Here is a 288,358-nt window from a genome sequence, read left to right as displayed (position 1 = left end):
CTTCCTGGGCTCTAGGATTGCTTTAAATATGGGATATGTCATTCTTCTGTGGCTTCTGTGTAAATACCCCTCTGGGAGTCTTGGTTTTGTACTGGGGGAAAGAGAAAGCCTTACAAAATTGATTAGATTCCTCTGCTGGAGACTAACATTTTTAAGAATTAACAGAGTTTGAGGGGCCTATCCAAAAATATGCTTTACTTGACTCTGAAAGGAAACTATGAGGATAGACCTCCTTCCTTCCTTTGAAGAGGTGAGGGAGTACGGATACAGAACACCGCATTTACTGTCAGACTCAGTTAACGTGTTGGTTTATCTTGCTAGACTGCTTATTTCTCTCTCTCTCTTTTTTCGATTCTTTGTTCTAAAGGGTAGAAGAATTCTGTAAGGAATGGAGGCTCTGGTGAGGGAATAGGGAGAGGCATATTAAGAAATGGTGATATAAAAAATGAAAGATATCTTTTTAAACTTTTATTTTTTTAATTATCAAACATTTTTTTCTCTCTCCCCCCCCCATTCCTCCTTCCCATTAGAAAAAGAAAAACCAAACCCTTGTAACAAATAAGTAGAATCAAGCAAGTAAAATAAATCCCCCTGCTCCCTCCCCCATTGGCTATGTCCAGAAAAGTCTATGTCATTCTGCCTCTTGAGCCCATCACCTCTCTATCAGAAGGCTTTCTTATCAATCTTCTGGATAAGTGTTTGGTCATTGCATCGATCAAGCTCCTCAGATCTTTCACAGTAAACAGAAGATATCAATAAATTTTAATAATAAAATGAGAATGTGCTTGCATGTACAGAATTTAAAGTTCTACCCCTTTCCAAAGGAGTACCATGAGGTCATATGTATATCAAAATGCTTTGAAGACTAGAAAGCACTTTCATAAATCTGTGGGATCAAATGCGAGGGAAAAGGCATTGGCCTGAAACAAAGGGAGTCTGGATTAGAAAAGGCAGGAGGGCTTATCAGCATATGGTCTTTTCTCGGTCTCTCACCTGCCTGCCAGGTCCTGGCCTGCAGAGTTTGCCAAGGCCAGTGACTCAGCACAGTGTGCACACAGCAGCTACTCACTGACACCCTCCGGACTAGAATGTCTGCAGGGCTTCCCGCTCCACTGAGGAGCCCAGTGAATCCATGGGAAAAACCCTGTGAGTTTGAGCAATACCTCCTCACTTTCACCAACATGGGCTTGCAAACACATTTCTTTTCCTACATCTTGCTGTATGGCTAAATGAGATGCTGGCCCAGTGGCCCCCCGCAGTCCCTCAGATCTAACACTGGTGTTTTGCGGTCTTCTTGGATTTCACAACAGCCCGATGCCCCTCTTCTCCCCAGTGTCTTGCTCAGACAGACTAGATGGTTAACAAAATCCCTTCCGGCTCTGAGATAGACAGGATTGGGGGTAATGAATGCAGAAGTGAATCCCCAGACCACATGATAAAGGTGAAATGCTGCATCCCTCTGTGCCCAAGCTGTGATCAGCTCACACACAGAGTCCTCAGTGAGCAAATTACAAAACTTCTTTCACGAGTGAGAAAACTCCTGCCTCCAAAGCCCTCAGTTGGCCTGCTCATTATATTCATAATGCTTTACAGAGGAGCATCTCTTTGAATTGAAAAATCTGGGATTGCCATTAGATGGAGCTCAATGAAAGAAAGGGAGAAAGGGGTTTTTGATACCAGAAAGAGCCTCCCTACCCCCACTCCCCTCAAGCATATGGAAACTGTTTACATGAAAAATTCTGTTCTAGGATAGCCTCTCTCCTAATATAAACAGGGAGGACACTGAATATCAAATAGATGAACTTATGAGAGACAAAATAGCTAAAGGAAAATGAAACCCAGAATAGCTGGTCTTCACAACAGTTTAATTCAATTCAATGAACATTTAAAAACAAATGTCCTATTAATGGCTTTTATTTTTACACCAGTCCTCTCACTGCCCCCCTTCTTCTCTTCCTCTGTCTCTGTCTGTCTCTGTTTCCCTGTCTCTCTCTGTTTCTCTCCGTCTCTTTCTCCCTGTCTCTCTCCATCTCTGTCTGTCTGTCTGTCTCTCTGTGTCTTTCTCTGTCTCTGTCTCTCTGTCTCTGTCTCTGTCTCTCTCTCTGTGTCTTTAAAAATAAAATGACTAGAGGGGCAGTAAGATCACACATTGGCTAGTGCACCGTCCCTGGAGTCAGGATGACCTGAGTTCAAATATGACCTCAAACATGTGATACTCACTAGCTGTGTGACCCTGGGCAAGTCATTTAACCTCAATTGCCTTGCCAAAAATAAATAAATGAAATGACTAGGTCTCCTTATCTTACCCAAGTTGGAAGTACAGGGACCCCTCATAGGCTTCAGGTGTGGTCTACACCCACCTATTATCTCCTTTTATGCTACCACCATATCTTCTCATATAATATTTGCTTATAGCCAACAGTTAACCCCATACTCGATGACAATATATGTTTGCAGGCAGATGCCTGCAAAATTTGACCCGCTCCATTACTGATGTAAGCTTGTTTGACCCTCTTAGACAATCCAATGGCCTCCACTTCCTGAAGACTCACCCTATTAACTCTGAACTTAGTGCAAGATACTCAGTTGGCCTAACCTATTAAAGTTCATGATCCCAGAACTCAGGAGCAGAACCTATCATGGTCCTCCATATCCACCTGCTTTTGTGACAACAGAGAACAGTTAAGCAAAAGCATCCGCTATAATGACTATCTAATAATGTCTGCAATATTTTTCACTAGTAGTCCCCCTCCGTTAACACTTATTAATGCTACTTATAAAGTCCTGTGCTAGGCACAAGGGACCCAAAGACAGAAAGAAAAAAAAAGTTAAGAGTAACTGGAGCTTATCAGCATTCTCCACAGGTGGAGATTGTTTCCATCATAAAAATATTTCAGTCAAGTAAGAAAAATCTAGTTCCTACCCAAAAGTTTCAAGATCAGTTTGCAAAGAGGTCCAAGTTTCCTTAGTCTGTATGTTGAAAGTATAAGTTCTGCTTAAGACCTCCCTTTCCATTTCCCCTCCCCACAAAAAGCTTTCATTTTATTTACACAGTAAAACAAGCTCTAATTGTTAAGTTCTTCCTTGGGTCAAACTCTTCCCTCCTATATTCCAGCCCTTGGTCCTTGTTCATAGAAGGATCAATCTAGAATAGAAAGGCATCCAAGTCCAATCCTCTCATTTTTACAAATGAGGAAACTGAGGCCCAAAGAGGTTAAGGGACTTGTCCAAGGTCACATAGGTAGTGAGCATTGGAGGTGGGATTTTGATACCAGAGATGGTATTCTTCCCACTGAACCATACTACCCTCTGGAGTTATATAGACCAAGACTAATCCAACTTCAAATGTTTATAGGCAGCAAACCCTACTGGTGTGATTTGGGGCAAGTCACCTGTCCTCCCTGGGCTTACATTTCTAATTATTGAATGAGGTTGTTGGACTAGATGACCTGTGAGGTCATTTTCAGCTCAAAATCTTTAAGCATCTCATCTTCTGTCCTCTATGTGTTTTGTCTTCACCAATCCCTAGTTCCTTCAGTCAGTCAATCAGCCTTCTATGTTCTAGGCACTATGCTAAGTGGTGGGGATATAAAGAAAGGCAGTCTTGCTCTCAAAAAGTTCACAGTCTAATGAAGAAGATACTATGAATACACCTATGCAAACAATATACATATATATACACATATGATAAGTTGGAAACAATCAACAGTATAAAGACTCTAGAATTAACAGGGTTTAGGAAAGACTTCCTATAGAAAGTGGGAGTTTAGCTTGACTTAAGAAGGTCAGGAGGTAAAAAACAAGAAAGAACATTCCAGGCATGGGAGCAGCCAGTAAAAAAAAAAAAAATGCCCAGAATTGGGAGATGGAGAGTTTTCTTCCAGGAACAGCAAGGATCCCAAGGTAACTGGATGCCAGAGAACTTTGAAAGGGAGGAGGGGAGAGGGGCTGCTTTGGAAGGTATAAGATGTCTGGAAAGGTAGAACTCTTACAAGAACTAAGGGATGTTTAAACATTATTACTATGAGATGTTTTCGGGTCTTTTAATCATTCACTCTTTTTCGGGTGAGATCCAGCTTACCAATATCTTTCTGTGATGTTTAAAAAGTTTGTGAGACATAATTTCTGGGTAATTAATCATTTTATTAGTAATGCTAACATATTAGCAATAAAATGGGTCAGTGACACTCCAAAATGCCGAAAGACAAATCATGGCAGTGGGCTCACAGTTTATATGTCTTTGGAAGAGTGGATGTTCCTGAGGGTGGCAACCAACTCTGATTGGTTATTATTTAATGACAGAGAGTGAATATTACAATGAGAGGTAGACCGATTCCAGTGAGGGCCTAGGGAACATGACTTTGATCATGTCATTTACTTCTAAATTACCCAGCCTTGGGCAATCTACTCAAAGAATTTATCCCCACTCATCCCTGTGTAGAGCACAATTAGATTAAATTCCTCCCTAAATTGAATTCCCAAGACTGGGGAGAAAGTTAATTCAATCTCATTATCAGCAATTTCCTTCAAAGACTGAACAACCTACAGGCTTCTGAAAAAATTCTGGTACTAATTAAATAATTGGTTATCAATATTGAGGGAGAAATAATCATTTCTCTCATTTCACAAGTAATGTATCCACAATTGAATACCATATGCCAGATATGTTCTATCCTTATCTACTTACCTCATTTTTGCTACCACCATATCCTATCATATAATATTTACTTGTAGCCAACAGTTAACCCCTTACTCGATGACTATATATGCTTAGTAAGCTTAGAATCTAATTTTGAACGGAGTATGCCCATTCCTGACACATAATCTTAATTCTGTAGTATGACAGAAATTGGGAGAAAGCAAAGAATTGGTAATGGCTTAACTGTTGAATAAAGCTATCTGGCTTCTTTGTCACCCATTCTTCTTCCCCCAGTGCTTCCTTAACAAAGCTTCAGAGGAAAAGACTTTAGAGGAGAGTTTCAACAATAACCTATTGTCTCTTGATGCTTCACCACCCCTGGTTTTGTCTATAAATAGTCTAGGATAACTGCCTCCTACAATGTGGAAGTCACAGAGTAAGAGGGTGTGCCAAGCAGACCAGGTTGTATTATGGCTCAAGGATCTAGATACTGGTAGTGCTTACAATTTCCCTGTAACCTACAAAGGTCCCAAATTTGGATCTTTCTGAGAAATAATTGGATAAAGCCTCAAACTGTGAGTGATAGATTCATCAGAATCCCATAATAGACCTCTCCTATGCTTTCTCTGGCAGCTGACATTGAAAAAAATTTCACTTACTCTAACCAAACCCAAGATGTAAACATCTTGATCTAAATGAAAGGCAACTAATTGCAAGAGAAAAGATACTCAATTAGAATTAGATTGTAAGACTTTCCATGTTTTTCTAAGATCGTTGAGCTCATCATTCCTTGTGGCACAGTACTATTCCATCACAATCATACCACAACTTGCTCAGTCATTCCCCAATTGATGGGCATCCCTGAAATTTCCAGTTCTTTGCCACCACAAAAAGAGCTGCTATAAATATTTTGGAACATATAACTTCATTTCCTTTGCCGCAAATTCTCTTTGGAAATAAACCTAGTAGTTAGAATGTAAGTTGCTTGAAGGCAGACACCATTTCATTTTTCTCTGTGTCCACAGCACCTAACATAGTATCTGGTAGAGAGTAAATACTTAATAAATGCTTGATGATTGATCAATAAAACCTTCTCATTTTGCATTTAGAATGAATACTTTTGCGTCCAATACAGACAGCTTTGAAGAGACAGTCCCTTGTGCAATGAGAGTTATCTGCATTGGTAAGGTGGGGAGTTGCTCCTCACCGGGTTGGGAGGCTTCTTACTGTCTCCCTCATTATATCTTTCTCTATATCCATGCTAGAAGAAAAGAGGAGGACTCTTCCTTATAAATGAATTTCTGTGCTGTATTATACTCCTTTTCATACTCACCCACTGGACCTAGTGTGGACAGGGTCACAAAATTACTCACTAATATAGCAACAGGAATTCATACTGATTGTGAATGTTGCCACTCAAAGTGCTAGAAGAAAAGTTTTGTTATAGAAAGAGCATCGGACTGAGAACCTGGAACTCCATAATATCTTGGACAAGTCATTGTCTTATGCAGATCCGTGTCGTAGTTTCCCTAGTGGCTGAGATGATCTGAATTTCTGTAATTTTAATTATTTAATAATTATTAAATAACTCAGTTAATTCAATTCTATGGAGCTTTGGTTGTGGCATATATTTTATATCCTGTTGCAGATATGGTTTCAAAACCAAAACAGTTAGAAATCTCTTTGTGTGATTTATTCTCTCACCCCCCAAATTTCAGAGCCACCTCCCTAGGCTCAAGTGAAATTCTCTCGTTTTTATTGTTGCCTGGTTTTCATTCTCACACGTTCCTTCCACATATAAAAATATTTATGCGGTGATGAAATATGAAAGAACAAATGTAATAACTAAAATTCAACTAAATTGTTCTATTTCCAGGTAGAGGCATCTAACAAATTTTATAAAGGTAGCAAAATATAGAATTAGTCAAAATAAACTTCATTGGAAGCAGTTTAAAAACTAGTGGCGTGTGGGGTTTTTTTTTTAACGTATCAGAGACATGATTTTTGTACGTGTGTTCAGTTAAGCAAAAAGAAAGCTCTGATTTCTGCCTTTTCAGAATGAAGTCACAGGCATCCATCCATTGCTGGCATCCTGTGTTGATAGCAGAGGACCCGTTCTCTTCCTCTAATTTGGCTTGAGTCATACATTCCTGTGGCTCTCAATTCCTCTTCTGGCTAATAATAACTCTACAAATCACCATCAGTTTTGCATTTGGTCTGTGCTTTCTCTCCTACACGAGTAGTACTCTCCATTTAGGTAAAATTACTATCTAAATATTAAAAATGATTGGATAAATATGGTATGACACCTGGAGGCAACCCCACAGAGAAGGCTACCCAGGGTTTAAGGTATTCTGTGTTTCCTCTAATCACTAGAGCCATAACTCATGAAGCTGCACTGATCTGTTTATCTTCAATTGCTAGTGAGTCTATTTTGGGAGAAAAAAAAAAGAAGCAATAAAACATCTTTTTTCATAAACCTGGGGCATACTGTCCCACAGATACAATGCTATCAGTGGAATGAGTGGATATATGGAAGAAACACACATACAGAAGCAAGCAAGGGATTGCATGTGACCAGGGTACATGTGTAGAATAAAACATGTGTGAAAACCAAATAGTCAGGGCATACACATAGAGGGGAAATCATGTTCTTGACACAGCAAGGACACCGATGTCTTCTAGTGATGTTATCACACTGCTTCCTCTGAAGTCATTCCTCACTGGTTTCCACTTGATGTTATCCAATCTCCATCAGACTCTACTCTGATAAATGCTACTCCTTTCTTTTCCCACAGCCTCCATAGGCTACTGCTTCATGAGATGCTCCTCTAATTCTGCTCCCTTAGATATACCTTCTGCACCCAGATGCTCCCACTGGGTATATGACTATGGAGCTTTTTTGGCTTCCAGCCTGACTTTGCTCAAGTCCTTGGTTATCTTTTCCTCATGTGAAAAGTGGTCTCTGCCACGTTCTTTAAGCTTAAAGTTGCAGGCCTTTTTAAAAAAAAAATTAATTTTATTACCTCATTTATTAACAAGAATTTATTTTCTCAATCCTCCTGCCCCCTAAAAAGGAAACCTGAATAACAACAATACCAACAACAATAAAACCCCCGTCAAAACAAATGTGTATAGTCAAGTGAAGAAAATTCCCTCATTGGCCAAGTCTCCTTGGTTTCCAATTGGCTACCATGAAAAGGGCTGCTATAAATATTATAGTATATACAGATCCTTTTCCTTGTTCTTTGACTTCTTTGGGGAATAGACTTTGGAGTGGTATAGCTGGTTTAAAAGGTATACACAGTTTGGTAACTTTCTGGGCATAATTCTAAATTGCTTTACAAGAGGACTAGACCAATTCACAACTTCGCCAACAGAAAATATACTAACATACCTGATTTCCCACAATCCATCCAATACTTGTTATCCTCTTTCATCGTCTTTGCCATTCTCACCGGCATGAGGTAGAGCTTCAAATTTAATTTGCATTTCTCTTATTATTAGTGATTGGAAGCATTTTTTCTTATCATTGATGATACTTTTTAAAAGTACCTGTTCATTTACCTGTTGGGAAACGGCTTTTAGTCTTAGAAATATTAATTATTTCCTTATATATCTTGGAAATGAGACCTTTATCAAACATAGTTGTTGCAGATTTTTTTGCATAGTTACACTTTTCCCTTCTAATTTTCACATTTGATCTTTTTGTGCAAACTTTTTAGCTTTATGTAATCAAAATTGTTTATTTTATCTTGTGTAAACTTATCACTTGTTTAGTCAGAGTTCTTTTTCATCCATAAATTCAAAAGGTAATTTCTTCCTTGATTTTGTAATTGGTTTATGATATGATTCTCTATATCTGAGTGACATATGCATTTGGAGCTTATGTTGGTGTATGAGGTGCTGGTCTGAGTCTACTTTCTGCCAGACTGCTGTCCAATTTTCCTAGTAGTATTTGGCGCATAGTGAGTCCTTCTCCCAGTAACAAGGATCTTTGGGTTTATCCAACCCTAGGCTACTGTGCTTGTTTGCTTCTGTATATTGTGTAACCAATTTGTTGGGGTGTATGAGGTGTTCAGGGAGGACTACCACCTCTGGTGGGAGGGCTTGCTGAGCCCTTTGCAGGGCTGCTTGTCCACCTTTGGTGTCCACCTGGCACTCAGCTCTCACCTGTGGCTCCCAGAAGCTGTAGCATATCCACACCTTGGTAAGCCATCTCAGCAGACAAGCTAAACCAGGCTGAGGGTCTACCCCAAGCATATGAAGATGTCCCCCAGAGGAATGGGTGGATGAAAACAATTTGTCTGAAAGGCCATGAAGGCACCTGAAGCAGGTGCTGTGGAGTGCTGAGAGCTTGGTCAGACACTGAAGATGTCAAATTCTTCCACTGCATCCTGGGCCATCCCTGGTCATCTCGACTTTTGTCTTGCGACTGGACTTTGATGGCTCTGGAAGAGAGAGTGAGGCTGACAACTTTGTGCAGCTCTGCCTCACTTAAACCCAGTTCATGCAGGAATCAAGCTATCACCCCATGATGTCACTGGTCCTCTTCGAAAATGAAAGACAAACAACAACTAATCTGTTCCACTGGTTGACCTTTCTCTTTTTTTTCAAACAAGTACCTACTTATTTTAATGATAATGGCGTTGTACCCCATCCCTTTCCAATTTTTTCGTTATTACTCTTGAACTTTTGTTCCTCTACATAAACTTCGTTATTATTTTTTTCTAACTCTATAAACTATTCTTTTGGGGGTTGATTGGTACAGCACTGAATAAGGAAATTAATTTAGAAAATGTTGAAGTTTTTATTATACCAACTTGACCTACTCATGAGCAATTAATATTTCTCTAATTATTTCAGTTTTGACCATGTGCGTTTGTTAGGAGGGCTTTGTTGTTACTGCTGCTGTCATTCAGTTTGGGGGTGGGGTAGGAAAATTAATGCTTGTTAATTAATGATAGCAATATTTTTAAGCTCACAACTTTGACCTTAAAGAATACAGCAAAGCCCGCTCTTCCCATGAGGAAAAGATAGCTAAAGGCTAAAGACATTTCAAACACAGAAGCTGGAAACAGAGCAAGAAAACAAATTATATGATGATAGCAACATTATAGAGAAAAACAATTTTGAAAGATTTTAGGACTCTAATCAATGGAATGATGACTATAAGTCCAAAAGGACTGAAAATGATACATCACCCGCCTTTTGCCAGTGAGGTAATGAACTTAAAATGCAGACTGCAACACTGCTTTACTAGCCTATTCTTATTTGTTAAATGGCTTTATTTAATTTTTTTTAAGTGCTCAGTTTAGAGGAGATAGTGAGAGGTAGGGCTATTTATAAATGTTTGTAAAAATAAATTTTAAAAATAGAAAAACCATAGAGAAAATAAGAATAATTTTCTTAATTGTAATAAAACACCAAGACCAATAAAAAGGGAGAAGAAAGAAATATCTGTACTTGATTACCTATATTGATGCTCTCCACCTCTTGACAGAGAAACAATGGACCCAAAAAAACAGAATGAGATGTACATTATTGGACGTGGACAATGTAGGGATTTGTTTTGCTCGATTATGTACATTTGTTACAGGGAGTTTGTTTTTTCTCTTTCAATTGGGGGTGGGCACAAGGAAAAGAAAATAAATGAAATTTTAAAATCTTTTTTGAATTTGTCATCCAAAAATTCATCTAAATCCTTCATGAATCTATTCCTAATTTTTATTTTTAGAACTTCTTGAAGGTAACAAGTGCCCTGTACTCATTTCCTGCTATGTAAAGTTTAATTTATCCTGAAACTAATTCTAAATTTCAGGTGATTCTTTCAAGACGTGTGTATCAGAACTGCATCCCATTCCAGCCGTGGACGACAAAGTTGTATACAGAGTTACGATAACTTTCATTAAAAATGTTCTTTTAAAATTTGGGGGTTTCTGCCCATTTTGGAGCAAACTTCTCTTTATCACATAAAAATACTTAAAAAAAATAAATAGATCAATGATTTTACTGACATAGAGAACTGGACACTCCCTCTTCCAATGTCAATTGGGGCTTTTGCTGAGATTTAAAGTCTTGGCAAGCTGTCTGGGGAACCAAGAGGTTGAATGACTTCTGTAGGATCATACAGTTATTATGTGTCATAGGAAGGACTTGAATCTAGGTCCTCCTAACTCCAAGGCCAGCTCTCTAACCACTATAACACTAATAAATATGCATATAGCCTTTCAACTAAATTGGTCATTTTTTTTTCAAGTAGAAACCAACTAAATCATGGAAACAACCCTGGTGGAATGGACAGAAGGCTGGCATCAGAATGCAGATAAAGAATATCTGGATTTGTGTTTCACCTCTGAAACCTATTGGCAGCATGACCTTAGGCAAGTCACTAGACTTGTAGTTCCTGTTGCTGGATCCTGCCTCTGACACCTACTAGCTATGTGACCATAAGCAAGTCATTCAAGCTCTTTGAGTCTCAGTTTCCTCACCTGTAAAACAAGGGAGTTTAACTAGATGGATTCTGAGGTCTATTTCATCTCTAAATCTATTATCTTACAATGAAATAGTAAAATGAAGGAACTCATTTTAAGATGATGTAACCATCAAGGGCACTGCCGGTCACCAGCATGAGATAAGAACCAGGCACGGGCAAACGCCAGACTCTCTTTGTTGGTTACATGTTCTACCCAAAACCCAAGGAAACTTAAGGGATAAATCAAATTCTCTGGTTTTCAAAGAGATGGCTACTTCTATCCCTTAGTTTTGCCCACTTTGTGGATGATAGTACTGATACTTTTAGGAGTATGGGCTGTGTGGCTTTATCCAATTCATTTTAGTTTAGCCCACAGACACTGGGAGATTCCATCTTATTCCCTTGCTACTGAGCTTCAACAGATCCCAGGCACATATATAATGCATACTGAACCAGTCACACAACCACACAAGGATGGCTTTACCATATAACCATAACCAAAGAGGTCAATTATAACTGCCATGGGGACTATAGCTACAACTCTTATCAGATTCAGGTAGCTATTAATGGGGTAATATTCATTTTTCAAATACAGAAGTTCCAGGCAACCAGTTCAAGAGAGTAGAGTTATATTCCTTCCCCATCCTGTGGAACCACAGGAACATAAACGAAACCCTTGTAACAAATATGTGTCATCAAGCCCAATAAATTCCCATATTGGCTACATCAAAAAATTATATATATATATATATATATATATATATATATATATACACACACACACACACACACACGCACACACACACATGCATACATATACATGCACACATATACATATTTTATATATATATGTATATATATACATATATATTTTATATATATATATATGTATATATATACATACACACACACACAAATATGGTCAATTTTTGTGAAGATGCCATATACAACTGAGAAAAAAAATGTTATATTCCTTTCTTTTCCCATTCTGTTTTCTCCAGAGGTCTATCATAGCTAACTTTTCTAAGATTCTATTCATCTCCTTAATTTCTTTCTTATTTATATTATAGTTAAATTTATCTGGCTTTGTGTGTGTGTATGTGTATGCATGTGTGGGTGTGTGTATGTAGGTATGTATGTATGTACGTATGTCTCATTCTGCACCAAAACCATTACATGTGTCAGGAGGTTTTTTTTGTCTCCTAGACCTCTCCTGCAGACATAGGGAAATACATACAAGTGCCCTGGTGCCTGTAGCCCATAATCCCTGCCTCCCTTTTTGTTTGTTTGTTTTGTTTTTGAAGCAATGGATTAAGTGACTTGCCCAGGGTCACACAGTTAGTTAATAAGTGTCTAAGGCTGGATTTGAACTTAGGTCCCCCTGACTCTGGGTCTGGTACTCTATCCACTATGTCACCTAGCTGCCCTCCCTAATCCCCCTTTTCTATCCTTGATCCTCTTCCTAAAAAGCCCCGGTGTTAGCCATTTCTTAGGTCACACTTGCCTCTCCTCCAGCTTCCTCCAGCTTTCAGCCTTAGGTTTGACAAGAGAAGAGTCTGAAGAGCAAAATATGAAAAGGAAAAAAATGCATGTGAATAATACCATGATGATCACTTCTAGTACTTGCTTTTTATGTATCAGGTCTCCAAGTACCTAGGTCCTATACATCTGCAGCTGACTTTGTCAGGCAACCACGTTTGTTAAACAGCCTCAGAGGGTAGAGAGTATTCTTTGTGAGCGACTTGGGGGTGCAGGGGAAAGTGGTATAGGAGAGAGCATTACAGAAGAACAATCCTCAGTCTCTAAAGATCTAATGGGAAGATGTGACAAAATGTAAATCAGAATAGGAGAGACTGTAAACCACCAAGAAATTTTTTTAAACCATATATGACTCATAACTGTAAAGTACAGAGATGTAAAAGAGCTGTGTGGGGTTTGTTGAACTGGGTAGAGTTTTAAATGAGAGACAGAAGAAAGGTATCAACATGCTGCTTTACCCTCCACGTATAGAAGAATCAGCAGGAAGTAAAGAAATGAGTATTGAACCTGAAGTTAGGAGAAACAGAGATAAAGTTCTGACTCCAACACTTAATAGCTGTGAGACCCTTGGCAAGTCCTTTAAACTCTCCATGCTTCAGTTGCTTCATCTGTAAAATGGAATAGTAAAACTTTACTCTCTTAACATGATATAGAAAAAAATGAGGTTGGTTTTATGATTTGTAGGGGGTAATAATGAAAAAGTCTGAGAGATTTAATTTTAGTCTAAGGGGAAATAACCTGAGTGTCCATCTCCATGTTAGATTTGTAGCTCTTGGATGTTTTCGGATAAGCGTACTTCACAGCAATTATTATCCCTAATTCACATGGAGTAAAACTAAGGTTCATTGACTTCCCAATGATGATGATGATAATGATGATGATGAGGATGAGGGGGAGGAGGATGAAAGTGAGGATGATAATGATGATAGCATTTATATATTACTTTATGTATGTGGATGTGGAGCCAAGATGGTAGAGCAGAGGCAGCAACTTTAAAAAACATATCAGATCAAATTCTGGAATGGCAGAAACAACAAAAGGTCAGGTGAGACATTTTTCTATGCAGAGGAGGTTAGCAGGAGAGGTCTGTGACATTGGGGTGGGGACCAGCCCGGAGCATATACAGCTGTAGCACCAGCTGGGGCAGTAGCGGCAGCATTCAGAGGTCTCAGCCCAGAGACAGTAAGGGGGCTGGATGACTGGTCAGAAAGAGAGGGCAGAGGACCCTTTGCTGGCACTGAGTGCAGGACCTGGAACTGTTTGGTTACTATACTGACCATTTACAGTTACAGAGCAGAGAGGAGCATTTGTGGTCAGTCACAAGGGAGCAGGAGCTCTGGTCATAGTTACAGGGCCAAAAAGAATGCTGGAATTTGTAGTTGCAGGGGAACATGTGACCTTTCCTGGGTAAAGACCAGAGCACAGACCAGGAGAGCTGTGATAACGCATGTCTCTGGATCATGCCAACCTGGAAACACTGAAAACTTGTAGACCCCCAGAACTAGCTCTGAAAATAGCAGCACAAAAAAATTGTGAAGCTTGTCACAGGGCCTCCCCACCCTCAGGTAAGCAGAGCCCAACTGTAACACAGAAATAAAAGTTAAGAAATAAACTAGAAAAATTAGCAACAACATTAAAAGAACTTGATCATAAAAAACCACTACACTGTCGGCGAAGATCAAAACACAAACTCAGGAAAAAACAACAATATGGAAAGAGCTACAATCAAAGCCTCAAAGAAAAATGCTAATGCTAAAGTTCTTGGAAGAGTTAAAGAAAGAGATGAATGGTGGAGGAAAAACTCAGAAAAAAAATTAAACTGATGTAAAAATATTTGTTAAAAGATAATTAATACGATTGTAAAAGAGGCACAAAAAATGCTGAAAAAGTAACACATTAAAAAATAGAATTGGCCTAAGGGTAAAAGAGGCACAAAAATTCACTGAAGAAAAGTACTCCTTAAAAGGTAGAATAGGCCAAATGAAAATGAGGTACACAAGCTCACTGAAGAAAATAATTCCTTAAAAATTAGAATTGGGCAAGCAGAAGCTAAGGACTCCATAAGATATCAAGAAACAATAAAACAAAATCAAAAGAATGAAAAAATAGAAGAAAATATAAAATATCTCAACAGGAAAAACTAACCTGGAAAACAGATCAAGGAGAGATAATTTAAGAATTTTTTGGTCTATCTGAATAGGTTCCATGGTCTAGCCGTGATTAAAAAAAAGAAGAATTTAAACATCATATTTCAAGAAATTATCAAGGTAAACTGCATTGATATTCTAGAACCAGAGGGTAAAATAGAAATTGAAAGAATCCATTGGTCACCTCCTGAAAAAGATCCCAAAATGAAAACTTCTGGGAATATTATAGACAAATTCCAGAGCTCTCAGATCAAGGAGAAAATATCGCAAGCAGCCAGAAAGAAACCATTGAAATATTGTGGAGTCATAGTCAGGATCACACAAGATCTAGCAGCTTCTACATTAAAAGAGCAGAGGGCTTGGAATATGATATTATGGAAGGCAAAGGAGGTAAGATTACAGGCAAGAATCACCTATCCAGCAAAACTGAGTGTAATCCTTCAAGGGCTGGGAAATGGATATTTAATAAAATAAAGGACTTTTAAGAATTCCTTATGAAAAAGCCAGGGGTGAATAGAAAATTTGACATTTAAACACTACTGAAGAGAAGCATAAAAAGGCAAACATGAAAGAGTAATTATAAGAGACTCAATAGAGATAAATTGCTTACATTGCTAAATGGGGAGATGATACATATAACCCCCAAGAACTTCATCATTATTAAAGTAGTTATGAGTATTCATGGATGGAGGGCATGGGCATGAGCTAATTGTTGTTGGAAAGATCTCAAAATTTTAAAAAATGAAGGGGCAAGAAAGAAGGATGCACTGGGATAGGAAAAAGAGTAAAGAATGGGGAAAATTATCTCACATAAAAGAAGCATATGAGAAAGACCTTCTATAGTGGAAAAGAAAGGGGGCGGGGAGCAAGCAACACTTGAACCTCGCTTTCATCAGAATTGGTTCAAAGAGGGAAGAAAATATATACACATTCAAGTGGGTATAGAAATCTATCTTATCAAACAGGTCAGTAGGATGGGAAAGGAATGGGAGAAAGGTGGGAGGGGTGTTGATGAAAGGGAGGGCAGATTAAGGGAGGCAGTGGTCAGAAGCAAGACAGACTTTTGAGGGGAGAGAGAGACAGAGAAATAGAGAAAGAGAGAGAGAGAGAGTTAAAATAAGGGGCTGTAGCAAAATCTATTCTGCTTCAGCTGAAGTAAAGACAGGGGTAGCAACCATGATCTCAAACAAAGCAAAAGCAAAAATAGACCTAATTTTAAAAGATAATCAGGGGAACTACATTTTGCTGCATAGATAATGAAGTAATATCAGTACTGAATATGTATGCACCAAGCAGCATACCATGCAAATTCTTAAAAGAAAAATTAAATGAGTTACAGAAGGAAATAGACTGCAAAACTATGTTAGTGAGGGACTTCAACTTTCTTCTCTCAGTAGATAAAACTAATCATAAAATAAATAAGAAAGAAGTTAAGGAGATAAATAGAATTTTAGAAAAGTTAGATATGATAAACCTCTGGAGAAAAAATGAAGAGGAATAGAAAACAGTTAATCTTTTTCTTAGTTGCACATAGAGCTTTCACAAAAACTGACCATGTGTTAGAGTATAAAAACCTCACAACCAAATGCAGAAAAGCACCCTTTTTGAACCACAATGCAGTAAAAATTATATTCAATAAAGGACCTTGAAAATATAGATTAAAAATTCATTGGAAACTAAATAACCTAATCATAAAGAATGAGTGGGTCAAATAACAAATCATAAAAGCAATCGATAATTCCATGAGATAGAATGACAAGAAGACAGCATATTATGGGATGTAGTTAAAGCAGGACTTAGAGGAATTTTTTTTTTATTTTGGCTAGGCAATGTGACTTGCCCAGGCTCACAAAGCTAGTAAGTGTTATGTGTCTGAGACTAGATTTGAACTCGGGTCCTCCTGAATCCAGGGCCGGTGTTTTATCCACTGCTCTGCCTAGCTGCCCCACTGGGGAAATATTTTTTAATCCCTAAACACTTGCATCAATAGAAGAGAGAAAGAGCAGATCAATGAATTGGGTATGCAATTAAAGAAAAACTTTAAAAAAAAGACAAATAGAAAATCCTCAATTAAACATCAAAGTAGCAATCATGAAAATTAAAGTAGAAATTTTTAAAATTGAAAATAAAAAACCTATTGAACTGATAAATAAAACTAGGAAATAGCTTTATGAAAAGAAAGCAATAAAGTAGATAACCCATTGGTTAATTTTAATGAAAAAAAAATCAAATTACCAGTATCAAAATGGCAAAAGTGAATATACCACCAGATGAAGATAAAATTAAAGCAATTATTGGGAGTTATTTTGCCCAATTATATACCAGTAAAACTGACAATCTATGTGAAATTGATGAATATTTAGAAAAATGTAAATTACCCAAGTTAACAGAAGAGGAAATAAAACATTTAAATGACCCTATCTTAGAAGAATGAATTGAATAAAACATAAATGACTGCCAGAACCAGATGAATTTACAAGTGACTTCTACCAAACATTTAAAGAATATTTAATTCTAATACTGTAGAAACTATTTGAATAAAAAATAGGTAAAGAAGGACTTCTACCAAATTCCTTCTATGACAGAAATATGGTTTTGTTATCTAAACCAGAAAGAGCAAAAACAGAGAAAGAAAACTATAGACCAATTTCTTCAATAAATATTAATGCAAAAATTTAGAATAATATATTAGCAAGGTGATTACAACAATGTATCACAAAGATTATACACTACGACCAGGTGGTATTTATACCAGTATTGCAAGATTGGTTCAATAGTAGGAAAACTATAAGCATATTTTGGAACATCAATAACAAAATCAACAAAATTATATTAATCATAAGAATAGGCAATGAGGAAACAAATCTACCACTCTTTGCAGATGATATGACGACACCAGAGAATCAGCGTAAAAACTAGTTGACTCAATCAATAAATTTAGTAGATTTACAGGATATAAAATAAACTCACGTAAATCATTAGCAATTCTACATATTACCAACAAAACCCAGCATAAAGAGGTAGAAAGAGAAATCCCTTTTAAAATAACTGCAGACAATATAAAATACTTGGGAGTTTTCCTGCCAAGACAAACCCAGAAACTATATGACCATAATTATAAAGCACTTTTCACAAAAATAAAGACAGATGTAAACAACTGGAGAAATATTAATTGCTCATGGGTAGTCTGAGACAATATAATAAAAATGGCAATTCTACCTAAATTAATTTACTTGTTCAATGCCATACCCATGCAAGCTTTGGGGACAAGAATTCACTGTTTGACAAAAATTTCTGGGAAACCTGGAAAGCAGTTCAGAAGAAACTAGGTATAAACCAACATCTTACACTGTATAACAAGACAATTTCAAAATGAGTACATGATTTAGACATAAAAAGTAATATCACAAGCAAATTAGGGGAGTGTGGAAAATTTTACCTGTCAGATCTATGGATAAGGAAAGAGTTTATGACTAAATAAGAAATAGAGAGGATCATGGGATACAAAATCAGTAATTTGGATTGCACAAACTCAAAAAGGTTTTGCACAAATAAAATGAATGCAGCCAAAATTAGAGGGAAAGCAAGAAACTGGGGGAAACAATTTTATAGGAAGTTTTTCTGATAAAGGCCTCTTTTTTCAAATATATGGGCAACTGAGTCAAATTTATAAAAAAAAAAAAGAGCCAATCCCCAATTGATAAATGATCAAAGGATATAAACAGGCAGTTTTCAGAAGAAATCAGTGTTATCTATAGTCACATAAAAAATGCTCTAAATCACTATTGATTAGAGAAATGCAAATTAAAACAACTCTGAGATACCACGTTATTCCTATTAGATTAGCTAATATGACAGAAAAGGAAAATGATAAATGCTAGAGGTGATGTGGAAAAACAGAGACACTAATGCACTGTTAGAAGCAGCTATGTGATACAGCGAATAATAGAGCACTGGGCTGGAACCAGGAAGACTCATCTTCCTGAGTTCAAATCTGGCCTCAGACACTTACTAGCTGTGTGACCCTGGGCAAGTTACTTCATCTACAAAATGGCTGGAGAAGGAAATGGCAAACCACTCCAATGTCTTTGCTAAGAAAACCCCAAATGGGGTCATGAAGAGTTGGACATGACTGAAACAACTCAACAAAAATGCACTTAGTGAATTTTAAACTGTTTCAACCATTATAGAAAAAAATTTGTAACTATGGCCAAAGGGCTATAAAACTATGCACACCCTCTGACCCAGAGAGCAAAGAAAAGGGGAAAAGATACAAAAATATTATACATTATACAATTATACAATATTATACAAAAATATTATACAAAAATATTTATAGCACCTCTTTTTGTGATGGCAAAGAATTGGAAATCAAAGGGATGCCCCTCATTTTGGGAATGGTTGAACAAGTTATGGTATATGATCATGATGAAACACTATTGTGCTATAAGAAATGATGAGCATGATGTTTTCAGAAAAACCTGACAAGATTTATATGAACTGATGCAAAGTGAAATGAGCAGAACCAGAAAAACATTGTACACAGTAACAGCAATATTGTATAATGATCAACTGGGAATGATTTAGCTGCTCTGATCAATACAATGATGCAAGATAATTGCGAAGGACTCAAGATGAAAAATATTATCCACTTCCAGAGAGAGAACTCTGAGTGCAAATTGAAGCATAATTTTCTCTATTTTTCCTTATTTTTTTTCAATATGGCTAATATAGAAATGTTTTGCATAATTTCACATGTATAATGGATATCATATTACTTGCCTTCTCATTGATTGGAGAAGGGACATTAGAGGAAGGAGAGAATTTGGAACTCAAAATTTTTAAAAATTGGATGTTAAAAATAAATAAATAAATAAATGTTGAAATTCAGAAAGCGGGAAAGGTTTGCAGAGTGTTTTGTGTTCATTTATTTGATCTGATAGAATGGAAATTCCTGGAAGGCAGTGACTGACATTTCTGTCTTTGAAGCATGTGTTACCTGAAGAGGTACATGCCCTGGAGCTGCAATGATGCTAGTTGGAGTGGGGGTAGTGGTGTTAAGCGGGGAAAGGACAGCACCTTGCCTTGTGGAAGGGGGAGGGGATTGGACTTGTGACATCAGAGCAGTTAAGCCCAGCAGAGCCCAGTAGCCAGGATGTTACTGCTGGCCAGGGGTGGGGCAGGACTAGGAGTTGGGGTCAGCCAAGTAGAGTGGTTGATAGGTGCTTGAATTGACCTGTTTAGTTTTCTGAGGCACACAGAGTGACTCAGGACCTAATGTCATATTACCTTAATTAACTCAAGTCTACCAACATACATAACACCACCAATACCATCTTTTCTCCAGATCTGAAATACATAAAGTAACATCTGTAATACACAGCCCTGGCACCATAGTTAGTTTGTAATTGAATGTATTCTTGCAATAGAATTTAGAGCAAGTCCAATGACACATCCTGGCCCAACAGTCCCTACGGAATGGAAGACCCTAACACAGATGGAGCAGTAAATGACCATTCAGATATCAGCACTCCTGGCACCTACAGGCCACATTTAACCCTTCTTAAGTAGGTCACTGCAAACAGTGATGAGAAAGAGAAAAACTGCATTTATTTGACCTGCTTTGGTTGCCTTTCACTTGCTATACTGCTGAGAAGTAAGAGAGAAAAAAAGGCTTTTGTACAGTCTCAGTAAAGTCAGAAAAACTGTCCCTAGTGAGACTTTGGTTAACCTTCATTATTTGCTAACTATCTTTTTCAGGTTGTTTCTAAATTAAGTCCCACAGATGACTTGCTTTCAAATGTTCCGTGTGAAAAACAGACTGTTCTTTTCTCTTGCAAGCAATCCCCAAGGAAGCCATACCCGTAATGACCCAAGTGAGAGTGAGAAGTGATCTCAAGGTTGGTTTTCAGGGTAATGGGTTTTTGAAATTATGATTATTATTGTTTTGGAATGGACCAAAATGAAGGCTAAAGCAAAATCCAACAACAGCTAACTCCCTTGTGGATAAGGGCTATGTGTCCTTATTATGTGGACAGGAAATCTTTCTTGTTTGCAAACCACTGGCAAGTAAGCTGACACCTTGCATCATTCCCACCTCTTAGATTTTATTTCCCATAAAGGCAAATACTAGATCTTAGGTCCCTGTTATAGAGTGACCACATTTTCTGGACACCAAATTGGGACCTGGAATTCAAGAATTTTTCAGGGAAGAGCAATATTTAGTATATGGGTACAAATGAATAGAATTTTGAAAGGGAAACTATCCTGGAAAACTGCAGACATGTGATCTCTGTGGTCCATTAGGACTTCTCTGGTCCCTATCAGATTTTATATTGTCATGAATTATAGTTATTTTTTGTAGAATGATGGAAAAATCTTAAGTAGGGAGAATTCTTTACTACTGCCATTAAAAAAAAATCAAAATTGCCTTTTATCTTTTGCTGCAGGGCTAAATTCTGGGGCTTATGGAGGCAGTCATGTTCTCAGCTCTCTCCCTGGGTACTTGCTCTGCCTTCCTTTAGCTCCAAAGCTCTGAGGGCTCAGAATGGCTTTTTTATGGAAGAAGTTCCCACAAAAATTATGATTTTTTTATTTCTCAGTGGAAAGATGAGATAGTGGAATGGAGTCAGGGATCAAATGGAAATTTGAGAATTATTCTCTAGAAATAGGAAGGAAGGAAGGAAGGAAGGAAGGAAGGAAGGAAGGAAGGAAGGAAGGAAGGGTCAGATTTCACAAGAAAGAAGCAACATTAACCATAGTTTGTATTTGGAAGAGAGAAAGTGAGTTCTCAAAGATGACTCTGAAACTGGGCACATGAAAAGCCTAAAAGAGGATGAGATTTTTAGAGGAACAAATACTATTATTCATTAATGATTAAAACTACCATAATTAATAATTCCAGGAAAGGTGTGGAGGTAGAGGTAAAGGAAGGGAGAGGGGAGTAGGTGTTTTGTCATTAGTATGTAAAAGTCAAAACCAGGCAGAACTAACTAAAGAATACTAAATGTGACCAGAGGTAGGTAGGCTTGACAACTAATTACGCAGAAACATTAGTTGAATACAGTGGGGTAGGCATGGGGGAATGTTTTTTTATATGCAGTTATCGCTAAGGTCAGAGAAGATTCTGAAGAGGGCAGTACTGTGAAAGACTCTCTAGCAGAAATGAGTACATCATTCTCCCAAAACGCAATGAGGTGGTGAAGCAGTGGTGAAAAAGAACTCAGGGCCAAGGCTTAGAGGAAAGCACTGGAGATCGTTTCTAGAGTCCTGTAATCATGGGTATGGAGGGCAGGAAAGAAAGGTCAGGACAAATAAGAAAGGAGATAAATTATTTGGACACAAATGTAGAGATAAGTGACATTTTCTTGAATTCCAAACAGACCTCCCCCCCCACCCCAAATTGACCAATACTAAACTGCCTAAAGAGAAAGCTCTTCAATCAAACATTATTGTTGTTCAGTTGTGTCCAACTCGTTGTGAGCCTGCTGGGGTTTTGTTGGCACAGATGCTGGAGTGGTTTGCCATTTCCTTTTGCAGTTCATTTTACAGATGGGTAACTGAGGCAAACAAGGTTAAGTGACTTGCCCAGGTTCACAGAGCCAGAAAGTTTCTGAGGCCAGATTTGAACTCATAAAGATGGGTCTTTCTGATTCCAAGCCCAGTGCTCCATTCCCTGTGCCATCTAGCTGCCCTTACTCAAACATAAGTAAAATGAAAATAGGTTTTTAATATACATTTTTATCATACAAAGTCTGCATGGTATAGGAGCTAGAAAGGTGGCCTCGAAGTCACCAAGACCTGAGTTCAAGTACCATTTCTGACACACACATTGGCTGTGTGACCCTGGGAAAGCCCTTAACCTCTCAATACCTTAAGCAAATCCCTATGACTGTAAGTTGCCAATAAAGTACTAGCCTGCATTAGTTAAGAAACTTTTCTCATTTGAGAGTTCCCTGAGCCTATCAGATATCGGGTCAAATTGCTACACCTACATATTCTTATAGGTGGTTGAAAAATCATGATTTCCTTAGCACCTTCCTTGCCCTTAGGTACAAGGAACGAGGAAGTGAAAAGACTTGGTGGCTATACAGAAGCCTCATGCCATCATGAATGCTTTCTTAAAGAAAAAAACCAGAGGCTACCAGACATAGCAGGTGCCCAAATACATCCCCTCCCCCAAAATGAAACTGATTATGGTTTAATACACAGGTGTCCCAAAAGTCCTAGTGCTGTTTTAAACTTTCATACATTGAAACTCCATTGACTTTGGGACACCCTATAAGGGAAAGAACTTATTACTGTGGGAGCCATTCCTAAACCAGCTGCAGGTGTCAGGGCAGACTACCTACTTGTCAGAACAAAGATGAAGGTTAACAAAAAAGCTAGCAGAAAGAATAAAAATGAGAGAAAGATATAGAATATAATTAAAACACTTCCAAATTTAAATAAGTTGATGCCCACCAAACAGAAATGGGTGGAGAAAAAGACATTAACACTGGTTATACCAACTTCATATAAAAATTTAGCTGATGGGAACCATTTGCCACAATGAGGAGATCAAAAGAGCCCTCAAACCACCTTAGTGATTTGGTATTTTGTCAAGTGGGAAGACATGGAAGTCTTAATACTGCTTCTTAAGCATTCCTTTACTGAATGCATACATGAGTAAATGAAGCTTTTCCTCAACGATATTCACCTTCATAATGGTCACCTTCATTATGATGGGTATCACAACTAAACAGGGAAGGAGAGAGAGAAAACAAGTGGGCACACAATGCAAAGATGCACAGAGGATCTAATCAGAGCAATGGAATCATAAGTAGGGTATCCCAAAAGTCTTAGTGCAGGTAATGCTTTAATAGGTATCACAGCTTATTTATTGCTAATTGAATTAAATCAATAATACCTATTAAATTGGTTTAATAGGAAAGCTGCACTAAGACTTTCTGGATGTCCTGTATATGCATACACACACACACACACACACACACACACACACACACACATTCAACTAGATCTTAATTAGTACAAAAATGGATCCTCTAAAGTGGTAGTATGTGCTTAAATTTGTACTATTTAAAGTTATAATTATGTAAAATGTAGTCATTGGTTTCAGCATAATTGAAATATGCAGTGTAGACTGACTAAGTGACCACTTCAGGAGATTCAGTATTCCCACTAAAGGGGATCCAGATGGACATAGAATATAGCCTTCACATACATGGCTTCAATTATTATAGAATGAACTCTAAGACCAAGAGATATTTCACACCCTTGGAATTCTTTTCCTATGAACAAACAAATACCTACTGAGTACCTACTGTATGCTTAGCACTGTACGAGATGCTAAGGGGGATACAAAAGTACATTTTTAAAAATCCCTGCCCACACAAAGCTTACAATCTGATTAGGAAGACAGGGCATACACATGGAAAGAAACTAGTGAACCAAAACATCAAAAAGAGAGCGGGGGAAAGGGGAGGGCAGAGCAGTGGAAACAGTAATATTGTTTTAAGAACGACTTTGAGCAAATAAGTCATTTTGAGCATTATAAATATCCATATTAACCATAAAGGTCATATAAAGAAAGATACTCTCTGCATCTAGAGAAAGAATTGATAACCAGAAGTGTGTGTTTAGAATGATTGTGTGTGTGTGTATGTGTGTGTGTGTGTGTGTGTGTGTGTGTGTGTGTGTACGCATGCACATATTTATGTCTAATGGTAGCCATCTCTAGGGCAGGGGGAGGGAGAGGGAAGAAAAAAAAAGAAATTTACATGATAACTTTATTATATATTTAAAAGGAATAGCAAGTTGTGCATAATAGATTTGCAGTGTTATGTGCAATCATCTTTTTCATTATACAATGTTATGGAAATACCTGTTTTATTCCATAAATTAAAACTAAAATAAATAGATGTGGGTAAGAGGAAGGAGAACTGATGGGGGAAGGGGCAGTGGAAAGAGCATTGAATAAAGAATCAAAAGACTTGGGTGCAAATCCAGCACTACCCTTAATAGTGATAGGACCATATGACTTATGGACATAGAACATGTGACTATATAGTGACTGTAGGACACAAGGTCACTCAACCACTCTGTGCCTCACTTTCTTCATCTGTCATATGGAGATACTAATATTAGCATTTCTTACCTTATGAGGGAGGCACTGAGTGAATTGTGAATGGGGTTATAATAATGGCAGTGGCTTGACAGCTATGATCAGCATTTAAAATAAATAAGGTAGAAGTCTCTCCAATTCAGGAATTCTTTTTTTTTTTTTGCTTTTAGGCAATTGGGTTAAGTGACTTGCCCAAGGTCACACAGCTAGTAAGTGTCAAGTGTTGGGTCTGTGGCTGGATTTGAACTCAGGTCCTCCTGACTTCAGGGCCAGTGCTCTATCCATTGCACCAATTCAGGAATTCTTAACCAGAAGTCTGTGGCCTTGGTTTTTTTTTTTTAAGTGATAACTGTATTTGAATATGTGGTCACTTTATAATTCTATTTATTTTATGCTTTTAAAAGCATAAGGGGACTGCCAAAAGGGCCCATGAGACCAAAAAAGTCAATGGCCCCTTCTCTAAGTCCTTATTTGGTGTCCCTACCCTCTCACTGTGCCAGTCAGAGGCTTTAAATGTTTGTCTTCTTGTTACTAAAGCAACTCCTATTTTGCAGAGGCTCTTTGCTGTTTCTAGAGAAGTCACCTGTCTCTGGCGTGCATCAGTGGCATGCCTGGTGAAGCTGATGAATGTGCTGCTGAGTTATTGCTTCCCTCCTTCCTGGGAGACTTGCAGAACTGCACAGTCCATTAGCAAATATGGTCCGCTAGGGTGTTCACTGTATTTATTAGTTTCAGCTGCTCTGGGGAACTTTATTTAGGAGAAGTTAGTTCCTCCACGCATGGACAAAATATTGAACACCTCCCCAAACCGCCTGACCTAGATCTGCTCTTTCACTGCATACAGTTTCCTGGCTGGGAAGCTATAATTAAGATTAATAGGGTACTTTCCATATAAACTAGCAACTCCAGTTGCTTATAAGCTTCTCCATGAGTACTTTTTTAGTTTTAAATATTTCATCATTTATCTGTGCTAACAAGAAGAGGATTTTTCCTAACTCCCTTTGCTTTTATTATTACCATAAATGCAAACATCAGTAATTTTCATTTGTTGTTTTCAGTTGTGTCTCTTTGTGACCCCATTTGGAGTTTTCTTGGCAAGGATATTGGAGTGGTTTGCCATTTCCTTCTTCAGCTCATTTTACAGATGAGGAAAATGAGGTAAACAGGGTTAAGTGACTTGCCTGGGGTCACACAGCTTGTAAGTGTCTGAGGCTGGATTTGAACTCAGGTCATCCTGACTCCAGGACTGATGCTCTATCCACTTGTACCACCTAGTTGTTCCACAAATCAGCTTCTGTCCTGAAATTTATAGTCTTAAGAGTTTCCTGGAACACAGAGAGAAGAAGCAATCTTCATAGGGTCACATAGTCAATATGTGTGAGGGTCAGTCACCAACTAGCATTCACTCTGCATCTTCTACGTGCCAGGGTCCACGCTAAGCAGCAGTGGGCCATGATCCCAAGTTTTCCTATTAGGCTGACTCACTTTCATTTATCAGTTTTCGTGAATGCCCAGTAATTCAGATATAACTTAAATAAACAGTTTGTTGAAGTATAAACAAAGGATAAATTATTTGCTAATTTTTCTTCCCTATTTCAAGAATAGGTCTATTTAACTTCAACACATGTAGGGCCTATTCATTATTGAAATAGCAATGGGCTGACAATTAGTATCCCTAATGCAAAACATTTATGCTGGTTCAAAGTAGCTGAAAATCCATTCAAGATTTGTTGAGGGTTCAGCCACAAAGTTCATCTTATGCCCTAATTCATTGCCAGCCATATATAGGCAAGATCTTTCCAGTGGTCTTACACTGATTCCTGGTCTTGACTGCTTTATGTTGGGACCTTTGTTACTATCTATGCTGCAGGTGAATATCAGAGCTGGGAATAGGGCCATGGAAACATCAACTTAAGGGCAATGTGGATAAAATGGGAATGGCGGCTAGCTGGTACAGCAGATAAAGTGTCAGGTATAGAGTCAGGAAGACTCATCTTCCTGAGTTCATATATGGCCTCAGACACTTGCTAGTTGTGTGACCCTGGGCAAGTCACTTAACCCTGTTTGCCTCAGTTCCTCATCCATAAAAATGAGTTGGGGAGGAAATGGCAAAACCGCTTCAGTATCATTGCCAAGAAAACCCCAAATGGAATCATAAAAAGTTAAACATAGTTAAACAGCAACAGTGGAGCCATGGACAAAGAATTATAGGCTTAGAGTTAAAAGGGACCTTAGAGAACATCAGATCCAACCCCATTGTTTCACAGATGAGGAAACCAAGGCTCAAATAAATTAAAAGACTTGGCCAAGTCACACAGTTAATAAGCATCTGATTCAAACTTGGGCCTTCTTGACTCCAAGTCCAGCACTCCACTCGCTATCCTACCTTGTTGCTGCAAGCACACCACCCGGTGACCCAAGATTGACTCTCATGCTCTGTTGACTGAGGTAGCCCAGCAAGTGGGAGGTGGGAGGTAGCAGGAGACATGAGATACAACAGGTGCAGGAATAAACGGTCATGGAACTGTTCCTTCCATCAGTCCGTCCCACCCATCCACATTTGAGTGGAAGGAGAGCACACACTGGAGGATTCTAAATGTAGTACAAGCAGCAGTGGGGAGATCAAAAAGCATTACATGCTTCAACAGGGGACTCGTAAAGCCACAGAGTTCTGAAATTAAAACTTGGCTCAGGGCTCTTCCATGAGCCATGATTAAGGGCCATTTTTAAGCCCACATGAGCCCACTGTATATGTTTTATCTCCCTGTATTTCTGGAACAATATACTCTGGATATAGCAACATGAATAATCAAGACATCATCAGTCATGCTTCTTTACTAGAAGGCAAAGAAAAGATGGTAAATTATGGAGTGAAAAGGAGAGGGCTATTTTTGCTCGAAGTTAACATTTTTGTGTTAAAATGTCTATATAATTCATAGTGAACTCCCACAGTACTTATTTTTGAAATGTTTAAAGATCACACACAAGAGAAGGAAATGTGAGGCAAGCAGATAAGATCTGTTTATAAGGGGAAAGAGGTGCTTGGCTATTTTTTTAAAATAGAAATTTACCATCTGACAAGAAACCTCTTTTAACTCTGAAATCTCAGCTGCTTTTTAGTTCAGTTTTTGTCAGACTGGCATTTTGAGTTGCACTAAGTTATTGGGCTCTAACATTTATAGGCAGGCTAAAAATTGTGTGAGCCTCTGTCACTCTTACCATCACTCTGCCACCATCACTTTCAGAAGCAGAAGGGTCTAAGCACAGGACTAAGGGGTATTTGGGAATTTTTTTCTTGTTTGTTTCATGCTATGTGTCCAGATTACTTGTGATGAACCTCTCTTGTACTGAGCTTCAATAGTCCTTAGAAAACTGTTTTTCTAAATGTTGCTCGGCTCATACTGCAAACTTTATCATAGCTGTTTATACTCTAAATGTGAGATCCTTGTCCAATGACCAATGAGAGAACATGCTACTAGGAGAGCTGAATTATTTTAAACTTGGCATTCTCAGTGTAAATGAAACCAAAAGAGAGAAATGTAGCGTGCCCACCAGGTTAACCCAGACTCATGTTTTCTAAGAGAAGAGTAAGGGCCCTGAGACCCTTCTGTGCTAGAGACATGAGTTAGGTTGGGTTCCCTGAGTCCTCAGCTTCAAGGTTCACACTCTTAAAACCACAGCTCATGAGCACCGCCAGAGTTCTTACCTTGTGTAATCAGCCATTTGTCATAGTTTAACTCAAACTGAGATCTAGCAATAGGATATTTCCCTTGCAAGTTTGGAATGCTCTTTGCTATACACAGCACCAGTGGGAAGAGTGGGCACACTCACAGAGTACACACAGTAGGGAACACAACTAGGCAAATTGGGCCTCAAGATGCATTGTCTTCTCATGGTATATTCAAACTGCTTTCATATCCCCAGCCCCTGCAACATCTCTGCTGGGCAGGCATCATCTCCTGGGATCCCTGAGGCTGATCCTTTCCACACCAACACCTCTGGATATAGTTGAATCAATAGTCAGCTCTTTTCTCTGCTGTCAAGAGTAACGCTCCTCAGAGGTCTCCTGCCTCAACTCACTGTTGGCCTCCTTCATGCTACATGTGGTATCTCCTTCTGGGCAAGTATCTCTGCAGATCTCATGGCCAATAGGAAGGCGAGAAGAAAGAGAAAATTCCCCCTCTACCCCTCACCCTGCTGCCCTCTGGTAGAGACACAAGGGGGAAGGTAAAAAGTTTCTTTTTCAAGAGCTGGGTGTTTCCTTCATAGGTAGCTGTCTTCTCTGCTGCCAGGAGTCATACTCTTCAAAGTACTCCTTCTTCAAATAATTCCAGTGTTAAGAAATTTGCTTTATAAAGGCTACCAGGGGTGTGACAGTTTTTAGCCAATTAGAAGCAAGCTGCCCTCTAAATCTATCAAAGAGAACTTTATCGCATCTCAAAAAGGGGGAAAAACAAGAAAACCTTTCTTTGCATTTTGTTTACTATTGTCTTTGTGTGATTTGATCAACAAGGCTAAGGGAAAATTAATTGATCAGAAATATGCTGATCAGCCCCTACACACACACACACACACACACACACACACACACACACACACACACACACACACTGAAATTATAGCTAAATGGAAGAATAGCTCAGAAGTTCTCCTTGGAGAGACAAATAAAAGTGTGAATTGTTTTTAACATACATCTAAAGGCAGTAAGAAATATCATTTCATGGGACATTTGTATTGTTTTGCTTATCAGCAAAACGACCACCATGAAAATAATTGCACCTTATGTATCTGTTGTGAAGGATGAAGAGATAGAGAAATATTACAAAGAACTCAGCAAGACCCTCCAAATTATATTAACATTGATATCTGGTGACTTGAATGCAGAGATGGAAGCAGATAAAGATGATGAGAAATGCACAGGAAAGTATGGAACAGAATTTAGAATAAGAGAAGTGAGTGAGAGACTACACAGAAGCCTCACACCCATATCTTCCCCGGGAAAAGAATCCAAATACTCTAGACAAAACAATACTGAATAATATCATAAAAATGAGTTTATATTTTAACGGACAGGAGACAACTCATTACTGAAGTAAGAGTCATTTCTGAATCATCTATCTGGGTAGTGAAACCATTAATTTATTAGAGCAAAGGCAAAAATGAATAAAAAAAACTAGATGAAGGAATAAAAATGAGAAACAGATGTGACACATACAATTAAAATAATTTAATCCCAACCTACTCAAACAAATTATTGGAAAATTAGGTTTTAAAGTGTTGTTTGTTTACAAATAGTAAAAAGTAGAATAACTCCATGTCAATATCAACCAATTGCCACAATAAGCAGACTAAAGCACCAAAAAAGTAGGAGAGCAATACAAGATGGCAGCCAGAGGCAGTACATGCCTAGAATATAAATTCCTCTGTAAAATCTTACAATTAAGAATAATGGAATATTGAAATAAGTATTATTTCATAAAGCTGAAGAAAACACAAATTTAGGGAGTTGGCAAGAGATATGACTAAGTAAAGCTGTGCTGGGGGCTTTAAAGAATGAAAATGGGGGCAGCTAGGTGGTGCAGTAGATAGAGCTCTGGCCTTGGAGTCAGGAGGACCTGAGTTCGAATCCAGACTTAAACACTTGACACTTACTAGCTGTGTGACGCTGGGCAAGTCACTTAACTCCAATTGCCTCACCAAAAAGGAAAGAAAAAAAAAAAGAATGAAAATGGATGTCAACAACAACAAAAGAAAACTGGAAAAAATCTACAAAGATCTTTAAAAGAAAGTTTTTTTCACCATAAAGAACAGTAGAGCTACTACATTTGAATTATGGTATCATATTCCCAGATGTGCTTTTGGAGGAGGTAGAATTGGCACTAAAGATGATAAATATGGGGAAAGTAGCTGGACTTGACTAAATTTACATAAATCCATGCAGAAGAAATTGCAGTTTTGATAGCATTATGGGATTGATTCTCAAAGCATCACTAGAGGAGAACGTGATACCAGCAACGGGAAAAATCAGAAACTTTACTAATATTGGAAAAAGGTGACTTAGATGACATCAAGTTCCAGTCTATATGTATAACTTCCTATTTATAAATATTTTTATGCAAAACATCTACATAATCATCTAGGAATCCCCCATGGAGGCATTAATTGGGCAAAGGGAGGCTTTCACAAATGGTATCCCACAACACAGAACAATTTTACCATCACATGATTGACTGAAATATGCAGAAAATACAGGGTGTCTCAAAAATCTTTGGGCAGTTTTAAGTTGTTTAGGTTTAAAAACTTAAAACTCCATTTAAATTATTTAGGCTTAAAATTGCCCTAAGACTTTTGGGACAGCTTGTGTAACATCCTATTCTGTTTTTCCATTTTTTTCTTATTATAAAAAGGCATTTTATCCAGTAGGCTATAATACTACCTTAAAGGCTGTCTTTGAAAATATCAGAATTATTCAAGATTCCTTGAAAAATCTGATGGAAATAATCTTGTTAACAATCTTTTCATCATAAATCTCAAAAAAGGAATTAAAAAAGGAAACATTTGCTCAGCAAAAGTAGTCACCACTTTCATGGAGGACATCCAATATATATTTCAAGGTGAACAGGGATGCCTCATGAGGTTCTTCAGATGCTGCTATTTCCTAGTAATAGATTACAAGTCTTGAAGCCAGGAAGACATGGATTCAAGTTCTGCCTCTGATACACACTGGCCATGAGACTTTAGTCAAATCACTTGTTGTATGGTCATATCCTACTCTTCATGACTCCATTTGGGATTTTCTTCACAAAGATATTGGAGTGGTTTGCCATTTCCTGCTCCAGCTCATTTTACAGATGAGGAAACTAAGGAAAACAGAGTTAAGTGATTTTCCCAGAATCACACAGCTAGTATGTATCTGAGGCCAGGTTTGAACTCAGGAAGATGAATCTTCCTGACTCCAGGCCTGGCATTCTATCCGCTGTGCCACCTAGCTGCCAGTACTAGGGGGGAAAAGGCCAAAATAAAAACCAGTCCCCTGACCTCAAAGATCTTGTTGTATGTTTTTTTTTTAAAGGCAACCAATTCCCAATTGTTCTGAGCAGGTCTGACTCAGACCACTAATCTGTTAGCTCAGGTTTGATTCTAGAAGGAAATGTAGCACTCATAGGTTCAACATAATAAAAGAAGGTTTACTCAGCCTTAGCATAGAGAGGATATTCAACAAGAACACAATAGCACTTAGCTTGGGTAAATATGGCCCCTCTCATTTCCATATGGAAATACATAGTCAGCAGTGGAACTTGAACAGTCTTGGAGTGTCTGCCAAGTGTGAAAGGAGTTGACACCATATGGGTAGGATTTTTTATACTTTCAGATGACCTAGAAGTCACAATAATATAGCCAGAGTTGACTAGAAGGCTGCTTCACTAGAAATGAAGCTTGACCCTCCCTCTCTGGGCCAATCAAGCTCTAGAGACAGCTTTATCACCTTTAAGGGAAAACCTAGTGAACTCATATTCTAGGGGAAGTCAGAAAACCTGGTCCTATCACACCAATACACCCTTCTCTCTCCATACCCAAATATGAACAAAAAAAAAAGTTTAGCAAAACAAGTCAATACAGTTAGCGCCAGAAAAGATGACTATTTTACTGATGGAAAAACAAAGGCAGAGAGTTTAACTGCATTATCTGATGTTGTACAGTAACCCCTTTGGTAGTTTGGTGGAAAATAGACTCTTTCTCAGATTGTTTTTAAATACATAAACTACAGAGGATTACAAAGGAAACCAATGATACTGAAATAGGGTTATCAAAATATTAGGCTTATAGACCATAGGTTAAGAACCCCTACCACAAAGTATAATGTCTCTTTGATAACATTATACACCTGCTGAATAATTTGCAACATCTTTAACTTCCTTAGGTATATGACAGTGCTGGGAAATAGCCTAACAGTCAACGGAAACCCCTAAGAAGGTCAGTGAATCATTAGCCTAGTAGCCAGGAAGGAGTGTCTTAAATCAATGAGATTATAGACTGTATGGCTCACCCTTATGGCTACGGGCTTATAAAACTTGTCATGGAGTCATAAAACATTAGAGCTGGAAGATTGCTTCTAAGCAATCTGATCAGACTTTCAATTATGATGATAATATGGTATCCCAAATGTACTATGGCAAAGATCTAAAAGATCTTTACTATTTTACTACTAAAGATCTTTACTAGAGAAACAACAGTAAGTACTTCCTTTGTGGCCAGGACTGTACAAAAGACAACTAGAAATCTTCAGGCAGTAGGAGATGGTCCTGCCAGGAAGCTAACACAGGTACAGGTAAACAGTTTACCTCTCTTAGAATCCTCTAACCAGGGATGCTAAAGGGGAATCCAAAACTTGTAGCAATTTGAGAGAAAAGATCCAGGGGGGACAAGAAGTCAATAGAAACTCTGAGCAAAGAAAACTTTAATATTCTCACTGGGACATTCCACAGGGTACTGAAGACCTCAGTGCTCTGACCTGGTATGATCAAAAGGAGCTTGAAAGGCGTAGTACTCTTATTTTGGAGGAACTAAGGGGGCCTGAAAGCTGCCAGCCTTCTGAGTACACACACACACCAAACAAAGTGAAAGTCAGAAGCAAGAGCCCAAAAAACTGAGGTCATGGCCACAAAGGGCATGACCACCCCATCAGAAAGTGTAGAAAGGAGTAGGACCTATACTGACCACAAAGTCCCAAACCAAAAACATTGGCAGAAGATATGAACAAACAGAAGAAAACACTAAACACAATGAAGAATTACTATGAGTCTATAAATGCCAAGAATTAAACCCAGAAGAAAACTATAACTCCACATCAAGTAAAGACTCAGGAAGAAAAAATGGCTTTGCCACAAGAAGTGGTAGGAAAAAAATTAAGCAAGGGATAAAAATGAAATTCTAAATAAAATAAAAGCTCTGGAGGAAAGAATTAGAAGGAGGATAAATAGGTTATAAGAGATGGTAGTAAACCTTATGCAAGTAGCAGACTCTCTAAAAAAAGAATGGAGCAAATAAACCTCAATGACTCCATGAGAAAATAAGAAATATTAGAGCAAAGTAAAAAGATTGAAAAGATAAAAGAAAATAAAAAAACCTATCTACTATTAAAAAAACACCTGACCCAGAAAACATGTCAAGAACGATAGTATAAAAATCATTGGACTCCCTGAAAACTGACCAAAACAAAAACCTCACACCACAAAATCATGAATGAGAGACTTTTGGCTAAGATAGGATTACAAAAAATCAAGAGTATGTCAAAACTGTTGTGATTAATAAGATACAGATTAAAAGATTTTTATAATGTATTTTTCCAATCAATTGATAATAATACAATTAAATGTATAACTATGGTGGAGTGTCTTAAGAGCTCAACATCAGGGATGGGGTTGGATTCCTTCCTGATGTAGTTCTCTGCCATGCTTTTCATCTAGATTCTGAGTGGGGATATTTAAATTGTATGTATACTTCATTTGGCTCAAACCCCCCATCCCAGCATAGTCAGAAATATCTAAACTAAGTTTGCACAATAAATTCAGGTCAGTTTCATGGTAGTTTTTATATTATGTTGGGGGGGAAAGTGAGACACTTGGTCACTCAGCAGTTAAGAAAAGGAGATTTACTTAGCCATAATAAAGGGAAGATATTCAACAAGTATATGCATTGTGTAAGTTGACTCTTCTAAATGAAGCTCTTCTGTCTCTGAGTTACCTCCTGTTGTCTATCAGTGAAGCATTCCAGATTCTCGGCACATCTTGTGACTAGTTTTTATTCAGGTAAACAGGAAGTGTTGTTAATAGTCTGAACCTTTAATTCCATGAGCAAATCAAATATTAAGTATGGCTTCGATATTTTTAAAAGAAATATTAGCTTAACTTGCATAAGAACAAGGGGTTAAAATCTCGATACCATCGTATCACACCAGGAGACCAAACAAAAAATATGCATTGTAATAGTCCGACATTTAATCTGTACTCAAACAATTAGTGAAGGCCTGTTGAAAATAAATTCAGCACAATGCTCTGAGGATTAGTGCCTCATTTCTAAGTAACAGGATGAGGAAACAATGTCCTCACGTTCCAGGATGGTGAAGGCATGGTGGCATAATGTGAGTCACTCCAGAAAGTGGGATATCAAATCAATTAATGAAAAGGAGAAGGATTGCCGTGCTGCAGTGAGGGCCCAATTGAAATCAGACAACAAATTCATAATGGACCCAATCAAAGTTTTATGCTTTACTCTAGCTCTGATGAGCAGCATGTGAATAGGAATGAAGACAGAGAGTAGGAGTTAAAGCAAGACTGGAGTTTGGCAAGGCATGCTTGGTGATAGAGCAAGGAGGCAAGGGATTCAAAAGTAGAGGAGACTGTAGGGTCCAACTGGTTCACCAAAGAATTGGGATAGGGAAGGGAGGAGACTGTTGCTTCTGATAGCCTGGGAAAGATCTGAGGGATAAAAGGAATGAAGGACATGGTGAGAATGAAGAAGAGGGTTAGGGATCCCTGGCTTAGGGAAAGACAGAACGATAAAGGTTTGTGATAACATAAAGGAATTTCTGAGTTCATGAACGTGGAAGAGGAATACCTGAGGATAACAATAGCGAGCTCCAGGGTATGACCACCTCTGTGCATGGTTGAGGTGGAATGGAGGAGTGGAACTGTGTCAAATTTAAATAAAGAGAGGTTGCTGAGTGCTGTGGGAGAAAGAGTGTAAGGAGGTGGCGATGGGGAGTATTCCAACTCCTCAAGCACAGCCAGTGCAGGGACAAGGCAGATTAGAAGAGAAACTTATATATTTTCAGCCAACCCTGGGAAAGGTGCTGCAAGCACACCATCTCATGAGAACTGAAAACCCGAGAGCTTGAATCCTGCCCATTCTTGAGTCTCGGAGCCTCGTGACAAATGCAATCCTTTCCCCTTTGGACCTCGGTCACAAACAATTGCTCTTCAGCATACCTAGTGAAAACTCCCATGGTTCCGAGCTAATAGTAAGTGCTCAAAATATATTTATTATTTGATTGATTATGTCCAAAAAGAGCTGCTTTTACAAAGAAGCATAGTGACAAATCTTGGTACTGGTGAAAACCAGAGGACGTGGATTCTAATCTTGCCTCTGATGCTCACTACCTGTGTGGCCTGAGAGAAGTCATTTAATTTCCCTAGATCTCAGTTTTCTCATCTCTGAAATTGAGGGGAGGGTGTGGGCAAGAGGGGCTCTGAAGGTCCCTCTATTCCTACAGCTATAATCCTAGCCTACTTGAATAGGCTAGCAAGTTTTTATTTGGTCTGTGACTTTAAATGTTTATGACTTGAGCATTGTAACAATTTAACCAGGCTTGGGCTTTGATTAATGTGTGAGTCAATAGGTTTTAGCCAGGCTCTAAGACTTGTATCTCTAAGAGATACAAACTAGATTCAAGATCTTATTCCCTGTGTCTAGATGTGTTCCGGCAGAGCCTGGATGAAACATATAAGGTTGTCCCCTACATGTTAGTGCTATTTTAATCTTATTAAATCAATAAGACTTCTGGAGGACCCTAAATAATGTGGTAGAGGAGATTCAAGATTCGGATAGGGGCTCAACCTCTGAAGTCTCTTCCAGCCTTTCTTCGACTCTGTGATCTCACAAACATTTGATCTCTTTTCAGGTTGTATCTCAATCCATTACTCTTCCATGAAAACTGAAAAGTAAAGCATTAGAATTTTCTATTTCTGCCGTCTCATATGAAGTATCAAATGAAAGGGCAGGGGAAGGCCTATATTATCAGGGAGTTGAGGGAGGAAATTTTGAGAAGTTTTATAGCCACTGGACATTGGTCGTTCATTGTGTTTCAAGTTAAAGTCGTTTTTATTTGACTTTAAATACTTGAGCTATTAATTTCTCATTGGCTAGCTATTGGATAGTCCTTGTTTTAGGTGAAAGAAATATCATTATACAGACTGGTATAACGTCATCTGGAATGCCACTTACAACTCAAGCACGAGCGTCTTTATAGTCTTACCCTAAGTGGGTAGGGTACAAGCATTTATAAGTACCTACTATGGACAGGTACTGCATTGAGTGCTTTACAAATGTTATTTCATTTGATCTTCACAACAACCTTGGGAGGGAGGTGTTATGATTATCCCCATTTTAATAATCGAGGCAGATAGAGGTTAAGTGAATTGCCTAGGGTCACACAGCTGTCTGAGATGAGATTTGAACTCAGAGCTTCCAGGTCCAGCACTCCATCTAATACAAACTGATGAATAGGCAAGTTTAGTTTACTTTATATCTTTACTCAGGAAAGTTAATAATGCTAGAGAAGACTACACTTCTAAGTGAAATATTTTAATAGCTATTTTCGTCACAGTGGAAGTCAGAGAATCAACAACTTTTATGAGCACCTAACAGATGGGTTGTGAAAATTTTGCAGTTACTAGAATCTGTTGTTAACTGACAAACTGAACATTAGCAATGAGTTGTGGGATGTATCAACTGGAGGAGCCAAGATTTTTTCTTCCTTGAGATTGGAGTATTTTGTCATCTCCTTTCAGCATGTTACCACCACTATTGTAAATTGAATTTAAAGTGGTAGAAACAGACTTGCTCTTATTAGCTAATTTTTATCTGGGTGTATATCTCACTATAGGTGAATGAAAAAAATTATTAAGCACTTTACTATGAGCTAGGCACTATACTAAGTGCTGGGAGATACAAAGAAAGGTAAAAACATTCCGGGGCCTCAATAAACTAAAGAATTAAATGGAGGAGACAATATGCAAACAACTAGCCACAAACACAGAGTGATCATGGGATTCTGGAACTCATAAGATCCACTCCAATGGAAGGCATTAGAATAGAAAGCCTGCTATCATTAGAATCTTTCTTCCTTTCTCCCCAGATAAATCCAAGTTGGAAAGGACCTTAAAGCGCATCTGGTCCCACCATCTCCTTTTACAGATGAGAAAACTGAGGCCCAGAGAGGTCTAGTAATTTGCTCAGGGTCACACAGCTAATAAAAATAACAGTATTTATATAATGCTTAAAGATTAGGAAAGAAGTGCTTTAGATTGTTTCAGAATAGCTTCTCACAACAATGCTGTGAATTAGGTTCCATTATTATCCTCATTTTAAAGATGAGGAAACTGAGGCAGAGGGGAGGTTAAATGAGGCAAGTCCCAGGGTCACATAGCTAGTAAGTACCAGAGGCAGGATTCCAATGCAAACCTCTTCGACTCTGAGTCCAACACTAACCCCCTGAGCCACCTAGCAGGAAAGTGTTCAGGATTTGTACCCAGACTTCTGACTCGTCCTTCTTCTTAATCATCACATGACTGCTGTTCCCTCTTGGGGACCACTGCCATTTCACAGCAACATATTCGACAAACATTTAGGCACCTACGAGATGCTAGACTACTGCAGAGGAGAGTCAAAGACCCAGACCCTGCCTTCAGGGAGCTTCAAGTCAACAGGAGGCAAGGACCCAAATGATTGCTTTAGGGTACAAGGTAAAGGAAAGTGAGCTGAGGTCTCTGGGTCAGCAGCATGGCTTTCATTTCACCGTGGCATTTTGGAGAAAGCTAAGGAGCAAATGACAGATTCAAATAGGTCGCTCCAGTAGGATAATTTTAGTCGGCTATTTGGATCTGGAAGCCTGTCTGGGCACGTACATGCATAGAGAGATCAGTTACCTTTGGGTACTGAAAAGGAGCAGGTGTCTAAACAAAGTCCCCGTTAGTCAAACTGATTTAGAACAGCATGACTAGCTCATCCAGCCTTCTGGGATTAGTGGGCATGGGGCAGGCACAAGGTGGTCCACTGTGCACATGGCCTTTGAGGACACCTGCACTTAATTAACTGTCATGATCAATGACTACTTTAGGGGCCCAAAGAGTTAGAAAAAATAATAAAACTATCTATTTACATTTCGACTGAGATTTGTGGTTACAAAGTGCTTTGTATACAAAATCACATTTGGTCTCCGCAATTATTTGAGGCTGTTAGACTCAGTATTATTGTGTAGATTCATTTTACAGATGAGGAAGCCCAGACTCAAAGAGATAAACCATTCAAGCAATAAGCATTTATTAGCCACCTATTATATACACTGAACTGGAGACACAGATATAATAAATGAAATAATTTTTACTCTAAAGCATTTCTCTCAATTTCTACTCTTGCTTTTTTTTAATTAATTTTTTGTCAAATTATCAAGATTTTATTTCCTCTCCCTCCTATCTCCCCCACCCATTAAAAAAAAAAAGAAAGAAAAGAAAAGCCTTTGTAACAAATGTGCATAGTCAAGGATAACAAACTTCCTCATTGGTCATATTCAGAAAAAATATTTCATTCTGCATCTCCATTGTGTGACCTCTATCACCTCTCTGTCCCAAGATTCCTCACTGGCCCTCTGGAATCCTGGTTGCTCATTGCCTTGATCAGTGTTCTTAAGTCTTTTTTTTAAATTTGGTTTGTTTGTTTTTTTGTTTGTTTTTTGGTAAGGCAATTGGGGTTAAGTGACTAGCCCAAGGTCACACAGCTAGTAAGTGTTATGTGTCTGAGGCTGGATATGAACTCAGGACCAGTGCTCTATCCACCGTCCCACCTAGCTGCACCCTAATTTTGTTTTTAATTTATGTAATAAAACAAGTATTTCTATGACACAGTATAATTTTTAAAAATGATTGCACATGAAACTGCAAATGGAAAAACTTGCTATTCCTTTTAAATATATAATAAAATTATCACACAAATTTCTTTTTTTCTTCTTCTTTTCTCCCCCCTTAGAGATGACTACCATTAGACACAAGTATATATATATACATATATAAACCATTTATACATATACATATTTCTAGTTATCAGTTCTTTCTCCGAATGTAGATAGTGTCTTTCTTCATATGTCCTTTGTAGTTAATTTGGGTATTTAAATAGTCAAAATGACTTTGTCACTCAAAATTGTTCTTAAAATAATATTGCTGTTACTGTGTCTCGTGGTTCTGCTCATTTTGGTCTTCATCATTTCACACAAGTCTATCCATGTTTTTCGAAGATCATTAAGTTCACCATTTCTTATAACACAATAGTATACCATCACAATCACATACCTAACTTGTTCAGCCATTTCCCAATTGATGGACATCCCGGAAATTTCCAGTTCTTTGCCGCCACAAAGAGAGCTGCTATAAATATTTTAGAACATATAGGTTCTTTTCCTTTTTGCCTGATCATCTTTGGAAATAGACCTAGTGGTGGTTGAGTCTTTCAATGTTATTTGTGTTTACTATGTTGTTACTGTATAAATTGTTCTACGAGGTGTTTACATTCTAAAGGGGAGATAGTTTCTGGACCCAAAACCAAGAAGACCTGTGATCAAATCTAGCGTCAAACACTTACTAGCTATGGGTTGCTGGGCAAGTAATTTAACCTCTGTCTGCCTCAGTTTTCTCATCTGTAAAATGAGGATAATAATAGCACCTACCTCTCAAGGTTATCGAAAGACTATAATGAGATAATATCTGTAAAGTACTTTGCAAAACATGAAGTACTACATAAATGCCAGCTATTGTTGTTGTTATTATTATTGTTGTTATTATCTAAGGACATATATAAGCACAAGATATTCCCATTAAAGCTTAAAGCTAAAAACTGCCTTCAGACTTTTGGGACACCCCATGTCTACAGAATAAATACAGAGAGAACAAATGCAAATAAATACAAAGTAATTAAATAAAAGGTAGTTAGGCAGAGGGGCACTACAAGCTGAAGGGACCAAGAGAGGCTTCATGTTGAAGAAGATGGTTCTTGAGCTGTGTCTTGAAGGAAAAGAAGGACCCTGAGTCAGAGGTAAGGAGGGAGTGTTATTCAAAGCATGTGGGATGTCCATGTGAGGAACCTCAAGAAAGGTCAGTTTGGCTAATCCCAGAGTGTTGGAGGGAGACAAAAGTCCAAATGAGGCTGGAAAGATGGTTCAGAATCAGGTTCTGAAGGTCTTCAAAAGCTAAACAAAAGAGTTTGCATTTGATTCTAAAGGTTACCTGTGTTACTCAGTCCCAAGAGATGGGGCACGAAACCTTGCTTTCAGTGATATTCAGGTCCCTTCTAGCTCACAATCCATAATCCTGTGATCCTATGATCGCTTTTACAGATGAGGAGAGGTTATAATTTGCACCCCACCCCAGCAGAGGACTGAACAGATTTTTTTCCAAGTCATAGTCCTCGGACACTGTCTAGTGCAACATCCTTATTCTACAGATGAGGAAAGAAATCCCGGGAAGTGAAATGACTTATCCGAAGTCACAGAGATAGCAAGTGTCGGAAGTAGGAAGAAATGTCCAGTGTTCTTTACACACTTTAAAAATGTGCCATCCCTAAGTCCAGAATCAGGAGGGGAGACTTCTGGCTAGTTGCTCCTGTTTCCTTGCTGCTGAGCACAGGATTAGACCTCTGTAAGGCTCAGTTCACCTACTTATGGATTAAGCCAAAGGATATTTAATTCCCATTTCTCGAACAAGAATTGAGCTGTCCGCAATGTTCCACGTGTTCATGCAAAGTAGCCTTTTTATGTGATATTTTTTAAATCTTCTACTAAGGTCTTCCTCCAATGTCTCATTCTGGCATAACCCTGAGTTCTGAAAGGCAGTGCCAATGGAACATGGAAAGGCTTCCAGGCAGGGCGGTGACACCTTATGACTGCTAGAGGAGGACCAGCCTAGCTTAGTTCAAAGAGCCCCATTATCATATTGGCCATGTGGCTGTGAATTTTTCAAGCAGCAACTCTTAAAGACCATCCGCTAAGTGGCAAAGGAGTTGCAATCAATATCAGTGGAGCAAATACCCATGCTGAGAAAATTATAGCTCCTTGTAAATCATTGGTTTAAGTGTTGTGGACGACAAGCAAGAATGAAGTTGTCTCCACTCTGCTACACCTTCTAAATAGTCCCAAAGAAGAGGCTAGGAAATTTCTACTCAAGTCAAGCATCATTAGAAAAATAAGGCAAAGAATGTAGGTAATTATTAAGAGTCATCCTCCAATAGCAAGCTGAACTCTCATTCTTTGCTTTTTTAGGAAGAAACTGGTTTTTAGAGTCATGGCAGAATAAGATTAATTTTTATTTTTTTTTATCTTTAGCAATACCTTGAGTTACACAAGAGATTCACATTTGAGCAGTAAGAAGACACTTAAGGAATCTTTTCTTCAATCCTCCCCCAGAAATAGCTTTGTCTGAAAATTTGAGGGGGAGGAGGAGACAAAGGCAATTCAACTTTAGGTAAAATCATCTAATAAAAGGAGCATGTCTTTAGAAGTTAAACACATTCCTGCTTAGAGGTAACTCTAGAAAGAAGTTTCCTTTATCCAATGGGAAGGAGATTTCAAAGTCTGATCAGCTCACTGATTTGGCAGTAACCCAATGTTTAGTTGGAAAATAAATTTGAGCAGCTTCCAACTCCCCCGAAAGGTACTGCATGTCCTCAGTGAATTCCCATTTAAATTGGAAAAATGTCCCAAATTATATGCACTCCTCAGCTCTCAGGTTCATAACCTAAAGAAGAGAATAGAGGTTTGTTTTAACAAAAGCTCATTGGAATTAATTATGACCTTGGATGTAGCAGGAAATCCTAAAGTATAGGAAAAAATCTTGTTTATCATCAGTAACTGTCTCCTTGGGCCAGCTGAAGCAAAGTCATTCTCTTTTTTGGTTCTAAGTTCTACAATTTTTTTTTTTACAAAATTGTACTTTGGAAAATATATTTTCATTTTCTTTGTGGTCCCCACTGAAAAAGCCTGACTTCAACAAGATTGATTACTCTTTTACATCAAGCTTCATTAAAAATGATTTCAAAGTATAAAATTACTAAAATCACTTAATGACCTACTTTTGTGTAATTTTTCTGTCCACACAACCCTATAGTTGTGTATAAAAGTGTTTGGCACACAGAAGGTGCTAGATACATCTGTATTCCCTTATTTCCTAAATGGCTTGATTCTGTTATTTCACTTTACATCACTTTATTTCATTCCATATTTTTGTATGTTTCATATTTGTCATGTGTAAGCACATTATACTATCCCACTAGCTTGATTATTCATGGAATGTTATGATGAAAAGACACAAGACAGATATAAAGTTAGAGCAAATATTAGACAGCTTTAGTTTCCTCATCGGGAAAATGGGAGCATTAATAGCACCTGCCTCAAAGAGCTCTTGTGAGCGTAAAAAATAATGCATCCTAAGCACTTTGGAAATATTAGAATGCTGTATCTCTTTTATTATCACCAGTTGGTTCAGGCAATTTCTTACCATCTATAAAAAAGGCTATTTCTTTTTTCCTACTATTATAAATAATGTTATTATAAAGATTTTGTTTAGAGTTCTCTTTTTGTTTGTTTGTTTTTTAGGCGATTGGGGTTAAGTGACCTGCCCAGGGCTGCACAGCTAGTAAGTGTCAAGCGCTTGGTCTGAGGCCTGATTTGAGCTCAGGTCCTCCCGGGCGGCTCTCCATCCACTGCACCACCCAGCTGCCCCCTAGAGTTCTCTTCTTTAAAAAATTGTGATGGTACATTATATTCCCAATAGTATGATTATCAGGTCAAAGTACATACACACAGATATATGCACATATATGTGTATATATGTATATGTATGATTCTGTTGTTATTTCAGTCATTTCAGTCTTTGACTTTTCATGACCTCATTTAGGGTTTTCTTGACAAAAATAATGGAGTGGTTTGCCACCTCCTTCTCCAGATTATGTTATAGATGAGAAAACTGAGGCAAACAGGGTGAAGTGACTTGCCCAAGATCATACAACTAATAGGTATCTGAGGCCAGATTTGAATTCAGGTCTTTCTGATTTCAGGATGAGTGCTGCCTACCTGCCCTATATGTATGTATTCACACATATGTATGTGCGTACATATGTATGTGTATGTACATATGTATACACACACTCATACATATATACATCTATATAATGCTAGTAAAATTTCAAGTGTATATAGCTATATAGCTATATCTTTATCTGTAGCTGTAGCTATACTATCCATCTATCCCTATAGGTAGATCAGCTAAGGGGTTTTTTTGGGTTTTTTGTTTGTTTGTTTATAGTTCCATAGTTTTAGAGCTAGAAGGGACCTTAGAAGCCATCCTAATTTTAATCTCCAATGGCTAGATTACACCCAGACATCATTCATATAGAGGCTACTCTTCTAAAAATTTTCCAGTGGTTCTAGGGTGCAGGGTCCCCCAGTTTCTCAATTCCCAAATCCCTATTCTTTCTCATGTAGATTAGTGGTAGAAAGAACAGCCCAAAGGCCCAGGTCCTTATATTTCTTCTAGCTAGCCATAATCTTGCCTTTATTATGCACACAAGGCCAGAAAAGCCTGAAAAAATCTTTCCCCTCTCCTCACCCTTACAATTAATTTTCAGTGCCACAATCATTCTCTTCTGTGGGTGGCTAGTCCCAGAGACTGAATGACTTACTCAAGGCTGCAGAGCAGAACAATGGCAGTGCCTGGCTTCAAACTCCCAGGCAACTTTGCATGCAAGTTCAGGAAATGAAAAAGTGGCTTCTGGTTCGTGTGCAAGGGAGAACTTTTAGACAGGCTAAATATAGTGGCCCCAACTGGAACATGGCCAGTGTGCTAGGAGCTAACCCCAGGATGCTTACAAAAAGAGCACTCTAGGATCTTCAATTGCCACAGGTGGCTAGGAGATTTCTTTAAAATATCTTCTAAAAATAAATTTGTGAACAAGGCCAACTCCATGTGTTCAATGTGTTTTTTTCTTTGACTTGTCTTTCAGGAGGGAGGACAATGGTGCTACGGGGAGAGAAAGAAGATAGGGCCTCTGGTGTCTCAACGAGCGCCTGGAGAGGAACTGGGAATGGGGAGCCTTCTTTTAACAGACTATATCTAAGTGACTCTTTAAGAGGTTATTGTTCTTGGCTTTTGGTTTTCTTTTGTTTGGTTTTGGTTTTTAATCCAACCCTTGGGATTCCGTAGGCTGGGAATAGGAATTATTCACATTTAGGTACCTACTTAAGGCTTACAGAGTAATTTCCTCACAGCCTTCATCTCAGTTCATTATAGCAGTTATAGGATTTAGAGGAGGTTACACAAAAGAATCCAGAAGGCCAAGTGCGTAGAGCTGTTATTCAGTCAGGTCTGACTCTTTGTGACCCCTTTTGGGTTTTCTTGGCAAAGATACTGAAGCGATTTACCATTTCCTTTTCCAGCTCATTTTACAAATGAGGAAATGGAGGCAGGTAGGGTTAAGTGACTTACCTAGGTTTACATAGCTGGTAAGTGTCTAAGGCCAGATTTGAACTCAGAAAGATGAGTCTTCCTGACCTCAGATCTGGCACTCTAGCCACTGTGCCACCTAGCTACCCAAAAATTAGGTGCATTTTCTCTCACATAAAGGAAGGTCCAACTTATAAAATGAGGCATTCCGGGTGTGAAGTGATGGGGGAAGAGGTACAGGGAAAAGAAGAGAAGGGTATAACCAGGGAAGTTGCCAGTTCTCCAGGTCAATGATATTCCAGCAAGAAGAAGAATGGGGACCAGCTATGGTCTCACAGAGAGACAGACTGTCTCTTAGCCTTGGTATACCCAACTTTTTCAAGTGAATTCTCTAGCAATGTGGGACTGTGGATGAGCTTTATAGGGAAGAGGGGGGCTCTCAGACACATCTGGTTGGTTCCCTATCTCTGATATCACAGTCAAGAAGCCAGCCAAGAAGAGCAAAGGAAACCCCTATCTTCCCTGCCCATGGGTATCTTCTTTCCTGGAAAAGAGCAGAAAAAACCTATTTAGAGCAAAATCAACATGCTGCAAGTATTCAGAAAAGCCTAAGAAACTAGGGAGGTTTTTAAAAAAAAAAAAAACTATCCCAAGTAGATGGTAGCCTTGGTGGGGTGATGGGGGCTTTGTCCCAAGATTAGGTTTTATTTGAAGGACAGCTATCAGAGTACTTGTACTCCACTAAGAAAGGTGGCTGGGCAGACTTATGGTAGAGTCAAGGATCAGGGTGGGGTTGACAAGAGGCACATGAGCAGATTCTCATTCAGCTGAAGAAGTAGTTCATCTCCAGATTTTTCTCATTAGGGTTCCTCTGATGAGGTGGGGAGAGAGTGCACTGGAAATATCCAAGCTCTGGGTTGGGGCGGAGAGGAACGCCCAGCTCTGGCCTTCTCCCCCTTCTTCTTAGCTCAGGGTCCAGGACCATTGAGCTGGTCTCCTCTCTGGCAATAACACTTCAGAGCCCTTCTCTCAACACATTCTGTCTGGGGAGAGGTGGTAAACTACCAAACAGCTTGGGGACCAAAATAGTCCCTCCTCCCGAACCCCTAGTCAACCTCTGAGAGTAGAGCAAACCCTAACTTGTCCGCAGTTCATAGCCTCAGGGGATGAACAGAAAAGTTGTGCTGAAAGTGTGTGTGGGGGGGGAGATGGGAAGAAGAGAAAATCAAAGCAAAGAAATGAAAAATGGAAGGAAACTGAGGCACAGAGAGATTAAGAGCTGTGCATTTTGGACTGAGATCTCCCTGATTCCAAGGCCAGCATTGTTTTCACTAGCATAAGACTCTTCTGCCAGATGGACAATGGGAATGGGAAAGGAGGCAGATTCCCAAGGAAAAGTGGGAAGGCCTATGCTCCCCCCCCACCTCCTGCAACTGAAGATGCCTTCTATAATTATTGCCCTGTGTATCCTTTATGGCCCTTTCCAAAATTACAAAAAAAGTATAACTATGGCTCTGATTGCAAATATTCTATGAGTGAGGCATTTTTATCCTCATTTTTAACATGTAATGATTTAGGCTTGGAAAGGCTAAATGATGCAATCATGGTAACATAGCTAGTAAATTTCAAAGCTGAGACTCAACCTCAGATTCCAACCCCAGCTTCCAGAGATTATGCCCTTCACCACCACCACTCAGAGGGAGCTAATCTACCCAGGGACACTCCACCCTGGGGCTGAATGGCTCTTATTAGTAAATGGGCCCCATCGAATGGAAATTCACCTAAGCCGCTGTATCTAGATGGATGCAGGCTATGGCTAACATGCCATCTGGACATCCACCAGGAAATCTGGACCCACCCAGATCTACTGGCATCTTGCCCTCCTCTTGCCTCACATGAACACCCCCATCCTTTTCTCATTTCCACCTCTTGCTGTGGGAACAGTAATTGAATCAATATCAACATTCCTACTGGACAGAGTGTGATTGTATTGGTTGGAGCTCTTACAGCTTTCAAAACTTTTTTACAGTGTTGTTATTTACAAGTTGTTCTCCGGGTTTTGTGCATTTCATTCTTTGTCAGTTTACCAAAATCCTAAAGATTATTCATTTTTAAAAGTATTTATATTTTCAGAGGACTGATGATGAAACATATCATTACAGGGACATAACAGCTTTAAGGTACAGAATAAGACATATGTGGGTATGTATACATATATACATGTGGGTGGGGGTGTGCGTGTGTATGTGTGGGTGTGTGTATAACCGTTGAAGGAATTTGCTTTGCTTGACTGTACACATTTGTTACCAGGAATTTGGGTTTTTTTGCTTTTTTTTTTCCATTGGGGTTGGGAGGGAGAGAAAATAGATTTCTGGTCATTTAAAAAAAATAGAGTAGTGGTGGGAGGGCTATAGATATGAAATATTGCCTGCACTTTCTGATGAGAGTACTGCATTATTGATTTTACTTAGTTTTACTTTATTACAAGAAACTTCTCATAAAGTATAAGTAATCTAGGTCTGTACCCTAAAGAGATCATAAAAAAGTGAAAAGGACCTACATGTGCAAAAATATTTATGGCAGCCCTTTTGCAGTGGCAAAATATTGGAAACTGAGGGGATGCCCATCAACTGGGGAATGGCTGAACAAACTGTGGTGTATGAATGCAATGGAATATTATTGTTCGATAAGAAATGAAGAACAAGCAGATTTCAGAAAAACCTGGAAAGACTTATACAAACTGATGCAAAGTGAAATCAGCAGAATCAGGAAAACATTGTATACAGTGTCAACAACATTGTGTGGTGATCAGCTGTTGAATGACTCAACTCTTCTTAGCAAGGCAATGATTCAAGACAAGTACAAAGGACTCATGAAGAAAAGTGCTATCCATTTCCAGATAAAGAACTGATGGACTCTGAATGCAGATCAAAGTATTTTTTCACTTACTTTATTCTTTCTTGTGTTATTTTTTCCTTTTGACCTGTTTCTTCTTTCACAACTATGACTAATATGGAAATATTTTTTACTTGATAGCACATGTATAAACTATACCAAACTGCCTACTATTTTTGGAAAAGAGGAGGGGAGAGAGGGAGAGAGGGAGAAAAATTTGGAACTCAAAATCTTGTAAAAAATGAATGCTATAAATTTTCTTGACATGTAACTGGGGAAAAGAAAAAAACTATTTTAAAAATGAAGTAGGAGTAATCTGTAAATGTTTGCAATGAAAAAACTTAACAAATTTTAAAAAACTTTTTTTAAAAAAAGAAAGACAATTCACTGACCTGCAACTCTGCTAATCAATGAGACTCCCCAGACTAAAACTCCCTTCCCTGACCCCATTCTCATATATGTGTTGTATTCTTCTGCAACAGTGTCAGCTTCTTGAAGGCAAAAACTACCTCTCACTGTTCTCAATATAGCTCCAACACCTTAGCACACTATTTTACATATAGTAGACACTTAATATATACTTGCTCATTCATTCAAGGCTGTAGTTCTTCTCCCCTCCCACCCACCAAGTTCATGGTCATGTCTGAATCAAGCTTCTAAAAGTGGTCTGGTTGCTTCCTTTGAAGCAGCTATGGAACTAAATGGTTAGGTTAGTTCAATTGAAATGCAACAAATTTTGACAGCTACTGCATTCTGCCCTCATGGGGCATCCCTGGGAGCTGGCAGAAAGCATTTTCCTTACGAAAGACTTAGCAACTCTCATCAATACAATGAATGATCCATGGCAATTCTGAAGGACTGAGGATGAAAAATGCTACCCACCTCCAGAAAGAAAAACTGATGAACTCTGAGTGCACATTGAAGCATATTTATTTCATTTTCCTTATTTTTCTTGTGGATTCTTTTTTTTTCCAAAATGGCTAATGTGGAAATATGTTTTGCATGATGGCATATGTATAATATTAGGATATCATATTTCTTGCCTTCTCGGTGGATGGGGAGGGGTGTAAGGAGGGAGAGAATTTGGAAATGAAAATTAAAATCTTTAAAGGAAAGAAAGAAAGAAAGAAAGAAAGAAAGAAAGAAAGAAAGAAAGAAAGAAAGAAAGAAAGAAAGCATTTTCATCACATTAACCATATGAGGTCATTAGTACAAATGCTATTGTCCCCATTTTATAGTTGCCAAAACTGAGAGTCAAGGAGTTTCACTCATTTGCGAAGAGTTCCACTGGCTTCTGAGTGAGGTAACACGTAAAGGGCTTTGTCCACTGTCCAGAGCACTGTGAAAACATCAGCTATTACTGAAATTAAGTGTCAGGACTGGAATTCTAAGCCAAACTTCTGACTCCAAGTCCTAATGTTCTTCCCACTTCACCATGGTGCTGCAGAACAGAATCCAGCCCAGACAAGGTGTCTCTGCAGCCTGAGATGCTGGGTCAATATCTCTCCCTCAGAAAGGGAGCCAGTCTGCAGATGACCCAGCAAGAACTCTTGCATTCTTCCTGACAAACTTAGCTTGAAGCTTGCTCCCAGCACATGACTGTAGCTGAAGTCAGAGGAGGCTTAACCGGCCTCTGTGCTATCCTAGAATCTCTGCTTATACTCTAAATCTTTGCCCAAATGAACAGCTGTCCCAATCTGTATTAAGTGGGTGAATTGCATGCTATGGTTTTTGTTGAGCCCAATTGGGATCAATTGTATCTTTATCACATTAATCATTCACAGTGTTAAGAATACAAAGGCAGAACTTAAACATCCCTTGACTTGGAGCACCTCACTGTCCATCAGGGAAAATGACATGCAATTTACAAAACAGAAACAATATAAATACAAGGTACTGAGGCAGTGAAGGTGGGAAGAGAGGAGACACACTAGCAGCTGGGGCTTATTGGAAGGGCTTGAGCTGAGCTTTGGGGAGCTAGGGGTTCTAAGAAGTGGGGCTGCTAAGGAACTGCATTCAGGCATGAGGAATAGCCAGTGAAACAATAGGAGATGGAATGTCAGTTACAGGGATCAACAGGAAGGACAGTCTTGGTACACCATAGAGTATGTGAAGGAACACAGTAATAAGCCTGGACAGGTAGGCTAGAGCCAGAGTGTAATGGGCTCCATTGCCAGAATGTGGATTTGATCCTGGAGGCAATGGGGAACCAATGGAGTAGGCCATTAAACATAGTCAGACCTAGGGGCAGCAGGGTGGTGCAGCGGATAGAGCACCAGCCCTGGATTCAGGAGGACCTGAGTTCAAATCTGGCCTCAGACACATAATACTTACTAGCTGTGTGACCCAGGGCAAGTCACTTAACCCCACTGCCTAGCCAAACCAAAATTTAAAAAATAAACATGGTCAGACCTGTGCTTTAGGAACATCAATTTCGCAGCCACGGGGTGGCTTGGTTAGATAAAGGAGACACGAGGCAGGGAGACCAGTTTAGGTCATTTCAGTGGTCATTTCAGTGGTCATTTCAGTGGTCCGGGCAAGAGTTGCTGAGGGCCTGAACTAGCATATTAGCCATGTGGGTGGAGAGAAGGAAATGTATAGGAGAGATGTCACAGAGAATCAGCAAAACTGGGAAACTGATTGGCTGTGTGGGATGAGGGAGAGTGAGGAGTCAAGGATGGCTCCAAGGTTGTGAAGCTGCATAGAAAATGGCAGTCCTCTCAACCGAAATAGCCAAGTATGTCTTTGTGTTTCATTTCTGGGGTCTCATGTATTTTTCATGTCTGTTTAAGTAGATTGTAAGCTCTTCTAAAATAGATACTATTAAAATCGTAGACTGAGAACTGGAAGGGAAAATAAAGGTTACCTAGTCCAGTTAGTCCAGATGAGGACACTGAGACTCAAATGCTGAGGGACTTGCCCAAGATCACTCAGATGGCAGAGACAGGATTTGAACCCAGGTCCTTTGATTCCAAATCCAGAGCTCTTTTTTCACTTCACTTCTCAGGTGATTTGATGGATAAATGCCTCTTTTCTCCCCTTCCTCTGCCTAGCACAGTGTTCTACACACAGGAGAATTTCACTGAATGTTGGTGACTGACTAAGAACTGATCCCTACAGAGAAAGTTTTGCCCCCTCAGTTCCTCAAAAGCATTCACCGGCACCCTTCAAGCTTCCTAGTTCTCCCAAAGCTTTAGACTAATGCTGTTTGCTCACATATGGAGGGTGTGCATAGTAAGACAGTCCAAGACTGAGCTGACAAACCTTGAAATCAGAAATAGAAAGCTCAAACTGAGAAACCTCAAGTCCCGACTTTCTGTGCCTCAGTCGCTTCTAGAACATAATCCCCACGTACACAAGTCAATTTACTGACAATAAATTTCTTTGCCTTTGGGTTTTATCTTTTGTTGTTGTTTTGTTTTGTTTTGTTCTGTTTTGGTTTTTTTACAAATCTATCATACTGGCTTTTTCTTTCTGCATACTCAAAGAAAGAATTCTAGGTGGGAGCTTTAATGACTTTGCACCATAATTTTTCCTGCTACAATCGTGTTTTCAGCTTTGCTTATGTTTTCAAGTCCTAATTATAGCTTTGCATGAAGGCTCCTGTGAGCTTCCAGGAACAGGGTGATATGAATAAAGAGCCTCCTGGGCTGATTGACATACTGGCCAAGGTTTAACATGCAACCCCTTTGGAAGCTGTGCAGCTGCTGTAGCTGATAATACAATAAATAACCATAGTAAAGGGAGTTGCCATGAATGCAACATTATTGTCTTTCTGGGGGCTTGTGAAGTAGGACACAATAATTTACAAGCATTGCAAGGCAGGAGCAAGATTGTCAATCCACAGCTATTACTGTTCCCTCCCTCCCTCTTCCCACAATTTAAAAGTGTTAAATGGCATTAACGTAAGGCCATGTTGCCTCTAGGGAACTGGAGGTGAGGGTGAGCAATATCTGCTTGACAGCAGAGGCATAATTGAGCCAGATCCTACAGAGAGGCTGGGCTGCCACCATGGAGAAAATGCAGAGTGGAGCTCCACAGCCTGTCTGCACCATCTGTTGGGAAGAGCAGGGGCAGAGTATAGTGGGAGCATTTCAAGAGAGGCAAAGTAGGAGAAGAAAATCCTGAAGCCCTACCACAGCACGGGTTCCTTTCTGGAAATGCTGCTCTCTCTCCTATCCCTGAGAAGAAATGCTGCCTGTATCTCCTATACTATCTGTCTTTCCATCAAAGCTTTGCTTGCTCAAGCTAGGCACTGGGTACCTAGGTGTCCCAGTGAAGGGAATGATACACCTGGAGTCAGGAAGACTTAAATTCAAATCGAGCCTGAGACATTTCTTAGTTGTGTGACCCTGGCCAAATCACTCAACTGTTCTTTGCCTCAGTCTCCTCAACTGTAAAATGGGGTTAATAAACCTTCCCAAGTTTGTTGTGAGGATCAAATGAGATCATATTTGTAAAGTGCTGGGCACAGGGTCTGGCACATAGCAGGCACTTAATAAATGCTTGTTACCTTACCAAGCTGCTTATACTTTTCCAACGAACAGAGAATGGAGGATGAGTTAGTGAGGCAGAAGGACTCTCTTTCCTGCTTCCCTGAATCATGGGACCAAGGGATGGGGCCTCTTTGTCCCCAAGGGAGGGCAAATTTCAACAACCTGACTAAAAGTACACTGACTTGGACGTGAGTTCCTGGGTTGCACTTCTTACTCTGACGCTAACTCTGGGCCTCTGTTTCCAGTTCAGTAAAATGAAGTTGGATGCAATGGTCCCTAAGGCCCCTTCTGGCTCTGTGAGATTTGGGCTACAATTCATTAAATCTCAGTTCAGCCTCGATAATTGAATAAGCCTTCTTGTTTTCCTTCTAAGTTTTGCCCTCCATTGATTTCTCAAACTTGCCTGCTAACGATAGTAGAGGGGTGAGGGAGGACAGAGAGAGGGCGCTTGGGCTTGGGGCCAGACTGATCTGTTGCTTATGTCATAAGACAAAGGACTACTGCTCTGTGAGGACCAACATTCTGGGAAGAGGCCAGCTTCTTGGGTTGGAAATCAAGAGACCTAGTATACTCTTTACCCTGATACTAACTCGACCTCAATTTCCTCCCATGTAAAATGAGGGAGGGTGGACAAGATAATCTTTAAGGTAACTTCAGGCTTCAACAGCCTATGACGTTATGAGATTTGGGTTCAATTGACCTCCACTTCAGGTCAGCCTCAATTTCCGTAAAAGTAGAATGTGCTTTTTTGTGACCTTAAAGCAATGTTTTTCTCTCCTTTTGGGATCTCTGGTTCACCTTCTATAAAATGAAGACGTTGTATTTGATGATTCCTATGGTCTCTTCCAGATCTAACATAATATTCTTGCTGAGGACTTTAAGAGGGAGGGTCTTTCAGCTTTCTCCCCTAAATATTACTATCAATATTACCATTTCTCCATACATCTCCAACTTCCAGCACAACTCTTCCTTCCCCATCCCAGCCTTCAAGCTTCTGGATGCCAAATGTAGAGAAACAATTGATCTTAGCACTTAGTAATCAAGAATTCCCCTCTCTGGGTCCTTGATTTCCCCCTCCGTAAAATCAAGGAAGAGAAAGGTCCTTTCCCAACCCAGCACGATAAGTTTGGGGGGATGGTTGGAGTATCTTCAAGCCCTTTTTCAGCACCTTCCCCCAAAGCGTCTATGTGAGTATTGTAAAAGTCACCTTTCCACCCCTCACCCACATACTTTTGTATTGCTGCCCCTTATACCTGGGATACATTTACTCTTCGTCTTTGCCTTTTAGAATCTCTCCTTCAAAACTCGAATAAATACCATCTACCCCATCAGAAGTGTCAGATACACATCGTGTGACCCACCCACAACACTCCCAAGCATGACCAGAATCAGATTAAAACGCAATTGAGAAATATTTAATGCAACGAATGTAGCAAAGCTGTCCCCCACATTTAATCAGGGTGTTGTTAGTCGGCTTGAAGGGAGACAGAATAGATATCTCTAGCCTCTTCTCCCCCCACTTTCTCCAAGGGAGACTTTAATTCCTATCAGGAAGAGAAGCAAAAGATTGCGGCTTGTCCACTCAGCTCTCCTCAGAGAGTAGCAGTCCTGGAGTAGAATTGTACCCATTCACTCCCCTGATTATTATTAGTCTAAGTTTAGTCTATTATTAATCGATATTAGTTTATTAATATTAATTATTTATTTTATAGATAAGAATATTAATTATTAATATTAGCCTATTAGTTTTCAGGATCATGCTATTTAATAATAGAGAAAGGACTCAAGTTTTTTATCCAAGGTTTGACTCCCTTCCCACCAAATTCAGTCATTTCAGTCATGTCTGACTCTTCATGACCCTATTTGGGGTTTCCTTGGTAAAGATACTGGATTGGTTTGCCATTTTCTTTTTCAGCTCATTTTACGGATGAGGAAACCGAAGCAAATGGGGTTAAGTGACTTGCCCAGGGTCATATAGCTAGAAAGCATCTGAGGCTGGCTTTGAACTCAGGGTCTTCCTTCATGACTTCAGCACTGGCACTCTATCAATTGTGCATCTAGCTGCCTGATGCATCACTCTGCCCACAGGTGAATCAATGTTTGTGTTTGTTTGTTGTTTATTTGTTGCGTTACAAAATGGGAGGGTTCATGAAAGGGGAGAGAAGAGCAGGGAGATAGAGGAAAGTGAGTATTGTGTTTGAATTAAATCAAAAGATAATAATGAGGGGAAGGTAGCCCTGTGGTTTCTCTGGAAGAGAAACAGGAAAGTGGGTGAGGAGGAGGAGGGAAGGATTGAAAAGGGGGTAAGAAAAATCGGTCTTGATTTGGTGGAGAGGAGTCCCACTGATGAATATTCACTATGAGTGCAGAGAGATGTTCTGTGAAGGGAGATGGGGACTTTGTGCTTAATATTGTCTGGGGGAATTTGATGCTAGAAAAAAAACAAAAAACACTCATCCTATCTCAAGAGGGGTCCCACCAGATACTGGTTTTAAAATGAATAACACATAGCAAATAGCAAAGAAACCTATTTATCTAAGTCAATAACAAAACAGAAATCAGATAAAGTATACGTAGGAGAATATGTACCAGACAACACAGAGCGATGGAGCTTTCCCATTAGGAGTAAGGTAACTCAGCTCAACCAAGAGAGAATCCCAGATCTCACCCAAGGGGAAAATCCTTGAAGTCACTAGTGTCGCAAACTGGGGAAAGGGACGTGATAGACAGTGTTAACTCTCTCATTTTGGTTTTTTTCCCCAAGCCTTATTTTCCCTTCAGCAACTTTCAGTGGGGAGGACGTTATCCATTTTCTCTCTCAAAACTGGAAGCCAGGAGCATCCAAAGTGTATGCAGAACCCAAAGAGACTCAGGAGACCTGAAAATATCCAAGGCCTGAAGAGAATGAAGGCGTTAGAGCTCTGCTTTCTCCTGCTTTTCCCCACTCCTCCCCACCCTCCACAGTCCTAGGGCATAGATCTCCATCGATGAGGAGAGAATCCCATTCCAATGGGCTTTGAGATGTGGGTTACAGAAATAACAATGCAGTAGAAGGTTGCCGTTATTGTTGACTTGTTTTCAGTTGTGTCTGACTCTTCATGACCCCATTTGGGGTTTTCTTGGCAAAGATACTGGAATGGTTTACCATTTCCTTTTCCAACAATAGAATACAGAAAATTGTGATCTGCGATTTTCCAAGTTATTAAATGACCAACAGGAACCCTCATGTATGCTTTAGTAGTCCCGATTTCTGTCTGAGTTTGACACCGTGGCTTTGCCTGTGCTCTCTTCTCCAACTGCTAGTGCCTCCTTTCCTGCTCTGCCCTCCCCCAATTACTTTGTCTTTATTTTAAATATATTCCATCCATAGTGAGACAGGCAGCATAGTGTAGTAGACAGAGGTCTAGTCTTAAAGCCAGATTCAAGTCCTACGTCTGAAACCTCTTGCCTGGGAGACCCTGGGTGGGCATAACTGAACCCGCCAAGCAACTCTCTGAGATTCTAAGTTGCAAAAAAGATACTGATGGCCATTAGAGGAGGAAGTTTCCTGTTAGGAGTTCACTATTCCAAGGAAATCACAAATCTAGCCCTTATTCCTAGAAAATATGTATACGTAGTATGTATGTACACACATACACACGTGTGTGTGTGGATGGATGAATAGACAGACAGACAGACAGATAGAGAGATAGATAGATAGATAGATAGATAGATAGATAGATAGATAGATAGATAGATACATACGGAGTGTTGTCTCTACCAATGGAGACTTAGTCCCTTGAGGGTAGGGATATTCCATTTTTGCCTTGATATTCCCATTACCTAGCACATAATAGGTACTTAAGAAATACTTGATGATTGATTGATAATAATGTGACAAAATATAGTCAAGACCGCTTTAGAGAATGACTCATTATGACACTGATTTACTTATGCCACTGGCCAGGGCCAGTATTAGTTCTTGCAAAGTGGGTGTATGTCCATGTAACGTGATATGCAGGGACTCAGAAGTTATCTCTGACCAAAAAAAAAAAATCTATTCCCATATATTGGCTCCTGAAATTTAATTCCTTGAGAATAAACTACTGTCTTCTCCCAATGACCCTCTTTAAAAATTCAAGTCCCTTTGAAACAAGTAATATTTGAAGTCACTCAGCACTTAATGTGAAGTACTGTATTAATTTGTTTCCCTCTTTGACGTAAAAGGGACTGGCCACAGTAGAACACTGGGATCTATGGGAGGTAAATGGACGTGTAAAGATTGGTGTTACAAAATTAGAGTCAGCTCAGTCTCCTGGTTGCATCCCCAGAGAGTAAATGGGGATAGTAGAGTTCTCTGTAAAGACCTATCCCCAGTAGGTATTGCATTTCTTCTCTGTCTCCCCTTTTTTCATTCTGTCCTCTGCTGCTCAGTATACTTAGCCAATTCAAATGGACTATTAAATGTTACTGCAGCATGAGAGAATTTAAATACACTATCTATCTATATAGTCAAGGTGAATATATGTCCGGCCGGTCTCATGTTACTCAGTCCCTTTGGCTCAGGTTTAAAGGACCAAACGATCCCTCAGAGGCACTCCCTGTCATCACTCACCCTTCACTCTGCCAGACCTTCCTGTGGCCCCTGCTGGATCTTGGTTTTACAGGTTTATGTACCAATCTGCCTTGCTTTGACCCTGCAGCTTCAGGTTAAGCAATTGCTTTTATCACCATGTTTGGTCTAGAAGGGCATGGCCCTTTCTTTGGGGAGCTCCAGATTTTCTACCTTTGACTCCTTATCAACTGAGTTCCTGGAAGCCACCTCCTATGTTACCTGAATAATCAAGAAATCTCAGAAAATGACAGTAAATGTTTCATTCAGTGAATAGCTGCTGGGTGCTAGGAAAGGACCCAGCCAGACAATCTGGCTTGAGGAGAAGAAAACTGTCAGGGGACCAGGGACACAGAAATCTCAAGCCTGGATGTCATGAACCCTTTCCTCAAGAAGAGAATTGCAACATGCTGGCCATAGTCATGAACAACATACCAATTCAGCTAACATTTATTAGCCACCTACTATGTGTGAGATGAGCAGCTAGGTGGCCAAGTGCATAAAGCACTGTGCCTGGATTCTGGAGGACCTGAGTGTAAATCCAGTCTCAGACATTTAGTGGCTGTGTGACCCTGGGTAAGTCACTTAGCGCTCTTTGCCTCAGTTTCCCCATCTGTAAAATGAACTGGAGAAGGAAATGGCAAGCCATTCTAGTATCTTTGCCAAGAAAACCCTAAATAAGGTCAGGAAGAATAAGACCAACAACAACAATGTAGGAGATTAGGTCCTAATTAGTGTAAATGATGAATCCCCTGGAGTGGTCAAGTAGTTGAATTAGGACACATTTCCATTGGGTTGGAACTAATTAACATATTTTACATAATTAAAACTTTGAATAATGTGAGTTCAAATACAAGTGGCCACTTCAGGGGATTCATTATTATTAATGGGACCCAGCTATCCTATGCTGGGTATTGGGGATGTCAAGACAAGAATGCAATTTTTCCTACCCCCAAGCAACTTGCATTCCATTAGGGAGATATAACACTCTTATAAGTCAGTGCAGCCGAGTTTAGACACTTACTCATCTCTAGCAATTCAAAGCAAGGACATAGGTGTATGTTGAAAGGTGAAAGTAATGCCTCTCGGATATTTACAGGATATACTTTGTCCCTCAGCTCACTAGCTTGTATTTTCTCACCAGATTCAAAGGTTTTCTAGCAGATATGATTGGAAACTGCCACTGAAAGCACTTAAAAATACAAAATCTGCTCCCGTTAATTAGCTCCCAGTGCCCATCTCCATAACAACTGAGGAAAAACCTCTTTTCCCAGAAGCTTCATTTCCTCTCTTTCTCAAACCCTGAACCCACAGGTTGAGAAAAACATAAGTGTTACTGCCTATATCATTTGTTAAAAGTAACAAATAATACAAAAACCTAGAAATTTATGTAATGTATCAGTGCCAAGGGGGCAGCTAGGTGGCACAGTGGATAGAATGCCAGGCCTGGAGTTAGTGACACTCATTTTCCTGAGTTCAAATCCGGCCTCAGACACTTATTGCCTATGTGACCCTCGGCAAGTCACTTAACCCCAGTTTACTTCAGTTTCTTCATCTGTAAAATGAGGCGGAGAAAGAAATGGCAAACAACTCCAGTATCTTTGCCAAGAAAACTCCAAATGGGGTCACGAAGAATCAGATACAGCTGAAAATGACTGAACAACAGCGACCAGCTCCTTCTTGGCTTCCGAGGAGGGCAAGGAGAAGAGGCTTGTAATCAGAATTCTCTCACAAACAGCTTCAACTGCTAATTCCACAAACCAACAAGTTAGTGCTCTGGGACAGCAGTTGAAGTCTCTCAGGAACTCTCCTCAGAATGTCTTCTCCACAGTGTAAGAGTTAACTCGGTTCTGTTCTCATCAGGAAAAAAAAATACACGTCTACTAATTCAGTTCCGAACCAGAGTGGGAGTTAAACTCAATTCTCTCAAAGTAACTATTCTAACTTTCTCAAAAAGGATGTTTAACTCTCTGAGTCCATCACAGACTCTTTCTCTGTGACAGTTAACTCTTCAAGTCTCTTCAGGAAAGAGGTTCTCTTAGTCCTTCCTCAGTATCCTCAAGAAGTCGGGTATTGTCAGCCCTCAAGACTCTAGCCTCTCTCTCTTTAAGATAAGATGATAAGAAGACTCGAATAAATAAATTTTTAAAAGAATGAAATACAAAGTCTCTGTGAGTGGGGCTTTTTAAAATGCAGTTATGTTTCTCCCCATTTACAAAAAATTTTTTCAGTCCCTGAAAAATCAATTGGGGTACATCAAATCCAATGTCCTCTTATCTTGAGGAACTGACCCCTTTATCACATTGCTGTTTGTACTTTGCTACATCCCAGCACTAAGTCATTCCCACTATCCTCTGCTTGCATTTCTACACCCCTGCTGCAGAATGAAACTGAATGAAATGGTAGTTCTGTATTGGGTCCACTACAAATTTATTACCTAACCTAAACTGGTCCCCCTCATGCCTACAAAGGCAATCATTTATATATATCCTTAATTAACTCACTATCCCTCTCACTACAGTGGCTCTTTCAAATTTATTCATCTCTGTTCCCCCTTTCCCTCCCCCACTAGAGAATCTTGCTTCATATTTTCATACTGAAAAAAAAATTGAGGACGTGTTAGAACTCCCTTTTCTTCCCTCCTCCTCATCTCACATCACTTAGAAGCCTTTTGCCACTATCTCCTCCTTTGCCCTGACTTTCATGAAGAGGTGACCCTTTCCTTGCCGAGGCAAACCTCTCTACATGTGCAAGTGATTGCATTTCATCACATCTCCAGAAGAGTGCCCCTGGATCATCCCTACACTTACTAATCTTTCACCTCTCCATCTCTGCTTCCCTACTGCCTACAAACATGTCCATTGTCTCCTCCAACCTCCAACCTCAAAAAAATCTTCATTTGATTCATCCACCTCTGCTAGCCATCTTCCCATGTCTCTCCTGCCTTTGGCGGCTAAACTCTTTGAGTAGTGTATCTACAATAGGTGCCTTCACTTCCTTTCCTCTTATTCTCTTATTAACTGTCTTCGGTCTAGCTACCAGCTTCATTATTCAATTGAAACTGCTCTCCCCAAAGTTACTAACAGTTTCTCAGCTGCCAAATTTAATGGACTTTTCCCAGTCCTCTTCCTTCTTGACCACTGAATCCTCCTTTTCTCCTCCTATTCTCTCTAGGTTTTCCTGACACTACTCTCTTCCTGGTTCTCATCCCACCTGTTTGACTTCTATTTTCTGTCTCCTTTGCTAGATTTTCACCCAAGTCATCTGTCCTGAACCCTCTTCTCTCCCTCCTCTATACTATCTCAAGGTCAGCAAAATGGTGCTGAAGACCTTCAGTTTGGTAGAACCTAATACCTCTTCTCTCCCAAACTTTCTTTCAGAGCCTTCCAAACACTGAGCTAGCTCTGGCAATGTGTGTGCCAATTGCATCATCTATATGTGTACAGTCCTGCAAAGTACTATACATTCCTGGAAAGGATGCTGCCAAGATAAGTGCACTTAAACCACAGCATTCAAAATTTCTCCATTTGCTGTAACTGATGGTTCCATGTATGGATGGTGTGGTGCTGACTGGTGGAGAACCTATGTTTTCTTGGTGTTGTTTGGCCAAAATTAACACAAGCAGCAGAGAATCGATCTCATCTTCAGAGGCTGTATTGAGTGCACAATCATCTGCAAACAAGAAGTCATGTGCCAACTCTCCCTCCACTTCCTGGCACATAGTAGGAACTTAATGAATGTTTATCAACTGCTTTACTGACATGCAATAAATATAACACAGTGCAAAGCACTACTAGACAGGCTGCTTCAATGACAAAAAGCCTAAATTTTTATGGGACCTAATACATGGACAAATCCCAATAGCACATGCATATCTATTATTTGGAATCAAGCAAATAATTCTGAAAAATCAAGAAAACACGACAGAAGCAATAGTAAAAGCAATCAGTCTACATAATAACAATATGTGCCCAGTGGACTGCATACTGCTTTACCTATCGAAGAGACAAATATATCAATGAGGCATAGCACATTAGTAATAGCTCATTGCACAGAGAAATAAGCAACTCATATAAAACGTATGACAACATAGGTTGAAATTACAGATCAATATTATGTATAATTTACCAATAAACTGGTTGCTTGACTAATCACTTGTTTCTTTTACAAAATCATAAATTAGCCTCGTCATGGATCAGGGGATTCTAATTGTTATATGAACTATTGATCTTTTTATATCTGTAGCTAACTTGGTTAATAACATAGTTTGATAATCAATATTCTACTATCTATAGCTCTGCATTACTAAACCTGAATTTATTGCTGGGATAGGTTGGCTAATAGCATTTTTCAGCTCTGTATAGAATGTTTCCTTACCCTATGGGTTTCTGGAGTTAAAATTTAGAGCTAGAAAGGTACTGGGTTTAGCCTTCTCTCAATCAATCAATCAATCAACATTTATTAATAATCTACTATGTGCCAGATACAGAGTGCTAAGCCCTTGGGGTACAAAAGGAGGCAAAGGACAATGTCTATGCTCAAGAAGTTCACAGTCTAATTGGAGGAAAACATGCAAACAAATATGTACAAAGCAAGCTCTATATAAGATAAATAGGAAATAATTGACAGAGGGAAGGCATTAGAATTAAGAGGAGTGGAGAAAAGCTTCCACTAGAAGGTGGGATTTTAGTTTTAGGCAAAGTTACTGGATTCCTATGTGTGAAATCAACTCAAAATGACACCCTTTCCAGAAGTTCTTTCTGCTAATGAGGAAGCAAGCTGAGCTTCAATGTTACTGAGCACAGATTTCAATTTGACAGTTTCTTCCTGAACATTTCTAATGGATTTTTTTTTGTTTTAAGGTTGAAGTTTGTTTCAATCTCTATCTGTTAATATCAAAAAGATGATTATCTCGATTTCTTGTAAGTATGTGTCTTTGTTCTACCTATTTTACTTTCCAGTTTCTTCTTTAGCGAACAGAGCTCATCTTCAAGCTCTTCTATCTGTGATCTGGTTTCTGTTTTGTGTCTCTCCAGTATTCTTCAGAACCCCAAATTTCTCAGCAAAATTTTCATCTTGCTTTAGTTCTTGATAATTAGCTTGGGTATCATGGTGTCATTTATTTCTCAGTGATGGTTCTTTGGGCATTCTTCCAAACCAAGTGAAAATTTTTCCCTTAAGTACACCTGCCATATTTATGGCGTCTACCATCGACCTCATCCTCCATCTACCACCTACTTCACATTTATGGGGCAGCTAGGTGGTGCAGTGGATAGAGCACTGGCCCTGCAGTCAGAAAGACCAGAGTTCAAATAGGATCTCAGATGCTTACTAGCTGTGTGACTCTGGGCAAGTTACTTAACCCCTGCCTAAAACTAGAGAAGGAAATGGCAAACCACTCCAGTATCTTTGCCAAGAAAACTCATGGACAGTGGGTCCACAGAGTCACGAAGAGTTAGACACAACTGAACAACAACAAAACCTCACATTTGCAACAGAAAACCGTCCTGCCGCTTTTGGACGATGTTCTTGTACCAAACTACTGCAATCTTTATTCCTTTGGTCTTTCGTCTTCCCAACAGGAATGATTTTGTTCACAGTTTCTTTTTTCAAAAGGTCCTCTGTAAGCTTTTGCCTTTGCGTTATCAGTATAGATCTCTTATTATACTTATATTATACACTTATTATTATACTTATATAAGAGAAGCTGTTCTGTCAGTAGTCAAAGGTGAGCTGTCCTGATTTGGGTTACCTCGTATACACCCTCACTCCATTGTTTAAATACTTCCATCATTTTCTATCAACTAACCACCAGTCAAATGCTTATTCTCTTCCTATAGAATCTGCTATTAGATGTACCCTTAGCACTGGCCACCTGTATAGTCGGGCACCTTTGCCTGCTTGGGTCAAGCTACGCTTTTTTAATCTCAGGTTGTAACACTGTAGACTTTGTCTACCAAAGTTCTTTTTTCCACCTAAGCTAGCCACTTATATCACAGATTTGGAGGGGAAATCATCTTTATGCTAAATGGTAATGTTGAACCTAGTAAATGTCTCAGCATTTAAGGCAGCCTATAATGCCATTCCAGTTTTTTCAAGTAAATGGATCCTGTCCTAAGATTTTTAGTTTGGGTCTATGATAATTTTTTGTGATGTGGGAAATCAGCACCTACCTCTGTTTAAAGCATCTTCTTCTGACTTGGGTATAGCTTTAATTTTCCTCCTTTTAAGTCCACTTGTCAAACATAGCATTTCAATTTTGTAATCAGCTCCTCCTCAGAAGGGTATATGTATGGAGATCAATCTCCCATACTATTTCTGAATTTTTACATAATCAGCTCAATCTGGTAATTCAAAAAATGCTGAGTGATTAATTTCTCCAGGTATTATTCTGTTAGCAATCACTTTACTTTTCCCTAATTCCTTTTCAGCTATTTTAAATAATTCATAATGTCTATATCTTTATTTTCTGTGTCTATTCCCAAGTCAAGAAACTTCTGGATGTCTCAACACCCATTACTCAACAATTCATTTTGAATACTTCAGGTTCCATTTTTTTTAAAGTAGTAAAATTGAATTCAACTGAACAATAATGCTAGATTCAGCACTAGTCATGCTGTAAATAAAACAAGACAAATACACAAGGTAGTAGCACGTAAATATAGCAAGTACAGAATCCTATAAAGCAGCACTGTCAGAGACTTTGCATTTATAGTCCTCTAAAATACAGCAAGGTAGCTAGGTGGTGAAATGGATAGGGCGCCGAGTTTGAAGTCAAGAAGACATCTTCCGGAATTCAAATCTGACCTCAGACGCTTTCTAGCTGTGTGACCCTGGCCAAGTCACTTAAATCTGTTTGCCTCAGTTTCCTCATCTGCAAAATGAGCTGGAGAAGGAAATGGCAAACCCCTCCAGTATCTTTGCCAAGAAAGCCCCAAATGGGGCCACAAGGAGTCAGATATGACCAAAACAACTGAACAACAACAATTTCAAGAACTGGAGAGTGCCAACAAATGGAAGAAAAAGGAGGCACCCCAAAAGATCTCTTACAACGGTTGCTTAGCTATACCTTAATAAATAGGAAATAATTAATTGCCCATGTGGAAGTCATTTTTAAATCAATTATTTGTGTGTAGTCTTATTATGTACTTGTTAAATCAAAGATCAAAATCAAAGAATAAAAAATATAAATAAGAATGTGATGGTGTACAATTAAAACAGCTCCAACTTGATATTTTAAAATAAGTTATTGACAAAAAAATTAGAAGTGGAAAAAGGAACAGATATCAGTAACGATGTTTACAATTTCCTCCAGAATTAATAAGATAAATGCAAGATATAAATATAATTGATGATGTAAGTGAAAAATATAAATATAATTAATAATATAAATGCAAGATATAAACATAATTAATAATGTAAATGCAAAATATAAATATAATTAATGATATAAATGTAAATGTAAAACAATTACCCCAACCAGAATAGTAAGATTCTAAAATCCATCTCAGTCAACAGACGCTTGATCTCCTTGACGAACAGAGAAATATGGCATTCAAAGACAGCATCAATTTAGAATATAAACTCACTTTCAAACTCTTATGGAACATAAGAGAGGGAAATAAATAATATCTTCCTATTAGGCATTGAGAAGCAGTGGTGGGAAACGATTTGAAAGAAAGCTTTGTGTGAGACCCAGTGAAACCAAGTCTTCATCAGGACATTTGAGGGTAATACCACAAGGACAATTGACAAATAAAAATGGAAAATATCTGTCAGGCTTTTTTTTCTCTTTTTTCACATCTCCAGTTCTTAACACAGTGCTTGGAACATAGTAAGCATTTAACAAATGCTCTTTGACTGACCAGGAGGAGCTGGGTTTTCATTAGTAGTGTGAGCGAGAACTCTCAGATGAAGGGAAGTTTGCTAATAGTGTTAAAAGCTTTGTGAAGTTAGGTCCTTTGAATTAGAGTGAAGAGATCTAGAGATTGACAGGTGCATTTATGTATAATTAAAGGCTAGATTATTCCATCTCGGTGGCGCAGTGTTGGGCCTAGAGTCAGGACGACCTGAGTTCAAATTCTGCCTCAGACACATACTGGCTGCATAACCCTGGACAAATGATTTGTTCTCTGTTTGCCTCAGTTTCCTCAACTGTAAAATATGGATCATAATGGTAATTAACCTCACATGTTCTGAGAATCTAATGAGATAATTTTTGTAAAGAAATATAATATTTATAAAGAAAGAAATGAAGAGAGAGAGGAAATTGAAAACAAAATGAAGAGAAAAAAATCTAAAAGCACCTTACTACTTTTCATAATGACTAATTTGGCTATAGAGTCACTATACAAGAGTGCTACTTTATAAGCTTCCTAATTTAATCTGTTATATATGACTAAATAAACTCTTTTGACTAGAAGAAAATCCCAACATTTTCATTGCAGGTAGAGACCTGGGATGCCATCTTGAATAATGTCTATCCACTAACAAATATATAGAGCTCATCCCCAAATGGTTATAAATTAGAATTTATGGTCTTAAGGAGATTAAGTACTTGTGGTACGGAGAGATTGTCACTTGCCTAGGTTCACACAGAGTGCATACCAAAGACCAAAATTGTTGGCTCTGAGATCAGCTCTTCATCCTATAGGCTGCCTTTTTTTCATTTACTGAGTACGTGTGATTTTTCCAAAATGGAATGTAAGTTCCTTGAGGGCTTGGACTTGCTTTTATGTTTCATATTTTTAGTTCCAGTGCTGAGCACAGTGCCTGGCTGTGCTTTTTCAAACATTAAGTAGGCAGTTAATGAATGATGTTGCATGACTAAAAATTAAACTCTACCTTGGAAATCCTAAATCCCCAATCTCTACTTGGGAAGCAAGTCTGACCAATGGAGATAAAGTTGTAACAGTCTCACCTCTGACTTTGATTTATTAACTACTTATATTTTAGTCACAAGCAATATTTTCACTAGAAGTTCTGTATTCTCCTAATTTTGTCATCCTTTATCACCCAAATAATCAGAAACCTCACAGATCCTAAAGTTTCTTTTAGTCAATGAACACAGCAGATAGAGATGATAATATTTTAGAAGCTATTTACTTGGGTTAGCTTGACTTTTCTGTTTTAGACCTCATTACAAAATGTTGGGGTTTTGTGTTTTTTTTTGTTTTTTAATGAATTAGATGGTTTCAGAGGAACCTGGAAGGACTTGTATAAACTGAGCAGATCTTAGAGAACATCATATACTGTATATACAATGACCCAACATTGTAAAGGCAAACAACTTTGAAAGACTCAACAGCTCTGATCATGCAGTGATCATTCATACTTCCAGAGAATTGATGATAAAGAGGTTACTCACCTGCTAACAGAGAGATAATAGATTTAAAATACAAAATGAGACATACATCTTTGGAAATGGCCAATATAGAAATCTATTTTGCTTGACTGTGCATGTTTGTAGCAAGAGATTTATTTTTCTTTCTTTTCTTCTCTTTTCTTTTTTCTTTTTCTCTTTCTCCCTCCCTCCCTTCCTCTTTTTTCTTTCTCCCTTCCTTCCTTTTTCTTTTTCTTTCTCCCTTTCTTTCTCTCTTTCTCCCTCCCTCCCTTTCTTTTTCTTTCTTCCTCCCTTTCTTTTTCCTTCTCTCTCCCTTCCTCCCTTTCTTTCTCCTTCCCTCCCTTCCTTTCTTTCTTCCTTTCTTCCTTCCTTCCTTCCTTCCTTCCTTCCTTCCTTCCTTCCTTCCTTCCTTCCTTCCTTTCTTCCTTCTTTCTTCCTTCCTTTCTCTCCAAATGGGGGTATAAGGGGAAAGAAAACAAATGCTTGCTAATTTTTTTAATTAAATTGAATTTTGAAAAATGAGAGGGGTTTTTATGGGGGTTGTTGTTGCTTTGGTTTGGTTTGGTTTGGTTTGGTTTTTTGCCAGAAAGTCCTTCCTGGGCTGTCAGTGGGTACTCTAAAATCTCTGGCATCACCCAAGAATACGAAAATTTTCAAATTCCACACAGTCTCAAACTATTGGTTCTGTCTCTGACATCGACATAAAATGGTACTTTGTGGAGGATGTGCAATTTCCTTCCATGATCTGGTCTTCAAAATTTAGGTATTTGCCTCCAACAAGGGGACTCCTCATGAGCTGCCCTTTATGGAACTTTCTTCCTGAATTGCATGTAAAGTTTCCTCAAACCTCATTATAATTCTTACCTGCATAACATGTTGGGATGAAATCTGTGCGTGTTAACTGTGGCTGGTGAATGAGCATTATTGAAAATGGCATATTTCCATGAAAAACTTTGCAACTGCAGTGTAGACCCCACAAGATTCCTAATTGAAGTAAAGTTCCAAAATGTCTTTATTTTCCCAATCTTGGCCCAAAGCATCGAACAGCTAGGTTCTAAGGATTGCTTTAGTATATTGACTCTCTTACTCCATCTACTCTAGCCCTAGAAGTCCCTTATTATAAAAGGTAAATTTAAGGTTGATACTTTAAGTTGATATTTCCAGTTTTTGCATTGAGGCAGCTACGTGGAAAAGTGGATAGAACCCTGGGCATAGAGTATGGAAGATCGGAGTTCAAATCTGACCTCAGACACTTACTAGCTATGTGACCCTGGGCAAAGCTCTTAATCACTTTTTGCCTCAGTTTCCCCAACTGCACGCTGGAGATAATAACAGCACCTACCTTCTAGGGTTATTGTGACCATCAATTGAAATTACATTTGTAACAAGTGTTTAGAGCAGTTCCTAGTACATAGTAGGTGATATATAAATGCTTATTCTCTTCTCTTCTTTCTCCCCTTTGCATTACCTTCATTTCAAATACATGTCCCCTCCCCATTCCTTGCAACAAAGAATTTAAAAGTAAAGAAAGGGGGAAAATAGTTTGGGAAAACCAATCAGCACATCAGGTTGATGCCTTTTTCATATCTCCTCTCTCCTAGTGCCTTCTGGGAAGACCATTTCTAGAGATACCAGGGTGGCTGACAGGTTGTTTAAAATAATTCTTGCTTACATTGACATCTACTGGCCAGAGTGGATACTTTTCAAGTTAGGTTGGTCCAAGAAAAATAACAAAGATTTAGACTAGACCTTCAAGATACTAAAGTGTGTAACACTATCTGGGTTCATTTGGTAAGCCAGAAAACACTTTTGCAAACTTGAAAACAAAAGCTGGTTCAGTCTTAAGTTTCATTTTAATACGTGCTTTCATTATTCAGAAATCAGTGCCAAGACAATTAAGGACGACCTTTCCATCCAGATGGTGCCTCACTGCACACGCACACACAGCACCTGTTACATTAATGCTCATAGGCAGATGTTTGCATATTTTTAATGCATGCTGCCTTAATATGGTAAAGTGCTGAAGCAATAGTTTTGCAGAAAGGAGCCCAGTATCACTTAATCTGTTTGCTTTAGCTGATAAGATAAACTCATGCAGTTCAAGGAAATCCTGGGTCAAGTCAAATGAAGAGTTTTTGCTGAACTACATACACGTGTTTAATAAGCTAATTGAAATAGCACTTTGCAAACACCACTCTGCTTGTGAGCCCAGTGAAGTACTCTGATGGTCTGTGCAATGCTCTGTGAAATGATCAGGAAGGATCATTGAGCTGGAAGGTCAGATCCTTACAAGGAAGAAAATGAAGCCCATCTTCACGGAGACTTGGATTTAGAGCTTCAAAAGACCTCAATGCCATTTGATCTACTTTTAATTTAAGCCTTTTCACTCCATAGATGAGAAAACCGAGGTCCACAGACCTTAAATAACAGTAACAACAACAGTGATAATAATGATCCTAACTGGTATTTATATAGCAATTATAATAAGGATTGCAAAGGACTTTACATACGTCGTTTGGTCCTCACAACAACCCTGTAAGGTAGGTGTTACTATTATCCCCATTTTACAGATGAGAAACTAAAACTGAGAGAGATTGAATGACTTCCCCAAAGTCACTTAGCTAGTAAGTTCATGATGCAGGATGTGAAGCCTGGTCCTCTGACCGGCAAGCCCATGTTCTTTCCACTGTACGACATTGTCTCGCTCATGCATGATAACAAAACTGCTGAGAATCTTTGGGATCGAAGAGTCCTTAGAGTTAATAAAATCTAACTTCTTGACTCATTCAGGAATTTATCTCTTTAACTTCCTTAACAGCGATCATTCTGTCTCTGCTTGAGCACAGTGATCACGAACTCCCTACATCATAAGACAGATCATCCTATTTGGGATAGTTCTAACTTGTAAAAAATTAACAAAAAAGAAAACCCCTCTTCCTTATATTGAACCACCAGCACTTCTTAAACTGTGGGTCACAATTCCATATGGGGTTGCTAAAAGTTTGCCAACAGTAAAGGTTTCTGAACGTGCAATGACCAGAAACAAATCCAAGATCAAATGTGTAATGAATCTGAGATGTTTCTGGCAGTGCTTGCCTGTGTTGCATTACACAACTTCACTGCAGCCTCAATTGTGAGCACAAAGCATGTGCGCTTTGGATTGGGCATGTCCTCACGCAACAAAACACTGCCAAAATATGAAAAGGGATCATCAGGGGAAAAAGTTTAAGAAGCCCTGAACTAGACTATAGTGCTTGGCACATACTAGGCACTTAATAAATGCTTGGTGACTGATTAAATCACTGCCTGTAGCTTTCACCCTTTGAATCTAATTCTGTCCTCTGGCTTGAAGCAGAAAAAGTTGCATCCTTCCATGTGACAGCTCCTTAAATACACTAAGACTGTTTTATACCTCTCCCAAATCTTCTCTTCTTCTATCAATTAACAAGTATTCATTAAACACCTACTATGTGCCAGGCAATATATTAGTCCCTGGAGACACAAAAGCAAAAATGAAATAGCCCCTGTCCTCCAGGACCTAACCTTCTATCTGGGGGCAGCTGGATGGCACAATAGATAGAATACCAGTGCTGGAGTCAGGAAGACCTGAATTCAAATTCAGCCTTAGACACTTACTAGCTATGTCACCCTGGGAAAGTCACCTATCCTCTAGTTGCTTCAGTTTCTTTATCTACAAAATGGGCGTAATAATAGCACCTACTTCCCATGGTTGTTGTGAGGATAATAATGTAAACGGGAGATAGTAATTGTAAAGTGCTTTAGCACAGTGTTATTTAAATATTAGCTATTACTGTTGTTGTTGTTATTGTTAGGGGGAATAATATGTACACAAATATTTACAAATTATGTATTTGTATAAACAAAATATACATAAATACTGTATAATAAAATAGAATAAAGAATAATAAGGAAAGATAAATGATAAATATTAATGAAAGAAATAATATGTGATCAACAATAGATAATAATAAAATAAATACATAAATATATAATAAGGAAGGAGAGAGGAACTAGTGGGTTGGGGGACGAGGATAGGCATCATGTAGTAGGTGATATCTATGCTGAGCTTTGAAGGAAACCAAAGGGCCTAAGAGATGAAAATGAGGAGGAAGTACATTCCAAACATGGGAACCTGTCTGAGCAAACACAGGAAGATAGAAATGGAATGTTGAGTGTGAGGAAAAACAAGAAGGCCAATGTGGGGGGACCACATTGTGTGTGGTGGAGAGTGCGTGAAAGAAAGTCATCTCTACTAACGCTGGAAAGGTAGCTGAGGATTGAGTTGGAAAGGTTGTGAGAGAATTTCAAAGTATGTGATCTTAGGGCTGGGGATCTTAACCTTTTTCTGGACCACGGCCCCCTTGGGCACTCTGGTGAAGCATATGGACTCCTTGCCAAAATCATGTTTTTAACCACATAAAATAAAATATATAGGATAAAAAGGAAACTAAAGGTTAATGAAAACAAAGATATAAATTTTACATCCAAGTTCACAGATTTCTTGAACTCTGCATACCAAATGAAGGTACCAGATGAAGAATCTTTGAGGCCAGGAGATAACAGGGAGATATTGGAGTTTACTGAATGGAGGAGTGAAATGGTCAACTTTAGGACAATTATTTTTGTGGTTATGTGGAGGAAAGACTAGAGTGGGGAGAAGCTGGAGGCAGGGAGAATTAGGGCACTATTCCAACAGTCCAAATGAAAGGTGATAAGGTCCTGAACTAAGATGGTGCCTACATAATGGGAGGAAAGGGGATGGCTCGAAATTGCAGGGATGCCCAACAACTGGGGAATGGTTGAACAAGTTGTGGTATGTGATTGTGATGGAATACTAGTGTGCTATAAAAAATGGTGAGCTAGGGGCAGCTAGGAGGTGTAGTAGATAGAGCACTGGCTCTGGAGTCAGGAGGACCTGAGTTCAAATCCAGCCTCAGATACATAACACTAGCTGTGTGACCCTGGGCAAGTCACTTAACCTCATTGCCTAGACAAAAAAAAAAATGGTGAGCTAGATGATCTTATAAAAACATGTAAAAATTTGCACAAAATAATGAAGAGCAAAATGAGCAGAATCAAGTGAATGTTGTATCCAGTACAGCAATATTATTCTAAAAACAACTTTGAGTAAATAAGTCATTTTGACTATTACAAATGCACAAATTTAAAATAAAGGACATATGAAGGAAGACACTCTCTGCATCCAAAGAAAGAACTGATAAATAGAAATATGTATAGATAACTTTACATATACATATATATTTATGTCTAATGGTAGCTGTCTCTAGGGTGGGGGAGGAGAGGGAGGAAAAAAAGGAATTTACATGAAAACTTTATTATCTATTTAAAAGGAATAGCAAGTTGTGCATAACAGATTTGCAGTTTCATGTGCAATCATCTTTTCCATTATACTATGTTATTGAAATGCTTGTCTTATTCCATTAATTCAAATAAAATAAATAAATGTGGGAGAGAAAGAAGGGGATGGATGTAAGAGATGTTATTGAGATAGAACAGCAAGACTTGGTAACCAATTTGGAGATGTAGATCTCATAAAGGACAGTGAGGATTGCTCCTTGGTTGTGAAACACGAATGACTAAAACAGGGGTGGGGGACTTTGGCCTCAAGGCCACAAATAGATCAAAGTGCCCCCCAATGAAGTTATGAAGGGGAGGAGGAATTTTTTTTTGGTGGGGGGAGTGTGGGGAGAGATGATGAATTCTATTTTAGACACGTTGAGTTGAGATGCGTAAGAGACATGGTTTGAAATATCCAAGAGACAATTGATAACACAGACTGTAATTTAGAAGACCGATTATGGCCAGATCAATAGGTCTGGGAGTCATATGAACAAAGATTACATTAAATCCACAGGACTTGATGAGGTTACTGAGAGAGTGTGTAGAGAAAGAAGATAAAAATAGTAAGTATAGATCTGTGCAGAGGGTGCTGGTTGTCCCATAACAGCAGCACAGCCATTGTCTGCCACATCTGTAGTTCCCTTCTTCAAGACCATGAGGGACAATACCTAAATGGTCAAACAGAGAAGGGTATGACATTTTAAAATTGGAGATGCTCAAAGGGGCACTGAGATTAAATACATATATATATATTGAGGAACGGACAGTCTCTACTCTACCTTTGGCTCACTTTCATTTAATTACATTTTTTAAAGAATACAATTGCTGTGGATATAGTAGAGATTGTTCTTCTATCATATTATTACTTCTTTTCATTTTTTAGCTCCCTTCTCTCTTTCCAACCTTTCTGTTTCCTCTACCTGCACTGAGAATACAAGAAAATCAAACCCCTATTCCAAACATATATTACTGTTTACTGAGGAGTGAGAGTAGCAGTGGCTGGTGGGCTTAGAAACCTAGAATATACGGGTCTCCAACCAATTAAAGACCTTGAACAGTACCTCTAGCCCAGAATCTAAAAAGGGTAGCTTTGGGGAAAAAGTCACCTAAGGACACGATTAAAGTTGCAAAGTGAAAAATGAGCAGGTACACTCTGAAGACCCAGCAGTGGTTAGTTATGAGAATTCTGAGCAGAAAATGGATCCATGCATTTCTTGGATTTGACAAGTAATTAGTGTGGCTTAGAGGAAGAATGTGGGATAGACTGGTGCTATCTGTCAACCAAGACCTTAGGCATGTGGCTGTCACTGAAGAAGTTGCGTCTATCTATTATGTTCATCATACAGCACCACCCTGGCGGATCTACCAACCTCCAACCTCTCAAAGCCACTGACCACCACTCATCCTTTAGCTCTCTCCTTTTGTGGGAAATTTCCACATTTTCATACTAGCCAAGGGACTGGATCTGTAATTAAGATGTTAATTGAGTTCAATGTCAATCAGCAGCAGGATGGGTTCTATAACACTAACGACTCACACTCCATTCTAATGATGCTTTTTACCAATATAACTTTTGCTGAATTTTCCCTGGGTTGTGTTCTGGATCTTTCTCTTTCTTTCACTTCAGCTCTCACCACAGAAACCTTGAAAAAAATCTATCCTGAGAAGTAAGGCATGCCATTATGAGCACTTGTAGTTTGAGTTCTAAACAACTTTTACCAGCATTGATGATCTTCTCCAAGGTTACTCTCTGCTGAGATTCATTATTAGCTTTGCCCTAGTTTGATAGGAGTATTATATCTACGAGCATTTCCCCATGACATGGGTTATTCCCATGTGTCCTCCGTATCTCCTGTGACAGGGATTAGTTTTCCCTAAAAGAAGACAAAGTAATCCCAGAACCTGATTGTCCTCTATTTCCCTGATACAATTTCCTGCTTACCTAATAACCAAAAATTTCCAAACCCCCAGAACTAGCTCTGAAAACAGCAAAGCAAAAAATCCTGAAGTTTGGGACAGTGCCCCTTCCCCACACCATGCTGGAAACAGAGTGCACTGGGAGAAGAGAGAAGTAGAATGGTGGAAATTATCTCACATAAAGGAGATGTCCAAGGAAGAGCTTTTACAATGGAGGGGTAAATCATGTGGGAAGAGGCAGCGAGCAGCACTTGAACTTCATTCTCATTTAAACTGGTTCAAAGAGAATATAAATACATATATACATATATATGTATATGTATAAATACACACGCGTATATATTATGTGTGTATATACTCAACTGAATATAGAAATCTATGTTACCCAACGGGAAGTAGGAGGGGAAGTGGATAAGACAAAGATGGGGTGAAAAAAGGGAGGTCAGATTAAAAAAGGTAGTGGTCAGAAGAAAAACAGAATTTAGAGGAGGAACAGAATAAAAAGAGAGAAAGAAGGATAAACAGAAGAAAATAGGAGAGAGGGAAATACACAGTTAGTAGTCATAACTATGAATGTGAATGTAAGGAAAACACTCATAAAATGGAAGCAGAGAGCAGAATGAATTAGAAACTAGAATCCAACAATATGTTGTGCATGAGAAACATGCTTGAAATGAAGAGACATAAATAGAGTTAAAATAAAGGGCTAGAGCAGCATCTATTATCCTTCAGCTAAAGTAAAACAGGCAAGGGTGGTAATGATGATCTCAGACAAAGGAAAAGCAAAAATAGACCTAAGTAAAGGACATGAGCAGAAAAGGCATATCTTGCTAAAAAAGCATCATGGACAAAGAAATAATATCAATACTAAACATGTGTAGCAAATGGTAATGCATCCAAATTCTTAAAGGAAAAGTTAAATTAATTACAGGAGGAAATAGTAAAACTAAACTAGTGAGGGATTGCAATTTTCTCCTCTCCGTACTAGATAAATCTAACCATAAAATAAATAAGAAAGAAATAAAGGGTATGAATAGAATCTTAGAAATATTAGATCAGATGGACCTCTGAAGTCAATTGAATAGGAATAGAAAGGTAAATACCTTTTTCTTAGCTGTATATGGCACTTTTATTTAGTACTTAATTTTTCCCCAGTTACATGTGAAAACAATTTTTAACATTTGTTTTTAAAACTTTGAGTTCCAAGTTCTCTTTCTTCCTCCCTCTCTCCCTTCCCCCCACCCCCATGAGAAGGCAAGCAATTCTATATAGGTTATATATGTGTAGTCATGCAAAATATATCCATAATTATCATGTTGTAAAAAGACAGACAAAAAAACTCAAGAAAAATAAAGAAAGTAAAAAATGTATGCTTCAATCTGTATTCAGACACCATCAGTTCTTTTTTCTGGGGATAGATAGCATTTTTCATCCTAAGTCCTTCAGAGTTTTCTTGGATCATCGTATTGCTGAGAATAGATAAGTCATTCACAGCTGATCATCTTACAGTATTGCTGTTACTTTGTACACAGTACATTTCACTTTGCATCAGCCCATGCAGGCCTTTCCAGGTTTCTCTGAGAGCATCCTGCTCATCATTTCTTAGAGTATAATAGTATTCCGTCATAATTACATAGCACAATTTGTTCAACCATTCTCCGATTGCTGGGCCTCCCCTCAATTTCTAATTCTTTACCCCCCAGAAAAGAGCTGCTAAATATTTTTGTACATATAGGTCCTTTTCTTTTTTGTTTTTTATCTCTTTGGGATAAGACCTAGTAGTGGTATTGCTAGGTCAAAGGGTATGCATGGTTTTATAGCCCTTTGAGCATAGTTCCAAATTGCTCTATAGAATGGCTGAATCAGTTCACAGCTGCACCAACAGTGCATTAATTGTACATGACACTTTTCATAAAAATTTTTCATGTACTTGGTCACAAAACCTCACAACCAAATGCAGAAAAGCAGAAATATTAAGTACACCCTTTTTAGACTATAATGCAATAAAAATTATATTCAATAAGGTGCTGTGGAAGCATAGATTAAAAATGAATTGAGAACTAAATAATATAATTCTAAAGAATGAGTGAGTCAAAGAATAAATCATAGAAACAACCAATAATTTCATTAAATAAAATGACATATTCCATCTTGGGGAGGGGGTAGGAGAAAGTAGGGGGGAAAATTCAAAACTTAAAACCTTATGGAAGTGAATGTTGAAAACTAAAAATAAATTAATTAATTATATTTTTTTAAAAGCATAAAAAATAAAGAGAATGACAATAATGAGACAACATACCAAAATTTCTGGGATGCAGCCAAAGCAGTATTTAGGAGAAATTTTATATTTCTAAACGTGAATATGAATAAAAGAGAGGAAAAGAAGATCAGCAGACTGGGCATGCAACTAAAAAAACTAGAAAAAGAACAAATCAAAACCCTCCAATTAAAAACCAAAAAGGAAATCTTGAAAATCAAAGAGATTAATAAAAATGAAACTAAGAAACCATTGAATTAATAAAACTAGAAGCCAGTTTTATGAAAAAAATAGATAAAAGGTTGGTTAATTTTATTTTAAAAAAGAAGAAAACCAAATTATCAGTATCAAAATAAAAAAGATAAATGCACCACCAATTAAGATGAAATTAAAGCAATTATTGGGAATTATTTTGCCCAATTATATGCAAGTAAAATTAATCATCTAAGTGAAATGGATGACTATTTACAAAAAATATAAAGTGCCCAGGTTAATAGAAGAGGAAATAGAATACTTAAATAACCTTCTTAGAAAAAGAAATTGAATAAGCCATAAACGAGCCCCCTAAGAAAAAAGTCCCCCACAGCAGATGAATTTGTCAGTAAATTCTACCAAACATTTAAGAACAATTAATCCCAATACTATATAAACTACTTGAAAAAATGGGGAAGGAAGGAGTTCTACCAAATTCCTTTTATGACATTAACATGATTTTGATACCTAAACCAAGTGAGAACAAAAACAGAGAAAGAAAAGTATAGGGCATTTTCCTTAAAAAGCCATTTTCCAATTGGTAAATGGTCAAAGGATATGAATAGGCAGTTTTCTAGAGAAGAAATCAAAGCTATCCATAGTTACATGAAAAAATGCTCTAAATCACTATTGATTAGGGAAATGCACATTTTAAAAACTCTGAGGTACCACCTCACATCCATTAGATTGGTTAAGATGACAGAAAAGGAAAAGGGCAAATGGTGGAGGAAATGTAGAAAACCTGACACACTAATGCGCTATTGTTGCCACTCAGGAGAACAATTTGGAACTATACCCAAAGGGTTATAACACTGCAATACCACTACTGAGTCTGTATCCCAGAAAGGTCAAAGCAAAGGGAAAAGGACTTATTTGTACAAAACTATTTATAATAGCCCTTTTTGTGGTGACAAAGAATTGGTAGTTGAGGGGATACCCATCAATTGGGGAATTGCTGAACAAGTTATGGTATATGAATGTAATGCAATACTATTGTGCCATAATAAATGACCAACAGGACAATTTCAAGAAAACTTGGGAAGATATAGGAACTGATGAAAAGTGAACTGAGCAGAACCAGAAAAACATTGTACACAGTAATAGCAATATTGTCAGGATGGTCAATCATGAAAGACTTAGCCAGTCTGATCAAGACAATAATCCAAGACAACTCCAAAGGACTCATGATGCTTTCCACCTCCAGAGAGAGAACTGATGAACTCTGAGTGCAGGTTGAAGGACACTTTTCTTAAACTTTATTTTTCTTGGGTTTGTGTGTGTTTTCTTTTGCATCGTGGCTAATACAGAAACATGCTTTGAATGACTTTACATGTATAATCGATATCATATTGTTTGTTTTCTCAAGGGTTAGGGGAGGGACAAGAGGGAGGGAGAGAATGTGGAACATGAAATTTTTAAAAAATGAATGTTCAAAACACTTTCATATGTAATTGTGAAATATTTAATGAAATAAGTAAAAATAGATTTTAAAAAGAAATTTTAAAAATAGTTACTTGGGCACTAGTCACTGGTGGTTAACAGTAGGGAAAACCTACATAGAATGGGGGCTAGGGACAATGGTATTAGAAAAAAAAGATACCTCAACCCCTCTAGGGGTACCTAGAACCCTAAGGGGAAGATGTAGCAGCCTGATTCTAGGAGAGTGAGCCTATCTACATAAGGATACTGTCTCCAAGATTTGATTGGCTCAGGGTATGAAGGCTCAAACTGAGGACCCATCTTCCCTGTGCTTGGGTTGCTTTCATGTAGCTTCCTGATCACCCAAGAGAATTAAAAAACTCATTCACAATGAGAAACCCTTCCTCCTTGACGTATTTCTCCAGCTAGTTTGCCAGCCCTCCCTACTGAGTAGACAGGTTTCAGTATGGTTATGTGGAGGGAGGAGGAAAGGGAGGATCCCCCTTGGCTAAATGCTTGTCCTTCTGATGTTATCACTAAGAATGACTTTTGAATGACCTAAGAGGGTCTCTGTTTAGTTTGAATAACAGCATTAATTTACCAAGAGACAGATCTGAATCAGTCTTATATTACATACACCAAAGTGTATGTAATATAACCATTATATAGTGTAGACTTGATCTTGAAGAGGACCAGTGACATCAGCAGGGTGATGCCTCAACTTGCAAATGAATTGGATTTAAGCTTCAGAGACAAGAAAGCATGTGCTTAAAAAAACCACTAAACTGTGTATTACCATTTGACCTAGTAAAAATTCCACTAGACCTATACCCAAATAAATCAAAGAAAGAAAAAAAAAGACACAAGTAGACAAAAATATTTATAAAGGTTCTTTTTGTGGTGGCAAGGAATTAGAAAATAGCTTCTTCTTCAGTAATTCAGTCATGTCTGACTCTGTGAATCCATGGACCACACAGTCTGTGGGTTTTCTTGGCAAACAAACTTGAGTTGTTTACCATTTCCTTCTCCAATGGATTAAGACAAAGGTTAAGTGACTTGCCTAAGGTCACACAGCTAGTAAATGTCTGAGTCTGGATTTGAACTCAGGTGTTCCTGACTCCAGGCCCAGAGCTCTCTTTATCCACTATAGTGCCACCTAGCCGCCTCCTACACAATAATTTCAGCTGTATGAACTAATGAACATTCTCAACTCTCTCTGAAATTGTAATCACATAATTATTCACAAGCTGAATGTTAGGGAATACAGAAGATGACTTTAATATGTTTTGTATATACCATATGTACATGAAGGAATGAATGAATAAAAGCAATTATTAAGGATATGCCAGGTATGTGCTAATTAATTTTTTAAAATATAGGCAATCAATACAGCTTCTGCCCTGAAGGAGCTCATACACGGTAGGAGAAAGACAAAGCATTAAAGGGAGCTAGAAGAGGGAAGTGGAGTCTGCACAGTGTGGCACGGCTCAGAAATGGTGTGGTGGCCTGGTTCTGGGAAAGATAAGGTAAAAACTCATCTGTCAGAATCCAGGGTCCCTAGAGCAGAGAAACTCTGGGAGTTTCTTGAGAGCAGAGATGGTTTCATTCATTGTATTTGCATGTGCATACCCAGTGCTGAGCACCGCACCAGGCACAATGCTCATTGTTTGCTGATTGGTGTATTGTCTCCTCTGAAAAGGAAGAAAGGGAGGGAGGGAAGGAGGTAGAGAGGAAGGAAAAGAACATTTATTAAGTACCTGTTATGTGTCAGACACTGTGCTCAGCATTTTTACAATTATCTCATTTGATACAATAAACCTGGGAGGTAAGTGCTATTATTATCCTTTTTTTTTCACAGGTGAGGAAACTGAGGTAGACAGAGATTACATGATTTGCCCTGTGTCGCACAGCTTGAGTCTGCGGCTGGATTTGAACTCAGGTCATCCTGACTCCAGACTCAGTACTTTATCCTCTGTGCCATCTAGCTGCCTCTCAGAGAATGCAATTTCTTGAGAATGGGGAATTATATGCATACATACATATACATAATAGATACATATACACACAGATAACAACATACAGATATACACAACATATACATATACGTGTCTTAATGTACATGGGTGTATAAGCATAAATATAATTTTGCCCAGATTATCTCTCTTTTGCTCAATCTTGTGAACCAGGTAATCCAGGTATTATCCCATTTTACAGATGAGAAAGCTGAAGCTCGAAAAATTGAAAGGACTGGTCCCAGGTTCCACAGCCAGCGAGTGATTCAAATCCAGGTCTTCTCATTCTAAGCCTAGGCTTTTTTCCAGTTCTCTCTCGAAGTAAGCCAAGGGCTGGGAATCTACAAATATTCAGGCTGGTATCAAATCTGCATGTTCCAGGCTCTAATAACCGTCCTTTGCTTAACTCTCTTTCCTCACACAGAATTCACTGATGCCATTAATGTCAGGGAGTGAAGTGCAGTGGGAAGAGCGATAGCCTTGGAATGAGAGGACCTACCCAGGTCGCCTTTGACATTAGTGATCTGTGTGAGCTCGGGCAAGGCACGTGACATCCTTGGGCCTCAGTTTCTCCATCTGTAAAATGAACGGGTTTTGGCTAAATGGCCTCTGAGGTCCCTTTTTGGGGGGAATTCCAAAATTTAAACTAGTGAGGACAGGAGAATCACAGACTAGTCTTTACCACTTTCCCAACTCTCCCTAAAATTATAATTATCGCATAATCATTCATAAATAGAATAGAAATAGTTGTATGTGAGTCATGGGGGAGGAGGGGTCCTCTCCCCACTGCCTGTGAATTACATACTCTGCAGGTGGGGTTGCAGCTTGTTCCTATCGGAAGTCTCGCTATATATGAAGCCCGCAGGCTCGTCTGGGTGCGCGCTACCCTTATCGAGTCCCTTGGGCAAAAAGGTCCTAGGTGTGCTTGGAGCAGTGCCTAGCTGCCTTTGCATACTTCTTCCCTGAGTCTCCCTCGCCTCCCTCTTGCCTCAGGGTCTGGCTGGGCTGGGTGGATGGCTGCTCAGCGCTGCTGGGAGTTTCACTTCCTCCCTAGTTGGGGCTCACACCCACAGCAGCAGCGCGCACTGTCAGCCGGGCGGCTTTTCTCCTGGTGTCAAATGACCAAGTGATCAGTAGGGGAGATCTTGACTTGCTCGCTCCCTTCATCTCCGTGCCACCCACCTGGTAGTGGAGAGGCAGCCGAATGGGCAGAGTCGAAGCTAGGGAAAGAAATATGAGCCACCTGGACTCCTCCGAGGGAGAAGCTGAGCACCTCCAGCACTTGGGGTAAGGCGCTGCGCCGCGTCCCGGAGGGCTTTCAGCGGCAATGTCAGACTTGATTCAAACCTCCCTGCTTGCTTTAATCAGTGATCTTGTTCCCCATTCTTTTCCTGTCTGCCCTTTTCTTTCCACATTGGAAGAGGCCAGGCATCTTCCAGTTGGTGGGCAATTTCATTTGTTCTAGCTTTTGAAACAAAACATATAACAAACTTTTTTTTTCCTGTTGTAAAACCCGAGAGGAAGGCATGATACTATAAAATGCAATCTCAGGGGAACAGGGGTCCAGTAATACAGACTAGACTTTGTACTTGTAAAACTTAAAGGGGATTCCTAAACTCCTGGCAGTAAGAGGGATGTATTGGTAATATGGTGAGCGACAAAGTTTATCCTATAATAAATAAGTGGACTGGGGTTTGAGTATATTTGTTGTTGGGTTTTGTTTTTTGTTGGGTTTTTTTTTTTTAATTTTAAGGGCAAGAATGAGGAAGTATATGCAATAATCTTGTATGTGTTTAGTTTTTGTTTTGTTTTTCATTCTCCTTGTCTTCATTTGTTGAATGCTGTTAATGTGCAGAAGTCTTTTATTCCTACAAATGCTGATATGGAAGCAAACTAGTAAATTCCTCTGAAATTAAGTAAATTATGATTCTGACAGGCTAGAGGAGTCAGCTGCTTCTTGCTCTAAAAAAAAAAAGGTTTTAAAATGTGACCCCTTGTTTAGCTCAATGAATGGCACCTTCAAAAGGCTGATTTCCCAGAGTGACTTGAGGGTTTGACTCAGAGCTCCCGGATTGTCCTTGTTAATCTAGACTGGGCACTTTATTAATCAGGAGATGTCTCCACTTAGTAGCACCATGGATTATGAGATGAGGAGAGGAGCTGAAGTCAGGTCAAATACAGCTGTCTGAAAATACATATTACGATATTTTCATGGGCTTTACCGTAACAGACCTTAAGCCTTCCTCTCTCTCTAGAGGTGAGGTTTTAGAGCAGAGAATTCTATTTCTGGGGCACTTGTGTTTTACAACTGCAAGTTTAAGGACACACTTCCAGGAACCTCAGCCCTTTTGGAACACAGCCCCAGACCAGAAATGGGTGAAAAAAGATCTCCTGGTCCCCAAAATAACTGTCACAAAGTCTCTACACTAAAGCCAGACCTTTAGGCCAGTTCTCGAACTCTCAAAACTTTATGGCTTTGATTCTATACTTTTCCCGCCTAAGCAAGCCTAGTTATCTAATTTCCAAACCCATAGTAAATGAAATACAACAAAATGGAAAGAAAGCTGATAGAGATAGGTGCCATGCCACTAGTAAGACATGATAGTTGACAGCTTGACAGAAGGGTGAGAGACAATTCAAAAGCAGATGTCAAACTGCTCTGTAATGGACAGCACAGAGTAAGAAGTGGATTTCCCCATGATGACCCTGAGCCCTATAGGATGTGCTTAGCATTCTCTATTTTAAGAAACCACATTGAATACATTTCAGAAAGCTTTCATACCAAAATATCTAAAGCAACAAAATTTTGAACTTCAATGGGTTATCTGAAAAATTCACTAATTTACAACACCTCATTCTGGGTTTGGGACACCTTTTGGGTAAATGATTGTGTGTGGGATATTATTCTAATCCCAAAATGACACATTGTAGTATTTTGAGAAGAAATGTGAGATTTGTATAAAGCCTATTCCAGGCAAAAGAAACTTTAAAAAAAAACCTGAAATATTGTCTTGGTATTTTGGCATACACTTCTGAAAGACATGGCAACTTCTTTGAAGACCAATGGTGATACACACAAGGTCTTGGGATTCTATGCCTTTTGATAATTCTGTTTTCCAGAATTGAATTGGAACAATGAAATATAATTTGCTTGGTAGAGTCATAGAAGGGATCGAGAGAACAATTTTTTAAAAACCCATTAAATGAACAAGCATTTATTAAGCCACTTACTGTGTACCAGACTTCACTAAGTGCTCTGTGAATCTCTTTTGATCTTCACACCAACCCAGGGAAGATCAAAAGAGGTATGTTAAATAACTCGGATGTGTCCCCATTCTCTCTATGTGTGGCTGTCTCTCTCTGTCTGTCTCTGTCTTCTCTGTCTCTGTCTCTCTGTCTGTCTCTCTCTGTTTCTCTCTCTGTCTCTGTTTCTCTGTGTGTGTCTCCCTGTCTGTCTCTGTCTGTCTCTGTATCTCTTCTGTCTTTGTTTCTCTCTTTCTCTGTCTCACTCTGTTTGTCTGTATCTGTCTCTCCCTGCATCTATCTCTCTCTCTGTGTCTCTCTCTTTCTCTCTTTGTCTCTGTCTCTCTCTTCTCTGTCTGTCTCTCTGCCTTGCTCTCTCTGTCTCTGTCTCTGTTTCTCTGTCTCTGTGTCTGTTTCTGTGTGTCTGTCTCTGTCTCTCTGTCTCGCTATCTTTTTCTCCCTCTATCTGTCTCACTCTCTCTATCTGTCTCACTGTCTCTTTATCTCTATCTCTGTTTCTCTGTGTGTGTCTCTGTCTGTCTGTCTGTCTGTCTGTCTGTCTGTCTGTCTCTCTCTCTCTCTCTCTCTCTTATCTTTCTAATTATCTGTCTATATATCCATACATATACGGTGAGCTCTAATGACACATATCCCCCCCAAAGTTTCAATGGATTTATCAGGTATCTTAAAATCTAAGTGGCTAAAAGCAGCATTCACCTAAAACTGCTTTTATTTGCCTCACAACTTCAGAGGGTATATTAAAGATTAGGGATTTTTTGGTTGGAACATGCTGGTGGTAAAGTGGTGGAAAGGGTATTTTTCTGGTTTAATTGTTAGAGGAGATGTGGGAAACAAAACAAGGAAGAAAAACTACAAGCATCACCTTGGTAATTCAGCAGCGGGGAACTGGTGAGTTGATGGAAAATAAAACTGATTTTGTGGAGCTTGCAAAAGTCCCGAGAATCCCTACAAACACACTTAAAAACTGTAACTGTGGAGGTGCCCGATGGTTACTTCCAATCAGGGGCAAAAGGATATTCTGGCTAAAATGGCCTAGACTAGAGGAATTGTGTTCATTCTATGTTGGATGATTTGACTTATTAGAGGTGAAACTGGAGGAGGCTGGGCCCTGGAAGGGAAAAGGCAGGCGTTTCAGAGCTAAAAGGGTTAAGTCTTTAAGGGATGGTCTCTAGGATTCTTCATCTTTCTTGTGTCATGGTACCTTTTAGCACAGTCTGGGGAAGCCTACGGACCCCTTGCATAAACTAAAATTCACAGGACTACCCCTTGGTAGTCCTTAAAGAAATTATATTGAGATAAAGATGCATTTTTTTTTCTAATCCAACTTCACGGATCCTCTTAAAATCTAGCACTTCCCCGACCCAGATTAAAAATGAAATTATTAGAAGAGAACTATAACCATTAGGGAAAGCCTGTTTTCCCTGTGTTCTGTATGCTTAAACATGAAAAGGGAAGTTGAGTTTACTATGGCATTATAGCATTCTGAAACAGTACATTATTAGGACATAAATTCACTTTTTATTCATTAACTCATTGATTCAACAAACATGTATTCTTATTATTTTTGTATTTTATCTCCTTAGTACCTATGTGACTTTGAATAACTCATTTAACCTCTCTGACACTCCTAATCTATAAAATAAAGGCTCTTAAAAGGAGTTGACATTTATTGCCTTAAGGCTTAAAAAATGCACTGTGAGGTGTGTAATAAGTGTTTTATTATCCCATTATACATCCAAGGAAACTGGGACTTAAAGAGATGAATTGGCCAGGCATGGTGGTTCATACCTACAGTCCCTGTTATTGAGGAAGCTGAGATTGGTGGATCTCTTGAACTCAGGAGTTCTGAACTTCAGTGGCCTAAACCTACTGGGTGTTCATACTAAGTTCAACACTGTACTGGAGCGGGTCAAAGGAATTCTTGGCAAAGCCCATTGTTAATTCTCAGCTTGGGTGTTCACACCTCAGAAACCAGCAGCTGTTACAAATCAGGACTTGATTTATTGTTTTGTGATTGTCTAGACCTAAGAAAGTGATAAAGAAAATGTTAACAATGCATATTAAGTTTAAAAGTGTGGCGTGTACATTTTGTTTTGGAGAGCTTATTGTTAAACATTTATGAGCACAGCACTGTGTGAGTTGCTGCTGTACTTCTAGCCTGGGTGACATAAGAAGACCCAATGGTTAGAGAGATAGATAGATACATAGATAGTTACATGGATGGATGGATAGATAGATGATAGATAGATAGATAGATAGATGATAGATAGATAGATACATAGATACATAGATACATAGATAGATACATAGATACATAGTTACATGGATGGATGGATAGATAGATGATAGATGATAGATAGATAGATGGATAGATAGATACATAGATACATAGATAGATACATGGATGGATGGATAGATAGATAGATAGATAGATAGATAGATAGATAGATAGATAGATAGATGGATGGATGGATGGATAGATACATAGATAGTTACATGGATGGATAGATAGATGATAGGTAGATAGATGATAGATAGATAGATAGATAGATACATAGATACATAGATACATAGATACATAGATACATAGATACATAGATACATAGATAGTTACATGGATGGATGGATAGATAGATAGATAGATAGATAGATAGATAGATAGATAGATAGATAGTTACATGGATGGATGGATAGATAAAAAGGAGGAAGAGGAAGACAAGGAAGAGAGGGAGAAGGAATGTCCATGAGTCACAAACTAATAAGTATCAGAAGTAAGATGTAAACCCAGGTCTTCCCAGGTTTGGCATTCATTCCACTATATCATCATCGAACCACCGACTCAGAGTGGGAATATTTTTAGAATACCCTCCAGCTCTTTTCATTCCGTATCTCCTGTGAGTTTTCTCCTCAACCGCATAACTCATTTTTCCTGCAGACAGGTAGCCTGATGGGGAAATCTGCCCTATCTAGTGCTATGCAAATGTGGGAAAATATTTCTGATCAGTCAATATTATTGTTAGCACTTATTCAGAATAAATCATTTCATTAACAAAGTAATGAGAAGAAGCACTATGTCATCAAGGTGCCTCCTGTCGTTAATTTATTCAACACTTATTGAGAACCTTCTAAAGTCAGAGTGCAGCTATGTGGAACAGTGGGTACAGTGCTGGGCTTGGAATCAGGAAAACTCATCTTCCTGAGTTCAGATCTGTCCTCAGATACTTGCTAGCTGTGTGAACCTGGGCAAGTCACTTAATCCTGTTTGCCTCAGTTTCCTCATCTGTAAAATGATCTGGAGAAGGAAATGGCAAGCCACTTCTGTGTCTGCCAAGAAAACCCCAAATGGAATCACAAAGAGTCAGAAGCAACTAAAATGACTGAATAATAACATCTAAGGTCAGCACAATGTGCTAAGCCTAGAACAGAATACAGAAATCTATAGAACATGATCTCCGCCTTAAGAAACAGAAGCTGGGGCAGGTAAGTGGTATAGTGTATAGATCACTAGTGCTGGAATCAGGAGGACCTGAATTCAAATCAGCCCTCAGACACATACTAGCTGTGTGACACTAGATAAGTCACTTAACCCAGATTGCCTCTGAAGAGAAAAAAAGAAATTTATACTCTAGGAGAGCAGATAAAACCTGGACATAGCAGACTATAGAATAAAGAATTATGTGGCCAGTAGTGCAGACAAAGCACGACAGTGGTTCAGAGGAGAAAGGTAGCTTCAGTGTTAGACTTTGAATTTGAATGAAGGGGAAGATTTTGATAGGTGACAGTAAAGAGGGAGATTGTTCTGGTAGAGGAAAGGAAGGAATTGCAAAAGCAAATCTGTATATTAGAAAGCACAATAGATGCTTGGGCAATGGTGAAAAGTTCCAACTGCTGCAGCCCTGGGACTGTGTTGGAGAGTTATGGAAGATGAGATTGGAAAGGAGAGATTGGGAGCCCCTTGGATGGCAGGCTAAGGGCATGGCCTTGAGTAAGCAATGGGAAGCAGGCTTTAGTGAAAGGGGAGAGATGCTTCTTAAAGCCCTTCATAGCAGCGCTTTAAAAGGATTGATTTGACGATAGTGCGTGGTATGTTATGTGGACTGGAGTCAGAAGAGACAGGAGGCAGGAGCTCAGGTAAGAAATTGCATAAATGGACTTACAGCCAAGGCAGACAATGATACTCGCTGGACGACTAATCAGGAACTAGTTCTGCTGTTTTTGTATGTGTTTCAAATTAATCAATGAGCCAACAAACTGCTCCCTAATTAAGTGCCTACCACCTCCCAGGCACCTTGCTGGACACTAGGGACAAGAAAGGAACTCTGACAACAAGAAGCTTACATTCTATGCAGTGTGACCTTTAAAAAAAATTGAGAGATGTGATTTCTAGGTAATTTAATCATTTTATTAATAAGGCTAGCATGTTATTAATATGAGAGGTTATTAATAAATTAATAACTAATGGTGTTATTAATAAAAGAGAAGCATTCTCTAACACCAAGACCTCTTATGGTGGTGGGCTCACAGTTTATATGCCCTTCGAAGAGTGGGTGTTCCTGAGGGTGGCAATCAACTCTAATTAGTTAACAATTAATGAGAAAATGAATAATATAATGAGATGTGGGCTCATTGTAATGAGGGTCTTAGAGGTACATGACTTGGATCACCCAAGTCTAAGGAAAAGAGCCTTATTAATTTCCATACCACCTGTCTGACAAAAGGGAGAATCCACACTTTCCGAGCTCTGTTTGAGTAAATTCAATGGGTAGGAATCCATCCATTAGCCTAAACTTAGAATTTCTTTTCTGTCTGATTAGATCTTAGCCTGGGTGAGTCTTTGAGAAAGATTTCCCACACTGGTTTATTTCTGGATGAGGAAGTAGAAAAGGGGAAAGATCTTGGTCTTGATTCAATAATTAGTTATTATTAGTTATTAGGTATATGAATATAATGGAATACTACTGTGCTATAAGAAATGATGAGCTGGAGGACTTCAGAAAAACCTGGAAAGACTTTTATGGACTGATGCTCAGTGAAATGAGCAGAACCGGGAGAACATTGTACACAGAGACAGCCACATTGTGTGATGACTGACTTTGACAGACTTAGCTCTTCTCAGCAATGCAAGGGTCTAAGCCAACTCCAAAAGTGTCGTGATGGAAAATGCTATCCACATCAAGAGAAAGAACTATGGAGTCTGACTGCAGATGGAAGCATATTATTTGCTCTTCTTTTCTTTTGTTGTTTTGTTTTGTTTCTTCTTTCTCATGTTCTCATTCTTCTTTACGTCATGACCAATGTGAAAATATGTTTAATATGAATGCTTAAGCAGAGCTTATATCAGATTGCACTCCATCTTGGTGCGGGGGGAGGAAAGGCAGGGGGAGAAAATTTAAAACTCAAAATCTTATGGAAGTGAATGTTGAAAACTAAAAATAAATTAACCAGTTTTTTAAAAGAGAAATAATCATTTCTCTCAGGAGGAAATATGTTCATATATGTGCATATAAAATAAATGCATAAATAAAAAGTCACCTGGAAGTAGGCAGAGGTACTAACTATTGGAAGAATCAGGAAAGGTTACAAAGGAAAGGTCAGCTCAGTGTTTGAGCTGAATTCTGAATGAATGAAAAAGCATTTAGTAAGTGCTTTGTTGTTATTCAATTGTTTCGGTCACATCCTACTCTTCTGTGACGCCATTTGGGGTTTTCTTGGTAGAGATACTGGAGTGGTTTGCCATTTCCTTCTCTAGCTCATTCGACAGATGAGAAAACCAAGGCAAACAGGATGAAGTGACTCATCCAGGGCTAGTTAATGTCTGCGGCCAGATTTGAACTCAGGAAGATGAGTCTTCCCAACTCGAGGCCCAGCTCTCTGTGCACTATGGCGCCACCTAGCTGTCCTAGTAAGTGCTTGTTATGTGTTAAAAACAAATACAAAACCAAAGATAATCCCTGCCTCCATTCTTCCATTCTAAGTGTGGAGAGGAGTAAGAAAGATGGCATATGTAGGAGATTTAGGAGAGAGTTGGCTATGGTAGGGTATTTTGGTTTGTAAAGTTACAGGGATGGTAAGTGAAGCCACAGGGGATTAGACTGACCCAACCCTTTCAGTAGCAATTGCAGTATTCATTTGGTATGGTGCGTATCTCAGATAGGGTACCAGGAAAACTATCTTGCTAGCAATGTGAAAAATCGATTGAGTTGTCATAGCCTCTCCTTAGACTCTCTGGTGGCTTTCTGGATGCATAAGAAGGCAGCCAGCCACAACCTCTTATAAAACTGAGGTACCTGGTGAAATAAACTTGGTGGTCATGAAGGGAGTCAGAGAAAGAGTATCTGTATGTCACTACATCAAAAACTCAGGGACAGCTCACTCAAGCGGCTAATTGCCCAGAGGCCTCAGGACTATTTAAATAGTAGTCATAATTGGGAAAAGAGAAGAAAGTGGAATATTACTCTGCTATAAGAAGTGATGAGCTCAATGGTTTTAGAAAAACATGGAGAGATCTCCATGAAATAATGAAGAGCGAAATGATCAGGATCAAGAGGACATTGTATGCCGTAACAGCAGTATTGTTTTAAGGACAATTTTGAGCAACCGAGTCATTCCATTATAAATACCCAAATTAACCTCAAAGATCCTATGGAGGGAGATGCTGTTTGAATCCAGAAAGGAATATTGCTATGGTGGAAGAAGGGATGAGCTGGTTGATTTAGAAAAACATGGAAAGACTTTGGCTTATGAAGGAAGATGCAATCCACCTTCAGAGAAACAGATGACTGGAGGAAATAAGCCTAGTATGGTCTTACATATATATGTATGAGTGTATGTGTTTATAGATATCTATGTGTATGTATATATATCCATGCTTAATCGTAGCCTTCCTTAGGGTGGTGAGTGGAAGGAGGGGAAAAAAAATAAAGTAAAAAGTGGACAGTGGAGAACAAAAAAAAACCCAACAAGGAAGAAAAGAAAAGCTGGGCAGTTTGAAAACAATGTGTAGCATTTATAATATAGGTTTTCTTGAAAGGGAAATTAATTTTTTATATTGAATCCTCTCATGGTCTGCTATGTACATAGCAATGATTTTTTTTTCTTTTCTCATTTTGTACATAAGTGTAAATTTAAAAAAAAAATTTACCTAACAAAAAAAGAAAGAAAAGGGAGGAAAGAAGATAACTTTTGTTTCAAGAACAGGTTTGTTCTTCAGGGCCACTTAATTACTTTGCAGTGAGCCAAGGAAGGTTTTGTTTCTGCTACTATAGCCCTTCAAGGGGGCTGATGGGAATTGTAGCTTTTCCCAAATGGACCTTTCATTCTAGTGCCTTCTAGAGGTACTGGAGGATTGTGGGAGGGGGAAGCCAAGGAACATGGAAAGCCTGAGAACTTTTGAGTGCATGGGGACGACATGATAAGTTAGAGCACTGCTACCCCAAACTGAATATCATTATGAGCAGTTGGGTGCTTGTCTAGTTCACTGACCTCCTTAAGGAGTGATCTGCCTGAACAGAATGTTGTGGTTTTCCTGACTGTTGCTAGTGCTAGGACCTGGTAAATTTATCCATTTTTCCACTTCCTCCTTCCCTTGCTTCATCACTGCCTGACTACTCTCAGGAATTTACTGATCTCTCAAAATTTGTTTGCTGTATATTCTTTTATAAAGGGTTTTGTCTTAAGATAAAGTTAAGCTGATTTTTATTACATATTGAGTGAAGAGTGACTACAACAATGGATAAACAGCCCTGGTTTAATCATGAATCAGCCAGTTAATAAGCATTTATTAAGCATCTACTATGTGCCAGGCACTATGCTGAGCGCTAGAGATACAAAGAAAGGCAAAAGATATTCCCTGCTTTTAAAGAGATCCTAGACTAATGAGGGAGATAACATGCAAAAAACTACGTACAAACAAGATGGAATCAGGATAAATTGGGGGTAGACTCAGAGGAAAGTCACTAAGATTAAGGAGGATGGGGAGAGGCTTCCTGCAGAAAGGGAAGCTTGAGGTGAGACTTTGAGGGAAGCTAGGAGTCACTGATGAAGAAGAGGACCAGTCCAGGCATGGCAGACAGCCACTAAGAATACTAGCAGTTAGAAGACAGCCTATCTACTTTATGGAACACCAAGGAGACCAGTGTCACTGGGTCACAGAGTGCCTGGAAGGAAGTGAGCCATAAAAACACTGGGAAGGTAGAGAGAGGCTAGGTCATGAAGGGCAAAATAGGGAATTTTATATTTCAATTCTGATGTGAAACCTCCTTTGATAGCATGCTACTGCCTGTGAAACCTGGACAGCATACCAGCGCCATGCCAAGAAATTGAATCACTTCCATTTGAATTGTCTTGGGAAGATTCTGAAGATCACTTGGCAAGATAAGGTACCAGACACTGAGGTCCTCTCCAGCTGAACTGTCAAGCCTTTAAACTGTCCTGCAGAGAGTGCCTCTCTGATGGGCTGGCCACGTTGGTCAAATGCCAACTGTAAGTTTGTCTAAAACAAACTTTTCTGTGGAGAACTCACACAAGGTGAGTGCTCACATAGAGGTCAAAAGACATGACATCAGGACACTCCAGGTCTTGTTGAAGAACTTTGGAATTGATTATGAGTCATGGGAGACACTGGCAAAGGTCCACCCAGCATCAAAGAAGGGGCTGTGCCCTGCGAGCAAAACAGAATTATAGTAGCTCAAAAGAAATATGAGATATACAAATTTAGAGATATCTCCACCCCAAATGTTCATGTGAACTATTTGTGCCCATTCTGTGGTAGAGCCTTCCGAGCTCATATTGGCCTGATCAGCCGCAGTCAGACACAGTGTACCTTGACTTCAACATAGTGATGTCATTTTGTCCTCTTCGAAAACAAAGGACTATAACCAACCTACCAACCACCCTCAAGTCCTGCTGTACTTAGCATACCTGCCATTCAAAGTGGGATGCCATTTTTAATGTCTTTCCAACTTGTCAATCTATACCACATACCCAGCAATGCCTAGCATTGACATCTGATCTACTAGTTTCTCAGGGAGAGTGAAAATCCTTCTTTAGTGTTTTTCAGTCCTTTTGAGCCACTCCCCATACAAGTAGAGGGCAGAACTTCCAGTCATCATGTGTTTCTTTCTTTTTCTTTGACTCTCTCTTCCAGCTACCAGCCCCATATATCCTTCCAATGCCTCTGTTTATTGTCTCCAGTTACTCAAACAGAAGGAATGGAGAAAAGTCATAACACCCAGTACAAATCCATCAATCAACAGGTGTTTTATTGAGTATTATGTGACCGGCATTGTGCTACATATTACGTAAGCCTCAATGAAGAATGGTGCAGTCCCATTTCTTGAGGCATTTAAACCTTTATTTTTGTTGTTATTCAGTCATTTTAATTGTGTCCAATGCTTCATGACTCCATTTGGGGTTTTCTTGGCAAAGATACTGGAATGGTTTGTCCTTTCCTTCTCCAGCTCCAGATGAGGGCACTGAGACAAACAAGGTTAAGTGACTTGACCAAGGTCACAGCTAAGAAGTGTCTGAGGCCAGGTTTGAACTCAGGAAGATGAGTTTTCCTGACTCCAGGCCTGGCACTCTATACACTGCACCACCAAGCTGCTCTAAAAAAACTGCAAAACAAACCTTTATTATACTATCCCTTCTTATCAGATGTTTGTAAAGGCTCAATATTGTTTGCCAAATAAATCGAAATTCCTTACCTTAGCCTTTTAGGGGCTCCTACAATTTGAAACTGTCCCCTTTCCTAGCTTTCCCTCTGTATAATCTACCCTCTCACCAACCACTGTTCCCTGTCCACCACTCAGACTTTCCATGACTTTGCTTACAATATTCCTTACATGCAGAATAACACTGACCTTCTCCTCATTCCCAACACCAGCTGAACTACTGCACACCTTCTAAAGCTCAATTAAAAAGCTACCTCCTCCAAGAAGCCTTTCCTGTTTCACCATAGGCAAGACTGTCCCCCATCCCGGGACTATACATAACACTTTGGATTGTACATCCCTTCCTCACTTATCCAAAGTCACATAAGGCCTACCACAAGGTCTTGCGGTAGAGCATGAACTCAGGTGCCTGGAATCCAAGGCCAGAATCCAAGTCCAGACTTGGCCCACTACTAGTCCATAGCTAAACTTTGTTATCTCCTCTAGCTATGAGTTAAAGGTCCTACACATTAAATAAATGCTCTATTTGCATTTAAGGTCGATATTAATACTGTCTCCTCTACAGTTGAATTGTGAAGGAGTTCTATGATATAAAATCAATATCCAATTGCTCAAATGAGATAATATATTTAATAAACCTTAAAGTGCTATGTAAGTGACCAGCTATTATTGTTACTATTAATTAAAAATTATTGGAGGGCTAGGAGGGGAAGCTGACCAGGATGTGAGTATAGAGCCTGATTAGGTTAGTACCAAGTGGTACTTGTGTACAAGCTAACCAACCATCCAGAGAGGATTAGTTGGAGAAAAATGTTCAGTGTCCCTATAAAGGCTAACCCTAGAAAGCAAGGGTTGGTCCTAGAAAAACCATTGGTGTTCTGGACTGGTTTAACATTGTATAGTAGAAGGAACACTAGCCATATGGTTAAGACAGACTTAGATTCAAATCTTACTTTGATACTTATATTAAACTATTACAGGAGGGTCCCCAGAAAACTACACCAGGGTCAAGACACTTTGTAAATCAGCATCTAGTTTTTTAAAACTGGCTTATGAGCTCCCACTGATGTTTTACTTTCCTATGTTAACAAGAAGACACATTAGTTCAAAGTAAAAGAGCAAATCAACAATATTAGCACATAACGGGAAAAAAGAAACCCCCGTCCATACAATCTTCCATAAGTTAGTCCATCAACAGTGGGGAGCATGCATGCTCTGAATATATGCATGGCCAGGGAACACATATGGAGAGGGACATACAAAGGAAAATATCTTTGACCAGGTAACTTACAGGACCTGGGCAACTCACCTACAATGTTACAGAGCCATTGATGTTCTCTGGTGGTCATCATGCTGTTCTTTGCTGTATGTCTCCACAGAGATAAGTGGTACAAGGGATAGAGCACTGGGACTGGAGTAAGGAAGACCTGAGTTCAAATCCAGCCTTAGATGCTACTAGCTGTGACCCTAGGCAAGTCACTTTAATCTCTGTCTGCCTCAGTTTCCTCAGTTGTAAAATGGAGATAATAATAGCATCTATTTCTCAGGATTGTTTCGAAGATTAAATGAGATAATATTTGTAAAGGGCTAAGCATAGTACCTGTCACAGAGTAGCCACTATGTAAATGTTAGCTATTATTATTATTATTATTATTATTATCATCATCATCATCATCATCATCATCATCATCTTTGTGTGTCTGCTATCTGGCAGGTGTCAATAACTGAGCTATGCCAATGAAAGCACAAGTTTAAATCCTTTTCCACCTTCCTTCTTCCCAACCCCACCAAAAAAAAAATACCTCCCCACTACTAGCTTGATAAGAACAGGGATTATATTTTATTCTACTTTATAGTTGAGGATAAGATTTTTTTAAAACCCTGATCTAATACTTTGTATTTTTTTTTCAATCACAGTGCCATTCACATAGTAGACACTGAAGGACCAAGGCAGTTTGGGACTCAGCATTTACTTCTGTTAATTTTCAAACTCAGTCTTGTATCACCTCTTGGGTCTTAAACAGTTTTTTTTGAGATCAACAACAATGAACTGCTTAGCAACCGTATCCAAAAACTCTTTTAGTGCCCTTCACTCTAAGACTCACATCCTAAAGTAAGAGGTGCAATGCGTGATGTCTCATGCCTGAAATCTTGGATATAGAGGAGGCTGAGGCTAGGGGATCGATTGAGTTTCAATGAATTCTATGGGCTAATCAAGTGTCTGCATTAAGTTCGGTATCAATATGGTGAGCCTCTAGGAGTGAGGGACCACCAAGTTGATTAAGGAGGTGTGAACGAGACAAGGGCCCAAATGGAACAGATCAAAGCTCCCACGCCAATGAGAGCAGGATTCGGCCATGAATAGACCCCGTATTTCCAGCCTGGGTGAGGTGGGAAAATGTAGTCTTAAAAAAAAAAAAGAATTAAACTAAAATCAAATAGGAGAGGTATTGTAGGATGAATAGCAGATGCAAGGAACTTAAGAGTTGGAAGGGACCTTCATACAGGAGTCATCTTCATACAGGAGTCTGCCAACTACACCTGTTTTTATTGGTTGGTTAAATGATTGTTGTCCTTCATTCTCAAAGAGGATCAAAATGGCATCACTATGTTGGAGCCAAGGTACAGTGTGTCTGACTGCAAATGACCAGACCAAAACGAGTTCAGAAGGCTCTACCACAGATCAGGCACAAATAGTCCATATGAATATTTGGAGTGGAGATGTCTCAAAATTTACACAACTCCCCTTTCTTTTGAGCTACTGCAATTCTGTTTTGCTCATAGAGCACAGTGCCTTCTTTCATGTGGGCACATGCTGGGTTGTCCTTTGACAGTATCATGCAATTGATTCCAAAGTTTTTCAGAGAGACCTTGAGAGGGTCCTTGTATCACTTCTTCTGGCAAAGGTGAGTGCTTTCTTTGTGTGAGTTCTCCGTAAGATAGTCTTTCAGGCAAATTACATTTGGTATTTGAACAATGTAGCCAGCCTGTTGGAGTTGTGCTCTCTGTAGTAGAGTTTGAGTGCCCGGAACTTTAGCTCAAGAAAGTACTTCAGTGTCCAGTACTGTATCTTGCCGGGTGATCTTCAGAATCTTCTGGATAATGTGCAATGGCTCTCACACTTTCTCTCTCACCAATGGAGTGAAGGAAGGCTGCCTGCTTGCTGCCATGCTTTTTAGCCTGATGTTTGCAGCAATGGTGTCAGAAGCCTTCAATGAGGACAAAAAAGGCATCAAGGTCAGCTACTGCACTGATGGTAAACCATTTAACTTGAAAAGGCTACAAGCCAAGACCAAAGTGGAGGGAGAGTCAGTGCATGATTTTTGTGCGCTCAATGCAGCCTCTGAAGCTGACATGCAACAAGGTATGGATCGATTCTCTACTGCTTGTGCTAATTTTGGCCTAACAATTAACGTGAGAAAACACAGGTGCTCCACCAGCCACCATCACACCGTGCATACATGGAACCATCAGTTACAGCAAATGGAGAAATTTTGAATACTATGGATAGGTTCACTTATCTTCACTTGTACAAAGAAAGAACTATGGTGTTTGAATACAGATCAAAGCATACCATTTGCTCTTTTTTTTTCTTCTGTTTTGTTTTGTTTCCTCTTTCTTGTGGTTCCTTCTATTGGTTCTAATTCTTCCTTACAACAAGACTAATGTGAAAAAAAAAAGAAGAGTATTAGAAGTGCTAGAGCTGAGACTGGTAAGGAAAGCTAAGCAAAACAAAAGGTGGGGTCTTGGGGGACATATTTATGACATGTGAGGAAGGCGTATCAAAGAAGGGATAGAATCCTTGTTTGAAGTGGATGGGGAAAAAATAAGACAACAGAGACAAACACTAGCTGCTTGGTTCTTTTTCTACCTGATTTTCCTCTGTCAAGAAGAATGGTGTTTAGACTGGAAAAGACATAATAAAAATGACCACTAGGTAGCATGGATACAAGATTAGTAAGGATACAGTAACAGAGCCCTACCTGCCCTTGGAGAATTCAAGTAACATATAACCTCAGATTCTGAAAGTATTGGCAAATGTAATGGTAGAGTTACTAGCAGTGACTTTTAAAGACTGTGGACAGTGGAGGTTGTTCTATAGAACTGAAGAAGGGCAAACGTAATTCCAGTTTTCAAAAGAGAGAAGAGAGTAGCATCAGTGAGCTTGGCTTGAATTCCTGGAAAAATTATAGACCTCATTATTAAAGAGATAATTAAAGGCCATTCTTCAATCCCAGAGAACCATCATAGCCATACAAAACTAACCAAATTGGCTTACTAAACTGGTAGATAGGGAAATTCAGGAAATATATTTTGCTTCAATTTTAGCAAAGTATTAGATAAAACATTTTATACTATTCTTGTGTGAACAATAGATGTGAGCTACAAGGTGGTATAATTAGGAGGATTCATAACTGGTTGACTTCAAGTATATTGGTTTGATGTCATCTTGGAAAGAGGACTTCAGTGGAGTACCTTCAAGATCTGTTATTTGCCCTGTGCCGTTCAACATTTTTGTCAATTATTTAAATGAAAGCATAAAAGCTTATTAAACTTGTAGATAACACATAGTGAGGAGTGATAGTGGACACAAAGGGTGATAAGAGTCAGGATCCCCCCCAAAATGTTGATAAGCTATATTAATGACCTGCATCTAATAAGATGAAATTTAATAGGAAAAAAACTGAAGTCTCATCTAATTCTGAAGTCTTGGATTTAAGAAATCATTTTTGTGAATACAAGATAGGGAAGACATGATTAAACATTAGTTTCTCAGAAAAAGACCTTGGGATTTTAGTTGGCTACAGATAAAGTATGATTCACCAATGTGATGTAACAGTCAAAAAAACTATTGAAATCTTGAGCTGGATTAAGAGGGGTGAGGTGCTTAGGACCAGGGGATTGATAGTCCCATCAATTCTGCCCTGGTCAGACAATATCTGGAGAAACAGTTCAGTTCTGGGAAGTCAAGTTTAGAGAGAACATTGATAAGTACCCTCCAGAGGAGGGTAACCATAATGTTCAAGGACTTTGAGACTGTGCCACAGGATGATTATTTGAAGAAAGATAATAGTAATAGCGACATCCAGAAGTTCATAGAAAACCAAAACCAAAAGAGAAGCTGGTGGTAAAAGCCTCAACTGTTATTACATACATAAATACCCAATGTTTAGGCGATATGTGAAATGAACTGGAAATCCTAATGCAAGGAAACCATTTTGACTTCATAGCTATCTTAGAGATATGGTAAGATAAAAACCTTCACTCGAATATAGGGCCTTATGGGTATGCCTTATTCAAAAGAAACAGGATAAATAAAAAAGGGTGGGAGTGGGATAGCATGTTGTATTAAGAAGTTATTCTCATGTGAGGAAATCCAGGAACTAGAAGAGGAAAGCATGGTAGATGGCATTTGAGTGAAGGTCAATGGAAAGAGAAATGGAAGCAGTTTTATCTTTGGAGTATATTACAGACTACCTGATCAAAAAAGAGGCGGTAGATGAAGAATTTCAGATACAAATAATAAGCCTATTATGGAGGAATAATTCAGTATTAGTGAAGGAGTTCAATTATCTGGATATCTGCAAGACTTCTTTGCCTCTGTCTCTCTTTCTCTGTTTTTATCTTTGTCTCTTTCATCTGTCTGTCCCTGTCTCTGTTTCTTTGTCTTTCTTTCTCTGGAAGAGCTGCTAAGAAACTTCAAAAGTAGAGGAATCAACAAAGAGAAATTGTGCTCTGAATCTGAGTCTCACCAACAAGGAGGAACTCATTGCTGGGGCGAGAAATGATGGGAACCTGGGCGGGTGGGGGGTAGAGGAGGAAGTGACCACTCCCTCTAAGAGTTTGTAATAAAGGAACAGGAAATCCAGACAGTCTGATTTTCACCTTAGATTTGGGGAAAGTAGTTTTCAAAGGGTTCAAAGTATAGTAGCTGCCTATGAACTAAAATTCTGTAGGGCAAGTTAGCTCAGGATGGATGGGAAATTCTCAAGAATTAAATCCTGAGGGCATGAAAAAAACAATTCTGCTGAGGGGGAGCAATAGAAGTTGTCTGAGAAGACCAATGTCAATGCATGGAGAATTCACCAGCCAGCTTGGTTTTTTAAAAGGTATGTACAGAAGATGACAGCAAGAACACATGGATGCAAAAGGGTGGCCCAGTGCTATAAAGATAACATCTGGAGGGCTAAAGTTCAGGATGAGATGAAAGAAGAATCAGGGGAGAAAGCAAGCAGTGTCCAGGTGTTGGAGCTTTTTTATAGTTATGCTGGAAGAAAGATGAGATTGGATGAAGGGCTTGAAACAGATGGGATGGTGCATGACAACAGAGTAAAGGCAGAGCTGCTCAGTTGTTATTTCATTTCTATTTTCTCTGCCAAGGAGAATGACTTTTGGACTGGAAAGGACAGAATGACAATAACAGAATGAGGTGGGGGATTTAAGGCACTGCAAGCTTAATAGTGTGATATGGCAGTGCCCCCCCCCCCAAGAAACCCTAATGTAATCTTAGGCTGTAGTAAGTGGGATTCAGCCCCTACTGTCTCAGTAAATAGACCAGTGTAACTAGTATATTTTGTCTCTTCCTTTACTGGAACTCCAAGCTCAAAAAGAAACCCCAATGTCCAATGGTCCCAGAATTATAGATTTTTATAGTTCAGTGGGCTATGTAGTCAACCATAAAGTAAGATAGTTCCACCATCCAGGATGGTAAAGATCCTTGAGACTATGGCATCCAAGGCATGCCTGAAGGAAATAAAGACGTCTTGCTTGGAGAAGAGGCTAAGGCTGGGGGTGAGAGGGGAAGGGAATGGGGGTATCTAAATATTTAAAGGGCTAACATGTGGAACAGGGACCAGCCTTAGTATGGAGGTTTGGGGAGGGGCAGAAGGTAAAGGGAGAAGGGAATCATCATTTATCAAGTGCCTACTATGTGCCAGGGCTTAGGACAAAGTGCTTTACAATTATTACCTCATTTGAAGAAACGGGAATAATGCTTGGACATCAAAATGTAGACAGATACAGGCTTTGTATCATGTGAAACTTCCTGATAATTAGATGGAATGGGGTGCTTTGAGAGATAGTGAGTTCCTCCTCATCAGAGGCTTCAAACAGAGGCTAATGACTACTTGCTAGGCATGTTGTACAAGGGTCAAGTTTTTAGTTATGGATTAGATTAGATGGTCAATAAGGTCTCTTCAAACCCTACAAAAAAAATTCTGTAATTCTCTGATCCTAAGAATTGAGAGTGTCGACTCTAGAAAAGTTTCAGTAGGTATATGATAACTGTCTCCTAATATTTGAAGGAGAATCATGTGGAAAAGGGATTAGATTCTGTTTGGCTGTAAAGAAAAGGACTAGCTGGGGGCAGCTAGGTGGCACAGTGGATAGAGCTCTGGCCCTGGAGTACAAGGGACCTGAGTTCAAATCCAGCCTCAGACACTTGACACTTACTAGCTGTATGACTCTGGGCAAGTCACTTAACCCTGATTGCCTCACCAAAAAAAAGAAAAAGAAAAAAAAAGAAAGAAAAACTTCTTAATAACCTCAGATTGCCCTAGGACACAGTAGGCTCCACTTCAATGGTCTTCAAGGCTGGATGACCATGTGTCAAGCATGTTGTAGCCACAATTCTTTTTTTAGGGTGTGGGTTGAACTAGATGGTAGCTAAAGTTCCTTCCAATTCGAAGTCGTGTGATTCTGGGATTAAAAGTAAGGGAAAATATTCTTCTATTAACTACTATTACATCAGTTGATAGAGGCAATGTGGCATAGCATATGGAAAGCCAGGCTCTTAATCAAGTCCCACTTCTGACACATACTGACTTGTGAGATCTTGGGCAAGTCACTTAACTACTCAGTGCCCCAGGCAACACCCTAAGATGGTGCCTGCCTGCAACAGGAGAGGGAGTTTCCTCACTGAGGAGTTTCCTAAGCGAATGAAATCACAGGTTCAGTCCCTATCCTATCTCAGGAAATAACTACTAAATTTTTATCCCTTCCCTTAACTGGAATTCCAAGCTCAAAAGGAAATTCTGGAATTTCATAGTTGAGAAGGATCTGGAATCATCCTTAAAAGAACTACTATTAAGAAGTTGATCCTTCTCTCCTTTGTCATGGGGGGGGTGGGGAGGGGAGGGGAGAGGTTCTTGAAGGCTGTCAGCAGAGCACAACTCAGGTCCTACTAAGCTGGAAAAGTAGTCTTGAATCTCCTGTTGAGTACAAACTGTATGATTATTTTCCAAGTCCAGCATAGACAGGTTCTGAGAGATTCCCCACCCCAGGGCTACCAGGGTGATAAATTCCTGGCCCCCGGCAGTTCTGGAAGGCCATCCACTAAATTGGAACAGGAATACAATTTGTATCAGTAGGAGCATCCACACCAGAGATAATGTATTTCCTTAAAGAGTAATCATATTACTGCTTTCTATCCTTTTCTATTCCACCTTCATTTGAAAATAAATAAAAATTTGAATTTTCAACAGGAGAAAAAACAATTGGGATATTTGCCTTTCTCCAGTCTGTGATACCTCTCTCCCTGTCCGTGGTATTTCAATTTTATTTTCAATTCAATAAACACTTGATTAAGTACTTACAATAGAGAAGTCATAAGGAGCTTACATTCTAATGGTGGGAGGGGCAAGAAAAGGATCTGCATTGTTTTTACCTTACATAAATTTTGCAAATAGTTTCATAGCCTTCTTAAAAGGCTAAACTTAAACAGATTCCAAACATTACTTCTTTGATTGACTTGACATTAAAAAAAAAAACTATAGTCAACATCTCCTACAGTGTGATCTTTCCAATATTTCTTTTAATGACTCAGTAATTACCTCTGCTAGCCTTTCCAAGGTGGAGCACCTTGATTAGGAGACTCTGCAGTTTGGAGTGCATCCTAGAGGGAACACACAATGATTGAAAGTTTTCAATCATTACCAATGAACATTTATTGAGATTACCATGTGCAAAAATAGCACTGTGCCTGGACTAAGGTTGAAAACTATTGAACACATGGTCTCTGCTCTTGTAATGTTCCCATTCTAGTCCGATTAGATAGATGATATACATAAAGTATATCTAACAGTATGTGGTAGGGTAAGATAAGAGCTTATCATAAAAAACAAAATGAGGGTTTAGATTAAAATTTGGGCTTCAGAGGGACAGATATTTGGGGGCTAGGTTTTTCCTATAAAGATTAGGTATCTATTAGCATTTTTTTTAAATAAGAGGATTTCTATGATGCTTTAACTTTACTATTAAGTACTATAAAAAAGCTATAGAAAGCATCACCTAGGAGACAAACACCAAGCCTCCAAGCCAGAAACTCTGGGGATCAAGTTCCATTTCTGATACATACTTTTTGTGCGACCCTGGACAAGTGATATAACCTCACAGTGCCCAACAGGTAACTTTCTAAGACTGTGTGGGCTACAAAAAATGGCGGTGGTCACTTCAGTAGCACATCAACTAAAATTGGAAAAATACAGAGTAGATCATTGGCATGCAAATTCATATATACATATGTGCATATTACATATGTATATAGATATATAAATAACGTACAAGTTTAAAATCTATAAAGTGCAGATTTTTTTAAAGAGTAGCTAGGTGGCAGTGGATAGAGTACAAAAATCCGAATAGATAGATTCATTTTCCTGAGTCCAAATCTGGCCTCAGACACTTACTAGCTGTGTGACCCTGGTTAAGTCATTTAACCCTACCAGCCTCCATTTCCTCATCTGTAAAATGAGCTGGAGAAGAAAATGCCAAACCACTCCAGTATCTCTGCCGAGAAAACCACCAATGGGGTCATCAAGAATTCTACACAACTGAGATAACTCAACAACAACAACAAAAACATTTTTTTTAAATAGCAAAGCAAGTATTTCTATCTGAATTGGTAGAGGAAGTTCATCACTGCAGGGATCCCTATTCCAATGACACCACAAGTCCAGTCCCTAGAGCTTGGTCGGTTGCTGTCCTTTGCTCTCAAAGAGGACCAAAATGACATCACTAAGTTGGAGTTGAGATACAGTGCTAGCCTGTGGCTAATCAGATCATCAGGAGCTCAGAAGGCTCTCCCACAGGCTGGGCACAAACAGTCTATAGGAACATTTGGAGTGGAGATGGGTCTAAATTTGAGCTTCTCGAATTTCTTTTGAGCTACTGCCATTCTGCTTTGCTCACAGCACACAGCACCTTCTTTGATGTGGGCACACCATGCTGAGCAGTCCTTTTCCAGTGTATCTCATGTCTCACAATTGATTCCAAAGTTCTTTGGAGACTTTGAAAGCATCTTCTGACTACCATGTGAGCACCTGCCTTACGTGAATTCTCCATAAAACAGTCTTTAGGCAAATATACATTTGGCATTCAAGCAATGTGGCCAGTCCATTTTTGTATAATATCTGTGGAATACAGATCTTGTTGCAAGTTACAGTTTACCTTCTATCTAACTTAAAGACCCTAAAGAAAGTCTTGAGCTTTTTATTTGTTTTTTTTCCTTTCTGTTATTATTATTATTATTATTATTATTATTATTATTATTAACAAATGAAAGGACTCCTAGAAATGTTTGCAGCAATACGGGTCAAATCATGCTATGACAAAATCAGGGGAATAGCCATGTTATTTTGTGGAATTCGAATTTTGCGGAATCTGCTATTGCTATAAAAAGTGAGGTTCAAATAACTGACTCGGGCCTTTGTCATACTGAGATTTTAGTCTTAAAAGTATCTATAGATAAGAAGAAATACATAAAAGGTTTGTTGAGGATTCGTTGGCTGAAGAGAAATAGACCCTATTGCCCAATTCTCCCCTGGACCTTTGAGCGCTTTTAGCAGCATACAGCTGTGAGCTCATCTCAGGATCTGGTCTGAGATTAGGGCTGAGCTGAGCTAATGAAAGACTGAGGCTGATGAGCAGGTATGTTTTCTTTCAAAGATACTTCCTTTTTTTTAAAGCTACAGCTCTGAACCAACATGAAAAATACAGGGTGATGACATCCTTGTCTAAAAGAGGAAATGTGCTCAAGAAATAAACATCAGGAAACACGGTTTTAGAAAACAGATAACTTTGAAACCTATGAAGGAACTTCCTTCTACTGACATTCAAACATTTTCTTTTTAAAAGCCATCTAGGTTAAACATGACTCCTGTGAGGAAGGCTCCTATTTTTGCTATTATTCAGGCTATGTGGGCACGATGGCCCACAGAGTAGATCATGAATAAACCCTCATGGGGAAGATAAAACCCATTTTCTTTGTGGATTAGAAAATTATGACAAAATTTCATCCACATGAATAGACGGGTTTGTCCCCAGGTCTCCTTCATTCTTGAGGTATATTTGAGACACTAGGGATGTTGCTGATACTATAATATAAGCAGTCTAAACCTGGGGTTTTTCTCTTATCATGCCCAGGTTTCTTTTTCTACATGTTTGATTGATAATTAAGCTTAAGGGTATTACAAGGCAATAATGATTCTTCCACAAAATGATATTCCTCTTGCTAAAGGTAGAGGCTAGGGGAGAAACAGAGATAAGGAAAACAAGAGGAGCAGAGAGGAAAAGGGAGATTATTCTTGAGGTTAGTTTAATCTTGTTTTGATTCTCACAACTACAATAGAACTCTGCTGACCAGCTCTGTTCTTTCTCCCACCCTTACCCAATATTTCCTTTGAATTATATAAAATCTCAGAAGAGACCTTCAGGGTCATCTAATCCATTACCTACCTGAATGAATCTCTGATACATCTTATGTTCGACTAATGTAGTAAAATTATTTGGGAGGGAGGGAGGTTTAAGAATGACTGGAAGGAAGGATGGTGTCACACTCAACAAAACAGAAAAGCTAGAAACAAGGGTGAGTTTGGAGGAAAGATAATGAGTTCCATCATGGAAGAGTTGAGTTGGAGATGTGTGTGGGACATTCATGTGGTGATATCCAAAAGGAAGTTGGTGATGAAGGCCTGGAACTCTGCAGGCCTGATGAGGCTGGTTGTGTAGATTTGGGAGTCGTCTTAATAGAGATGATCGTTGGAATCCAAGGTAGCTAATGAGATCACTGAGAGAGAGGGAATCTTTAAAGGAAAAAAAAAAAAAGGTAGTCCACAACCAAGCCCTGGGACACACCCAGGCATAGGGGGCAGGACACAGACATTGATCCAGAAAAGAAGACTTGAGAAAGACCAGTCAGACAAGCAGGATAGAGATGGAATGTGGGTGAGGTCCTGTTGGTTCAGAATCCTATTGTACTTATACAGTACCTGAGGACCTGAGCTATTCTTTTCCCCATGATTAGACCAACTAGGAAAAGCAGGCAGTCGAATACTAGTACAAAAAGTACTCCTTTCCCTATTACTCAGAAATAAATTTGGACTCCAGCTTCCCTAAATAGTAATGAACTTGAAGGACTTGTAAGAATCATATCCTATCCATTTCTGAAGTATTTTCCAAAGATTTCAGAATGGTGGGTCTTCACTAGGAAGTAGTAGCTACTGTGCCCTGTGACAAGATTGCTGTTACACCATTAGGGATCAGATGTTTAGACTTCCACTTGCTAGCGTATGAGAGGTGGGAGGTCGGGGAAAGGGGTAAAAAATTCAAACAAAAAAAGTTGGAGGGGAGAGGAGCACCTAGTTACCTTTAGTGAATTCAGGTGGCCTGGCCCAGATGAACTCCGCCTTAGGTCTTGAAAAAGCTAGCAGAAGTAATTACTGAGTCATTGTAAGAAATATTTGAAAGATCATACTGTAGGAGATGTGGGGTGTAGTTTTTTTTAAATGTCAAATCAATCAGAGAAGTGATATTTGGAAGTTGTTAAAGTTCAGCCTTTTATGAAAGCTATGAAACTATTTGCATAATTTATGTAAGGTCCTTCTCTTGCCCCTCCCACCACTATAATGTAAGCTCCTTACAACTTGCCCATTGTAAGTACTTAATCAAGTGCTTATTGAATTGAATTGAAAAAAAACCTGAAATATCATAGACAGGGGGAGAGGTACCACAGATTGGAGAAAGGCAAATATTCCAATCGTTTTTTCTCCTTTTAAAAATTTAAATTTTTATTTTATTTTCAAATGAAGGTCTTCACTTCTCTGCCTCTTCCCATGTCCCAGTTTTTAGGAAAAAAATTAAAAAAGAAAGGGAAATCCTCAAACCTAAAGGCCAGTGAGCTAGATTCCAATTTCTTGGGAAATTTTAGAACAGATGTTCTAGACATGTTGTCCAAGGTCCAAGTAGGGAAGTGAGATTTTGAAGAGCTAGCATGACTTCATCAAGAACAGGTCTTGCCATGCTAACCTCCTTTCCTTTTTTTTTTTTGACAGAATTACTAAACTAGTAGTTGAGGGAAATGCTGTGGGTATTGTTTATCTGTTTACCCAGATCTTAGCAAAGCTATTGATAAAAATATCTCCTAGTGGAAAAGATGGAGAAATATTCAAAACTGACTGGATTACCAGGCTCAAAGTAGTTTATTGGATTCAATGCCAACATGTCAAGTCTTCAGTGGAGTACCTCAGGGATCTGTGTTTGTCCCTGTGCTGTTGAACATTTTTATTAACGACTTGGATAAAGGCAAAGATGTGATGATCTTCAAGTTCTCAGAGGACGACAAGCTGGGAAAGATAGCTTACATTCCAGAGTACAGCATCAAGATCCAAATGGTTCTTAACAAACTAGAGTATTTGGGCTGGATCTAAGAAAATGAAATTCAATAGGGATGAATCACTGAATCAATAAACATTGTCTGTTTCCTTCCCTTTCCATTTTGTGATTTCATCTAGAGGTTTTGGGGAGACTCAGTTGGGGTTGCATTCTCAAAGATTTTCCTAGACCCAGGTCTCCCCTAATAATCATGTAGGGAAAGCCCAAAGCTAAGAATTCCAAGAAAGACATAGTTCATGTTGTGTAGCGCCTCCACACCCCCCACCAAAAACAAAAAAAGCCAGCACTCTTTCAAGGAGTCTTTGTATAAGAAATATAGTACAACCCCCAAGTGATGCCTTATTCATGAAATCTACTATGGCCAGTCATTGGATAAGAGACCAAGGAGCTCTGGATCTGGGTCTCAGCTCCTCACAGTACAGCACATGGACTGGAGACTCTATTTCCACCCCCAGTGCAGACTGAGGTTCCTGTAACTGGTCTTGTTCCATTCAACGTCTTTCACCATCATGGATGTCCACCCGCTTCTGAAGTATTTGGCTCATGGCTCACTCGTGGAGCACGGAATCCAAGGAAGACCCTGGGAAGTTTGTTGCCATTCCAGATTGGCATCTCTGACCTTAAAAACTTTAGTTCCTATTTCCTGTGACCAGAAGACAAGAGATATGTCACAGGCTCCCTGGAGGGTTGGTTCTTTGCTACTTTTTGGCTCACTGAGTGAGTTCTGCCTTCTCCTTACAGCAATTTAACACATTTGTTTTCTAAACACCGCACACTGAAGGGGAAATTATTGAACTCATCTGTGGTCACAAACTCACAAACAAGAGATTGCTACATCTTCTTCCTTGAGTGTAACCTCGATGTTTTGGGTTTTTTTCCCATTTAGGTGGTATCATGGCAATCTCTCTCGACACGCCGCAGAAGCGCTTCTTCTCTCAAATGGAAGTGATGGAAGCTACCTCTTAAGGAACAGTAATGAGAAGACTGGTCTATACTCTCTTTCTGTGAGGTATGTCGTCCTATCAAGAAATGAGCACAACATAACAGCACTTGACAATTATATCAATGCACCTCGAGCTCTGGGCTCACTCTCCCAGTGCCCTCTATCACACACCCAACCAGAGCTCAGCTATTACTTTTTCCCTCTAGGGTGGAGGATAATTTTCTAGCAGTAAAGGCTCATGAGCCCCCATCAGTGTATGTCCCTTATTGATTATCTTTTTAGATAAATTAATTACCCAGACTTAAATAGCTTTTAGAAAAAAAGATATTTACTAAGGTAATATAATAAGAACAGCTGGTACAAACTCTGCTCCAACCTGGGACCTACTCACAACGTCCACGTGCAGAGTCCAGGGAGAACTGGGCTCAGGCTTAGAGCACGTGAAGCAAAAGGAGGAAGTCGTTGCTTCCAGAAGTCCTTCCGCTCGAAAGCCTTTTCTCCCCTTCATAACCCGACCCCTCCATGAAGTTATCTCAGGTATGGTGTATCTTTCTACCGAACACTTTGTAGAGTCCCGAAAGTGCCTGTCCTTAGTGCGTCTAGTTGATTCTCAGCTCCTGATGTAAATAGTCCCGTCAGCTCTTCTAAGGATGCTGGTTAGAACACTGATGAGAATTCCAAATCCTCTGACTTTCTGAGTCCGGGAAGTCATCTTCTGGTTAAGGTGGGAGAGTCAAAGGCTCTTCTCTCCTCCCCCCCCAAAGTGATTATCTCCCAGGAATTTGGCAAGAGCTCTCTCTTTCACTGAAAAACTAGGCTCGTTTATATAAGAACCATAGGGTATGACGGAGACTTTTCAGACCATCCCAACACAGTTTCTTTGCATAATTTCTTCCTTTCCTCTAATAGCTTTCATTCCTTCCAAATGGAGCAAAGACTTCTCAAACCTAACCTAATTCCCTCAGTTGATTGGTTCACTAAACGTGTTCTTACCTGGTTAAAGTTATTACTTGAAGTGGGATGGAATAATTGATTCAATTGACACCCTCCCCCAAGTTACACTTCGATCTCCTTTACCCCCACTCTTGTACCACTGGATCACAAATCTGCATTGCTATTTTTGGACAGTCTGGTTAAGGAGCTCCCAAATCTGAATGGTAAAATAGCCAAAACGTGCTTGCTCACTCACAATTAGAATTATATCGGTGATAAAAGCTACATTGTAGAAGGGTGTCTGCCCAATACTTCTCAGAGAATTAAGCAGCATAGAATTCTTTCCACTCAAAGATTTATTGGTTAGAATGGCAGTGAGATATGAGAATGCATATTTGATCTGAATGACAGTACACGATGATGGTCCCCAAATACTGTCAGCATTTGCTTTATTCTATATGTAGTATGAACATCCTAACCAAACATGGTGGGAGCTGCATTAGGATGGAAGTGTTTTATTGTCTTTGATGATGAGACCGAGAAGAATGATCTTCCTCTTGAAGGCAGTGTGGTGCAGTAGAGCAAGTACGGTCTCTAGAAGCAGGGGACCAGGATTCAAATCTGCCTCAGTCACTTCCTTCATGTCCTTGGGTAAACCAATCATGCAATTACCCTTGACTTCAGTTTCTTCATCAGTAAAACGAAGCATTTGGACTAGGTACCCCTAGTGTATAATTCTGTTCAGTTCCCTGAGGGCCAAGGAGTGAGAAGGCACAAAATCACTATCTTACCTGTTTGTAGAGTTTGAAGACGAGACCATTAGGAATCCAGTTTTTAAATCTTCAGAGCCACAACTAGAAATAAGTTGGTGAGGGAACAAACTTGAACACGGTCAACATTGTTTTAAAATAATAATGTATTGGCTTTAAGGTTTCCAAAGAACTTGCTTCATAACAACCCTTTAAGGAAGACATTTCAAGTGTCATTATTCTTATTTCATAGACAAAGAAACTGAGAGGTTCATAGTACTGCCCAAGCACACACGACCTGGAAGTATCAGAGCTAGGACATAGACCCCATCTCCTGTCTCCAACTCCAGCGCCCTTTGTATGAAATCACTCTGCCTCTTGAAACCAATCAATCAATCAATCAATCAATAAACATTTATGAATCAGCTGTTATGTGCCAGGCATTGTGCTAAGCAAGGGGGATACAAAAAGAGGCAAAAGGCAATGCTTGCCCACAAGGAGCTTACAATCTGAATGAATATGCAGGTCACCATTAATGTTCTCAAAGCATAAACGCTGTAAGATGTCAATGGAGAGAGCTAATCATATAGAAGACTTATTATAAAGGGTGTGTGTGTGCATGTACATGTGTGTATTTTCTAGGTATGCCCTATTCCAGGAGAGGGGAATCTGCAGGCCACATGTGGCCCTCTAGGTCCTCAAGTGACTGAATCCAGACTTCACAGAACAAATACCCTTCATAAAAGCATCTGTTCTGTAAAACTTGGACTCAGTCAAAAGGCCACACTCAGGGACCTAAAAGGCCACATGTGGCCTTGAGACCGCAGGTTCTCCACTCCTGCCCTATTCCTTTTCTCTCTCACTCTACACCTTTTTTTTTTAACTGAGTATATAAGGGCCCTTTAGAGAAGTCGGACAATGAAGGAACAAAAATGATTACTCCCCTACATTCCATCCAAGAGGCAAATCAGGTTTTGTATGTACTCTGCAAAGCAGAATTTGTCTGATCTTCTGGAGACTGAGCCATGCCCTGAGAAAATGTAACCATTGCATCAAATGTCTTAGTTCTTGGACAGTAACGACTGGAATCATATCAGGATTGTGTATTTCTTTAAGAGAAATGATGAATTTCACATAAATAACAAATAGATATGTATAGGTGATAAATGTTTTTCCCCTTTCAGGGCCAAAGAATCTGTCAAACACTTTCATGTAGAATACACAGGCTATTCATTCAAGTTCGGCTTTAACGAGTTCTCAAGTTTGAAGGAGTTTGTCAATCATTTCGCAAACCAGCCTTTGATTGGGAGCGAAACAGGTAAGCTGTGTGCAAATGGAAGCCTTGTAAGAGGTTGTTTGAGAGATGGAGAGAAAAGAGGGAACATAGGAGCCAAATGTCCGTAACTGTAATGATTTGTCACCTACACTGGCTTTTGAACGTGAAATCTGAGTTGACCTTTAGACTCAATGCGCTATTATACTGTTACTAGCTTTGAATCAGAAAAACTTGATGTCAAATCTGACACCTACTGTGTGACCTTGGTCAAGTCACTTAACCTTTGTTTGCTTTAGTTTCCTCAACCATAAAATGGGAATAATAATAGAACCTAGAACCTACCTTCTAAGATTATTGTGAGGATCAAATGAGATAATATTTGTAAAGGGAAAAAAGTGCTTGACACACTGCCTGGCACATAGTAGGAACAGTGTAAATACTTATTCCCTTCCCGTCCCCCCTTCGGTTAACTCTGAGACTAAACTGAAGAACCAGTTCACATCCGTACTAGTGAAACGATTCCTCATCAGGGAGTTTCTTGTACCACAAAAAGAATAGGCTGAGTTAAAAGAAAAGAGGCCAGATTTAGAATTTCAGAAGAGAAAGGGATGTTGTTGTCAACAGCCTTTTTCTTTAGATAGGCTTAAGTGAGAAAAAGATACCAGGTGTTGGGAGATGCACTGTGGGAACTCCCTCTAGCAATGCAGAGAGGTGACTTTCTAGCACAGTACCTTCAAGTCTCTGGGAGTTGTCTGGAAGGTTGAATGACCGACCCAATGTGGCCATACAGCTTGCATGAGTCAGAGATGGGACTGGAACTCAGGCCTATCCTGGCCCCAAGACTAGCTCTCTGTAACATAGGCTGGTAAAAACCTAAAATGGAGTTTTTTGAGCCCTGTTTATGATAAGAGCAGCTAGGTAGAGCAATGGATAGAGCGCCAGGCCTGGAATCAGGATATCCTGAGTTCAAATACAGCCTTAGACACTTACTAGCTGTATGACCCTGGGCAAGTCACTTAACCTTGCTTGCCTCAGTTTCCGCATCTGTAAAATGAGCTGGAGAAGGAAATGGCAAACCACTCCAGTATTTTTGCCAAGAAAACCCCCAGATGGGGTCATGAAGAGTCAGAAATGACTGAAAAATAAAACAGTAAAAATGCTAAGATAAAGCCAACCTGAGATATCGAAGGTCTCCTTCAAGCCCACCTCAGAACTCTGCACACAGCACACATTCAACAAAATTTGTGGATTTGATGAGTCAACAGCACAGAAAAACTCCTTGTTAGTGAAAGTGTATTCATTTGTTGTTGTTGTTGTTTTTTATCAATAAGGGAATATCAACAGGAAACAAAGAAAAAACAGTGACAAGACAGATTTGGGGGCTCTTCACAATTGTGTGTCTTCACTGACCAATAATTAAAACAAGTAAGAGCTATAGGGTAACTGATCACTAATACCCATTTAATTGTTCTTTGTAGCCCTGAGATACGTTGCCATTGAGATCCTTCAGAGTTACTCTTCAGTCATGAGAACCAGAGGAGAGAATGTAATAAGTTGTTCCCCAAATCAACAGAGCTGAAATTGCAACCAAAACATAGCCTATAAATCTGAGCCTAATCTTGATGGTAACAAATGGACCTTTAATAAAATATGGCCATGAACAGAAAGTATAGAAGTAAGAGAAAGAGAGAAGCTGGAGATGCACCCCCACCAAATTCATAGGTGCATGGTGAAGGGACAGTAAGTTCTTTAGTCTCCTAACAAAATTAGGAGCTATGGGAAAATAAGACAAAAACAATGAAGGGGAGGAACTGGGATGGTAGAAGGAAAGTCCCTCTCTAAAAGGAGAGAAGAAAGATTACCCCCAAATAACATTTGCATGAATGGGAGATGAAGCAAGGAAGGAAGGAAGGAAGGAAGGAAGGAAGGAAGGAAGGAAGGAAGGAAGGAAGGAAGGAAGGAAGGAAGGAAGGAATTTAAGTAAATTCAAAACATTTGAGATAGAGCAGATAATGGAAGAGAGGGCAGAGAAGAGCCTATGGGGTTCACATCAAAACAGCATAAGGAAAATTAATTACAGGGGTTAAGTATTGACTTTGAAGATGAAGGGAATAAAAAGCAACACTATGTGAGGGTAAACACAAGCTTAATAATAATAACTTTAAAAGTGAATAGACCAAAGAAATCTAATAAAATGGCATCCAACAGTTTCAACAAAAAAAATCTAAAAACAAAGATACATCTGGAATCAAACGAGGAGACTGAATTAAAATATATTATATATCAGGTGATTCCAAAAGAGCAGGAGTTGCACCTATGCTAACAGACGAAGCAAAAATAAAATTTCTCAATGTCAACAGAGATAAACTATATTATGCTTAAATGAACCATAGACAATGAAATAATATCAGTACTAAATGTATACCCACAAAATGGCATAATATCTAAATTAATAGAGGAAAAGCTATCTGAACCACAAAAAGACATAGAAGTTGACACAATTGTAGGAGACTTTAATTTTCCTCTCTTAGAGCTGGATTAATCTAACAGAAAGATAGACAAAAAAGGAAAACAGGGAATTGAACAAACTACTGAAGAAGTTAGCTCTAAAAGACTTAAAGCATCCTCTGAATGGAAACATTAAAGACTATACATATTTCTTGACATCATAGTTGCAAAAATAGGCTATGTGTTGGGGCATAAAGAAGTTACAAACAAATGTTAAAAAAGCATGAATGCCATGCACATTCTTTATAGACTATAACAATAAAAGTGGCAATTAATAAAGAGAGTACAAACAAAAGATAAATAGAAACAGTAATGGCATCCTGAATAATGAGATTCAAAGAAGAAATCACAGAAATAATCAATATCTGTGTGAAAGATTGATAATAATGAGACAACATGCCAAAATTTCTGGAATGCAGTTAAAGCAGTCCTCAATGGAAAAAAATCTCTAAAATTTACATGAACTACCTAATCTACCTGCCTGAATAATTTCTCTCTCTTTCTCTCTCTCCTTCTTATACACACACACACACACACACACACACACACACACACCCTGATTCTGGGTCTTCAGAAAACATTCTAACTATAAAGTTTTTGATGAAGAGAAATGAATTCAGAACACAGTTCAAGATGCTTTTTATTCTCACTCTATACCTGTTTATTTTTATCTTTAAAATGAAAGTTTTAAAAAAGCAAACTTAGTGGATAGTTAGGGGTGCTGACATCAGCACAATCTCTGTCTTATATTGGCTCTGTGAATCTGAGTAAATCACTTATATCTCAGGGCCATAGCAACTCCAGACTAGAAGTTGCGGAACAGATACAGATCTGCATCGACTGAGGAAGTTTCTTCACTGGTAGTTCCTTATACCAATAAGGTCACAGGTCTGGGGGGAAAATGAAAGGGCAAAAAAAAAAAACAGAAAAAAATCTGCAAAATGTGGGAGGACAGGATTGAATGCTCTGGAGGGTCTCTCCCAGTTGTGATGATTTCTTAATTATGGACTGTATTAAATCATTCCAAATTGCCATAAGAAGTTGCTGTTGACTAATTTCCCGTGTTTACATTTACTCATATTTGAGTTCTTTAAACTCCTAAAAATTCATTTTAAAGTATAAAACTTATTTTTAAAGTAAGCAATAACTTGTAAAACCAATTCTCATCAGTAATTTAAACACATAAATGCGTAGGGGTTTTCTCATTACTAATGCTTTATTATTTTGTATAGACTGCAATCGAGTTTTTAACTTATTAACTGATACTAAATTTAAGCTCTTCCTTGTTTATACAAATCACCATCAAATATGAAGGTGAACCAAAGGGCAATGATGAGAAGTATGCAGAATGTACTTGGAAATTATCATATAAGACATCTACAGGCAGTCTCCTGCCTCTTTAATCACCCAGCCAGCATTACGAAATAAGAGTTCAAGTCAAGTATTGCATAGATCTGGACTTCCCTCTTTTCACAAATACTTCTAAGCCAAGAAAATTCTAGTTGGCTTTTTTTTTAATGCTGAACTTCTGCTAATATTAAGATTCTGATCCTTGACTGAAGGAAGTTATCATACTATCATAGTTACTTTATAAGGTTCTATCATAATTTCCTTATAAAGTTAAGCCCTGCTTCCTCAAAGGTCTCTGCGATACACATTTACTTTAAAAGGCTAAAATGTTTCAAAATTAATCTTATTTTAAGACTATTATAACACCTCTGGAGGTGATTGGAGATTTTGAGATTTTCCATGCCAAAGATTAGCTGGTTTTGTATTCTTTCCTCTCCTCACTCCCTAAAAAATAGAAGAAAAGCAATTTTAAAAACCACCTCAATAACCAATTGACTTAGCTTCTTCCCGAGGGAGTGGGGCATATAATAAAATGCATTGACTTAGCATTCTTTTCTGTGCATTCAGAAGATATTGTAGCATGCTTTGTATAAAAAGTGAGGTGCTACTTGCAAAGCAGATCTGATAAATCATAGAAATACTGTGGGGAGAATCCTTAGAGCTTTAAACAAAGGAGTTTATACGTGGGGTCACAAAAAGTCTTAGTGAAGTTTTGAAGATACTAAAGCTTTCAGCAACACATGAAAATAGAAGAGGAACATGAATAGGTGCAAAAAGAAAAGTTACCTTGTTTCCAGTTCGGTGAATGAGCAGAGCTTAAGACTGCACCAAGACTTTTGCGACACCCTAGATTTGATCCTAGGGGTAACAGGAAGCCAAGGAGTGTGCTACATTGTAAGGAAAATGCTCTTTAAACCAAGTGAACTATTATTCCTGGGTTTAGATAATCTTCTCTAAAGTTCCTTCATTCTCAAGATTCTGCTCTTGTTCTGTCCTTCTAATCATGTCCGACTCTTTGTGACTCCATTTGGGGTTTTCTTGGCAAAGACACTGCCATTTCCTCCTCCAGCTCATTTTACAGATGAGGAAACTGAGGCAAACAGTTACGTGACTTGCCCAGGGTCACGCAGCTAGGAAGTGTCTGAGGCAGGATTTGAACTGAAGAAGAGGAGTCTCCTGATGCCAAGCCCAGTGCTCTAACCACTTTTTAAAGATGAGGAAACAGAAGACCAGAGACTTAAATTTATTTATTTACCCAAGGTCACACAGCTAATTATAGCAGAGCTGAGGCTAAAATGCAGATTGCCTCACTTCTGCTGTTTTCACTGACCAGAATACTTTTGTATATAAAAATGATACCATTGTTTTGAAGCACTGGATGCGATATAAATTGCTCTTCTACCCTAATTCATGTTCCTCTTATATTTTATACCTGTATTCATAAATAATTGTTGTTATTTAGTCATTTTAGTTGTATCTGACTGTGACCTCATTTGGGGTTTTCTTGGCAAAGATACTGGAGTGGTTTGCCATTTCCTTCTCCAGCCCATTTTAGAGATGAGGAAACTGAGGCAAACAGGGTAAAGTGACTTGCCCAGGGTCACACTAAAACCAGATTTGAACTCAAGAAGAGTCTCCCTGACTCCTGACCCAGGGCACTATCCACTGTACCACCTAGCTGCCCATTTAATAATACTAGCTAATGTTTATATAGCACTAAAGCACAGGTCTGTACAGTAACAGTGACTCCCTATTCAGTAATGGTAGCTCCCTATTACCCCTATGATCAAAAATAAAAGCCTGTGTTGGGCTGTTTAAAACCTTCATCCTATGGACCCTCTACTTTTCTGGCCTTCTTAGACCTTAATCTTTTCCCTGTAGTCTACAATGCAGTGATTCTCCCTCCCTGCCATTCCTCAGACACAGGACACCCCTCCTCATTCTGGGCATTCTCACGAGCTGTCCACCATGTCTACAATGCTCTCCCTCCTCATCTCCACCTGACTTGCTTCAAGCTTCAATTAAAGTCTTACCTTCTACATGAAGCCTTTTCTGGTCTCTTTAGTCTGAGAGCTCTCCCTCTGAGATGATCAACAATTTACCTTGTATGTATCTCGTTCATACATAGCTGTTTGAATGCTGTCTCCTCCTTTACACTGTGAGCTCCTTGTCAGGGGAAGAGGGAAGGAGGAGTGCTTTTTTGCTTTCTTGGTTCGTATTCCCTATACGGCGCTTGATGCACGGTAGGTACTTAATAAATGCTGATTGACTTGAATTGACCTTGAGGTTTCTAGGTTTTACTTAATCCTCCTAACCATTCTGAGGTGATCCCCATTTTATAGATAAGAAAACTGAAGCTTAGAGAGATGAAGTGACTTATCCAGGGCCACACAGCTCACATGGAATCCAGGTTTTCTGGGCGATGCTCTATCCATTGTATCCGTATGTTGCCTCATATGCCATGTGCAAGGAAGGCTTGATTTAGAGCCAAGAAAACTGAGTCAGACTCCACCACTCAGCAGCTGTAAGACTGAATGGACACATCATTTAATCTCCCTAAGTTCCACTTTCCTCATCAGAAAATGAGGACGTGCAGTATTTATACTATATAACTCATGTATGAGTATTCGGTGAACCCCAGTCCATTATGCAAATGAGATTTCTTATGACTGGCCAGGCCAGTTTTCTAGGATCTAGGTGAAAAACCAAGTTGAGAAAACAGCTTGCAGCCTACTAGGGAAGATAAAACACGTACATAAACAAGTGTGAAACAGTATAAAGCAGAATATGATAAGGACAAAGGTGAGTTCCAAAAAATTGGAGGAAGAAGAGCTTATTTCCCATGGAAGGAGGAGAAGAGGCGAAGGAGGTTTGGGGTCAATGCTGCATGGAGGAAATTGCCTAGAACTAGCTTTGATGAAGTGAAGGATTTCAGCAGGCAGAGATGTGGAGGGAGGACCTTCCAGGCATGGCTGCCTTGCCTACCTGGATGCCTGAAACAAAGGGCAGGATGAGATTGGGCAACAGCGAGTGAATTATCCAGTTTGACTGGACTGCACAAAGCTCCTGGCAGTTTTGACTGGAAAGCTAGGATGGGGTAAAACTGGGGAAGGTCTTTTAAAGGGCTTTTGATTTTGTTTTAGAGGCAATAGGGAGCAAGGAAGGTTTTTAATCAGGGGTATGATGTGGTCCAGCCTGTACATTAGGAAATTATTTTTTATAGCTTTATCAAGGATATGTATTGGAAAAGAGAAAGACTACAGGCTCAAAGACCAGTAAGAAGGCCTTAAAGAGCCCAGAAAAGGCTTGATCTCCTGAGTGGAGAGGAGAGGATGTGGTATCACTAGACAACAGCCTGAATTTTGGGCAGCAGAGCATAGGTGTTGACAAGTGCACTAAGCTAGATTCTGTGAACTGACTCTCACCAGCTCTCCATACTGGTGATCTGCCTAGCCCATGAATTATCACATAGGATTCAGTGGGATACAGAACTTATGTCTCTCAGATACATGAAAAGCCCTTTTCAAAATAAGATGAGTGTGAGGCAGCTAGGTGGGTCAGTGGATAAAGCACCATCCCTGCCCTCAGGAGGACCTGAGTTCAAATCTGACCTCAGACACTTACTTAGCTGTGTGGCCCTGGGCAAGTCACTTAACCCTAATTACCTCAAAAAATAAAAAGAATGGGTAAAGTGTAGTGGTTATATGTTGTTCAGTTGCGTTGAGACTTTGTGACCCCATTTGGGGTTTTCTTGGCAGAGATACTGGAACAGTTTGCCATTTCCTTCTCCAGCTTATTTTACAGATGAGGAAACTGAGGCAAACTGGGTTAAGTGACTCGCCCAGCATCACACAGCTAGTAAGTGTCTGAGGCCAGATTTGAACTCAAAGATGAGTCTTCCTAACTCTAAGCCCATTACTCTATCCACTGTCCCACCTAGCTGCCCCAAAATTAGTGACTACACATGCTAATAATGATCTGATTGGTAATGGGTATTTGACAGGCTCTCTCTTCTCCTTTCGTGGTGTTTAATAACACTTGCCACCATTATTTGAACCATTAGAGCCGTGGGTTGGGTTTCACAATGGATTCCAAATATCCTACTGCACCGGACTTTCCAGATCTGAACAATTTACTCCTCTGGGTTCCTATCTTCCCCATTAAGAAAAATGAAGGTACTTTCCACCTACCTGTAAGTAGAGAGGTTAATAAGGATGGTTATAACCTATGCTGACAGAAGGTCAGCTCTTTGGGGTCACGGATGATTTCCTTTTTGTCTTTTTTTTCCCCTCAGTGCCTGGCATAGTGCCTGGCATATAGTAGACAAAAATGCTTCTTGACTGACTGCTACATTGGAGCTTGTGGGAGTAAGACAAAACACAGATGAAATGATTATTCACATCAACACGGTTTGGGACATTGAATCTTGCTTATGATGGAAAAGGAATGTCTTTAACATTCACTTGTACCTCAGTGAGTAGAGATTTTAGGGGAATGAATGTAAATCAGTGCCTTTTCTGCTACTTACAGTCTTAAAGTTGCCTGGGGCATTGATAGGTTAAGGTTTTTTTGCCCAGGGGCACCCAGCCATCATATGTCAAACTCAATCAGATCCTTATCAGCATGTGTAGCATGTGTAGTACTATTTTTGAGCCGCTAGGTGGCGCAATGGGTAGACTTCTAGTCTCAGCGTCCGTCAATTCACTGTGCCTGGACGGACACCTTACAGTACTGAGGATGATGAAACTCCGTATTCATAGAGTCATTGAATGTTAGGCTTGGAAGCAAATTTGGAGATCTTCTGGTCCAATCCTTCCATTTCACAAATGAGGAAATGGAGTCCCAGACCAGTGAAATGACTTGCCCAAGGGCACAGAACAGTTAGTGGCAGAACCAGCCATTGACTCCAGATCTCTTGACGGCCAGTTCTCTGCCCTTTCCACCACATTGTACTGCTTTTCCATTCATATAGACCTGTGGAGAGAAATACTAACAGAAGAGCCTAATCATTGCTCTAGTATTAAGACTTACTCTTTGCATCCAAGAATATCAATGAAAAGAGGATCAATTTTACTTTTAAAAGTAATAGTCTACGGGCAACTAGGTGGCCCAGTGGATAGAGCACCACCTCTCCAGTCAAGAGGAATTGAGTTCAAATCCAGCCTCAGACACTAGCTATGCAACCCCGGGCAAATCACTGTACTCCAATTGCCACCAAAAAAAAAAAGTGACAGTCTACATATTTGTAAATTACAACAGCCGTATCAAACCGAAAGAGAAAAGAGAGGGCCATTAAACTATACATGAGGATCCCTGTGAGCTATATATGAACTTGGAAAACTACATATTAATATTATCTATGTTTTATTGTACTTTTATTTATTGTTGAATATTTCTCAATTCAGTTTTAATCTGGTTTTTTAGCAACACCAGGGAATGTTGCAGCAATAATGCAGCTCATTGGCCATGTGTTTACATCTCTGCTATACAGCACTCTTTCTGCATCCAAGGGGTTCCACCAGCCCACTCAGTTGTTCAGTTCAGAAATTATCTAAGTTCATAATCACTAGTCTGTAGACCAGAGTCTATAGATGGATTTCAGGGGATCTAGGAACTTATATGTGAACTAACCTCTAACTGAAATTGAGGATCTCTTTCCATTATGAATGATGTAGGTGGTGACGGTAAATATTTAACTGGCTCTCTGAAAAAAAAATTTACACATACATTTTTAAATTTAATCTTCATTATTAACATTTTCTCCATCAGTTTCTCAGGTCTAGATTTTTTTTTTTTGGCAAGGCAGTCGGGGTTAAGTGATTTGCCCAGGGTCACACATCTATTAAGTGTTAAATGTCTGAGTCTGGATTTGCACTCGAGTCCTCCTGACTGCAGGGCTGCTGCACCATCCACCATGCCACCTAGCTGCCACAGGTCTAGACAACTAAAAAAAAAATATTTTGTTGCCTTTGCTTATTTCTAGGATGTAAATGCTCATACTGAAAATGTAGCAATTGTCTCTCCCTAGCCAACACAAGCTGGCTCTAGAACACACCTAGATGCAGCAACAACATCATTCTGAGAAGTGATCCATAGACTGCCAGAAGGAGCTCTCTCTCTCTCTCTCTCTCCCTCCCCCCTGGTGTCTGTTTCTCTCTGTCTCTGTCTCTTTCTGTCTCTGTCTGTCTGTCTGTCTGTCTCTCTCTCTCTCTCTCACACACACACACATACACACACACACACGGTTAAGAAACTCTGCTCTAAAAATGTACCTCTACTGAGCAATTCTGAAACCAAATTTAACTTCAGAGGCAGGAACAAACCAACTTCTAGAAGCAGGGAAGAAAATGAAGTAAAACCTGAAGCCATATTTCCTAAGCTCCTGGTCCCTGATTCCTCTTATGGTCTTTTCACCCCTTCTCCCAACCCCCATCAACTCTTGCCCCCTATCTGAGAGTTGCAGCCAAGCCCTAAAGCTGTCTTGGTCCCACTATCTTGTATGTTGGAGTTTCCTTGTCCATTTGTCTGGGGCTCTAGCTCCTCTTTCCAAAACATGAGAGACCTCACTGAGTTAGTAGTGTTTCCCCTGGTAGGTTTCAGCAGTCAGATGAAGAAAACCTCTCCTCTGGGGTCACAGAAATGAGAAGTTGTAGAATGAGTTGGCTTCTTGCCTCATCCATCATTTCAGTCTAAATCCAACCCCAGCCACATAAACTAGAAGAAGCAGATTGGCACTACTACTTTGCTTTCAATTTATAATCCACTTTCCTGAAGCAGGGAGTTCATTCATACTTCCTTAATTGAGTTAAAATACTAATGTTTTAGGAATTCTAAAGTTTTAGAATTCACTCTAGGGGTGAGGAAGACCAAAGCTGAAGTCCTGGAGGAATTTGGGACATCTGGGGCTATCCTGGTCGTAGGCCTTCAGTGCTGTGGACACAGGGAGGTCAGCCAAAGCCCTTTCCAAGTTTAAACCTCATCCCACAAAGGCATTCATTCACTCATTCATTCATTGAACACTTACTCAGCTACTCCTATGTACAAGCCACTAGACGTCACAATGGTAAATAAGACACTGTCCCTGTCCTTTATAATTGAATAGGAGACTTACACACAGCCTCTAAAATTTCAACGTGTTTGGAGGATAAAGGGATCATCAGGTATGGTACCAACTGGTGCCACCCATCATGGCCATATTTTTCAATCTGGCCCAGGAACTCCTGGCTTATACCTTTATAGTTGTTCCTTTTTTAAAGTCCTATGGTGCCATACCAGTCATTCAATCTTTTGCTGTTCATTCTTCTTCATATTCTCCCAGTTCCCAAGTTTTGTTGATTTTACCTCCACATTATTTTTTGCATCTATCTCTTTCTCTATAGTTACATGGCTACAACTCTTAATTTAGGCCTTTGCCACCTCTTGTCCTGACTACTGCTATAGCCTCCTGATTGATCTCTTTGCTTCAATATCACCTCTCTCCAAACAGTAACCAAATTCATCTTCTTCTTTTTTGTTTTTATTTTTTTGTTTTTTGAGGGGTTTTTTTGGTGAGACAATTGAGGTTAAGTGACTTGCCCAGGGTCACACAGCTAGTATCATATGCCTGAGGCCAAATTTGAACTCAGGTCCTTCTGACTCCAGGGCCAGTGCTCTATCCTCTAGCTGCCCCCAAATTCATCTTCTCAAAGAACATCTGAATATATCATTCCCCTTCTCAAGAAGCTTCGATTGTTTCCCATTGACACTAGAATAAAATACAACTTCCTCAATTTGTCATTTAATTTTTAAATTAAATTTTCTACATTATGAACTTGAAAAATATTAACAAACATGAACATTTCCACACTCAAAAAAGAGAAAGAGGATTGAATATGAAACTGGAAATGTCTGCTATGTACGATTTTTTTTAAAGTACAATTTAAACTTAATGCATTATTACCAACAGAGCCCTACTCATCTGTATCCCCTTCTGAGTTTCCTTCTTTGCTCTTGTGAATTTTTTGAATGTTTCATTGATGACCTTTTTTCTTTTTTTCTATCACTATCACTACACCCTTTGCCTTTCCCTATAAATTTCTCCTTCCCCTAAAAAGCCCATGATTGTAATCAGTAGGTATAGTCAAGCAAGAAAAGCAAAAAATTGCACTTCATTTCCCAACATGCTGTTCTCCTAGATTTCATAATCTCCAGAAACTCAACATCTTGTAAGATAATATCTGAAACTCAGACCTCTTTAGTGTTCCCTACCCCTGCATCTTCTCCTTCCTTCTGATTGGAGAGGGTGGAGGGTGGCTATCAGAGCTCCTCTCAGGTCTCTACCCTTTAAGGAGGGTGCTCAAGGCAGTCACCTCATCATTTCCCACTCCCATCTTTTCATCATGCCCTCGTGCCTGGTACCCTCTCCCCAACCCCACTCAACCCTCTTTTTACTTTTTTATATGTCACCTTCCCCCCTCAGATTGTGAATTCCTTGAGGACAGCAACTGTCTTTTGTTTTTCTTTACATATCCAATGCTTAGCACAGTGCCTGGTACATAGCAGGCACTTAATAAATGTTTATTGACCATGTTTATTGACATGTTCATCTCATTCTATATCTCCTTTCCTCTCTGCTCAGAGGTGAAAAGTATGGAAGATTCTATACTCTGTATTATAGGCATAAGCTTGCTGGAAACAATATTTATTAATTTCAATTAAACTAATTCTGTTTCTGCTCAGAGGGGAAGAGGTCCAAAAAAGGGCAGAGTTAACCTATGCCACTGAGAATCTAACACAAGCCCATTCTGGAGTTAAAATTCACAGCATTCCCAGAAAACAGATAAAATTTCACAGTCAAGATTAAGGTTAAGCAGAGTTTCAAAGTTTAGCTAAAAATCTGCTTTATTAAACAGAACAAGTCAGATTATTTTTGGCACACCGATGAAGCATCATATTCCTAAAACCACTCAATCCCTTTTCAGTTTCTCTCTTCAAGGGTGCTAGGTAAAGACAAGAGATATTTCCATTAACTGAAGTAATCAAAGACTTCCTTCTTTCCTTAGTCAGATCATTATGCTAAACCAATATGGAGGTATTCTATCAAAAGGGAGAACACGGTTCCTTGAAGTAGATCCTTTTTCCTCCTTATCAAGGGTCTAACTGCTTAAGGTATTGTTTCAGAATTGGGATTTCTCATCCAGGAGTGACCAAGCACTTTAAGTCATCATCCTAATAATTTAATGTGTAGCCCAAAGGAAACAGGTAGCCTCCAATATGTTTCATAGAGGCATGCTTCATCCTCAGTTTTTTAAAGTCATGATGGGGCAGCTAGGTGACTCAGTGGATAGAGCACTGGCCCTGGAGTCAGGAGGACCTGAGTTCAAATCCAGCCTCAGACACATAATACTTCCTAGCTGTGTGACTCTGGGCAAGTCATTTAATCCCAATAGCTTCACGTTTAAAAAAAAAAATTCTGAAGTCTTCTGACATTGTTTTACAATGTTCAATACCATATTGGAGTCATTCTTTACGCTGTTCTGGTTCTGCTCACTTCACTCTGCATCACTTTAAACAAGTCTTCCCCAGTTTCTCTAAAACCATCCCTTCCATTGTTTCTGATGGCTCAATAATATTCTGTTGTCTTCTTATGCCATAATTTGTTCAGCCATTTGTCAACTAATGGGCATTCCTTTAGTTTCTAGGGCTTTAATACAATAAGAAAAGTGCTACAATTTTTTTTTGTTTTCTTTTTTCTTTGAACTTTGTGAGAATATAAGCCTAGTAGTGGTATCACTGGGTCAAAGGCTATGCACCGTATAGTGGCTTTGGATGGATGTATAGTTCCAAATTGCTCTCCAGAAAGGTAGGGCCAATTCATAGTTTCAACACGTTAATTAATTATTAATTAATTCCACACATCAATTAATGTGCCTGTTTTTCCACAGGACCTCCAACACTTATTTTCTTTTTCTGTGATCTTTGTCAAGCTGATGGGTATAAACCTCTGACTTATTTTCATTTTCATTTCTTTTATCATTAATAATCTGGAGCATTTTTTTCATATTGTTGTTAACTTGTACTTCTTTTGAGTACTACCATATCCTTTGATCTATTGGGAGAACACTCCCTATTCTTTATTTATATCAATTTTTATATATCTTATATTTCAAATTGCTTATCAGAGAAATTTGCTGAATAGTTTTTCTTTTTCCCCAGTTAACTTTTGGGGGAGTTCTAATTCTTCTAAGAATCTAACTGTACTGATTTTGTTTGAGCAAAACCTTTTCAATCTTACATAATCAAAAATTTCTATTTTATCTCTTATGATTTATCCCCAGTCCCTCATTTGGTCCAGAGCTCTTCCCCTATCTATAGCTGTAAACAGTATCTCCTTTCTTCTTCCAATTTGTTTACGATATGACATTTTATGTATAGGTTTTGTATCCATTTGGATCTTATAGGAGTATGTGCTGTGAAAGCATGGTCTAAAACTAATTTTTGTTGGGCTGTTTTCCAGCTTTTCATCAGTTTTTGTTGGATATGAGTCCTTATCCTGGTGGTCAGCATCCTTGGATTTATCGAACACTGTGCTACTGCCCTGCATTGCTTCCGGGTCTTCTGTATATAATCTGTTCCATTGACCAACTTTCCTAATTTTTGGCTAGTATTAAATAATTTTGATTTGTACTGCTTAGTTATATGGTTTGAGATGCTAGATCTCACTTTCTTTTCATTATTACCCTTGCGATTCTTGACTTATTGTTCCTTCAGATTAATTTTTTTTTTGATTTTGTCTAATTCTATAAATAACTCATTGGTACATCGATTGGCATAGCACTGACTCCATAAATTAATTTAGACAGTATTCTCATTTTCATTACATTGGCATGGCCCAATCATGATCAATCAATAGCTCTCCTATTACTTAAATCTTCATTTAAGCAAGAGTGTTTTGGAGTCCTATTCCTTTTGTGTATATATCTTAGCTGGCAGACATTCATAACAACAACAATAATAACAACAATAACAACATTTATACAATGCCTCCTGCATGCCAGACACTATACTAAGTGCTTTATAGATATAATCTCATTTGATCTTCCCAACAACCCTGGGAGGTAGGTGATATTCTCTCCATTTTACAGTTGAGGAAACTGAGGCAAACAGAAGTTACGTGATTTGCCCAAGGTCACAAGGCTAATAAATTTCCACGGCCAATTTTGAACTCAAGTCTTCCTGACTCTAAGCTCAGAACTCTGTCCTACACTGACTAGTTGCCTAATATCTGACTTCCCAATATTTTATGGATTTTGTAGTTATTTGTAATAGAATTTCTTCTTATCTCTCTTCTTGGATTTTGTTGTTAATATACAGAAAGACTGATGATTTTTGTAAGTTTATTATATATTCTACTGCTATTACTACTACTACTACTATTATCACATGTCTTGGAATTATTGATTGTTTTAATTAGCTTTTAGTTGAATGTCTAAGAGGATTCTTTACCTTTTTTGTCAGTCTGGTGAAATTTATCAACGCCTCATTGAAGCTCATTGATTGATTGGAGCCTGAGCCCATAGATACTATTTTTATTTGTTTGTTTGTTTGTTTTAATTTTTAACATTTGTTTTTATAATATTTTGAGTTCCAATTTTTTTCTACCTCCCTCTCTCCCCTCCCCCATCCCCAAGACGGCAAGCAATCTGATATAGGCTATATACATGTGCAGTCAAATTAAACATATTTCCACATGACATAGATGTTATTTTAAAAGTTAAAAGAAGGACCAAAATTAAAGTTATCCCCTTTTGAGGGTTTCTTCTCAGTATTTTATACTATATGTCATTCTCCTTCCTTTCCAAATGAAACACACTAGTAGCAGTTTCTTCACTTGGACTATTACTTTGGCCTCCAATAGATTTTCCCTAATCCAACCCCAACTTTTCACAACTGCTAAAGTAATCTTCCTATGGCACAGGTCTGAGCATGTCACTTCCCTGCTCAAAACCTTCAGGGGATCCTCCTACTCTAGTCTAGTTAGGCAGCAACATGTTTCTTACTAAGTGCCAAGCACTGTACTGTAAATATAGAAACAAGAATAGACAAAACAAAACAAAAACAAACCAAAAAAAAAGAGAGTTCCTGCCCTCAGGGAGCTCACAGTCTAAAGGGGAGATGATGTGCAAACAAGTATGTATATAGAAGAGATATACAAGTAAACTAGAGGTGATCTCAGAGAGAAGGCACTAGCAGTGGGAGATGGGAGGTAAGAACTGGGAAATGACTCTTGATGAAGGTAGCATTTGAACAGAGTCTTGAAGGAATGAAGGAAGACAAACTCCTTAGCCAAGTATTTAAGACCCCCTCTTACCTACCCACAATCTGACTGCCCCCTACATTTCTAACAATATTCTGCCCTTCACTTGCTCTACATTCCCAACAAACTAGACCTTCCAGAACTCAACACCCCATCTCTTACCCCACTATTCCCCAAACTTAGAAGGCAATCTCCACATTTCCATCTCAGAATCTTTGTCTTCCTTCAAGTCTCAGTTCAAGTATCACATCATCTGTGAAGGATCCTACAACTCTTGAATGGAATTGGTGACATTTAGGGTGATAATAATGATAATGATGATGACGATAATGATAATAATAATAATAATAATGATATGAAGAAGAAGAAGGAGGAGGAGGAGGAGAATAGAAGAAGCATTAATACAGCACTTGAAGATTTACAAAAAGCTTTCCAAATATTATCTCATTTTATCCTTATAACCATTCTGGAAGGCAGGAGCTATTATTATCCCTATTTTACAAAAGAGAAGAATGAGGCAGAGATTAAGTCACTTGCCCAGGTCACACAGACAGCAAGTGTCTGATGAAGGAGTTGCCTTCCAGCCTCTAGCTATTGCACCATCTAGTTGCCTATAAAGATGGACCTTTCCTGCAAGTAAAAGAAGAATTGGATATATGCAATGTCCATACTCATTTCATGTTCACTTGATCAAAGCAAATGTAATTAGTTAAGAGATAGGAGAGGAGTTAAGGGGGCATTGATGTGTGATTTAACCAATCAGAGATTAATACATGATGTCTTAAAATTCTTACTATAAAACTGAAATGAAGTCAGAGTATTGCAATAAATACTTCTGAAGTACATGTTGGTATTCTCTTTATCCAGTTTTAGCGAAGTCCGAAAGAAAGCCCAAGCACAGCCCTCTGGTTAGCCCTTGACCCTGTCCTTCTGGCAAAGTTGTATGAACCTATGTTTTCCCTCCAATTCAGGCACTTTAATTGTTCTGAAACATCCCTATCCATGCCAAGTGGAAGAGCCATCCATCTACGAATCGGTCAGGGTTCACACAGCAATGCAGACAGGAAGGACAGAGAGTGACCTGGTACCCACAGCTCCTTCAGTAAGTAACTATCGCGCTGCTCAGAAGCCAGCTTTGTGAGAGGGGGGGAAGGGGAGGGAGGAAGGGAGGGGGAGAGACAGAGACAGAGAGACAGATGGAGACAGGGACAGAGAGACAGAGAGAGAGAAAACACTCAACCTAAAAGCAATTTCTGGGACAAGTTTCTGGGTTTCTTGAACTGAAAGGATGTAAGATACAGTGGATGGAAAACTAGTCTCTGAATCAGGAAGACCTGCCTCTGGTACAAATTGATTATGCGACCCTGGACAAGTCACTTGAGTTCTCAGTGCCCCCAGGGATGCCTCTAAGATACTAAGTTGCAAAGCAGATGCCAACCTGTTTTGATAGAGAAAGTTTCCCTACCCAACGGGATCCCAAGTTCTGATCAATCAGTCGGACAACTAGCATTTATTAACTACCTACTATGTGCTAGGCTGTGTGCTAAGTGATAGAGAAAGAATAAAGCCAAAAGACAATGCTTGCTCTCAAGAGGCTCATGGTCTAAAGAAAGCAAACTTGGTCAGTAAGTATTCTTTTACATATGGATAATATTCTAACTCACGACTATGGTAGCCGTAGTAAGTGAGAGATGTAACCCCCAAGGATCCGGTCTGACCCCTTAATCCAGTTCATCTGAGCCGTGGAAAGTACTGAACAAATATAGACTGCTTACAGGCATTCTTTCAACTTTTTATGAAAGACTTCTAAATGTGAGCAGGATGCCATCTTTATGGTGGAATTGGTAGAATGATAGATACTTGGTAAAATATATGGCCTGTGAGTCTGCTGTATGTGATAGACATAAAATCACATGATATTACTCACTCTTATTCTCCTGTTTTATTGAGATATGAAATAACTTAACCAAACAAGATACTCGTACATATGGGAAGGGAAAAAACAAAACCCCGAATCATTGCTCTGCCTAACTGACCGCTTCAGAGAGTGTCCATTAAATTCCTATTTGCTATGAAGCAGGAGCTAGTGCTCACCAGGCTGCCTGATCTTCTGTCCCACTGGCAATCCCCACTCCCTTCGTCACTCCAGAATTCTGGTCTTACTGTGAGGAGCATTGAAACAGCTGGTGGACATGATTGCCAAAGCATTTTTTATCTCTAAAAAATGTGGAGTGCCCAAGAGGTGATTTGGAACTCAGTCTGAGAATGCCCCTGAAGCAAAAGGCAAGGCTCAAAATGGGCGTGAGGCACATTTCAAGATCAAGAGATTGTAATCCAAAGTGGTGTACAGATAACTTCTGAGGCTTGAGAAGAGAGGAGTTGAAAGACCTAAAGCCAAATCCAGTACTCCTCTAGAATAGAAAAGAGATGTAAGGGCAGATGTCATGCAGTATGGAGCCCCTGGTTCCACTAACTTCTCACTTCTTTCCTAGCTGGGCACCAAAGAAGGATACCTAACGAAACAAGGGGGACTAGTGAAGGTAAGACCTGGTTTTGTAAGTGACGCCTAAAGAGACGGAAAGTAAGCAGATAGCCTAGAGTCTAACTGGACTCCTAAATTTGACATAGTGACTCTGTTCTTAGATGTATTCAATGGACCATTATGCTTTCATTTTTAACAGAAAGAATTATTATTCTTGGGGTAGCTAGGTGGCACAGTAGATAGAGCTCTGGCCTGAGTCAGGAGGAGCCGAGTTCAAATCCAGCCTCAGACACTTGATACTTAATAGCCGTGTGACCCTGGGCAAGTCACTTAACCCTGATCGCTCTACCAAAAAGCTAAAAAAAAAAAGAATTATTATTCTTTTCTTGGTGATAAATTACACATATATATGTTTAAATGTAATATATCTCATTAGATATTATATTATACATATGTTGCATAATATATAATAGTGTATATTGTGATATATTTATGCATATATGTAAGTATAATATAATGTATAACATGTACATTATATAACATAATGTATAATATAATATTATATATAACTATAGAATATATATTTAAACACATATGTATATACTTGTACAAGTCACTTAATGTTTCAGAGCACGTGATGAATGGCATTGCTAGAGGGAGTTTCTCAACTGGGAGTTGCCTATACCAGTGGAATCACAGGTCTGGCCTAAAATTAATTCATTAATTTATTTATTAATGGAGCCAGTGAATTGCGATAGCTAATTATTCAAAACTAGGAAAGCGACTTCAAAGTTCCAAGTCAAATACCTACAAAGACGTTTATGATTTACAACCAAGGTGCTTCTTAACAGGCTCATTGAGAGGGAAGGTAGCAAATTTATTCTAGAAAAATTTCTAGAAAGCTCCCTCTGCCTAATTTTTGACCTTATTATAAAATTCAGTTGGTACAAATTCAGTTCCTTTAAAATTCCAGTTCCTAAAAATTTAGCAGGCTGATTTGGCCATAGGAGATTGTCTAAGAAATACCAGAAAACAAAATTACCATAATACTGGACTAGGATATTTGACTGTCCCCATTTTATGAGCTTGTCCTTTTCAGTGTTTCACCTTGATATCCCAAGAAAATGTCTATGAACAAGTAATTAGCTCATTTTGCCCAATTTTAAGGTGAGGGACATGAATTACTTACTAGGAATTGTTCTGTGTGAAATTGAAAAGATTGTTCTTCCATGGGGCTATCTAGGCCACAAACATCTTACAGAATAAAGAGATACTACCAAGTAAAAGGCAGAACCAGGCCTAGATTCTGCCCCACTTCCCACAATTCGATCTTCTTCCTGTGATCTTCTTAGAAAAGAGGTGGGTGGGAATAATGCCTCTCGTTTTTATGCAATATTTCAATACCATTTCCTACTTAATACAACATAAAATGCCCCCATCACCTGAGCTACTTTGGGAGTCAAGGAAATGATGTATTTTAATATTGACAATAGCATTTTATAAGCTTATTTTTTAATTCATGTTTTTAAATTCAACAATTTAATTTTGAAAAGTAATTTCAATGTTTACTCAACACTGAATCACATTTCTGCATTTGATCTAAGCAAGCTGTCTATAAATTTGCACATAGACTTTTTTTTTGGCATGTTGACCATTACAGATTTACTATAGGGTTGGTTGTTAATTACATGCTGGGAGAATCAGTGATTCAGCTGTGTGGGTTTTCTGTCCATGAATAACAGATCACAATCTTAGTAGTTTCTACCATGGGTTACTAAGGCAGAAAAATACTCATTACGTAGTGTCTACTCTCCCCACTGATGATGTGTTTATTGTGGGAAATAGACCCAGGGTTTTGAGAGGAAATATTTTGTTGGTTCTTTTTTTCTTTACTATGCTATTTCGTTATATGCCTTTGATTTACTTTTATTGTGTCCTCCTAAAAAGACAGTACATTAGTGGGACTTATTGAGCTATGGTTTTGAGTTCCTTGAACCTGGAAATCCAGTCTACACATAGAGAGGACCCTCAGTGCTATTAGATATTTCCCATTTGAAGACACTCTCAATCACTTTTCTCTGAAGTGATCTTACAAGAATACTCTTTAATCCTATGCTAGTTTTTTTTTTAACAAAGAAAATACTTTAGCTCAAGTATTATTTTTCTTTTTATTCAAAACCAACACATTTTCTTTCTTTGTCCTCCTTCCTCCAAACTCGCCCTAGACTTGGAAAACCAGGTGGTTCACTTTGCATAGGAATGAATTGAAATACTTCAAAGACCAAATGGTGAGTAGCAGATTGAAATATAGTATCATTTGAAAAAAAAAATACTCCAGAGGAAAACAAGATCTTTGAAATGCCTTACATCTCTTAAATTCTTATTCTTCTATCTGAAATGCCCAGGGCACAATTGGTGGTCTGATTCTGCTGAGAAGAATCGGTCAACAAAAACGTTATGTTTTTAGCCCATTATCTAGGACTACACAGAATGAAGCATGATGGGAATTATAAACAGAGGGCATCTTAGTCTAATCTGACATCAAATCCAATTCCCTCATTTATAGGTAACACAGTATGACAGGGTGAGATACTATGTGTAAAGCACTTAGTGCCTGAAACATAGTAGGTACTTAATAAATGTTTGCTCTCTTCTCTCTTCTCCTCCCCCCTCTTTGTTATTGTCCAGTCATCTTCATTCGTGACTGACTGTGACCCAATTTGGTGTTTTCTTGGCAAAGATACTGGCCATTTCCTTCTCCAGCTCATTTTACAGATGAGGAAACTGAGGCAAGCAAGGTTAAGTGACTTGCCTAAGGTCACACAGGAAACGGAAGAGCCAGGGGTTGAAAATCTGACCTCAAATCCAAGCCAACAACTAGCATTTAGGAAGCTCTTTCCTGAGAGTGTCCAAAGAGTGTACTCTCCAGCCCTGCCACTAGCTTGTTTTTTCTTGGGTGAGAAGTTTCACATCTCTGGGCCTCAGTTTCTTCATCTGTAAAATAAAGCAGTTGGGTTAGATGGCCTCTGAGATCCCTTCTTGCCTAGATCTTATGATGTCTAAGCTCCCATTTCTTCATCTGCAACTTGAGGATAACCACAGCTTCCATACCTACTTCATAGGATTGCTGGGAAGAGCAAATGAGAAACAACATAGATGAAAACTGTAAGGTGCTAGGTTGTGAAGCACTGAACAAATGTAAAGCACTGAGTTATCATTTGTCCAGCTCATACACCACACCTATAGCTGCTTCATTTCTCCCTTCTTCCCCGAGGAGGTAAAATCCTAGAACATTATAGCTGGAAGAGAACCCAGAGCCCATCCTGCTCATTTTACCGATGAGCCATTTCCGGCAGCAAAGCTTTGCTGACACCCTTAATTGTCTTGTTGTCTCCCTCTCCAAATTATCATGTATATGACAATCTGATTACATGTTGTATTACTATCGCTCCCACATATTCAGAAGTTTCTTCAGGGCAAGGACTGTTTTTCTTCCTTTTTTGTGTGCCCAGTACCTGGGTTCACAGGCTTGGGTTGGATTGGGTTGGGTTCAGTTAGATGAGGAAATGGAAGGAAGCCCACATGAGTTCATAGACTTGGGCTGGGCTGGGTTGGATGAGAAAATTGAGACCCAAAGCCATTCAGACACTCCAGGTTATGCAGTTAGCAGGTAGAACCCTAGAACCCAGGTCCCCTGATTTCCACTCTCCTTCCATTAGACACATTCCATTTGACACTAGTCAAAAGCTAGGAGGAAAATGTAATTGTCTCTGATAGGTAAAAATCCTTTCATATGAAATTAAAGCGGGAAATTCAAATCCATCTCTATGTGATGCTCAGGGTCTTGAGTCCTTAAAAACCTTTCGTGTGTGATGCCTGCAAATAAAATGTACTTTCTTATTTCAGTGCTCCTTGGTGGAAGTAAAAGCTGTCATAGTCATCTTGGGAAAGGCTTACTGGGGAATATGAGCAATGACCATGCTCCAGGAGTCTTCACATTCAAACATGATACTCTATCTTATTTTCCAGACACCAGAGCCAATTCGGACACTAGATCTGACAGAATGCTCAGCTGTGCAGTTTGATTACACACAGGAAAAAGTTAATTGTTTCTGGTGAGTTGTGATATAAAAAGAAAATTCTTGCTCATTCTTCTTTCTTGCAAAACAAAAAAAGACCATAGACTATGCATCATCGTCTCAATATGTTGAAACGTTTGTGATCTTGGACTAATGGCCATATGAAAAGCCCCAACCTGTGATGTTTAGAAGACCAGGAGACATGATGAAAATGTGCAGGAAGGGTATTCTAGTTTTCTCATTTTAACTGCACACTTAACATTTCCCCTCCTAACAAACACACTGACCAAACCCTACTGGTATCTCATTGCCTCTGAGACACACTTACCCTCCTCTGGTGGTCAAAGCCCTTCCCATTCAGGCTCCAGACTGCTTTTCCAGGCTTTTTACACATTCATTCAACCGTGCAGTGAAATTGATCTTGCTGTTTCTGGGACACAGCAATCCCATCTCCTGTCTTCCAATACTATCTCCCTGTGCCTGCGATATATGACTTCCTCACCTTTACCCTTTAGAATCCTCAGCTACCTTCAAAGTTTAGTGCCACCATGAAGTCTTTTCTGACCCTCCACAGATACTATCTCCATCCCCCAATTACTTTGTATTAATTTTTCTATATATTTGACATTTATTTAAATGTGGGTGTTATCCCTGCCCCCAGAGGAATATACACTTTCACTTTTATTTTTGCATTCCCATGGGCCTTGCAAATAGTAGGCATTTAATGTTTGCTGATTGTTCCTTGGTGTTTGCAAGAGTTACTGAGACAGTAGCAAGGGAGCAGATAAAGGCCAGAGCCAGGTTTATAAATCAAATTCCTGACTTTGTAACCAAGGAGATAGACAAATGAACTATCTGTTCTTTAAATAGATCAAGTGAGCTGGTCGATGTTCTCGCTGAGCTGAAATGAATGTTGAGAAGGGATTGGCTGCCTTCATATATGAAGGACAACCCTCTCTCATACCGGATGAACACAAATAAAGTCTACAGGCTTCTATGGGGAAACACTGACCTTGACAGTCTCAGCAAGCAACAGGCAATGTCTTTCTGTTTTGGTTTACTCTTCAAATCAAGTAACAGTTTGGACTAGAAATCCTCTGATGGATGAGATGGGTGAAGAGGACATTATGGCCTTATGCCCATTCCATGGAAGGATGCATGAGAGCATTAATGGGAAGGTTTTTGGAAGCAGCCTAGACTTTATCTTTCTCATCTTTGAATTCTTATTAGACAAGAATATGACCTGTCATAATTACAGAAATTTTGGTAGGCCTACCTCTGATCTCCTATGCTCAAGGAATTGCTCCCTAGATCCCAGTCCTTTCAAAACCTTTACTGAACCTTTTACCAAATTCTTTTCCTCCAAGAAAGATGGGGGCAGGAGATGGGAGGACAGGGGAGGAAAGATGCTTTGTTATATCTAAATTGTTCCTTTTTTCCTTCCCCCACAGCTTAGTATTTCCATATAGGACTTTTTATTTATGTGCAAAAACAGGAGTAGAAGCAGATGAGTGGATTAAGATACTACGATGGAAAATGGTAATTTATCAAGACCCACTATTGTGCTAAGCTCTTTGAAAATGTTTTATTTCTTTCAAACCCCACCTGCATTTTTTTCCAAACTAACTTAGAAGGAAATTGATCACTTGTAGTATGGCCTGTGGGGTAGGGGATAAAGAATTGGGTATGCGATTTAATTCATTTCAGGGAACTCTGGGGTAAGGACACTCCCCCTTCCAATATAGGTAGGTTTATGGAACAACTTTATAATTTGCATAACAACTTTCTGAGGGAAGGCTGGATTAATACCGATCTGCTGTCTCTTGAAACCCGGCCAGCCTGATTTATAGAGGTAGTCGATCCCAGTCTACAAGTGGAGAACAGTGGGGATTGGGGAATCCAACGATGGGAGTTTACGCAAATTTCTAATACTAGGTAAAGATACTTGTAGGGGCAGCCTGAAAAATGACCAGTTATCCATAGCTAGCAACCAACTGTCCTAGTTGAGGGAAAAAAGCTAACTTCATATCCTGTACTTTGTAGATATTCCCCAAAAGGTAGAGTGATTTATAACAGATTTATAATATAATATTTATAATATAGATTTATAATAGAAAATTTTGCAAGTCTTTGTGTTGTTTTTACATTTTGTTTGCCTTTTTTTTTGCAAGTTGTTCGCCAAGTCCTAGTTCCAGTTCCTGGAGACATACTACACACACATATGGTGTGTATGTGTATATGTGTATATACATTTTAATGGATTATCCACTAGTGTTTAGTTCAAACATCTCTCATCCTCATCAAGAATTCCTTGATGCCTGCAAAAGGACATTACCCTCAAGAACCTGAAAGCCTTACTGAATACTCTTTACTATACACAGAAATTTTTTCTTCAATGAATGACCTAAATGCCTACAGCATTCATGCTTATGTTTTCCCAATATATTGGAAATTTAGTGATCAAACAGGTACCTTGTCATTGGGAATGCTTTACCTGAAGATGAATCTCAGGCCATGTTTGGGAGAGACAAGGAGATATCCAAGTGTAGATTACATAGGAGTAGCAGGGAATATGTCTGGAAAGGTGTATGAGCTCATGTGTGTGTAGGATGGGAGGTGGGGGGAATGTGGTTTATTGGAACACCTTCAAAACGTTCCCCTAGATATATAAATAGATAAATAGGATTGGTGTGTATGCACAGATATAAATCTATAATTGCCCGAGTGTCTTCAGTATTCATCATCTATTATTTCACATTTGGGAGACCTTCAAACTATGCTATGTATGTCAATGTTATAACTGGTGTTATGGGAGGAAAAACAAAGGTTTGCAAATGTGCATGTGATTTCTTGTTTTGTTTTTCAGTCACAAATAAAGAAGCAGTCGGGGCAGGATGGTGGCACCATGAGGTCTCCCTCCTTCTTTTACAAGTAGCCCCTTTCTGGCAAGTGATGTCCATTCTCCCCCAGAGGCAGGCTGTTCCACAATGCTGTAAATGCTGGTGGACTTAGGAGGAACGTTAATTCCAAGGACAAATAACAGATGACTGGATGTGTTCTTCAAGAATGTGACACGTCGGCCAACCCACGGAAACGTCTGTCCTGTTCAGATACTGCTATCTCCTGGAGTTGGCACAATCATCATTTTGGTGGAAGCGTGGATTTGATAATAATAAAAATAGCTCACTTTTATCCAGCGCTTGATCTCATTTCATCCTCGCAACACTCCTGTGACGCAGGTGCTACTAATCTCCCCATTTTTCAGATGAGAAAACTAAGGCTCCAAGAAGTTCTTTGACTTGCCCAGATTCACACAGCCAGTCATTTGTCTGAGGCAGAATTTAAACTTAGGGCTTCTGGACTATACTCTATCTGCTACATAATGTTGCCTTAAAACTTTGGATGCCTAGGGGGCAGCTAGGTGGTGCAATGGGTAGAGCGCTGGCCCTGAAGTCAGGAGTACCTGAGTTCAAATCTGGCCTTGGACCAAACACTTGACACTTACTAGCTGTGTGACCCTGGGCAAGTCACTTAACCCCAATTGCCAAAAAGTTAAAAAAAAAACTTTGGATGCCTATAGTGATTTCATTGTTACGACAAAAACACCAGGGTCAAATGTTTTCTTTCTAGCTGTAAATTGGAAGAATTACAGGCAACATGTTTTGTAGGCAGCTCATCTACTACCTATTATCTGGGAATATGCTACTTTGGGGAACAAAGCTCTTTTCCTTTCAGTGATGACATTGTTGCTCAGTCCTGTCCGACTCTTCGTGAACCCATTTGAGGTTTTCTTGGCAAAGATACTGGATCAATTTGTCATTTCCTTTCAGTACAATAAACTTTTATTGAGCACCTACTGTACTCTAAGAACTATAATAGGAATTAGAACTAATAGATATCAAAAATACTATTTTGATGAAAAAAATTTTTCGAAAACTAAAACCTGGAAGATAACACAAGTAAGTCTATAGCTTTGAGGTCTACTGCATTGTCTTTTGTAAGTATGGTAAAACAAAGCAAAGTCAAAGAAACATGTTTTATGCTTTTCTATGGGTAGTTGTCTACATAGTGGGAAAGTATAAAGTGTCAAAAATCAATAAACTAAGTGACATGTTGCTGGAACTTGACTATGTCAAAAACAAGAGTCCCATTGCACGGATTAAATGAATTCATCATGGCAGACACTCCCTGACTCAGGCCAACAGAGATCTAAAGGACTTCTTATTATTTAGAGTTTCTTCTCTCGGTGTGGCATGGGTGGAAAGTGCACTGGTTCAGGAGTTACAGGACCTGGGTTCAAAGCCTGCTTTTTGTCCAGTCTTGGGCAAGCGACCAACCTCTCTGGGTCTGTTTTCTCCTCTGTAAAGGGAGTTTGGCCAGATTAAGTCCTTTTGAGCTCTAATGACCCTATAACCTTAATTTTGGTATTAATCCAAAGATTCCTAAGGATTCCTAAGCACTTACAACCTTGTAATATAGGAACTTATCTCCAACGCAGCTTCCTACAAGCTCACACCAGATTTGCTGTACCACTGTGCAAAAGTACGTGCGACATCAATAAAAACAGGCATACAGAACGCTTTAGAGTTAAGAAAAAGCAGAATGAACTGGGTGGGGAGGGAATATAGAGAGAGGAAATGTTGGATTTATGGTCCTGGGAAATCACCTCACCCTTTGTAAAGTGCGGGCCTCCTTGTCCTCTCTAAAATGAAGATGCTGGCCTGGATCTCAAAGGTCCCTCGAGCTTCAAAATCTCGTATTCTGGGATTCTAAAAGTACTGTTGAAACAAAGCTCACAGAAAAAAAAAAGAAACAAAAGCTCACAGGTTAAGGCTCTAGCCCTTTATAATCACTTTGGTGCTTTCCTTTATTGCTGTGTTTTTTCTTTCGGTGAGGCAATTGAAGTTAAATGACTTGCCCAGGGTCACACTGCTAGTAAGCATTATATCTGAGGCTACATTTGAACTGAGGTCCTCCTGACTTCAGGGCCGCTGCTCTATCCACTGCACCACCTAGCTGCCCCACCGCTCTCCTTTATTTAGGTAGCAATTTGAAGGTGAATTTTGGAATGAAAAGATTTTAGTCCAGGGGACTCTTGCTCAGCCTGTACACTAAAACCACGCTGTGGATGAGGCTAGGTTGTATTTTAAGGCTGTTGTTACCTCCTGTTATTAATTCCCTGAGAAAGAGACTCATGTGGACTCAAGCTACAGAGAATGTTGGATTCTGCACATTCAAGCAAAGCTCCAATGAGGGTTTTTTGGATTATAGCGGATGCTGTGAGATAAAGCAAATGTTCAGGCTGTACTCAATTGGGCGATACTTAAAATCACAAGAAATTGAGCAAGCATGGATGTATATTCAGAGAGAAGTTAGTCTTTTTTTTTTTTAAATATCTAGTTGATTGGGTCAAAAAAGGATGTTTTTTATGTGGGGCCATAAATGTTTTAGAATTAACTGTGTGCCATTTTCATAGGATGTTATGTATTTATTTATATACTTTTGCTCGGCTTATTAAAAATAGCATTACTTTCCAACATGTGTGTCGCTTGACTGTTTTTAATATTTATTGATTAAAAAGACAACGGGTAACAATTTACATCCTCTGGGTCTTTAAGGTTACAAATCACTTTTCTAACAATAACTTTGTGAGGTAGGCAGTCCAAATGCTATTCTCCCCATTTTACAGATAGGGGAACTCACCAGGATGAGAGTACGAATGAAAATAATTTTTTTTGCTTTTCATGGCATTTCTTATACCACATTTTAATTAAGATACTTAAATTTTTTTTTGAATCTACAAATTTACATAGACAGCAATTTCCAGATATTGATATGCATAAACACTCAAACTATATGCCATATAATAATAATAACCGCTATTTATTTAGCACTTCAAAGTTTGCAAAGCACTTTACATACATTATCTGATTTGATTGTCACAACCACCTGGGAAATACCTTTGGTATTACCACTCCCATTTTCCTGGAAACTGAGTCTTAGAGAAGTTAAGTGATTTGCCCAGGATCATGAACTTAAGTCTTCCTGATTTTAACTCTGGTAGTTCCACTACCCCACACAGTTCCTCCACAATAATTGGCATTCATTAAATGCTGTGCTTGCTAGTTGTTTGAAAATAGGTATGTATGTCTATTTACAGGACATCTCAAAAATCTTAAGAGCAATTTAAGCTTAACTAAAGCTTAAACCACATTGACTAGAAGTATCTATAAATTATGTATATAGGTATACACACACACACACATATATATATAATTACAGGCATCCTATTTAAAAATATGAAAGGAAATATTTTCCCATTAGGCAGAATTAAAGATAGCAAAGATTAAACATCATATATACTTTTCTACAAGTATCCAAAAGACAAAACTCCACCATGGCAGGCACAAAATGTAATTATAGCAATTCAGGTGGTATAAACCATGTCCCTAAATCAACACTGGTAACTCTAAGTAGTTTATAAAGACCAGCTCCAAACTCTCACTGCAGCGTAAAGTGATCCCAGCTCATTAAAGTTAGGACAGAGGAGCACTCCTCTGTCCCCCGTTTCTGTTCTTTCTCTTCCTGTCTCCATGCCTCTCATACTCTCGCCATGTTTGGAATGGACTTCCCTTCTTCCCATTCCTAGTCTCTATTTTGATCTCCTTCTCTTTCTCCAATGCAGGTTACATGAAATCTTCCCTGACTTAAGAGTGCACTGTCTGGTCCTTTCCTGTGCACTCACTCCTTTGCATTGTAGCATCACGGCTGATGTGCCAGCCACTGGCCAGCAGTAAGAGTCAGGTGCCATCTATCAAACCCTCATCTCCGCCTCTTAAGGCAGAATGAGTTACCGCCTCTCTACACCTCTGGGACAATCTAAGTGTCTTTTGGATACTTGGCCTCAGTTTTTTGACACTGCTCTCCATGACCTCTCTTCCTCTGTCTGAACCATCCCTCTCAGTCTCCTTAACCTGGTCTGACCTTCTATGCCTGGGTATACCCCAGGGCCATCTCCTGAGGTCCCATGGATTAAGCTATCAGGTACCCCCATCCTAGTTCAGGTCCTCATCACCTCTTGTCTAGACCAGTCAGATTCATGGCTCAGCCCCTGTCCCACAAAGAAAAACTCCTTACGTTCTTCTTATCCTTACAAGTGGGCCTCATTCACCTCCTGTCCCTTCCCCCCAATACTATATGATGACTAAGTAGTCAAGCTATACTTTTACAAAATACTATTTTATTTAGACCCTTATTTAGGAAAAGGAAAAAGAACTGTTGTATTATGGTATTCATATAAATGTCACAAACCAAAGCTTTGATACTGATTTTCACATTTAAATTGTACAAAGAGAAAAACATCAAAATACTGATTGGTTATTGACAGCTGAATGTAAATCTAAAGCGACAGATTTCTTTTTAGACATACCACACTTTAAAGAGAAATACCAATTAGTGACGCTTTCTTAGATCTCCACCTCACAATGATATAAACAGGGGTAGTTAGTGATTGTACTGGTTTATTACTGCTGTTAGACGCTGGCTTCCTCGCACTCAGTGCAGACACACAACACGGCACACACAAAAATAAGTTCTCTATTATTCACAATAAAGCAATAGCATACACAGGGCAGGGCCTACCTACTGCAGGCCTGTATGTACTGTACACAACAGGAGACCCTTAGCTGGCTCAGTCTGATTCTGATCCACTGGAGGAGAATCTCATCCCTCCCTGGTGGCTGAGCTAAACTCCATGGGAGCCGTGATAGATACTGAACCATTTTTAGTGGCCTCCCCCAAAATCATCCTACAGAAGAACTCAGCCTAAAACCCAACACAACAGTCCATCGATTTAGAAATAATAAATACAATCTTCTTCTTCAGTCTAAGTTGGGGAAAGTTGTCTTTTCTGAGTGTGTGTGGATTCAAGTTACTTGATGAAGTCAAGGTTGCTGGACTGGACTCACTGGGATCACAACACGGCCAGGGTGGGGCCACAGCCAGGTTAAGAACCTTCCACGACCTGTCTCAACTCTTCAAACAATGGGGCAAGTTCCTTTTCTAGGCTGACAATCAGTCCTACATCAAAGAAAAAAAAATGTAATTTTCAGAAAGTTGCAATGCAGCTTAGGTGAAAAAACAAAAGAACCTCAAAATACTTGAGTTGCTTGGAATATCTTCTAAAACATGAATTTTCATGTTTATACTTTTTACTGCTGTGAGGAACAAATATTTCTCTTAATTAAAAATAACATGAAATACTGTAATCCTACCCATGCTGAAATCCATTTCTATTTCATGTTGTTACAGCTCAAAAATTTAAAAAAAGAAATCTGCATTTTTCACAGAAAACACCAAATTTAAGGATATTTTCATCTTTCAGGTGTAATCTCCTGTAATGTCATCATTGTAGCCACTGTACCTGGATGACCCCGGGTTCCCCAAACTTATGTCAGTTAGGCAAAGCTCTTGTAAGTTGCTATGAAACTGGAAAGTAGCCAAGGAAAAGACCTGATGATAAACTGTGTTTAACAAAATGGAGAGTCGCTCACCCTGGAAAGGCTGGTCAATTTTTGTTGAGGTAAGGAAGGAGGAAGAGAGATTACAGCAATTCAGGACAATTACCTATGATGCAGTCCAGAGAACACCTAACACCACTGAAATGGAGGATCTTTTGAAGCAGTGAAGCCTCAATTCTAACTTTTTCATTAGGTGACCTTTTTGTCAATATCTGCTTTATTTTATATATTATGTTTGAAGATAAAGGTTTAATTTTTTTAATTATCTGAAAAAAAATACTGGCACACTTTAGTCATTATTCTAAATTAATGAGGTCGTATTATGTTTCCCAAGTATACTGGCTAAGAGTACTCCTATATTTTGCTTCATATAGCACAATATATGGATATATGAGGATCCTAAATGTTCCTATGAAAAACTAAGCCTAGGATTAAAAACACTGCCAGCATCACTGTTTTGGGTGGGTTCGAGTTTGAAGGCTGCCAGCTGCTTTTCTTACAATAATACATCTCTAACCTCTACTGACTTCCCTATGCTGACTGTATCTCCCTGGTATCCTTCAAACTCTCCTCTGGATCCTTTTATCATTTATCACATCACATGAAACTCTTGGGGGAGATAAGTCCAGGAAGAAAGATGTCACAGACTGGCCAAAACCGCCTACCACCAGCTTCAATCAAGTTGGATCGGTAACAGGAACACTTCAAAGACCTGTAACTTTCATCAAGGCGGCCAGGGGACAGCGTAGTCAGAGCAAAGTTTAAGACCTGCCTCACGCCTTATAGCTGCGTGACTTAACCTGTCAGCCTCAGTTTCCTCATCTGTAAAACAGCGCCTACCTCTCACAGGATTGTTGTGAGGAAAGAATAAGATACTACCTCTGACACACAATAAAAATGTTGATGATGATGATGATGATTCCAGGCACCTGGGGGGTACAGGAGATAGAGTACTGTACTTGAGTTCAGATGTTCAAGTTCCAATACTGCCCTAAATATGTACTAGCTGTGTGACCCCAGGCAAGTCATATAGCCTGTCTCAACCTCAGTTTCCTCATCTGTGAAATGTGGATTCACTGAGTTGTTGTGGGAATCAAATGAGTTAAGCGCTTTGCAAATTTTAAAGCACTATATAAATGTTGACTATTATGATTTCTATAATGATTATAACTACATCCTCTTTAATTTAATAGGCATATGGTTTCAAGAATTGCTGTGGCTGAAAAATTCATTACCCTGTGGCCATCCTGGCAATAAATAAGCTTCTCCAAACTTAGCTAGGCTGGACCGTGGACAACAGTGGGCCCACAGCAAGCTATGCTTGTAAATAAATTGTAAAAACTAATTTTTACAATATACTTAACAACTGTTGATTAACAAAAAAAAGTGGATAAAGGACCAGGTTGGAAGATCTAACATGCCTTGAGGCTACCAAGTGTTTTGGAATGTACCTCTGCTTCCAAAGGTATCACATGTAAAACTGAAGAAAAACACCCACCAACCAAAAAAAGCCTCCTTTCTCTTGCTAGGAGAATATCAAGGTGCTCTGCATAAAATTTATTTTGTTTAACGAGAGGCAAACAAAACATAAAGACAAGGATGTAGCACACTCAATATATAAGACTATCTGAAATGCTGGGTAGAAATGGAACACCAAGTACAATATCTCAATAATTTTAAACCATATTTAAAATAATGAAAACATACCAGTATTTGCACTGCTGCTTGCTATAAAACTCACCACCAATGGTAATCGATTGAATTGGACTACCTGTAAAAAAAAAAGAGGGGAGGGTTAAATTATACACTGCACTACAGAAATGAGTATAACATCTTATATTCCAAAATGAAAATGAAATGTCATGATATATGTTCTACCTTCTCTTTAATTTTAAAATAAGCAAAGAATAACTGTAATTGATGTTAATTTGCTTCCCTAATAATAAGACAAAAGTTTAACAGTCTGGAACAGATCACTCTTTGTAATCACATACCTGTGTGTATTTTGAGTATTTACCCACTTTAGTGTAAATAACTCACGTTTCAATGTACTATGAGATAGGGTTAGAAAAAACTGATGATGTTGAGCTTTATTTCTTACAAATATATATTCATGTCAGACTTAAAAACCAAAAAGTTAATGATTGTATTAAATTCCTTCTATAACTGAAAAGAAATAGCATGTTACTGACTGTTCAGAGAGAAGAGTTAGTATTAAAGTTCCTAGATTTTTATTTTATTAACAAAACTAAAATAATGCAATGACTGCCAATTCAAATTTACAAAACAGTTACCAATAGGTTTTCAAGAGAAAGTTTTTAGCTATAAACAATAAAGACACGGTTGATTAGCTAAGGGCACTGTCTGCTGGAAGTAAGTGACCTGAATTGACCTCACATTTCTTACTAGGTAGACGATCAAATCTTTTAAGTGGTTTTCCTTACCTCTTGGTTTTCACTGTAAAATGACTTAAATGTAACTGAGTTAAAGGCTACGTAGATAAAGAATGCCTAATAAACTGAGCCCACTTAATTTAGAAAAAAGGACATGTAATGATAGCTGCAATCAAATCAGTGTCAAGAGTTAGGCCACTTACCTGGTACGTGTTGTAGTAGCAAATGATGCTTTTGTTTTTGGAAAGTCCAAGTTTGCTGCCCTGGTCGGTTGCAAGTGCAAACGTAGACAGGAAACCAGGTCTCAAAGCATGCTCTGGAGCATTATCATTTGCCACTGGAAAAAGACAGCATGTTTTAATAAAGGCTGTGAAGAGCCTACAGGAGAAATCAGGCTAACAGCAAATGGCGCAACACAAACACCACCTTGCACCGCACAAACCCATGAACGCTCCCTCCCTCTCACGGTCTGTCTTAAGTACAAAGAGAATGCTGCATACATTCAAAAGAAGTGCTGTGGTTTTATCAGGTAGAGGGGAGAGAGAGGCCTATTTAACCACATGCTCAAAGTCCATAAATAATTGAGGAGGGAACTGCTGAATTTTCCCTGGAACGTCTTCATAACAGTAAAACATTCATAATGAGTATCTGCATATTCTAAGTATACACAGCAAGATTTAAATTAATTAAAATGCTCAAGGAATATGTTGTAGTTAAGAATAAAGTAAAAAGGGTTTATTTCCACTTGGGTAAAAGAACATTTTCATATGTAGTAACATAATGAAGACAAATTAAGTTGTCTCTGATGACTAAGGATTGTGCAGTGTCTCTGGGTCATCATTCTTTTTTTTTTAAATTTTTATTCTTATGAGGCAATGGGGTTAAGTGACTTGCCCAGGGTCACACAGCTAGTGAGTGTTATGTGTCTGAGGCTGAGTTTGAACTCAGGTCCTCTTGACTCCAAGGCCAGGGCTCTCTATCCACTGCGCCACCTAGCTGCCCCTCTGGGTCATCATTCTTAGCATCAGTTTTTCATCATACAATATTATAAGATATAAAAAGCATAAGTAACTAGGTAACTGGGCTGAATAAATACTGACCCTAGAAGTTTCATTTTATATAAATCTCTGCTATAAGCTTGTTTTCTCGTGATTTGCCTTTTCTCCTGAAAGTGGAATGCAAAAATAACATTTTGGTTAAGGATTCTCGTTGCTTGGGTTCTGGTTAACTCAAGTTTCATCGTATTAAAAAATCTAAGTATATAACACAATTTGCAGGAACGAGGCAGAAAAGGGAAGAAATAAATTTTAAAAGTGAATTTTTTCTTCAGGGCATGAAATGAGAGCACAAATCCACCAGGTTTCAATTCAACAAATATTTCCTAAATGCCTACTACGTGAAAGGAACTGTTAAACAAAGGCACTTTGCCTTTGAAGGCTGTCTTTTTTTCAACTTTTTAATCATTTTAAGTACTGAATTGTATATTTGGCTCTTATAATTTAGACTGACTAATAGCAAATCATATGCAATAACTGCCTTTAGTGGGGAACCTGACCTTTGAAAAACCTCTATTCAAATACTGGCTACATGAAATACCTATAGGCCCCAAAGGCCAGTTTTAATATAATCTAAAAACACAGCCTTGACAATATAAAAAAACAAATGTCTCCTTAAAGCCCGAGAACCAGCGCTTTCCACTTACTGAAACAGCTTCTTGATTTTCCCTTCATCACCCACACTGGGAAAACCTTGTTAATTTTTTAGCCAAGGCAGAAAACAAAATTACGGCTTGAACATTACCTTTGATAACAGGCACTCCATCCCTGTCTGAGACTACAATGGCATGAAGACCTTCAACACTAGAGAGATAAAAGAAGGTTAGTTATAACACATCACACTAAATATTTTCAAAATGTGAGCCTGAAGTTAGGAATGTATATACGCATGCATACATGTGCACACACGCACACCACACACACACACACACACACACACACACACACACACACACTCACTCTCACTACCCTATGTCCTTAGAGATCAGACTTCTGATCTCATGTATTCAGACACTGCTTTCAGCCACGCAGACACCAGCCCAGACTTGCCTACAGGACTCCTGTCCTGGGCCTCCCACAAGTTCACACTAGCTGGGGGTGGCTTTCTCCACTTCCTTCTGTTATAATCAAGTTACCAGCGGAGCCCATGGGCTGTCTGCCTCCTCAATAGCTCTTGCTCTCACAAGTGACCAGTTTATCTTCACTTTTGAGCATGCATTTCTCTGATGACATCCTTCACTCTCATTTTTTCTCACACTTACGTATTATGCATTGCCGCCTTCTCACACCCACCTTACAGCTCTCCCAGTGCCTGACTGCTTGATACTCGTTTTTAACACTTCAGATATTGTAGCATTCCATGATTTACAGCCATACAACACCAGTGTATTCTATTCCCGCAATGCCTAGCCTAACAAAACTCTGGGCACCTTAACCTAACAATTACGGCAAATACAACTAAACTCTAAAAATCAGCCAAATCCAAGTGTTGGCTAGGAGTTAACATATAACTTTAAATGAGGAAATAGGTTGATCAGTGAAGTCCTAAAACTATTACGTACTGAATCTCAGCAAACACCATAAAGCTATGATTGTTCTGTGTTACAGTTACAGGAGGCAGGCTACGTGGAGGGAATAAATAGCCACATACCATATTGGCATGGAATGCTCAAGGAGATGATTGTAAACTGTATTAACAACACAAACAATGTACAGGCAGAGATGGACAACAGGGGCACTAAGTTATGGAGCCTGGCATCACACTATCTATCACTCTTTTCATGGCCCCATGCTGATGGTTTTCCTAATCCTCTCCTGCTACACAACTCTTCCTCTTGGGTCAACAGAACTATCAGCCACAACGAAACAAAAAAGCCATCATGCAGACACATGTTACGTCTTCCGGCCTCTTCCTCCTTGACCTGTTACAATACCACCTCCTTCTCTAAGAACTTAATATCTCCACACCTCCAATCCACCAAAGAAAGACATAACCAAGATGTCACCTAGATGTGGAAAATGCCTTAGAGATAATCGACTCTCACTTCTCCAGTGTTTCCTAATTGCTGGTCTATGGACCAATTTTTAAAATAAAGTGAAACTGTGTGATGTGCGAGGCAGCACGGTGGGCTGGACTGAAAGCTCTGGAATCAGATCCTGCCTCATACTAACCATGTGACCATGGGCAAGTCAATTTACCTCTCGGTGCCCCAAGCAACTCACTACAACTCTACATTAGAGATAGGGGCCAACTTGATTTACTGAATGAATGAAAAACACATTTATTAAGTGCTAAGGGCTCACTGTGTGCCAAGCACTTCGTTACATGCTGGAGACAATCTACTCTCAAGGAGCTCATTTTGTAACTAAGGAGATACCATGAGTTCAACCGTAGGAGGGATGGGAAGATCTGGAAATAATTAATAATGATGCAGCAGAAAGCAGGCCCAGGGTCCTGAGGGTACACTAGGAGGTCAGACTGGGGAACAGGAAGGAGGGAAGATGGGACACCTCCTTCATTTCCTTCCTGCATTGGCCAAGCCAGGAGTTGTTAGAGTGCAAGTTCTTTAAATCAACAAACTCACAAGTACAATCCAAAGAAAAACCAAAAAACCTCTGTCATGTAGCCCATAAAATTGCCATGGTTTTAAAATACTGAAAACAGTCACAAGCAAAAGGCCATTTTCCTGTTTGTGGAGGGAAGATGCTGGTCAAACAGGAAACTCTGCACCTATATGCCTGGGGTTATCAAATCATGTCATGTAGGAACATGAGGAATAATGAACAATACAGACCTTTGGACAGAGAGAATCCCTGAAAAACTATCAGGGAAGAAACAACCTTTGAAAACTTATGTGGCATTAAATGCTATAATGAAAAAGCTTGCTAACATTCAAAATTTACATATAATCTCCACAAATCCTAATTATATAAAATCAGTATAAAACCAGAACTTGTTAGAATTCATTACATTAGGAATCAGAATTTCCACTCCCATTCATATATACTTATTAATTTAGGCATTAGTAGCCTGGATTTTAACTATTTTATCTGTTGAAAATGAGGGGAAAAAGAAATTACGGCTTTGAAACCGCCCTTGCTAAAGTCATTTAAAAGAGATCCTCATCTTTCTGGAAAAATTATCATCGCTCATGTTAGAAATCTCTTCCATTTCTCTTACAAAACACATAATGACCGTTTATATACATGGTCATAATGGTACTTCCCACTGAATATCTTTTAATCCTAAAATCATCTATCACTTAAAAATACATACATTTTGTCTGAAATTTGAAGTAAATCAAAGTACTTTAAAATTACAGAAAAAAAGGATTCAATAATGAGTTTCTTTTCCTTTTAACTTCTCTGATATTCAAATTAGAGGGTCAATCAATGTTCCAGAGAGGAAGTAAGAAGAAAAGCCTTTTCTTCTCCATGGATATCAAACAGAAGAAAGTCCTAGAGAATGAGGACAAAAGCTTCTTAGAGTATTTTAAGCAGAGTCTGAAGGAAATCAGTTGACAAATATAATAGGCCTTATGTTGACAATCAAGATGAATGAACCCTACTGGGGACCATCACAGAGAAATGAAACAGATTTCCCTAATCCCTGAAATTATTTGTACTACAGATAGGAGTACAAGATTTTTAAAAAGGGGTGAGAAGTTATGCCTTCATGAAATGATACATTCCAGTTGGATGGGCTTCAGGTGGATAAAGTGCTCTAAGAAGCGCTTGTTCTCAATTTTCTAAGTGTTTTTTAAAAGGTCAAAGTGAGCTCTTAAGCCCAAGTTGTGTTGTTTTTTTAAAAATTTTACTTATTTTGTTATTTTGAGTACTGAACTGTCTCCTTCCCTCCCCACCTCAAACTAGAGAAGGCCACCATCTGAAAAGATTTATAGTTAAACCTAAGTTGGGATCAACTGTTTAAGAGAATTTATCCTTTTTTTGGTGAGGCAATTGGGTTTAAGTGACTTGCCCAGGGTCACACAGCTAGAAGTGGCAAGTGTCTGAGGCTGGATTTGAACTCAGGTCCTCCTGACTCCAGGGCCGGTGCTCTACCCACTGCGCCACCTAGATGCCCCAAGAAAATTTTAAAATATAGAAACCACCAGTTATTTATATTTTGAAATCGTATATATAATTCAAAATTCATCATCCTAGTGATGCTTGGGATTAGTTAACTCAATGTTAATATTATCATGTCCTAGGTTTAGCTTTCAAGTGACTCTGTTGCCACAACTATGTTCTGTCGCATTAAAATACAGTCTTAAAATTAAACCAGTCACAAGGAAGGCTAGGAGAGAACCACTGGTTAGATGGCAGAAACCCATCATCACTCCTGGTACAATTCAAAGTACAAGCCATACCTATAGGTTAATAGGGAAGGGAACAAACCTCTATTGATTTAACTAACCCACTATGTGCCAGGCACCATACTAAATGCTTTGCAAATATCTCTTTGCGGAGGCGGTAGGGAAAAATGTGTGTGTGTGTGTGTGCCATTATTATCCCTTTTTTACAGATGAGGAAACTGAAGCGGACACAGGTTTAGTGACTTGGCCCAGAGTCATTCATATGGTGTCATACAGGTGAGGAAACTAAGGCAAACAGAGCTAAGTGACTTACCCAGGGTCACACAGCTAGTATGTGTCTAAGGCCTGATTTGAATTCAGGAAGATGAGTCTTCCTGACCCCAGGCCTGACCCCTGCACCACCTAAGCTGCCTATGACATGCCCTGATGAAGAAGTTATCCAATCAAACGGAAGAATGATCTCTCCAGATTCTTTTTACCCCCTTTGGCCCTAAAAAATAGTGTGAAGTTTCCAAGTTTCTGTATCACTGGAAGCTGATTCTTTAAAAAACAACAACAAAACTAAATCAAATTAATACCTGGATGACCGTACTTTTTCTCTGGCTTTTGGTAATATACCACATGGCTTTGAAATGAAGCAAGAGTAAAGGGAGTTTCACCCTAGCCAAAGAACTTAATATAACGTAATAATAACAGCTAGCATTCATAAAACACTTTAAGGTTTGTGAAGTACTCTACAAGTATTGCCTCATTTGGTCCTTTTGCCAACTTTAAGAGGCAGGCACTTTTACTGTCCCCATTCTTACAAATGAGGAAATTGAGGCCAACAAAGGTTCTGTAACCTGCCAAAGGTCACACGCTGCTGGTGTCTGAGACAGGACTTGAATTCAGGTCTTCCTGGACTCTAAGTTTAATGCTCTACCCACTATGTCATCTAGCTGCACCTAGCCTTTGAGCCTAACATAAATATTAAATCTACAAGTCACGGACCATCAGAGCCTCTGAAGAATCAGTGTGCAGAATCTCCCAAAGGGCAATGGAGGAGTGCATGGCGGCTGAGCAGACTGCAACCCACTGCCAACCAAGAAATGCACAAAATAAAACACAATGGAGAACGCCAGAAATACAAGTATGGAAGAAAAGGATGGGCCAGATAGAGTGAGAGTAAGGGATGTCTGACTGACAACTTGGATACAGAAAAAATGGTGTCATTAAAGTCAAAAGGGACCACAGGGGGCATCGAGGTGTCGCTGTACATACAGTGCCGGTTCTGGAATCAGGAGGACCTGCCTCAGACACGTAACACTCACTAGCTGTGTGACTCTGGGCAAGTCACTTAACCCCAATTGCCTCATTAAAAAAAAAAAAAGAAAGTAAAAACACACACATATACACATGCATATATGTATATGTATGTATGTGCATATATGTATATATGTGTATATATATAAAAATACATCAACACATTAAAATCAGATAGGAACTACTTTCTGATCTGGTTTGGGCTGCACTTAGTCAGGAAGGCTGTGTCAGGAGTGTACCTGTTTGACACCTCTGCTCTAGAACGTTAGGAATTCCATAGGATTTGCAGAAGGTCAGGGACAAGAGACACAGAGGATGAAAGAGCACTGACGGATTTTGATTTTCATCCCTTGAGTTAGTACCTACATGATTATCGATATTGCATTTAATCAAAATCCAGCTCTGGTTTTCCAAACAGTTTTAATAACAATAGCTCTTCTTTAAGGCACTTCAAGGCTTGCAAAATACTTTCCCTGCATTCTCAGGAAGTGGAATATTTTAAGAGATTAGTTCAAATAAGGGCAACACAAAAATAATCCTAAAAGGCAAGGCCCCTTTCCAGATCTAAAACTGATTTATTTCTATGAACCATCCCTTTTTATATGAACCATCCCTTTTTATACTTCAGACCTAATTTTTTTTTTTTTGAAAATGCAGAGGAATGAAACTAGTGCATCCAGGACACACCAACATCCTAAAAGATGTTCTTATGCTATCAAGGATATAGAGACCCTTTCGGTCATTTAAACGTTTTCAAGTTAGAGAATTGTTCCATAATGTGTGGTATAAAAATGAAGTCAGAACTCAATTATACATTCTGCCATATACATATCAATATATGCATATATATATATATATACATATCAATATATGCATATATATATATATACATATATATATATATTTCACATAATGGGTTAAGTGATGTCTCATGGCATTTTCTCCCTATCTCTCAGGAAACAGTAGATCTGATGGACAGCTAAATATAGATCTAGTTACCAGATAGATCAGTCCTAACCCTCAGGAACTTTATGAAGTTATTTTTTAATAAAGGAATGGTAGCTTTGTATAGTGAGCTGGTTTCAGGGCTCAGAAGACCCGGTTTCAAGTCCCACCCGTGACATGTACTAGCCGGGTGACCCTGGGCAACTCCTTAACCTCTCAGGCAACTCTCTAAAGCTGTAAGGTACAGAGAATTCCCTATGTCATATAGGTCCAGTCTCTATTTCCTATTTTTAAAAATGTATGCACAGGTAAACTGTATTTGAATAGAAAGTATAATCCTCAAAAGTTTGAAATTCAAATCCTTTTCATTAGTAGAACGCCTTAAACAAATTGCATTAGCAAAAGCAGAAAGGCTCAGTGATAAATACTATATATCACACCACAAGGGAAATAAGTTGGCATAAATACGAAGCACAGGCCATGAGGCAAGTGAAAAACACGTGCATCTGTGAGTAGAATCATGCTTTTCCTATCTTTTCTGTGCCAGCTTAATTTCCTCTCTAAGCACAGTATAAAAGCTTTACCTTAGAGTGAGTCTAAAAGTGAAACAAATGTGGTATTTTTATTTTAAGGTGGTAACAAAACGAGACTTTATGATTTATGACACTACTAATCCTTTACCTTGGTAACTTTTTGTAGAGGAATCTCTTCAAATCCTAGAAAAGGAGATACAAAGCCACATTGTAACAAGAAGTCAGAAGGAGGAAATAAAGCTCCAAACACTTTGGAAGTTCCTCAAATCTGAGTGAATAGCATCTCATAAGCTTCCCTCACCAGAGTCCCTAAAAAATTTCCCAAAGCTAGTTTCGGTTTCAAACCCCATCCTTATCCTCCCAAAGGCCTGAGCCCAGTTCATAAGACCTTTGTGCTAAAGTACATGTTAGGTGAGACTCTACTATGCCTCATCATTAAACACCTCATAAAAGCAGAGTACTGTGAGAGATACAAAGTCCCCTACCTTCAAGTTTACAATCCCATCCCCTTAAAGGACTAATCATTCCAACTCATATAGCTTACTTACATTTATACAAACCATTCACAGGATCATGAATTTTGGCCTGAATGAACCTTTCAGGTCAAACATTAGAAAAGCTCTCCTTACAACCAACCTATGTGTTGGAAGTTATTATTATTGCCTTTTTTTTTTTTTTAATGAAACTGAAATACAAAGATGTTAATAAACTTGCAGAGTCACAGGGCTAGTCAAAGCCACGCCTACGGCGTGCTGATGTTCAGTTGTCTCAACTGTGTCTGACTTTACACGACCCCATCTGGGATTTACTTGGCAGGGATACTGAAGTGGTTGGCCATTTCCTTCTCCATCTCATTTTACAGAGGAGGAACTGAGGCAAACAGGGCTAAGTGACTTGCCCAGGGTCCCACGTCTGAGGCCAGATTTGAACTCGGGAAGATGGGTCTTCCTGACTCCATGCCCAGCATTCTATCCACTTAGCTGCCCTAGGCCTGAGGTATTCTTGACTCTAAGTCCAGCACACCTTTCCAAAGACTAATTTGAATCTGACTAGCTCAAAGGTGTTGCTCTAATGAGTCATACGGTGAAAACTCAAGTTCTAATTCCAACAGAATAAACTGTGCTACCAGGGACGGTTTGCTTTTTGTTTTTCCATCTCCATGCCTTTCGGACAAATAACTAGGTGCTAAATAAATAAACGTGGATGGATGTTTTAAGGGAGTTGTAGCTTTCTGTAGGGCTCACGACGGTTTTAATAATCAATACAGACTAACTGCCTTTGGGCCCAGACACCGCAGGATAACAAAGAATGGGAAGGAAGGCGCTGTAATGCAAAGAACACTGGATTTAGAGGCAGTTTCTGGGGTTCATCAACCAACAAACATTTTTTAAGCGCTCGCTATGCACACAGCACCGTGCTAGATGGCAGGGATGCCAAAATACATTAACAAAGATTTATTAATCACCCACTAGGTGCCAGGCACTCGGCTAAGTGTTGGGGGGAAGGGGGACCCCATGCACTCACGGAGCTTACAATCTAAAGAGAGGAGCGAAATGCAAAGAGCTCCAGGGGGAGGGCGTTACGGGCACTGGGAAGCCTCCATGTAGAAAGTGGGACGGGGATGAGCAGGAAGAGATTCCGGGCCGGGGCGGGACGGCCAGAGAGTGGAGAAGGGCAAGGAGACTGGAAGGGCCGGGTTATGAGGCTGCACTGGGGAGGGGGCGGTGGTCTCGATCGTTTCCGAAGGCCGAACGCCGCCTCCGCCGCGGACCAGCCGTGACCTTGGAACATCCCAGGGTCCCCACGCCCCGGCTCGGGGTCGGCTCCAGGCTCCGTCACCCGCCCCCCCGTGGCCCTCCCCCCGGCTGGGGGGGTGGTCTCACTCACATCCGCCATGATGAGCCCCTTCCTCCCGCGGGGACGCTCCCCACGCCTGCAAGAGAAACAGCCGCTGAGGCCGGGGCACGGGGCGGGGCCGGGTTGCCTCCCGCCCCCATCCCCGGGCCTCGCCGCCCCCCGCCGCCAGGCCCCGAGACCCACCTGGCTCAGGCTGCCCAGGCGGCCGCTGTCCTCGGGCGCAGGTAGCTCCGACTGCCGCGGCCGCTTCCTCTTCAACCCGCTGTCACATGATTGCCGACCCCTCCCGCTCTCTCAGGAAGCCCCGCCGGAGCCTCGGCCCCGTGATACACTACTCCGGGGTAAGGGGTCAGGACACCGGAAGCGGCCTCCTTGGCCCGGCTCGACCTGCCCCCTTCTCCTTTCCCTCCACCCTACCCCCTCCTCCGCCGGAGGAGTCCCGCGCCTGCGCTAGACACACCCCTTTCACGCCGCCACCCGCCCCGAAGTTCTGCGCATGCGCCAGCTTCGTCCTTTCTCCTCCCTACTACCCCACCTCCGAGCAGAATGCTGCGCATGCGCCTGTCTGGCTCTTACTCATCCAAGGAGGGGTGACTGAGGGATTCGCTGGGATATTCCACTCTCTGCAAAGGGCTGTAGAGCACGTTAGATGCAGAATTGGAAGCATCCCCGACCCTCACTTTGTTTTGCATCATGCACCATCTGGGGAAGTGTTGGGCCCTTGTTCAGAGTCATGTTTTTAGTGCATAAAATATTCATGAGATGACTAGGGAGTGCTTTCCCTCTTTTAATTATTTCCTATTTATCCTGTATAAAGCTTGGTATATACACACAAACACGTATATATATATATATATATATATATATATATATATATATATATATATATATGTACACGAGTATATATGCACACATCTACGTATGTGTGTATATGTATGTGTGCATATGTTTTCATGCTGCCTCTTTCATTTTGATTGCAAGTTTCCTGAGGGCAGGGACTGTCTTTTGCCTCTCTCTGTACCCCCAGTGCTTAGCACAGTTCCTGGCACATCATGAGTGATTAATAAATGTTCACTCAATTGAATTATATAGGTTGCTTTGTATTCATTTGTTTGCCTGCTGTCTCCGCCATTAGATTGGAAGCTCCTTGAGGGCAGACATTGTCTTTTGCTTCTTTTTGTGTCTCCAGGGCTTGGCACATAATAGGTGCTTGATAAATGTTTGTTGAATTAAATGTTGAAAGTCAGTTGTCAAAAAATTTTTTTTTTAATTCAGGGACTTCAGGATAAGAAGCTAAAAGGAACCTGTAGGGTCATGGATCCCAGCCCTCTTATTTTATAGATGGCAAAAGTGAGGCCCAGAGAGATTCAGTGACTTTGCCCAAGGTCACACAATCAAGCCGTCAGCCAGTAAGTTGACTCTATTTCTGGTACTTTAAGTACATGCTTGGTTTTCGCATATTTAAAAGGAAAGAAAACTGCCTGACCTCAAGGGCCTTATGTTCTGTGCGGGAGACAAAAGGTACACATAAAAATAGATTTAAAAGATATTTTGGAAGTATGTAATAAGAGCTTGGATGCGTTCCTTTTGTGGCCACATCTGGTCCTCTTCCCTGCCCCACCTTCCCAGCGTTTAACACCCTGGGAGGGGAAAGAAGCCAAGCTTGTCATTGATGCTTTCCTAGAGGTCCGACTGCCTGTGGGTGGCTGTCTTCATTTCCTGACTTAGTGACTTCGCAAGGGGAGTTATCCTCTGCATCCTTTCTCATTCACACATTACGTGCTTTTACTCTTCAATTATTAAAACAGTTAGAATTGGATTTTATGGTTCCCCAATGCCTGTGTGTGTGTGTGTGTGGTGTTTTAAAGGAAAAGACCTTGAACTGGGGCACCCATGACATTTCCTCAAGGAGAGGGGATCAGTAACAGCCTTTTTGTAGGAGGGGTTAGTGGCAGAGTAAATACAACATTTCTTTCTGTTATACCATAGAGCATAATTCAGATTTTGACTTTCCAGATCTTTTAGCCTCCTAATTAATTTCCCTGCCTCCCTTCTCTCCCAGCTCCACACTATCTGTGACAGAGATGCCTAAGTCATTTTCCTAAGACATAGATCTGACCAGGACACTACCTGCTCAAACATCTTCTCCATAAGAACACCAACCGGTGCTACACAGAGAAACACAGAAACTCCTAATCTGGCATTCAAGGCCCTTCACAATCTGATGCCAATTTTTACTTTCTTGCTTTATGTTATGGTTCTCCCCTTTACACAAGTTCTTTAAGCTTCAGAAAAGAAATGGACTGTTTATTCTTTGCCCATCTTATCTTTCTGTCCTCCGGCCTGCTCCTTTACGTGCTCACCCTGGAATAAAATATTCTCCTTCCCTTTTGCCTGTCCCTCCCCATCTGGGGCTAGAAGTGACCTTGGAGCTATTCTAGTCCGGCCCTTTTGTATTACAGAAGACACCAGGATAAGAGGAAAGTGTGGGGCAAAGCACCCTGTGAAATCCAGTTAGCACTGGAATATTGACAAGACTTTCTGTAGAGTGGTCTTCCAGTAGGGTGTTAAAGAATGAGTAGGAATCAACAGACAAAATGAAGATACCTTAGAGGAACAGCATTAAAAGAGATACAGGCAGTAAGTCAAAGGTCTGGTGATAGTCCAGTTTGGCAGCACTATAGGTTATGCAGTAGGTGATATACAGTTTTAGTTGGGACCAGAAATAACTCCACTTGTGGACATACTGAGTTTGGGATCCTGATGGGACATCTGGGTAAACATTCCCTATAGGGAGCTGAGACTCTGGTTCAAGAGCTCTGGAGAAAAGATAAACCATAGGCTTACAGCTGGGAGAGAACTTCCTTACACACAATTTAGTTTAACCCTCTCATTTATAGCTAGACACTGAGAACCAAGGAGGTTACCATGCTCTCTGTAACCACTGAGGTGACATATTAGGGATCCTCCATGGTCCCTTCCTTTCTGACTTCTCTTGGAAGGCCCCTATCCCTCACTGAATCTCTCAGATCACTGTCACTGTTGATTACCTATTCATCCTTTAATCCCCTACTCCAAGACCACACTCTATAAAAAGTCTTTGCTAATTATTGCCCTAACTTTGATTTCACACAGTGCTTTGCTCCACACAAGGTCACACAAGCATTAAGTGGCAGTACTGAGATTCCAGGCCTGCATCACTTTTTCCAAGGTGTGGAATGTCTGTTGTCACATCAGGAGGGAGCAGCCCGTGGAATTTCTGTCTCTGACTCCAAATTCAGTGGTCTCTCCATACCATCACGTTCTGGTGGCGATTCTCCACCAATCTTCTTAAAATCCTAAGGTGACATATTAGGACATCTTCCATGATCCCTTCCTTGCTGGCCTCTTCTGAAAGACCTCTCCCCTTCCTTGATTCTTTCTCCCAGATCACATCTTTGACTTTCCCCATGCACTATCATTTTCTAACTTGTAAATGTTTAACCTCCGTTTTAGACAGTAAGCTCTATGAAGATCAGGAACATCCATTTCTCATCTTTGCTTCTACCTTGAAGGATCATAGGATTGATGGATTTAGAATTGGAATGGATCTTAAGAGGACATCTGATTCAACCTCCTCATTTTATAGATGAGGCAACTGAGATCTGGAGAAGTTGCAACTCGTCAAAGGTCATGTAGTAAGTGGCAAAACCAGGACTTAGAAGCTAGGTGCTCTCACCACTGCAATAATACTGCTTCTTTGTTCTGACCTACTATGCAATTGGTTTATGGGTTGGATTCAGGTTTCCTTCATGGCCTAATTTTTGAAGCTTTGATACCTTCTCTCTTGACAGGTACTATCCCCACATACATGAAATGTCCTCTACCTCTCCTAAGTTTTCTTCTCAATAAATAATAGCTTCATTTTCTTTTCAATAAATAATAGTTTCTAATATTCTCTTTCACAAAGCCTTTTCACATAGGTTTGGAGTCCATGGTCTTTTCTGGATCTATATCTACTACCATAGCCGTGTTGTTCAGTCATTCTAGAAGCTCCAAATCTTTGTACTCCCACTTTTTTTTTCTTGGCAAAGATATTGGAATGATTTGCCATTTCCTTTTTCAGCTCATTTTTACAGATGAAGACATTGAGGCAAACATGGTTAAGTGACTTGTTCAGTCACACGAGTGTCTGAGGCCAGATTCGCACTCAAAAAAATGAGTTTTCCTGACTCCAGCCCCAGTACTCTATCCATTGTACTACCTAGCTGCCCGTACATCTACACTGTTGCTGTCTGAGCCCCTGAGCCCTAAGATAATTATACATAACACGTTTAAATGAAAAGTAAAATCATGCAGAGACCAATTTTGAGAGTTTACTGTCCTCAAGTCTCTTTAACTGCTGAGCTCAAAATACCACCTCCTACAAGAGGCCTCACTGCCTATTTGTCAGCATTTGCCTTGCTGAAGGTCATTGCTTTGTATTTCTTTTACCTGTAAATTTTTTGTATTCACTTTATTTTGTATCTACTCATCTGGAAGAGGGATTAAATTTGTTCTGTTTGGCCCCAAAGGTGGAACTAGCAGCACTGGGTTGAATGGAGGTTCCTGTCACTGGAAGTCTTCAGAGGCTGGAGGATTGTTCGTTGAGTATCTAAGAGTGGGATTCCTTTTAGGGTATGAGTTGTACAAGAAAAAAGAAAGTAAGCTACTTGAGAGCAGGGTCTGATTTGTTCTTTCTTTTTATCCCTAGAGGCTAGTAGGCATCAAGAGTCACCATAGCCAGGGTTCAAGCCATACTTATAATAACACATAGCCATGTGACCCTGCCTGCCATCTAACCTCTCAATGTTTGTCTGAACAACTCCCTAAGGCTGTAAAGTTGCAGAAATAGTTGCTGATCTGAGTTAGGAAAGGGAATTTCCTCATCTGAGAATTCCCCATACCAATGAAGCTGACTAAACTCCACATGCCTGGCAGTCCCTGGCATATAGGTGTTTAGTAAATGCCTGCGGTACTTAAACATTCTTTATGGTTTGGTCTGAATCCTAGGGTGTAGGAACAATCTGGAATTCTCTTGGTACACTCCTGTGCCTGATAAACAAATCTAATAGGTTTAACAAGTCTGATGAAAGACTAAGGAAAGAAGTCAGCCAACAACATTCAGGGAACCACTAGCATTTCACTACAGATTGTTAACTGGTCCAATCTTGTATCATCTGTGTGTTTCTGGTCAGTATATCATTGCTACACATCTTGAATAGTTCTAAAATGGAAGTCCCCTAGTTATTTATCAAGGTCCAGCATAAATCTTAGCTGCTTTATGAAACCTTCTTTGATCACTAGCAGGATTGTTCTCCAATGCTACATCCTGGGCCTCTTCTCTACAGTATCTCCCTGAGCAATCTCCTTCACTCTTCTGAAGTAATCACCTATGGATGACACCAAAATCCATTGCCCCAGTCCTGGCCTCTCTTGAGTTTCCAGTGCACATCTTTGTCCATAGGAAATGACTACACTGATGTCCCACCAATATCTAAAACTCAGTATGTCCACAACGTGAGTCATTCTGGTCCCCATTAAATAGAGCATGACCAGTTACTGTGTTACCTTCACCGCAGCTAAAATGGGAAATTGGCTGTTTCTGCTCATGCTGAGATCTATTCCTATGATGTTGGCCTCCTTTGCCTGCTGCAATCCTATCTCACTTCTCCTTCAAAGCCCAACTCAAAGGCTGCTTTCTATACAAGAGTCTTGCTAACACTCCCATCATTCTTTCCCAATGGATTTCATACAGTTTGCCCCACTCCCAGGACACTTATTGTGCACTACTTTCCAGTACGATTTTTATGATATCCCTCAGAGGGCAGGGGCTGTCTTCGTTAATAATGCTCCACATACAAGTAGCTTCTTAGTAAGTTTACTGAACTTGTTCAAATGCCTCTATTATTTGAACTCATTCCTCGTCAGTACTCTTCATATAGCACTGGTGTGTGCTATGAATATGCATATATACCTTTATGTTGTATCTCAATTAGATGATAAGCTCCAAGAGGGCAGCAGTTAGTTTTCCCAAATCTTGCTGAATATTCAAAATCCCCTAGTACAGTGCTGCTGAGCACAGGAACTCTGCAAATATTTTTGTACAATAAAATATGAAGCAATAGCGCGCCTATACTGGGTCAGACAAAGGGTTAAGCAAATCTGTTGTGGTCAAATAAAAATTTTGGTATAGTTTATTTTTAAAGAAATGAGCCAAGTTGTCTGAAGCTCCCTGAAATCTGATGCTTTTATCTTTTGGATGCTGTGGACTGGGAAATTGCTGGTGACTGCTTTTGCCCCTCTGGGGTTCAGACTGTAAGGGAGCAGTGGGAGCTCCTGAAACCTCAAACCTTGTCTTTCTCAGTAAGACCATTATTACTGATGGTGGGAAGTAATTTTATTCATGGTTTCATGGGTACAAAAGGATGCTTTTCTATTAGTCACATGGAGAAGTCCAGAGACTGTCTCCCGTGGTAAGAGAGAAGGGAGAAGTGATCACAGAAATTGTTTCATGTTTACTCTGCATCAAGTTGTTTTGAGGACCCATATGACTGACATACAAAGGACATAACATTGTATACCACGGACCTTTCTGAAAGGAACAGAAGTAGAGAAAGACAATGGCCGAGTTCTTGCTTGATAATCCATTACATTTAGGAGCTGAGGCAAGTTTCTTTCATTTTGGCCACTTGAGAAATGAGGTTCTCAAGTAGGCTATGATGTTTACATCTGGAATATGGTGGTTCCCACTCGGTCATGCATCCCAACCCTATTTCTTCCAGGGCCCACCAGGGTCCTTCTAGTCACCCAGGTCCATAACCTCCGAGACATCACTGATTCTCCTCTCTCCCTCACCCCATCAACTCCACATAGTGTTTCCAAGTGTTGTTGCTTCCAACTCCCCATCGGTCACATCAGGCTTACCGCTCTAGTTTGGAACCTTACCCTCTCATCTGAACTATTACAGCAGCAATACTGGCCTCCTGTTTCAGCTTCTCCCTTCTCCAAAGCAGCCTCCATATAGCGACTAAAAAACAGGCATGACCATGTCAATCCTAAGTCAAAGAAGGTCCAGCGGCTCTGTTAGCTCGAGGATCAAATGCAGACGCTGAGGGCATCTAACGCACCTTGGTTCTGATCTGCTCTCTGTGATTATATCATCCCCTTTCATGCATTCTATGACCCAGCCAAATGGGCCTTGTTGCTCTCTGCCTTTGCATAGGATGCCTTGCCATGCCTGGGATGCATTCCTTCCTCACCTCGACCTCCTAGATACCTTAGTTTTCTTCAAAGCTCAGCTCAAGTACTTTCCCTCCGGGTACATATTGTATACATACACATGCAAACGATGTTTCTACAGAAGAACGTCCTTGAGGTCTGGACTGTTTCCTACTCTTTGTATGACCGATGACAAGCACAGAGCAGGCATGTAACAAATGCTAGTGGACTGATCCATGCTGGGAGACAAAATACATAAAGAAGTCATCCATAAGCATGGAAGCACCTATTATCTGCCAACCGCCCGGCTAAGTGTTGGGGACACAAGGTGGGCAAAACCAAAACAAAACCACCCCTGTTCTCAAGGAGCTCTCTGTCTAAACTCTGAACAGTTAATACAAGATAATTAATAGGCAAGAACACTAGAAATGAAGGGGCCCAGGCAATGGTTCTGGAGGAGGTAATACGTAAGCTAAGGCTTGAAGGATGCTAAGGATTCCAAGAGCCAGTGATAACAAGGGGGATCATTCTAGGCCTGGTGAAACCGGGGAGACAATGTGGCAGAAGAGAATAATACTGGCTCTTTCCAGAGGAATCTGAGTCCCTCGGTTCAAATCTGCTGGATGAACCTGTGTGATCCTGCACACAATTTCCTCTAATTCGATGTGCTGAGGTTCCTCCCATCAGCAGATCCAATCCTATGACTGCAAGTAGGTCTATTTGGTTAAAACTGTGTAGGTAATAGGTAGTAACATGAAATAAGTCTAGAAAGATAGTTTAGAGCTAGAGGGTGACACTGTGAAGATTTTTTATTTTATCAGAAAACAACAGGAGATCAGTTGGAGAAGGATGTGATCAGACCTGTGCTTTAGAAAATTTATTTCAGCAGCTATGTGGAGGATTTTAGAACTTAAAAGAACAATAAATTATAATGGCTCATAAATGTTGGAATCATAGATGCCCATTTATTTGTGTACATGTGCGTATATATACAAACATATGGATGTGTCACAATCACAGTCAGACCTGATATATATACCTGGCATTTTCAGCACCAGTTAACCTGTCAACTGTCCAAAGCAAAACCTCCTTTCAGCTTTGGATAGCCAATAAAAATACATGGCTCTGCAAGAAGACCAATGCTAAAAATCAGGATATTTTAGGAAATGGCCTTCTGAAAACAAAAGCAAACAAAAAATGAGACTACCTTTTAGGCCCCAGACAGCTAGGGATTGAGAGAAATGAACCGGAAGTCTGTAACCTAGCTGAAGCAATGGTGTTTATCCCCGATCGTGCAGCTATAATTAGGACATGTTTGGTTTTTTTTTTTTCTGAGGGTGGTCAATGAGAAAAATGTACCTGAGCACGAATGCATATTTACGATATATGAGGCATCACATTTCTGTGTAACTGCAGTTTCATATCTGACCCATTACTATGCTATCGTAACTAGCACAAGATATAAAACATGATTTTTAGCTTCCCCTCCACAAAAAGTCTTACTATAGTGACTCATTTTTTTTCTGTGGAAAAAAAGGATTAATGAAAGGGCTTAGAATTCATATTTCACAAGATTTCAGGTAGACTGGGAAGGCTTCAAATGTGGTCCTTTTCAAAGAGACCATACTTGACTATCTGCTTTCCCAGATCCAGCCTAACAGGAGGATGAATTACTAAGTAGTGCCTTAAAAGGCTACCAAGTACCTTCCTCACAGCTGTCTGTGAGGTAGGTGGTGGGCGATAAATTTTCTGCCATGGTAGCCCATGAAACAAAGAAAAATGCAAAACGACCCTTAGTTCTATGTGGTTCCCTTCCAATTCTGCAGTGACGGTGGAGGGATTGCTGGAAGGCCAAGAATCATAAAATCCAACAAACCTTGTAAGTGAACTTGTATTGTAATCTTTTGCAGGGAGAATAATACAGTTCAATCTGTTCCCACCTTGTACAGACAGGAAAACTAGTTAACTGAAAAACAAATTTATCATAAAGCATTCAACAGAATTTACAAGTTTACAAAAGTAAAATCAAATGCCATTTCTTTAACACAGTTCTCACACTGAAAATAATTTTATTTTGATATAAGTCTGATATTACAGTAAATGTTACAAATCAGACAGTTCGTTTTGTAATCTCGAATGCACTATACAGATAGACAAAATAAGATCTCCTATATAAGATGTTAGCTTCACTTCATTAAATTTTCTTTACAAGGCTTCCATTAAAATTCCTACACGCCCGGGGAAAATGATCTATGGCTTTCAAAAGCATACAAACTAAATTTTGAACTAGCAGGAGGTATACCGAATAACAGAAAGATGAAAACAGGTAAGAAGCATTTCTCAATATCAACACATGATCAACTGAGTGCATCCTTTTATTGGTTTTGTTATGACTCGCCAGAACAAGAACTGAACTCTTCATTATCAAAACCCATGCCACATATAGTTCAATGGTACCCATATGAAAGTTCCGTTATTTCAGTTTGTGAAAGTGGAAAAGGGGCTTATTAAACTGGAATGTTTTAATAAGGCGTACTGTCTTCTGCGAAGTGGAATTATTTCCAGGGCTTCTTAGACTTCTTTTACTCCTGACCCCTTCAGCTTCCTAAACTACGGACTGCAACCCTATGGGGTCTGGACCCACACTTTTAAGTACTACTGAAGCACGTCTGAGGCCAGATGTTAATTATCTTCTCGGTGTAATAGTCTTGGTGAGTTACTGTTTCAAATATCAATGGTAATGAACTGAAGGAGACATTTTAAGAAATGCTTCTTACCTAGCATACTTTCAGATTGCTTTGAAGAGAAACAGGTACAGGCAATTTTGAACAATGGGACTTCAAATAGGAATGGCTATACTCTTAGGGGAAAAAAGGATTAACGAAAAGGCTTAGAACTCATATTTCACAGGATTCTGAACTGAATACCTAGAATGAGAAGATTAATCCTTCTGCCAATGGAAGCCCTGCTCTGTGCAAACATATTGTGGTATTAATTAAACAATCACAAGTTTGAGGTATTAGCTGAAAAAAATATATACACCTATACACACACACACAATACACAGAGTATTCACAAATCTAATGGCCCCGAGACCAGCAAACGTTGGCATTAAATGAAAAGAAAAATCTTATCTTGATCAGGGGAAAGTTATACATGCAAAGGGAATTTATTAAAAAAAAAAGGCTACACAATCCTTAATATAAGGAGTGTTTTAAAGTAATAATGTTATTTAAAAGAAAGCTGCTTCCATTCACATGAAATATGTATCGTAACAGTAATTAAACTAAAAAGGAAGTCTGAATTCTATTACCATGTTTCCCATCAGATCAACAACATGTAAAATTCCTTAAGGGGATCCTCATTCTATTCATTTTCTTTTAAAAATATGTAAAGGGATTTGCTGGCACTAAAGCTTTAAATGACAAACATATGTGCCAGACTATTCTTTCTGTACTCATCTGTTCAGTCACACAATTTGTAAAGCAGCACATGAGCCGTTCGCTGTGGTGTTCCTGTCCATATGGGGAGGGAAGGTTTCACGTAGCTCTCCTTTCTGCCTTATACACCATGAGGCTGAGGAATTATCAGATTACTTAACTGGATCCAAGTCTCCCACAGGGACACTAAATAAGTTTTTCAATGAACCTTTTGATTCTTTCACATAATACTTGCTTAATAGGAAAGCTGCCTTGATTAGAACTCAGGCGAACCACCAAGAATTTTTGTTACTGCCTTCACATTGGTGGGAGATTCAATTCATACGTAATTAAGCAAAAAATGAAACCATGTTTTATCAGGTAGTGTTACGTCGCCAGATGACATACATATTTTGAAATATTGAAGATCAAGAGGAGACAACTTTAAATCAATCTAAGTGCAGCAACTAGGCCTTTCAGTTGTTAGTGTGGGGTTGGAGATGCAGGTTTTTTGGCTTTAGGGTTTGGGGGAGAGTGAGTTGAGGGGGGAAAAGCAGAAAACCAATCTAAGTAGAGGTAGTACAAGCAGATTAGTCTAAGGAATTAGTGTAATGATGCTCATAAATAAGGGCTTCACTACTTCTTCCAGAGTATTTGCATAATATCATTCATATTTTACGTTAAGGGTATGAAACACATAGTTACAGATGCATCCAAATCCAATTAGTTCTGAAATGAATTATCTTCACTTTTAAAGAACTAACCTGAAATTACTATGCAACGCTGACAGTGAAGTCCTCAACAATTCTAGAAATTCGCCAAGGTGGCAACTAGCACCAAGCCATCTGTAACTACAGGGCAAGGGAGAACAAAACGGACCAGACTCAGGAGTGAGATTCTACTTTGTCTCAATTCACTTACAAAGACATTAAAATGTGTTATTCCATATGACTGTAGATGCTTTAATCTGTTGCTAATGTGAGGAATTTAAGGACATGGTGCGAAATATTTCTTTGATGCCAACTGAATAAGATAGCGTGAAATACCTACAGCACAGTGCAGCTTTACTCCATGATGGGGAGCCTGTGGACAGGGATGACAAGTTTTGCTTGGAATCTGAGCTGAACACACACCTTTTATAAATAATAATATTTCACAGGCAAAAAATTTTTCTTTGAAATGAATGTCAAACGTGAAAAATCTCCCACCTCAAGGTGGCCAAATCTTGCCTCACATACCTCAAAATACTAAGAGGCATGGGCCTTTTTTTTTTTTTTAAACCAGCATGCAGGAAGTATAGCAAACCCAACTTTTCTCACCCCCAGAATACAAAGCAGCAGAAGCTCCCGCGACCTGGTCAGCAGGGTACCCTAAAATTTGCTCAGCCATTATTAGTGATTACAATCAATTTTAGAATGTTCTTTTCTCAAGCATACTTTGCTTTAATATTTTATAAGATTTGATGGAACACACCAATACAATAAAAGCATAACACTGTCTAGAACCACGTATAAGTTAGCATTATACAACTTCACTTAACTTTACCAATGTCATCAATACCCTCAAACTCCAAATTAAAAGAAAAAGTATTATTAAACAGTAGGGTTGAATTCAAAGAAACTACCCCCATTTATGCCCACTGTTCCTGTGAAAACTGGAAAAAGAAATGGATGAAAATATTATAATTCTAATCCAAATTTGTATGTTTTCTAGTGACTATAATACTTTCAAAATAAATAACAATGATCTTTTGTAAAGATTTACGTCCTTTATCTGCTAACAGCCCACTCTGCAGGCTGAAGGAAATACTTCAAATTGTAATTCCCTTTTAAGTATGCTATTTATTCTAAAGGCCACTTTTCTAAAAATTAAGTAAAACATGATTGGGTTTTCTACTATTCCTTAATTACTATGATGTTATATAATTTATGATGCAACCAAGCAATTCGAGTGAGTTACTTGGAAAAAAGAGATACGACAGGACAATTTTAGGGAAAATGGCCATTTTAGCAGGAATTTATTAGACTGACAATAAATTAGCTAAGTTCAGAAATAATTTCTAAACACAGTGAGCACTGCTACTATTACCAAATTTCTAGGATTCTCATCAAGTAGAAAAACTGTCAAAGACTTGTTCTTGTTAAGTGAGTATGAAGCAAAATGATCAAAATATGACAACTGTTTGATGTAGAAAATTTCAAATAAAATGCTCTCATACTCAATTTACAGGCACAAAAACCAATATCCAACTGCTTACATCTGTTTCTAATTGATACTAATGGATTTCATCACAAAAAAGTGTGTATTTTCTGTTAAGATTAAATTTGCTTCAAATGGCGAGTTGATTTTGAGTGCAGAGTGGCGCTACAGAGACTTCCTGTAAATGACTATTCTACCTGCCACTATATTTCTGCTCATCTTTGCACAGAGTCAAACAGGTCAAATAATTTTGCAAGTTATCTATCTAAAAGTCTGGTAGCTGGCAATGGTGTTAAAGGCATAAGGCTTAATTTCAGTAGCAACTTTTCTTACCACCTGCTTACAAAAGAATTAATTTACTTTTGAGACCAAGCATGAAACAAGCACTGAGAAAACGCAAATTTCTACAGGGGAAAGTCTTTTCTTTCATAAATTTTAGAAGCTTTTAAATGGACAGATTGGTTGGGGGCGGGGCAAAGGGATATATTTACTTTCAGAATTTCAAAACTGACATTTACTTCTCAAGAAATGTCAACACTAAGTATCTGTATATCCTTTTTATTGTATTTATTTTGAAATTAATGATAGCTTTTCATTTCCTCACATTGCTTAGCAATTCATAAAACTAAATGGCAAACTGATAATCTACACCAGTTCAATTCATCTCAACATATATTCAGGAATATACATTTAAAAATATTAAATTCTTCTAAGCAGATAAAGCTAGAAGATTTTTTTTTTACACAAAGTTAAACTGCCTTTAAAAAAAAAGTGTCATTGTTTAAACTCCACACACTGGATACCCGACAAGGAAAATGTAACATGGTCATACAGTTATTCCATCAGTGAGCTGAAGTGTTTCATGGAGCTAAACTTCTGAGATTTTTAAATATAAAGTCAATAACTTGTATATACACAAAACTTTTTTTTCATAAATATTTACATGACAAGGGAAAAAGGGAATCACTATAACTGGAAAACTGCTAGAGGTATGATAATCCCTTTATGAATAATCTGTAATCAAAGAATTAGGTAAGCACTGGAAGTAAAACTAAATAACAATGAAGAGATGCATAACTAAATCACGAATTTTAGTTTTCCATTTCTTATTATGTAAAGAAGCCATTAACTGGTTTGAGTGCTATAGCGTAAGATTTCAGGGAGCAACTACTCAGCTGAGTTTTCAATATCCAACTCTTTTTCAAGATTTTACAACGAAACTACATTTCTTTTTGTACAGAAAACAAGTGTGCTGAAAGAGGTAACAGAACGCCCTGGCTCATCCTCCTCTGTAGATGCTCGTCAGCCGCTCTAACTCTTTACAGTTGTCCATGCTTAGTGCTTCTGCCTTTTTTCGTAGCCGATCATCCCTGTACACTTTTGCTGCATACTGCATGTCTGTTTCTTTAAACACAAAAACAGTTTTAAAAATTTAAGAAATCATTACATTTACAGTGTCATTTACAGTCACTCCATAAAACTCTGCCGACTGAAACCCCCTGCCCAGAATCCTGTTATTGTTTCTCCCCCTCCAGCACCAAGCACTGGAGGTGGAGTTGGGTTTGGACCCTAGTTCTGTCACTGACCACGAGCTGAGTCATCCTGGGCCAATCAAAGGAACTCAGAGATGAGCTGGTTTCTGAGGCTCCTCCACCTGTCACCTCCCTCTGCCTGAAGCCGCCCTTCTCGCCCGCCCCGATGGGGAGCCCCCTACGCTCCTCGGGACACCTCATGCCCCACCGGGACAGCCTGCTCTAACTGTCCTTGCAGGAAGCCTCAACCTTGCTCTCTCCCCAACTTGTACCCATGTTGCCCAATTCTCTCCTCTGGGCCCATGCAGCATGAGCTTCCTTCACGTAACAATCTTATAAATACTTGACAGTTGGACTGTTTCCTAAAAGGATTTTCTATCCTTACAAACGAGAAAGTTAAGCAGGTTAATGAATGAATGGTTAAATAATCAGCCACGGAATAACATTCTGTTTTCAGTCATTGGTTTAGTTAGCTGGGTGCCTGCAGAACCTGCTGCCACATTCCACCGACACCTCTATCAGAGGAAGAGCTGCCCTCCGGGGGAACTGAAGGACTGCAGTGGACGCAATGCCACTGGGGTCTAGTAAAATTAAATATTAACAATAAGACATATGTAGCCTTGGGGCAAAAAGAAAAAACCTGCAGAAAGCAAAAATTTGACTCTGCCCCAGAATATAGGAGTGAGGGAGGGTGAGAATGCTACCATCATAACCAAAATGTATAGGGAGCACTTTTCATACGAAGGGACACAGGAGGAGAGATAGCCCGCATTTAAGATCCAGGCCATGACGACCACCAGAAGCACACGGGGTTCTACATGCTCTGAGTCTTAGTTTCCTCCTCTATAAAATGAGGGGGCTGAAGCTGATGATCTCTAAGATCCTTACTGGCTCTAAATGTTATGACTTTTTAAAATGATTAATAATACTTTTTGACAGAATTCCTGGTATCCCTTTCCTTTTAGAATTCTGCAATCATTTCTTTTTTTTTGGGGGGGGGGATCGGGGTTAAGTGACTTGCCCAAGGACACACAGCTAGTAAGCACCTGAGGCTGTATATGAAGTCAGGTCCTCCTGGCTCCCATGGGCCCGTGCTTTATCCATGGCACTACCTGGCTGCCCCTTAATTCTGCAACCATTTCAAGAAATACCACCCTGACCTTTTATCTTTAGGCACTGAGTTAACAGTTAAGGTTAACAGCTACTGACACTGTTATAAACTGATTGTGACCTTTGGAATAGTTTAATGTTAAACTAGTATAAACTAAATATTAAATCATATTGTAAGCATATTTTCTCATTTACAACACGAGGCAAAAATTTGTGAAGGTTATTGGAGGGGGCCTGTTTTATTGGCAAATGAACACATGACTTTTGAGGCTTCTCTGAAATGGTTATTAATAAAATGAACAACTGAAAACAAGATGTTATTCCATGGCTGATTCTTTAACTATTCATTCATCTAGCTCCTGAGTATCCAACTCCTCCTTATTAATCTATCTCCTGGACATTTCAATCCTTATTAGGAGACATCTTGAGGTTGAGAAAATGAAGACTCCTCAGGAAAGTCAGCCATGTGTTTTGTGGTAAAATTGATGATCCTATGTTCAAGGCCATGCAGCTGGCTAACGTAGGATCAGAATCCTTCCGTGTTCTCTCCATTACATCAGACTATCTTACAAAACAATTCTATAAAAAAAATCATTTTAGGGCACTACAGGACACAGAATCTCCTCATTTAGCAAGTGGAAAAAAAAAAGGCTCATAGCGGTGAAACGATCTGACCAAAGCACACTGTTAATTTCATGTCGTGCATCTCTGATAGTAACACCCTCTGATCTGAATAAGTTCAAGTAGGTAATTCACAAAAGGATGAACTTTCCCCATTTTACAGATGAGGAAGCTAAGAGACCTGCCCATAATCACAGCGAATTAAATTCAGTCAGCTCTCAAACCCGGGGCTCTTAATTCCAACTGAAGTGCTGATTCCATTATATCACATTTTTCTCATTCAGTGCTAACTGGAAATATTGAGTATTTAGCAACAGATAAGAAGTAATAATGCAGCTACCCATCTGTAACAGAAAGATGACAATCCGTATGTATGCCTTCTTCAGCTTATGTTTCTTTCTTAGCTAACCATCTATACACCAGGAGAAATTTTGCTGGCATCTGGAGTGATATTTAAGCTTTACATGATGTCACACAAATATTACTTTGATGGGACCAAAAAAAAAAAAAAAAGATGAGAGAAGCACAGATTTGAGAGGGAAAGAGAGCCACAGAAACAGAAGGCAGGGAGAGAGAAAGACATGGGGGGGGGGAAGTGGTGGCGCATGCGCATGGGAAAATGAATGAGGATCACATGGGAAAGTATGGTACAAAGAGCAAGTCAGGGAATCTGTAGTAAATCTGCTCTTGAAAAATCTTAAAATGTTAATTATTTGTTCAACTTACTTTGTTGTCTTTCTTTCCAGCAATTATTTCGAATATTAGTCACATAATCTTCTTCTACACTTTTTTCTACCTTTTGTAATAACATTCCTTTATATTCATTCTTAAAATCCTTGTTGACGTAATAAACAACACCCAAGTTTTCTGTCTGCATTTTAATGGTTTGTCCCGAACCACTGTAAAACAGATAAATGCTTATTAGTTTTTATGAACTAAAACTAAATTAGAAAAAAACAAGTTACCAAAGTAACAGTAAAAATATGAAATTGACAATAATTCAGCTCAATTTTCAAAAAGCTATTCTGATCATTCTCTAAAATGAAATAATTTTAATACAATAAGTTTTATTTTGGATGTAAAAAGCAAACAAGGACAGAAAGGCCGGTGCTCCAGCTCCGGCTCCAGGCCACGCTGGAGCCATAGGAGGCGTCCACGGCCCTAGTCCCACAGCCTCCGGCAGAGGCCCGAAGGAGGGCCTGCCGAGAAAGCTTTCGACTTACTAAAAAACAGGAAGAAATACTAGCACAAAGACTACTGTTACTTGAAGAAATGGAGACTGATCGTGGTGGCCAGAAGACTGAAAAAAAAGCATCTTACATGAAAGCAGCTAAGCTAGCCAGTAAAAGGAATCAGAGCCTTTTAAACGATATAAGAACACTAGAAGAGCAACTTGAAAAAAAAGGTCCATTTACGGTCATATTCTGAAATGGTTAGTCTTCAGACTCTCCACTGGGCATCAGTAGAAGAAAAGGCCCCCAAGTGGGACCAGTTTCTCTTAGGAAGAACACAATATCCCACTGGTGTTAGATATCAAAATCCAGCAGGAAATGACATCAAAGATGCTACAGAGATATAACCACAAGAAAGATGTCATTTTTCCTTGGGCCTCTGATTCAGAACATCTGCTCAGGAAAGCAAAACTTGTCTGGACATTGTATAAATCCAAAGGAATTTGTTCATCTAAGGGAATATATTAATGTGTATTCTGTTACCTATCTCTTTGACAGTAGGGAGAATTTAAAAATTTACTGGAAATTTTGTCAAACCAAGATTGAAATACATTACAATCTTTTAAAAGAATGATAAGAATTGTTTTTACTTTTAATCTGTCATTTCATCAAACTTTTAAGAGTATAAAAAAAAATTTTGAAAGATGAACTAAATTAAATAAATGGTTAAAATGTAAAAAAAATAAAAAGCAAACAAGACTATATCATTGTCTGAATTTCTATGTAAGCAGAGATAGGTTGTATTTAAAACAATCATATAAATGCACTACATCTTTTAATGGACAAATCTCTATAGAATGAAGACAAAAAAAAATGTTCACTAGTTTTCCCAATCAACAAGCTTGACGTTAAGAAAACTAAATTTGTCTGGAATAAAAGATAAAGAATTTAACAGTACAATTCAAGATTCATTTCATATTCTGTGAGGAAGTGAGCTTCATGTAAACAAGTAGTAATATCAACGTCTCTTTATTCTATGCTCTATAAATAGTTACATATGCTAACATATACAGGAAAATGAAGTTTTTCCTCACTTCCTTACATCTACAGAAAGGAAGAAAATAATCATTTTAATTTTGCCTTGAAAGTAGAAAAGTATTATGTTATCACATCATCTTTTCGTACAAAATAGCTATCAAGTTTAATCACAGCACTTCTTTCCTTATTTATTTCATCCAACTAAATAAGCTAGATTAGAAAAGGAAAATAAATATACTTCACAGTCATTAACGTGGTAAAACCCAGAAAAAAAAGAAAATTACTCTGGTAATTCAAGTGGTGGAAAGACCACTAAGGAAACCAATCCATTATAAAATAATGAGCTACTTACGATCTGGGATATAAGGAGTAAGGAGGATTAGAGACCATGAGCTGGCTTAACAAGGACACGAGGATCAACACCACAATGGGCATCAGCTGTATAAACACAGAGAAACCTCCCTGCAAAATACAAAGAAAAATAAACTAGAACCTAAATGTCTTCTCCAATGAAAAGTTACACAAAATCCAGGAATCTCTGAATGAAAGAGGTCTTTAGAAAATACTCAACCTAACTTGTGCATTTTACAGAGGAGTAACAGGAGACTCAGAGAGGTGGGACTGTCCCAGGTCACAGACAATACTCAGGGGGAGATATAAGCCTGGAACCTCCACACTCCTAATCCCAACGCACTTTCTTGAAGATACCATGCTGTCTTGTATAGTTTAGCTTCTAAATAGAAACTGAATTATAATTGAAAGTTAAAACCTACAGGGTCATTAACAATAGTAAACAGATTGACAGTGATCCTGGGTTATGTGAGAGGAAGCCTGTGTTTCCTAGAGCTTGAGTTGTGAATTTTATTTTTTGGCTAGGGAATGGGGTTAAGTGACTTGCCCAGGGTCACACAGCTAGTAAGTGTTAGGTGCTGTATCCACTGAGCCACCTAGCTGCCCCTAGTTCTGAAAAATTTTGTGCCAAATTTCTGAAACTTGGATTATTTCCTCCACTTACAACTATGTTTCCTTCTGATTAAAGTGGCCATGGTTTCTAACATCTTGTAACAAAGTATTTTTCTACTCCTCCTCCCACCCAGCCTATCAATTATACTAGCCAACATGTTAAAAAAAAAATTTTTTTTAAAATGTGAATAATAAGGGGCAGCTAGGTGGCGCAATGGACAGAGCACCAGCCCTGAAGTCAGGAGGTCCTGAGTTCAATTCCAGCCTCAGACCAAACACTGGACACTTACTAGCTGTGTGACCCTGGGCAAGTCACTTAACCCCAATTGCCTAAAAGAAAAAAAAATGCAAATAATTACCCCTTTCCTGAACATTAAGTTTGCTTGAAAGATAACATAGAAGTTGGAACCTTACAAGCAGATTTTTCTTTATAATGAGCATCTGACCAAGTCAGAGTCATAAGTTACAGATTACAGTAAAATCATAAGCAAAGAAACAAACAGTGGGTGGGAGGGTACAAAAAGGCCCATGAGCTGGTTTGTAAAACAGACTGATTAAAATCTACATGAAATACTAGAGAACAGGTGATGTAAGCCTAAGCCTAAATCAAAAAATCGTTTTGGTCCAGACTTGATTTTATCACTGAGAGTGACTCCCAATGAGGAAAACTCCTTCACCCAATGCAAGCCAAACAATCATTTTTTCAAAGTCACAACTGCAATTGCAGGAAGACAGTCCTAGGTAACTTTACTCATGAAACCCTGAGAAACCATATAGTCTTGAAACTAAGTAGGAGGTAGGGGGTATTTCATCCCACTGTGTAAAAATACACTTGAATGAAAAAACAGATCTGGAAGTAAGGAATTTATTATGAAGAAAAGTAAGTGCCCCTGAACAGAAACTGGTAAAAATGAATTCAATAGGGCTTAACTATCCAATTGAAAGCATTATATGAATAGAAATAGCATTACCCTACACATCTGTATGATTTTTCCAGATCTTCACAGCACTTACATATAATCTAATCTGATCCTCACAAAACAGTAGGCAAGGAATGTAATGGTATTCAATCAATCAACAAACATTTATTAAGCACTGACTGCGTGCCAGGCACTCTGCTGACAGCTAGGGCTACAAAGAAAACGCAGTCTCTGCCCCAAACCCTGAAATAACTTACATGCTGATGGCGGATAAATAGCCACATAGAGTATAAAGGGAAAGTTGATCCACAGTGGGGAAAGTGATAACGCCTCCCAAAGAAGATGCTCACTGTTCTAAGTCTTATTTTTAATTTTATTTATTTATTTTTTAGGCAATTGGGGTTAAGTGACTTGCCCAGGGTCACACAGCTAGTAAGTGTCAAGTTTGGTCTGAGACCAGATTTGAACTCAGGTCCTCCTGACTTCAGGGCCGGTGCTCTATCCACTGCGCCACCTAGCTGCCCCTCACTGTTCTAAGTCTTGAAGGAAGCCAGGAATTCTAAGAGGTGGTGCTGAAGAGGGGGAATGCTCTATACAAAGGGACAACCACCACAAAGGCATGGTGACATGAGATGAGGCTGCGAGAGAGGATGCTGATGGAATAATGTATAAGGAGACAGAAATGGGTCAGTTTGCAAGAATCTTCAAATGCCAAAGAGAGGGGTGTTGTTTGATTCTCAAGCTAATAGGGAGTCACTAGAGCTTACTGGGTAGGAGCATAGTATCATCACACCCGGGTTTTTAGGAAAATCAGACTTGAGACAGGGAAACAAAGCATTAGGCCACTACTGTAGTTTAGGAGAGAGGAGACAGAGGCTTGAACCAGGCCAGCAGCTATGTGAGAAAGGGGAAAATGTAGAGATGTTTTCGTATACATTTTTCCTGGGCCACCCAAAATCCTCTGACCGGCCAAAAGTTCTGTAGAGAGAAAAGTAACAAGATGTGACAGCTGAACAAATGTGCAATGGACTTGGCCTAATTTCATGATTTCCACCAGTGCCATTCAGCAGCACGTGAGTAGGGGCAAAAGATGCATGACGAGAATAATCTAAAGTTGGGGCTTGGCAAGATATACATGATTAGATGAGGGAGCATTAGATCAGACAGTGAAGGACAGTGCAGAGCTGACCTGGTCCCCCAAGGGGTGAAGAAGGGAGGACAGGACAGGCTGAGCTGGGGCAACAGGCTGTGGAAGTCCTGGAGGTGACAGTGGGGATGAAGAATGGGTGCAGAAGAGTAAGGCTCAGGGACAGACAGACTGATGAAAGAGCATGATCAGATAGGGGAATTGGGTGTTCTCTGACGTGGAAAAGAGTGCTTCCAGGCGAAGGCAGGATGGAGAGTATGACCATCGCTGTATGAAACAGAGAGGTAGATCATCCGAGTGGAACAGAATTAAATACTGGATATTTGAGAAACCGCGGGCCTGTGGTGAAATGATTGCTAGTGAAGGACTAAATTCACTGAGAAACAAGGAAGAACGTCCTGACAGTCAGCAGGTAACAGTCATTAGGACCTGGCAGAGTCTGAACGTGACAAGGGGGAGCAAGGACAATTCAGACCCACGGGGACCAGAGTTGTGGGGTATGAAAGAAGTTGCAACTAATGCAGGAAAAGATGGCCAGTGACGTAGTGTCTTCTAGAGGGAGAACACAGTGACTACCAAAAGATGAAAAGAGGGAGGAAGAGACCTATAATGAAAGAATATGTATTAATTCTAGGGTTCCAGAAGGCACAGTGAAAAAGGGGTGAGGGGAAGCAGATCTCACATGGGATGTAAGGGGTATATGCAACAGTGATGGAGAGACGGCTGGGGTTGGGATGGGAGTTTGTCCTTCAGCCATCAGGGGTTCACTATCACAGGAATGGGAAGAGTAAGAGAGGAATACACCAGCCCCTGGGGGGTGAGTACTGGCAGAGTATCAGTAGATGGGAGGGCTGCTGATAGAGGCTGGTGACCACAAGGTTCATGGTTTCCATCTCCCTCTCCCCTACTCACCAGGTTCAGGCCCTCAAATGCCTAGCCTCAATGTAGGAAGTGGTACTGTGTCTTGGGGGCATCCAGAAATCCGACCTAGGGAGGGAAACAACAGAGCCTGATGGTGCTGTGTCCCAGGCATCTGGGAGCCCTGGAGGCAAGCATGAGGAAGGCCAGGTGGTATGATATCCTGAGGTCACTTAAGTTTCATGTGCCACGTGTATGGAAAATCAGTTTCAAATTCTAGGAAATATGTAAGATTTATAACTACTAATTTAGTAGGGTTTATCTTACTAAACATACTCTATTAAATAAAAAGAGTTATTCATACCTTTAAGAACTAACTTGGCAAATGGAAGTTTCTGATCAAGCAGGAAGCTTTCAATATATTGGTACTTGACAAATAAATAGCTAGTTTGAAAACAGAATTTTAGACTTGGAAGGAGCCTTAGAGATAATTTATTCCAGTCTTCATTTTACAGAAGAGGAAAAGGCTGTACAGCTAGTCAGTGGAAGAATAAAACACAAATCCCTTGCCTTCCACTCTGATGACCCTGTCAGCCCACCACATTCTCACTCTCCATATTCCCCGAGAATACAGAGCAGGCGCTTCCTCATCAACCAGTTTTTGTCTTCCAGGAAAAGAGAAGTAAGAAACACTTGAGGCAAAGGTGGGAGGCCTGGACACTCTGTCAGGGCTCTCCTAGGCTAAGATGCCAGGGCATGATTACAGTGAAGACTTTAGATAACTGCATAATTCTAAAGTGAAACAAACTGGACTAGAGTCAACGAAAAAAAATTCTAAACACACGAAAAGTGAAGAGATGGTATTCAGGGAACAAATACTCATAATTTGTTGCTATGGAAGACTAAGCAAATACCGACGAAATACCTGCAACATGTATTCCTCATTTCCGTCACAAGAAAAAAAAGTTAACTTAGGCATGTTTTTGAATTGGTACTTGTGAAGTTCTAAATAAAAGTTTATCCATTAGCCAGGAATTGGTCAATAGGTATCTAAACATGATATAAAGTTTTATGTGTTTGTGGGAGAACCTGCTCATGGATGGGCTAAAGCAAAAGTGAAACAAAGAACCTTGTTAAGAGAAAGAAGAATGGGGAAAAAAAAAAGAAATGATCTGATCTATGTTAAATGTGAAGGTAGCAACTAACTACTCAGACAGAGCAGTTAAGAAAGAAAGCTTCCTAGTGGGAAGCCGCCTTGGAGGGGCCTTTTCCCCATGGAGAAAAGCTCTCAGGAGAGACTTGGTAAGGCGGTGCTGGATGGAATCCAAAATCAAGGTTCAGGTGGTTGTAGAGGAAGCCCTGACATGAAACTGAGGGGCTGGGCCTGGAGCCCAGAGCAAGGAAAGAATGCATTTTCCCAAAGGGTAGGATTTAAAATAGCTGCACAATTTTGGAAATAGGTTGAACCTGTAAAAACAAGATCTTTCATGTTACATTAAATTTATTAAGTAATGAAGCTTTATACTTGTAATTAACTTCATTATTTTACAAAGTAGGAACTTTGTGCTCCCAAAATTTCTCACACTATCCTGAGGCAAAATCGAATACTAAATGGGGCTTTGAAAGGTGTTTCTGGTCTACTTAGAACAGGACTGTGGGAAAGGATTAGGGGGCAGGAGGAGTGAGGTGTGGTAGGCTGTGATTCCAAGACGTAAGGCGCAGAAAAATCCATATTCCCTTTGATGGTGCAACCAGAAGTGATTAGATGTAAATGCAGATTTGCCTTCTTATTTGTGGATGCTGTGGACAGTTTCATTACAAATTGTGCTTATAAGTTTGTTTTTTCATACAGCCCTCTCTATGAATCATACCACTTAAGTTAATTTCTGGGAACAAGGTAAATACAAGAAATGACATCTCAAAACATACATCGCCTCTTTCTTCTTCTCTCTCATGTCCACTATGCCGATGTTGGTGGTGATGACTATATCCAGCTCGTCCATTAGAAAATGAATGTACACTACCTGAAGAGTTAAAAGCAACGTTAAGCCAAAAATAGCAGTCATGCCCAAAAAGCTAAAAAAAAAAACCAATCCAAAACTCAATAACTATAATCAAATTATTATCATTCAGAATACTCACAATCACTGTTTAAGTGACATCTACAGGTCAAATACGAAAGGTTTTTTCTTTCTTTTTTTGAAGTAAACCATGTCTATCAATTATAAAGATTCTTTAAAAAAGTTTTAGGCTACTTTTAAATTCAAATAACTTGGGTTTTAGGCGCAACAGAAACAATAAATATATGGTATTTAGCAGCAAAATTTAAGATAGCTACGTAACAGATGGATTACATTATATTTGTTCAGATTGTGTATCAAAGAAAAATAGTTACCATGGATAAGATGGTAAACTGTATTCTATGGCTAGCAGAACTGAAGTTCATATCAGCTATGAAAAGAAAATTTCTAAGTCATTTTCATCAAAATCACTGATTGTATGATGCCTACATCCCAGGTTATTCAAGTTTAAAAGCTTACCATTTTGCATAAGGATTTTATAAAGACCCTGTAAGATATTTCTAGATCTCACTCCCATGGCACCCCTTTCATAAGAAATGAGTGTTTTAGGGCAGCTACATGGCGCAGTGTATACAGCTCTGGCCTTGGAGTCAGGAGGATCTGAGTTCAAATCCAGCCTCAGACACATAACACTAGCTGTGTGACTCTGGGTAAGTCACTTAACCCCAATTGCCCCACCAAAAATAAATAAATAAATAAATAAATAAATGAAGTCAAAAAGAAATTAGTGTTTTACCATTATGTCAAACTCAGTACTTCCCCAAATCAAATTCATTATCTTTGGCCGAAAAGGTAATTTTTTTTCCATATTAATGGTACCATTAATTTTTCCCATTGCTCAAGATCAAACTAAAATAATTTTATTAATTCAAAAACCATTTATTATTTAATACTTCACAATTTAGATAACAAATTTAGTTATTATTTTGCATTCACATAGTACCTTTGTTCTAAAGGACAAAATGTAGCTTATTTTTTAAAAAGTTACAGAATTGACTAAAATAATCAGTATCCTTCAGAAAAGGACAGGAGGCAAAACTCTTTTGTCTCATTAATTAGGAACATACTAATTTTACTAATGTATCACTACTAATTTATAACAGTTCAAACTGTCCCTGAAATATCTTTTGATTGAGTAAGGTTACTCTTCTTCAGTTATTGCAGCCACCCTGGTTGAGACCCTCATTTTTTTCATACAGACTGCTGTAATAAATAACCTCTTAAATGAACTTCTTCCTCTAGTATCACATCCTCTACACCAAAGCTTGAGCCGTCTTTTTAAAACACTGCAATCTTCTTTCACTTCTCTTCTCAAAAAACTATAACCTCTCTCTACGACTTGACTCAGATACGCAATGCCTCCTAAAATCTAGCTTCAGCTTATTTTTCCAGCTCTGTTTCATAATATTCCCCTTTATGTAGTTGATGCTGCAGCTAAACTGGACCGCTCTTCATCGCTCATCATTTTTTCCTTTCCTACATCTTTGTTCCTCATACCTGGAACAGACCTTCTCCCTCTACTCATCTGTTATGCATTGCATTGCCCCGCCCCATTCTCCCTCCTATTACGGACCCAATTCAAACGTCAATCACTTCCTGAAACCTGCAATGACCTGCCCAGGTGAAAATGATCTTTTTCACTCTCAAATTTTTCATTGCCCTCGTCTACTCTCATTCCATCTTGCATCATAGTGCTTAGGGCCTGCCTGTCTCCGGTATCTTGGGCAGTTTCTTGCATATAGCAGACATTTCATGAATAGTGGTCAAATTTTTTGCTGAATAGACAAGACCTTTTAGATCTTATCTACTAGATTAAAGCCGTGGCAATGCCATTCATTAATTGATAAGGCTGTTCATTAGCGAATACACAAATAGGGTATTTCACTGGCAAAGGCAAACTCTGGATGAGGAAGCTTCCTTTCCCAATGCTGTTCAGCATCTCCTAGTCTACAAGAGCTGTTCAGGGCACTTCGGGGTCAGTGACTTGTCCCAGGTCATCATACATGCTTCGTATGTCAGAGGCAGAAATGGAAACCGGGCAGGCCTTCCTGACTCTGAGGCTGGTTCTCTTATCCACTACACTACAAAGTCTTGGCGTGGTTAATTATATTTATCTTGTTGTTTGTAACCTCTATTAGGCATCAATTTAACAGCTTCACTCCAATTACTCTATGTACCTGAACACAATAAAATTGTGTTTATTTAAACACATGGTCCAAACTTTTCACTAACAAATTACCATTAATGATATTTTGCAAGCAGGAAACTTGTTTAAATGAAGTAATTTCTGTATGGTCAAAGAGTTTACACCCAAGGTATTTTTGTCTTCTAGCAGTATCAGCAGCTCACATTTGCACAGAGCTTGAAGGTCTGTAAAGTGCTTTTTAAATATTACCTAGTAGCCCTCAGAGGTGAAACCGTATGTCCTTAAGGTATTACTTATTATCTAATTTCCTGCCTCTTCCCTCTAGCTTTTCTTGTAAAGAAGAGCCATGAGCTTCATTGCCCTCAGAAGACAAGATGACATTAAAGGCAGTAATAGACACCCATTTCCACCTCCCAGACTTGCTCACAACTCTGCATCTTGAGCACAGATAAGAGTGATAAGACAAACTGCAAAAGACTAAAATGAAAATCTCTAACTTCAATAAATAAGCTGTATATGACTAACTATTACAGTACCTGATGGAAATCCACCACCAAAGAATATATTAAACAAATCTTCTGGAGTTATATCAGCTTCACAACCTCTGTGGAAATTAAATCTACCATTGTTTTGGTGATTACATGCTTGGTCTTCATTGCCTGTGAGGTCATACTGCTTTCTTTTTTCAGGATTGCTTAAAACAGCATAGGCATTTCCAATCTCTGAAATATTTAGTGAATAAAAGTAAGCAAACCACATTATAACAGATATGTTAAGCTACATACAGGTAAATTAAATCAAGAAAATCTTGGTGATCAATCAACAAGATGGTAAAAACGGTTATCCTTCAAAGACAAGTTTACAGTATTTCTGCAGTTACACAGGTAAGAATCTCCAGGTCCTCTATTACATTAACCCACTAAACACTGACTCTCATTTCTGTCCTAGCTGATGTTCCTTTTCTATGTGTACCAGCCCTTCTTCCTCTGGTTTAAGCTCAAGTCCCTCCGCCAAGGCCCTTTCCTTACCCTGAGTGAACATGACAGCTCTCCCGCCTCTCATCTTTCCTAGGTAGACAATCTCACCTTTCTGAAGTTTCCTATTTCACTTCTCTGCTCACTTGATGGTGCCTAAAGGATATGTATGGTTTCAATGTGCATACTCTTTGACCCAGCAATACCCCTTCTAGGGCTGTATCCCAAAGCAATCATACAAATGGGAAAAGGACCCACATAAACAAAAATATTTATAGCACCTCTTTCTGTGGTGGCAAAGAATTGGCAATTGAGAGGATGCCCATCAATGGGGGAATGGCTGAACAAGCTGTGGTATATGAATGTAATGGAATACTATTGTGCTATAAGAAATGATGAACAGGCTGACTTCAGAAAAACTTGGAAAGACTTGTACTGACTGATGCTCAGTGAAGTGAGCAGAACCAGGGGAACACTGTACACAGTAACAGCCACATTGTGTGATGACCAACTTTGGCAGACTTAGCCCTTCTCAGCAATGCAAGGATCTAAGACATCTCCAAAGGTGCCATGATGGAAAATGCTATCCACATCCAAAGAAGGAACTACGGAGTATGAACGCAGACGGTAGCATACTATTTTCTCTTTTTTTTCCCTTCTGTTTTGTTTCCTCTTTCTTGTGGTTCCTCCTATTGGTTCTAATTCTCCCTTACAACACAACTAAAGTGAACATATGTTTAACAGGAATGCATATGTTGAGCTTAGATTGTGTGCCATCTTGGGGAGGGAGGTGGAAAGAGAGGGGGAGAAAAATTTAAAACTCAAAAGCTTATGGAAGTGATTGTTGATAACTCAAAATGACAAACAAACAAATAAATAAACAAGTAAGCAAACAAATAAATAAATAACTAAAGGGATGTGGTTCACTTTTCACTGATTTACATGCTTATCCACCAATTTTCACCAATGTCAGGACAAAGTTATCAGGATATACATGATTATAATTCCATCTTGTGGCAAGCTACATTCTCAAGCAGAAACACACCAAGTTCAAAAGCTAGTCCTATCTACATCCCAATTGTGGTAGTTAATGTGTAACAGCAGATGACTAGTCTTTCAACATTTCATAATACTTTAAGATCTAAAAAGAAGCCTTCCAGAACATCAGGTAGCTCCTCAACAAAGGAGCCATGGGAGGAACGGAGAAGGTAGGGAAAGACTGTACATAACTACATAACTGGAGGCAGTATCTAAATCAGTAAGATCACAAATCCAACAAAGTATATTAGTATGCCTAATTTTCCTGACTAAAGTTAATGTTTCTCTAACACCAATAAGTAAATGCTATTTCTTGTGGACTTGTCCATTTGTATCTCCCACAGTGGTTGCACATACAGGAACACTTAATAAATTCTTATTTTTAATGAATGAGCCAAACATTTCCTCTGATACACATCCATTCAGAAACTCTATAATTAAAAAAACAAACACAAAAACTGTATTGCTTGTAAGACCTAAAACTAATAGAATCTGTTATTAGAATTTTCCATACAGCTGGAAAGTCTGTTCAAAAAAGACTATAATATAACCTGATTCTATGTGTTGATAAACTAATACAAGAATAATCAAAATTTTTAGAGCTAGAAGAGACCCTGAAGATCACTGATCTTTCCCCCTCATTTTACAAATTAGGAACCTAAGGCTCAGAGGGGTTAAATAACTTACCCACAGTCACACAGGTGGTAAGTTTTCAATTGCATCAACCAGGAAGGAAATATATGTCAATTCTTCATAATAAATACCATGAGTTACCCATATTCTCTTGTGGTATTGAAATTGTTTTGTTGAATATTGCTTAAAATTAAGAGGCTCATTACAAACTAAGCAGATGTCCATCACTTGAAGAATGGTTGAATAAAACTGTGAGACACAAGTGAAACAGAAACTAGAACACTGTTTTGCTATAAGAAGTGATGAATATGAGGAAGTCAGACAAAAATGGTAAAGACATGAACTGAAGAGAGGCAAAAGAAAGCAAAACCAATGGAATAAGATATAAAATGACTACAATAATTATACTGTAATGTAATAATGTAAATGAAAACAGCATCTAAAACACCAGCATTTAAATTATACACAATGTCAAATCTTGATTCCAAAGACCTGATGATGACACATACTTCCTCTCGACAAAGGAGCAAATTTGCTTTGTTTACCTTTTTTCTTGCTATAAGAAAGTCTTTGGGGGATGAAGGGTGGAATAAGATTGGAAAGTAACGGCTTTGTAAAAAAGAAAAAGCCCTAAGAAAGCAAAAAGTAAGATAAATGAACCAGCAGCTAGAGATTAAGAAAACAATCTGTTAAAGGATCTGACTGTAATGCTGAGAGCTATAGGACAATGCCATCATGTAAAAGCTTTGCCAAACCTTCTTGTTCCACATGATATGAATACTAATGCTAGCGACCTTCCTGCTAAGCAATAAAATATGAAACTATTTCATCAAAAATACTCTATGTGGCAATTTTTTTATTATGAAACTAGGTTTAATTGTATTTTCCCCCAAATGGTAATCCATTCCCTGTCTAGTAGTTATAGGTTACATCAACATATTTCGAGGTCCCATGGTTAAATTAGTTTGAGGAATGCTAGCCCAAGGCAGTGGGTACAAAAGCTTTAAGTATCTGACAAAGACTAGAGTACCTTGCTGATCAACATAATTTGGTGTCTTGACGTCAAGTACCAGAAAGCAGAAAGAATGACAGAACTACTAAGAACATTAAAGAAGAAAAGAAAGAACATTAAAAAGTGAATGACTAACAGATATAAGGAAAACACAGTAAGCTATGAAGTCTGAGAACCACCCATGTGACATCCCCACAAATCTATGATTACATATAGGTTTTCCCTCTAAATGCTTAAGAACCTAAGTGCTTTCCAGTGACACCAGTAGTGGGTCCTAGATGCACAGTCACCATGTCCTAGACTGAGCACACTGCAGGCTACTTTACTGGTAGACTTAACTGTCCATTAAGTTCTGCCCTACAATCATTACATTTATTTTCATCTTAAACATTGTTGTTATCACTGGAAATTGAAATTATAGTTTGCTTCCGGCTTGAAATGCTACCCTCCTCTCCTTCCCTGTTGTGTTAGCAGCACCTACTGAGACAAAACCTTAACCAAGAAAATTCTTTAAGTCCACAATTAAAGTAATCTCCTTCAACAAATTCAACTTTCCAAACTGTTCAATTTTAAAACTTTGTCTATACAATGTTCCCATCTGCAAGTAAATGAATGTAGAATTCATTCTGGAATAAGTCACAATTAAAGCTATGAGCTCTACCCTAGTTTTGTGATTACACTGCTGGAGAACACGGTTTCAGCTGGATTCATAAAGCTCATTTTCTTAAAGCTAAGTTATCCAATTGGGAAAAAAGGCAACTGTGGAGGGTCTATCACGCTTCAGGACATATTCCTCAGTGTCAGCTACTATTATTTCTCCCTCATGTCCTAAAGGAATAAACAGTAGGTTGAAGGGAACAGGAAACAAATGCGGAGAATTAACTAGGCTGTACCGGGCTCACTAAGATACCTTCAAGTGGGCATATCCTCTGACATATATTTTGTTACTGTTCAGTCACGGCTGACTCTTCGTGACCCCATGGACAGTTTTCTTGGCAAAGATACTGGAATGGTTTGGTATCTCCTTCTATAGCGGATTAAAGCAAACAGAAGTTAAGTGACTTGCCCAAGGTCACGGTGTCTGAGGCTGGATTTGAAATCAGATCTTCCTGACTCCAGGTCCCTAATAAACATTTATTTTGCATAAAATCTAAAAAAGAAGTATCAAAATTTAAAAACACCTAGAAAGGTTTTTTTATTCTTTTTAAAATTTATATAGCATTTTAAGATCTATAAAGAGGTTTAAATTTATTAGATCCTCACAAGCATCCTGTGGAGGAGCTGCCAATAATATCCCCATTTTAAAGATGAGGAAACAGGATGAGAGAGGTTAAGTGACCTTCCCAGGGTTGTACAACTAGGAAGCATTTTAGGCAAGATCTGAACAGTCTTCCTGACTCTAAGCTGTGCACTCTATGCATTATACTACCTGCCTCTCTCATTTTCATTCTTAAAATACATAATCTCACTCTATCTAGAGAATTCAGTTTCCAAAATCCATTATATTTTGAACATGAGAAATAGAAAGGGAAAAAAGACCTGAACAGTCATGTGGAGATGGCTGTAAAATTCATGCACAAAAACGCATACATTTTATTCTCAGTGAAATGTGTCACTCATGCCCTAATGAAAGGTATTATTTAAAGGCAATTCTAAGCATAGCAACAAATTAAGTGATAGTTAATAGAAAAGAAATAATCATAAAAATTAGGGAAAACAGATTCCAGATTTCAAAAAGGAGCACTCTGGACATTTCATGTAAGAGTGAAACAGTACCACACACATCAGTACACACCCTCCCTATGGGCACCACAGTTTATCAACTTACGATCCTGAGTGATCAAGAAAAGGCTACATCATATTCAATTGTCCCCCAGAAAAGTACTAAGAAGTACATAAACTATCTTAGAAATATTTTCATCATGAATGCTTAAAAGTGTTAGAATTTTTCAGCTGCTCAGAAAGATTCATTTCTTCGGAGTTCCAAATATCATTAAGGTAAACACTGGGTTAATTTGTTCATTGAAACAGGACCAGTACTAATTGTACTGTTAATACAAATAACAATTTATGTAATGCGTAAGCTTTCCAAAGTACTTTCCACATGTTACTGTACTTCTCACCCTGGGCAGCCTGTATTCTTAATGGCATCATCTTAACAGGAAGTTCAATTTTAATCTGTTTAGTTTCGGCTCAATTTTAGTGGGTGACATTTTGTCTTATTTAATATTTGTATAGGTGGATAGAAGAGAACTTACAACAAAAACTTCAGGGTCAATCAGTGGTCATTATTCTATGTATCAGTGTTTTCTAGATAAAGGAGGGGTTATATTTTTAAGCACGAAACAATTTGCATTTTAAATATTTCATGAAATATAAGCAATCTCTGATGGGCAGAGATAGAGGGCTATGTCCACCCTCACCTCCACTCTGTGATGTCAGCTGGCAACTGACTTCTCCCCAAATTCAGAATAACAGGTACAATAACTGAACTGGGGAGGCACGTTTCTTATGTAAACATACAGTGCTATTTTCTGCTTTATAATTTAGAGCAGTGACAAATGATTGGTAGCAGAGCTCCGGGCTTAAGTGCATTTTCCCATTAAAAAAAAGTGGCTACTGGATACAATGAGTCAAATAGGCTTGTTTGGACTGACTTGGGAAATTAATCACCATTCCCCCCACTAAGCATCATTATTTACATGGAAAAATAGCCTAAACTCCAAACAACGAATCTCTGTCACTGCTATCCTATCCAGGGAGCAAAACTTACTGCCAGATCTCTTATGAAGTCAGCTTGAGAATAAAAACAAGCTCCAAATCAAGCCTTCACTTCACCTTAATTCTGATGAACTGAAATCACCGATCTGTGCTGCTTTCTTCTTTCACTGCTGACATAAGCGGAAATGGCCTCAACCTTACTAGAGTTTTCATCTAAATATTTTTAAAACATAAATGATTGTTCTTGAGCTATTTTATTATGGCATTTTATAAAATACCTAGAATATTAAGCACGACACTAAAAGGGTGCATTTTTTAGAAGATTCACCTGACAGGCAGTGCTTTTCCCAGCTTTCATATCACTCCTCTATTCAAGAACCTGTTATTACGTCCCACCACTGTTAAGTCCAGCCCACACTTCACTAGTTTCATTGAAAGTCCTCTTTGATACTGCCTCACCTCACTTGTCCAATCAGGTTGGAGTCACCTCTCTCAGCCTTTTCTCATATCACCATGTCCCCTAACTGCACACTTTCTCTGGCTCTTTTCTACCCAGCCACCCTTCCAGGACAGTGAATTTTTACCAACTCTTGAAATCTTCCTAGAGAACTCTGAACCACAACGACATGCTCTTCTTAATTTCCCACTAAGCATGCCTGTGGTACACATTTTAGGAAATTTAGTCTGTCCTAGTGTTCTTTCAAGGTTTCTTGTAAATCAGGCTCATCTCTCCACCTAGACTGAAAGCTCCCTGAGGGCAGGGACAAAGCTTACTAACGTGAATTACAGTTCACATGAGCCTTCTGTACTAACGATATGCTCACTGCAGAGTATCTTCAGACATTGGGGTGCTGATGAGCAAGCTTCTGCTCCAGTCCACTGCCATATTCAATGATCAAAGAGTTAATCTACGGAACATGCTTATTCCATTTCTGTTCTCTCAATGAGTCCAGCTGTTTTTTTAAGTAGCACCAAAAAATGTTTAAAGGCTTTTAAAATGAAAACTTCTTCTAGTCAAGCCATCTTGAAAGACTTTATGGACTACAGCACCAGGAACAGAGGAGGTTAGAGGCTGCTTCATTCAACAAACATCTGAAAGCCTATTCTGTGCACAGCATTTCAGTGCCTGACTCTCTAGCTGGATAGACAAGGTATACACAGATGAAAAGCTGACAACCATTTAAGAAATGGTACAGAGCAGTACACAATTAAGTTCCAACTGAAGGTAATAAGTGTTTTAAGAAGTCAAATGAAGGAGACAGACACATTTGGCCTTGAATGATCGCGGACTGCTTCATGAAGGAAGTGAGACCTGAGTTGAGCCATGAGAGGTGGGCAGGGAGAACAAAAAAGAGGAGGGCAATTTAAAGGGGACTTGGCTTGGAAGGAAGAGCATGTCTGACCCACTGGAATGTAAGAATAAAAATAGGCAGCAATGGAGATTTCACATAAGGGCATGATAGGATCTAAACCTGCCATCTTAGATCCATTCACTGAACGAGCACTGTGCAAGGGACCGCTTCAAAGGAAGATTACTTCCACACTGGGCGTGGGTAAGCGTTCATCACAGCACTACAGATCTAGAGTTGGAAGGGATGTCAAAGGCCATCTAATCGACCCCTTCCATATTATGGAAGAGAATACTGAGGCCCTGGGAAGTTAAGTGGCCTGTCCAGTGTCACACTTGGAGTAAATATCCCAGCTTGAATTTGGAACCAGATTGCCTGGTTCCAGAGCCATTGTGTTTTTTCCACTATAACAAATGACTTTTCTAATTTTCCCCACCTTGGCTAATTGCTTATAAATCCTGGGTTATTAAAAAACAATGTGGACAAGACTCAATCCTTATTTACGAATGGGGTCATGTGGAGTTTTTTCTATGTAAGAAAACAAAATATAATTTATTCAGTAACAAGAGACATGGAAAAATGTTTTTCTTCTGCCTGGGAAAAGTTTTTAACTTTTATTTTTTAAAAATATGGCCTGGCCCTATGATTTCATTGTTACAATGAACTTACTGATGAGGACACTCCCTTTTGCAATTCAGATAGATTAGTACTTTGCAATTTAGAGAGGTATCTAAAGCAGTGAACAGCTAGCATGCCTCCCAAGTGGTATCTGAAACCAGGACTTCCAGATTCCAAGGCCTGCTATCCACTACACATTTGCTTTTCATATTTCATTTCAGCACTAAAATGATTCAAAGGTTTTTATTCTTAGAAAGAACCTACTAGAACTGAATGATAATTAGCATTTGCAGGCGTTCGTTTGGGATTGAGCTGTGAAGAGCCTTGAATATCAATAGATTGAAGGCTGGGATGGACCTTTGAGACAGATCATCTTGTCCAACCCCCTCATTTTTCAGCTGAGAACACAGAAGCCCAGGGGGCAAAGTTACCTGTCCAAGGTCACACAGATAGTAAGCATTAGAGCAAAGCTTTGAACCCATATCCTCTGATTCTATAATCAGGGCTCTTCCCACTAACCATTCTGCTTCAAGCTGAACGAAACAATACGGTCCGGAGCAGGCCAACGGATCCAGCAAAGGCCCCTAGATGAAATACACCTCCATTCCCTCGTTCCTCCAAGTTCCACCAAATGGACAGTCATTTGGCCTAAGAAACTCATCTTAAGTTTAAAAAAACACACATACACATTTTAGGATATATTTTAGGAAGAATTAAATCTATCACCCATTTACTTCTTAGTGCAAATCATTTCAAACACATGATCAAAGTGTCTTGCTTTCCCAACACAGAGCTGAGATGGGCTACTGTGAGGAAATTTCAGTTTTCTGGGTTTGTTTTGGGAGGGAAGGGAGAGATGCAGGGGAGTTAATAATTCTGGAGCACAGGGAACTTTGGAGGGATGCAGGCCTAGGTTGAATATAAAAGTGGAAATACAGATAAAGAGATCAAAGACTCTAAGCAGCTGGGGGAAGGGGTAGAGAACAGAGGATGCAAGAAGGTACTGCGAAAAGGTTGGAGAAAGGGAGGTGGGAGGGCAGGGAAAACAAACTTCACCTACTTTGTAATTCTGCCTAGGACCCTGACAGCAACAATTGCCCCAGATGCCATTATCGCCTCTGTCACCTGCCGTAGGCTGCCAATGCCTCGTACAGAACAACATCCCTGTTTATAGGTGCAATTCGATTTAGGCAAACCCATTATAAGAAAATCTGGATTTTCAAAAAGAAAGAAATTAGGGAGGGGTATGTATGATCATTTTCTTTACAAAAGAATTCACCATCTAATGCCTTTAAATGCACAAGGAAAACTCATGACTATAAATGATATGATTTATAAAAATTTAATTTATACATAACTTTTAAGGAACATATGTATTGCCTAAAACAAAGTATACTTATATTCACACTCAAGGGTTACAAGAAATCTGAAGATGGTATTTAGCTCCCATCGCCTTAACGGTATACAATTAAACAAACTCTGGCCTGAGAGACATAGTTAAATGCTGGTAACTTGGGATACGTCTTGTCTTTGGTTTCTTTATCTGTCCAATGATGGAGCTGGATTAGATTGGCCCTGAAGTCTCACCCAGCTCCATGATTCTATTAAATTCTATTCTTTGAAAGCAAACAGATTTAACAAAACAGCATAAAGAAGCCAGACCACATAGGTAACTTAAAGCCCATATGATTTAACATATTACTACCCCTTTGGGTTCTATTTTTTGGAGAGATAAATCTTCTGAATAAAAATTACATTTGTAATAAAGTAGCTTATTAATACTGTTTTTTTTTAATTTAAGATGACAATAAACTACAATAGTCACACAGGCATTTATATTAATTATTTGGGTAGAATTAGCTAAAGCCTTGCTAATATTACTTCACTGAAGAGATTGAAGAGAAAAGTGGCTTATTTCCTTATATAATGATTTTAATATTAATGTTCCTTAGATAATCAAAAACTGCTACCACAACAGTCGTTTCCAATTAATTTTTAAAAACCACAGATACCAGAATATTTTTAACTTCTCACATTTGGGAAATTCTCAAATAGAAAAAAGAATAAAGATCACAAATTTTTCAAGGCTATACTTGAAGCACCATTATGAACTACCTATTATTTGATAGACATTTTGTATTTATGGGAAAATGAAAGATAATTTTCTTATGTAAGATGGGTGGCCATCAACAAGTAAGCAAATTCGAAAAATTTTTAAAACTCTTTATTGAATCACAAATCACACTTCTGAAAGAACATTTCATTAGCAAGAAGTTACCAGTAATTAAGTTAGCTAAGCTGATCAGCTTTGCACTTCTGGTTTTTTTATGATCCAAGATAGCTATCTGCAGCCTAGTAATATGAACTAACTGAAATGTCAGCTAATATCTGGTTGCTTTTGAATAAAAGTTTTTTCTCCATAAAATTGATTACTTTAACGTAAGGGAAAAGAAACCTGGCCAAAATGGCTGACGCTGAAATATATTTATATCACTAGCACCACTTCAGTAGCCAAACATTACCTGTGTGTGTTTGTAACCTCCAAATGTCCTTAATGCCTTTTCTTAGCAAAAACTTCCAAGAAATAAAACCTCTTTTGTGGAAACATTTTTCAAAAGCAGACACCGTCATTCCACAGGACTAACTCTTCCACCTTCTTCAGGACGTTTTATAGTGGTGTGAGCCAGTTCATGTGGCTCCAAGAAACCAACAACGTAACAGTAAGTACCAAATAATGCTTAAAACTTGCCTAGTCCCCAGGGAATGATGATCACAATCCTAACTATGCTCTTATGAAGTGGAACTTATTAGAACCAAACTGTTACAAAGAGGTATGAAACTGCAAATGCAATCTTGGGGCACATTAACTCACACAAAGGTACCAAGAAAAAAAGAAAAAGGAAACTGTATGAAACATGAGTGAAAATAACAGCCAACAAAAATGGGGGGGGGGAAGCTCTGGTTAAAACAAAATTTTAAAATATCACATAAAATAATGAGATGGGGAAAATAGACAAGTGGATGTGAGCAGGTGAATCTATACCATAGTACATGATATCCATTAAAATATTAAAACACATTTTAAATGTCAAACTGCTTATCTTGCTTTTTATCAACACAGAACCAGATGGCAGACTGCCAGCAGTTCATGTACAATTATTTATTTAAATATTTGTGTTTAGTAGAACTGATTGGCCTAGAAAATATACTTATGTGTTTAGCCTGACCAATTTACTTAGATCTATGTCAAAATGAACACTGCCTTGGTCAAATACCAAGTTATGCTTCTGTTTGGCTACCATGCTCCTGTAAAGAACCTGACATGAACATCTTAACGAACTTTTCTAAAAACAATCTGATACTCAGAAGCCTTCTGAAATGAATGAATGAACTGGCCACTAACTCACTAGTATCAGTGTACTTATGAACTATGTACAATGCTTGAAAAGGTTTACTTTACTTTTAAAAGCATCTGTTGCTCCAGGTGCATGGTTTTTATCTGGATGAAACTTCAAAGCAAGCTTTCTGTAAGCTTTCTTCAAATCCTCATCACCGGCATCCTTTGTGACTCCCAGTACTTCATAATAATTTTTACACTTGTTTATGCTGTGAACAAAAGAATGTTATATAAAATAAATGTCAGAAGAAAACTTCATGCAACTCACATGAACATTTAACTCATTAGAAAAGTATAAATAACTATTTTTGCTCCATTGCTTACCAAACACAGTGAAACCTAGGTTATGGATTGGATGCACACATTTCTCAATTTGCTCCATTGTGGTCCAAGACCATATACTATGCCCCAAATTCTGGTCAGTTATTCTGGAAATGTAGGCAGAAGAACTGAGCAAGAATAAACATTCAGTACAAGGAGAACTTTTAAGAAAAACAACTCAAAGTTCATTACATTTGTACACGAACCTGATACCACAATGAAATATTTGGGAATAAGAATATTTTGAAACTAGAATAATTAGAAGAGGGAAAATTTCTAAACACTTTGCAACTTTTGTTTAACTGTAAATTTTTAGCTAAGAATGATCAACACAGCAAAAAGTCAAGATGTAACATAAACAAATGCAAGAAATTTTAATCTTTACACAGTTTAACATCAAATGGGATAGAGGGTGGGTAGGAAGGGAGGGAAGTTTCTTCATGTAGGTAAAATTACTATTAAAATGAATTTTAGGGAATTTCTAAATTTGTTAGGGCAGATTAAAAAAGGTGGGAGGGGAGATGAGGCCAATGGTGTGGTGAAAATAAGTTATGCAAACAAAGGAACACCCCTCATACTACCAAGAATAAAACAGAACAAAATAAAACATTAAAAGACTTGGAAGAAAACATCCCCGCCCCCCCCCCCAGCTACATAGCAAATTTTCTAGTGAGGATTTATGAATTCGCCAGGGGAAAATGGCATAGGACTGATATAATGATGGAGAGACTGCTTCCAGGGATGGGGAACCTGCAGCCTTGAGACCACATGTGGCCCTCCAGGTCCTTCTAGGCCCTAGGATGCAACCTTCTGACTAAGTTCAAGTTTTACAGAACAAATCCTCTTACTAAGGGGAAAAGAATCTCTTTCCCTCCCCTTTTTTAATTGGATATTTCCTATCTCTCAATCACCACCATTTCTTCTTAAAGATTAGAGAAGATTAAGCAACCAGTTTCAAAATCTTTCAGGAGACAGGATACTAAGTTCAGGGGGAGGACCATCCATACAGCAAGAGCAAAGACAGTTCAAATAAAGTTCTACAGGAAAATGTCCAGCACGTGAAGTGGGTGTTCCACTGAGAATTTATGGGAAGGTATGGACAAAGAATCACTCAGGATGAAGTCAGGATGTGCTTTGGGAGGAAGGGTTAATGACATCAATAATCCTTTGAATTATGAAAATACTTCAAACTAGATTCAAGAGCCTGATACTGATTCCTGACAAAATTCTTGGAAAAATCATCAAAGGGGCATTTTATGAGGTAAGAAGTGCTAACCTACATAGTTTCAATAAGTCACACCAATTTGCTTTTCTAACAAGCATGCAGCTAAAAGCCACATTTGTATTTTATAATACTTGGAAATAAAACTAACTGATTTCAATTTACCAAACACTTATTAAGTACAAAGTACTACACTAAGCACCGCGGATGAAAAGACCAAAAAAAAAAAAGTCCCAGCCCTCAGAGAAGTATCTATTTTACTATGGGGGAATACATGTACAAAAGTAAGTAAACATAAATCACAGAGGACAAAAGCTTAAACTGGGGGAAATGGTGAAAGGAGGAGAGGAGTTTGGGAGAGATCAAGAAAGGCAAGGTATAGGAGGTGGCAACTCATCTAAGCATCAAAGGAAGACTGAGATTTTAAGAGGTAGCAATGAGAAAAGAATGCATTTCTGGGCAGTAGGGACTGGCTGTGCAAAAGTGCCGAGGCAAGTCCTAGAGAACTTTGCTTGGTGCACTTAGGAAACATGAAATGAGTCTGGAAAGATGGGTGAGAACCAGACTCTGGTGGTGGTGGGGTTAAATGCAAGTCTAAAGAGATCATATTTGCCCCTACAGGCAACAGGGAACCATTGAAGAATCCTGAGGAGAGGAGTGAAGTGGGCAGACTCGTGGCCTTTGGAACATTAATGTGACAAAATATGTGGAAGGAGGTACCTCATCACATTTATCAGATTGGCCAACACGGCAAAAGAGGAAAATGATAAATGTTGGAGAAGATGTTGGAAAATTGGAACACTAATGCATTGTTGGTGGAGGTGTGTAATGACACAACCAGTTTGGAGAGCAATTTGGAACTATACCCAAAGGATTATAAAAATGTGCATACCCTTTGACCCAGCAATACCACTTCTAGGGTTGTATCCCAAAGCAATCATACAAATGGCAAAAGGACCCGCATGTACAAAAATATTTCTAGCAGCTTTTTTTTTTGTGGTGGCCAAGAATTGGCAATTGACAGGATGCCCATCAATTGGGGAATGGCTGAACAAGTTGTGGTATACGAATGTAAAGGAATACTATTGTGCTATAATAAATGATGAAAGACCTGTATGGTCTGATGCTGAGTGCAGTGAGCAGAACCAGGAGAACGTTGTACCCAGTTAACGGCCACGTTCCGCAATGACTAATACTGATATACTTAATCCTTCTTAGCTATACAAGGATCTAAGACATCTCCAAAGGTGCCATGATGGAAAATGCTATCCACATCCAAAGAAAGAACTATGGAGTCTGAATGCAGATCCAAGCACACAATTTGCTATTTTTTCCTTCTGTTTTGTTTTCTCTTTCTGGTGGTTCCTCCTATTGGTTCTAATTTTTACTAACAACATCACCAATGTGAAAAGATGTTTAATAGGAATATATATGTATAGCCTATATCAGACTGCACGTAGTCTTGGGGAAGGAGGTGGGGGAGGGGGAGAAAAATTTAAAACTCAAAAGCTTGTGGAAGTGACTGCTGATGAAGCAAAATAAATTAATAAAAAAATGTGCAAGATTAAGCAGAAAGGAGAAGACGCTGGAAGGGAGGACAGCAGGGATACTGTTGCAGTTGATTCAGGCACAAGGTGATAAAGGGGAGTAAGTGGTTGTGAGAATGGAAAGAAGGGGACAGGTGATAAGAGATGATTAGAAGTAGAATTATCAGGGCTTACCATCTGATGGAATATGAGGGGAGTAAAGAAGAGGTAATCAAGGCAAAAAGATCACGGTGCACTTAAGAGAAATAAGGAAGGTTTAGAGCAGTGGTAGGTTTAGAGAGAAAGAAAGGGATCCATTCTGGGCAACTTGAGATGTCTATGAGACATCCAGCTGGAGCAATTCAACAGAAAGTTGGTAACTAGAGCTCAGGAGAGACATTTGCAGATTTGGGAGTCATTTATATACAGATCAGAATTGAAGCTGATTAGGTTAGAAGTCACCAGGAAAGAGTATACATAGAGAGAACACGAGATTCAAAAATATCTCAACAACTTAGAAAACTGGGAAGGTGACACATAAGACAGAAAAGAACACCACTGCTTCAAGCATTTAAACACCTATCAAATGTTCCGATTGGCCCCAGAGGGTATATCTAGGAACAACGGTTTTATGTGGCAAAGAGGCAAATTTAGGTTTGAGGTTGGGAATATCTTCCTAACAAATAGGAGCTTTCCAAAGTGGAATGAGCTGGCTCCTACGAGAGCAGGGTCCTCCTCACTTGAGTTCTTAAAATAAAACGGGATGACTACTTGTCAGGGGTGCAGCAGAAGGAATTTTTTTTCTACTGTGCATCAGACTACAGAACCTCTGTGATCTATTTTGGATTCTGTGATTCTAGAAAGCCCTGATGGGGATCCATGCTGAATAGGCAGAGAAGGCTGGATGATGATCCCCAGCTGAAGAGACTGAGGTGGAAAAACCTTTCCCCAGGTGCAGGCTTTTGCCTCACTCTCCCATCTTCTTTGGCCTTCACTCCTCATTTCTTTCCCACAAGAAAACCTAGGTTCTGCCGCTGGAATTACCCTGGGCTCTGATGGGGAAGCTTTTATCTTATCTTACCAGGCCCCAGGCTTCCAGACCTTTCCACCACTTACATGCCCTTTTCCTCTCTTTACTTCACCCATTAGAATGCTTGAGCACAGTTACTGTCTTGCTGGCTTCAATTCTCTCTCTAGGTTTATCCATCTGTCCAGATCTAGGTGGCTCTCCATCAGCCTTCAGGTAATTTCCCCTTCTTTCTAGGAGTTCAGTACCAGACTCACAGTCAGTCTTCTTCTCCACAACCATCCCTGCTTTTTTACTTGGGGAATTCAAATTACATGTTGATGCCCCTTCAAATATCTTTGCTTCCAAGACTGAAATCTCTAGCATCTTTATTCCACTTCTGCCAGACACACAAAGGAACAGTCATAACCTTGGCCTTATAATCATCATATATATCATCATCTACACATATATAAAATCATATGTATACATATCATCAAACATAAGCATTCCATCTCCAAAATCTAATTTTGAAGTTCTTCTACCTGATTGTGACTTTGTGTTCTTCTATCTCTCCTCCCACCCATCCTTATCACATGTCTAGTCAGGCGACCTCTCTCTGCTTTCCTAAGCCATCACCCTTGCCCTGGCCTTCTGTTCCTCCCTTCAAATACTGATCTTTTCAACTTTAAACTACCCTCTGCCCTTGAATGAATCCCCTGCCTCCCCTGTTCCATTGTTCCTTATCCCTTTCCAGACCCCAACCTGGATTACTCTCTCCACCTACCTTTTCTGCTACTCCTTACCTGTAACAGACCCCACTTGAGAAAACAAGAAGATTATCCCAACTGAGTCCACCACAAATTCATGTTATAGAATTTCAATTGGCCTCTTGTTGCGGTACAACAATCCTTTTATTCTTCCTAGATCAACTATATCATATTTCTCACATCTTCTAAACTGCCTTTTCAAAAGTTCCCCACGAGGACCTCACTTCATATTTTATTTAAAAAGAGGACATTAAGAGCAAAATGAGCAGAACCACAAGAACACTGTATACAATAATAGCAATCTTGTTTTAAGAATGACTTTGTGCAAATAAGTTATTTCATCTATTATAACTAGCCAAATTAACTGTAAAGGATGTCTGAAGAAAGACGTTATCTGAATCCAGAGAAAGAACTGACAAATAGAAGAAATATGCATAGAATAATTTTGCGTCTAATGGTAGCCATCTCTAGGGCAGGGGAGGGGGAAGGAAAAGGAAAAAAAAGAAATTTAATAATTGTGTATATTTGAAGGGAATAGCAAGTTGTGCATAGTAGATCTGCAGTTTCACGTACAATTTTCTTTTTATTGTACTATGTTATGGAAATGCTTGTTTTATTCTTAAATTAAAAATAAGGTGTTTTTTTTTTAAAAGAGGATATTAACCAAGAGTTGCTTCTCCTCCCCAATTTCATACTTCAAATTACCTATCTCCCTCTTCTTTCCTTGATCAGTCTGACAGGCTGTGATAGCCAGTCTCTTGATCACTAATAATCTCTCTACTTTTGCCCTTGATATCACCTCCTATTTCTTGTTGGCAGTCTGCCACTTCTATCATTCTCTCTCTTGCTTGCATTTTCAACCTCTTCTTATCAACTAGCTCCTTTTTTATTATTTTATTAGCACTGTCACAGAAAATATGTACAGATGAACTGATTCTTAAAGTGTATAATCCCAACCAAGCTTTAAGCAGATAAATTAGATAAGTGAAATCTATATTGTAGATATATGCAGAAATAGGATCACCCTGTAACTTCAAACAGAAGACTGAAATTCACTTTACCAAAAATGTAAATAAAAATAACATCAATGTTATTTAAAATAAACAAACAAAAAACCAAGCATTAAAAATACCAAACAAATATTTTGTCCAATTGAATTCCTATAAGGTCTAAATACTGCACTGTTCACCCTCTGCACAAGCCAGGCATCTTCTGGTACTTAAAGTTCAATTTAAAGAGTTTTGGAGCCCTGCCTTCTGTACTATTTTAAAATGTTTAGGTTTTGATTCTCAGGTGTCATTTGAATTTCTTAAACGCATCAGCATAACAACTTGCTAACTTACAACAGAGGGCAGTTTAAGTAGCGAGAAGGAAGTTTTTCCCTTTATGAGGCTTACGCTGGAAGAAAAGAATGAAATAAGTGAACACTAGGCTTCAAAAGTTAATTGATAATGGACTCAGTGCCACTTTACAAAAGTGCTCGTAACCTTAGCTTAAGCTGACATGTCCACTTTGGTAAGTTAGCAAAAAGAATACCATCACTTCAGAAGATACTCTCTTGCTGCAAGACGTGCCTCACCTCTGATAAAGCCGACTCTGGCTGAAGAGAGGGAGGTGGAGAGGGGACAAGAATTTGCAAAAGAGTGTGCCTCCCTTGAATACCAATTTAAGCTCAGGGACATGAACCATGGGCTTCTTGCAAGCACTGCTGATCTACAGTAGTGGATAAGTAATTGCGATCATTAAGTTGTCTGATATTCAGCACGACTCCTCTTTCTTCCATTAAGATAAGCAATGCAGACGATGAGGATTAGCCCAGCAAGGGCTCTACCAACAGCTACGGGGATCAGCAGGTTGTTTTCATCTAGAAGACACTGCTCCACTGATCCAAATTTGTCACATTCAACCTTGAAAGCCTGTGACTTGTACATTTTTTTTCTTTATTAACTTGTAAGAATTCCCTACAGTGGCTTGCAGCTCCTTCAGTGAACCATTAACAGCTTCAAAAGTAGGTTGCTTAGCATCAGGTAAAAGTTGTATTTAAGAGGATCCCTTAGAAGAAAAAATTGCCCACAGTTGCACTCATTCCAAATCTAAAAACAAGGGATCCTTTAACAACCTTGACTTGACCCTACTACCCCACCCCTTTGACTGAAACTGCTCTCTTCAAGGTCATCAACATCCTCTTCATTGCTTACTCCACAGGCATTTTCGGAGTCCTCTTCCTTGTTGACCTCTGCCTTCCTTCTGGAGTTTTTGTGACAATGCTTTTCCATTGTTCTCTTCCACCTGTTTGACCAACCTTCCTCCACACTCCATCCCTTCAGTACGGGTGGACCCCACAACTCCACGTTCAGCCTTCTCCTCTTCTCCCTCTACATTCTTTCTTAGGGATAGCATCTCCTTCCACGGATTCATGAGATCAAGGGATTACAGATTTAAAGCTGGATGGGAAAACTAAGGGAAAAAGAGGTTAAATAACTTGCCTGGGTCACACAGTTATGATTAGCAGCCAGGTCTCCCTTACTCCAGGTCAGAGGCCTAGGGACTGCCCTATTCTGCCTCACAAATACCCACCTACCACATCACCTCTCCACAGAGATGTCTCTCAAACCTACCCGTGCAGCCAAGCCCCTTCTGAACTTTAGTTCCTACCTCTAAATGGGTGCTGGATGCCCCAAGCTGGAGGCACTGCAGGCAAATCAGCTTCAGCATGCTCAAAGCAGCATTCATGATTTCCCCCTGAAAACCAGCCCCTCCTTCTAACACCCTCGATTCTGTCTTTCTTGCTTCCTTCACTTCCTCTTACTTCACAGGTAACAACCAACCGCCAAATCCTGGGGCTTCTACCTCGACAATGGTTCTCACACCTGTCTTCTTTCTATTCTTACCACTACCCGCTCCGCTCAGGACCTGGCGTTGCTGCATTTGAATTATTGCATGATCTTCTAACTGGCTTCCCTACACTCAGTCTCTAATCTCTCTCATCATTTTCCACACAGCTACCAATCTGGCATTCCAAAAGCACAGCTCTATCCACACCACACCACTGCTTCAAGACATCTCCACGGATGCTAGCACAGAAAACAAACTCTTCATTTTGGCATTTTTAAAGCCCATCACAATCTAGATCCAGCCTATCTTTCTGAGCTCTCACAGCCAAACTGACCTACCTGCTGATCCCCACACACGACATCCCACTCCCCAGGGCTGTCTCTCATGCCTGGAATGCTCATTCTCCTCTCCTCTGCCTCTGAGACCTTCTACTCACTTCAAGGCTCAGCTCAAGTGCCCTCTCTTGAAAGAAGCTGTGCCTTATTCTTTCCTAGTAGTTTGAACACAAGCCCCCACCAGAAAATCATTTTGTATTGATATTTATTTGTGAATATGCCGTATCTTCTGGTAGACTGTAAGCTCCTTGAGGACAGGGGCTGTCCTTTTTTTTTCTTTTAATGTTTCCCCAGCAAATAGCACAGTGCTCAGGTCATATTTTTTGATAATTTCATTTCTGTAGGGAGCCCCCAAGGACATGCCCAAGATCACACAGCCGGTATGTGTCAGAGAGGGGACTGGAACTCAGGTCTTCTTGGCTGCAAGGATAGCTCTCTATTCATTACAGTTATACACCCCACCTCACCCCATCCCCAACCACTGCCCCTGCAGACATCATCAAAATGGTTGATTTGAATGTTCCCTTGTGGAGGAGTGGCTAGATATCTGCACCAACTGCAGCCTCCAGGGCAGGCAAGCCCATTCACCTGAAGCAGCAGAGCGCTCTGAGGGAGAGTCAGGAAGCAGTCCATGCCAGGTAGGTCAAACCACCACCCTGACTACCAACCTCTAATTACGGACCAAATGCCACCAAGAGCCAGGTGCTGTGGCCCCAAGATTCCTCAGTGCTGTCAAATGGCTCAATGTCTGAAACGGAGAGGGCTTTATCAGTGGCAGGAGCCCTAAAGAAGAGGTAAGATCAAGGGAGCTTTGGTACTGCACACCAAAGACCAGGGGCCCTTTCCATATGATGCTATATTATCTCTGCCATTAGAATGTAAGCTCCTCAACACTGTCTCATCCCCACGTTCAGAACGGTGCTATGCACATGGCATGTGACTGATGAAGGCTTTTCCATCCGTTCATTCGCTGTGCCAGGCTGCCTGCCACTTTCCTGGCACAAAGTACATATTCGATAAATGCTTTCTCTAAACTATGATCCCGTAAGAGAGAATGTTACAGAAATCAACAAATGAAAGAGAGCAAGAGGGAGTGATCTATTGCATCAAAAGCTGCAGAGAGGTCAGGGAAGAAAAGAACAGGGGACTGTGCAGCTAGGAAATCATTCATATTCTGCGTAGAACAGTTTCAGTGACATGGTAGAGTCAGAAACCAGATTTCAAGGGTTGAGAAATGACTAGGAAGGAGACAAAACAGCAGGGAAAATATCCCTATTTGTAGAAAAATTTTTTTACTTAGAAAACCCCTGAGGAATAGCAAAGAAACTAATTAAAATGACTAACAGCTCCAGTTAAGTGGTAAGACAGAAAATAAATCCATAAAAATCACCAATAGTTCTACATAACAATAATAGAAACCAGAAGGAAATGAGACAAAAATATAACATAGAAACAAAAAATTTACAAGACTGAAGGCACACCGTGCAAGGCTCTAAATACTTAACAAAGGAGTTTGCATTTGATCCTAGAACTTGTGGGTAGCCACTGCAGCTTATTAGCAGAGGGATGAGGTGGTCTCTGGGCTTTCCTATTACTTTAGCAGTTTGCTAAAGGGATTGCAAAGGGGAGCAGACTTGAGGCAGGGAGAGTAGCTGGGAGTTCTGCATTGAGAGGAGGTGACAGCCTGAACTCTGGCAGTGACCATGAGAATGGAGTGAAGACAGGTGCAAGAGATTTGGAGGCAGAAATCACTAAGCTTGGCCAATGAGTGGATATGTGAGCTGAGGCTCCATGAAGGAGGCCTGAAAGATGGTGCTGCCCTCAAAAGATAGAGAAATACGAAACAGGAGTCAGCTTCAGAGAGAAAATAACAGTTCAAGGTTAGGATCTGGCAAAGAGTGAGATGTAATAAGATGGGGGTGGGGGGTGGGGGGGGGCCTCACAAGTAGAGGGCAAAGTAATGTTGAAACTGGTTGACCACAGGGTCAAGACTGAGAAGGAAAGAAAGTGAAGCAGTGATGGCTTGAATGTAAGTATAAGTTATAAAACACTTTATATAAATTAAAGAAGATAAATAATTACTGGAGGGAAATTAATTACACATGGATGAGCTGTACCAATTTGATACAAATGGCCTAAATAACTTTACTGACTTAGTGCTATACCAAACCACAGAGGGCTAAAACCAGAAAAAATTAAAGCAAAAATCATATGAAAACCAGAATAGTCTAGAATTTCAAGAGAAAGAGTAAAAAAAAAAATGGATTGGAAGGATACCTAAAACTATATCATGAAACAGTAATTATCAAAACTATTTAAGAGGAGCTAAATAGAAAACTATGCCAGTGGGACAAACAATATAGGCAAAAAGCAGAAATAAAATTCAATACGACAGTATTTAGAATAGAAGAACAAACTACTAGGGGGAAGGATAAAGGATAAAGAACTGCTGTGAAAACCTGAAAGCATTTGGGGAGAAAACAAGCTTACCATAGCCTCCTATACCAGAAACTACAATAAATTCCAAACGGATACATGGCATAAATAGAAAATGCCATACAATTTAAAAACCGAAGAAAACGGAAGATGGTTTCTTTCACACTTCTGGCTGAGGGAAAGTTCTTTGCTAAAAAAATAGAGAGGATCAGAAATGAGAAAACAGACCATGTTGACTACATTAAAGTTGAAAAGGCTGTTTGGGCAAGTTAATTAACCTGTCTGTCTCAGTTTCCTCAACTGTAAAATGGTTAATAAATTAATTTTTAAATAAAATCCATACAGCCAGGGAAGAGGAAAACCATTAAAGAGAAAGGAAAACCATTAAGGGGTAAGGGAATCTTTTGTTCAAATATCTTTCTTAAGGTCTGCTACTCAACTAACAAATATGTGAGATCAAAAGCCATTCCCCAACAGATAAATGGTCAGAGTATATGAACAAAGGTTCTTAAAAATATTGCACACTATTAAAAACTCAGAATGCTCTGAATCACTAGTAATAAGAGAAACCAAATCAAAACTATTATCAAGTTTTTTTACCTTACACCCAGAAAATGGACACGAATGACTGAAGATAGAAATATTCAACATTGTAGGGATGGCAGAAAGACGAATACTGACGCATGGTTAATGAAGGTACGAACTGGCCCAATCATTCTGGAAAGCAATTTGGAATGATGTAAGCTGATATGTCCATACCCTTTAACCCAGAGATTCCATGCTAATGAAGTCACCGATAAGAAATGCTTCACATACACCAAATATTTATATCATCACTTCTGATGGTAGCCAGGAACAAAGGAGCTGTCCACTGTTCAGGGAATGGCTAAACAAACTGTGGCAATGTGAATGGAATATGATATTACTATGCTGTAAGAAACAGGGAATATGATGAGTGACTACATCCCTCAGTGCTGAGAAACATGGGAAGAGTACATGTATGGATATAAAATGAAAGAAGCAGAATCTGGAAAATTAAAAGAACATGTAAAGAACAGGAAGCGAAACTAAAGTTATGAAATTATAATGACCAACTCTGGTCTTAAAGAAGACTTGGGAAGGGGCTCCTCTTCCTTCTTTGCAGAGGCAGGGACCTATAGGAGGAGAAGCCTACAAATAATGCTAGACTTTTTAGATGTGCTAATCTAGTTTAGCTAAACTGTTTTTTCCTCCTCTTTTTTTTTTTAATCATTTCTTATAAGACACCCTTCTGGGCCATCCTTTGGGAAATGTAGGTGATACACTTGGCAGCTAGGTGGCGCAGGGTAGAGTGCTCGGCTGGAAGGCAAGTACTTGAGTGTCTTGAGACATTTACTAGCTGTGTGACTTTGAGCAAGTTAGTTAACCTGTCTGCCTCAGTTTCCTCAACTGTGAAATGGCTAATAAAATCATCTACCTCCCAGGGTGCTTGTGAGGATCAAATGAGATATCTGTAAAGTGCTTAGCACAGTGCCTGGCCCATAACTGGTGCTATATAAATGCTAGTTACAATGATAATGATGATGATATAAAAGCAAAACAGAACAATAACATTTTTTAAAAAATAACTACCAATAAGATAAATGCAACTTAAAACAGCTCTGAGGTTTTACTCCTCACCCATCAAAGTGGAGAAGACATCTACAAATAAGACACGTACAATTATTGGTACAATTGTGACTCGGTCAAAATATTCTGGAAAATTATTTGGAATTATGGAACACAAATTATAGAAGCCTAAATACTCATTCTTCTACACAGAAACCCCATCCTAAGAAGTCATAGACTGAAAAGCTCCATACATAACAAAACATTTCTAACACTACTTTCTAACCTAGCAAAATAATGTCAAAAAGTAAGTGGCTCTCAATTGGGGAAATCTGAACAAATTGTGATATATTAATATAATCAAATATTATTAAGCTATAAGAAATAAGAAAAAGAGTAATTCAGAAAATCAAGAGAAAATTTATAGGAAACGAAGAATGAAGCGATGAGAAAAAGGAAACTGATGACACTATTACAATAATGCGAATGAAAAGAACATTGTGAAGAACATTGTGATGAAGTAGCTATGATGGACAATCGTGGGTCTAGAGAAGAGATGAGAAAACGATTATTCCTCCTCTTGGTTGAGGTAGGGACTAAAGAGAGAGGTAGGAAGAAACAGAAAAAGTCACTTGTTAGCTGTTGTTTTTCTTGGTTACAGGGAAAGGTGAAAGGCGAAAGAATTGTGGGAGGGCTGGGAAGGAGTCACATGTCTGAAAATGGTTATAATGTGAAAAGCATCAGTAAAGCTTTTTTTTTTTAAAGAAAAGTCATTGTTTCTATCCTAACAACATTTTTAAGTTCGAAGGCACACATCGAAGCCTATAACTTAAAGTATTTAAATAATACTTCACTATGTGTCATCTTTACTAGAAGAACTTGTCATATAAAGACTGATTTAAGGAGCTGGAATGAAGAGAAGACTCGGGGGCCCACGGCCGCCATGATAGCCCCTGGTCCTCACGCACCTGAAGGGCTGTCCTATGGAGAAGGGCGCAGATGTGTTCCATATGGCTCCAGGAACAAGAAGCCAGGGCAATGTGGGAAGCTGCAGAGGCCTAGAACTGAGGAGAAGAGAACCTCGAGGCCAGAGCTGTCCCCGTGGAACGGCCACCTCTAGACGTGATGGCTCCCCCTTGGAGCTCTTCAGACAGTAAGCAGCTAAAGTCCACATGTGGTTTCAGTCACAGTGGGCATTCCTGAGGGCTTCAAGGCCCCTTCTCTGATCTTTTAAAAATAGACAAGGGGCAGCTAAGTGGCACAGTGGACAGAGCACTGGCCCTGAAGTCAGGAGTCAGTTCAAATCCAGTCTCAGACACTTAACACTTAACCAGCTGTGAGACTCTGGGCAAGTCACTTAAACCTAACTGTCTCACCAAAACCCCCCCCACAAAAACAAATAAACAAACAACAACAAAAACAAACAAACAAAAAACCATAAATGCTGTTTAAAAAAAGACAAAAACGTTTCAGAAAGTCCTGCTTCCTCCTGTAATTACCAAAAAACAATTTTCAAATGTTAAAAATATGAAGAATTTAATTTTCAAAAATACAGAAGATACTTACTTATCCACGACAATGAAAATGAGTAGCATTAATAACCCAAAAGCGAAGCGATCCTAAAAGCTTTTTTCTATTCAGTTTAGGGAGGCCTTTTATGTAGTTTCTAATCGCCAGATTTCTCCCTGACATTACGGGTTGGAGGCAGCACAGTGTCCTGACAAAGTGCTAGTGCTGAGTTCAGAAGACCTGGGTTCAAATGTGGCCTTGAAAGTGAGGCAGCTATAGATGGAGTCAATGACTTCTGAGGTTACTTCCACTTCTAAAGAAATAATCCTGTACCTATGTTTTCCTGTTGATATAAAAATCAGTCTCCATTTCCTGAGCATACAAAGACTGAATAAAGAGAGGTCACTCAGGAAGCTAGCCTTCTCCACAGAGATATCACAAAGCTGAAAATTCAGGCAGAAATACTCCAAAGCTGTCTGTATACAATGATGTTAAAACCAAAAGTTGTAGTCACAGCGGACCACAATGAACAAAGGCAAGGAAGGCATTTTGCTCATTTCTAGTGGGGTCCAACTCTAGCACATCCTCTCTGTCCTGAGCATTTGGACATAAGTTAGAAGTCAGAGTTTGGGGGAAAGAGTGCATACAACTAATCTCCTCAAATTCTATATTTTTTACCTGAAGCAAGCTGAAAAGCACAGATTTTAAGCTATATTCTAGATATCTTGCTTACATATACTAATTTTCATATTTGATATAATAGTAAGAAAAACTATGCTCTCTTTCAGTACTAAGGAACATACTATTGTGCTGGATCTGGAGCCAGAAGACTTATGTTTGATTCTAACTGCAAATGCACTAGCTTTGTAAACCATGGGCAAGTCTTTTAGAGAGCCCAGTGTCCTTAGAAGCAAAATATAGAAAATAATATTTGCACTCTGCAAAACTTTAGTGTGATACTGGGTGCACTATCTTATCACAAACAAAACCGAGCAAAACTGAAAAGATGATAAGCAAGAATGAATTAATTAAAATGATATAGTTATACAGGGTGTTTCAATTAGTACAATTTTAAGCTACTTAAAGCTTATTACTATGTCTTTAAATCTGGAAACAACACATTTATTCAAAAACAACTATTACTAAATTTATAATCAAACTAAACGAAATGTATAACATAGGCAGTGAAACACTCTTATTCCTGGAAAGCTCTGATTAATCTCTTTTTCCACTGAACAACTTAACGAGTTAAATTTTTATTTGCAATGTTAAAAGTTCCAAAGAAAATCTAAATTCTTAACTGATGAGCATTTCTTAACCAATTAGCATTTCTGAAAATGATGCCTAAATGGGTCAGTATGATGGCATCCTACTTAAAAGATTTTATATTGGTCATTTAAATTATATTTATATATGGTACATTTTTAAATAAGAAAGCAGGAAAACTCCTTAAAAGTTTTAAAATTTCACTCTTGCATTTAAAATTTCACTCTTTCATTTCAACTCAACTCATGCATTTCAACTCAAAGGTGATGAAAAGTGCTTTACTTCAGAGAATTAGTTTTCTTAGAGCTGTACTGTTCATGGTGCATTACTTATGCAACTAATGGAAAAGTATTGCATTGCTTCTCCCCGAGCAATTGGCTTGCATAATCACGCAATGATCAGCTCACCAACAGGACAACAATTCTCTCTTCAGAAGAATCCCTCGTGAGCACGTGCAATGAAACAACAATTAAAAATCCATCACTAACGTTTTTGTTTATTCTAAGTCTTTACAACATACAGCTTCTAACTAAATTAACACAATGACAGCAAACCCTGGAAGTCAGTTCTGTTTACAAAAAATCTGCACACACTTATTAGATGCCTAATGCCAAAAGGAGACAGGAAATGTGATCATGGAGGATTACGGAATAGGGGTGAAGGGATGGTTGTGGTGGAAAGAAGGTAGATTTAAAGCACAGACATGACACATTATTTGGCCTCAAGGAGTTTCCAGGCAATGGGACCATCAAGGGGGCAACTAGGTGGCGCAGTGGATACAGCACTGGCCCTGGATTCAGGAAGATACGAGTTCAAATCTGGCCTCAGACACTTGACACTTACTAGCTGTGTGACTCTGGGCAAGTCACTTCACCCCAGTACACAGAGAAAGCAGCATCTGAGGGGGGTTTTTTTGTTTTTTTGGCCAGAAAGTAGATCTCCAAGGCAAAACAAACAGGGTAAGGAGGGCATTCCTGCCATAAGAAACAGTAGGATCAAAAGCACAGAGGTCTGAGAGGGGAACAGAAAGCAGCCCAGGTTGGCTGAGTACAGAACAGGTGGAAGAACGTTAGAAAAAAAAGCTAGAAAAGCAGGGTGAAGACATTGTGCAAAGTCTTGGACACCAGGTGAGGAAGTCTGAGTTTTGTTCAGGAGGCAAGAGGCAGCTGATGTGAACCCTGTCTACATGTAAGGGAGATGATTTTGGCAGTGATATCCATAGGGTGGTCTGGCACATGGAGAGAACAGAGGGCAGCCTGTTGGCAGGGCTGGTAAGTGAATGAACATGAAAGAAGACCAAAAGGAAAGCATCAGTAAATCCTCTGAACCTGACAGATGAGGTAAAGGCGGTCATCAGACAAAAGGAGAGAAATCTGGAATGCAGCCCAAGTTGAGGGGAAAAGATAAGGGGCTCAATGTTTTGGTTGCCTTTGAGATACTGGTGGTACGTACGGGAAGAAATCCCAACAGGTACTTGGAGACACGAGGGTGTGTTCACAAAAGAAGTCGAGAATGGATTCCTGTGGCTAGGTGCATCCACTGAAATCAAGGAATGAATGAGAGTGCCAAAGGAGAGAGGGAGAGAAGAGAGGAGAATGGTATAGACTGGTTCCAGGAGGGAAGAAAATGAAGAAGATTGCTCTGGAGAAAGAAAACGGTGAGCCAGGGGTGGGTGTCCCAGGAGACGGGTGTCTGATGTAATGACAAGACAGACCAGTAGGAAATCGTAGTCAGCAGTGACAAAATAACCTCCAGAAAAGTAAAGGAGAACAAGCTGAAAAAGGCCCCTGGGTAACTGGCCAAATTAAGTCAGTACTCACTGACGTCTGACAGAGCAGTGGCCAGGGGAGGGAAAGTAGATTCCAAGGGGCTGAGGACAGAATGAGGCAGGGAGGAAGTGCCACCATCAGGCACAGACAACTGCTCTGAAGAGAAAAGGACCAGGTTTGCCTTGTTATAAAAGATATACCCCACACCTACCATCATCTCCCAGCCCCCATGCCCAACGAGAGCCCTCTTGTTTTCTAAATATCATATAGTCTTTGGATCCTTGCTCTAAGAGGTTTTCATCATACAACTGTGCGCCTGTAGTTGACTTTTATTGTTACACAAATAACCATGGTAATGAATTTTTCTTTTGTCTAGACCTGTGATTTCAATGATGAAAGGAATGTCCAGGGAGAAAATTCCCTCTACCAATACATGTGTTACACAGTATACCATCTTAGGGAGCTGCCTGGAGGGTCACTGACAGGTTAAGTGATGTGCCCAGAGTCACATAGAGCATATATGTTGAGAGACAGCACTTGAACCCAGTTCTTCTTAACTCCAAAGCCAACCCAGACATCACACCGTGCTCACTTGTTGGAATTAAAAACAATAATCATATGGAGTATGAATGCAGATTAAAGCATATTTTTTGTTTATTTCTTTATCCTTTATTTTCCTTGTTTAATTTTTTCTGGGTCTGCATTTTCTTTCACGACATGACTAATGCAGAAATGTTTTGCATGACTGTACATGTACAACCTATACCAAATTGCCTGCCTTCTCGATGAGGTAGAGTAGGAGAGAATTTGGAGCTCAAAATTTTAGAGAAACGAAGGCAAAAAATTGTTTTTACATATAATCAGGCAAAAAATAAAATATTAAATCATTGGGAAAAATAGTAATCATAAGTAATTATAATAGCAATCATTTATATATCAGCCCTTGAGTTTGTAAAATGCTTTCCACCCTTTATCTCATAACAGCCTCGTGAGGTGAGTACTAGAGGCTGCCCCCACACTATCACCTTATGCCCATAATGTGCTTTATAAGGAAAAGCAATCACAAAGCATACAAGTAAACAGCTGGCTTTTCCATAAGCGCTTTGCTGTCTACAAAGAGACGTAGAGAATCTTTTGAGGCTAATGTTAAGAGATTATCATAACTAAAATGCAAAAACGTTTTATCAACTCCATACCTGAGGACGCCATCTACTTGATCTTTGGTGTAGGCCTTTCCACTTTCACCAGCAGCAAACGCACCGTCCTTCGTGTTGCTGGGCCTGCTGTGATCACTGCCACCGGATGGTTTTCGGCAATGTGGCCCGTTGGCAGCTGTGCTTCCATTTTTCATAATTGCATCCAGAAGCACTGTAGAAAGACAGATAAAGTATATATTGCCATTTCATTAAAGAAACATATACAACATCGTGTATGATATGCTTTAAGAAATCTGCGCGGCTAGTCAATTGAGATTTTTTTTAAATAGAAAGATAAGCACAGGTCCTCCTTAAACTGACAGCTTTCCTAGTTTCCAGAAAGACTCATTTAAATATTAGGGACTACTGGAAATTGAAGATCAATCAATTATCAATGATATCTCATCCTTTTCGCCTATCTGGAAAAGGCTACTAAATCTAGTAAAATATAACATTTAGAGTAGAGAAATTTATGTTTTCCCACAACTTCTACCTTTCTTTAATCTTGTAAAGTTTTCTGTTGTCTTAATCTATTAAGGCCCCAACAGAATTTCCTGTAATTTCAATCTCTCCTGTGGCTGTTCATATTGCCCCAGAAACTTATCGCTTTCTCCCAATGTTACATGTTCTTCCTCAGAAAGCAGTGTGCCTCAGGACAGGGAAAAGTCGGGATAATCCCCCTCGGACGCCCAGGTATTCAAGACCACAGGAGAATGAAGTGGTGCTGTGAGCCGGTGCAAGAGCAGGCCTGACAGTTCTCATACCTATACTCAGCAAGACTAGGGCCCCACTCCCATCTCCAAGGTAACCCTAGAAGTTACTTAGCAACAATGCCCTCTGTCTACACACTCTCATCCTTCAGCTTTTAGTTTTCCCCTTCTAGTCTCCCTCCCCCTCAGGTTCATATAACTGGAGTCCACACTATACAAATTGTGCCCTAGGCAGCTCCAAATCCTATTTGAAACAAACTGACTAGGCTGGGGCCTAGGTTACACAATCTCGACTGAAAATGACCTTGGACGGCATCTAGTCCACCTCTAAACCTAAAAGGACTACATAAAATGTTGGCTATCATCATCATCATCATCATCGTCATCATCATTAATCTTACAGGCAATAGGGAGCTACTCAAATTTTTTGAGCAGATGGGTGACTCAGTCATGCCTGTGCATTAGGAAAATGCTCTCTGCAGCTATGGGAGACAGACTGGAGACACAAAGAGAGGCAGGGAGGCCCTTCAGAGGCACAGTTCAGGCAGATGCTGTCAGAAAACCTGGACTCAGACTGTGCGGCCACTACGTAAAGCAAATCACTTCATCTCTTAGAGCCTCTGTTTCCCCATCTGTAACATAAACATGGCTTCAGAGAAATTTGGTCTGAATGACATGAGATCTGTTTCCAGGACTGATCCTCTGAAGTCAAGAAGCAAGGGAGACAACCCACGAGACAGCAAAGCTACAGAAAAATGAAGAGTAGGTGCACTCCGTGGGGCCCCCGCCCCATTATTCTTCCTCCCTCCTCCCATTCTCCCATTTGCTCCAGAAGTTTGTGAGGGTCCAGGTGCATGTGTGACCTGAGAAGGCACAGCAACTGCAGCTCTAGCAGCTAGTTAGAAAATTTCCCTTACTTTATTCTACACTCAGGACTTTGTACTGTATTATCCGAGCCCTAGAGAAATTCCAAGAGGGGTTTCACTATACTTAGGAAGTTGGGTGGTTAAAAAGCATTACAATTTAACAGAAGTGAATATGGAACTACCATCAGTAATCTTTGAGAAAACTGGAAAAAATGAAAAGCACATTAGAACCCTAGGGACAGGCAAAGGCCTTTTTTTTTCTAAATAAGTGAAAATGTAGATTTTTAGAAACTACAGACTAATGAGGTTGATAGGAGGCAACATGAAATAATAAAGCTGAGCTATACTTGTGTTTTATGACAAGCTGGAAGACTCCAGTTCTCACTCATCCTGTTGCTGCCACTAACTTGCTATGTAAATGATTTCTCTGTGATTCATCGGTAAAAAGAGAAGATTGGACAAAGTGATCTCAAAGGTCTCACTGGGACAGAAGATTCTATGATTTCATGGCGAGCCCAGGAAAAACTCAAAAATGTAGTATTATACAGATGTTTTGCAGGCACAATGAATGACTGCTAAGAGAAGGTCCTTTAACAGAGCAGCAGAGCAGGAGGAATACTACAGCTATGTTGTCCCTGGATTTTAGGAAGGCTGAAATTGTCTTATGAGGGTAGGTCCTTGTGGAGAAGATGGAGAAATACAGATTGGTTTACTATTTCAATTAGGTAGATAGATAGCTGATTGTCGCAGAGATCTAAATAATGGCTTAGTACCAATTTAAAAGATACGTTCCAAGGTGTATGGTAGAGCTCTATTCTTGTTCTTGTTCTGGTCAATGTTTTTTTTAAAAAAATCAACTTTGATGGAAATAGCGAAGGCTTGCTTATCAAATCTGTAGATGATACAAAGCTGGGACAGTCAGCTGTATTACAATGAGATGACACAGAATCATAGCCTAAGATTATCTTATGTGTTTAACAAGGGGCCAAAAAATGAGTCAGAATTCAACAGAATAAGTGTCTTTTAAAAAGTCATTTAAGTACATAAACTTGCCTTGAAAGTACTTCAAGCAAAAAAATCCTTGGTTTCCCCCCCAAAAGGAAAAAAATCAATGATAAAAAGTAAGGTCCCAAATACACTAAAATATCTAGAGGAAAGCATTTTTGTAGTACCAAACGGGGGGGGGGGAAGAGTAAACGTCCATTGTTAAGACTCTAAATGGTTAAACTCTAAATAAATATAACATAATATAACTGCACTGTAAGAAATGATGACTATGGAAGTTCATGAAGAAGGTGAAATCAGCAGGACCAAGAAAACAGCAAGCACACAGATGACAATATGAATGGAAACGTAAATAAAAATCTAAACTACAAGCTATGAAATTAGATGACTGAGCTTGATTCCAAGAAGAGACATGAGAATACGCCTCCTTCCCTTCTTTGCAGAGGTGGGCAATCACGGGTGTAGAACACTGAACGTAACATTAGACTTGTTTGACGAAGCGGCTAGTTTTGCTACTCTTGGGGTCCACCCCCACCCCCAATCTTTTTTTTTTTTCTTTGTAATTCTTTGTTATAAGGGGTGGCCCCTGGGAGGGAGAATAGGAGAAAATAGGGCTATCACTGCAGGTGACATAAAAAAATAAAAGATGTCTTTTTTTTAAAAAGGAAAATATTTAGGAGTTTTTGTTGACTATTAGATTAATATGATGTCAAAAGCAACTATGATATGTCATATGTCATATGACAGCCTAAAAATCAATACAATTTAAGGCAAGGCAAATCAATACAATTTAAGGCAAGGCTATACTATTAAAAGTAGAGTATTCTGATCAAGAAAGACAAAAGTTCCACTATACTTTGTGAGTCAGATTCCATTCTGGGTAACCAAGAGTGATGTTTTAAATGGACATCAGCAATCTGGAGGAACATGTGATAAATGGCCAAAGCAATCTGAGGTGGGATTTTTATACTGCAGAAGGGGAGGTGATGCCTGCCGCCAGCTACCTCAAGGCTGTGGAAGGAATGTACTTATTTTGTGTAGCTCAGAAGGGATCTAACAAAAATCAATGAGCAGACATCACAGAGGAAGAGCCTTAAGAGTCAACGTAAGAATGTTCTAATAATTGGAACTATCTAACAGAACCATCCAACAATTTAACAGGCAACCTCCAAAAGGAAGAAGTTTCTAGATACTGGAGGTTCTCAAAAAGATGGATGCCAAGGAATGTTGATGAAATTTTCACGTTAAGATTTAAAGTGGATGACGTGACTACTCCAACTCTAGGAATTTAAGATTTAATGAAAGAGAGAATGGGATTTATCCAACCAAAATTTCTAAAAAATGATGAAATTAACATTAAAAACTGAGAAATATATCTTTTCATATCTAGCTCCTACCAAGTCTCTCATATATTCTGGGTATGAAATTTGGATGAAATAATGTGAAACGATAAACTAAGTCACCATTAGGCCATAATTTCTCCCTAAAAGCACACAAAACAAAGCATTCAATTACACCTATATACCTTGTGCTTTCCTCTGGCACCGGGACCAAATATTCAGTACAAAGTACCTGATCAGAAAACAGTAAAATTCACCAAGTTCTCAAATTAACCTTTGAGTCTGATTTGTGAATTCCTGCCAGCTTAAAATTTTTATCTTAACTGTACCTGTCTAAAAGTAGAGAAAGGTTGTAATTAAAACTAATCAGAAACTTTTTTATATTTTAGTACTTCAGCTTTATAAAACATGCTACCTGTAGTCCGTTGGTACAGTAATGTCACATGTACTCGGTATGGGGGGAAGGTGTTCTATATTAAATGAATTTTCCAGATAAACCAAATTTTATTATATTAAGCATTCACTTTTAATTATTTTAAGGCAAAAAATTTTAAAACACATTAATACTCCTTATAACCTTAAGCTTGAAGAATATAATAGGCTATCATTACAAATATATATTTTTATGACAGATTATTGAGGAATGCAGATGTATTTCACCTGTACTAAATGACCCCAGACTGCTGTTACACACACACACACACACACACACACACACACACACACACACACATTTTAAATCTTTTTTATCATTTCATTCTGTTTTCTTTGGGACTGCTTAGACAGAATAATTTAAACTTAAATATAAAATGAGAAAAGGAAAAAAAAGTTGCCACGTACACAGCAGAACATAAGAGAGCATTCACTATAAAACAATAAATTTCCATTTCAAAAAACCTACATAATAAATACTACAAACTGTTTTCAAAGCTACTCAGCTTGTCTGCTTCCTTGTTGGTTTTCTTTTGTTCTCTGCTGTACATTTTTTAGTTTATTTTTCTCCCCTTCCTTCCCCCCACCACCTTAAGGAAGGCTACAATTAACCATGGATATACGTTGTTTGTATGTGTGTGTACACAGAGATCTATAAACATACACATATATATATATACATACACACTACATACTCATATATGTGAGACCATGCTGTTCTTATTTCCTCCTATCTTTATCTTCCTTCACAAGTCCAAGTCTTTCCATGTTTTTATAAATCAAACCAGCTCATTATTTCCTTCACCACAGCAATATTCTAATCCAATCACATCCCATCTCAGATATTGTCTATGAGAGTTTTTTTCACCAATTTTCTACATTCCTTCTATTTTTGGCTACGTAGGTTTCATTTATACAAGAAAATTTTAATTTAAAATAACTGAAATTATCCTTTTTACACTTCAAAAATGCTCTCACCTTTCAATTTATTTTAAGGTCTGATACTATTGAATCTACTTCCTTTACAATCTTTTTCTTCTGGTTTCTTTGAAGTTCCTGACTTTTTCTTCTTCCAAATGAACTTTGTTATTATTTTTTTCCTCAGTAAAATAATTTTTTAGTAATTTGAGATGACATTAAATAAATTACATAAAACTGTCATTTTAAAAATTAGCTTCACCTACCCATGAACAATAAATATCATTTCAATTATTTAGACCTGAGCTTATTTGTTTATGTTTATGTTGACATAGTTACTATGTCTGTTTTGGGAGGTATATGCTCAAGTATTTTATACTGTCTAGGTATTTTAAATGGTCTAAAACAATACTGAATAATATTGCTGCCAGTGTAGTTTCCCTATTTTTCACTTTTAGTTAAATCTATTTTAACTCTAACATCATGATTACTACCTTTGCTTTTTTTTACATACTAAATTCTACTCTTGCCCTTTATCTTTTTGTGTATTTTTCATTTTTATAATGTTGCCTGAAAACAACATGCTGTTGAATTCAAATTTTTAATCTGCTATCCATTTCAGTTTTATGGGTAAATTCATCCCATTCATATTCCTAGCTACCATCACTTGTGTATTTTCCTCTTTCCTATTTTCCCTCACTATTCTCACTCTATTTACTATCCCTCTTCACTCCTCTGCTTTACTTTTATACCCATATATGTGTGTGTGTGTGTGTGTGTGTGTGTGTGTGTGTGTGTTGTTCTCTCTCTTTAACTCATTCCCAATGAGAGTAAGGCTCCAGTACTACCAGTCTTTTCCCCTACTAGATTCTTCTGCATCAATTTTTCTTTTTATGCCTCTTTTTTATCTCTCCCGACAGTTTCATTTTTTTAGACTCACCCCATCATACTTAGTTCATGACCTTCTTTCAAACTACCCAAATAATGATGACAGTTATGAGTACTGCTAATATTTTCACATATACGGAAGTAAACAATTTGACCTTATGAAGTACTTTATAATTGGTCTTTAATGTCTACCTTATATTTCTCCTGGATGTTGCATGTCAAAATTTCCCTTAAGTTCTGCTGTTTTTGTCACAGATACCTGTCTTTCAATTTGTCAAATGTCCATTTTTTTAAAAATTTCAGGATTATACTTCATTTGCTGGGTAAGCTACCCTTGGTTATAACATTTGCTTCATGGAATATAGTATTCCAAGACCTCCAGTAGCTACTAGGTCTTACATAATACTTATTGTAGTTCCATGACATTAAAAATGTTTTTTCTTATTGCTTCCAATATTTTCTGCTTAACCTGGGAGCTTTGAAACTTGGCTATGATATTCCTGTAAGCTTTCTCCTGGAACCTCTTTCAGATGGTGATCAGTGGATTTTTTTTTTCTATTTTTACTTTGTCTTCTAGAACTTCAGGGCAATTTTCCTTGATAATTTCTTACAATATTGTTATCAAGATTCACTTTTTAATCATAACTTTCAGTTAGTCCAACTTTTCTTATATTATTTCTCCTTGACCTGTTTTCTAGATCAGTTGTTTTTCTTATGAGATGTTTCACTTTCTCTTTTATTTTTTCATTCTTTTGATTTTATTTTATGATTTTTTGGTGTCTTAGAACATTATTAGCTTCCCTTGCCCAATTCTAGTTTTCAACGAATTATTTTCTTCCTTAAGTTTTTGACTCTCTATTTCCAGTTGGTTGACTTGCTTTTCACAATTTTCTTGATTTTCTTGGATTGCTCTTATTTTTTTTCTAATTTCTCCTTCATCTCTCTTATTTGATTTTTAAAGTCCTTTTAAAGTTCTTCCAAGAACTCTTTTTGTGCTTGGGACCATTTGACATTTTTCAACAAAAAAGGAGTGACTTTTTTAGCTCTATTATCTTCCTTTGAATATGAACCAGGATCTTCTCTATCCCCATAGTAACTACCCTCAATGCTTTTCTCATTATATCATAAAACAATTACAAATTAAGAAAACTCTCTAAATTACATTTTTTAAAAATTAAAATGTGGTTCTATTACATGAGTAAATCAAAGTTAAATTTATAATAAGCTATAACTAACATACATTTTAACATAAGCAGGATCTCTTTTAAAATAATTTTTATTATTCCTCCTGTAACCTGCTTTGCTTAATTTGCTAAGCAAACTTTTTTTTTAGTACACATATATTAAATACAAAGGTAAACTTGAACCCAGCCAAAATATAAAAATATTGGCTTCCCTTCTTCCCTCCTAAAATGGGCTTTTCAAAAAACTGAGTGCATCTAACACTGCACTCTTACCAAGTGGAATAAACTAAAATGAACAAAGACAGAAAGGAGGAGAAGGCAAGTTTTTAAAAAGGGTTTTATAGTAATTGTATATTTTTAAATTAATTTGATGCATTTTTTTAGTGTAAACCTATATTTTTTTCTTTCCAAGGAGATTTATTTTGGTGATGCAGCCCATATTCACGTGTGAAATATTTAGACCAAGCAGTACAATGAGCTGTAAACCAATAGGGTCTGAAAGTTTTACTGGAAGATAACTCAACAAAGAGGTATTTCTCACAGGGTCAAATATGTGCCTATCAATATCATAACCCCTTTGGCCTATCAAAGGATAAATTCTGACATAAGAAAGAGTATTTTGCCATATGCCATTAACCAATGATTTACTTCCTGGTTGGATTAGGAGAAGCAGGGCCTCCTAGAACAGGAAGACTCAAAAGAACTCTCTCTCACACTAAGGCCCCAGGGAATTTAACAAGCTTCTCTTGGGGTATATAAATATTCCCTTAACTTTCACCTGTCATTTGCTTTAATTAGAACAACTCCTAGCTATTAGTAACTTCAGAAAAAGGAAAAAAGAACAAGAGGGGGAAGGACATGAAATTCATGCTCCTAACCCTAACCCTTGGCTTCACCCAACTCCTACTTCTGGAATGGATTCTGCCAAGACTTCCATCCCCTATCCTCAGAGAATACAGAAGATGGTCACTTTTCAGAAAGGTTACCAAAGGGGGTTCCTATTCGGATGCAGATTTAACTAGAAGACCTAAAGGACCCTGCCAACTCAGAGTCTACTGTACTTGAAAATGGGAATTCTAAGAAAAGAGTGTCCTAAGTGGGTACGGTGGCACAGGACTTCCCAGCTGGTACTGTAGTGCCAGCCTAGATAGATGATGGGGATGATACAAATGCAGAAGGGACAAAGGAAGTATTTACTAAGGGCCAGGAACTGCTAAGCACTTTACAAATATCATCTCATTTAATCCTTACAACAACCCTGGGAGTTAGGTGCTATTAATTTCCCTGTTTTACAGTTGAGGAAATTAAGGGAAACAGAAATTAAGTGACTTGCCCAAAGAAAGTTTTTTTCTGGTGGAAGACTTTGGACACTTTTTCCCCCCTGGGCTTGGAGTCAGGAAGACCTGAGTTCAAATTCAGTGCCAGACAAAGAAAAGAACTTTATCTGACTCTTAAATTAAGGAAACAATAAGCAATGTTACAAAAATCACCTAGCAACTAAAAAAGATAACAATTAAGCTGCATTTTTTAATTTTCAGAATTACAATGCAAATGGCTATAGCAAAATTTATCTTGTACAGATTTATGAAGGACAGAAGAATTCATGACCAAACGGGAGATAGAGAACATTACAAAATGCAAAATGGATAACTTTGATTACATTAAATTGAGAAGTTTTTGCACAAACAAAGCCAATGCAACCCAGATTAGAAGGAAAGTAAAAAATTGGGAAAGAATTTTTACAAGCAGTGTCTCTGATAGGTGCCTCATTTTGAAAATAAATCAAGAATTAAGTCAAATTTATAAGAATACAAGTCATTCCCCAAATGATAAATGGTCAAAGGATATGAACAGGCAGTTCTCAGATGAAGAAATTAAAGCCATCTATAGTCATATGGAAAAATGCTCTAAATCACTACTGATCAGAGAAATGCAAATCTAAACAACTCTGAGGTACCACATCACACCTATCAGATTGGCCAACATGACAAAACAGGAAAATGATAAATGTTGGAGAAAATGTGGCAAAATTGGAACACTAATGCATTGTTGGTGGAGTTGGGAACTATGCCCAAAGAACTATAAAAATGTGCATTACCCTTTGACCCAGCAATACCACTTCTAGGGCTGTATCCCAAAGAGATCATACAAATGGGGAAAGGACCCACACGTACAAAAATATTTATAGTAGCTCTTTTTGTGGTAGCAAAGAACTGGAAATTGAGAGGGTGCCCATCAATTGGGGAATGGCTGAACAAGCTGTGGTATATGAGTGTAATGGAATACTGTTGTGCTCTAAGAAATGATGAGCAGGCAGACTTCAGAAAAACCTGGAAAGCCTTGTATGGTCTGACGCTGAATGAAGTAAGCAGAACCAGGAGAACATTGTGCGATGACTAATACTGATAGACTTAACCCTTCTCAGCAATTCAAGGATCTAAGACATCTCCAAAGGTCTTGTGATCGAAAATGCTATGTACATCCAAAGAAAAAACTATGAAGTTTGAATGGAGATTGAAGCATACTATTTGCTATTTTTTTTTCTTCTGCTTTGTTTTGTTTCCTCTTTCTGGTGGTTCCTCCTATTGGTTCTAATTCTTACTTACAACATCACTAATGTGAAAATATGTTTAATAGGAATGTATATATATAGCCTAGATGAGATTGCATGCCATCTTGGGGAGGGAAGTGGAGAAACACTTAAAACTCAAAAGCTCATGGAAGTGATTGTTAATAAATCAAAAGAAATCAAAAGAAATAAAAAAAAACCCTGTTGTTACCTTTTAAAAAAAATAACTTATGACACATTTTTTCTGATAGTTGAACTACCCTTAATCTTTTCACTCAGTGATGAAGATTGCCTTTCAGTGATTTAAAAGATCTTGTAGGACACAAAATAGAAAGATTTGTTTATGTCACATTCAGCATTATAATGTCAGTTTTCAAAAACATATCTTTAGATTAGACAGCATCAATAGCAAGCAAAACACAGTGCTAGAAAATGTTATTTCTTAGAAGATATGGCCTGTTGCCTTGTTCTTTAAATTCAGTCCATGAACTATAAGAAGACAGGCACACTTCTAGAGTGCTGTCCAACAATCCTAGAAACAGAACACAGAATTATGAGAGGAAAGCCACTGAAGTGCTCATCATCTTTTGACCCAGCAATCCCACCAGTGGCACACAACTCATCTCTAATTCCTACAAATGCTCTGTATCACTTAATCCTGGCTAGCACTTATCACATGCTATTTTCTACTCTAGCTGTTTATTCCTCTGCATGGTTTCTCTAGATAAAGCACCAGGCCTGAAGTCAAGAAAACTTGATTTCAAATCCTGCCTCAGACTTTATTAGCTGTGTGACCTTGGACAAATCACTTGACCTGTCTGCCTCAGTTTCCTCATCTATAAAATGGGGATAATAATAGCACCTACCTCGCAGTGTTGTTTTGAGGAACAAATGAGACAATAATTGTAAAGTGCTTAGCACAGTAAGTAGTATGTGGTAAGCCGTGGACAGAGCGCAGTAAATGGAGAACAGAAAAAATGTGACTTCCCTCCGTCGAGGGATATGGAACCACACAGGACATTATGGGGAAAGAAGAGCTATTGCAATGGTAATATCTATTAATGACTGTGATGTAAAAAATAAAATAAAACTTACTTTTAAAAAATTCTACCAAACTAACACGTAACCCTTCTAAAACTTCTAAGCTTTCGGGTAGCGGTTTTCTGTTCTATTTCTTCTACAAGTTTTTGTTTGTTTGTTTTACAAGTAAATCTGGGTAGGACTGCTAACGTTTATATAGTAAGTTCTCTATCAGGTGACTGTCGGTTTACTCTTCCAATGAGGGGGGAAACCCTCCTCACCTTGGCATTCAAGGCCCTCTTACATTTTTTTCTACCTCACGGCCTCCCTACGTATCCTAGCCCTGGCCAAACTGGCTGACTTAGAGTTGTCTTGTTGTCATCACTCCAAGATATCTTCCCTAGTTACTTATAGCAATTAAACTATCCCTTCTCTGGATCGAAGTAAATCCTACCCACACTTCTGATCCTAACTCTAATAAGACTCATTTGCAAAGTGCTTTTCTAAAAATATCCCTGGGCCAACCTCTGCTAAAAAAAAAAAAAGCCATGATTTCACCCTCAGCACACTTCATCTCTAGTTCCTACAGAGTGCTTTGTATCAATTCAATCCTGGCACTTATCACATGCTGCTTTCTAATATAGTTGTTTATGAATCTCATGAAAGCTCTCTATTAGGTGAAAAGTGTCATCTAACACACAGCTGCCATTAATTAAATAATGACACTTTCCCCTATTTTATTTCTTAAGCATAATTTCTCTAGAATAGGCTCTCAGGTAACCTCAGAGACAGAGGCCGTATGGTATAATAGAAAGCACACTGACCTAAGGGTCATGAAATTCTAGTTCAGGCTTTCCCACATTAACTACTTTCTAAAAAATAAAACACTGGGCAAATCTCAACTTTTACTCATCTTCCACCATCTCATCTTTAAATAGGAAAGTAGGCAAAGGATTACTTTACTGAGCTAGACAAAATAACAACAAAACTCATTTGAAAGAACAAAAAGACACAAATCTCAAGGGAAATAAGTTATTTTAAATGGAAAGGAGACTGTCTTAACAGTACTATGCCTCAATTATATTGCAAAAGCAGTAATCATCAACACTATTTGGTACACGTTAAAAAAACACAAAGAAAAATTTATTACTAGAAGAGACTATACAGATAAGATATATCAACAAACACACATTGTAACATAATGTTTGATAAACCCAGCCTCCACCTACTTGGTAGGAACTCACTATTTGACAAAAATTATTGGGAAAATTGAAAAGCAGGTGAGCAGAGAATCAAGGTTAGACCAGTGACATATACCATACATCAGAGTAAACTTCAAAAGATGCATGAGCTATACATAAAGAGTTCATTAAAGAAGCAAGAAAGGAGATACCATTAACAGCTATGGCTAAGAAAAGAACTCCAGAACAAACAAGTGTCAGAAAGGATCACAGAGGCTAAAACAGATAATTTTTTATTGAAGAGCTTCTGCATGAACAAAAAAATGCAGGTAAAATTATAAAGGTTAAATAAATATGTGCACAATTTTTAAAAAATTTTGTATTTTTGGGGTTCTTTTTTGCTTGGCATTGGGGTTAAGTGACTTGCTCAGGGTCACACTGCTAGTAAGTGTCAAGTGTCTGAGGGCAGATTTGAACTCAGGTCCTCCTGACTCCAGGGCTGGTGCTCTATCCACTGTACCACCTAGCTACCCCTATTTGCACCAAATTAATGTGATAAGATATATGGGGAACTGACTAACATATAAGAACAAGAGCCATTTCTCCAATAGACAAATGGTCAAAGAATATGAAGAACAGACAGTTCTCACAAGAAGAAACCCAAACTGTTAACCACCATGTTAAAAAAAAAATGCTCCAAACCATTAATAAGACAAATCAAATTAAAACCACTTCGAGGTTCCATCCAGTGCACAACATCAAACTGATAAAGATGACATTTTACAGCACAGCAAAGCGGAAGCAAACAGAGGTGCCGGCCCAGCTTTGCCCCCCCAATCATAAAGACCTCTGGGCTCTGCCATCTTTGCCACCGCTGAGACTTAGAACTTCCAGGCCTTTCCATCAGCCCTACCTGACCCTTCTTCTGCATGCTGCCTGCCCCAATTAGAGTGAGATTCTCATTTAAAGCAAGGACTGTCTTCGCTTTTTTTATTTGTGTCCCTAGTACTTCACAAAGTGCTTGGTACACAGAAAGGGCATAATAAATGCTTTTTCATGCATTCATTCGTGGGGGGGATTCCACACAACGTCAGTGATATTTTTAAAAACACACAGAGATGAGTTAATTTTTTTTAAAAATCATGAAAAGGCTCCCATTCTCAAACTGAGATGGGAACAGTCACTTGCCATACCCACAAAAAGCACCAAAGTCCTCGCTTACATTTGTTTACAATGAGTCACCAGCCAACAGGTGGTGAAAGATGTTAATTTTTTTAGTAGTGTCACAGTTATTTTAATAATTCAGTTCTATGTTTAAAGATTTGTCACGATATTTTTCTATCAGTATAAATATTTCACACATATGAGTAATTTAAAAGAAGGAAAAATGCGAGAGACATTGCTTGATTTTGCTCAAAAAAAAATCTCAGCAAATACAATACTTAAAATTGGTCTAAGCCTGATGATGCAAGTAAAGAAGCCTGATCTGTCCACCTGAAAAAAGATAATAGTAGGTTCTTGTCAAGTCGTTCTCGGGATCATTTTAGAATCAGGACCCTTACTTGGTCTGTATCAGAGGAGGGGGTCTGTTCACTGCAGGATTTTGTTTTAAACTAACAAAAGCATCAAGACAACAAAGTCTTCTCGGAACAAGTAAAGGACAAAATGTTTCGAAATCAGAAAAAAAATCTATTTTTTTCAAATGGAAATATCTTGGAATGGCAAGGAGACACTAATCAAGTGTTTATTAGATGAAAAATGGGGTATATGAGGTGTTCAAGGGCTAGCACTTCTGAGAGCTTGCTGAGCCCTGTTGAGGGCTGCTCAACCACCTGTGGTGTCTATCTGTCACCCAACTGTCACCTGAGGCTCCAAGAAGCTACAGCCATATCCCAGTAAAACTATCTCAGTAGATGGGCTAACCCAGGTGGAGGGGAACCAAAAGGTCTCCCTCGGTAACTGAGGGGAGTGTCTACACCAAGCATTTGAAGACTTCACCCAATGGGATGGGCAGATGAGAACAATCTGCTCCAATGGCATGAAGGTGGCTGAAGCAGGTGCTGTGGAGCACTAAGAGCTTGGTCAGGCAGCAAAGACACCAAGTACCCACTGCATCTTGGGCCATCACCAGTGTTCTTGACTTTTGTCTTGCCACTGGAAGAGAAAGTGAGGCTAACAACTCTGTGCAACTCTGCCTCGTTTAAATCCAATTTATGAAATGGAAGACAATGCATTGTTGGTGGAGTTGTGAAATGATCCAACCATTCTGGAAAGCAATTTGGAACCATGACCAAAGGGCTACAAAAATGTGCATATACTTTGACCCAGCAATAGCACTTCTAGGGCTATATCCCAAAGAGATCATACAAATGGGGAAAGGACCCACATGTACAAAAATATTCATAGCATCTCTATTTGTGGTGGCAAAGAACTGGAAATTGAGAGGATGCCCATCAATTGGGGAACGGCTGAGCAAGTTGTGGTATATGAATGTAATGGAATACTATTGTCCTCTAAGAAATGATGAACAGGCTGACTTTAGAAAAACCTGGAAAGAGTTGCATGGTCTGATGCTGAGTGAAGTGAGCAGAACCAAGAGAACTTTGTACACAATAACAGCCACGTTGTACGATGACTAATATTGATAAACTTAAGCCTTCTCAGCAATACAAGGATCTAAGACATCTCCAGAGGCCTCGTGATGGAAAATGCCATCCACATCCACAGAAAGAACCGTGGAAGCTGAATTGCTTTTTTTCTCTTCTGTTGAGTTTTGTTTCTTCTTTCTGATAGTTCCTCCTATTAGTTTTAAGTTTTACTTATAACATCACTAATGTGAAAATATGTTTAATAGGAATGTAAATGCATAGCCTATATCAGATTGTGTGCCGTCTTGGGGAAGGTGGTGGGAAGGAAGGGGGAGAAAAATTTTAAACTAAAGAACATATGGAAGTGATTGCTGAGAAATCAAAATAAATTAATAAAATAAATTTTTTTTAAAAGAAATCCAATTTATGTACCAGTTAAGACATTGTCCCATGATATCATTTCTCAACATGAAAAACAAACAACAAACGAAAAGTAAAAATCAAAAATTTAATTGCTGTTCACATTACTATCAGCAAGAAACTATGTTGAAAATAGTGAAAAATTAAAACAAAGAATTCAGTTGGTTTTTGGCCTGCACTATCTGGAAGTTATCAAATGAAAAGACAGTTTATGACTAGTCAGGAAGAGCAAAAAAGATCTCAGTATGGGTTCTTCAGGTACAGCCCATGCCAGACTAAGATCATTCCTATGTTTACAGGGGTACTAGCTAGACTGACACATAAAGGAAATCTGATAAGCATAATATTTTTAGATGAAGCATTTGATAACTGAATGGTTTTCTATTGCCCCTAGGACAAAATACAAGCTCCTTCTGTGAGGCCTTTGAAAGACCCTGTCCAGCTCTCCAGACAATACTCTTCTTCACACACTATATCCTTCTAGCCAAATAACCCGGCCTGCTGTTCCCCGCCCCATGACAACCTGTTTCTCATCTTGCAACCTCTGAGGTAACTAGGCACCTTCAAAAATGAAGGAGTAATGACCACCTTTGCACAGCTGACTCCCACAGCTGGAATAATCTCTCTCCTTACTTCCATCTTTTAGAATTCTAAGTGCCCTGTAAGGCTTCAACTCAGGTGCCGTTTCCCATACCGTTTCCTGATCCCTTCAACTCTTAATGCTTCCACTTCCCATCCTGAAATGAAATATACCACACACAGAGTAAACACAAAGTTCCTTCTCTTTGTACAGGTTGTAATTCCTCCTCTCTCCTCCACGCCCCAGGCCAATCCTTTGCTCAACAGAGGCACTTAGCAAAGTCTTGTGGAACTGAACTGAACATTTACTAAGTGCTTGTTACTTGCAAGGTTCTGAGGACATGACAAAAATAAAAACGGAGTTCACATTCTATAAAAATCTCTTATGCTAGCTGTCTCTGTGGCCTTCACAGAGATGATAGCAAATGATCAGACCTAGTCATTACAGGATCCACAGCAAGCTGAAGAGAGGTCTCTAATGGAGGGCCTCAAGAATTTATCTTTGGTCCTATGCTGTTTTATCTGTTTTTTAAAAGCTTTCATTTAGTATTTTCTTTTTCTCCAGTTACATATAAAAATAATTTTTAACATTCATTTTTAAAATTCTGAGTTCAAATTCTCCCCTTCCTCCTTCCTCCCCCCACTCATTGAGAAGACAAGCAATTCGACATAGGTTATATGCGTGTAGTCATGCAAAACATAATAGTCATGTTGTGAAAGAAGACACAGACAAGAAATAAAAACAAGAAAAATAAAGAAAGTTAAAAAAGTCTGCTTCAATCCATATTCAGACACCATCAGTTCTCTACCTGGGGAAAGATAGCATTTTTCATCCTAAGTCCTTCAGAGTTATCTTAGATCATTGTATTGCTGAGAATAGCTAAGTCACTCACAGCTGGTCATCTTACAATATTGCTGTTACTCTGTACATAGTACACTTCACTTTGCATCAGCCCACGTAGGTGGTTTCCAGGTGTTTCTGAGAGCATCCTGTTCATCATTTCTTACAATACAATAGTATTCCATCATAATCTCATATCACAATTTGTTCAGCCATTCCCCAAATGATAGGCATACCCTCAATTTCTAATTCTTTACCCCCAGAAAAGAGGTGCTATAAATTTTTTTGTAGATATAGGTCCTTTTCCTTTTTTTTTTTTAATCTCTTGGGATACAAACTGCTAGGTCAAAGGGTATGCATGGTAAATTGCTCTACAGAATGACTGAATCAGTTTACAACTCCACCAATTCCAGTGCATTAAAGTCTCATTTTTCCCCACATTCCCTCCAACGTCTGTCATTTATCTTTTTTGTCCTATTAGCCAATCTAATACGCATGAGGTAGTACGTCTGAACTGTTTAATTTGCATTTTTCCAATCAACAGTGAGTTAAGAGTATTTTTTCACATGGCTATAGGTAGCCTGACTACTTCATCTGAAAACTGAGCATATCTTTTAATCATTTATCAATTGGGGAATGGCTCTTATTTTCATAAATTTGACTCAGTTCTCTATTATGTTTGAGAAATGAGGACTTTATCAGGGAAACTTGCTTCAAAATTTTTTTCACAGTTACTACTGCTAACTGAATTCCCCTCCATCCTAGCCCTCCTTCAAAAGTGTTTCGCTTCTGACTACCCCCTCTCCCAATCTGCCTCCCTTCTCTTACCTCCCACCCCCTTCCCTCATCCCCTTCCCTTCCTACTGTCCTGTAGGGTAAGTAAGACAGATTTCAATACCCAAATTGGGTGTGTATGTTATTTCTTTGAGCCAGTTCTGATGAGAGTAAGGTTCACGCACTCCCCCTCATCTCCACTACAAAAGGTTTTCCTTGCCCTCTTTTGCTGTTTAACGTGTTTACAAATGCTTGGGATGACGTCACAGAAGCATGGTTGTCAAATTCATAAATCTCATGATCTACACATGCCTAAGCTAATATCATCATATGCTGGACAACAATCAGGATCCAAAAGGATCTTAACAGAGTAGAATAATGCACTGGATGGAATACCAAGTTTAATGGGGATATGCATACACACCCCAAAATTCTACACTTGGGTTCAAAAAGTTATCTCTACAAGTACAGGAGGTACGGATTATACAACAGTTCTTGTTTCAGCGGACTGCCCATTATGTCATAAGCAGACTGTGAAATGACAAGCAAATAAGCTCATGCAAAGGATGAATGATTTACAGAGGTGTACCTGGTCAGGTGAGATCTAGACTATTGTGTTAACTTTTGGGTGTCCCAAGAAGGCCACAAAGTACAATTTATGCAGAAGGAAACTATAACTATGCCATGTGAAGAGTGCTTTGAAGGAACTAGGGATGTTTAGTTTGGAGAAGAGAAGACTTAAGGAAAACTCACAGCTGTCATCAAGTATCTGAACATCTGTCAAGAGGAAATATGATTACCAGACTTACTCTGATCGGCCCCTGGGCGCAGGACTTGCAGCAATAAATGAGAGTCACAAAGAAGATCTGAGTTTCATTTAAAAGAAAAGTTCCTAAGAATTAGAGCAGAACAAGTCTAGGTTTATCAGGGGCTAATTCAAGTATCTGTGCTTTTGTTGTTGGTACAATATATTCCCTCTCCCAAATCAGACAAAAATCACAGATCTTTGATATAATCACCACATAACTGAAAAACATTAGCTTAGAATTGTCAGTATCGTAAATATGAGATCTTTGTCCGATGACCATCAAGTCAGGATGTTACTAAAAGAACTGAACCATGACAATATTGATATGTTTCTCACTAGAAATGAAAAAGAAAAAAATGGAAGGATGGCTCATTTCAGTTTGCAGTATTTGTGATTAACATATACAAAAAATCCAAAAACAAACAAAAAATAACAACAACAAAAAATAACCCACCAAAAAACCTATCAAAATAAATGCCACTTACATGCAAATTTCCAAATGGTGAATGAGGCAGAGAAATCCTACCAAAACATAAGATCTTTCAAACTGAGGTATTTATACTTTAATACTTAGTGACTTTAATGAAAAGATTAAATTTTTTAAAATAGTTTAGGATTAAGAAATGAAAAGGAGAAAAACTTTGTAGACTATACAGATATCTCTTGGTACATGACAAGTACCAAGTAATATAACAATAAATGAAATCAACTCCATTTTAACAGACAGGAACAACTGTTTACTGATGTGAGAACCATTTCTGAATCAGTTGTCTATGCAGTTGGACCGCAGATATAAAATTCATATCAAATCCTAGATAAAGATGAGAAGATACACTAGGTAATTACAAAAGTTTTAACTTGACATTTTAAATAAATCACTGATGCTGAAAAATGGAAAAGGAAAAGAAAACAAACCAACAGGCAGTAATCAATTTAAAGCAAAAAAAAAAAACACCTTAGTAGCCAACAGAAAATTAATCTTCTTCACAGAAAGACAGGTATAGTGGCAAAGGGCAACACCTGTTTGGGATATAAACTTCACTGGTAAAACTTTTTAGAGGCAGATGGTAGCTAGATTTTAAGCATTTAAGGTTAAGTATCCTTAACAATTTGTTATTTATGATTAGTAGAATCATTTCATGAAAAGTAGGAAGTAGGAGACAAGAAAAATGAGTTTGCCAGCTTCAGGCTAAGCTCATTTAAAGATGATACGGGAAAGAGAGGAAAGACAAAACAGATGTTTCAGCACTTCTATGATTATTTTCTTTATTAATGATAGTGGAACTATCACATGTAGATTCTAACATCTCAATTCCAGATGTGCTAAGTAACGACGTGGAAAGAGCACTAAAAACAAAAGCAGAAAAGCAGCTGGAAATCTCTATGGTAGGAAAAAAAATGAAAATAAAGCAAGTGCTCATTGACTGGTGTTTGCCTGAATGTACTGAAAAATTACTGTGACATAAGACACAAGGAATATAAGTTTAGTGAAACTTGGGAAGAATTACATGAACCTATGCAGAAAGAAGCCAAATGAGAAGAATATCATATAAAAGAGCCATAAAAATGTAAAGGACAACACCAGCAACAGCAGAATTCAAATCAATGCAATGACCAATTGACTGCAGAACACTGTCTGAGAATTAGATGTGAAGAACAGCCAGGTAACATGAGCTTCTTTTTGTCTGTTTGTTAAAGTCTTGGGGCAGGGGGCCAGAGAGAGGAACACAATTAGGAAATTCAAGTTTGTTCGTTAAGTATCAATAATATAAAGAGAACTAGATCAAGTATATGCCGCCCCCCCAAAAAAAATCATGCTTGTGATGACACAATTTTGAAAACATTTAAAAGAATTCTCAAGCTATCTAAAAGTGGGAAGGATACTGAACTAGTAGGAAAAAATGCAGACAATATTATTATAAAAAGACGTGACCTGGACCATTGGATAGAGCACCGGCCCTGGAGTCAGGAGAGCCTGAGTTCCAATGTGGACTCACATACTTGACACTTACTAGGTATACGACCCTGGGAAGTCACTTAACCCCAATTGTCTCGCCCCCCACCCAAAAAAAAAGCTACCTGTATGTTTACTTTCTATGAAGTCCTTAGAAAAACTATCTACTTAAGAGGATCATGGTTCACCGATCCACCCACGTGTAGTGGATAAAAGTGCTGGAATGGAATTGGGAAGAAGGAATGTGGAACCAGGAAGACTTGGGTTCACATCCCATTTCTTGACACTTATCAGTATGGCCATCCGCAGATCACTTATGATCTCTGAGCTTTAGTTTCTCCTTGTAAATGGGGGAAATTTCTATATTACTTGCTTTACAGCGTTGCTATAAGACTCCAATGCGATCGTGTATATACATCGCTTTGCGTACTTTAAAGTACCATATGAGTGTCAGTTTTTAATATTATTAAGTATCAAGAGATCCTTGATCAACACGTTAAAAAAGATTAGGCAAACTTTCAAAACTATGCTCTACATGGCAGACAATATCCAGTCACACAACTGACAAAGATGCAGGAAGTGGTAAGATCCCTCTTTGTTTACGGTTTGCTGATCGCTCTCTCCCTAAACCAAAAGCACGCTTTGATAGAACAAAATTTAGCCTTACAGGCTCTTTTTCCAGTAAGGGAAGTCTCATAACATGTCCAAATCACACAAAATTCTTTGACAGATATACCCAGAAATAATTTTATTAATACTCCAGGTATTTATATCAGGTGAAGCATAAAACAGAAAGGCATATGCTCATAAAAGGTGTTCACTACAATCACGGTGGATTTCCTATACTGAGTTCAAATAAGAAATTCCTACATATAATGAGGTTCTCGAGATATTTATATTTGAGAATACTGGGCCAAATGCAACAAGCAAGTGTTCTCTCAAACACTTCAGGGTCTCCTCAATGAGATCCACACTGGCACAGGTGAAGCTTCTAGGTAGAATTCTAGCTTTGCTACTTAATACCATGTGACCCTGGGTTCATTTAACCTCTCAGGGCCTCAACTGCATGTATATAAAATATTTCATCACAGATAAAAATATTCCCAGCACTTAACAAGGACTAAAACCGTTAAGTTGCAAAGAAGGTGCTGACTCGAACTGGTTGAAGAACTTTCCTCACCCAGAAGTCCCCTACATGAATGAAATCACCAGTTCAGTCCCTATCTTTACCTGTTTATATGAAAAGTCTAGGACAGGTACTACAAATAGACAATGAACTGGGCCTAAGATTGGACGGGAGAAAGAAGTTAAGCTGGAACAATCTAAGAAACAATACCATGCTTTTAATTATACTAAACTGCTTATTGCTACAAACACCCATCTCTTTAATCACCCATATTCTCCTGGCAATATTTTTTGGCTGAACATCATGAGATATCACAATGAAAATTGCAGGTGACCTAAATGGCAATTTGGAAACTTATGTGGTAGGTTTATCACGCTGCAGTATATTACAATGATGATGATGATCATGTATAAAATGTCTACAATGAGGTATAAAAGATGTATGTACAGTCATACACGAAAGCGTAAAAAAAAGTGGGTCAGACATGTAGCAAAAGAAAGAGTAACAAATGGAGAGTCCACATACTGCACTGACATTTGCAAAATTTTAAAACAACCAAGGGAAGGCCTCCACTGCACTGGGTACAATCTCCATGAAGCATTTACAGACCAACACGCGCAAAGGCTACAATTTACAGGTTAGGTGAAGAATTCATCAAACTGCTAACTAAAAATAGTCTCTAATAAGTTCAATTATCTCTTGCTGAATTAAGAGATCAATATGGTTGTTTCTATGGTTAAACGACCCTACCTCTATGTATTGTGATTTATCTCTTGGATTAACTGAGATAATGTTTTACAAAGTAGCTTTTTTTTACATTTAAAAAAAGTACAATCCTAAAAAAAAAAAGGCTGTATGTTCATACACACATACATATATAGGTATATACATACACACAGGTGCGCATGTATACACACTAGTGTGTATACACACACACACACACGTGAGCTCGATTATTATTTCTGAGTTTATTGAACAATAGCTACCTTCATGATGAAGGCTGTCCCATCAACTTTGAGGACCCACACTTCATAATCCTGTGATGTCACTGATGTGGCTACTCCTACCAAAGGTGAAGATAATAACAGTCCATGCTTTCTTGACCTACATGAGTCTTATCCATGCCCTCCAGGAAATCTTCTGCAGGGTGTTCACTCCACAGGCTCAGATTTTCTAGATGTGTTAAAATTATGTGGATACTGCTAGGTATACACTTGAAAAGAGGTCACTGACAAAAAGAAAGGCTCCACATATACCAAAACAGGTAGCAAAAAAAAAAAAATAGACGCTCATCAACTGGGGAACGGATAAACAAATCATGTGTGGTACGTGACAAATACAGAGATTCGTTAAGTAAAATGAGCAGTGCCAACACCACAAAAACAATATGCTGTACACAAGGACAAAGAAAATGAAAGAACCACCACCACAACATGATCAAAGACGAAATGTGGTGAAATTATAAAAAACAAGCTTGGCCCTAAAGAAGAGCTAAGAGAAGCCACCCCCCCCCCCGCCCCACATAAGGACTGGAGGTTAGGGGAGGAGGTAATGGGTACAGAACACTGCATATGATATCAGATTTTTCAATGTATTGATCAATTTTGTTGTTTTCCCCCCTCTTTTAAAAAAGTTCTTTGTTAAAAAGAAGGTTCTTGGTAAAAGGTGAGAAGGTAGACTACAAGGAGAAATGTAGGCAATATGAAAACAAAAAAACCCACTTTTGAAAAACTGCATGCAAACCAGTGGGGTACACAATGCTACTGCTTACACTGTCACTACTCCATTTCTGGTTACACATCCCTCTGATAATATACTTTACAGATGTTCCATGACCTTCAGCCATACAGCATCACTAAAAGGCTAGTGATGTGGAAAAGATGCCTTTCACTTCAGGGAAGAACTTGGGAGCATTAAAGGCACTGAATAATTTCACAATGGAAATTCAGCCTTTCTCCTTATCCTACTCCTAGAGGGAACAGGGCAGCCACTAGAATTTATTGAGGAGACCTGGAGTCTAGGAAAATCACTTTGGCAGCTGAATATAGAACAGAGTAGGGAGAGACTTCAGGCAGGGAGAACAATGAGGTGCCTACTGTAACAGTTAAGGAAAAGGGTGAAGAGAGCCTTTGAAATTCCTGTCATGTCTTGTCTCCAGCCCACAGATAAGCCCTAAATTAGAGCTGCTGATATTCTAGAAGCAGCAACTACAAGTCTAGACTTAGGAGAACAGTGACAAACATTTGGCTTCAAAACTGAGTTCTCAGCAAGAAGTAAAAACAGTCAACAAAGAAAAATGTGAGAAAAAGATGAGAGAGAGCAACACAGAGAGAGGAAGACACAGACAGAAAAGCACTGTCCATACAGGGTCATTCTTGGCAAAGACAACCTGGAAAGCCCTACCTCTCACACATACAGCACCTCAGGTAATTCTCTAAAATTACAAACTGCAGAAACAGTTACCATTCTGCACTGGTACCCTTTAATGTGAATTCCAAACACTGATGAAACCAGTGCTAAACATCTGACTTTTACACACCCCCACACCCACACCCCCCCCCACACACACCCATCTTCTATAACTTGGTATATACCACTGGGAATTTGGAGATATAAGCCTCATGCTAAACTTTCACTCATCAAAATAAAATTTTCCATTAATCCTAGTGATGGCCCAGGACCCAGGAAATAGTTTGTGAAATACATCTAGAAAATTCCCCTAAGCAAGACAGAGTTTGGGTTAAATGTAAGAAAAACTGTTATCTATCAACATCTTACTCATCACCTTCCCCACCCCCCAAGCTGTTCTAGCAAATTTCAGAGTTCCTTAAGCTACTCTCTAAGAGAAACTCAGAAGAAAACATTTTCATGGCAGAGATATCTGATGAGTGCCTGCTCTCTAATTTTCAGGTCGCCTCTTAAAGTGAGGCTAAGAGGATAAGAAGCCACAACTTCGAAGTCTTATAACCTTTCTAAATTATGGCCAATCCGCCATACCACTGGATCCTAAGGACGCTGGCATCTGACCTGCAGCCAAACTCTCAACAGTGCTGTCTCCTCCAATTGCAATGTGAGCTCCTCAGACTGTCAGGCTTTTCTGTTAGTATCCCCAGTGCTTAGCACAGTGCTGTTTTTGCACAGTCATCATTTTTGTGGTTTAGTTGTTTTCAGTCATGTCCAACTCTTTCAGATGCCTTTTGGGGCGGTCTGCCATTCCTTTCTAACCAGCTCATTTTACAAACGAGGAAACTGAGCAAACAGGGTTAAGTAACTTGCCCAGGGTCACACAGCTAGTAAGTGTCTTTCTGACTCAGGTCTTCCTGACTCTAGGCCCAGAACTTTATCCACTGCCCCAGTAAGCATTTAATAAATGCTTTTTCATTCATTCATGGAATAAATTGGCAAAAAGTTATCCAAAGAGAGAAAGCGCAAGTTTCAAAGCTCAAAGTCCACACAAACAAGAATACAGTCTAAAACAATGGTACCAATCATTCTAAAGTTTTAGTTAAAAAATTTTAGTTAGATAATGATATCCAATTTCATTAAGTTATAATCATGGAGTCAAACATGGGAAGGTCACCAAACAGTATGGGGAGAAGGAAGAGCTGAGGTAAATCAGTGGAACACTTTTTATGGTGCAAAAAAACCCCAAAACCAAATCCTTAAAATGGCTGCTCACTGATTCTGGAATGACTGAACAAATTGGTATTTAATGGGATATTATTACAGCCAGAGAAATGGTAACATGGGATATCCCAAAAGGTCAGTATACCCTTAGGGCAGTATTAAGTTTTAATGGTTTAAAACTACACAAAGTCTTTTGGAACACTGTTTATAAGAAAATCAGAGAAATATGGGAAGACAAGAAGAGATGCAGAGCAAAGAAAGCAAAAACAGAGGAACTGCAGACACAATGACTACAGCAACATAAACAAAAAAAGTAGGCAGATCAATCTTAGACCCAGGGAAACAGACGATAAAACACTTTCCTCCTTTCCACACAGAGGAGCAAACTGCTGCACACAATGCCAGACTGTAGCCACTCTGTATGCCAATTTTACTTTTTTTTTTTGCTACAAGTGGGGCTCAAATGCAAAAGGAGAGAGAGGTGCCCTGGCACAGTAATAATCAATCAGTAAATGACTGTAGTGTTTAAGGGGAAAAAAAAAAGGTACTCATTTCCCAAATGATAAATGGTCAAAAACATAAATAGGTCTCAAGAGGAGAAAACCAAGCTATCAAAACCGTACCCAAAAAAATAATGCTCCAAATTATTAATAATTAAAGAAATGCAAATTAAAGCAACCCTGAGCTTCTCTCTCATCCATATCAGACTGGCAAAGTTAACAAAAAAGTTAACTTTTTGAAAATGGCAAATGTTGGAGGGGCTGTGGAAAAACAGGAACGTTAATGTGCCGAGGCAGCTAGATGGTGCAGTGGATACAGCACTGGGCCTGGAGTTAAGGAAGATCTGAATTCAAATCCCACCTCAGACACCGATCAGCTGTGTGACCCTGAGCAAGTCACTTCAACTGCCTGCCTCAGTTTCCTCATCTGTAATATGGGGATAATAACAGCAATTGTTGTGAGGATCCAATGGCATAATTATAAAGCACCTGGCACAGTGCCTAGCATGTTAAATGTTAGCTACCATCATCACTACTTGTTACTTTTCAATCCTTTTCAGCCACGCCTACCTCTTTATGACTCCATCTGGGGTTTTCTTGGGAAAGATACCGGAACGGTCTGACATTTCCTTCTCCGGCTCATTTTTCAGATGAGGAAACCAAGGCAGATTTAAGTGACTTACCCAGGGTCCCACAGCTAGTAAGTGCCTTTCTGACTCAGGTCTTCCTGACTCCAGACCCAGCACTCTATACACTGTACCACACAGCTGCTCTCATTCTCACTACAAATACTTATTCCCTTCTCCCCAGCGATACCTCTACTAGGTATATACCCCAAAGAGCGCAAAGAATCAGGGAAAGGATTCTTATATATAAAAATAAGCATTGTAGCTCTTTTTGTGGCAGAGAAGAATTGGCAGAAACTAAGGGGATGGTTATGAATTAGCAGATGAACAAGTTACTGTATCTGAATATAAAGAATACTAGACAAACGATGCATGGAATTGTTTCTGAGAAACTTGGGAAGATTTGTATGCACTGACAAGAGTAAAATGAGCATATCCAGGAGAACAATTTATACAATAACAGCACTGTAAAAAGGAATAACTTTGAAAGAAATAAGATCTCTGATCAACACGACTGACTACGATTCCAGAATATCACTGATAAAGAGGTTACCCTCTTTCTGACAAGCGGTGACAAAGAATGAGACATAGTTTTAAACACGGGTCACGCAGGAATTTGTTTTGCTTGACTATACATATTTGCTAAAAGGCTTTTTTTCCCTTTTTTTCGGTGTATATATGTATGGGTGGGGGTGGGAGAACAGGAACTAAATGCTTGGTCACGGAAAATAAATTAAAAAATTAATGGTACCAATAAATTTTTTTTTAATTTAAGTAAAGTTAACAAGGAACTTTTAATCGTAAGGAGAAAAAATAAGCTACTAGGCTGATAAAAAAAAAACTCTGGTGAATGAATATATTTTCTGAAACTAGGGCAGTTAGAAATTTAATCTATGCCCAAATAATTCCCCATCCCCACAAAGGTAATTTACTTCATTACCTGTGCCTTCCCTGATTCCTGTATTTATCTTGTATTTCTATTGTCTAGTATATTTGCAAAGCAAATAATTAGCCCAAGTCTGATTTTATTTGTAGGAATGTTTCAAATGCCTCTTCTTTTACTGAACATCAATCCTTTTTTGTTAATGGTTAGAGTCATGTTTGCGGCTTATGTCACCTTGGGTTGCATCCCAAATTCCTTTTGCTCTTCAGAAAACATCATTCCATTCCCTCCTGCAGTTTTGGTGGGCACAGAACAGTCCTGTGTTACTCAAATTTCCTCTCCTTTTTCCTGGTGTCGCTTACAGAATTTGTTGTTTGTTTATTGGAATGATTAAACATAACCACTAACTGTCCTGAAGTTTGCAGCAGAGTGGTTTTCTTTGGGAGGTGATCTTTGAATTCCTTCATTGACACTTTATTTTCTGTATTGAGAAGGTCTGGGCAGTTTTCTTGAATTATGGTATTCAGGTTTTCTGACTTGTATTCTTCTGGGAGACATACCTTTAAAATGTCTAGTGATCTTGTTTTCCAGATCAATGTTTGGCTTTGAGATCATGTTTTCTTTTAACATTACTTTTTTGATTCTCTTATCTTCCAGACCTTCCGTTTCTGAGTATCTGCATTCCTGATCTGTTGTTCTCTCTTTCATTTCTTGGGTAATGTTTGCCACTGTGGAGCCAAGTTTTTTTCATTCTGCTAATTCATTCAGCTGTTAGGAAGTTAGGAAGATTCATCTTCCTGAGTTCAAATCTGGCCTCAGACACTTACTATTTGTGTGATTCTTGGCAAGTCATTTCACCCTGTTTGCCTCCGTTTCCTCATCTGTAAAACGAGCTGGAGAAGGAAATGGCAAACTACTCTAGTATCTCTGCCAAGAAAACCCCAAATGGGGTCACAAAGACTGAGACAAGACTAAAAAACAAATGAACAACAAATTATTTCTGCTGTGCAGGTCATAAATTCTGTTGTCACAAGTCTTATTTCTGTCTTAAACCAGGAACACTCTGCTATGGTCCCCATGCTCTCTTGGGAATTCACAGGATTCTCTGGCTCCTCGGGTGTTTCATTATTTTCCTTCATCTTGCAAAAGAATCTCACACAAACACACACACACACACACACACACACACACACACACACACACACACACACACACACACACACACACTGTTAGTACTCAAAAGAAACAGAGTTTTCTTCCTCCTGAGATCTTGAGTAATTTCAGCTTTTTTTCCTCATGTTTCCCTGTTACTCACCTTCTGACTCCTTGCCTTTTGGTGGCTGTTTAGGGCCTAAGGGCTGGACCTCACCTTCCTCCCAAATGGGCAATTCACATTTCACTGGCCTTGGTCTCTATCCCAACCGACTTCTGCAAGGGACAGAATTGACCCCAGATGGATACCTGTCCCCTTTGTGCCTGGCCTCCTGAATTCACACACATATTGGCATGCTCTCCGAGTTGTGTCTGTTCCTCACTTGTCTGCCTGTATTCCTGTAGGACAGAGCAGGACAAGCTTCTCTCCTTCTGGTTTTCCATGGCGCAGGAAGAAAGGCAGCAGAGCTGAGTTCTGTTGGAAGCCCAGAGGTCTACCTGTGCAGCCCTGTCTGGGTGTACTGAAGGGTAGTGGCTGTTAGGGTAGGGACTGCTGAGTGAGTGAGGAATTATGGATCACTCTTTTCCATTGTGAGTTTATTAGACTGTTACCTTGTTAGGGTTCTTGGTATTCTGGATTTATAAGACAACTGAAATTACTTTGCCTATTGCAAATAATTCTTATTTAGGAGAGGTTTGAGAGGCTGAGATCAGAGAAAGTGTCTAGTCCTCCAATTTATTATGTGATCCAGAACTTCCTCTGTAGCTCAAAGGTGAAGGTAGTCTGAATGAACAGGCATCATAATTTCAGAGTTTTACTGTCTTTCATATTGCCCAGAAATGCATAAAAGACTCATGGCAAAGAATTTGCTAGCCACAGGTGTGATCTTATCATACAATGTAAAAACTATAGCAAGGATAAGAATGTGGTAGGTAGCATTACTCATGCAGGATTCATTTCTGAATCACAACTGTATACATTATGTATATAACTGATTCATTGGAGAAATAATCAAAACAAAGATCAAATTAGAAGAATAAAGATGAGAAGACACGGTGTGTAACTAAAAGAAGACCAACTTGATCTATACAATAAGCTATTGATATCAAAAGTTAGGGAATGGATAAATGAACAAACATTGATTGACAAAGGCTATCATCATTCCTTATTGAAATTTAACCAACATAAAGCAATCACTACAATGATGAGCAAGCACAGAAGCCGTCTCAGCCAGCAAATACTCGCTCCCTTTGTCATAAAGAGTGAAATGTCATCAAAAGATACACCAGTTTAAAATACAAAATCTTACAGAGTTTCAATGGGAATGTTATGACTCATAAAAAGATAAGACATGATGAAAAAAAGTTAGAAAAAAATAGTCTTCATTTGAGACCTGATTAATTCAGATTATCCTTAAAAAATGTCTCAGAATGAAATAAGGACAACAAATAAGAAGTAGAAAAGTCTATCAGCATGTCTACAACAAGTTTTTCCATCAATGGCAATAGATTCTTTCCCCCTTCTCTGACATGTTTTTAATCATAACCTATAGATAAATTCACAACACAGCTGTGAAATTATTAAACTACAACAAAATGTATAATCAGTATAGGGCTTTTAATAAGTTAAATTAAATCTAAAGCTTTGAATAAACCAACATAGGATTTTGCACATAATAGATGTTCAATAAACATTTGCTGACTAGAAAAAAATAAAGGATGAGGCCCTATGTTTAATACTTTCCTATAAAATGGGCATTACAAGACATAAAAAAATACATTAAAACCTCACTTACCAGAATTTAACTAAATTCCTCATATAACTGAAATTTTTGTGGCTTTCTACTTTGGGGACCAAACTGCATATGCAAAATGTCCACATCAGGATCTGTTTTTTTTTTTTAAAGCAGCTTCTGTTTTCTATCCTTGAGTCAGTACCTTAAGAGTGTTATGTGAGTAAGTACTGTGGCACTGCTAACCCACATGCCAACTATCTTATCTCCATAAAATCTTTATGGGAATGATCTACACACATATCAAGGATACCCTTAAAGAGAAGAGGTAAACTCTGACAAGTGAAAGCAAACCACACCTTTATTATCATCACATAAATGACTAAAAAAAAGGCAGAGAACACACGATCCTACTGTGTTTATTATTCATAAAAACCAGCTGTTTGGTTTTTTAAAAAGCTACAATCATACCAGATTCCTTAACAGATGAAACAATCGATCCCCCCCCCCCAGGATCTTCTTCCAAATAAACAGCAAGCAAAACACAGAACCACCGCTCTCATGGACGTCCAGTGCCTGAATCAGTCAAAGGGCCTCACTTGAGGCCCCAAGACGGCAGGCTGCTCACTCCTGCTCTAAGCACTGAGAACTATCTCTAAGCCCCCTGCTTTTGCACAGGATGCTTTCCATGTGGGATGTATTCCCTCCTCACTTCCACCTCTTAGCATTCTTCAAGGGTCATCTCAAGCACCCCTTTCTATGTGAAGCTCTTCCCAATCCCCCCAGGAACTAGTGTTCGCCTTACCCCACCCCCCAAAAAAATCACATTGCATTTTGTATACATTTCTCTAAGTAACTGTTGTCTGTCCTGACACGAGGAAGCTCCTGGAGGTCGGGGACTGTCACTGTAGGCCCTTATTCAATACTGGCTGACTGACTGGATCACCCAAAAGGCCTAAAATAAGTATACGTAGGAATTGCTCAATGTAGTTAAGTCAAAGAGATGTTTCAATTAGTAAAAGAAGAGGGGAACTCAGTAGTAAGAAAAGGGATAACAGACTGATGGCCTGCTACTGTCCTGGTACCCCAGTATGTCAGATAGTCCATTGAATAGGATTTATGGAAGGCCCTAGGCAAAAGCTGAAGAGTATAAGGCAAGAAGAAGCAGCTTGGGAGGTGGCCTTACTGAAGTAGAAAGGGAATCAAAATGTTAAAACATGTCTAAAAAATGAGCAAGTCCATTGCTGGTGGGACAGTATATAGATACAAACATTTTGGAAAACAGTATGCATCACAGGAACTTGCAATTCCATAATTCTATATCTGACTATGGGGCAGGCAGGTGGCATGCCACAGTGGATAGAGTGCCAGGCCTGGAATCATGAAGATCTGAGTTCAAATCTAGCCTTCAAATTTCCTAGCTGTGTGATGCTGGGCAAGTCACTTAATTGCCTCAGTTTCCTCATCTGTAAAAGGAGCTGGAAAAGGAAGTGGCACACTATTCCAGTACCTTTGCTGAGAAAACCCCAAATGGGGTTATGAAGAGTCAGACACAGCTAAAACAACTAAACAAAAATTGTTGACTATCTCAAAAAACACCATAGAAAGAACCCATCTGCATAAAAATGTGCATAGCTACTTTATCGGCAAACAAATGTAAACAACCTACATAGCATACCCAACAATTAGAAAATGTCTGAATAAATGACGGCTTATAACATAATGGAATATTATGGTGGTGCAAAAATAACTATGAAACACACAAGAAAATACAGAAAGACCTCTCTGAGGTGATTCAGAACATAATCAGCAGACCCAGAATGGTATAAATATTGAGTACAATATTAAAAAAAAAAAGGACAAAGGACCATACAGTCCAAAATGACAGCACTTCAGATAGGCCTGGTCACGTAACAAAAACCAAAGCATCTTACTTGTCTCTTTCTCATTTCCTAATTCTTTTTGTTCCGTCATATTAAAAGACGAAGGGACCTGGGTAAGATTTTGGCCTCTCGTTTTTGATGTCTGATCGCTTTCTGTTCATGGTTACTAAGGTAATTGGTTTTTGGTTTGTTTTTTTTTTTAGCTAAGATCGGCAGTTTCATTGGTATAGGGGCCTTCCGGTAAGGACTGTTAGTGACCGGCAACTATTTGACTCTTAAGGTATAAAGCTTCTCAGCGGCTGGAGCACTAGGAGGGTAAGGGGGTCACTCTGAGACACACTACCCAAATCACTGGCAGAGTTAAAAGTGGAGCCAGGGCTTTCTGACTCTATGAAGTCACAGCAACTCTCAAGATTACATTAACAATAATTTTAAAATAAGGTAAAGAAAAGACCTGGATTGGCGCCAAATAACAAAGAGTTAACTAGGGAAATGCAGTACCTATTGGAAAGGCAGGCTTCCATAACGGAGTGATTCAGAGACCAAACTACAAGGTGTCAACAAGGGAAGTTAAGCTAGCATCAATCATCATGAGATAGGTTAAAATACTAGAAAGAGAGTATATTTCTATGTAGTTTGGTCACTGAATAATTCAATTACGGAAGCCTGGCCTTAAAACAAGTACTACATTTCCCTTGTTAACACCATTTTTTGGTACTGAACCAGAGCTTTTTTCGACCTTAACTGGAAGAAATCCCAGTATTTTACGTAGAAGAGGGGGAAGAATGGTTAAAATACCAGAAACATAGTAGTTGCTAGTATTTAACAATTCTTCCCTTCCCCCACCTTCCCACAATTAAATACTGCAAGAGTGGAGGAAGAAGCAATGTGACTCAACTTCTGAGAAATTTCACTACAATAGCTTAGTGGTACCAATGCTCTTCTGGTATTACTAAAAGGGCCAATTTCTCTAAGACAAAAATTGTTCTATGTCTTACCTATGTGAGTTCTAAATTCTAACAAGACTTTTCAATACTGTTAACTTTATTAGGTACAATTGGGAAATTGTAGGTACACACAAAATTAATTTTATGCTTAGTTCCTGAAATTTCATCTAATTTTTTTGTGTGTGTATGAGTATTTGCCTTTCAAATACTATTCTGCTTTAGGTTATTAACATGAATTCAAATGCAGGAAAAACAGGCCTATTTAATATGAAAAATCTGATATGGATAATATTAGTTTACATTTATATATGGCTTCAGATAGAAAACATTTTCATATGTATTCACAACCAACCTATAAAGATGGCAGTGCAATATCTAGTGTCCCCATTTTACAGAAAATAATATGCTGAGAGGTGTGACTTAACTCATGGTTATACAACTACTGAGTAGCAGAAACAGAACTTGAATTTGAATCTTCTGACAATTCATCTTCCTCTTCATTTCTTGTGCCCAGGCTGCTCTCCTTTGCCTTCTCCATCATAACATTAGACCCTCCATCTCAGCTCTGGGCACTCTCTCTCGCTGTCCCCCACACCTGGACCGCTCTCCCTCCTCTCTTCCCACTACTGGCCTCCCTGGCTTAAGGCCCAATTAAAATCCCACCTTCCACAGGAGGCATCCCCTAACTCTTCTGAATTCTAGTACCTTCCCTCTGCTAATTAGTTCCTATTTATTGTGTATATTGCTCACTCTGTATATACTTGTTTGCATGTTGCCCCCTTATTAGACTGTCATGCCCTTCTTGAGGGCAGGGACAGCCTCTTTTTGCATCCCTAGCCTTAGTACACTGATTGTACTTAGGACTCAGTAAGTGATTAATAAATGCTGACTGACTGACTAATGATTTGGAGTCAACCTTGGTACTCAAATCTCATCACCTCTGCCCCTGACTGAAGATAGGGCCTCAACGCAGCCATCTTTCATTTCTCAAAATGGGTGCATTCTGACTTCTCCATCACGTCCCAGCTATATACTGCACCTTCCCCTCTCCTCCCCTTTCCTTTTGGAGTGCTGTCTTCCCACATTAGATTGTAAGCTCCTTGAGGGCAGGCACTAGTACTCTTTTTCCGTATCCTTGGCACTAGGCAGCACAGTGCTTGGCACATAATACGTACTCAATAAATGTTGACTGAGTTAAGCATACTCTTATTTATGACCTGATACTGCCTCTAGAAAAACTGACTATAATTAAAATCTGGGCATGGTCACCCACCATCTTCAAATCCTAAAATTAAAATTTAAACTGGCATTTATTAGCTCTCACTTCTGAACAAGTACAATGGGCCAAAATATATAGGTGGATAAAGACAAGTCAAAGTCTATTCCAAGGTACTTTCATTTTACTTATTTGGAACAAGGAAGTCTTTTTTGTTATACTGAAATTGTATTGTACAGAAATTGGTCACAACTAAATTTTACCAGTAAAGGCACAGAATGGAAGAGTAGGAAGGAATTTTAGAGGTCATGTAATCTAACCTCTACCTGAGGCACAAAACAATTCCAACACGTAGCCACTCCGGAAGAACACTAATGGGAAACCCACCACTTCTAGAAGCATCAAATTCCATTTTCAAACAGCTATTGATATGTATTTATGGCTCACGCTTACATCTGTACTTTAAGGTTTATAAAACACTATATATTCTCTCATTTTATCCTCACAGCAACTCTCTAGGTACTCACTATTTTTATTCCCATTTTACAGATAAGGAAACTTGAGGCTGAGAGAGATTATGTGACTTGCCCAGGGTCCCTCAACTAGTAAATTTCTGAGGGAGGATTCCAACTCAGATCGTACAGAAAGATGTCTAACACTAGCCATTGTACTACATAACTGCTTAATTTAATTAATGAAAACCAATTATTTAAGCCTGAGTTACTAAAATTATGCCAGAAAATAAGTAGTGATCTTAATCAGAGAGTGATGAGGCCAATCAATGTTACAACATCATACTGTTGGAAGGAAAAAAAACTAACCTAATTGTTCATCCAAACTGCCTTTGGCTAGCAGAACTTGAACAATGGAAAACATTATGCCAAATGCCTCTAAAACTGATTTAAGGCAAAAACAGAATTAAAACTTAAGTATACTTGGTCACAGGTATGAAGTGGACTGAGTGCTCTGGAGTTCAAATCTGTCCTCAGACATTTCTAGCTGTGTGACCCTGGGCAAGTCACTTAATCCTGTTTGCCTCAGTTTCCTCATCCAGAAAAGGAAATGGCAAACCACTCCAGTGTCTTTGCCAAGAAAACCCCAAATGGGGTCAGGAAGAGTCAGACAAGATTGAACAATAATATCAACAAAAATTTGGTCACAGAAGCAGTAGAAAAGAAAATTATTTGTTAGAACATTCAGTTTACTGGGGATGGAGGGCTGAGCCTGGAGTCAAGAAGAGTTAAGCCCAAATCTGGCCTCAGCATTTCCTAGCTGTATGACCTTGGACAAGTCACTTCACTTCTATCTCTCTCAGGTTCCTTATCAGTAAAATGCTGATAACCATAGCATCTACTTTACAGAGTTGCTGTGAGGACTAAAGGAAGTATTTGTAAAATGTCCTTAGCATGGTGCCTAGTACAGAGTAGGAACTTAATAAATACTTGTTCCATCCCTTCCCATTCTTCCATTTTAGAAACAAAAAATGTTCCAATACAAGAAATTCAATAGGTTGATTTTGTTTTTTCCAGGTCAAGGACTAATACACATAGGTCACCCTAATTTAATTTTTACCTTTCCCATACACAAATATCGAGAAACCCTGCCTTCTTCCTTCCACCTGCTTAAATAAAGTCCATTGATTTATTTTTAAGCCAGTTTTTTCCCCTCAAACATACTTGGTCGTCCCCCCCCCCAACACACACACACACACACACACACACACACACACACACTCAATCCTCCCTTATATTAAAGAATAACAGTTAAGCAAAACCAACCTATAAGACACTGATGTCATATGCAACCAACTGCCCCCTACATCTAACAGCATTTCATCATCTGTTCTCTGGAACCACGACTGGTCATTACAATGACCACCACATGGCCATAGTCATATTTCTGATTTAGACTTTCTTCATTTTGCACCAGTTCATAAAATCTAACTGTGTTTCGCTGAATTCCTCACAGCGCAACACATGACATCTACATACCATATAATTTGTTGAACCGACCAACAGGCAGCCACTTTGTTTCCTATTTTTTGCTACCATAAAGAGTGTTTCTACAAATATTTTATTACGTATGAGACCTTTCTGCCTTTGACATCCTTAGCACATATGCCCATTAGCCCCACCTGCTTTTCCATAGAGTCACATGGAAGAGAAGCAGAGGATGCAGGAGAAGAAGGAAGAAGAGGGAAAAGGAGGGGGCCTTACAGTTAAGAACTTAAGACACCTATCTATTTGGGAGCTACCTGCAAGATTTTGTAGGATCTGCCTTCTTTACTTTTTAGTACCAACAGCAGGAGCATCTAAGGGGAAGCTGTTGATATTATTTCTGCAGAAAAGAACGATGAAGATTAAGTTGGGTCTGTGGTACTAGCAAAATGGTTACAGGATGCTCTCAGGCTTTATACAAGTCAGATCTGAACTGGGCAAAAAATAAAACCCAAACATTCTATATTCAGATGAATATGGATTAGCACCACTAAGTAAAAACTTTCTATCTAGAAGCATACATGATAGTATGATCCAATAGGGAAAAATAATAATCATTATTCAATGCCCACTAGATGTTCAAAAAATGCTTCTGTAACAAGAAAAAGCTTTTACAATGGAGGGGAAGTGGGGAAAGGTAAGAGGAAATGAGTGAATCTTATTCTCATCGTATTTGGCTTAAGGAGGGAATAACACACACACCTAATTGGGTATGGAAATCAATCTTACTCTATAGGAAAATAGGGGGGAAGGGGATAAGAGGGGGGAAAGATGAGAGAAGAGAGGGCAGATTGGGGAAAGGGATACTCAGAAGCAAACACTTCTGAGAAGGGACAGGGTCAAAAGAGAATAGAATAAACTGTGGGGGGGGATAAGATGAAGGAAAATATACTTAGTTTTTCACAACATGACTACTATGGAAGTGTTTTGCATGACTATACATGTATAACCTGTAATAGAGTTGCTTTCTTCTCAATGAGGGTGGGTGGGGATGAAAGAAGGGAGAGAATTTGGAACCCAAGGCTTTAAAAACAAATGTTAAAAATTGTTTTTACATGCAAACGGGAAATAAGATATATAGGCAATGGGGGTACAGAAATCTATCCTGCCCTACAGGAAAACAGCAGGGGAAAAGGATAAGAGAAGGGGGGCGGTGATAGAAGGGAGGACAGATTAGGGGAAGGGGTATTCAGAATGCACGATGTCTTGGGGTGTGGAGAGGGGAGAGATAGGGAGAAAATTTGGAACTCCAAATCTTGTGGAAATGAATGTTGAAAATGAAAAATACATTAATTTTAAAAAAGAATGCTTCTGTATACTACTCTCATTCAACAAATGGAATTATCAGCTATTAAATCCTACTGTGTAAATGATAATGTACTGGACAGAAGGCCAGTCCTGGAGTCAGGATAACCTAGAATCAAGCCCTCCTTCTGCGACCTATGTGACCATGGACAAATCACTCGCCCTCTCAGTGACCACCCTAGGTAACTAAGACTGTAAGTCAATAATCGTCACCTGATCTGTTAGTAACAGGTAAGTTGGAGTGAGTTTCCATACTGACAAGCCCAAAGAAATAATATGGGGGGGGGATTAAAAAAAAAAGCGAGCAAGTCACTGTGCCAGGCCCTAGAAACACAAAACAAACAAACCCAAACCCCGTTTCAGAATTCTAGTTTAATAAGGGGCTGAGTACACAGTATAGAAAGCGGGGGGGGGGGGGGGGAGAACCCTGTGATACACAGGAAAAGTTAGAGAACTACAAAAATATTGAAGTCAAGGATTGAGATACTGGGGTGAGGGGATGGGGTGACATCACTTCACTTGGAGAGAAAGCCTTTATTGGAGGAATCTGTGTAGGGACTCAAAGAGACTTCATCAGACAGATGGGGGATGGGGGAGAAGATAGGAGGTCCATTTCAGCATGGAAAACACTTGGTGCTAAATTATCCAATGAACCCGCAATATTGACTGTGCCCAGGAGCTATGAAAACTAAAGATTCTATGAAAAGAATTTCAAATATACTAGTAACCAACACTGACAAACGTACCATGATATCATACATAGCCATTAGGCTATCTGGAAAAAAATAATTATTTACGATATTACAGATTTTCTATTAGTAAGTCAAGCTGCCAGAATGGGTTAAGCGACAGAAGGAACTGGAAATGAAGGACGTGAGATCAAAAGATCATAGATCCAGAGCAGGGAGGGACCTCAGGGGCCATCTTAAAAAAAGGCCACACAGGTAGGGAGCATCAAGAGGCAGAATTTGAACAGAGATCCTCAGACTCCAGAGGCAGTGTTCTTTCTACTGCGTCATGCTGCCTCTTAAGAGAAGAAAACTGAAGGATCTGCAGGGTTTGAAAGTGAAAGAGGCCAGGGACTGAATTTGGGGAGGAGAAATTTGGGAGAACTAGAAGAAATGAAGGAGACCAATTCACGTGTAAGAAGAAAGAAGAAAAGGATTAAGAAGGACCTGAGAAGAACAGGAGGCAAGATCTGTAAGAAAAGGTAAATGAAACTAACTGGTAAGTTAAATTAAGAATGGAGTAAAAGGAAGGAAGCTGAATGTGGATGTCAAGTTATTAAAACTTAAGTATAAAATCATATACGGGAATAAAACTATAAAGTGTTGTTAAAAGAGTATAAACTACCAGTTAAAAATAGAGAACAAGTATAATTGTGCAATGACCACCACTGAGGATGTTCTAGTTTCATTTCTCCCAGTGCCACATGGCTGCTACTTAGGCTTCCATTTAAAGTAATTCAAGTCAAACTAGGTTTTATGCTTTAAAGTAAATAAACATCTACCTAGGACTTGGAGTGGATGAAATTGTTTTTTAAAACTATTTCAACATCATTGGTTTCTTTTGTAATCTTACGTATTTTGTTTTATGCATTTGAAATGGAAGTCTGAGAAGGGGTCCATAGGCTTCACCAGACTAACAAAGGGGTTCATGACATAAAAAAGTCTAAGAACCCTTACTCCAGAACGTCTCGAGGATTGCAGCTCTCCACAATTTTATTGTAATAGAGATACCTTAATGTTTCCTTGAGTTCAAAAGTTCCTCGTGATGCTAATAAATAGCATCATTAAGAACCCTGCTGATTTGGATAAGGGTCAGTACTAATTAGATTAATGCCAGGACACAGTCATTAACTAATCAGAAATGTTAACAGGGTTCTTAAAGTAAGATGAGGGTAGTGGATAGAAAGAGTTCAAGTCCTGCCTTGGAAAGATGCTGGACACCTGGCCAGGCAATTCACTAAACTTCCCAGTGTACCTGAGCAACTCTCTGAAGACTACAGTTGCAGAGAAAGTGCTCATAGGCATTAAAGGAAGTTCCTCAACAGAAGCTATCTACAGGGACAAATCATTGGTTCAACAGGAAAAAAAATAAAAGGTTCAGCATTTTAGAGCTGAAAGGGACCTTAGAATCAGAAACTTCGCTGGTTCTCTCGGTCTCTATGTGGCAAGTCCCTTAGGGGCTGGATCACTGGTCTCCAAAGTGGGGGCCCCCAAAGGGGCTACTCCTCTTGGGTGCTTGGGCCTGGCGGTGTGACTCTGGATAAGTCAGTCTCTCTGTTCCTCAGTTGCAGCCTTTGTAAAATGAAAACCTGGAGCCCCAATGTTCCTTCTTGCTTTACATCTATGATCCTAAGAACGCCAGGGGTCCAGGGTGAGAAGATGAGCAACACCCCGTTCTCCAACCCAACCACATCTACCCTTCACCCATGACAGCCTAGGGGGCTGTCCTCCCTTACTCCACCTTTTCCCCATAAGGCACAATCTCCCAGCCTTCCCCTGGAGTCCCTCACGGCACAAAAAACCTAACTAGCCCCAAGTATCTATGCCAGCAGTCTGGGGCAGGTGCCATTAAGAAAACCCCTCACCTAGCCACCAAGAAAAGGAAACTGACAGGAGCATATGATCAAGGAAACTTGGAAATTCCTGGCCTAGCTGGTAGTCAAGGTCCTTGGCGGCTATCCCAAGCCTACGAATTTTCACAGTAGTTGTTCTGTATTTACAACTAAGAGTAGCAGAGTGCCACACACTGAAGCAGGAATAAGGAGGGGGGTCAGGACATAGGGAGCTCCCAGATGAGTCAATCTCTCCTCCCAATGCAGGTCAGCACCTTCTCTGAAACTTAAAAAGAGTCTTAGAGCATTGCCTGGGCACTGAGGGGGTTAATAAGTAACTTGCCAAGGACACCGAGCCAGTGTGTGTGTGTCAGGGGCAAGGCTACAGGTTTTCCTGGCACATGGGCCAACTACCTGTGCACTACAGCATACTACCACATAACAGTACACATTTAATATATATTGGGTGTTTTGCATCATAGGGTTCAAGAGAATGCCCAGATCAAAGAAATTCTGATATTAATAAACAAATATAAAATTCTCTGTTACCAAAATTTTTGCTAAAGTTGTCTTCCTTAACTACCCCTACGACAGCTCTCTCCTTCTGGACTGTTTCATCATTCATTCGTTCATCATTCATACTAATCCATGACACTGCTTTGTGATAACTCATGTGCTTATCTTGAATCGATCACTAAGCACTTATTAAGGACCTACTGTTTACCAGGCACTGAGAATAAAAAGACAAAAAAATGAAACAGTCATTTTTCTCCAGGAACATAGTCTAACAACAGAGATTTGTCTCTACAAGACACACATAACAGAGCAGATACAAGGAAGCAGGACCAGGAAAGCTTTCCAGCAGAAGATGGTGTTGGGCTGAAGGAAACTCAGTATTCTAAGGGGCAGACAAGGGATGGAATGTCATGGGTGAGGAACAAGGAAGCCGGCAGAGTTGGGCCTTGGAGTGTGTAGAAGGGCAGAATGTCTAAGAATGCTAGGATAGGAAAGGCCCAAGTTGTCAAACTCTCAGACGCCAGGCAGAGGAGCTGACGTATAATCTTAGAGGGACCAGGTTGCCACTGGAGTTTACTGTCTAGGGAGTGACATAGTCAGGAAAACCACTTAGGTGCCTGTGTGGTGATCAGAGGCTGAACAAGGGTGCTGGCTGTGGGAGTGGAGTGAAGAGGACAAACGTTAGAGGTGTTGTGGAGATAGAAACAAAAGTTTTAGTAACTGAACTCCTTGAGTAAAACAAGGATCTGAACTCAGTGCTGTGCTGTTTTAACACTTTAGATGGTGCAAATAACGGCATACGTGGCGTGCTCATTAAATAAGAAGACTTTCACAAAGTCGGGAGCCACAGTTAGGAGCTTTATAGGCTACAGCATTAGACTGAATCCAATCAGGCGAAATCCAAAATGAAAACGTAAAGTCTTACTGAGGCAGCACGGGAGAGTGGATAAACCTTCCGGGGTTAGGAGTCAATAGGACCCACCTTGGGACACTTACTAGTTAAGTGACCCTGGGCAAGTCACTTAAGCTCTAGATGTTGCAAACAGCTCCCACATCTTGTCAACTAAGCCATACAGAGGTTAGATCTGCTGAGGGTGTTCCCATAGGTTCCTTCCGAAATCACAGGCCCTTCTTATAAATGGAGTCTTATAGATACACTTCACATATAATGAGAAAGCACGATTAGACAACAATCTGAAGGGAAAAAAAGACCTTGAGTTTTTTGCGGACTGTAAATTCAGTATGAATTAACAGTGTGCTGGGGCTGCATGGAGAGGCACAGCCTCCAAGAACACAGAGTCAGTTCAACTGTGCCATGTCCTGGTACAACCACAGTTCCACACACCACATCTTAGGAAGGATACTGATATTGATAATCAAGAAAGTGTCCAGATGAAGGCAACTAATCAAGTGACAGGCATTTTTAAAGAGATAACTATGTGACAGGTGATGAAAAGCCTTGAATTCAAATCACGATGGGCCTGAAGGAAAGGGCAAGATTTTGCCTGCAGAAGAGAAGACTTAGGGGGTACAGTGGAAAGGGAGCTCTATGTGGAGCCAGAGGACCTGAGCTGCTCTACCAGTCCCGTCACCTGGGCAAGGATTAGTCTAAGGCTCAGTTTTTTCATTTCTAAAATTAGTTGGACTAAATGATTTCCACTCGTCCCTTCCAACTCTCTGACATGCCAGTTCTTTTCAAGTACTTGAAACACTGGCATATGGAAGAGGAATGGGTTTTGTTTGGCCCCCTAGGGCAGATCTAGGAATAACAGATCAAAGCTGCAGAGGTAAATTTGCCTAGAAGTGGAATAGGCTGCTTCAGGAAGCAGTGGATTCCACCTTACCGGAAGTTTTTAAGCCAAGGCTGAAAGATCATTTGTCCACAAAAGGTTGTAGAAGGGATTCTTTCCCAGGTAGGGGTTGGACTGGATGGCCAGAGAGGGCCCTGCCAACCATGAAAACCAGGGATCCCATAACTGGGCAGGGATAGCTATTTTCTCCTATTCCCTCCCAGACCTTTACAAAATAGACCTTTACCAAACAGTGGTCTTCCAAACCTTCCAAGCCCTGGGCCTCAGTTTCCTCGGCTGTAAAATTAAGGCGTTGGATTAGATGATTTCTCAAGAGTCGCGTCAGACAATAACAAGCAGCTGATTTTAAGTCGCTTAAGTTAAAAAAGTTAAACTTTCCTATCGCTCACGGACTAGAGGGTTAATGTGCAGTTAAGTGGCCAGAAGCAAAGGGCACGGACACTGGGCATCACCTAGCCAGCCCTGAAGCCCCTTTCTGCTCTTAAAGTTTCCCGGGCAGGGCGGAGGCCCAGCTGGGGGTGACCCGAACAAGGACCATGGCTTCTGCAACCGGATCACCCCAAGAAAAGCCATCTCGGCTCTGGGGTCCAGGCTTAGCCCGCCGCACCGCACCCCGCAATCGGCGCTTGACCTCCTTTCCCGGCTCCGGCCCAGCCCGAGGTCCTCCCCCGACGCTCGCCTCCCGGGGGCACGGCCCTCCCGGGGACCCGCGGCTGTTTGCTCGGGGAAGGACTTCTCGGCCCCCGGGGCGACGGCTGCCAGGCCGGGGAATGGTCCCCGAGGGTTCGCCGGCTCTCCCGGGGCATCTCGGCCCCCAATCCCCGCGCCGGGGTCCGCGGGGGCCACCCGGGCCCCTCGAGGTGGAGCCGGGGAGGGGTAGGGGAGGCCGGGCCGGGATGCAGGCCCCGCGGGGGTGTGTCGGGCCGGAGCGGCCAGGCCGGGCCTCCCCGTCCTCTCCCGGCGGGGCCGGCGGCGGATTCACTCACCGCGGGCCGTGGGGGACGGGTAGAGCTTCTCCGCCTTGTGCAGGAAGCGCAGGGCCCGGTCGCGGTTGCCGGCCTCCAGAGCTTCCCGGGCGATCTCGATGCATTTCTCCGCCTCGTCCCGGTTCCCCTCCATGGCTCGCTCCTTCTTCCGTTTCCTCCGGCAGCGCAGCGAGAAGGGGGCGGAAGCCAGAGCGGCGAAGGCGGGGGCGGAGGCGGGGGAGGGCCGGGCCGGGGCGGGGCGCCCGAGGTGGGATAGGGGCCGGGCCGGGCCGCAGGCCTCCGGGGACAGGCGGCTCCGCCTCCTCACGGGCGGCCTCCCGATCCGGCGGCGGCGGCGGCTAGGCTTAGGGCAGGCCGCATCCCGGACCCCGACCCCGGCCGGGACTAGCGCCCAGGCGGGCCCGGCTCAGGCAGTGCGGGGGCTGTCGAGGCTGGAGTGCCGAAACGTCCGAAGCGAACCGCAGAGCCAGGCTGGGAGGGCGCAGGAGTCGGGCGGAGCCTACCACAGGGGCCCGACGGCGGGGGAGGGGCACGGGTGATACCACCGAGCCCCCGGAGGGGTGGGCAGGCCGTCACCACTGCGGCGCCCAGGGCTCTGACGGCTGGGTCCCCCGGCTAGGCGGGAGCCCCGCCTCCACGCCGAGAAAGCCCTGGCCCGGGGAATGTGGCAGGGACGGGGTGACTGCAACGGGGGCAGGTTAGGGTTTGGGGAGGCCCCCGACCGGGCGTTCGGGATTGTCGTTCTCTAGGGGGCGCTAGGAACCTGGTTTCCCTGCCGAGCGTCCCTGGAGTGCACTCGGCCGAGGGTGTAGTTACCGCCTCCATGGTAACCCAAGACTGGCGTGCGGGAGGCGGGGCCGACAGAAGGCCCGCCGCCGGCCCGCAGTCACTGCGCACATACCACGTGCCATGTAGGAGAGTGGCTGCTTTAACCCCGGCTCCAGCTAGCTTTCCTTCCCCAAATGCACCGTTTTATCCAGATTTGAAACAGCTGATAAACCCCAAAACCTAAAAGTGCAAATGCATCACTTAGCTGGCAAGATGTTTTAACAAAAATTGCTTTATTAGCCATCTGCAGCAAATTGCCATGTCCTTAAAACCACTTATACTATTTTGATAGTAAAAAGGACTTCTCAACATGCAGCACACATTTTTATGCCCATTTTATTAAGGTGTCAATACAGCTTTCACTAGTCAGCCTCGCACCGTATCCCATGGCAACTGACTTTCTGCAGGCTGCTTAAACAGAACACAAGTGTTGGTCAAGCCCCACTAAACTGGCAACAAGTCCTAATACAACTAATCTCATTTTGAACATTCAGATATTTCGGGAAGCCCATTTAGTAAAGAACCAGTGATCTACTGGTAAAGGGTCTTATTTTATACCAATTAAATTTTGAGATCCATTTAAGCACAAGCCATTAAAATGCAGGTTTTTGCTGTGACATCCTGATTTGCACTTGTATCTGCTATGATGTATATGTATGTATATATATATATACACACACACATGCATACACAAAATGGTAGGAATTTTAAAAATCTGAGTATAATCGCACAAATGTGTCTCGTCCAAGAGTATAAAAAAAATATTCACAACTACACATTGAGAAAACCTGAAAAAAAAAAGCCATAATACTACGTTTGGTAAAGAAACCACAAATAAAGCTGTGACAAGTGGTTTTCTGGTAAACACTAGTCTTTTACAAAAAGGGATTTCATACAGGTATACAAGATCCACTCATTAATAGCTGCCATCTTGCTCTCATAGGCCTAACGCTTTCCTTTGTGGGCCCCTACCCACAGTTTGGTCTAACTCATCCAAGGATTATGTTTCAGGATGAGTTGCTTATGTCTTCATCTACCTTTTTGTGGTGACCTACAGTACTATCTTTTCCTAATTACGATGACATTTGGCAAAAGTTATGACATTAGTGGGGACACAGCTACCCAGGTATGTACAGAGACTGAGAAGCTTCTCAACCTTTGAAAAATGCTGTCTCAACCTTTACTAATTTTCAATGCATCACCTATTTTTAGAGCTGCAGATGCATTTGATTTGCTTCTGGGTTGAAGTTACTTCCCACTCTAGTTGATCAAGAGAAACCTACGTTTAAGTTACTAGGCCATGTATTTTCAGATGGCTCATCTGACTTACGAGCATTTGGATCAAAACAGAGCTATCTTTCCGCTATGAAACACAAAAATTCAAGAAACAAAACTTGTTTTGGATATGACCTTTATTGAACTTATCCACCAGAGTGGAAATAAAAGTCTGTACAAAACCAAATGTTTGTTACTATAACTTCTGCATCACAATTAATATCCAAACAGATTTTTAAAAACAGTCAACTCAATCAAAACCCACTACTTCAGAATCAATAGCTTCTTTGAAGCCACAGTAACACTTAAATATGGTTAAGACTTCAATGCAGAAATTTGGTTGGCTGGAAAGCTAAGTAAGCTTCCAACTTAATCAAAATAGAATTACAAAAAGGCAAAATTGTGGTTTTCACAGAGATACAGTCCACTGGAAATCACCAACACTGGACAGTTGTTAAGAGTATTTAGAGTCCTGAGATAACATGGAATCCAGGCATCCTTTAAACAGTCTTCTGTTGTCCTTTCTTTCCAATCAGAGATTTATGGATGTGTGGAATCACACCTATAAGAGTGTTAAAGGATTAGAAGCTTTCTTTTTTTAAAGCATGATGCAAATTAACTATTTAAGAGCACTAGCATAGAATCTGTATCTGCCCCTCTTTATAGTTCTTAATTAAAAGGCTAATTAGTCCAACTTGAAAAAAGAACATTATTTTTCCATTTCAACGAAAGCAGACTGCTTACACGCAGAATACAAACTGCCTGAATATGGCAGGGCAGCTTTTCTACAGGCCGACACACTAAATTGCAGCTCTACAAAGTCATTAGTAACGTCTACGCTAACAACCGAGTGCAAGCTTGATCAAAACTTCACAGCGGTTTTCCCTCTGGCAACCGTAGGTAAGGTCGGCTACGTACCACCACCAGCAATTGTTGCCTTAATAAGAGAGTCCAATTCTTCATCCCCACGAATGGCGAGCTGCAAGTGGCGAGGGGTGATGCGCTTCACCTTTAAGTCTTTCGATGCATTTCCTGCCAGCTCCAGGACCTGCGGGGACGAGCCTTCCATCAATGCGCCAACTTCGCTCCCCCGCGCCGGCCCTCGCCGCCCAGTGACCCCGGGCTCCCCCTGGCGTCCAGACGCGGCCGCGGCCACCTCCCCTCCAGCCCCTCCGCCTCTTCCCGGCGCTCCGGGAGCCGCAGCGGCCCTTTACCTCTGCAGTTAGGTATTCCAGGATGGCCGCACTGTACACGGCGGCGGTGGCTCCCACGCGCCCGTGGCTCGTTGTCCGGGACTTCAGATGCCGATGAATGCGGCCCACTGGGAACTTGGAGAAAACGCCAAGAATGCACAAAAACGATCCGGCCGGGCGGGGGCCGGGCTCGCCGGCACTCCCGCCAAATCTCGACCCGGGCGGGGACAGCGGGTGCCCGCGCTCCCACCGCCGCCTCCCTCCCGAGCCCACGAGCGAGGGGGGGGGACCCGCCCGCCCGCCCGCCCTCCCCAAGGGGCGATCCCCACTGACCTGCAAGCCAGCCCTCTGCGAGCGGGAAACCGCCTTTGTCTTCGCCTTTCCGGAGTCCTTCCCAGCCTTCCCGCCAGCCTGGAGGGGGCACACACCCATGCGGGCGGGAGGAGGGGTCGGGGGGTGGAGGTCCTCAGCCCGACCGCCGGGCCCCCTCCCCCTCCGCGGGGCCTCCCAACGCCCGGCCCGAGCATTTCCCCGGGCGCGAGCGGGCGGGGGATGGGAGGAGGGAGGGAGGCCGCCCCCGCCTCCCCGGGGCCCCCGCGGCTCCCCGCCCGCCCGCCCGCCGGTGGCGCTGGGGCCGCCGCGCGCGGGCCTCCGGGAGCGCGCGCGCGCCCCCTGCCCCGGGCACGCGCGGCGCCGCGCACGCGCGCCACCAACCGTCGCCGCCGCCGCCACGAGACCGGAGGCGGCTCCCTCCCTCCATCCCTCCCCCAACCGTCCCCCTCTCCTCCGCTTCCTCCTCCTCCTCCTCCCTCGAGTCGTCCAGGCGCGCGCGCGCGCCCCTAACCGCCGCTTCTCCCCCTAGTCCCCGGTGTGTAACGGTGCCCTCCCCCTCTCCCCTCCCCCTTCTCCAGCCGGGAACCAGCCCGCGGAATCCTTCAGGCTCTTCTGCTAAGTTTACCATTTCGAGTTGTGCGTGAAGCTCTGTCGCACACACGCTCACGGCAGAGAATGGACCCAGCAAACACCCGGGCAGAGATCCCGCCGGCGACTGCTCTGGCGCACCGCGATTCAAACTGCGCTGTCTCCCGCCTTCCCCGCTCCCTTTATACTGCAGAATGTTCCCTCATCCGGGAACTCGGATCGCCCCCCGCACCAATGGCTGCCACTCGCCCTGGAGACGCGTCCTCGCCGCCTCAGCCAATGAGCACGAGAAGCAAGAGGACGTAGGGGCGGGCTTCTCGCCGCTCTAGCGAGAACTGGTGTCGGGGTGGGGGTGGGGGGGAATGAAAGGGAAGGCGAGAAGGAGGGAGGGGGAGAAATGGAGCAAGTTAAGGCGCTCAAGCGTAGAAGCGAGCCAGCCGGCGTCACGTGACTGGGGGCGGTGCGGAGGAAGGGCGCGCGCCGAGGCTCCCCGCCGGGGCGCCCGTGCATGCACGCTCCGTGCCGCGCCGCGCGCCCGCGGGCTCCGGCCCCTGGTGGGCGTGCAACGCTCCAGCCCGCTGATCCCCAGCCTGTACCCACCTCGCCGCCCCTCCCTCTACACCGCCCTCCCCACCCCCACGCCCTTGACTCTCAGAGCAGGCCAGCATCCCCTGCTCATCCAGCCAGACAGCCAGCGGGCTTGGAAAAGAGCCTTCCTCCGTCTCGATTAACCGTGGCAGGCTGGCGTTTCCGCGGCAAACTCCCCTCCCTTTGCAGCCAATAGCGGGCGGGTAGGTATGCACGAGCCGCAGCAGGGGGTCCCCGCGGAGCCCCAAAGGAGGGGGGAGGGAGTTGAAACAAAAAGCGAAGTGCGGCGTGAGGCGAACCTCTGGGGGCCCTGCGTGGAGCCGAGCCTGTGGCGCTTTTCTCCCCTCGACGACTGGTTGCGTGACCCGTGCATGTCAGCGGCTGGCTGACAGCTACGGACCGTCCGGGTGAGCCGGCGCACGCGGACTTTCTCTGTGACTGGCGTCCTGTCTGTCCGGGATCAGCTCATGCGTAACGTGACCCTCCTCGCTGCCCAGTAGTTGTTGGGGCTGGAGGGCAGCATCGGGGCAAAATTTGGGAAACACTAGACTTTAAAAACGCCCATTTCTGATTAGTTTGACAAGCTACGGAAAGAACTCCCCTCCTCTATGAAGGTGGGGAGAGTAAATTGTAAGTGAAAAAGCACCGCTGAACCTAGGTAAGACTCAAACCATGGGATGTGAGCTCCTTGTTTCTATGGCAATGGCTGCTGGGCTTGCAAGAACCCGGAATGGGGAAGCTGGCTTGTCCTCGAGTGCTGGACAGGGACTTTTCTTTTTCCCGGCCATTCCTTTCCATCCAGCACGTTGTCTGGCAGACATCACACCTGACAGTACTTGAAAACAAAGTCAAGGCGCAGCAAGTAGGTCATCAATAGTAGGTAACGTGGAGCCATCCTAGTGCTGGGGAAGGTAAAAGCCAAGATGATTCCAAAGAACATCTTTTTGTACCCCAGAAAAATCCTGATAACTTCAATGACTTCGTTTCCAAGGGAAAGGGAGAACTTTTTCACGTCGAATAAAAGTGAATAAAATAAAATAAAATAAAAATGGAATAAAAGTAAAGAAGAGCTTTATACAGGAACATGAGTCCAAACAGGTAGCATTTCAAACTTCTGAAGTAGTTTTGCCTAAAACAATTTTTGAAAAAGATAATTTACAGAAGATCTTCCATATCACCACCTGGTCGTTCCGGGATTGAGAGAACTGGCAGTGATTGGCAGGGGACAATTTTTTCCCTTCACTGAGTTATCCCTGCACCCAAACCACTTCTGGTTCGGAGCAGAGAGGGGAAAGTAGGAAATGAGTGCAGAGTGAGAGCTTGGATGGAGTTAATGAGACCAAGATCATGGGTTTCAATGAAACAGGCCACTTAGCTTTGCACCAAGTGAAGAAGAACATGTTTTTAGGGTCACAGGTTTCGCTTTCAACCCGGGCCAGCCTTACAGCTCACAAATGCATACCTTTGATTACAAGAGAGATCAAATCAGTGGATTTGCTCAGCTCAAACCTACTATCACTACTGGAAAAACAGCATCATTTTTGTATACATGAAAAGTACTTCACTGGAATTTTTCCCATGCTCTCAACTCACACCCATAGTTAGAGGAACTTTGGTCTCCTAGAAATAAAAATTCATGTCATGCATTTCAGTCCTTCATAATAAACTGTTGCTCCCTCATTTTTTTCTTTCTCATACTTACTACTCTCAACTAGGTTGTGTGATATTTATGTATTTTGTGTCTCTTATCACTCAAAAAGTATTAACACTTGCTTTGCATTCCCTGAAGGACCATGACTTCTATTTCTTTTGTTTTCCTGGGAGCATCTAACCTGCTGAAGTATGCGTTTAATAAATGTCGGGTGACTTAACTTCATTTGTCCAGCTACTTAGTGAGTTAGTCTACAATCATACAGAATGAGAAAGGACTTCAAAGGTGGGTGATCAGGAATCCCTGATGTGATCACCCATCCTCCACTTGAAGATTGTCTCCCCCCATCTTCATACATTCTGGTTCCAGCCTCTGCTTCTAGGACCTGGTGTCTTGGTACCCCAGAGTTCAGAACTCCTGATTTTTGAAAGGCCTCCGTTTATAACTCAAAATCCAGCCCTGCTCTGAAGCTGTCACCGCTTGTCCTCATCCCCTTCCCTTCTCCACCTCCAGCTCTGGATCTGTAATCAGATCAGCACTATGATTCAATGAAAGGATGTGAGTCACAATCCCAGTGACTTCCCAGGCAGCCTCTTCCCTATTTATGTAGTCTGTTCCCATTAGAATATAAACTCCTTGAGGGCAGAAACAGTTTGGGTTTTTGCATTTGCATCTCCAGTGCTAGGAACATATGAAGCACTTAATACATTTTTTAGAAAAGTTCTTGGAGAACTCACTATTTCTCAGGCAATCCATTCTACTTTGGAATGGCTCTAATTGTTAGAAAGCTTTTCCTTCCATCAAGCTGAAATCTGCATGCTACTCTGAAACATATGATCATATAATTTTGAGCTAAAAGAGAATTTAGAGATAATCTAGTCTATTATAGGCCAAGCCTTAAGCAGAATAAAGGTTTAAAATGTAACCGTGGAACATAAAACACAAATTAAGACCAACTTTACTAAGATGAGTTTACAAAGGGCACAATTCCAAAGTTAAAGGGATAGAAAATATTACCTTAGGTAGGCACCACAAACAACAATCATCCAGAAAAGAAGCATCAATTTACCTCTCCCCGAGGCAATTGCAGAACTGAGTACTCCATTCCCCCTGGGGCTAAGGCTCTTTATATATCAAGGGTCAGAAACCCCTCCCTCCCCATCCCTTTCTTCAGGGGCCAACCTACTTTACCAACTGCATGAGATGCCTAGTGTATATGCAGCATTGGAAGGAGCCACAGAGCAGGAAAAAGAAGGGAAGAGAAGAGGTGGAAAGATCGTTCATTCCTTCCCAACATCTTATCCACATAAAACAACACAGTTCCTTCCACAGAGTTTAACTCATTCCTTTCATAGAAGAGCACCACAAGGCCTCAGATGGGTCTTGACTCGCTTAGTTGCATAAGTAGTGAAGCCATGTAACTTGGACGTCAATTCAGGTTCTCTGACTCTAAAGTTTGTCCTCATTCATGCACCCAGCTCTCTGTTGTTCGTAGTCCTGCTAGCCAAGGTCAGGAAGATGGTCTAACTCCTCTTCCAAGACAGATCTTCAAATACTTAAAACTGCTATCATGTCCTTCCAAAGCATTCTCTTTTCTAGACTAACTATTCCAATTCCTTCAACCAATTCTCATATAAAGTGCCACTCTAGAGTGCCAGGCCTGGAGTCAGGGAGATCTAGCTTCCTGCTTTCAAATCTGGCCTCAGACACTAGATGTGTGACCCTGCACAGAGTCACTTAATCCTGTTCACCTCAATTTTCCTTATCTGGCAAATGAACTGGAGAAGGAAATGGCAAACCACTCCAGTATCTTTACCAAGAAAACCCTAAATGGAACCAGGAAGAGTTGGACAGGACTGAAAAATGACTTTGAGAGAGACGTATTTGATAAGAATGACATCTATGCCTTCATACAAGTCTTGAGAAATTCTTGAGAGCCTTCCTGTTCAACATATGATTTGTCCAAGTCTAATATAGTTTTAGGCTTCTGATTGAACAAAATTACAAAAATAGTTGAGGGCCCAATAATATGAGCAGATTTTAAAAAAACATAACATATCATTCCTGTCTTTCAGATCCTTACCCGGAGGCTACTTTAGAGAATTAGAAAAACATATGACAAGTGGAAAGTCAGCGTAACATTATAAGAGCCCAGTTAAAAGACCATTATTACATAGTCAAAGTAACAGGATCCTCCCCTGACAGAGGGGAGAAAAAGAAAGTGAAAGGAAAAATGAATAGGATTTAGCATCTGATTAGAAAACAGGAAGGGAAGAAAGGGTAAAAGATGGGAGTCCAGGATGACTCAGGTTTCAAAAGTGGATGGCTGCTATCAACAGAAACAGGGTCAACTTCAAGAGGTGAACTGAGGGTCAGGTAGGAGATGAACTCCATCTTATCTGTATCCATTTAAGGTGACAGCAGGTAAAGCAGACATTTTCAGAAAGTAAGTGGAAATGTGACTTTACAGACTCAGGTCAGGGCTAGGGATAAAGATCTGGCAGTTATTTGTATGGAGGCAGGTTTTTTTTTCCCCGATTTTTTTTTTACTGGTGAGACACTTGGGGTTAAGTGACTTGCCCAGGGTCACACAGCTAGTAAGCGTCAAGTGTCTGAGACTAGATTTGAACTCAGGTCCTCCTGACTCCAAGGTCGGAGATCTATCCACTGTACCACCTAGCTACCCCTGGAGGCAGTTATTGAAAGTATAATTTTAGATAGGAACTCTGAAAGAATAAAATTAGCAACCACAATAGCAAAATTTATAGCAAATATATAGCAAATAGCAAAAAAAAATAGCAAAAAACATTGATTACCAAAGAGATCATCACATCAATGGATATGCAGAGGTAGGAGAATTAGGACACTACTGTCATAGAAGGCAGGATGGTGCAGTGTACAAAATGTTAAACTTGGAGTCACAGACACTGAACTGAAATCCTGGCTCTGTGACCTTGGACAAATCACTTTCTCTCTTTAGACCTCATCTGGAAAATGAAATGGGGGAGAGACTAGATGCTTTTAAAGCCCCTTCCAGCTACTTCATCTTCTCCTTTGATCCTAAAAGAAAGCAACTGGTATCAAACAATACAAAGAGGAAGATCATAGGGTCATAGGATTTAAATCTAAAAGGAACATCTCATTTTGTTTTGAGTGAATGACAAAGCATTTGGTAAGAACTTACTACACTTGCCAAGAACTGTGCCTACTGATAAGTTTACAAATACCGAAGTGAAGACAGTATCTATCCTCAGGACCTCACATTCTCTTTAAAAATAATTTTAATTTTTTGTTATTATGTACTTGAACATCAGCAAACACAAACATTTCCATATGCAAAGAATAGAAAACAATAGGAATCTCTGTCATGTACAGCACGGGTTTTAGAAAACATATCCCATTCAACATTTCACCTACAAAGCCCTCCTGTTTTTCTGTATCTCTCTTCTGTTGTCTTCTAGACATTAAAAAAAAAGTTTCACTGATACGCTTTTCATTCTCTTCTTATTTTTGGAGGCATCACACTTCATCCCAAACTTTGGTCTCCCTTGTGACAAATAAGAATGGGCAATCTGCCACTCTCCCCACCCCCTCCCCCAGCCTAAGACCATGTCTAAAATGTATATCTCATTCTGTACTTTTATTCAAAGGCTCTTTATTGATTATAATTTTATTGCATTATGAACAGTAAAGATGTATTGAATATCTTTGCCTTTCTGGATTTGTTTATGAGGTTTTTAGTTCTCAGCACATAATCAATTTTTATAATAGTGCTATGTACAACTGAATGAATATTTATTTCAATTGCCATTCAGCAATCACCAGAAGGTTTTCATATCTAAATTTCCTAAAATTCCATTTGGGTCCATAATTTCTTTCTTGTTTATTTTTTGTTAGGTTAGGGCCACATCGAGGATACTATCATAGTTTTGTTGTCTATTTCTCTTTGTAATTCAATTAACTTTCAAGTACTTAGGGACATTACCATTTGGGGTGTATGTGTGTATATGTACATATATTATTATTATTATTATTAAAAGTACTGATATTATTAATCATGCCTTTGAGTATATTGTAGTTTCATCTTTTAACGATATCTATTTACTGCTGACTTGTCTGAGATAATTGCTACCTCTGTTTTTTTTTTTAATTTGTCTAGGACTTAATAAATTATTTTTCAGTCCCTCATTTTAACTATGTGAATATTTGTGTTTCAACTGTTTCTTACAAGCAACAAATTGGTAGATTTGACTTTCTAACCCATTCTATCCACCTTCTTCAATTTTATGAGTGAATTCATAACATTCACATTCACATATTATAGTTAAATGTTTATTTTCCTCCATCATTTCCTCTTAGACTTTTCCCTCTTTTACTCTTGCTTCCTTCTTTGCCAAAAGAAAAGGGAATGAAAGAGAGAATGTCATGAATATTAGTAGTCAATAATTCAAGTGGTCTGCTCTAACTCTACTGCTCCTCCTCTCTTTACCTCACCTAGACTGCAACCATTGTTCTTATAGTCTTTTTTCCCCCTTGAATTCCATTGTAATATCTCCCCTCCAAAGGTGCACTTTGTTTTCCTTGGGTCTGTTCCCCTTCCTCAAATCTATTCTTTCTCCTGAACTGCTAGCCCCTTATCCCTGTCCCCACCTATTTCTCATTTGAATTTGATGTAGTTCTACCTCTGAACTCTCTCTGTATATGAGGTCAACCCTCCTTTTTCTAGTTCAGATAAGACTGAGATGTATGAGATGTCTACTGTTGCCACCCCATCCTTCATGTTTTTATACTCATCTTCCAGCACACTGCAATTATGAGAAATAGTATATCATTCTCTCTTCTTCCTCAGTTCTTCCCTAGTATATGTATTCTTCCTCCTTTTTCTTTCCTTTCTTTTTTTCCACTTTTTTAAATTAATTTATTTTGCTTTATCAACAATCACTTCCATAAGCTTTTGAGTTTTGAATTTTTCTCCCCCTTCCTCCCCACCTCCTTTTCCAAGACAGTGTGCAATCTGATATAGGTTATACATATACATTCCTATTAAACATATTTTCACATTAGTGATGTTGTAAGTAAGAATTAGAACCAATAGGAGGAACCACAAGAAAGAGGAAACAAAACAGAAGGAAAAAAAACAGCAAATAGTATTCTTTGATCTGCATTCAAACTCCATAGTTCTTTCTGTGGATGTGGATAGCATTTTCCATCATGAGGCCTCTGGAGATGTCTTGGATGCTTGTATTGCTGAGAAGGGTTAAGTCTATCAATATTAGTCATCACACAACTTGGCCATTACTGTGTACAAGTTCTCTTGGTTCTGCTCACTTCACTCAGCATCAGACCATACAAGTCTTTCCAAGTTTTTCTGAAGTCTACCTGCTCATCATTTCTTATAGCACAACAGTATTCCATTACATTCATATACCACAACTTGTTCAGCCATTCCCCAATGGACGGGCATCCTCTCAATTTCCAATTCTTTGCTACCACAAAAAGAGCTGCTATACATATTTTTGTACATGTGGGTCCTTTTCCCATTTTTATGATCTCTTTGGGATACAATCTCTTTCCTTTCTTAAAGCTATAACAACAGAATAAAACTACTAGATAATGTCCGTCTTCCTTACCTCCCCTGTGACCTTTGAAGACAATTGGGTTCAGAAGGAATATTAATCTCTTCTCCTCTATTAGAATGTCTGCAGTTGAATTATATTTATTCTTTTCTGACTGCTTCAGTGTATTTCTCCCACTAGAGTTCTCTAGATTCTTGTATCTGCATTTCAAAATTTCTACTCAACTTTGGTCCTTTCATGAGACATGCTTGAAAGTTACTATTGTATTAAAGATTCATTTCCCAGACCCTCTGCACAAGAATTGCTTTCTTTCCTTTATGGCATTGCCCATTCTTATGTGATCCTGATTGAGGTTTATTGGAATTTTCCTGGCCTATGTTTCAGGTTAGTTGTTTCCACATCACATTTTCTTCTGTTTTCAATCTTTTAACTTTGTGTAATATTTCTTGTCCCCTAGAGTCATTGAATTCTGTTTGCTCCATTGTATATTTTAAAGAATTCATTGCTTAGGTAAGGTTTTCTAGTCTCTGATTTGTTATTTGTCTTCCAACTTTTTCCTCCAGAGCTTTTATTTATTTTATATTTTTAAAAAATCTCGCTGAATTTCTTCCAAGAACTGTTAAAGTCTTTGCAGCCAACAATTTTTTTTTCCTGTGGGGCCCTTTTAGGAGTCGTGGAGTTATTCTCTTTTTTCTGGTCTTGCCTCTTAGGCATCTTAACCTGTAGTATTTCTTCATTGTGTTGGATATTTTCCCCTATTTATTCATATTTCCAGCTTCAGTTTCTAGTTTGGATTTTGTTCCTGGATCAGGCTTTGCTACCTCTCAGACTCTTAGATGGAGTTGTTAGGCTTTGCTGATTTCTATCCAGGATTTCTGTTGCTCCTACTACTGGCTTCCACCACCCCGCTTGGGTTCAGTGTACTGGCAGGCTTCATATTTCCTTATAGTCTCCTTAGTCAGAGCACTACAGACTTTCAGAACTGTTTTACCTGAGATTCTACTGGCTTCCCTGGTAAGACCCCACTCTGAATGTTTGGAGCTTTCAGGCTCCCTTTTGTAGTCCTGGGATAGATGGAGAAGCATACTCTTATTTCTCTTTGGATTTCTTGATAACTATTCTACCTCATACCCTTTTAAGATTTTTGTAAAAGCATATGTAAGAGTTGTTCTCCCTTAAGATTTTTCATGCTGCCATCTTAATTGGACCCTCTTCCCCACCCCCTACACTTTGGATGAAGAATGACAAAATCTGCTGGATTTATATTTTACTTTCTTAGTCAGTCTAAATGACCTGTAAGGTCCATCATGACTATAAAATCCTATGATTCTGTATTTAAAATACCATATAGCAAATTTACTTTTAATAACAGTGACATGCGACAGTTCTTTTTGGTCTTTGAATTCCACCCAAATTTTAATCAGCAGGAATACTGGGGTGGCGGGATGCAGAAAGATCTCAATTAAAAAAAAAAAAAAGGGAAGACGCTAGAACCATCCAGGATATAACCAGCCCCTCTGTCTTTCCTTGTATTTGTATGGTGACCAAAAAGATTGCCAGAGAGTCTAATTTAGCTCCTGGCTCATCCACTTCTTCTCCTTCTTTAATAATTAGAAAATGGAGCTACTAATCAAAGCCAACAAAGACTTGAACCTATATTTTTCTGACACTAATTTCAGCCCTCTATCTACACCACATTGCCTATTTTGTATATGACTCTGAATTAGGTGACTGAGAATAATCCTTGGCACTGCCTATGGGCAACTGTGTGGAACTGTGGGGAAAGCCAGAGTGATGCCCCGTGACACTTGTTGAGAGCCACGCAGAGCTATAGAAGAGATGATGTGGACTTGTAGGAGGCACCGGGATAGCAGCCCCTAAGGAACATGGAATTTGAAGTCAGAGAACCTGAATTCCAATTTGAGTCTAGCCATTTATGACTAGGGTGACCTTCAGAAAGTCAATCAATTTCAGTGCTTCTCAAACTTTATGGTCCCCTTTGTACTTATAAAAATTATTGAGGTTCCCCAAAAGCCTTAGTTTATATGGGTTATATCTATCAATATTTACTACATTGGAAATTGACATAAATTTAAAATATTTTTTAAGTCAAAATAATTACAAAACACATCATGTGTTAATAAAAATAATATTTTTCTTTAAAAAAACTATTTTAAAAATTAGTGAAAAAAGTGGCATTGTTGGATATATATTCTTGTGTAACCTTGTTCCAAAGCCTGTTGGTGTGTGACTCTGCTTCATGAGGGGCAAGACAAAGTTGGTGAGAGCTGAAAAACTCCAGCTCTTTCATTCCTCTTTAGGACTCCTCAAGTGGCCTTCTTCCCAGAACCCTTTAAGTGTTGAACTACTTTGGTTGCTCGTGGTTTCCAGCTTCAAGAGGCAAAGTAAAAGAGGCCAACCCCACTGCAGTATGCTGAAGGAAAAGACTGGGGCACTTGAGTGAGCTGACAGTCTCCATCACTTTCCTATCTCCACCTTGCTACACTAAAGATTGTGGGGAGCTTCCCCTTGGGTAAGATCTAGAACTCTCAATCTTTTTCTCTTTCCCTTTCCCTTTCTTCCCCTCTCTCCATTTAAGCTGTTAGGTCATTCCCAGTGGGAGCTTCTTCACTCTGTATTATTTAGTATATATTCTCCTATGTATACCTACTTTGGTTTCTGTCTTGCTACTGATTTGGATAAATGGATTTTCTTTGCTATTTGAACTATGTGTGTTCCTAGTGGAACTGATATTTGAAGGGAAAGGAGTCAAGCCTTGGATATAGAGCTTGGAGTCTCCCTTACTCCCCAAAATAATGACAAAATGGTCAGAAGTCAGATTGAACCCAATTATATTTCCTAGACTAGACCAACGATACTTAAGAGAGTAAATAGATATAATTCTAGCCTGGTACTCCTCCTCTCTGAAGAAAATAGAGTGGCTTCTGGCTCCAACTTCCCGGCCTCTTTCATCTTTGTTGGAAGCCAGCAGCACCCATAGCAACTTGATTATGAAGCATCCCCCCAAAAGACTGATGCTTGAGAAATTCTGTAGAGGCTGAATAAAGCTACAGGTCTCCAGCTCTCACAGCTCGGCCTCACCCCTATGCTCAGCAGAACACTCATCTCCACCAATTAGGAGAAAGTCTCATATCAGTGGGCTTTGACATGGGTTACATTTGCAAATTTCTTTAATGTTTGGCTTAACAGAAGACAATTGGATTCTCTGATCTGCTTCTGCATTTAGCCTGTTGTGATATGTTATTTTGAAGTCTATGAAGAAAATCTGACCTCATAAACCCACGCATGGTTGGAAAAGGGAACACCATTTTAAATAGGAAAATAATGTCTTAGTATCATTATGAAAATAGCTTTGACCTCATGGACCTCAGCAAAAGTGAAGACTCTGCATTAAGTGTCTGAGAACAATCCTTGGCCACACTCTGAGAACTGCTAGGTTAGATGCAATCCCTAAGATTCCTCCCAATTTTGAATCTATGACTCTATGAACTGATCTAACTTCTTAACTTGAGTTCCCTCACCTGTGAAATAAAATGAAGGGGTTGAACCCTAAGGTCCCTATGGACTCTGGTGACCCTGTGATGCTAAGGTGATCCCTACCATGCTTGGTGACCAAGAAAAGATTCACTTTTCATCGCCCCCATCCAATGACTTTTGGGTAATTTTCCCTTTATTTTTGACTAGATAGTCAAGGGATACACTGAAACCCTCTATTATCCTAATTCTTATTTATATGATAATTTTTAAGGTTTCCAAAGTTCTTTTCTCAAAGGAGGTGTTATGAGTATTATCCTCATTCGGTACATGAAGGAACATGAATACACTATCATTGGCATGGGAACCCATATGGCCAAGGCTCTACGGGGGAAGAGCAAGTCACTCCTCAGATGTTCCAGGGCTGCCATAACTTCTGGTGACATAATTGTATTGCCCTTTTTGGCCCTGATTCCTTCTGGTCCCAGGCTGAGTATGGAGTAGTGTCTCTGCTGCCTTCCTCCTGGGTGGCAAGTCTTTGCTTCGTCCTGCCTAGTCCTCTCTCCTAGGCCTGAGTGTAACTCTACCGGTCTTGTAGTTACAACTAGGTGTTGCTCCTTGCTGCCAGCTTCTGGGCTTCATTTCTCTGGAATCAACCGCCTGCCATCTAGCTGCCAGTCTGCTAGGCTACCAAGACTAGAAATCTCCCTGATAAAGCTCTTTCATACACTTCAGCAGAAGTCAGGTAGACCCATCTCTCCCCAGAGAGGTGGTGGACTATAAAGCGTCGCTTGAGGTCTACATTTTCAGCCATCGACAATATTTAGATTTGTTCTGCTTGACTCTACTTATTTGTTAAAAAGGTTTTGCTGGGTGGCAGAGAATGGAGGTGAATCATTGGAAGGTGACAGTGATTTTTTTTTTTACTTGAAAGAACTTCAATAAAACTAAACAAATCTATTCTGATCTATTCTGACAGAATGCCCTCAGGCTAAGATTGAGTCTTTTTTTTCCTTGTGTCTAGGACTGAATTATAGTTCTTAATCCCAGACAATTTATTTGATTTGGGGTTAGAAATTCCCAAGAACCTTTCTGGCTTGGCATGCAAATGAGTCTGAGGTAGAACAAAAGGTGAGTGAAGAGGACAAGGCCAGGCCAGAATTTTTGCTTTTGTTCTGTATATCTGTCAGCAGCAAAGCCCTCTGGGTTTGGTGCTCTGTTTTGTCCAGTATCCCTACAAATATAATCTTGAGTAATGCCATATAAACTGTAAAGATAAATGCATAATATTGCACAAACACTAAAGATGTCTTTTGGCAAGCATTTCACACCAAAGAGCTATTTTCTAAAGATTTTCTGCCACAAAGAAAATCCCCACAAAAAGTCTGGTTGAGCTTTTTGTCCTCCCCATACTGCATCCCTGTGAAACTCGTCCTTTGGTTTGAAGAAGCCAGCATCTCCTAGTCACTTTATTTCCTTGGGTTTCAGTTTCCTCATCTGTAAGATGAGGGGGATGGAATGCACTAAACCGGCTCTGAGGTCCCTTCCGATTGTAGAATCTATGATGTCTCTGCTTGAAAGAAATAATTTACATTTGATTGCATTTTGTCATTGTTGTTGTCTGGCCATTGCAGTCATGTCCGACTCTTTGTGACCCCATTTGAGGTTTTCTTGGCAAAGATTCTGGAGTGGTGTACCACTTCCCTTTCCAGATGAGAAAACTGAGGCAAACAGGGTTAAATGACTTCACCAGGGAGGTACAGGTAGTAAGTGTCTGAGGCTAGATTTGAACTCATGCTCACACTCTATCCACTTTACCACCTAGCTGTCCCTTTATTTCATTAATCCAATCTATTCTTTTCACTTGAGGGTTAAGGAAGATATTCTTAAGAATTGTAAATTCTCACTTTCCTGAAATAGTAGGTGTCTAAGCTCAAAGGAAGCTAAAGTATAGTATTATTCTCCACATTTAGTAAACTTATATCTATGGCCCTGAGCATATCTTGATTGAATTTTTGAAATTTCATGTGTTTCACAAGGACAGCAAGCTGGTTGCCATAGAAGGTAAAGGTCTAAACAGGGTCAAAGAACACCAGAGATAATGCAAGCAGGATATGTGAGAATTCCAAAAGGATTTATGACACAGGCTTATTTCATTTTATTAAATTAATATGATCCTGATAATTTATGTATAAATTGGATTTTTTTTGGTAAATAGAATCCTATTTTAAATGCCTTAGGAGTTCTTGTGATTGAAAGGAATTCTGCATGAGAACTACCAATCCTGCAAATGATAAGTGTATAATACACCTATTTTATAAATTTAGACTTTAGTATGCCAAGTGTTTAAAAAAACATCATTTCATATATTAAGTACCATAATGAAGAATAGTAGGCAATATGCTAAGTATCTCAAGTTTTTGAAAAAATTCTACAGGATTGTATTTTTTTTTGCTACCAATCAGTCCTCGCAAGTTGTACATAGCATAACTCCTCTAAACACCTTAAGGCATTTAAACATAATTCCTGTTTTAAAAAGCCTCTCCAATAGGAGTGATAGAAACTGCTGTCTCTTTAAGGAGAAAAAATAAGAGTTAACAGATACACACACACACATATGTTTCTCTATGAAATACTACTTGCACAGTCAGTGAATTTAATTTTTATCTATGAGGATCTATGAGCAGTTTGTTAGAGAAATAAGATGAAGAGAAACTTCTTTCTTGTGAAGAATGTCTTAACTGATATTTTATGAAGAAACATGGTAAAGAAAATTTTGGGGGCATAAAGCGAGTCTAAAGAAAAAACTGTTAAGAGTGATAACTAGAGAAACTCTAGAAATCATTCTTCTGTCACTGTTGTGGTTGTTGTTTTGTCCTTAATTTTTTTTTAGGCAATTGGGGTTAAGTGACTTGCCCAGGGTCACACAGCTAGTAAGTGTCAAATGTTTGGTCTGAGGCTGGATTTGAACTCAGGTCCTCCTGACTTCAGGGCCATTGCTCTATCCACTGCACCACCTAGCTGCCCCTTTGTCCTTAATTTTTTAAGACAACCAATGACATCATGGGGTGATGTCTTGACTTGCACATGAATTGGATTTAAGTGAGGCAGAGTTGCACAAAGTTATCAGCCTCACTTGCTCTTCCAGAGTCCGTGATGAAAGTTATGGAGCACTGGAGCTGGTCTGGATGCAGTGGATGACCTTGGGGTTTTCAATGGTTGACCAACCTCTCAGCTCTCCACAGACCCTTCATGGATGTTGGAACAAATTGTTCTCATCTACCCATTCTGCTGGAGGAGTCTTCACATGCTTAGGGTAGACGTCCCCTTCACTCACTGTGGTGACCTTCAACCTGGTTTAGCCCCTATGCAAAGAAGGTTTTGCTGGGGTGTGGCTGCTGTACATGCTACAGCTTCTTGGAGCTGCATGTGATAGTAGGGTGACAAGTGGACACCAAAGACGTTACTAAAGTTGATTGAAACAAGGAAGGAAGACAAGAAGGAAGGAAGGAAAACAGCAAGGAAGATAAGAGGGTGGGAGTTCCATAAGCCATGGGTGTAACACACCGTATTCATCGTCAAGAACTAGAAAGCAAAGGGATGTCCATCAACTGGGGAATGGCTGAACAAGTTGTGATATATGACTGCGATGGAATACTATCATGTTATAAGAAATGACAAGCAGAATGCTTTCAGAAAAACTTGGGAAGGCTTATATAAACTGATGAAAGGGGAAGTGAATGCAACCAGGAGAACATTGAATGTAGTAATAGCAATATTGTAATGATGATCAACTCTGAAAGATTTAGCTACTCTGATCAAGACAATGATTCAAGACAATTCCAAAGGATACATGATGAAAAATATTATCCACCTCCAGAGAGAACTGATGAATTCAATGTAGATTGAAGCTTCCTTCCTTCCTTCCTTCCTTCCTTCCTTCCTTCCTTCCTTCCTTCCTTCCTTCCTTCCTTCCTTCTTTCTTTCTTTCTTTCTTTCTTTCTTTCTTTCTTTCTTTCTTTCTTTCTTTCTTTCTTTCTTTCTTTCTTTCTTTCTCTTTCCCTTCCTTCCCTTCTTCCTTCCCTTCTTCCTTCCTTCCTTCCTTCCTTCCTTCCTTCCTTCCTTCCTTCCTTCCTTCCTTCCTTCCTTTCCTTTTGCAAAGTGGCTAATATGGAAATGTTCTGCATTACTTAACATGTATAATCAATATTAAATTGCTTTCCTTTTCAAGGAGTGGGGAGGAGTGGGAGGGAGAGAAGGCTGAATGTAAGCTGGACAGAAAGAATGAAGATGGAGGGATCTTCTTTCTTTGTGAAATTATTGCAACATTATCTTGTGAAGAAGATGAAGAAGATTCTGGCAAAGAGACTTTGTTATCATGAATTAACTAAATGCAGTGAGACTGTTCTCAGATGTGAAATCACCTGCAGTGACAGTTAGGGTGTGAGGTGACCTGCTTGTCATCTTTCTCGAAGCTAAAATGCTATAAATAGTGTTCTATGTCTTTGTTTTAGTGTTGATTTCATGGTAAACAAAGGGTATATTTGGTAACTTAAATGCTAAATTTTAGAAGATTAAGGGATTTAATACAAAAAGAGGTATGAATAAGTATTATTGGGAAAGGTTTCTCTAAATAATATTTGGTGAACTAGGGTGGGAGTTCTCAGTTTGATTGAGAAATAGGTTGAAATATGATTAATAATTAATTGTTATTAATAAATTGGATTTTTGTGAATCCTTTTTTAAATGTCCTAGAAATTCTTGTGACTGAAAAGAACTCTGCATGAGAACTACCAATTCTGCAAATGACAAGTGTATAATACTCTATTTTTTAAGTTTAGACTTTAGTATATCAAGTGTTTTTAAAGGAGTATAATATACCATCACTTTAAAAAACAATTTCACATATTAAGTACCATAATGAGTAGTAGCATGCAATAGATTTAAATATAGCAAGGTTTAATGAATAAATATGCAAACACACCCTTGGATTATCCCTAGAGCTTTGCATGAGATTAAATATGGAAATGATAGAGGTAGCAGACTGATGGGTACCTGCAAAGTGACGTTGGCAGACCTTTAAATCCTTACTACACGCGAGCTTGTCTGAGCTTCCTATGCAATTAAAAAGTATTATGTCTCCCTTATATTTAAGGAAGGGAAAAAATATGAAAGTAATCATCCCTCCTGTCGTATCTTAACTCCAGCAAATAGAAAGAGACGACTAGCAGCAAATGCTAGAATTTTAAATTAAAAACAAATAATATTCACAAATTTTAAAAAATATAATATTACATTAAAAACAAAAGACAAATTTATAGTTAGTCCACTTAAGTAGAATACAGTAAAAGGACAAAACCTGCCCAATAAGAGAATTCTTTAAAAATATATTACATTAGGGGCAGCTAGGTGGTACAGTGGATAGAGCACCGGCCCTGGAGTCAGGAGGACATGAGTTCAAATCCAACCTCAGACACTTGACACTTACTAGCTGTGTGACCCTGGGCAAGTCACTTAACCCCATTGCCTAGCCAAAAAAAGAAAAAGAAAGACAAATTTATACTTAGTCCACTTCTGTAGAATACAGTAAAAGGACAAAACCAGCCCAGTAAGAGAATTCCATCTCTTTCTTATTGCAGTCATTAGACTGCAGTGGGATGAGCCTTTAAATGAAACTTCTATTACATAAACAACCATTTTATCTCTTGTGGTTGGGCAGCAGGGAGAATTATCCTGCTGCCTTTGAGTAGGAGACTATAAGCCCCTTGAGGGCAGGAACTGATTAGTTCTTGTCTTTGTATCCTCAGCCTAGCACTTGGTACCTGGCACATGCTTAATAAATGCTTGTTAATAGAGACTCAATAACTAATTGACAATATTAACATATTAATATATAATGAACAATTATAATATATTAATAGATATACTTGTTAATATATTACTAGATGATATGTTAATAGATTAATAATAAAATGATAATAATTAACATATTAATAGATAACAATTAATGCATTAATATATAATTAATAACTTATTGAAATGGGGTGAGGGAAAATAACTTGGCACACTGGAAGGATTCCTGGCTCTGGCATCAGAGAACCTCAGTTCAAACTCTACTTCTGACCTTTACTACTTGTATGAACTCAGGTAATACCAAAACTTTAGGTATTATGTTATCTGTAAAAAGTGGGGGATTAGAGTAGACGGTCTTTGGGATCCTTATGATCCTAGGTGCTATGAATCTTTTGGTTAGAATTATAGCATTCAAATCCCTTTAATGCAGAGATACTTTTTTTTTTTTTAGGCAATTGGGGTTAGGTTAAGTGAGTTGCCCAGGGTCATGAAGCCAGTAAGTATGTGAGGCTGAATTTGAAGTCAGGTCCTCCTGACTCCAGGTCTAGTATTCTATCCACTGTGAACCTAGCTACCCCCCTAACACGAAGATTCTTCTTCTTCTTCTTCTCCTTCTTCTTCTTCTTCTTCTTCTTCTCCTTTTCATATTTACATTTCACCTTTATTCCTAGATCTCAAGTTAATTATGACAATAAAATATAATCCATTAGCTCTAGAGCTTTTACATATAGCAAACACTGGACTTTAAGAGAAGCAGGCCAAAAAGCAGATTCCTGGGTGGGTTGATTCCTAAACTCCACTTACTTTCATTTTTTTCACTTTTAATAGTATTTTATTTTTTCCCAATTATATGTCAAGACAATTTTTAGCATTCACTTTTACAAGATTTTGAGTTCCAAATTTTTCTCTCTCCCTCCCTCCCCTCCTCTCTCTCTAAAATCATAGGCAATTTGATATAAGTTATAGAGGTGCAATTATGCAGGCCATATTTCCATATTAGTCACAGTTGTGAAAGAAGTAACAGATCAAAAGAGGAAAAAAAACACACAAAAAATAAAGTAAGTGAAAAAAAGTATGCTTCGATCTGCATTCAGACTCCATCGGTTCTTTCTTTATCTGTATGTGGATAGCATCTTCTATCGGGAGTCCTTCGTACTTGTCTTGAATCATTGCAACACAGAGATTCTTAACCTGAGATTTATAAACTTGTTTTACAACATATTTGGATAACTGTTTTTCAGAGGAATTCATTGAATACGTTGTGTTTTATTTTTGTTTTTAAAAAACATTATTCTGAAAGAGTTCCATGGCACAGAAATGGTCAAGAACCCCTGCTCTAACATTGGATTCTCCCATATTTATCCATTTTCACCTATCGGTATTTCCAGTACAACTCTCCCTTTCAATCCTGATTCATGTTGTTTTCATGCCCTCCATTCTTCTTGACCATTTCTGTCTGTATGACATTCTCCCAGTTTAGTTATTCATTGCCCACCTTTCCTCTCTCAACCCCTCTCTCTCAAAATCAAAGTCTGGCATGAGACGTTTGTTTGAAGGGTAAGACTTTCTTGATTAACCTCTAACTACTGACCACTCCTTTGCCTCATGTTCTCCAGCATTTCTACAAGATTTATACCTTATTCTTTTCTTCCCTTCCTTCCTTCCTTCCTTTCCTTCCTTCCTTCCTTCCTTCCTTCCTTCCTTCCTTCCTTCCTTCCTTCCTTCCTTCCTTCCTTCCTTCCTTCCGTCCCAATTAAGATTAAGTGACTTGCCCAGGGTTACACAGCTACTAAGCGTCTGAGGTTGAATTTGAACTCAGGTCCTCTGCAGAACCAGTGCTCTATCCATTGTACCACCCAGCTGCCCCTACTATGTTATTTCCAAATCTTAATGATTTTGGAGGCAGTATGATCTAGGGAAACTTACAGTCAGGAAACACCTAGATTCAAATCTTAGCTTAGACCAGGGGTGGGGAAACTGCAGTCTCAAAGCCAGGTGTGGCCTTCTAGGTCCTAGCCTTTTGACTGAGTTCAAGTTTTTTGGAATAAAATTTATTTATTTGGAATTCATTTATTTACAAATAAATATATAAATAAATGAAATAAAGAATATAAAGAAATATAAATAAAATAAATGACACTATAAATACATTTATAAACAAATGTATACATAAATAGATAAATAATACAAATAAATACATTTATAAATAAATATATTAATAAATTTTATTTCTGAAAAACTTGGACTCAGTCAAAAGACCATACCCAAGGACCTAGAAGGCCACATGTGGCCTTGAGATTGCAGGTTCCCCACCCCTGGCTTACACTTTTACTGGCTCTGTGAATTTGGGCAAATTTCTCTGAGTTTCAATTTGTTTTGATCTGTAAATTAGGGTTAATAATGCTTGCATTCCTTACTTCCCAAGGGTTTTGTGAGAAAAGCAGGCTGGAAGCTTTCAAATGCTATACACGTGTGGGGGGCTATTTACATGAAAATTACTTATATCATCAAGTCACTTCCAAGCATGATTCAATGGAAAGAGCACAAGATTTGGAGTCTGAGAACACAAACAGAAGTTCTGGCTTTGTGAGCCTTGGTAGTATGGTATAGTAAGTAAACAATCGGACCTAGAGTCTTAGAGAGACTTAGAGAGCTAGGGGCAGCTAGGTGATGCAGTGGTTAGAGTACTGGGCCTGGAGTCAGTAAGATTTGAGTTAAAATCCAGCCTTAGATACTGACTAGCTGTGTGACCCTGGAAGAGTCGTTTAACTTCTGTTTGTCTCAGTTTCCTCGTCTGTAAAATGGGAATAATAATAACAGCTCCCCCAGAGGTTATCTTGGGATGAAATGAGATAATAATTGTAGAGTACTTATTGCATAGTAAGCACTACATAATTGTTAGTTATCATTATTATAGGAAGACTGGAGTTTAAATCCTACCTTAGACACTTACTAGCTGGGGAATCCTGGGCAGGTCAATCAGCTTCCTTTCATTTATAAAATGAAGGAGTCAGACTTGACGACTTTTTTTTTTTGAGTCAGTCAGGGTTAAGTGAATTGCCCAAGGTCACACAGCTAGTAAATGTCTGAGGGTGGATTTCAACTAACTTCCTCCTGCTCCGTCTACTGCGCTGCCGATGTATCTGCCCAGTACTTGACTTTTAAAGTTCCTTCCAGCTCTCGTGTCTATGATCCAATGCTCCCTACGAGCTTGAAGCCTACGAAAGTATTTGTTTTGTTTTCCTAACTACTTTGTAAACGTGTGGAGGGCAAGGATTTTTTTCCTCCATATCTTTTGTTTCTTTCATAGAAATTATTTTAATGCTGTGCATAAGTAAGCATTTATTAACTGTTTGCATTTACTTTGCCATAGCAGATACTCAATAAATATTGAATGGAATGAACCCTGTAAAGTTTTATGCACTATGTAAAGGGTGTCTCCTAAACCTATGTGCTTTGGAATCATACATTATTCTAGTTGAACGTCAAGGAAAAAAATGGCCCAAGCCTGTTTCCAGGAGCTAGGCTACTAACAGATGAATCAAGAACCGTACATCAAAGCATTGAATTAAAATAAAAGGGCAAAGTAAACAGCAGGACAAATTATGCAGCAGGATTATTCTCAGCAACATCAATAAATGATCTCATCTCCCAGACTCATGTTCTGCTGGGGAAAGGGAAAAAATAGTTCTGGAAAACTCAGGCATCGAAGCAAGGACAATTCGCGGCACTCTGGAGGGCTGGTCTCTGCTGTCAGCTTTGTATTGCACCTGGGAAAACCTCGTTAGCGTGCTCCCATTTCCATCTCCTGCCTGGTGACTTGCGGCCACGGCTGTCTACTGAATTCCTGTCCTTCCACCAGACCTCTCTCTGTTGCTATGGGCTGGCGTTTCACCCCGGACTGTCGTCCCTTGCTATGCCTGTCACTGCCACTTTGGGAAAGTGTCACCACTGGTTTAGAGTGAGACTGCCCAGATAATCATGCCTCTGATTTAATCAACACATTCCTCGTTTGCATATTAGCCAGCCTCACTGCTCTGTCTTGCCTGGGATGCAGAGGGGACCAGTCGCGCAAACGCTAAGGCTTCAGAGCTGCCTTTCTCGTTAGAAGGTTTTTCAGGTTCTCACTCTTAGCTGAGTTAGGAGACTGAATCCCATTCCCTCTTCCAAATCCGTAGATGCAGGCTAGATGTCCTCCGGACAGTCAGTACTTTCGTTCCGAGGCTGAGAATGTATCTCTTAATTTACCTCTTCCTCTTCCTCCCTATTCTTCCCTCTCTTTCTCCTTTTCCCTTTTCCCTTCTCCTCTCACCATCACCTAAAGGTGGAGCTAGAAACACCAGAGGCGATCAACCCAAGCTGTCAGCCTCTGCGGGAAAGGCTCTCACCTCCTTATCATATTAGCTCCTGCTGCCTTTTAATTTCTGACACATGGCTATTAGTATTAGGTTATTAGTATTATGGTTATTAATATTTAATTTCTGACATATGGTTATTAGTATTGGGGCTTTTTCAGTTACACTCTTCACACTTTTTTAATTACACCTTACAGGTTATTTGTTTAATCGATCACAGCAGTAGACCACAGTCAGCCAGCTAAAAACAAGGACTATCGTAATTTTTCTTTTATCACAACAGTAAACACACAGGGAATTATGTATGGAAATGTAGGTAAAGGATGTTTATCAACTTCATTACAAATATTTCTTCTATTTTTATAAATATTCTTTCCCCATTCCTGTTTAATTTTAAAGAGAAATCAATTACTCATTATATTGTGTTCTGGTCTTAGTAAGGTCATGGCGACCTACCATAATTTTTTAAAAACCCTATTATGTTCTTTCTAGTTGGCAAGGAAACAAGAAATGGCCTGTAGTGCTAGGAGCTATTTTTAGTTTAGTATACACCTGAAACTTGTCAGTAACTTTACTGAGATGTTATATTATGACTCTGGATTCAACCAACAAAAGAATTTGTGATATGTTGTGCTCATGATGAATTATTGTATATGGTACGACTAGAGAAGAGTATACAAGTAATTTTTCAAAATCTTTTCAAAAGTAAAATTAAGAATTTCTATGGGAGGGAATATTGTAAAAAAAAGTGTCATATAATATTGTTAATCCTTCATTTTCTTTTCTTTTCTTTTTTTGGTAAGGCAATTGGGGTTAAGTGACTTGCCCAGAGTCACACAGCTAGTAAGAGTGATGTGTTTGAGGCTGGATTTGAACTCAGGTCCTCCTAACTCCAAGGCAGGTGCTCTATCCACTGCACCACCTAGCTGCCCCCAATCTTTCATTTTCTGAGAGGACCAATGACAGCATGGGATAGTGGCTTGACTTGCACATTAACTGGATTTAAGTGAGTCAGAGTGGCACAAAGCTATCAGCCTCACTCTCTCTTCCAGACTCCACAAAGTCCAGTTGCAAGACAAAAGTCAGGACCTCCAGTGATGGTCTGGATGACCTTGGGGTTTTTGAGATCTGAGCAAGGGTTAAGTACTTCACAGCGCTTGCTTCAGCCAACTTCATGGACCTTGGGACAAATTGTTCTCATCTGCCTGGTCTACTGGCGAAAGTCTTTACATGCTTGGACTTAGACAACTCTCTCTTTTACTGGGGTGGGGCTACTGTGTTACTACAGCTTCTTGGAGCCACAGGTGAGAATTGGGGTTGTATATAAAATGATGGGCTGTCATTACTGGAGATAAACACCATCAAAGGGGAAAGTGAAACCAAGTCTTACTGTGATCATGACAATTTTAACACAATCTGAACAAAACAGCACATTTTGGACAAGATTTAGTAAAATTACTTGTTTGCAGTTCTCAAGCTCGATGGTATATAACAAAACATCACAAACTCACTAATAAGTTTCATTTCATTATATATTATAGAGGGATTAATGTTGCAAAACAACCTACTTATATTTTCACAATTCTGTGAAGCAGACACAACTCTTACTATGACCCTGATTTAGCAGATGAACTATCAAGATGATCCAGCCAGTAGGATCATAAAGGACATTTTGTTCAAAGCCTTCATTTTATAGATAAGGAAACTGAGGTCCAGAGGCACGACTTGACCAAGGTCATGCAGGTAGTAAGTGGCAGTATCAGGATTTGAGACCAGGTCCTCCTACTCAAAAGCCGGCAATTCTTTTTTTTTCTTCTTTTGTTGGTGAGGCAATCGGGGTTAAGTGACTTACCCAGGGTCACACGGCTAGTAAGTGTCAAGTGTCTGAGTGCGGATTTAACTCAGGTCCTCCTGACTGCAGGGCCGGTGCTCTACCCACTCCACCCAGCTGCCCCCAGAAATTCTAGAGCTGGAATTTGAACTCTTTCAGCTCCAAATCTACTTGCCTTCTCATCTCACCACACTACTTTTCTATAAGGTCTGACCTAGAAATAAAAATGGTTTTGGCCATTTTGTAGTTCAGAAAACTGAGGCAAACAAGTCAAGTGACTTGCCCAGGGCCCCATAGCTGGTAGGAGTCTGAGGCTGAATCTGAATTTCAAGCCCAGCACCCGATCCATGTAACCACCCAACTGAGGTTACATTAGTGGCACAATTGCCTATTCCTCTGCTTCTGCTATTAGAGTGTTCCTGTTACTAGAGCGCATCAAACATTCAGAGTTCTCAACCCCTTCATGCCCTGGATTTCTATAATAAGAATTCTTGGGGCAGCTAGGTGGCTCAGTGGATAGAGCACCCGCCCTGGAGTCAGGAGGACCTGAGTTCAAATCCGACCTCAGACCAAACACTTGACACTGACTGGCTGTGTGACCATGGGCAAGTCACTTAAACCCATTGCCTAGCAAAAAAACAAAAAAAAAAAAACAAAAAAACCCAAAAAACCAAACAACCAAAAAACAAAAAAACTATTCTTGAAGCTAGGGGCAACTAGGTGGTGCAGTGGATGGAGCACTGGGCTTAGAGTTAAGAAGATCTGAGTTCAGACCCAGCCTTAAGCACTTACTAGTTGTGTGACTCTTGGCAAGTCACTTAAGCCCTACTTGCCTCAGTCACTCATCTGTAAAATGGGATCACATTGGAGAAGGAAATAGCAAACCACTCCAGCATCTTTGTCCATGGGGTCATGTAGAGTTGGACACGACTGGGCAGCAACAATTCATGAAGTTATATCCATGCTTAACATTTGAGGGTAGTTTGTCTTTTAGGGGAAAACTAGCTCAGTCAAGTCTATGTCAAGTAGATGTCATTCCTACCACAAGAACCATCAAAGGTGAATACCAATTGAAATAACAATTATAAAAATTTTATTGTGTGCAGAATAAATTAAAATTAGTAAATTAAAATGTTCCGACATGATCTAACAGGTTAATGTTCCTTATTGAGGAAGAGAAGAGAAGGGGGTGGATATGTGTATACTCATCATTAGTGGAAACATGTCATATTTTTAAAAAATAGTTCTCTCACGCCTTTGGGAATGTGAATAGAGCATAGACTAGGTGAGAATCTTTCGACAGTCAGACAGAGCCCACCTTAATCCTCCTCATATTACACAGGCTTAGCTCCTGCCGCCTAGCAGCCAACGTTTGTGGTTCAGAACAGTGCTACCCTGAGCACTGGGCAAACTAACACAGCAGCGGGTACCGGCCATAGGTGAGTTTGCCCTACGTTGAGGTGCACCTCTTCCCAGAGCGGCTAACGGCTCTCGGGGGTTTCCTCGGACCTGAAGGTGCTCTGCAGACTGCACAGCATCTGAGATCATCGGGCCGCAGAACAAGACAAGATCTACAGCAAAAAGCTCTGTGAGCTGATGGCCAAGCAGATCCAGAGCCTGGAGCAATATCTATTGCTCTGACATGAAAACAGACAAGGTGGGCTGCAAAGAGCTCCACTTTGCCTGAGCTCAGCAGCTCTTCCTGGTGGCAGGGACTGCTTGGTGCCTTTGAAAGGAGCCTGTCATCTTTGGTGTGTGCTGCAGGAAAACAGACACCTTTTTCCATTCAGCCACACCTGAGATTGTTATGTTGTTGGCAAGCAAAATAAAGAGTTTAGAAGGGTGAAAAAAATGATCTTTAGGAACATCTTCCGCTAATCTCAGCAACTGTGGTCTTAATGTAGCCTCTCCATATCATATTTTGTACATAATCGCTTTCCTGTTGTCTCTTCCGTTAGACTGTAATCTCCTTGAAGGCAGGTACTGTCTTCTGCCTTTCTTTGTATCCCCAGCGCTTAGAACAGTGGCTGACATATAGTTGGCACTTAATAAATGCTTGTTGAAAAAACAAACAAAAATTGCATGTTGACCCACTGAGATTAATATTACTGTGAATAACCCAGTAACAGCTGTTCCCTAAAAGAAGTGGTATTTTTAATACAACTAACAATGTCAACTCTTGTTTTATTTTTAAATATAAAACCAACAATGGCAAATCTGTTTCATGTGATAAATGAAGAAAAAAATAATTATCATGGCTTGTTTTTTCAATAATGTGATTTGAAAGTACACTTATTACTAAAAAATGAATTTAGAGGTCACAAATCTGTGTGGTTTTGGTGCTAATATCTAGATTTTATTTCTAATATTTTATGTACAGTAATGATAACCGTGGGCCATCAAAATAAATTGTATACTGATTAAAACAAAATAAGGAAGTCTTTATAACATCAAGACCATTATTTTTCCAACCTTCTGCATCAGTCACAGAGCTAGTGGTTAGCTCTTCATCCAAAGAGAAAGTCTTCTTCATTTGAAAAAAATTAGTGTTTATAGCCCATTAAATGTGCTCACAGAAGCACCTCTTTTTTTTTTCCTAGTTAAATAGGAGTTTTGGGAAATGGGGTAGGGCAGGAGAACAGTTTCTGCTTTCTTCAGTGTAATTTGATAGAGGTGACCCTATTATCCTTATGGATAAGATCGAGAGCTATCAGGCTAGAGGTTCATTGAGGTAAGTGCATTTGGCAAAAGACTGAATGACCAGACCCAAAGTAGAGTGGTTAACAGAATGATGTCAACTTGCAAAGAAGTCTCTATCAAAATGTGTTCTTGGCCTTGTACTGTTCAGTATTTTTAATGATTTAGAGACTTAGACACAGATGGCATGCTTGTCAGAGCGTGCAGATGACAGGAACCTGTGATCCAGTTATAATGAGTTCAATTTAATGCAATTCAAACCTTTACTAAAACGTACCTATATGCATGTCACTATGCTGGGGATAAAAAGACCAGAACTTCAGGTGAGACTCTGGAGACCTCAAAAGATCACAGTGGACTGGAATAATGTGAACAAAATTCACCTAAAGATATGGACAATGGTAAAGTTATGTGCTTGGATGAAAAAAAAACAGCTTCACAAATATAGGAAGGAGGAGACATGGCTAGACAATGGTTCTTAAAAAAAAGATGAAGTAATTTTAGTGTACACTAAGCTCGATTTGAGACAATGGTGTGACATGTGAAAAGATAGCTAATGATATTCTAGGTTGTATTAAAAAAATTGTTCACACCTTTCAGTTGTGTCCAACTCTTCATGACCCCAATCGAGGTTTTCTTGGCAAAGATACTCTTGCTCAATTTACAGATGAGGAAACTGAAGCAAACAGCTATGTGACCCTGAGCAAGTCACTTAACTCTAAGTGTCTGAGGCCAGATTTAAACTCAAATCTTCCTAACTCCAGGCACTGTATCCACTGTGCCATCTGGCTGCCCCTATTAAGAAATATGCAGTGTCAAAAAAAAAAAAGGAAATAAAAGCATAGTCAAGCAAAACAAATTCCCACCTTGGTCATGTCTAAAACTATATATTTTATTCTTCACCTCCCAGTCATTGGGTAGGGGGTAGCATATTTTATCACTGGTCCTTTGAAATCGTTATTGCTTTAATCAGAGTTTATTTTTATTTTTTAAATACTCTATACTTATAACTAATTTATAATTTACTTAATAAATATTTCAAAATTGTTTTTCTTTACAATGTAACTTATGGTAAAAACTGTTCTGGTTCTGTTTGCTTTACTCGACATCAGTTTATACAAATCTTTCCAGGTTTCTCTGAAACTATCATTATAGTAATTTCTTACATCAAAATAATATTCAATATATTCACATACCATAATTTGTTTAGCCATTCCTTCTAAACTCTCAGTTCTCTGCTAATTTAAAAAGAGCTGCTACAAATATTTTTGCTCATGCAGGTCCTTTCCTTTTTTTGACTTCTTGAGAGTATAGATTCAGTAGTGGTATTGCTGGATCACTCTTCAGTGATTTTGGGGGGCATAAATGAATGAATAAGTGAAAAAGCATTTATTAATGTTTTATATATTAACCATTTATTAATTTATTAATAATTAACAATTTATTAAACACTTACGTTCCAGGCATTTTGAAAAGTGCTGAGGATACAAAAAACCAAAACAAACAAAAAAAGGAGTCCATAACCTCAAGGAGCTTATATTATAATAGGAGAAGACCATACATGAAGAGGATCAGAGATAAAAAGTAGAGTGGGAAGGGAGTAGGAGGGTAAGAGCCTAGCAGTGTGGCTTGGGAATGAACAGAAAACATAGAGTGGGCCAGGGGCGGGGCCAAATAAGGTGAGGGGGGGCTTCCAGGGCAGGTGTTTGATGGGAGGGAGACAGAGTGCATAGTTCTGAATTGTTTTCCACCATAGCTGGACCAATTCATAGCTCTAGCAACAGTGTATTGTTAGACTTGTTTTTCTGTGGTCCCTCCAAAAATTTTCATTTTTGTCGTCTTTTCCAAGCTGATGGGTTTGAGGTAGTATTTAAATGTCTATTTCTCTATTAATGATTTATGGCATTCCCCCTCCCCCCCCATATGTTATCAATCACTTGCTTCATGTTTTTTGACCATTTATCTATTGGAGAATGGCTTTTGTTCTTTTATCTTTGACGCAGTTCCTACACGTATTGGAGGAGACATTTATCAAAGAAATTTCCTGCAAGGACTATTTCCTGGTTAACTGTCTCCCTTCTAATTTTAACTACATTCATTTTGTTTATGCAAAATTATTTAATTTTATTTAATCGAAAGTGTCAATTTATCTTCTGCGATCTCTATTCCTTGTTTAAGAGAGCCAGGTGGCATGGTGGAATCATGGAGACATGAGCTCAAACCCAGTCTCAAACACTTACTAGCTATGTGACCAGGCCCAGGTGTGTTTGCCTCAGTTTCTTCATCTGTAAAATAAGCTGGAGAAGGAAATGGCAAACCACTTGGGTATCTCTACCACGAAAAACCTGAACGTGGTTATGAAGTGTCAGACATGACCGACGATCGAATGACAATTCTATGTTTGGTCAGGAAATCTCTTCCTATCCAGAGTTGCAAAAATTATTTCCTCCTTTGCCCTTCTAATTTGTTTATAATGTGACAAGTTAAATTAAGTCATGTATCCATTTGGAGTTTTTCTTGGCATGGAGTGTGAGACGTTGATCTAAACTTAATTTCTGCTTTTTTGTTCTGCTAGCTGTTTTTGTCAAATAGCCCTTATCCTAGTAATTCATCGTTTACAACTTTTTATATTTTAGATCAAACAAGTTGTTTGTTAGAATTTGGGACAGGGAGAAGGATCAAATTTATATTTTTGCGTATTTCTGCTTAAGGCATTTTTCCTGGAGAGACTGTGAAGAGAACAGGGAAATGGTTGGCACAGAAGAGAAGGCAGAAGAACCAATTTTCATTAGAATAGCTTGAGCTCAGAATATAAATGCATGGTGATGCAGGATTACAGATGTAAAAAGTCTCTAATACTTCTTAGAAAGAACTCTTTTAAAATATTTAATTCGGTGTATATTTATTGAGCGTATTGACTTTATGCTGATTCTTGAACTAGAGGTTATGGAGAATACATAAAAATCATGGAACATGGTCCCCTCTTTCAAATAGCTTCTAGTGTAATACACACATACATTTAAAAATAAGACCAGTGGTGAGTGGAACCAATGTATGAGTGGAACCAATAGTAGGTACACTGGGAGTTCAGAGGGTAGAGAGATACTTTCAGTTTTAAGGAGTTAGAAAAGCTAGGTACATTTGAACAGTCAGAGAAGAAGGAGGACTTCCACAAAACCGGATGAAAGTAGGAATGTGGATGAAGTGTTGTTGGCTAGGAGTAAGAGTTCATGTTGAGAAGGGGGTGTGGGTGTGTGTGTGTGTGTTTAGGGAAGGTAAGGAGAAGAAAGTTATGCAAGGCCTTCAGAACTAATTTGGCGATTTCAACATTCATCCTAAGGGTAATGTATTGCAATAGAAAACTGCTACTTTTCAGTTTTATCTTTATAAGTATTAGCAAAAGCAGTGGTGCCTGGAAATGATTGCTGTCATACTTTGAATTCTTAAGCCTAATAGATTCTGGCAAGCAAATGACGTTAAGGAGGAAAGAAATTATCATTTCTAGTCAATTTCTAAGTTGACTTAAGGTTTAAGTTGACGAAACTGACTGCATTTAAGGCAAAAAAAAAAAAAGGCAAATAAGTGCGTTCCTCAGCCTATGCCTCACTAATCACCATTTTCTCTCTTCCTTCAGGGGGAATTAGAAGTGTTGATATGAAGGAGGAATGTGCCCTCGGGACTTGCTGATTCTCCAGATTCTTTCATGGTTCCTTGGCTCTTTTTTGCCCCACCGGCTCTTTGCTACTTCTCTTTGGCTGTGGCCCATGGCTTTGCCATTGTAGGAACTCAGTGGGTGGAACCCTCCCTGCACCTGATTGCACCTTGCTACTAAAAATATTCTAAAAAGAGACTTTTTATATATTATATTCTATAATTTAATTATACTGATCACTGACTTCTGCAATCATAGGCTTTCACAGAATGAGATGTGCTGCTCTATCTATGCACACCTATGATTGCGACACAGTGTTATAGTAATTTCTTTTGGCGTTTTCTTTGGTTATAATAAATGTTGCATGCCAAATTACAGAAACTGGAGGGGCACTTTCAAAATTTCACAGTAGATTAAACATACATCTAGGAGTAAAGAATTTGAACTTTGCTTTTTGATTTACTATGAGACAGCTATGAATAACAGTCCAGTGTGATGCTGGGAAGGGTAAATGAGAATGGTGCATTTCCAAATAAAGTGTTAAAATAATAGCTTTGATCAAAAATTAAATAAAATGACAACCCAAAACTTTGAAAGTTAAACAATTTTGTAAGATTTGAATGAGAACAAAAGGAACAGCCACAGGATGGCAGCATATTAAAAGAATAAAAAGATTTTTGTTTACCTTTGGTTGAGTCACTGAACAGAAGAATTGAAAGGGACCTCAAGTTGTCTACTTTAAGATGTCTTTTGTACAATATCTTGACTCTACTTAAAGCAGGGATTCTTAACATGGTGGCCTATGAACTTGAATTTTTAAAAATTTGATAATTATATCTCAATATAATTGGTTTTCTTTGTAATCCTTTGCATTTTATTTTATGCATTTAAAGATATTGTTTTTAAAAGGATTTCCTAGGCCTCATCACACTTCCAAAGGGGTCCAGGAGAACCTTTGGCTTAAAGAGTTCATTAAGAGAGATGGTTTTCTCCTCCCCCCATCCCTCACCACTTTCAATTAATGCAGTCAACCAAGAGGCTCAGGATGTACTTTAAAAAGTATAAAAAGATAACATTATGGAATTTTCTTATATCTTGCAACAATACAAGATTAGGTTTTAATGGGATAAATCAGATTTTCTAAACCTTGATCCCTTTATCAGGTGTGATAATCCTTTCTACTTGGGTCAAGAAAGGAACAGTTTGATTGGCTGAGAGAGTTAGTCTTAGTTTCTGGACTAGTTCATAAAAGCAGCAAACTATGTCAGGTAGTCAGTTCTGAAGTTGGAAGATTCCAGGCTAGGGGAGTGCTTTATGGAGGCAGACCCCTTGTGGGGCAGGAAGGGATCTCCCCTCTCCCTAACCCCACTGGCTATGTCATCTGAGCGACTGGACCAGCAGAATACAATGCATCCAATTAGGAACTGGATGCATGGAATACAGATAGAGATAGGAGAAACAGACACTCAAGGGAGGAGGCAGCTTCAAGTAGAATGACTCCTTGTGTGCCAGCTAATAATGATAAGACCTATCATTTATATAGCATTTTTTTTTACAAATCACTTTACAAATATTATCTCATTTAATCCTTAGAGAATTCTGGGAGGTAGGTGCTATAATTATTATATACATTTTTCAAATGAGAAAATT

At 39.4% G+C, this 288,358-nt stretch overlaps 4 protein-coding genes and 1 pseudogene across 11 annotated transcripts; 2 read left to right on the top strand and 3 right to left on the bottom strand.

The window, feature by feature from the left end:
• Positions 1-80,795: 80,795 nt before the first annotated feature.
• DAPP1 (dual adaptor of phosphotyrosine and 3-phosphoinositides 1) lies at positions 80,796-136,155 on the top strand. 3 transcript variants are annotated; one of them, XM_020988282.2, is made up of 10 exons: positions 80,796-81,035; positions 107,235-107,357; positions 110,158-110,291; positions 127,374-127,504; positions 128,895-128,942; positions 131,110-131,172; positions 132,914-132,999; positions 134,415-134,502; positions 135,135-135,187; positions 135,830-136,155. In XM_020988282.2, exons 1-9 carry the CDS (start codon positions 80,953-80,955, stop codon positions 135,150-135,152), a joined length of 774 nt encoding a protein of 257 aa, XP_020843941.1. In that variant the 5' UTR covers positions 80,796-80,952; the 3' UTR covers positions 135,153-135,187; positions 135,830-136,155. The 3 variants fall into 3 exon arrangements, with proteins under 3 accessions (XP_020843941.1, XP_078004505.1, XP_020843940.1); XM_020988281.2 differs by lacking the exon at positions 135,135-135,187 and having other exon boundaries at positions 80,801-81,035; XM_078148379.1 differs by lacking the exons at positions 134,415-134,502; positions 135,135-135,187; positions 135,830-136,155 and adding an exon at positions 133,834-134,408.
• A 2,351-nt stretch (positions 136,156-138,506) lies between these two features.
• LAMTOR3 (late endosomal/lysosomal adaptor, MAPK and MTOR activator 3) lies at positions 138,507-154,211 on the bottom strand. Its single transcript, XM_020988283.2, has 7 exons — positions 154,067-154,211; positions 153,914-153,959; positions 152,175-152,209; positions 145,676-145,734; positions 144,079-144,212; positions 143,190-143,253; positions 138,507-141,042 (listed from the first exon to the last, which is right to left on the bottom strand). Exons 2-7 carry the CDS (start codon positions 153,920-153,922, stop codon positions 140,969-140,971), a joined length of 375 nt encoding a protein of 124 aa, XP_020843942.1. The 5' UTR covers positions 153,923-153,959; positions 154,067-154,211; the 3' UTR covers positions 138,507-140,968.
• Positions 154,212-162,065: 7,854 nt separating this feature from the next.
• Positions 162,066-253,276, bottom strand: DNAJB14 (DnaJ heat shock protein family (Hsp40) member B14). Of its 5 annotated transcripts, XM_020988284.2 has the most exons (8): positions 252,794-253,259; positions 209,849-210,020; positions 192,134-192,279; positions 180,865-181,050; positions 178,031-178,125; positions 172,566-172,675; positions 170,730-170,902; positions 162,066-168,144 (listed from the first exon to the last, which is right to left on the bottom strand). In XM_020988284.2, the coding sequence occupies exons 1-8, from the start codon at positions 252,924-252,926 to the stop codon at positions 168,020-168,022; spliced, it is 1,140 nt and encodes a 379-aa protein (XP_020843943.1). In that variant the 5' UTR covers positions 252,927-253,259; the 3' UTR covers positions 162,066-168,019. The 5 variants fall into 5 exon arrangements, with proteins under 5 accessions (XP_020843943.1, XP_020843945.1, XP_020843944.1 ...); XM_020988286.2 differs by lacking the exon at positions 209,849-210,020 and having other exon boundaries at positions 252,794-252,977; XM_020988285.2 differs by lacking the exons at positions 162,066-168,144; positions 170,730-170,902 and adding an exon at positions 176,156-176,230 and having other exon boundaries at positions 172,586-172,675; positions 252,794-253,266.
• LOC144455309 (centrosomal protein 15 pseudogene) lies at positions 170,918-171,582 on the top strand (annotated as a pseudogene).
• Positions 253,277-255,015: 1,739 nt separating the features above from the next.
• Positions 255,016-257,290, bottom strand: H2AZ1 (H2A.Z variant histone 1). Of its 2 annotated transcripts, XM_020988287.2 has the most exons (5): positions 257,048-257,290; positions 256,423-256,500; positions 256,111-256,224; positions 255,815-255,944; positions 255,016-255,458 (listed from the first exon to the last, which is right to left on the bottom strand). In XM_020988287.2, exons 1-5 carry the CDS (start codon positions 257,048-257,050, stop codon positions 255,397-255,399), a joined length of 387 nt encoding a protein of 128 aa, XP_020843946.1. In that variant the 5' UTR covers positions 257,051-257,290; the 3' UTR covers positions 255,016-255,396. The 2 variants fall into 2 exon arrangements, with proteins under 2 accessions (XP_020843946.1, XP_078004301.1); XM_078148175.1 differs by lacking the exon at positions 257,048-257,290 and having other exon boundaries at positions 256,423-256,659.
• Between the last annotated feature and the right edge of the window lie 31,068 nt (positions 257,291-288,358).

This window comes from Phascolarctos cinereus, unplaced genomic scaffold (genome assembly GCF_003287225.1).
Source record: "Phascolarctos cinereus isolate Bilbo 61053 unplaced genomic scaffold, phaCin_HiC Scaffold_9;HRSCAF=440, whole genome shotgun sequence".
Classification (NCBI taxonomy): domain Eukaryota; kingdom Metazoa; phylum Chordata; class Mammalia; order Diprotodontia; family Phascolarctidae; genus Phascolarctos; species Phascolarctos cinereus.
This window is presented reverse-complemented; position numbering and strand designations above follow the sequence as displayed.

Bases quoted from the DNA above. Each gene is read 5' to 3' on its own strand.
- DAPP1 (XM_020988281.2), top strand. From the start codon at position 80,953: ATGGGCAGAGTCGAAGCTAGGGAAAGAAATATGAGCCACCTGGACTCC. The intron at 133,000-134,414 runs GTGAGTTGTGAT...CTTCCCCCACAG, and splicing joins GAAAAAGTTAATTGTTTCTG to CTTAGTATTTCCATATAGGA. The intron at 134,503-135,829 runs GTAATTTATCAA...TTTGTTTTTCAG, and splicing joins AGATACTACGATGGAAAATG to TCACAAATAAAGAAGCAGTC.
- LAMTOR3 (XM_020988283.2), bottom strand. The intron at 144,213-145,675 runs GTAATGTTCAAG...GTCTTTTTCCAG, and splicing joins TGGAGTGCCTGTTATCAAAG to TGGCAAATGATAATGCTCCA. The intron at 141,043-143,189 runs GTATGTTTTCAT...TCTTTGATGTAG, and splicing joins AAGCAGCAGTGCAAATACTG to GACTGATTGTCAGCCTAGAA.
- DNAJB14 (XM_020988284.2), bottom strand. From the start codon at position 252,926: ATGGAGGGGAACCGGGACGAGGCGGAGAAATGCATCGAGATCGCCCGG. The intron at 192,280-209,848 runs GTATGGAGTTGA...TTTTGTTCACAG, and splicing joins CAAGTAGATGGCGTCCTCAG to CATAAACAAGTGTAAAAATT. The intron at 170,903-172,565 runs GTAAGTAGCTCA...TCTGTTTTACAG, and splicing joins TACTCCTTATATCCCAGATC to TGGTTCGGGACAAACCATTA.
- H2AZ1 (XM_078148175.1), bottom strand. From the start codon at position 256,521: ATGGGTGTGTGCCCCCTCCAGGCTGGCGGGAAGGCTGGGAAGGACTCC. The intron at 255,945-256,110 runs GTAAAGGGCCGC...TCGTCCCCGCAG, and splicing joins TGGAATACCTAACTGCAGAG to GTCCTGGAGCTGGCAGGAAA. The intron at 255,459-255,814 runs GTACGTAGCCGA...ACACTCTTATAG, and splicing joins GGCAACAATTGCTGGTGGTG to GTGTGATTCCACACATCCAT.